This window comes from Odocoileus virginianus, chromosome 28, assembly GCF_023699985.2.
Source record: "Odocoileus virginianus isolate 20LAN1187 ecotype Illinois chromosome 28, Ovbor_1.2, whole genome shotgun sequence".
Taxonomy (NCBI): Eukaryota; Metazoa; Chordata; class Mammalia; order Artiodactyla; family Cervidae; genus Odocoileus; species Odocoileus virginianus.
The window spans coordinates 27,912,344-28,196,400 of record NC_069701.1 but is presented as its reverse complement, the minus strand read 5'-3'; the positions used below and the strand labels follow the sequence as shown (position 1 = coordinate 28,196,400).

At 47.5% G+C, this 284,057-nt stretch overlaps 3 protein-coding genes, 1 long non-coding RNA gene and 1 pseudogene across 12 annotated transcripts; 3 read left to right on the top strand and 2 right to left on the bottom strand.

Annotated features, from left to right (window-relative positions):
- Positions 1-9,428: 9,428 nt before the first annotated feature.
- KCNJ5 (potassium inwardly rectifying channel subfamily J member 5) lies at positions 9,429-37,565 on the bottom strand. Its single transcript, XM_070457387.1, has 3 exons — positions 37,395-37,565; positions 17,207-18,145; positions 9,429-13,730 (listed from the first exon to the last, which is right to left on the bottom strand). Exons 2-3 carry the CDS (start codon positions 18,141-18,143, stop codon positions 13,408-13,410), a joined length of 1,260 nt encoding a protein of 419 aa, XP_070313488.1. The 5' UTR covers positions 18,144-18,145; positions 37,395-37,565; the 3' UTR covers positions 9,429-13,407.
- A 44,549-nt stretch (positions 37,566-82,114) lies between these two features.
- Positions 82,115-83,420, top strand: LOC110133617 (uncharacterized; annotated as a pseudogene).
- Positions 83,421-87,066: 3,646 nt separating this feature from the next.
- KCNJ1 (potassium inwardly rectifying channel subfamily J member 1) lies at positions 87,067-88,467 on the top strand. Its single transcript, XM_020887622.2, has one exon. It carries the CDS (start codon positions 87,088-87,090, stop codon positions 88,204-88,206), a length of 1,119 nt encoding a protein of 372 aa, XP_020743281.2. The 5' UTR covers positions 87,067-87,087; the 3' UTR covers positions 88,207-88,467.
- A 26,246-nt stretch (positions 88,468-114,713) lies between these two features.
- Positions 114,714-250,995, bottom strand: FLI1 (Fli-1 proto-oncogene, ETS transcription factor). 8 transcript variants are annotated; one of them, XM_070457378.1, is made up of 11 exons: positions 250,769-250,990; positions 249,475-249,582; positions 172,332-172,543; positions 163,485-163,639; positions 159,321-159,524; positions 148,999-149,064; positions 122,241-122,306; positions 120,487-120,546; positions 117,779-117,826; positions 117,198-117,278; positions 114,714-116,731 (listed from the first exon to the last, which is right to left on the bottom strand). In XM_070457378.1, exons 1-11 carry the CDS (start codon positions 250,934-250,936, stop codon positions 116,202-116,204), a joined length of 1,698 nt encoding a protein of 565 aa, XP_070313479.1. In that variant the 5' UTR covers positions 250,937-250,990; the 3' UTR covers positions 114,714-116,201. The 8 variants fall into 8 exon arrangements, with proteins under 8 accessions (XP_070313479.1, XP_070313480.1, XP_070313481.1 ...); XM_070457379.1 differs by having other exon boundaries at positions 249,502-249,582; XM_070457380.1 differs by lacking the exon at positions 148,999-149,064 and having other exon boundaries at positions 250,769-250,995.
- On the top strand, positions 242,407-244,693 carry LOC110145524 (uncharacterized). Of its 2 annotated transcripts, XR_011484355.1 has the most exons (3): positions 242,407-242,558; positions 242,756-243,709; positions 244,256-244,693. It is a non-coding gene; the product is annotated as an uncharacterized lncRNA (long non-coding RNA). The 2 variants fall into 2 exon arrangements; XR_002316242.2 differs by having other exon boundaries at positions 242,407-243,709.
- Positions 250,996-284,057: the final 33,062 nt, after the last annotated feature.

Here is a 284,057-nt window from a genome sequence, read left to right as displayed (position 1 = left end):
CAGCCTTCTGTTCACTGCTCCTCGTGTATTTTCTCTTCGACTCACATTGTTTCAGATCCTCCGCTGCCTTGTTAGTTCAAGTCACCACCATTTCTCACGCCACTGGCTTCCTAATACATCCTCTTGCTACGCTCCACTCTTAATCAAGAGTAATTATTCTAAAACTGATCCTCATTTGATAGTGTTGTTACGGAGTCCAAGCTCACTCTGCTCACTACACAACAATGAACTGGAGACAAGGTGTTGAGGCAAAGAATGTGACTTGATTCAGAGAGCCAGCTGGCTGAGAAGATGGCAGACAAATGCCTTAAAATAACCATCTTATCGGGGTCTTGGTGCCGTGTTCTTTTATAGATCAGAGGTGGGAGGAAATGAGGAAACAAAGTAAAAAGGCCATTAATCTTGCAAATATCTCCTAGAGATAGGGAAGGCCTGGCGTGCTACAGTCCGTGGAGCTGCAAAGAGTCAGATATGACTTGGCGACTGAACGACAACAACAATATCTCCTAGAATGACAAGCCTCAGGTAGGAGATGTGTTCATTTCTTTCTTCCTGCCATCTACAGGTGGACAGGGTTCTGAACAAAGGTGCTTTAGTTTAACAGTCAGGCAGAGGGGCAGGGTCCTCTGAGGCAGGCCATTATGTCAGTTCAGTTCAGTCTTTTAGTCATCTCTGACTCTTTACAACCCCATGGGCTGCAGGATGCCAGGACTCCCTGTCCATCACCAACTCCCAGAGCTTACTCAAATTCATGTCCATCAAGTCGGTAATGCCATCCAACCATCTCATCCTCTGTCATCCCCTTCTCTTCCCTCCTTCAAGCTTTCCCAGCATCAGGGTCTTTTCTAATAAGTCAGTTCTTTGCATCAGGTGGCCAAAGTATTGGAGCTTCAGCTTCAAATTCAGTCTTTCCAATGAATATTCAGGAGTGATTTCCTTTAGGATTGACTGGTTGGATCTCCTTGCAGTCCAACTTCTCCTTAACACTCTCAAGGTCTTCTCCAACACCACTGTTCAAAAGCATCAGTTCTTCAGCACTCAACTTTCTTTATAGTCCAACTCTCACATCCATACATAAATACTGGAAAAACCATCGCTTTGACTAGACGGATCTTTGTTGGCAAAGTAATATCTCGGCTTTTTAATATGCTGTCTAGGTTAGTCATAACTTTTCTTCCAAAGAGCAAGTGTCTTTTAATTTCATGGCTATATTCAACATCTGCAGTGATTTTGGAGCCCCCAAAATAGAGTCTCTCACTGTTTCCATTGTTTTCCCCATCTATTTGCCATGAAGTGATGGGACCAGATGCTATGATCTTCCCTTCCTGAATATCGAGTTTTAAGCAAACTTTTTCACTCTCCTCTTTCACTTTCATCAAGAGGCTCTTTAGTTCTTCACTTTCTGCCATAAGGGTGGTGTCGTCCACATATCTGAGGTTATTGATATTTCTCCCAACAATCTTGATTCCAGTTTTGCTTCATCCAGCCCAGCATTTCTCATGATGTACTCTGCATATAAATTAAATAAGCAGGGTGACAATATACAGCCTTTAATGTACTCCTTTCCCGATTTGGAAACAGTCTATTGTTCCATGTCCAGTTCTAATTGTTGCTTCTTGACCTGCATACAGATTTCTCAGGAGGCAGCTCAGGTGGTCTGGTGTTCCCATCTCTTTCAGAATTTTCCACAGTTTGTTGTGATCCACGTAGTCAAAGACTTTGGCATAGTCAATAAGGCAGAAGTAGATGTGTTTCTGGAACTCTCATTTTTTCGATGATCCAGCAGATGTTGGCAATTTCACCTCTGGTTCCTCTGCACTTTCTAATCCTGCTTGAACATCTGGAAGTTCTCAGTTCATGTACTGTTGAAGCCTGGCTTGGAGAATTTTGAGCATTACTTTGCTAGCGTGTGAAATGAGCACCATTGTGTGGTAGTTTGAACATTCTTTGGCATTGGCTTTCTTTGGGATTGGAATGAAAACGAACCTTTTCCAGTCCTGTGGCCACTGCTGAGTTCTCCAAATTTGCTGGCCTACTGAGTGCAGCACTTTCACAGCATCATCTTTGAAATAGCTCCACTGGAATTCCATCGCCTCCACTAGATTTGTTCATAGTGATGTTTCCTAAGGCCCACTTGACTTCACATTCCAGGATGTCTGGCTCTAGGGGAGTGATCACACCAACATGGTTATCTGGGCCATGAAGATCTTTTTTGTATAGTTCTTCTGTGTATTCTCGCCACCTCTTCTTAATATTTTCTGCTTCTGTTAGGTCCATGCCATTTCTGTCCTTTTTTGTGCCTATCTTTGCATGAAATGTTCCCTTGGTATCTCTAATTTTCTTGAAGAGATCTCTAGTCTTTCTCATTCTATTGTTTTCCTCTATTTCTTTGCATTATTACGTATGGTTATACTAAGAAGAGCAACAAACAGCAAGTCAAAGAAACAGTTCCAACTGTTTGCAGTCAGAATTGGCTTTTCCGTGCAACACTGTTATCTGCATCACCGTGGTAGCCTTGTTCAGCCCAGATCCTGCCACCCTCCAGCTCCGAGCACCCAGAGGGTGCCTCCCATCCTCCCTTTAGGTCTTCCAGAACAATTTTCTCCCTTCACAATGTGAGTCTTCCTCAAAGCAATCCCACCCCCTAGGGCTTTTCTTCACCTTCTCTTCCTGATTAAGTCCTTCTTATGCTTCAGATCTCAGCTCAAATGCTGCTTCTGCCGACCAGAGAAGATCCCCTGGCATATGCTTTTTATGATTTGATTACAACATATACACAGGACAGATAAAAAAATTCACACTTTGTGTGAACTCATTGGATGAGCGCCTGCCTCTCCGCTGGAATGGAAGCTCCTTGACGACATAAGTTGTGTGTCTTTTGCACAATGTGGGGACTTCAGTCTTGAGTGTTGTCCTGGGTCCACAGTGTCCTCACTGCCTGGGACGGATGCTTAGTGGAGTTTGCTCAAGGCTGGGTGTGTGAGTGAGAGGACTAGCTCCCTCTGTGGCCTTGAAGTTCCTGTTGGGAAACACTGCCTCCCTCTGGCCGTCCTCGGGGATGTGAAGGAACGAGGCGGCAAGGCAGGGAGCAGGGTGGCCTGAGCTTTTCCAGGTCTGTAGAGGAAAGACCGTGGTTCCTGTTTTCACTTGGAGAATCGATAACAACCTAGAAACTGTGCTCACAATCGTAACATCAGAAAAAGAGGTGAATGGATCCAGTCCATGCCTATGTGTTAGCCTGGAGGAAGTCAAGAAAAATCCCAATACTCAGACTGTTCTTTATAGAATAAACTGAAGACAGTGACCATGATCTGAAAGTGATCGGTGTGGAGGGTATAAAGGTTTAGCCTGGAATGCCTTTTAATAGCAAATTCTACATGTGCTAAATCCATTAATACTCATTTGATGGCAAATCACTAATTTTATAGCCAACACCGGCATTTGGAGTCTTTCAATAATTTTTCATGAATGTGTTCATGTATTTCACCTCATCCTTTCCTCTAGTCACCAACATGGGCATTTCTGTGTCTATAAAACAGATTTGAGATGAGCGGTCAGTGAGATGAATCTGAGAGCAACTTCCACTCAACTTGGCTGTGGGTTTCTAAAGGGCAGGGGCCGTGGCTCACTCAGCCATTTCCCCAGTTCCTGGCAAGATGCTCAGAACATAGGAGGCACTCATAGGAGGAAGTGATTATAATTATGTCTGGCCTGAAAGGATGCCTAGAGAGACTTCTGGGGACATCCTAATTCCACTCGTATAGAAGCATCTCCTAAATCCTCTCATCTGTAAAGGTTTCAGTTTTGTTGCTGTATTAAATGCAGTCATCATCATATGCAGAGAAGGAAGTAAGTTTAACCTGGGGGCTAATATCCTTGGAGGAGCCTTTAGAGAAACAAATCTAGGGAGAAACAAATCTAGGGAGCAACTCTGGAGGGGGGTGAGGAGGGTGGGTGTCTCTGTGTTTAGGTTTGAAACTGGAGAGGGAAAGCCTGCAGTGGGGAGGGATCTGGAGCAGAGTGAGAGCCAGGTTTCTCTGGGCGTCACACAGGCACCAGTTTCTGAGGTGTTGCACGCATTTCATTCACGCGAGCAGCCCTTTATGGAAAGAAATTTCCTTCTTTAAAGTGGAAACTTTAAAGGCTTTGAAAAGAGGCAAGTTTTCCTTTTCGGATGCTGCCTGCAAAGTTGCAGAGAAGAGAGCCTACTGTGTACGTGAGATGAATGGGAAGAGCTCAAGGTCAGAGCAGGAGGAGGGATTTCCTCATGTTCTTTTTTTCAAAAATTATTTGTTTTTTCATGTTTGGCTGTGCTGGGCCTTTGATGCTGCCCGCGAACTTTCTGCAGTTGAGAGGAGCAGGGCTGACTCTAGGTGTGGGGCTCCTCTTGTGGGGCAAGGGCTCTAGGGGTGGGCCCAGTGGTTGTAGTACATGCGCTGGGCTTAGTTGCCCCTCGGCATGTGGGATCTTCCCCAGACCAGGGATCAAACGTGTGTGTCCGGCATTGACAGGAGGATTCTTTACCACCGAGCCGCCAGAGAAGCCCTGATGCGTAGTTTTTAACCTCTAACTGATGAGATGGTGTTGGAATGCCTAGCACGCCTCTACCAAGACTGAAGGGAGCGGTCAGGATGGACCTGGGTCCAGATTCTCCTGCTCTCGTGGACCCACTGGGACCCTGGGAGGCTTGTGGAGAAGAACAGCTCCTCCATGGGATTCTCTTCTTTCCTAGTGGAGAGGCCACTGGGACCCCTGAAGGTGGGGCATGTCCACAGGACAGAGTTCTCATCTGGCACTTACCCTGAAGAGAGGAGGGTGAACCCGGGCTGTCCCCGGATGGGAGCCACGGGCAGGTAAGCAGCCAGGTTTCTGCCCATCAGGTGCATCTGCGTCGGCAAACATCCCTCCCCTGGTTCCCATCTGTCTCCATGGACCAGACCCAGCTGGACTCTGTGAGCAGACATATGGTGGGTGGATTCCTGAATGGCCATGGCTGATTGCCTCCTCAGCAATCAGGAGAGACAGTGGTCACTGCTGAGAAGGGTCACATCACACAGGGCTGGCTGCACTTCTGAGCGGGGTTAATTCTTTTTCTTTTTATTTTTTTTAACTTTCCTTTTTTTAAAAAAAAATTAATGGAGTATAGTTGATGTACAATGTGGTGTTAGCTTCAAGTGTATAGCAAAGTGAATCAGTTATACATATCACATCTGCACTCTTTTTTAGATTCTTTTCCCATTTAGGTCATTACAGAGTATTGAGCAGAGTTCCCTGTGCTATACAGTAGGTAATTAGCTGTCTATTTTTATATATGTAGTATTGATCACTCAGTCGTGCCCGTTTTGCGACCCCATGGACTGCAGCCCACCAGGGTCCTCTGTCCATGAGATTTTCCAGGCAAGGATGTGGGAGTGGTTTGCCATTTCCCTCGCCAGGAGATCTTCCCGACCCAGGGATCAAATCCAGGTCTCCTGCACTGCAGGCAGATTCTTCACCAACTGAGCTACCAGGGAAGCCCCATTTTACATCTGCTGCTGCTGCTGCTAAGTCACTCCAGTCGTGTCCGACCCTGTGCAACCCCATGGGCGGCAGTCCACCAGGCTCCTCCGCCCCTGGGATTCTCCAGGCAAGAACACTGAAGCGGGTTGCCATTTCCTTCTCCAATGTGTGAAAGTGAAAAGTGAAAGTGAAGTCGCTCAGTCGTGTCTGACTCTTAGCGACCTGATGGACTGCAGCCCACCAGGCTCCTCCGTCCATGGGATTTTCCAGGCAAGAGTACTGGAGTGGGGTGCCATTGCCATCTCCAATTTTACATATAGTAGTGTGTAAATGCCAGAAGATGCTCAACATGGCTAATTATTAGAGAAATGCAAATCAAAACTACATCTCATTGGTCAGAATGACCAAAAAGTCTACCAACAGTGATCTAGTGGTTAGGATTTGGCATTTTCATTGCTGTGGCCCTGGGTTCAACCCCTGGCCAGGGAACTGAGATCCCATAAGCCACAGAACATGGCAGACAAAAAGAAAAAATGTGAAGAAATAATCTACAAACAAATGTTGGTGAGGGTGTGGAGAAAAGGGGACACTCCTACCCAGCTGGTGCGAATGTAAATTGGTACAGCTACTATGGAGAATGGTGTGGAAGTTCCTTTGAAAACTAAAAATAGAACTGCCACATGATCCATAAGCATGGTTATTTAAGAGGAGATTTAGAATGTGAACATGACATTTGGACTGTGCACGCAAAAGGATCCTTAATGCATGTACTTATCAACCACGTTCTTACTACCAGCAGCCTCACCCCTCATCTCTGGATTTCTCCACTTACCCTGTTGCACTGGATAGACCAATGATGCTCAAACCCTCATTAATTCCTCCCTTGAGATTTCTGATGTTTGTCTCCTCTAAGGGAATCCAGGTTATTTTACCAGCAGCTTCTCAGTAAAAGTAAAATAGTTCCTTAGAGAAAAATGTTTCTGTTTCTGAAACTCCTTCCTTGATACTGATCTGCCCTCAGGCAGCCAGAACACTTTATGGCTGCCCTAAGGGACTAAAGGGATAGGCGGGCACACATCTCACACTGCTGCTCTGACCGCTGCAAGCAAAGCCTGGACCTTCTACACAAAGGTGGGTTTTTGGAGCATAATGTTCAGATTTTTGCCTTTTACTAGAAGCGGGTGTGTAGTCCTCCTTACCCAAATCGTAATGCAAGCTGTGTGTGGCAAACATGTCTACTGAGGGTTCTTGCCCCCTGACTTGGAGTTTTAAAATTATTTATTTTTGGCTGTGCTGGGTCTTTGCTGCTTTTGCTCAGGGTTTTGTCTACTTGTGGTGAGTGGGGGCTGCTCTCTTGCTGTGATGCATGGGCTTCTCATCGCGGTAGCTTCTTTCGTTGTGGAGCACAGCTTCTAGGGATTTCAGGCATGTGGGATCATCCCGGGCCAGGGATCAAACTTGCATCCCCTGCATTGGCAGGCGGATTCTTAGCCACTGAGCCACCAGGGAAGTCCTGCAGTTTCCCTTCTGATGCTGAACAATATTTACAGTACAATCCCCAGTGAAGAGGCATCCCCACGGGCCAACAGCCAATGGTTCCCGGGACTCCCTGACCTTGGTGTGTGAGTTTTTTGTCACACCATCACCATGAGGCCGTCTCGGCCTCAGTCTTACCAGGTGCTTTTACCCAGGGCTAATTTAGAGGCCCTGAACTTGCTTTTGCCTCGGTCGCATGCGCTAATCTGCTTGTGCTCTGTTACAGACTGAATATTTGTGTCCACTCCAGATTCATATGTTGCAATCCTGACCCCTAATGTGACGGTGCTAGGAAGTAGGGCCTTTGGAGCTGACTAGGTCATGAGGGTCCGTAAAGATGCAGAGCACCAAAGAATTGATGCCTTTGAACTGTGGTGCTGGAGAAGACTCCTGAGCGTCCCTTGGACAGCAATGAGATAAAACCAGTCAATCCTAAGGGAAATCAACACTGAGTACTCTTTGGAAGGATGGATGCTGAAGCTGAAGCTCCAGTGTTTTGGTCATCTGACTCATTGGAAAAGACCCTGATGCTGGGGAAGATTGAGGGCAGAAGGAGAAGAGGGCAACAGAGGATGAGATGGCTGCATAGCATCACAGATGCAATGGACATGAACTTGGGCAAACTTCAGGAGATGGTGAGGGACAGGGAGGCTTGGCATGCTGCAGTCCATGGGGTCACAGAGTTGGACATGACTGGGCGACTGAACAACAGGTCATGAGGGTGAAACCCTCCATAATGACACAAATGCTCTTATCAAAGAGACCCTGCGGAGCACCCTCACCCCTTCCACCACGAGAAGATACAGTGAGAACACAGCTGTCTGTGAACCAGGAAGCAGGCTCTCACCAGACACCAAATCTGCTGGAGCCTTGATCTTGGACTCCCCAGACTACAAAACTGCGAGAAATAAATGTTTGTTGTTTAAGCCACCCAGTCCGTGGTATGTTTGTCAGAGCAGCTGGACCAGCCTAAGTCATGCCTGATCACCATAGGCAGGGCCACAGAGTCAGACCAGCAAGATGCCTCTACACATCAGGGTTGCCCTGGCTCCCACAACTTAATATACTGTTTCTTGTCCTAAATCAAAGCCCCAGAGAACGGTTTTATCCTTTTGGAATGGTTTAAGTGAGGGATCTTTTTGTTAACCTCCTTTGTAGATCTGAGCTGTTCAGTTCCCATCCAGGGGACTGGAGCAGAAGAGAAGGCAATTCTAAATCCTCTGACATCCTCAGCAGAAACTGTTTCCTTCACTTGAAAATCCTGAATTCCTTTGCCTATATAAAGACACATCCCAGCTTCCCCCGTCCTCCCCCCATAATTTAGTAATATCAACCTGTGCTAATTAATGCCATGAATGCAGACGGTCAGTGCAGGGACTCTTTAAGGTGGATGCTTCATGTTGTTTAGTTGCTAAGTCGTGTGTGACTCTTGTGCGACTCCATGGACTGTAGGCTGCCAGGCTCCTTCGTATCCATGGGATTTCTTTTAGACACTCATTATTTAGGTAGTGTAGTCTGAATATTTAATGTAAAAACATGTGTGAGAATGATGTGGGGGATGGAATGAATGATCTAACAGGAGAAGGCACATAGCTTGTATGCTCTGGGTGGTGATGGCCTCGCCCCGCTCTGTGTCTGGAGATTGGGCGCTGATTCCTGTCTCCTCCCCACCTTGCCCAGACTATCACCTCCACTCCAGTTAAGATACTGATATCCCCTGGAGAAGGGCATGGCAACCCACTCCAGCATTCTTGCCTAGAGAATCCCAAGGACAGAGGAACCTGGGGGACTAGGGCCCATAGGGTTGCAAAGAGTCGGACACGACTGAAGCAACTTCTGTGTTTCTAGGGGCTTCCCTGATAGCTCAGCGGGTAAAGGATCTGCCTGCCATGCAGGAGACACAGATGTGGGTTTGATTCCTGAGTCAGGAAGATCCTCTGGAGGAGGAAAATGGCAACACATTCTAGTATTCTTGCCTGGAGAATCCCATGAACAGGGGAGCCTGGAGGGCTACAGTCCAAAGTGAAAGTTTAGTCACTCAGTCGTGTCCGACTCTTTGAGACCCCATGGGTTATAGACTACCAGGCTCCTCCGTCCACGGGATTTTCCAGGCAAGAGTACTGGAGTGGGTTGTCATTTCCTTCTCCAGAGGATCTTCCCGACCCAGGGATTGAACCCGGGTCTCTCACATTGTAGGCAGACACTTAACCATCTGAGCCACCAGGGACGTCCCAAAGGGTTGGATCAAAGGGTTGGACATGACAACACACGCACTAGTGAAAACAAGAAGGACAAGTTTGCTTAAACTGGCAGTGAATTGAATGGCAACCAACGGCTATCTACTTAAAATGAGAAAGAGTTCTGTAAGATCAAATCCACTTTATTGGATGAATTTTCAGCAGTGCAATGCTGTTCTTTTTAATGAGAAGATTGACAAGTCCTACACAGAGAGGAAGAGATTTGACATAGGAGTTAGGGAGATGTGTTTAGTAAAAACCAAGTTGAGCAGAATAAGTGGCTTCTCCCACAAAGCAATAATTCCCCATCTAATCTCTTTTCACAGCTCATTAATTCCCTCGGAATCAGAAAAAGGTGTTTCCCAATCATCCTGCCATGGGAGAACATTGCTGGTGGATGGAAGCTGATGTCCACAGCACGGCACACACAGGGGCAGCCAGGAGAGGTGGGGCTGTCTTCCTTTCTTCTTCCTTCCTTCCTTCCTTCCAGGGAGCCCGGGAGCTGCCCTGGGGGCAGGGGTTTATGCAGGACGAAGGCTCTTCTGTGTTTGGGAGGCTCTGCTCTGGGCCCCATGGTCCTCTGATTATCTATGGCCTTGAGCAACTGAATTACCATCTCTGAACCTCAGTTATCTCTTTGACAGCAAGGGGTTCCTAAGAGTTTCTCAGCAGGCTTTTGAGAATTAAGCATCATCTTACAGGCAAAGGCCTAATCCATGGGCACATAGTAGGTGCACAGTAAAGGGTGTTTGCCCAAAGACGTGTTCAGGGCATATTTTTAGGTGACAGCAGGTGACTTTAAAGGGGGGGGATTGTTTTAGTTTGGGGCAACTTCAATACAGAAATTTCGAGTGTCTGTGGCTTCCAACTCTCGGGAGACACAGGGCTGAGGCGTGCTGGAAGCCAGGCATGGGGCCAGAGTGTGACAGAAGGTGCTGGCTATTACCGGTCACGAGCAGGAGAGCTCTTCCCAGATGGACGAGGGCTCCTTCCCCTCCCTCAAAGCCAGCTGCTGCAGCCAGGACCTCGACCAGCAGAAGGAAATGACAGGAAGTGGGCTAACTGCACAGGGAGGGTGGTGTCTGGAGGGGAGAGTCATGGGCAAAGCTTGTTCAACCTGACCTGGGAATGGGGGTCTTTGGGCAAGGCTGTGGAGACCTAGCAGGTGTCAGACGGATGCTGAGAGGATGAGTGGAGCTTCTGAGCTCCTGGGGGCTTCGCCCTTACAGGGGATGGTTCCAGAGCAGAAGCACATGGAAGTTGAGGCAGGACGTTAGCTCCCAAGGCTTTAGGGTCTGACTGATGAGAATTCTTTGGGATTTTGGAAGTGCTGAGGCTTGTGAACAGCCACCTTGCAGCCAGCCTGGCTCACCTCTCTGTGACCCATCAGAGGTGATGTGTGTGCTCAGAGCCATGTGGCTAAGGGCTGGGACTCATAGGTAGCTTGTGGGTAGATGCAGTGTTTTTAAAGTGATCCTCTGAGGTTCCAACCTTCATCAGACTCTACATGTTGATATGAGAACGACCAGAAAATGACTTGTGGAGTGTTTCAAACTTTAGTTCGATCAGTTGGTCACCAAGAAGGATTGCCTGGGGATACAAAAGGCAGCCTTCTTGCCTTTGAATTTTCTTGAGAAATAGCAGCTAAGGTGCACAGTGGGATTGCTACCCGATTCATACCAGTGCAGGGGGCTCGGCCCCTCTGGGGAGTTTCCAAGAGGATGGTGCCCATTGCTTCCTTTTCTGAGGCTCCACCATGTCTGCAGTTGGTTGAAACATGATGTGGCCTGGGTTTGTGGGGGCTACCGCAGAGCTAGGACACAGGGGAATGACTCATGTGGCCACTTGGGGTTGCTAGGTGCAGGCAGGTGTGAAATAGCCCAGGACTCAGCCCAACTGCAAGCCCTACTTCTCCTATGGTTTTCCCATCCTTGCTAACCTGCCTCACTGAATGCTCTAAACCTGCAGGCATTGATGGGTTTTGACGAAGGCAGCATTTAGATCTGGTGGGGGCGGGGGCGGGGGCGGGGGGAAGGCAACAAAACAGTCCTGCAGTGCAAGCCTTGGATCTGGTGGGCTGAGGATGGGCACCCACTTCACAGTTCCAGCTATAGCTCCTCAAGACCCCCAAGGCATCCAGTCTTAGTGCGCCAGGTTCCCTGCTCTCCTTTCCTTTCCCTGGAGGACAGGATTCCAGCCCATTCCTGGTTCCCTCCACGACCTGCTTCATTACAGAGGGATGCCTGCCTGGAGTCAGGACTCACCACCACCTTGTAGGGAAGACCCTATTCCTCGCTGCTTCCTGGTCCCCCTCTCCAGATCCAGCCCCTTGCCTGAGAACCGGGTCCCTTCACCTGTATGCCGCCTGCCTCCTCTTCTCTGCAGCCCCAGCACCCGGAAAATCCAGCCTGCGATCCAAACCCAGTTCCTCTGGCTTGGCCTTAACTTCCTACTCTTACTCCTTGGGGAGGTGCTTTGCATTCGGGGCAGGAAGAGGCGTCCCTTTTCAAAGGTCAGCCAAGAGCTCTGCCATGGTGGTGGGAAGGCCTCCACAGTTCTGTGACCGGAATTTCTGCATCTCTCCAGGTCCAGGTCAGCTGATCAGAAGCCTGTCAGCATCCACAAGCCAGATGTGCCCCATCACCATGACAGCTGCAGCGTCTGTCCATCCTCTTTCTGCGCCTCCAGGCTGAAAGGGAAAGCCTTCTGCCATTGTTGGTTTTTTTGGCAGCACCACTTGGCCTATGGGATTCTAGTTCCCCAAGAGGGATCCAGCCTTCAGCAATGAAAGCGCAGAGTCCTAACCACTGGGCCGTTAGGGAAGTCCCATGCCTTGCTGTCTTTAAGGCTCTTCTCCATTCAGCGCCCTCTTAATGTTCACCCCTTCTCTGATTCTCCACGTTTGCAAGGTGAGGATGGCCATCCTTCCTGCCCTCCCAGCCCAGCCACCTCATTAGACCCCCAGCTGTCAGAGAGGAGACCCAGGGCAGCAGCTCCAGCTCAAAGTCCCCCACTTCGGCTGGAAGGTGACACCAGCCCTATAGCGACTTCTCCCCATGGCTCATGTCCCTGCTTCACCTGGTAGCAAAGCTTGAAGTCAGCGATCTTGGTGACAGCTGGTGCCGCTGCTCATTTTAAAATTCAGGTTTTGTTTGCCTTTCTCTGTGTGTCTTCCCTCCCCCTCCCTGCTTCAGCAGTGACTGGCTCATCTTGCCCTCTGACCACAGCGTTCTCCCTGGATGGATCACACCACGGGCTCTGAGACTGTGCGGGAAACCACAGTGAAGGTGAGAAGCACTTTGAGATTCTTGGGGCCAGACGTCCAAGCACAGGTCCAGCTGCCGGGGTTCTCTCTTTGGTGGGAGGTGCAGGCACGGTGTGGCTGGGGTGGCCAGGAAGTGACCCCCGACTAAACGTCACCCTAAGGAGAGCAGTGGTCTGCAGGCTACATTGGACCCACAGAACACGGCGGGGAAAGCACGCACTTCACAGGTAATGCTGAGATCTGGTGGCGAGGTCCTTAGCGCTGAGTGGTCACTGGTGGCAGATTTGCAAAGAATTGCTATGTGACCTGAACCAACAAGGTCTGTGAGCTCCACTGGGGACCGGGGATTGGAGCTTCCAGACTGGAGGGGTCTCTCCACCCTGAATCCACAACAGGCTCCACAATGGCCAGAATGAGGGGAAGGGGGCAGCAGCCTTCTCTGGGTGTCAGCCCTCGGTGGGACGGGGCTTGCAGGTTGGTCTGTGAAACCCCAGGAGGAAGGTGATCCGGGCCAGTTGGCAGAGAGGTGTGAGGACAGAGGCCACCTGGGCATTTCACTGTGAGACAAGCCCTCCTGGCCTGGCCCTTAGCCTGTGTGACAGAGGCCAGGGAGAAGAGACAGCACTGCCATGGGAACCAGCTGGAGGCCATCTGCTCCAGTAGGTCCTGCCCCGGAGGTGCCAGGACTGGGTTACTACTCCTCCCCGTAGAGCCTTAAAGGCTCCTGGCCACCCCCACCCCCAAAACAGCACACTCAGCACGTTCACCCAACCCAGCCCACTCAGCCCTTCAACCCCAGCCCTGCAGCCTCGTGCTCATGAGAAAGGAGCACAGGGGGGATGAGGGGAGGTCACGGGGAGAGTGCCGTCCTCACGCAGAGGCCTTGGTCTCCTGGGACCCACTCAGACCCTCAGGCTCTTCCTCTCCCTCCCGCTCCGCCTCTGCACCCAGCTCTGCTCCAACGCAGCCCCCCGGCAGTGGGGGGCTGGGGAGGTACTGCAGGAGCCGGCCTTCCCGCTTCATTTCCGCCAGCTCCTTGGCACAGCAGCTGGGAGTGTTGGTTTCATAGGTGTCGTGGAAGGTGTTGTAGTCCACCTCATAGAAGCCCTTTTCCAAGGTGAGGACTGGTGTGAACCGGTGGCCCCAGAGCACCTCGGTATCCATGTAGGAGCTCCGTGCTTGGCAAGTCATGCCTGGGTGAGCAGAGGGCACGTGTATTAGGAGTGGCCACAGCCTTCCATCCATTATCCATCCATCAGCCCATCATCCATCATCCTTCTATCCATCCATTCATCATCTTTCATCCATCTGTCCATCTGTGCATCTATCCATCATCCATCCATCCTATCATCCATCCATCATCTTTCATCCATCTATCCACTCACCCATCCACCCACCCATCCATCCATCTATCCATCATCTTTCATCATCTCTCCATCATCCATCCATTCATCCACCAATCCATTCATTCATCACTGATCCATCAATCCACCCATCCAGTTATCCAACCAGTCATTCACCAAGCATATGTTGAATATCGGCTTTGTGCTAAGCATGATCTAGACATAAAGCTGAATGAGACACAACCCTTGCCCTGAAGGAGCTCAAGGTGTGATGGAGGCAGAAAATTAGAAATTAACAATGCAAGGTTGTGGAGTAGGTTTCTGGAGACTGGAGTGAATAATTCAGGAATGGACATGGTTCCTGCACATGCATTAAGTTCTAGAAGACTGAGACAAGGAAAGACGAGGAAAGTTTGAACAAAGATAAAATCAGAGTGGCTCAACCCAGAGAAGCTGACTGGCATTTATAATACACGGGGTTGTTTGGGGTGGATCCATATGGGCAAAAGCCTACACATGTGTACACACACACACACACACACACACACACACACACACAGAGCATGACTCCTTGGTTGGAGCATGCTTCAATGCCCCCATTCCCTGTCGACTTAGCCCTGGCATGCCTGTGTTATTTTTAGGTGTTGCTTTCTCTCAAGAGAGGACAGTTTTGTTTATGGACGAGGACGCCTCTGTCCTCAGGGTCACAGGGAAGCCGTTTTCTGATATTTAATCTTTCGGCTGAGGAAGGTCCTAGCTTGTGCTCTTTGGAAACTGAAGGAAATGTCTGCTTAGCACCACCGCCCCCTCCCAGTTTAAATGTTCTCTGGCAGGGGTCTCATGCACCCCAGACCCACAGAGCGCCAGGTAACCCCAGTGCACCCCACATGCTCTCGGCTTGTGGGGTCCCGCCTGCTCCAGATGTCTCCCCTTGGTCCTTGGACAACCCCCAGCTCAGCAGAGGTGTAGAAACCCATGCTGGGCACTGACCAGTCCAGACATGAGCCAAAGATCATGAGGCTTGGGGGCCTCAGGAAACACAGTGAGACGGGACCTCCGTGGGCGCTTTGGACCAAACCTCCTGGGGTCTTCCTGCCCTTCTTCTGTCCCACGTCTTGGAAGGGGGCTGTTCAAAGACTGAAAACCCACCAGTGTGCCTGGCAGTCATCTTCCAATGCATTTGGAAAGGACAGAATGCCTACTCTGGGTGGCAGGCATTGTGCTTCACATGCACTCCACCGTTTCATCATTTAACTCTCCTCTCTTGAGAGTCTCTGAGGTTTGTTATTTTCATCCTGCTGGCGAGTGGAGCCACCTGCCCAAACTCACACGTGCAGGCTGCGCAGAGCTGCGCTGGTCAAACCTCCTGAACTCACAGCCTGTGATTGGTTCTACGAATGTGGCAACCAAGCTGCTAAAGTGGCTGAGATCAGAGCCCATGTGGGTGGCGGTTTCCCTCTCTTTTCTCCCCACAAAACTGGAGTGACCAAGGTCCTGGGAAGAGAGGAGGGCAACCAGATGGGGCAGGTCAACTGAGGGACCTGCCTCTGAGGAGTCACGCCGGGAGAGGTCAGCGAGTGGCAGTGAAGGGCTGGGGGAGAGAAGTATGGTACGGCACTGCTTTCCTATCTGTCCCCACATTTCTGAGCTGACCTGTGTGGCCTCGAAATGGAGCTCTTTTCCCAGAATCTCAGCCCATGTTCTGGTCTGACCCTGGCTCCAAGGATGGCGTGACCTGCAAGCTCCCAGCGGTGAGAGGAGAGTCTGCCTGCACCCCCATCCTGTCCCCGGGGTTCCCCGGCTGCCACCATATGCCGCCTGGCCAGCCCGGGTCCCCGGCAGATGGCCGAGCAGCTCCCCCCGCCCGGGTCCCTGGAGCCTGTTCACACCCCAGAGGTTTTGCTCCGCTCGGGAAGGTCTGTCTGTGGCTGCCCCATCCGAGCCGCCCACCTATCCCCCCAGGGAGACCAGGAAGGCTTGTATGGCCACCTTTGTGCCAGGCCCCCAAACTTATGGGGGACAGTGTGGTGTGGCTGACAAACTCTAGATGCCTGAGTGAAGCCCCAAATATGACAGACCCTTCTGTCTGCATGAAGCAGCATCCACATCTGTGAAACAGGGTCGAAGCCAGCCCTCCAGTGCTGTTGCCAGATTAGAAAAACATGTATAGTCTCAGCTCCAGTGAGTTTTCTATGAGTCATCCTTAGGGCCAGGCCAGGTGCTCAGATGCCTCTGTGAGTGAGAAAGGAGGGCAGGAAGAAGGGGGGAAGCAGAGGAGAGCCCACAGTTAGCGGGGCTCCCTCGTCCAGGGAGTGTGGTGGGGATACAGGCTCCCCCAGGCCTTGGCCTCCCTGAGCCCCACACAGAGCTAGGAGGTGGGACGCGCTCGGCTTCCATGAGTCAGTCACTGGGCAGGGAGGTGCTGACCGGACACGGGTGGGTGTGATGCACTGTCTTTTGCACACACCCGTGTTCACAGAGCCCCTTCCGCAGGGAAGCTGAGTGGCAGCCTGCCCCACAGGGGCCCAAGGATGTGGGACTTGGGAGTCTCTCCCAGAAGAGGATTCTGTGACTTTGGGAATCACCCTGTCCTTGCCTCAGGTGGCGATTCACATGTAAAGAACTGCCACATCCTCCTGCAAGAAGCCCGTTCACCTTTGATCAACCCAGAGTTTCTCAAAGTTATGTGCTCACAGAACCCCCTTTGGGTGACACCTGCTCCAGGATGGGGGGAGGGAGGGAAGGACAGGTGCTGTAGCCTGTTGGAAACCAGTGCTGGCTTTGGATCACCTGGCTTTGACCTGCATCCTGGCTCAGTGACTTAGGAGCACTTGCCCTTCTCTGTCTGTTTCTACACCTGTATGTGAAGGAAAACCATCTCACTCAATGAGCTACTGTGTACTTAAGAGTCTAGACCATGCCCAGACATTGGGTGGGTTCAACACACATCGTGTGCTGCGTGGGCGCGCGCTTAGTTGTGTCTGACTCTTTGCGACCCATGGACTGTAACCCACCAGGCTCCTCTGTCCATGGGATTTTTCAGGCAAGAATACTGGAGTGGGTTGCTATTTCCTATTCCAGGGGATCTCCCCAACCCAGGGATCAAACCCACATCTCCTGCATTGGCACTTGGGTCCTTTGCGACGGAGCCACCAGGAAGTCCCAACACACATTATCTGCTCTCATAATTCCATCCTGAAAATCACCATTTTGGGGGTGGGGCTGACTGAGCTGCTGCCTTCAGGCTGCACCTTCTGGAATCAGCAGGGTCTGAGCGCCAGGGTGGGGGAGGGGGTTGGGAAGGAAAAGGAGCTGGGAAGGCTCACCTGTGGCCTCCACCATCCCTTCCAGGATGACCACGACCTCAAACTCCTCCTGGGTCAGCTGGGCCCGTGACATCTCCCAGAAAGGGCTCTTCTCGTTGATTTCGTGACAGATAATGAGTGGGGAAACCAGGAAGAGGCGGTCGTCCCCCGTGTCGAAGCCCACGTTGATGTCAGTCTGGTTCAGGGGGATGAATTCGCCCTCCTTGGTCTGCCGGGACTTGATGAGCTTGGCGCGGATGGAGGCCTCCACGATGTGCGAGTTGCGGAGGTCGCCCACCCGGAACATGAGACAGAGCTTCTCGTCTCGCAGTGAGATGACGGCGTTGTTGGAGAACATGAGGGTCTCAGCTCTCTTCTTGGGCTGGCTGATCTTGACGAACATGCATCCCACCATGAAGGCATTGACAATGGAGCCGAGGATGGCCTGGACCAGCAGGAGGACGATGCCCTCCGGACACTTCTCCGTGATCACCCGAAAGCCGTAGCCGATGGTGGTCTCCGTCTCGATGGAGAACAGGAAGGCGGACACGAAGCCGCTGAGGTTCTCCACGCACGGGATCCATTCCCGGTCCCCGACGTGGTCCAGGTCACCCCGGATGTAAGCAATGAGCCACCAGATGAACCCGAAGAACAGCCAGGTGATGGTGTAGACCATGGTGAAGACAAGCAGGTTGAAGCGCCACTTGAGGTCCACCAGGGTGGTGAAGAGGTCGCTCAGGTAGCGGTAGGTCTCCTGGACGTTGCCGTGATGGACGTTGCACTTGCCACTCTTCTCCATGTAGCGCTGCCGCGGCTTCTTACCCTCCGACAGAAGGCGCGTGCGGTCGGTGGCAATGGGGATGTAATCTCGGGCCTGTTTGGGAATCTTCTTAGGGTCCCTGGGAGTGACCCCAATCTCCATATCCTGGTTCATGGCATTCCTAGAATCGCCAGCCATGACTGGGGTGCATTGAATTAAAAAAGACATTGTCAGATGGCCAATAAGCAATGAAAAGATCCTCAATGTTGCTAATTGTAAAAGACACGCAAATCAAATCTACAATGTGGTACCACCTAACACCAGTCAGAATGGCCATTGCCAAAAAGTCCATAGATATTAATAATAAATGCTGGAGAAGATGTGGAGAAAAGGAAGCCCTCCTACAAAGCTGTGGGTGGGAATATAAATTGCAGTCACTATGAAAAACAGTATGGAGTCTCCTCAAAAAATTAAACAAGGAGCTGTCATACAATCCAGCAATCCCATGCCTGGGCATATACCTGGACAAAACTAGAATTCAAAAAAAGACATGCACCCCTATGCTCAAAGCAGCATTATTTACAATAGCCAAGATACAGAAACAACGTAAATGCCCATCAGCAGATTAATAGATAAAGATATGATACACACACACACACACACACACACACTCAGGAATATTACTCAGCCATCAAGAGTGGAATACTCTTTTGCAAAGTGTAATACCATTTGCAGCAACATGGATGGACCTAGAGATTATCATACCAAGCAAAGTAAGTCATAAAGAGAAAGGCAAATACCATATCACTTACATGTGAAATCTAAAATATGATACAAATGAACATATCTATGAAGCAGGGTGGTTGCCAAGGAGGGGCGAGAGGGGTGGAAAGGGAGTCTGGGCTTAGCAGGTGCAAACTATTATATATAGGATGGATAAACAACAAGGTCCTACTCCGTAGCACAGGGAAATATATTCACTATCTCGTGACAGACCATAATGGAAAAGAATGTATATGTATATAACTGAGTTACAGAACTGAATGTATATGTATATAATTGAGCTGTACAGAAGAAATTAGCACCCCATTGTAAATCAACTATACTTCAATAAAATTTTAAAAAGACATCCTCGGTGAAGTAGACTGTTCTGATTCACAGAAACCCTAAACTTCAAGGTCACTCTGCCTTTGTGCGCTCAAAGGGCTCCCCTCTACTGTACAGTGGACCAGTATATGTGGACCAGTGGCACTCGGGGAATGTTCAGGGCAGGGAATCCTGTTTTCTGGATCCTGTATTTGTTTTTATTCCAGGTGCCTAGTGCAGGTCCTACCATACAATGGAAGCTCAATAGTTATTAACTGAACAAACAAATGAACACATTCCAGATGCAAACTTCACACTTACTGTTTAAAGGCTTTAAAGAAACCTGGGAGAAATTATTTTATTTTATAAATATTTATTTAATTGGCCATACTGAGTTGTAAGTTGCAGCATGCAGGATTTAGTTCCTTGACCAGGGATCGAACCTGGGTCCCCAGCTTTGGGAGCAAGGAGTCTTAGCCCCTGGACCACCAGGGAAGTCCCTGGGAGCAATTTTTTTATAGAGTAATTGCAACACTTTATTAAACACCTGCTGTATTCCATGCTGGATAAGTACAGCCACCTGTTATCACCACAACAACCTGTGGGAGTGAGAGCTTGTAATCTCCTTTATAGAAACGCCACGTTGTTTGCTCAGGCATCAGGCTTATTTCTAAGTCTCTCTCCCTCCTTTAGAATGTAAGCTCCCCCTGCCTCAGGCTCAATTTGGGGCCTGTTTTGTTTCCTGGTACATTCCAAGTACCCAGAGAATAGCCTGGCACATATTATGCACTTAAAAAGTTCTTACTGCATAAATGGATGAACAGCTAAGAACTATGAGTCCCAACAGTCCCATATAGTGAAGGACAGGGAAGACTGGTGTCCTCTGTGTCCATGGGGTTGCAAAGAGTTGGACATGACGCAACGACTGAACAGCAAGAAGAACATGAGTCCCAAAGAGGATAAGTGACATCCAGGTGGAAGAGCTGATATTTGGGTTCCAGCAGGTCGGGCCCAAAGTCTGTGCTCTTTCTTTTATCCCTCCCTATCTCCTTTCTTGTCATCTGAGATCTTAGCAACAGACAGAAAGGAAAAGGCAGCATGTGTCTGATTCACCCTGTGGTCACTCCAACCATCTGAGCGGGAAGTCTGGCTGTCTGAGCACTTAACCAATATAACAAATTGCTGTTTAGACTCGCCATTATAAATTCTGATACAGTAATTCCTTGCTCTGTGAGAAATTGAGACAGTCAGGATGTTAATGCCCCAAGGCTTTCAAAAGGGTTGTAAAATATTTTTGGAATATATCAGTGCTAAGTTGCTTCTGTCATGTCCAACTCTTTGTAACCCCATGCACTGTAGCCCACCAGGCTCCTTGGTCCAGGGGATTTTCCAGGCAAGAATACTGGGGTGGGTTACCACTTTCTACTCCAGGGGATTTTCCAGACTTAGAAGTCGAACCCAGGTCTCCTGTGTAGGCTAGTGGGTTCTTTACCAGTATGCTGCACTTTAAAGAAACACCTAGAATCCTGTAGAACTCCATCTACAGTTTTTCTGATATTTTGCTCACAGACATTAAAATGCTCTAACCCAGATGGGAAGGAAATCTAAAAGAGAGGGGATATATGTATATGTAAACTGATTCACTTTGCTGTACCACAAAAGCTAACACAGCATTGCAGAGCAATTATACTCCAATAAAACTTTTTAAAAAGGATGCTCAAAGACTCTCATGAACCTGGGTGGAACCATAAGACTCTGAAGTCAACAGCAATAGTTTCAATCTCTGCCTGGTCCTGAGCCAGTTACTGTGTTAAGAAATCAATATTGTACGATCTCACTTAATCCTCACAACAGAGCTCTTACACTAGTACTGTTATCATCCTGTTTTCAGACAAGGAAAAGGAAGCACAGGTGGTAAGTGGCCAACTGAGGTTTTGGACCTAGGTCTGTTTGGCTCCAGCCCAGGGGCTCACAGTACCCACCAAACAATGGCCTGCAGTCATTGAGATTCTAAGGCTCTGGCTTAGACCGATGAGCTGTTCTTTCTAGAAAGTTCTAGGAGCTTCTAATTCTGGAGATACCATCACTCAGCCCTTCTTCTTTCTAAGCATGTTCTTGATTTTGCAGTAACTCTCCTTCCCAGGGAACCAGGTCCCCGGTGGAACAACCTGGATGTATGTTTTATAAACCATGAGCTAACTGCCTCACTGACTGGGTGAGGAAGATCTCACTGCTGCCTGGGTGACTGCTGCAATTTCAAGATGACCTTTCAAATATCATATTGAAGGGTCCTAGGAAGTGCTGTTTGTCAGAGATATCCACTGGCCATTTCCTATTCTGCACAGGCCACCTGCTCCCTGTCCTCTGCGTGGCAGTTACAGAGATAAATGAAACGAGGAGGAACGGTTGGTGCTACTTTGCAGGAATCCAAGCACAATCTCACTCTGCCCCTTAGCTAGGAGACTGTTTAGTAAATCCCAACCAGAGATGCCCAGAAACAAGGAGAAATGCTGCTGATGCTGAGGTTCCAGGTGCTCCTGGGGACCCCAGCTGCTGGAACCCAGATGGGGGGTCCACTGGGAGTGCTTCCTGTGACTTCCCCGGCCTCTGACACTGGGCAGGGCAGGCTCTGCACCCGCAAGAATGAGTCACGGACAAGAAAGCACACTCTCTGCCCTCAGCTCTTTCAGGAAGGCAGTATTCCACTGATTTTCTGCACTGTTTCCTTCTTTATTTTTAAACCTACTTTCATACATTCTCGCAGGAGAAAGCCTTGTTCTGTACTGTAAACAGGAGGGAAAAAAAAAGAGAGAGACTTTCTGGGGCACCTCCACCCAGATGGGAAAACTTCTTGTGCCCAGCAGACAGGAAGAGAGGTCAATTTCTGATCTGATGCTGGCACCCATTCTCCAGGTGAGCACGAATCATCACAGGAGGGATCATCCGCTCAACCCAGGGTGAGACCTGGATTCCAGCCTAACATCCAACACACCTGCTCTGGGATCCAAAGAGAAACAGCCTTAACTTTCTTTGCCTCAGTTTCTTTTTTTAGGTTGTTTATTTATTGTTGGCTGTGCTGGGTCTTCATTGCTGCACACGGGCTTTTCTCTAGTTGCGGTGAGCGGGCTTATCGTTGTGGTAGCTTCCCTTGTACAGCAAGGCCTCTCGGGCTCTTGGTTTTCAGCAGTTGCAGCCCCCAGGTTCTAGAGTGCAGGCTCAGTAGTCCTGGTGCACCGGCTTAGTCACTCCAGGGCATTTGGGATCTTCCGGGACCAGGGATCAAACAAGTGCCTCCTGCCCTGGCAGGTGGATTCTTTACCACTGAGACAACAGGAAAGCCCTGTTTGCTTCAGTTTGATCATGGACACTCAGGGAAAGAACATATGGAAAAAAAAAAACCATAAACGTAAGCACAAACTCTCCTTGAATTGAAATTTAATGCAATTGCACAATAACCTCATTTCATTTTATTCTATTTTTAAAGATTTTTTTTATATGGACCATTTTAAATGACTTTATTGAATTTGCTACAATATTGTTTCTGCTTTATGTTTGGTTTTTTTGGCTGCAAGGCATGTGAGCTCTTAGCTCCCAGACCAGGGGTTGAATCCATACCCCCAGTGTTGGAAGGTGAAGTCTTAACCCCTGGACCACCAGGGAAGTCCCATAACCCCATTTTAAAGAAGACAGAGGCAGGGAGCATCTGAGTCTGATACTTAAATGCCCCGTGTTCAATCTGTAGGGCAGGTGTCAGGCACGGAACCTCAGCCACCTGATTCCTACTTCGTGTTAGTGGCTCAGTCATGTCAGACTCTCTGCGACCCCATGGACTGTAGCCTGCCAGGCTTCCCTGTCCATGGGATTCTCTAGCAAGAATACTGGAGTGAGTAGCCATTCCCTTCTCTAGGGGATCTTCCTGACCCAGGGATCAAACCTGGGTTTCCTGCATTGCAGGCAGATTGTTTATTGTCTAAGGAACCAGAGAAGCCCCAAATTACTTAGGGTAAGCCAACTGCCCACACTAGAAATCTCAGTCTCCAGTGCTGTGCCTTGAGCTGTGGGCTCAAGTCAAAAGGGTTTTCATGGACAATGAAGATTCTTTAATCAGATTTTCAAGATCCTCTGTATTAATTTATGCATTCACTGAACAAGCACTAATTGAAGAGCTATTTGAGTCCAACACCTGTGCTCAGAGCTAGTAATAAAGCAGTAAGGTGAATGCAGGCCCAGGCCTTACATACTTTGCATTCTAGCCTTCCCTCTTTGAACCCTGATGTCTGTAGAGAAAGAGGCAGGGAGAAGGCGTGGGCCTGGCCGAGGTCAGCCGAGTGTGGGCACTGCTTTCTGTAGGGCCAGGGAGAGGCCTTGACGTGAGCAAATCCTATTCAATCTCATCAAGGCCAATATTGCTCTTCATCTTTCATCCTCTCCTACATCCCGAATGGAAAGCTGTGCCAAGACACGATTAAAGCTCCTGGGAGAGGCAGAGCTTCAAGTCCAGCAAAGTGGTTTAATCTCTTTGATATAAAGACACAAGTGGAGAAAGAATCAAAAGAGGAAAACTCAAAGAAAGTTGTATTTCAGAGGATGCATTCGTTAATCTGACATCCATTTAAATGCACCTCTGTATTAAGAATTTCAAAAAACACCTCCCACCCAACCCCCAGTGAAGAAAACTCTGTGTCATGGGATGCTTTAGGAAGTCATGGACACAGTAGCTTGATAGAAACTGCGCGTGGGGACCAGCAGGGTATCCTGAAGACAGCACTGGCCTGGGAGCCTTGTCTCAGACTCAGTTTCCGACTGTGAAATGGGCATAGCAGGCATCCTTAGCAATATCCTCCTTTCTCTCTTAGATGTGTTGGGTCAAATTCTGAGTTCCCTCGGATCTGGGATGAGATTGGAGAAAGAGTATTGGGGGCTTCCCAGGTGGTGCTAGTGGTAAAGAATCTGCCTGCCAGTGCAGGAGATGCAAGAGACATGGGTTTGATCCCTGAATCGGGGAGATCCCCTGGAGAAGGGAATGGCTACCCACTCCAGTTTTCTTGCCTGGGAAATCCCAGAGGAGCCTGGCGGGCTACTGTCCAGGGGGGTCACAAAGAGTTGGGCATGGCCGAGTGACTGAGAGTTGGAGGAACAGTATTGGAGGGGAATATATTCACTTCTCAGACTGAGATAATTGCTATACTATATGAACCTATACAGTTGTACTGCTTACTAAGTGTGAAAAGACTCCAAACTGGCTGATGAATAAGTTGCCCCAGGGTCCTGAAGGGCCCTCAAGGTAAGCAGGGAGTATATAAAGTCTAATCAGCAGGGTGCACACTGGGAAGAGAGGACACATGAAAGCGGGCAGAATTCGGAGAGGCCCCCACGATTCCTGCCCCCAGACACTCCCAGTGCATCCCCGGGTGTAGGAACAGGATTCTCACTCCAGTGATAGGGCTGTGTCCTGGTTCAGTTGACTCTAAGCAAGGAGGATCATCTGGGGTGAGCCAGACCTCATCAGATAAGCTCTTAAAAGGACTGAGCTCTTTCTGAAGCAGGAGACTGAAAGCACAAGAGGAATTAGATGGACAGACATTCCCTTTGTGGCTTTAAAGATGGAGGAGGCCACATGGCAAGGGATGTGGGTGAACCCCAGGAGCTGAACGCATCCCCTTGTTGACAGCCAGCAAGGACTTCAGTCTGACAACCACAAACAAGGAAATCTTGCCACAACCACAGGCGCTGGAAGAAAACCTGAGCTCCAGAGGAGATGCACCTGCAGGCTGCCTGCCTGGAGCCTGGTGCAGAAACAGCAGTGAGAGGCTGGGGCCAGCGGAGAGCAGAGTCCAGGAGAGGCTCAGGGGGGTTGCAGGGTAGTGTGGCAGTGGCGCTGGCTCAGAATCTGATAGCAGAGCTCCTCTTTGCCCAGAAGGAATCGGCCAGTGGTCCCTGCCAGTCAGAGCCTGGGCCCAAACTACACGGATGGGCTGGCTTCTCCCAGGGGGCCAGCCCTGGTTTCCCAGCTTTTGTAATTACTTACTTAAAGCAAAAAACAAAACAAAGCTTAATTTAGTGCATTCTGAGACTTAATGGCAGACAGCTCAGAAGTAACACATCTTAAAAAAACCCATCAGGTATTTTGTTTAAAAATCCTCCCATTTTGCAGCTATTTTTTTCTTATCAACTTAGGTGGTAGACTATTTTTTATTTCCTGGATGTCTGGTGATTTTATTCTTTGAGTCCGTGTTCAAAAAGCATCTGGGTGACAACATATGTGATACCACACATGTGAGAGCCCATTGGAAACTGACACACAAGATTCATTCATTCATTCATTCAGTGAGTCACTGACCCTCCACTGAGCATCACCTGCAAATGTGCATGATGGCTCAGGAGTGGGGGTCGAAGGGGATGGAGCAGCACATCACCCTTTTTCTTTGCTTTCCATGCATAAATGTCTTGTTAAAATGCAGATTCTGATACAGTAGGTCTGGGGTTCCTAAACTCTGCATTTTTTTCCAGCAGCTCCCAGTGACCCTGATGCTGCTGGTCCTCAGGCCAATCTCCCTGTGTGCCCCTGTGATCAACTGGGAGCTGGATGCCATGCTGATTGATGCCTGGGTCCTACACCCTGGGAGCCCGACCCAGGCCATTCTAATGGGTAACAGAGACTGAGGACCCCTGCTCTATATTCTGCCCTCACAGAGCTCATGCACTGGTGGGGACACACAGGCAAAAGATGCCACAGAGAGTGACAGAGGGACGAAGGCAGGGTTCTTGATTCAGCCTGGCCTGAGTGGGTAAGGAGGGCTCAGGAAAGACTTGGCAAAGAGGGTGCCCAGTGAGTGGAGTGAGGTGAGCCTTCTTGACATGAGATACAGGAGCGAATAAGCACAAAAGTTCACATACTGGGAATTTTCTGGTGGTCCAGTGGTTAGAACTTCATGCCTCCAGTGCAAAGGGTGTGCATTTGATCCCTGGTCAGGGAACTAAGATCCCACATGCCATGTGGCATGGCTAAAGAATGAAAATTAAAAATTGGATCTTTAAGTAAAAATAAAACAAACAAAAAAAATGAAGGAAAAGAAAAGCTCACGTACTAAACACCCGTGACTGGCCATGTCTGTACTGGGTGCCTTTTATGCAGTGTCTCATTTAATGCTCAAACACATCTATTAAGTCAGTTTTAGCAGCCTCATGTTCAGATCATGAAAGCAGAGTGATTAAGTAACTTGCTTAAGGCCGTTCAGTTATTAAGTGGCAGAATTGGACACATTTGATTCCAAAGCCTCTAAACGGAGCTCTGAAACACCTGGCCGAGGAGGAAGCTGACGACACATCCTGATCCGTGCTTGGAAACCAGTTCATGATTTTGCCCAGGCTGCCGCTTAGAGCTGGGGCCGACACCCCTCTCCTCCCTCCACCCTCCGGCTTTTGTCCCCAGCTAAAACCCCCTGTGAGATTGGGGGCAGGAGGAGAAGGGGACGACAGAGGATGAGATGGCTGGATGGCATCACCGAGTCGATGGGCATGAGTTTGAGTAAACTCCGGGAGTTGGTGATGGGCAGGGAGGCCTGGCGTGCTGCGATTCATGGGGTCACAAAGAGTCGGACACGACTGAGCGACTGAACTGAACTGAACTGAACTGAAAACCCCTGTTTATGCTTACAACGGCTCCTGGACTTTTTCTCACTACAGCAGTATTCACTCACACAGGTCTCTAATTGCTCCAAGGAGACAGGGTGCCAGGCAACACATGGTGTCCTGACATAATCCCTGAGAACTCCTTTGACTTCCAGAAGCATCTCTGTGTGGACCAGAGACCACGAGCTGGCAGTCACTGATCTCACCTTGAACGACTCTGGCTGGATGTTCCTTCATTTCAGGTGTGTCTGCCTCTGCCAGGAGTGGGGTGAATACCTGAGTGAGGAGGGCACGCTGTGGTGACCAGAATCCAGGAGGCTGGTACCCAACTTTGGCTGCCTCCAAAGGCAGGTGAGTGAGGTCAGGGAGTGGAGCTGCTGCCTCTCTGACCACAGACACACCACCTGTGCGTGTTGACCAGACAACCCGCTTGCTCCTTGTTTTTGTTTCATCGTGTCTGACTCTTGTGACCCCATGGACTGTATGTAGCCTGAGGGTAGGGTCGTCTCCTTAGAAACCAAGAACTCCAAAGTCAGGGAGGATTCTTACTGGCTTGCGTGCATGCGTGCGTGCTCAATCACCTCATTCATATCTAACTCTTTTAAGACCCCATAGACTGTAGCCCACCAGGCTCCTCTGCCCATGGGGTTCTCTAGGCAAGAACACTGGAGTGGGTTCCTATCCCCTTCTCCAGGGGATCTTCCCAACCCAGGGATGGAATCTGGGTTTCCTGCATTGCAGGCGGATTCTTCACCATCTTAGCCACCAGGGAAGCCCATGGTAAATGCAATCACTAGGGAAATACAAGGTAACCGCAACCAAAACTTCCTCTGGGTTTTGGGGACACTATAGGGAGTGGTGGGGACTGCGGTGAGTACATGCTCGGAGGGCAGCCTTACTCAGCTCCAGCTAATACTCTCAGACAAGACTGTGGAGCTGCTGCTGCAAGATCTTCTACTTTCTTTTCCCAGAAAAGCTAGAAATGAAGACTTTTAAACAAGAAATCTGTTTTTCAAGGTTGACAACTAATTCAACAATTTTTGAAACAGCAAGCGAGCCAGAGAAAATCCATCTGTGAGTCAGATTCAGTCTGTCAGCAGCCAGTTCATACTCCTGGTTTCCTCCTTCAGAGAGAGGCTCCTCCCCATATGGACACGTTGGCTTGAACTCTGAGTTAGGCTGATCGTGGTGTTAAGGGTTGTGGTAATGCCAACAAATTCTCCTCCAAGCTCCCTTGTTTGCACTAACAAACCTGCTGTGAACACAGCCTGTCAATCGTCAGTACAAAGGAAGCCAGGAGGCCAATACCGGTGTCACACGGGAGAAATGGGGCACTGGCTCAGTTCCCACCATGCTCCTAACCAGCCCCATCTCCCCTCCCACAGCCTTGTTCCTCCTCAGTCCCCTCTGTTGTGCAGGGGGGCTGCCATGGTCCCGCTCTTCTCACCATACATCCTCTGTCTACCTGCCTTCTCCTCCCAATCACACATCTTGCAAATATGCTGCAGGGAGCAGGGACCCAGAGAGGCATTACATCCTCTGCTTCACTGATGGCAGAAGTGGCTCCCAGTGGGAAGAGATGCTGACTACAGATGCTTCGAGAAGGCGGTGGGAGTGCCCTGGGAGGGTGCTTTGGGGGTGGGGCACGAGGTAGTTTCTGGCTGGGCTGTAGTGGGTGCTGATTCCCAGCCACTAGGAGATCTTGGAATAGAAGCCTGTAGGGCTCTGCAGGAGCAGTGGGGCAGACCCAGGTGCTGGTTTGGGCCTAGGACGTTCCTTGCTCTCTAGGGCTCACGGAAAGTGTGAATCCTTTTAGCGCTGCTCCAGGGCTTCCCTGGTGGCTCAGATGGTAAAGAATCCACCTGCAATTCAGGAGACCTGGGTTCGATCCCTGGGTTGGGAAGATTCCCTGGAGAAGGAAATGGTAACCCACTCCAGTATTCTTGCCTGGTGAATTGCATGGACAGAGGAGCCTAGTGAGCTACAGCCCATGGGGGTCCCAGAGAGCTGAACCCGACCGAGCGACTAACATTCTCACTTTTCATTTTCAGGCCCAATGCTCAGGAAAGAGGATGCCACAGCTCACTGGATGTTGGCACCCCTCTTCTGGGATGCACAACTGTCCTGTGACTGCATGGGGGGCGGGGCACATGCCAGGAGAAAGGCAGGGGACTTCCAGTGGGATACTGACGGAGGAAGAGGCCCTGCTGAGTGGGACCCTCGGTCACTGCAATGACCTGCAGACCGAGGTCCTGACCGCTGAGCTGCACAGGCCACGGCAGAGGGGCTGCTGTGTAAGGTGGGGGCGCTCAGGGGGGAGCACCCTGCTGCATCTGACTTTCAGAATGACCTTCCCTGGGGAGCTGTCACAGACTCCCAGGTCCCACCTGTCCAGGCATCCCTGCCTCCCTCCCAGGGAAGCCCTTGAATCTGGCCCCTTAGCATGAGTGGGACTGCTGTTTAGAGCAAAGTCAAAGTTGGTGGGGGGTCGTGTGGTTGCAGGGCTGGGTTGCTCCCAGGGTAAGTCAGCTGTCCCTTGGTTTGACTGGGACATGCCCTGGCCAGAGGCAACTCCTTGGGGAGCATGCATCCTGTGTGGGCTGCTTCCCCTAGGCCCTTCATACTCATTTTGTTTTTGTTTTCAACCTGTGTTAAAGTTACTTCCTGCAGTGGGTTATGCTGACTTGTTTCTTTGGGGACTATCTCTGGAAGTGATGTGTTTACCTGTGTGTGTGTGTGTGTGTGTGTGTGTGTACCTTACATGTATGAACTTACCTAATCATCTCCCCAACACTGTGGAGTAAGTGCAATGCACTTGTTATACAGATAAGGAGACTGAGACTCAGGGAAAGTAGGGCACCTGCCCAAGGTCACATGGCTGGGAAGCTGGAGGACTCACACTCTCCCATTCTTCCACCTGACGTCCAGCTAAGCCTGGAGCACTACACAGAGGGCAATCTTGGTACTGAATTATCCAACTCCCGTGGTCACATACCTTGCCTTGAATTACACACTGCTTCATAGATCCCAAACCTGGGTCTCTTTCCTGTATGAGAAATGGAAATATCCACAGGAATCATGATGTCAATGAAACACCTGCTATCTGATCAAGAAAACTGTACACCACCAAACACCAGTATAAGGCACTTGGTCCCCTAATCCAAATTGTTACTATCTAAGGGCAGGCACAGGCGCCCCAGGTGGCCCTAGTGATAAAGAATCCATCTGCCAACGCAGGAGACGCAAGAGATGCAAATTCAATCCCTGGGTGGGGAAGATCCCCTGGAGGAGGAAATGGCAACCCGCTCCAGTATTCTTGCTTGGAAAATCTCATGGAGAGAGGAGCCTGGTGGGCTACAGTCCGTGGGATTCAAGGAGTCAGAAACGGCTGAGCGACTGAGCAGGAGCATGAAGGGCAGGTATGAAGTGTGAAATAATAGCAGTATTGTTACTACATGGAATTATTATGGGATAATGATGATAATAGGCATCTCCATGGGGCCTTTTCAGAACTCTTGGACTGGCTCAAGAGAATCCAACGGCTTTAATCCCACTTTATAGTTGGCTAGTTGGCAAAGGACACACACAAGTTGGTTAAGTCACTCCCACAATGATGACACTGTAGACATGGAAATGGCCTGCAATGTTTTGAGTAAAACAAATACTAAAAGGTTTAACAATAGGCCAAGCAGGTGACCCTGGCCCTTGGCTGCACAGAGAAGGGGGTACTTGGTGCAAAAAGTGTGAGCTGGACCCTCAGAACTTCGGGCAGCCCAGACTAGCATCTCATTCAGACTGCATTCTCGGTGGTGGGGTTGGGGGAAGGGAGTGGGACTCCTCCATGACTGCAAGGAATAAATAAGCTCATGCATTAGTTTTTGGTAATTGGAGAGGTAATTGTGCTTATTTGAAGCACAGTAGACTAATTCTAACTTACTTTGGTCATTAAAGACACAAAAATACGAGGAGTTCATGATACAGATAATAAGTAAAGAGAAAAAGATTAAATGGTGTTTCATTGAGGGGTTTTTAATGGAAGATGGAATTCTCATCTGAATTGAGCATGGACAGATCTGGCATTTGAGTGAGTTCAATTCTTTGGCGGAAATAGAGACAAAAATACATTCATTAACTTTTAAAAGGGCAAAAATCAGGACTAATTCGCTGTATGGATTATGGATTTGAAAGGCTTAATCACATGTACCTCTCAAGCAATTTAACATTTTGTAAGTACCTAACCATTGGGCTGTGCATCTATGGAACCGCAGTAGTAACTGAGGTTCTCAATTGCCTAATATGCAGCATGCAAGCCTCCTTGGCATGCTGCTGTGGGCCCTTGTGGGTCCTTGCATCTGTATGTGCTAAGTTGCTTCAGTCATGACCAACTCTTTGTGACCCCACAGACTGTAGCCTGCCAGCTTCCTCTGTCCATGGGGAATCTCCAGCTAGGAATACTGGAGTGGGTTGCCATGTCCCCTCCAGGGGATCTTCCCAACCCAGGGACTGAGCCTGCATCTTACAATGCAGGAGATCCTGCATTGGCCGGTAGGTTCTTTACAACTAGTGCCCCCTGGGAAACCCATCCTAACATCTACTCATCTTAATACTCTGCTATGGCTTACTGGTCACAATCCAAATTCACCCTCCCAGCCCCCTGGAGGAGATACATGAAAAATCATAAATAAAAGCCATGAAAATCAAATTAATTGCTTTTACATTTTCCCCACATTTGTGTCTGTCCAGTACTTTCTCCTTTTAAGCTGGCTAGCCCTCTCAAAGTTAGCAGAATCGTGATAATGCATCCTTTTCACCATAACCCTGCACTGTGAGGATATTTTCTGCATTAAATACTAAAGTAGATTAATAATTAAATCAAAATGAAAAGCCACTTGTTTCCTCTCAACAACCCCAGGGACAGATTTCCTGGGTTGGTGCCAGTTTATCAATGACGATCAGACAATGTGAGATACCATAGCATGGAGAAGACGGTATCAAGAAAGCAAAATAATGTGAATACAAGTAGACTTATATACAAGTGAAAAAGATGGGACAGCAACAGAAGGTGAGAGGAACATGAGAAAGGACCAGGACTCAAAGCGAGACAGTGCTGAATCCCCCTGGGGGCGTGCCGTGCACCAGATTGTATTCTAAATGCTGTGTTCTCAGTTGCTCAGTCTTGTCCAACTCTCTGTGACCCCATGGACTGTAACCCACCAGGCTCCTCTGTCTATGGGATTCTCCAGGCAAGAAAACTGGAGTAGGTTGCCGTGCCCTCCTCCCAGGGATCTTCCTGACCCAGTGATCAAACTCGTCTCTTATGTCTCCTGCATTGGGAGGTATGTTCTTAACCAGCTGAGCAACCTGGAAAGCCCTCTAAATGCTTTATACACATTTAGCCACTTCAGAAAAGATATGACAAAAGTCCTGCTTCCCCTGTTTATAAATGAAGAAATACAGGCATAGGGGAGAATGCATACACTGCCTCAAAGCTAGTGTCATAGGTCTGGACTTGAACCCAGGCTGACTGGCCACAGGATCACTTGTTATGTCCGAGGAAAGCAAGGAAAAGTGAGCTCCCCACATGATGCAATAAAGAGGAACAAGAGGAACATTACGAAGGATTAGTGATCAGGAGAAGCGGCGAGAATAAGAGAGACAGAAAGTACTGCAGAGTAAGGAGCTGAGCATGAAGGTGGCTAAGACCATCAAGGATGAAAGGAAAAGATGCAGTGATGAGACTAGAGTCGGGGCAGGGGGCATCATAACAAGAGTTGGGAAGGAGAAAAGAAAGAACAGAGAAGACAATCAGTCTATGGGAAATAAGTCTGTCTTACTTACTCTTTGCTATGTCATTATACCCATTTCACAGAAAGTAACATGAGGTCTGAGTCACACAGTTTCTGGCAGATCAAAAAGAACTGTGTTAACTACAAAATGGGTTTCCCAGGTGGCGCTAGTGGTAAAGAAACCACCTGCCAATGCAGACAGGTGTAACAGACACGAATTGATCCCTGGGTCGGGAAGATCCCCTGGAGGAGGGCACGGCAACCCACTCCAGTATTCTTGCCTGGAGAATCCCATGGACAGAGGAGCCTGGCAGACTATGTTCCATAGGGTCGCAAAGAGTTGGATACGACTGAAGCGACTTAACACGCAGCATGCACAATGACAGAATACCAATGCAAGAAACCGAAGAACATCTGGAAAAATGGAGACACATACAGTATTCATGGATGAAAAGACAACACAGTAAAGATCAATCCTCCTCAAACTGACATATAGATTTCATGTCACTCTTAATCAACATCCTACAGGTTTTTTGTAGATACAGGGAAAATTATTCTGAAATTTAGATGAAAGGGTGAAGGAACTAGAATACAGAAAACAATTTTGAAAAAGAATAAAATGAAAGTAGCTAGTTTACTGAATTTCTCAACTTACTATAAAGGCACAGTGATCAAGACCATGTGGTTTGTGGAGCCCCTTGGAAAGCTATCCTTGGCCCTGTGGGCCCTCTTGGCCCTTGTATCTGTCTGGTGGTGCTTCCCCTTTGTCCCCCCAAGTGCTGTGGCATGTCCACCTCCCCTAGTCAGTCCTGGGAGAGAGAGAGAGCTCTGGCCAGGGAAGGCAAATGAACCACTCTTCTATCACCAGTTCCTGCACAAGATCTGGCCTGTGACAGGAGCTCCATACACAGCTTTGCAGCAGTCTATGAGAGACCTTTTAAGTCCATAGAGTAAAGAGCACTTTCCGAAGTGCAGGGCAGCCTGATTTGGGGCTAGGGGGTGGGGGCCTGTGTCCCCTGATGTCTGGCAGGGTCATCTTCAATAGCCCAGGTGTGCCAGCTGTCATAGCCTTGCTTGTAAGATGTCTTGCACCTGGGCACCCGTGGACCTGATCCCCCGCTGGAGGGCAGCTTCCTTGGGCAAAGGCAGCACCTCGTCCCTGCTGGTCTTATGACTCTTCTCTCAGCCAGGCTCTGGGTATCCAGCACTCAACAGCCCAACCTCGGGAGGGGAGCAGAGTCTAAGCTCAGGACGAGGGGCACAGGTTCAGCCTCGGACGGCACTTCTCTGCTCTTGACTTTCCCCTTCTTCATTGATGAGCAGCAAGAAATAACAAAGGAAGGCAGCAGTAGGGTCTTCCTGAGTTTACAGCTGGGAACCTGAGGTGTAAAAGGACGAAAGGGCAGGCAGAACATGCAGCCCCAAACAAGCAAGACTCAGGACATGAGAACGGGAGCCTGAAAGCTTGACTTTGTCACCATCTCTCTCTGAACCCCCTCCACTCTTCCCACCAACCTCTCTGGCCACCATACGGGTTGACCTTCTTGACCAGGAAGTGCTGCTGCTACCTGCCAGACTGATCAGACATCCCCAACCTCTGCCCCTCAGCCTGCTCTGGTCTGGAATGATGATGGAACCTAACGTGGATGCACAAGCCAGGATCTCCAGGGTCATGTGTTAAAGGTTTGGCTCTGACATTTAGCTCAGCACAGCCCTTGGCAAGTTTAACTGCCGTCCTGGGCTCTGTGGACTAGAATAGCTCACTTATCAGAATGTCAAGGTAGGAGGCACCAGATAAGCTGGGCTGCCCTGGCAGAGGCCAGCCCTCCGCCCCTCAGCAGCCGGGGCTCAGCAAGGGGAAGCTGTCCCCTCTGTTTTAAAATTAGTCCAGAGAAAGCCACTCCAGGTCTCTTAGAGAAATATATTCAGCTTTTTTACTTTTCCAAATGTCTCCCTGCAATCCTTCACGTTTGAACTCCTGTTCTTCTAATCTTTAGGAAAAACAGAACAATTCCTTCATGGCTGCCCAGTCTTCCAGACATCTGAGGATGGCCCCCTGGTTCTCAACGACCCGACTATAGCTCCGACACGGTGAAAATTTCATCTAAAAATGGCTCCTTCCAATCACCTAATGGTTTGTTGTGCCCCACCCTTCTCTCTATCACCCTCCCATTTGCAGCCTAAATATTCAACCAGGGTTGCTCAGAAAATGCAAACTTCTGCTAACATTCTCCTAAGTGGAAAGCATAACCCTTCCTGCCCGAACGATCATGTTCCAAGATTTTCAAAAATTAATTATTCCTGGAACATGCTAGGAGATCAAATCAATGGTTGCTGAATTGATTTAAAAACAAACAAACAAAAAAAAACAGACCTGGGTGCAGTTTTCAAGTACGGGAATGCATAAGATGTCGCTGATGGCTTTGACCACCTGAGTCAGGGAGAGCCTGGCCATTTAAGGAGCAGAGAGGAGGGAGGAAGATGGTGCCCCCACTGTCTGTGTTGCGCTCAGCATCCTCACGGGCCAGCTTGGCACCTCTAGTGTCTTCTGGACAGGAAACCCAGGCAGGCACAGGGAGAAAGCCCCAGAGGATTCCCACGGTACCTCCTGATGGGTAGGAGAATGCTGGTGACAGGACCACACTGATTCTGCTGGGCCCAGAGAGGAAAGAGCTCTGCCTGGCTCAGGATGTGCCCAAAGACTCAGGGGAGCCCAAGGCAGCGAGTCCCACTGGGATCTGACTCTGTGGTCAGAGAAGGCAGCAGGGGCTCCCGGGACACCCTGGGGCAGTGCGGGGGCCCTTCTCTCCCTCCCATTTCATCCTCACCTCATCCTCCTGCTGCCTGCCGGAGCTCCCCATCTCTGGTTAATGCCGGCAGGCTGCTGTGTAGACAAGAGAGCCTGTATCTGAGTGATGTCCTCTCTGTCCGAGAGCCGGACAGGGAATCTAGAACATGGTTCAGGGAGGTTGGGAGCCCCGTGCTTTTGTGGAAAGCACAGACCATTTCTCCTTGGGATGCTTCCTCTTTCATCAGTGGCCCTGGTGCTGTTCTCATCGATGCTGTTGTAACAATTTATTATCAATCTAGTGATGAATGAAGAGAGCCTGAGAAGTAGTGGACACTTGATAAAGCCCCCAAACATTCCTTCCCAGGTAAGAGAATGCTTGTCTTTTTTCTAGCCTCAAGTTCCAAGTGAAGTAGGTTTCAGATTGTGTGGGTTCAGAATGGTGGAAGGGGGTGGGATGCCATGAGGTCGGAGGAGGCTGGGAGGAATAGTTCGAAAAGCACTGAATGGAGAAAGAAAAACAGAACCTCATCATGTACCTAAAATGCTTCAGGTCACACAGGAAGTGTTCCAGACTCCCTGATATTGTTGCCAAGAAGCATCCCCCACCTGCACTCCAGGACTTCCTCTGAGGTCCCTGCCTTGTGCCTCCACATCGGAGCAAGGCCATTTCAGGCTGGATCAGTAGTTGAAAATCACAGTCAGACCCACCAGGCTTCTCACATCAGAGTCCAGCCAAGGGGCTTTCTCTCCAAGGCTCACTTCGTTTTCCCACCAGATTCTGGGAAGCCCCGGGGCCTCAGCCAGCCAGTTGATGGGATTTACTCCTGGGTTTTGAGAAAAGTGTGGATTTGGGAAGGCTGAACACCTTTCGGGTTTGGTGTCTGACAGTGGAAACTATTTGGATTTGAAGCCAGAGGACAAGCATCTAGAGTTCAGCGGCTCTGCTACTTACTAGCGCTCAGAGCGCTCCATGCCTCGGCCTCTCCTCTAACACAGGTTAGATGAGCACGTCAGGGGAGAATGCACAGGACTGTGTCTAGCTCAGTACGTGCTTCCTAAATATTAGCGTCTTTTCACTGATTTCCTCCCACATGGAGAAGTACTTTGTGAAGCGAAAAGCCCTACAGTACATAGCTTAGTGATGAAACAGAGTCTCTTACCTGTAAGGTGTGTGACTTTGGTAAGCTACGTGGCCTCGCTAAGCTGCCTTTTCTCACCTGTAGGATGAGGATGTTGGTACCTGCTCCATTAAAAGGCTCAGAAGAGGGCAGAGAGCTGGGCACAGAGTTACATAAAGCCAACACCAAGGGCCTGCGGATCTGCTGGAGTTCGAAAGGCCCCCAGAACAGGTGCTGGGCTGGCCTTGCCTGACCCAATGCCTGGCACAAGCCCTGGAACTTTGGGGGCCAGAGCTGGTCCAAGGAGCCGGCAGTGCGTAGGCTACCACACAGGCCGGAGAGGAGAGCCCTGGCTGGTGGGGGTGGGGGGTGCGCCACAGGTTTTCAGGGAGACACGCAGGGTTGGGGAATAATGATGCCACTCTCTAGTCCCTAAGCTTGACCTTGAAGCTTTGACCCCTGGCCTTTCTGAACAGTTTGAAAGATGTTTAAAAAGAGGCAGGCAGGCATGCAGGAAGTGACCAGGGCCCAGGCGGGTAGAATCAGCAAGGCCCTGTTGCCAATTTGGCCAGACTTGAAAGAAAGCAAGATTAAGCCAAGGATCTAAGGCTGGGGGGGGGGGGGGGGCTTACTGCCCCGCCGGGACTCTTCACACCCCCCACTTGAAGGCAGAGCTGCTGCCCGGGATGGGGGAAGAGAGATGACCCTTTCCCACTGCCCTGGCCTCTCCCCCACCCAGCCGATGGTGGCTTTGGGCACCTGGGTATCATGCTCTAGAACAGAACAGCCAAGTTCATAGCCCTCTGAGGGCTAAGCTCCCAGCCCAGGCTAGCCTGCCGGCTCTGGGGAGCTCAGATCTCCTGGCTGAACTTTGGATCCTCCCAAAGCCCTTCCCAGTCCCTGCAGCTGGCTCCCAGGACTGCCAGGTGAGGGTGAAGCCAGCTCCCCCCAGACAGTGCGCACCCTGAGAGCGTGCACCCCGCCTTCCAGAACCAGTGAGCTGGGGGAAAATGGAGGAGGAAAGAAGACAACTTACTTGTTGAGATTGGAGCTTCCAAGTCCCACTGATGCTAACTTCTAGGGTGTCCCTCTGAGGCGGTGCAGGGGCGCTCAGGGTCCTGGAGGGGACCCGCCAGCACCAGCCATCACGGGCTGCCTCGGACTCTGCGGAGAGCCTCTCCCTGCGTGGGTCCTGTGGGCAGAGGCTTCTAAGCCATCCCGTCTCTCGCCAGCCCCCTCCAGTCTGAGCCACTAGTCACTCCCTCTCTCCAGCGACAGCGGCGGGAGGCGCTCAGTCTCTCTCCCTCCCTCCCTCCCTCCTTTCCCGCCCTCCCTCCCCTCCGCCCTCTTCTCTCCCCGGCTTCTCCTCCCCTTCTGCCCCCTGTATAAGGAATCTGTGTAACAATGTGTAATAACCTTTGTAAAGGGCCACAGGCGACGCGGTGGGGGGTGGGTGGGGGGAGCGGCAGGGCGGGGGTTCCCTGCGACGTGTTGGGGACACCATCAGTTCTGAATGACTCGGATGGGGAAGGCGGAGCGAGACCCCGGGGGAGGGGCTGGCGGCTCTGCGCTGGGTTCCCCGCCGGCCCCTCTCCCTCCGTCCGCACCCCCCCCCCCCCCAGCCCCCCAGACTCCCGCCACCTCCCTGCCACCCCCGCTTGTGGTACGGGGGCGGGGGGGTGGGGCAGGATTGTGCTTCTGGTCGTGCAGGTGCCAAGGGCCGAGATCCGTGCGCGCGCAGGTGCGTGTGTGGGAGCGTGTGCACGCGTGAGAGCGCGCGTGTTTAGTGGGTGCGGTGCAGCTGACCGCAAGAAGGAAGAAACGAGGCGAGCAGCAATCTTGCTTCAGCTTTGGAGGGGCTGTCTTTCACTCCGCGGTGCGTTGAGGGGGCAGCTGGCAAAATTTAGTCGCACTTCTTAGATGGGAACCTAGCAGGCGGGAGGCTTTCCTTGGGATGTTGGAGGGGCCACAGTCCTGGCACTGCATCCACAGCCCCGAGACCTTGCTCCGGTGGTGGAGTGAGGGTCCGGGGGGTGGTTCTCGTGGCTCACAGGCTGGAGATGGAGCCGGTCTAGAAACAGGGAACAGCCTGCGGCTCCTGGGCTGTCTGCTCTCCCCTGGCGGTCCTCTCGCCCGCGCTGGAGGCAGGTGGCCGTAGCAGGAAGCCTTCCTTTGGAGCAGTCCGGACGAAGAGCCGTCGCTTGACAGCCGCCTCCCTTCCCTCCCTTTTAGGCTCCTCCTCACCTTGGGGAAAGATGAGTCCCTGCCTTCCGTCTGTAACGTCTGTGAGCTGTAGGGAAGCCAGCTGGGAACCTCAGACCCCCTCAAAGGGAAGGCTGCTGTCTGGACAGTGCTGGCAGGCTTCTCTCAGGACTGGTCCACGGAGGTGGTGGTGGGGGGCCTCCCTGGCCCATCTCTGCTGTTGCCCAGGCTTTGGGGACCCACGCCCCTGCCCTGGACCCTGAGAGTGTCTCCCCACCTTGGGGACAGGTGCACCCGATCAGGTGCGTGAGACCAATGTCTACCAGGGCAGGGACTGTCACTGTCCTGTTCTCTGCTGTGCCCCCAGCGCCTAGTACAGCTCTGCCATGAATATTTATCAAGTGAATGCTGTCAAAAACAAGAAACCTGGCTTATTGACTACAAGGAGATGACAAATGCTTGTCACTGGGGCCCGATGCACCAAACCTGCCCTCTCCTGTAAGCACAGCGACATGGCAGCGGCTGGGCAGTTTAGTCTCATGGTGGCAACCTGATGGGCCTCCTCTTGCCCTGGATCCGTGTTCACACAGCCCACCGCCCAGGCACCCTCCCCAGGAGCAGAGCTCAGAGCAGCCGGACTGGTTTCCTGGACCTCCCTTTCCTCTCTCCGTTACTGAGTGAGGCTGCAGTGGTTCTGACTAACCAGGAAATCTCATCCCTTAGGGGATGTAGCCTGTCTTCCTGCTCATCCATCACAAGTTGATCTGATGGTTTATTGCTCTGAGAAGAAGATTCTTCAGCCCTTCATTTTCTAGTTCTCCAAGAGGTCTTGATGGTATACTTCTGTGGACCACATGACATACACTTTAAGCATGTCCTGAGCCCAGGAGATGCTCTGTCCTGGTTCAGCATAAAGACCATGGAATTTCTTCTGCCCTGATGGGGGAAGCCTGGCTGATTGTGAAGCAGAATGTAGGGTAATAAAATTTTATTTTGTAATTATTCTGACAGTGATAGACCTTGGACCAGGAGGCAGAAAACCTGGATCCAGTTCTCAGCTTAGACCTGAAAAAAAGAGAAATAGGATTCTATTCCTGACTGCTTGTTACAGATTGAGGTGAACCTTGACTTTTTCATGCTCAAATCCTTCAAAGAGCACAGGTGACATTTGAGCATGGGGGACACAATTGAAGAACTACTCAGGGGGCTTGGAAGGTATAAGTGCATCCTTCATGGTCTGAAATTGATGAGGCCAGTGCTCAAAAGCAATGGAAAATTCTCGTGTGTCGTCATGGTAATTAGTGCACCCTTCCTTGCTTCTTACCTTCCTCCATCACGCAATAGATGAATTCACAATTAAAGTTTTCTCTTCAGAGTATGACACACAGGAAATTATTTTTTCTCCTATTTATAGAAATTCCATTTGCATTTATGAGGCTGGTAATGTCTCATAAATATTTCCAGTCAGATAAAATATTAATTAAAAGAGTTTGTTGAGTTATACTCTGAAGTCCTAACTAAGACTCTTCTAAGACAAATATTTTAAGTATTTTTCTCTCATGTCAGGAGAATTCTTCATACGTTAGTTGTGGATCCAGCCCATCCATAAATAGCAGATACGTATCAGTCAATGATATGTCTCTTTCTCATGGTTTCTTTATGCTAAAATCACCACTCCCCATATATACATTTTATATGTGTGTGTGCACACGTGCATACTTAGTCGCTTCAGTCATGTCCAACTCTTTGTGACCCTATGGATCATAGCCCACCAGGCTCCTCTGTCCATTTTCTTTCTCCAGGCAAGAATAGTGGAGTGGGTTGCCATGCCCTCCTCCAGCTGATCTTCCCAACCCAGGGATCAAACCCAGGTCTCCCACATTTCAGGCAAATTCTTTACCAACTGAGCCACCAGGGAAGCCAAGGAATACTGGAGTGGGTAGCCTATCCCTTCTCCAGAGGATCTTCCCAACCTAGGAATCGAACTGGGGTCTCCTGCACTGCAGGTGGATTCTTTAGAGCTTAGCTACCAGGGAAGCCATATATATCCATATCTATATCTATATCTATATCTATATCTATATCTATATCTATATCTATATCTATATTCAATGAATGAATATTGACCGCATGTAAATTAAGGGCCATTATGTTTGGAACACTTTGATAAGCACTAAAAATTATAATGATGAGCTTTGATCTAAAATACCTAACAATCTAATTGCGAGAGTCAGCCTATGTGCAGACAAATTAACAACTTGGGATTTTAATTTCCAGGTGCTAATTGATGGAATAGTGTGTAGAATTGATCATAATACTAACAGAGCCTGGGGGCTGGAAGGCTCTCTGACTACAGCGGGGAGTGGAGCAAGAAGAAGATTAGAACTGGAATATGAGGAGGGGGCTTGAATGAAACACACCTTGGAGAGGTAAGTGCTCAGGAGCCCACAGTGAGGGAGAGATTGCTACTGGGATGAGGGGCAGGTCAAGTGTGACAAGTGATGACAGGTGGCTGTAATTAACTGAGTGACTGCTATGTGCAAGCTCTTCTGCTTCACAGAAGACAGTGCTTTTAAGCTTCTTAACAACCTCCTGAAGGGGGTAGTGTTATCATCATGCTCAGATGAGAAAAGGGAGGCTCAAACAAGAGAAGTAGCCTCTCATTGGCACAGATTTTTTTTAAAAAGCAACATATTTTTTAAAGGCTTTATTGAGTTTGTTATAATATTGCTTTTGTTTTATGTTCTGGTTTTTTGGCCCCCAGTCATGTGGGATATTATCTACCCGACCAGGAATTGAACCTGCACCCCATGCATTGGAAGGTGAAGTCTTAACCACTAGACCACCAAGGAAGTCCCTCACTGGCACAGTTTTTAACAGTGAATTTCAGAACCCAGTTTTGTCAGATTACACAATCATATTCCTAACTGCTAGGGGCTGAATTGTGTGTCTCTGCCCCAAATTCAGATGATGAGGCCTTAAGCCCCAGTCCTGCAGACTGTGACTGTCTTTAGAGACAGGATGTTTGAAGAGGTGATTAAGTTAAAATGCATCTGCTGTAATAAGCCCCAATCCAGTGGGGCCTGGATCTTTATAAGGAGAGGAAATTGACACATATTGTGGCACACAGGCATAGTCAAGGCTGTATGAGGACTTAGGAAGAAGACAGCTGTCTGCAAGCCAGGGTGCGAGGCCTCGAGAAACTGAACCTGCCCACGCCTTGATCCTAGACCTCCAGCCTTCAGAACTGTGGGAAGTTTCTGTTGTTGAAGCCCCCAGATCTGGGGGTGTTTTGTTAGAGGGACCCTAGCAAACCAATGCAGTAACGTGGTGGATGGAACGCTGCTTCTCACAAGGATGTTGCATGCCAAGCTATGGAATTTGAACTTTATTCCACAGATGGGAAGTATCTGTTGATTTCTGAGTCACAGAGAACTATGAAAGCCATTTCTGTGAAGATTTTCCTGGAGGTGGTTTGCACATTATTCACTCATTCACTCATTTCAGTGAGCACCTATTTGGTGACCCCCACCATGGCAGAGACAGGATTTGCAAAGGTCACCTCTGAGCACCACTGGTTCCCAAGCTTGCACAGCTTCTGGCACATAGACAGTAAGAAACTAATAGTTGTCAAATGAAAGAAGGTTAGATTCTAAAAATAGAAAAAGAAAAAAAAAAACCATAGCAAGATAAGTGCAGAACTTGCCTTCAAAGGGCTTCCAGTCTGGTGAAGAAAGCAGTATATAACTAGTTTCACAGTGTAATCAGTTTAGTTGGAGCAGAGATGAGACAGCATCATTCAAAACAACTTTTGCAATGCGAGTGATATTGTGCATGTGTTCTGTTGACTCTGGCCCGTGTTGAATGTGTAAGATGTGGTTGCTGCAAATAAAACACTGAATTTTTAATCTTATTCCATTTTCATTGAAATAAGCAGGATGGTTGGCAGCTACCATGTTGCATGCTCCAGGATAAGGGGCTGGAAGCACATTTGTAGGCTCCGCCCAGATGCTGCCCTGTGGTGACAAGGGCAGTGGGTGATGGGACCTGAGGCTGTGCAGTGTGGGGCACAGTCCAGCTGCATCAGCACCACTCCTGGGACCCATGTAAGAAGCACAGAATCCCAGGCTCCACCCTAGTCTAGCTCTAAGAGAAGTTTCACTTTAACAAGCTCCCCCCGAGTGACTCCAGTATTTTTGCCTAGAGAATCCCACGGACAGAGGAGCCTGGCAGACTACAGTTCATGGGGTCGCAAAGAGTTGGACACGACTGAAGTGACTTAGCATGCTCCCATACACACACACACACATACACACACACACCCCCCAAGTGACTCTCATGCACACTAGAGTTTGAGAGAGAGAGAGAGAGAGAGAGAGAGAGAGAGAGAGATAAAGCTCCAGGTAGAAGATGCAACCAAGAAAGATTCAGCAGATGTCTGTGCCTATCAGGGGACCAGGGACAAGAGCTGGGCTTGGAGCTGAGCCAGGCTAAGCTTCCTGGACTCTCTAGGGACCCTGAGACCTGCCTCCTCCTGAATACACGGTACCCCTTCTACTCCCCTCCCTAAGGCTCTGATCACCATCCGCTGGGGCTTCCGTTTTCTGGCTTTCTTCTCCACCTGCAATCTACAAGTTCCTTGTAGAGGTGGGGTGACCTTGCTTTTTCAAATCCTTGAAATTCTCAGTGCCTGGCATCCTCTTATTCAGCAAACGCTGATGAATGCAGGTGTATCTGCTGATGGGCCTACTAAAGGCAGGAGGAGCAGGGCGCTTGGAAAGCATAGATGCAGAGTGTGATTTCAGATCAAAGGCTGGGTGAGTTGCCCACTTGGAACTGTTGAGAAGAGGAAGGAGTGGATGTCTGGGGTTGAGGGAGTTGGGGACAGAGGCATAGATTTTGGAATGCTATCTATGGAGAGGAGCAGGGGCTCTAAGTCCAGTTCAGACACCTGGAGGAGGGCAGAGAGGGAGAAGAGAAGTCAGACCTGGAACCTCTTGCCTGGGGGTGGGGGAGGATAACAGGGAAGACTTCATTTTAAATTCTCACTGGATCGCCTCTGTGACTTTAACCCTTTTCTGTTATTATAATGCCCTGCCTTGGGGATATAACCTGAGCCACACCTATGAAGGACTGTTAGGAAGGGAAACTAACACACTCCCCTGCCATCCTAGGGGACAGCTGCAAGGATCAAATAGTCTTTTTGCTTTGTTTCTTCACCCCCTCCCCCATCTCTGACCCATAAAAGAACCTGGCGACCAAGCCCTGACACCATGGTTATTTCGAGGTGCTAGCCTGCCATCTTCTTGGTCAGCCGACTCCTGAATAAAGTCCCTCCCTGATCCTAACACCTCGTCTCAGATTCATTGAATTATCTTGCAGCCAACCGAGAGAGCCTGGACTCAGTAATGGGAGGAGTAGGCAGAGGTGGGTCCAGAACTGGATGGAGAGTTGTGATCAGAAGGACTGATGTAGCAGCCCCACCCCAAAAGGTTGAGGGTGTCAAGAAATCAGAGTGGGCGCCGTACCACATTCCATCTTTAATAAAGTATTTATTTAATGGTACTCATCTCATGAAGAGTGCTTGTGCTCAACACCGCAGGGATGGATAAGAAACGTGTGCCCGCAGCTCCCTGCTTATACAGAGCCAGAGAAATCAAGGACAGTGGAACCAAGGAGAAAAGCCACTGCTCTGCCTTCCAGACACACTAGTGACCCTGCAGGTCGCACTGTGCCTCCTGGTCCTGCCTGATAAACAGGCCTGTGGCCCTGCTTCCCTGGGTAAGCATCCACCTGTTGAGTGAGAATCCCAGGGCACCTTTCATGGACTTTCATGGAACTCCGGTTGTAGCACAACTGTAGCTTCAGCTTTTCCATTCCTTCGGAAACCAGCTTCCTGTTCCTGAATTTCTTATTCCTGAATCCGGGCCCAGGTGCCCCAGGTCGACATTTATCACAATTGGCCACACAGTCGATTTTATTGAACCAGCCCCTGTGCACCTAGGAGCTAGGGCACTCAACATCCAGAGGAGTCTGGGTTTTGTCCCCAGCATCCAGCTTTCAATTATTGCAACACTAGGAGTGAATGATTTTTTTTCTCCTGCTCCACAAAGAGGGATACTATTTGAAGATAAAAGAGAACAAACAACTTTACTTCTTTCTTAAGTTTATTGATCAAATCTCACTTTATTCTGTTTGGGGGAAAACCCAGTAGAATTACTGACCAGCAAGCCCTGGACCGGCCCTGGTAGATTCCACAAGGGGCTAATAGCACCATCTAGTGGTTGAAAAGGATTTCTCAGTAGACAGAATACATTATTGCCTCATTGATCTCAACCTTCAGTTTTGGTTGTATTAAAGTTGCAGATGCCTTTATTCACAGCATCACGTTGTTCTAACTAGTTTGATATGAAAAAGTCAGACCTCCTCCTCCTCCCCCTTCTCCCGGAAGCTACCATCTTTCCTTTTGTTTGGCTATCTTTTCCCCGGGGTTTTACCCCTTATGTAAGTGCTGCGTGTGTGCTCACTTGCTAAGTCATGTCTTACGCTTTGGGACCCCATGGACTGTAGCCCACCAGGGTTTTCTGTCCGTGGGGTTTTCCAGGCAAGAATACTGGAGTGAGCTGCCATTTCCTTCTCCAGGGGATCTTCCCAATCCAGGGATCAAACCCAAGTCACCTGTTTGGCAGGCGGATTCTTTACAACTGAGCCACCTGGAAAACCTAAGTGCTACGTCTGTAGCAATACTTACAAGGTTCGCTCTTAGAGACTACCACTGGAGATGGGAACTTTTTAATAGATCTCTCCTCTCCATCCCTACCACCTGTGCACACTCTTCCCATCTTCCATGCTCCCAATAGGTATTTTTTCGATAAATACTCAGGTTCAATGTTATCATAACTATAAAATTCTACTCATAGCTGATCCATGCAGTAAATCAGACTACTTTTTATTTCCTGCACAACCTTTTGTTGGCATCACTAATTTTCTTGGTTTTCTTTGCTCTCATCATCAATCTCAAGAAAATGTCTTCATCTACAGCTTCAGTCTCCTCTCAAAATGTCCAGTTATGTGAAGTGAAGTGAAAGTCAGTCATGTCTGACTCTTTGGGACCCTGGGGACTGTAGTCCACCTGGCTCCTCTGCCCGTGGAATTCTCCAGGCAAGAATACTGGAGTGGGTTGCCATTTCCTCTTCCAGGGGATCTTCTCAACCCAGAGATCAAACCCAAGTCTCCTGCATTGCAAGCAGATTCTTTACCATCTGAGCCACTTTGTCTCTTGGGGAGATCTCGCCAGGAGCCGCCCACTCCCTTTGGTCCAGACGGGTTACTCTCTGCTGGTGCACAGTTGGCCTCTGGCATCTCCTTTCCCTCCACCCCCTACCCTCCCACTGCCCCCACCCCCGATGCATCCACTGTTTCATGTGTCTCCTGCATTTTTCTTTCTTGGTTCACACTTCCACTTTGGAGGGACACATTCTGCAGCTGTTTCTTGGGAAAGAGCATTCGAAGTAAATTTTTTGAGACTTTGCTTATGTGAAAATAACTCTGTTCTACTTGATTGACAGCTTGGGTATACATAGGACTCTAAATTGGAGATCGTTTTCCTTCAGAATATTACACAGATGTCTTGATTTTCTTTTACCTTTCCATCGTGTTGTTGAGATGTCCACAGCAGGTTTCATGCCTGGTCCTTTTACCCGTCCTCTCTTTCTAAAAACAAGCGAGACCCTCCCTTTGTCTGTGGTGCTCTGAAATTTCAGAGAAATGGGACCTGGTTGGTGTAGAAATATTTATACTTTTTGTGCTAGACATAAAGCAGCTCTTTTCTTTTTTAAGTTTTTGGCTGTTCTTCATGGCATGTGGGATCTTAGTTCGCTCAGAACGGATCAAACCAGAGCCTCCTGCATTGAAAGTATAGTCTTAACCTCTGGGTCACCAGGGATGTCCCAGCGAGGCAGTTCTTTTCATCATTGCCTTGCATTCTGGGAAATTCTCTTGCCACATTTCTTTGATGGTTTCCTTCTTCCTATTCCACCCCCTCACTCTGGAATTCCTCTCACTTAGATGTTGAAACTCAGAAAGCCCTCATTTCCTTATACTTTCTCTCCCAATTTCATCTCTCTGTGTTTTTGTCTATGCTCCTGTAGATTTCCTCAACATTTTCTTTCACACTTTCTTCTGAGATTTTTGGTTTTGCTTTCATATTTTTAATTTCCAAGAACTGCTTTCTCTCATTCCAAGTTTCACTATTTTGTCAGTGTCCTTTCCATTTGCGGTTTCTTCTCCCTGCATAGTCTTCAGTTCCTTCAAGATACTTCTTCATGGCTATTTGTCTTCATGTCTGTTTGTTTTCGCTCCTCAGACACCTGGTAACCTGCGCCCCAAGGATGGGGCTTGACAGCTCTCAGGCTATCTGGAGGACACTCTGTCTGGACCATTTTAATGCAGGACCCCCTGTTAGTACTTTTTCCTTTTGGAGATATTCGGATTCCTCAAGATCAACTCTCTCAGTCTCTGGCTTGGAAGGTCAAGTCCTGAATGCTGGCTGCTGGAATCAAGTTGGGGACTAGATCTGGGGACTTTGATATTTGGGTGTGTTTACTGAGCTTTGCTTTTCTCAGAGGATGAAAGCCCATCCCGAGTGGTGACGTGTCTTCCTCCACCCAGAGGCCATTTGCTTTACCCTAGAGAATAAACCTCCAGTCTTGTGCCAGGGAAGCCGGGAGAGACTTCTTGCCTGGGCCAAGTCAGGGAGAGGATCCTTCTTAAGCAGACTCAATCAATCCTCCTCCTTCTATCTGCCTGTTCACCCTCCACCTCCAGTGATGGACTGTGCTACACTTCTTGGGATTCTGATGTTATGATTGTGCTGGTCCTGATTTCTTCCTGTCCAAGCATAGAATGAGTCAGTTTTCTGGTTTTCAAAAATATTGCTGTTATTGTCTCCTGTCTGGTTCTTTTCACTTTTGAGGGCTAACAACAGTTGAAGAACTGTTATTGTATTAGGATTTCAGATGAAAGTACACGCAGAAGCATTTCTTTAAATCAGTCTCTTTATGCTCAAATCATTCATTCATTTTTAATCATCCATCCTGCAGACATTGGTTGACCCCTTGCTCTGAAGCAGATACTGTGCCAGGTTCTGAATGTGCAGTGATGAATAAGATCATAGCCCCTGCCCAGAGCAATGTCTCCCCTTATGGGAGCAGATAAATAAATAGTGATGCAAATTTATAGAGAAAGGGTACACAGCTAATGGTGATGCTTGGGTATCTCCATGGGTGTAAAGTCAGCTGTCTTCCAAGAGACCCGAGAAAGTGACATTACTTACTAAGTGGTCCCCAACCTTTTTGGCAGAGACTGGTTTTACGGAAGATAATTTTTCTACAGACTGGAGAGGGAGGATGGTTTGGGGATGATTTAAGTGGGTTACATTTATTATGCACTTCATTTCTATTCATATCCGGGAGCATCAGCTCCACCTCAGATAACCAGGCATTTGATCCCGGAGGTTGGAGATCCTGACTTAGAGCATTTGCCAAGACCCCCACTGCAAGTTCAGTCACCTGATTTTTGAGCACAACCATCTCCCAAGAACACTGGTTCAGTTCTGACTTCCTAATGTCTAGACGAGAACACTAACTCATTAATTTGCTGTGAGCACTCTGTGCTGGGAACTAGAATTCACATGAAGTCAACACACCTCTCCTTACACGTGGGGAGCCAGAAGGGAGGCCAGCTCGTGATGGGAACCTTGCTAGGTGAGCCTGGAATCCAGTAAAAGGCATGAATTGTAGATCAACTAGGTGATTATTGGTCTTGGCTATTGAACAAGAAGGCAGGTCATGGTCAGTGGACTGGAATGTGGGAGTCTATTGAATGAGCTTTCCCTTCCCTAGAAAGTGCCTGCTTGACAGTGCACCTGGGGATGTTCTTTCATTCACATCCATCGCTCACTCTTTGCATGAAGATCCCACGCAGTGGGGATTTTTCTCGAGGAGTTCAAACTCTCCCTGTACTCCTCCTCTCTCTGCCCACAGCTGCTCAAACCCTCCCCAGACACTCTGGCCACGTGAGATTGTACTGAGCCAGGGGACCATGTCCCTTGCTAGATGACAGGCTCTGAATGAATGTCCTGAATCTCTCTGATGATGCTCACACCTTCTGTGGGATTGAAGAATCATGTAAGGTGGCTGTTGAGCAGTCACAGAAAAAGACTGCTCTGCCTCCTTTTCTAGTGACCTCAGAAAACACCCAATGGGCACTTGTTCTCAGCAAATTCACCTCCCCTCATCCACAGAGAACCTATCCATCACACGCTCCAGTGTCTTTTTGTAAAAGAAGAAACCAAGCCCCGAAGCTGTTGGAGAGAGAGGTGGGTGGGACCTTTCTCCTCCACTGAGGATTTGCAAGTGAGGACTGGAGGGGACCTGGGGAGGGCACTCACGGCTTCTGGTTAGAGAACCAGGGAGGAACGGCAAGGTCAGGATGGGGCTGAGGAGGGGAGGCTTGCATAGATAAGGGTGGTGATGAGAATAGACCACATTACCTCTATTCCAGGGCAGCTACCGTATCGAGGGCATGATCCTTAACTGGACACAGAGACACGAGGCCAGGAACATCACTCGCCTGCTTCTGTAGCTACTTGCCCTTGTTTAAATGATCACACAAGGCCATGTTCACAAAAGTGCTTTGCAAAGGATCAAATTGAAGAAGGGAGGCTACTGTGATGGTTGTTTTACAGGTAATGTGGAGACGCTTTTAAAGAGCAGAATTCACTGGGATTCTCTCTCTCTTTTTTCCATTTTATTAAGAAAGGACAGAAATGGTATGGACCTAACAGAAGCAGAAGATATTAAGAAGAGGTGGCAAGAATACACAGAAAAACTATATAAAAAGATCTTCATGACCCAGATAACCACGATGGTATGATCATTCACCTAGAGCCAGACATCCTGGAATGTGAAGTCAAGTGGGCCTTAGGAAGCATCACTATGAACAAAGCTAGTGGAGGTTATGGAATTTCATTTGAGCTATTCCAAATCCTAAAAGATGATGCTGTGAAAGGACTGCACTCAATATGCCAGCAAATTTGGAAAACTCAGCAGTGGCCACAGGACTGGAAAATGTCAGTTTTCATTCCAGTCCCAAAGAAAGGCAATGTCAAAGAATGCTCAAACTACTGCACAATTGCACTCATCTCACACACTAGTAAAATTAGTAAAAATTTTAAAACTGGTAAAATTCTCCAAGCCAGGCTTCAGTAGTATGTAAACCAAGAACTTCCAGATGTTCAGGCTGGTTTTAGAAAACGCAGAGGAACCAGAGATCAAATTGCCAACATCTGTTGGATCATCGAAAAAGCAAGAGTTCCCGAAACATATCTATTTCTTCTTTATTGACTATGCCGAAGCCTTTGACAGTGTGGATCACAACACACTGTGGAAAATTCTTCAAGAGATGGGAATACCAGACTACCTGACCTGCCTCCTGAGAAATCCGTATGCAGGTCAAGAAGCAACAGTTAGATCCTGACATGGAACAACAGACTGGTTCCAAATCGGGAAAGGAGTCCATCAAGGCTGTATGTTGTCACCCTGCTTATTTAACATATATGCAGAGTACATCATGAGAAATGCTGGGCTGGATGAAGCACAACTGGAATTAAGACTGCCGGGAGAAATATCAATAACCTCAGATATGCAGATGACACCACCCTTATGGCAGAAAGTAAAGAAGAACTAAAGAGCCTCTTGGTGAAAGTGAAAGAGAAGAGTGAAAACATTGGCTTAAAACTCAACATTCAGAAAACTAAGATCATGGCATCCTGTCCCATCCCTTCATGGCAAATAGATGGGGAAACGATGGAAACAGTGACAGACTTTATTTTGGGGGGCTCCCAAATCCTGCAGATGGTGACTGTAGCCATGAAATTGAAAGACACTTACTCCTTGGAAGAAAAGCTATGACCAACCTAGACTGCGTACTGAAAAGCAGAGACATTACTTTGCTGCCAAAGTCCATCTAGTCAAAGCAATGGTTTTTCCAGTAGTCATGTATGGATGTGAGAGTTGGACCATAAAGAAAGCTGAGCACTGAAGAATTGATACTTTTGAACTGTGGTGTTGGAGAAGACTCTTGAGAGTCCCTTGGACTGCAAGGAGATCCAACCAGTCCAACCTAAAGGAAATCAATCCTCAATATTCATTGGAAGGACTGATGCTGATGCTGAAATTCCAATACTTTGGTCACCTGATGTGAAGAACTGACTTGTTGGAAAAGACCCTGGTGCTGGGAAAGATTGAAGGTGGGAAGAGAAGGGGACGACAAAGGATGAGATGGTTGGATGGCATCACCGACTCGATGGACATGAGTTTGAGTAAGCTCCGGGAGTTGGTGATGGACAGGGAAGCCTGAAGTGCTGCTGTCCGTGGGATCACAAAGAGTCTGCCACAACTAAGCGACTGAACTGAACTGAACTAACCATGCATCAGCGTTCATGGTACACAATTGTTCCCAAGCCTAGGTCAGGCCCTATCTGTGCTCTCTGTTCTCTGAAGAGCACCCCAGCCACCAAGCATCTCCACTCCCACAGCCCCTGAAGCCCCCCAACCCCGGACCACCAGGGACAACTGTCTCTATTCATGCCTCACAGTGTGGGGAGCATGACGTGACCTCTGCTGTGCATTCACTGGTGCAGGACTTAGAACTAAACCAGGATTCCTAGTTTCAGGTTCTATTTGATTTTAGTATTACGCATAATGATGAAATAGTAGGTAGTGTTTATACAGCACTTAGCAATAACAAGGTACTTCTACTTGTAAGGTGAGTGCAATTTGTCTCTTTTTCAAATGAGGAGGCTGAAACTCCGCAAGGTTATGTAACCACCCCAAGGTGACAGACAAGCTCAAACCCAGATTTTCTGATTCCAAGTTCAGTGTTTTTCCTACTACCTGAGCTCTCTGAGGCTGCACCCTGAACTTGAGGCTCTTATTCTAAGGCACGTTTCGTCCTCCTGAATACAATCCTCATGACCTAGCACCCAAAGTCGCTGTGAGGCTGAGAGACTGCAGGGACCCAGGCTGGAAGGCCAATGCCACCTGCTTTTTGGAATCCACATTTTTGAACACTTCCCTGGCTGTCTAGTGGTTAGGACTCTGCGCTTTCACTGCCGAGGGCCTGGTTTCAATCCCTGGTGCGTGCGTACTAAGTAGCTCAGTCATGTATGACTCTTTGCGACCCTTTGGACCCCAGGCTCCTCTGTCCATGGGTTTCTCCAGGCAAGAACACTGGAGTGGATTGCCATTTTCTGCCCCAAGGTCAATCCCTGCTGGGGGAACTAAAATCCCACAGGCTGCGTAGCACAAAGAAAAGAAAAACAATGTTGGTGAGTGAAATCCAAGTTCTTAATGTGCTGGGAGAGTTTGGGCTTCATGGTTTGTCCTGTAGGCACGACAGGTTCTGACAACTGTCCCAGGGCATGGGTCGTGGGTGGATCTTTGAGCAATGAGGTGCAGGGCTGGTCACCCCATGGTAGGAAATGATTGTCACATTTGCCAATGTGGCCACAAAGGCATCAACTTCAAGGTCGCTGGACTGGCCAGGGCACCTGTGCTGCATCAGTGCAGAAGTTGGCAGTTTCCAGAGCCAGGGCTTGCGTGCCTGAGGCAAGAAGCTGACCCTCATAAATGTGAGAGCCTGGGAGAAAGTGCCTGCCAAGTCCTGGCTTGAGGGGCATCTGCTCCCTGGGCAGCCCTCCCCGCCTCCCCAGGCATTCAACAAACACAGGGGTGACTGGCTGGGATCGTGTGAACTCATTTGTCTTGACTTCTGATTTTATGGCCACAGGTGTGAGCAACTGAGAATCTGGAACAAAATGTCCAGGACACTGGACTGAAATCCTAGAAAACCTCAGGCCAGTGTTGCTGCCACGTCGAATGAGGGGGTGCAGTGGGCCCTTCCCTCTGGGCTTCCAACAGATCTTGGAAGGACCCCTGGTGTTATGCCCACCCACCTGCCCCAACTCACCTTTGCTCCTCAGGCTCCAAGCTACTTCTCCTTCAACCACTCCCCACCTTCCAAGACCACCTGGTATAATCCTACCTACCCCCTGCCACCAATAGCATCCTGCTAAGCACCACCAGCTCTTGGAGGCTCCCCCAGCTAAAAGTAAAGCTCTTCTTCCATTTATTCATGATGTTTCCCATGCATTTATGCCTTATTGTGCCTGTGATGTCTTTTCCGCTATAAAGTCTTAAACTCTTGAAGGCAGGCGCCACGTTTTATTCATGTTGTAACTCCCCAAGTGCCTGGTGCTATGGATTCTACAGAAAGGCCCTCAACAAGCCTTTAGTGAATTAAACAATTGTCAAAATTCTCCCTTTGTTCCATCCTATTTTTTTTTTAATGTCCCTTGACCTGGAATTTCTGACAGGGCAGTGGATGTGCTACCCTCTTCAAAGGCAGTCAGTGTTTCAGAGGAAAACTCTTCATCTCTCACACACAGGCTTCTCAAAACCTTTCCTTGGGAAGCCCGTGTAATGGTGCTTTTGCCTTTTTATCACCTCAGTGGGATTACCTACTTCTCTGGGGCAGACATGTTCACATTGTACCATCTCTTTCACCAGACACTCGTTCTCTAAAATAAAAAAAACAAAACAAAACTGAGGCACAAGATGAAAGAACACCTTCCAGCAGAAGTCCCTCTGTCCTCCCCACTCAGGAGCTGGAGGCCGATCTGAGGGGTGATGTGTTGGCTTGCTGTGGAATGGCCTTTCCTGCGCTTCCTGAATCAGAGGACGCCAGCCACATCTGTAGGAGGCAGTGGCCTGGGACACAGGCAATCCCCTACCCCTTATGTGCAAGGGAGACAGTTTGCAGGTTTATTGTTGCTGTTGTTTAGTCGATCAGTCATGTCTGACTCTTTGAGACCCCGTGGACTGTAACCTGCAGAGCTCCTCTGTCCATGGGATTCTCCCAGCAAGAATACTGGAGTGGGTTGCCATTTCCTCCTCCAGGGGATCTTCCCAACCCAGGGATCAAATCTGGGTCTCCTACATTGCAGGCAGATTCTTTTAACCACTGAGCCACCTGGGAAGCCCCTCCAAAGACCTACTGTTTATGTAAGTTGCTCCCCTTGGAATATTAGTCATGAATGGAATAATATCTTTGAAATGCTCTGAATTTCTTTAAAGAAAAGGAAAAGAAAACCAGTCCATGAGCTCTGGTCCCCCAACTCAGGTGTGGAGGTTGGGGCTCCAAGCTGTGTTTGAGGAGTTAATTCCTGTGAGCACCAGCAAAGTGGGACCTGGGTAAAGCCAGGGAGAAAGGCCCTCTGCTCACTGTCCCAGGCTACTGGGCCCAGGAGGACTGTGTCTGTGACCACGGAGGTGGGAGAAGCAGCAGGTGGTGGAGTAGGAGCAGGACTTCCCCGTGAAGGCAGGAGGAGAGACTGAGAAAACGATCCATGTTGGTTCTATGGAAGAGGTGATATTCCATCTGATTCACCTTCCCTAGCGCATTATGACCAAGATGCCTGGAACTGGGAGAGGCAGCAGCCCTGCCCTCCTCGTTGCCTAGCAACAGCCTCTTTCCAATTCCCAGCTGGTCCCCAGGGGCCGGTCTGAATGGGGGGCAAGGAGAGAGGGGGAAATGGAGGTAAGATAGCTACCTGTTCTCCATAATAATGAGATGCTCTGGCTCCATCCTGCAAGGGACCTGACTTGCAAATGGATGAGGCACTTAAGGAACCATTTGTTTTCTTCATTTTGAGTTTGTTCTGTGCTGACTGGAGAATCAGCGTTTAGCTTTGCAAGAGGTGTTTGTTTGTGTTTCCAGTTATCTGGAGGCTGATTGGGAGAATGAAAGGCATCTCTGTGACTCATGCTGATCCAGGGACTCAGTGTGGCTCCTTGGCCTCCTGCTCTAAAACTGAAATTCAACCATCTGAATTGTGGAGGACAGAGGGGTCGGACAGGGCTGAGTGACTGAACAACAGCAACAACTGTCTTGTGAGGTGTTGAATGGAGACCAGAGGGTGAAGGGTGCCTGTACTGACCTCCCGATACTCCATGAGTGCCGGGTGCAGAGTGACTAGGGGGACCGCTGTCTGATGATCCGGTGGTGACCAGCAGTGGAGTGAGTGAAGGCCCACAAAGGCCACCAGGGCAAGGGGAACACTGACCCCAGTATCACACCCACAAGAGTGTGTAAGACACGATGTGTGAGCCAGAGTGAGATGACCCTCAAGGGTAGGATGGGAAGAAAGAAAGAAAACAGACCCTGGGGTGTGTTGATTTCAGGAGCATTTACTCAGTGCCAAGTGCGTGCCAAGTCCGTCACCTCCATGACCTCACTCTCCACTGTAGACTCCCAGGAGAGAAGCTAGGGCCTTGTCCCCAGGTGAAAAATTGGTGCTCTAGGGCTTCCTTCCCAGTTGGTTCTACTGTAAATCTTTGGCTACGGAGTTCTACATTGAACTGGAACTAGGGTGGGAGATGATGGCCAAGGGACAGTCAGATCAGCCTGAGCTGTGACCACAGAGGAATCATGAAGCAGAAGCTTGAAGGGCTCCTCCCCAGCCTGGCAGCATCTAGCCTTCGTGCATGTGTTTGTCTGGGACACTCAGCTGCAGCACACTGGTTCCAGCACAGTTCCATAAACAGATCCCTTGTAATTAGCCCTGGCGGCTCAACACCTCTGCTGTATCCTGCCCTCTTACCCACCACGCCTCCTCTTGCTGGATCCGGTTCTAAGTAAACTGTGTTCTTTGAGAGCCATTGCATACAGATGAGTTGGCAGCCGGTCTGAGCTGACCCACAGACTCATAAAAACTAACAGGGCCCAGGGCCCCTTCACCCATGCCATCCAAACTCTTGGGACCAAAGGTGCAAGGACTCATTCACATCAGGGACCTGGCTGCTTTCTCGGAGACCAAGGAACTGAGCTTTTGTCTCTGCATTCATGCTGGCAATCCATGAGGTAAGCAGAGAAATGCCATATTGCCCCTTTGGGAAAAGAAGTTAATTCTGGTGGAAATTTAGTCTTCATTTCCCCATTTCAAATCTAGACAGGACTGTTCTCTGCTCCCAGATTATAAAGGTGTGACTTTAACTCCCTCACTTGATGCTGTGGGTCTCCTGTTTGCAAGTGGATGATGAGCTGTGAGCTTCGTCCTGGCTGCCCTTGGGGGTTCCCAGCCCTGAGTGTCTCTTCGTGGTGGTGTGTCCCTGGCAGCTTTAGCCCCTGCAAGGGCGGACCTCTTTCTGCCTTTGCTGTCATTTTGGCAGAGGGTAAGGTGCTAGTCCTGGAGGAGGGCATGGCAACCCACTCCAGTATTCTTGCCTGGAGAATCCCATGGAGAGCAGAGCCTGGTAGGTTAAGTCCATAGGGTTGCAAAGAGTCGGACACGACTGAAGTGCCTTAGCACGCATGCACAAGGTGCTAGTGAATTCCACTTGTCTGGGTGGAGCGTGTTAGTATTAATATGACACTTGGCTTACCTGCACCCAAATGCCTTTCTTTCATTTGATGAAATGTTGCTTGATTCCAAGGAAGTGCCACTGGGATCCTCCAGGTTTGTTCAGTGTCGGCTGTGATGGGTCCTCTGATGATGCACAATACCTGTTCCCTGTGCTCTGCTTTCTGTGAGCCTAAGGATAAACCGAGCTGCAGACCCCTTCTCCAAACAACCATGTTGTACAGATGCTGTGCACAGCGGCTCCAAAAATATTTGTCTTTAGCAATTGGCAAGCTTTAGGAAGAACGTGTTTGCTTTTTACTGCAGTTGGGCACACAAAATGAAGCCAAGCACAGTGACAGGAAGCATGCTGTTTCTGACAAGGACTTAAGTTAGCCCACTGACTGATGCCCTTCGGTTGTGGGCTTAGCTTGTCTTGCCTTACTCTGCCCCAGTTTTTGAAAATGTATGCTCACTAAGTTAGCTTCAGTTTTTCCAAACATGGTGGCGAGGGAGGGGTGCTTTATGAAGTCATGAACCATCAGAAAAAAAAAATTTTTTTTTGAATATACATAAAGCACAAAGATGCTTCCTGCCCCCTTCCCCATCCCCCAGTAAGGAGGACCTCAAGTCAGCTCGGGTGTGGGATGAATCTGCAGATCAGCACAGGGAGCGGATGACTTGTAATTGGTTCTCTGAGCTTTGATGCTGTTGGTGGTGTTTTTTCTATTTTTTGTTTTTTAAATACATAAGATGCTGTAATTGCCAAGAAATGCTCTGTAGAGCTGAGACTCAGGATTTCTCATGCATATCTTTTTTCCTTTTCCCAGCAATTCATTTTTTTCTGTGCCAGGTTACAAATCTACGCTGAACTTTTTCACAGCTCAGTGATTTCCCAAGGAATCAGCTTTGATCACATGCTTTGCCTCTTACTTGTCCCGTGGTTTCCACGGCGTGAATGCTGCTTAATTATTCCTCTTAAGAGTTCTCCCTGGGATTGCGTATAGGGCCTGAATTTGACCCAAATCCTACTCCCCTTGGTTCTACAATTCAAGATGCTCATCCTATTTTCTTCTCTTCATTATCGCCCTCTTCCTTACTAATAGTCTTAGACATACAGGTACTTTTTCCTCATTTGCCTTTCAACAAGCTTAGAATGAGCATCATTGTGTTCTGGGAGCTCTGCGAAGTCCTGGGAAATTGTTGAATAGCCCTGGTTCTCACGGCAGTTATTGTTTAGGGCGTGTGTACATGGAGATAGACTGTTACACTTGAGCTGGGCAAGTGCCCAGTGTCGTAATGATATAATCACTGCCTGTGTGGAAGAGTGGTCCTCAGCTCCCTGGGTGGGCAGGACGGGACTGGTGGGGGCAAGAGGAAGGGCATTCCCGAATACGAGGTAGTACTTACAAAAACACAGAGGCATGAGGAAATGTGACATATGCAGGGGATGTGGGGCTAGAGTGGCTGTGGTGGGTGGACGGGGAGGGGAGAAGAAAGATGAGGCTGCAGGGTGAGCGCCCGTGATGAGGGACCCGTGATGAGGGAGAGCAGCACTGTCTTGAAGGCAGTGGGAAGCCACATGAGGTCATATTTACAAAGCTGCTTTGTCCGCAAAGTGCCAGGTGGGTTGAGCTGGAATAAGACAATTGCCAGGCAGCCAGTTGGGACATTACTATAATGCAGAACACTCAAGATTTAAGGCATGCTGGCTGTGAGGATGAAGGATTGCCCTGGACGTGGGAACCTGAGGGTTAGCTGGTCTCATTCTGGAAATTTCCCTGAAGTCCAAATGATGAGCAAACTGAGTAGAAAAAAAGCGTTTTCTGTATACTTACCCTCAAACACCCACCATGGCCTCTTGGGCCCAGAGAAATAAGTTAACAGGCTTGGACGTCATGGGAGGAAGGCACCGTATAGGCTAGGGGGCTGGCCTTTCAGGGACGCCCCCCCACCTCAGAAGTGAAATCCCTGGTCATTTGTTTTCCTCCATTACCAAAATGAGCACCTGCCTGTCTGCCGAGAAAGCAAAGTGAGCCTGTGTCGCCTTCTCCTCATCCCGAGTGCCCAGCCCTAGATGCGACATTGCTCTGGGTCTCTGCTGAGCCCCACTGTCAACCCTTAGGAGGCAGGGCGGAAAATGTGTCCCTTCTGAGTGTGGAGCAAACAACTGAGACAATATTAGAAATAATAACAGAATCACCAAGCATTAGAGGCCTCTGTAAAAGTTCTTAAAAGGTTACTCTATGCACCATTAATTGCTGCAAAGCATTTCCCACTCACACTGAGCAGATGCTGAGATGAGTCTTTCACGTGGGTTATTCCTACACATGAATGCATGCTAAGTTGCATCAGTCTTGTCTGCCTCTTTATGACCCCATGGACTCTAGCCCACCAGGCTCCCCTGTTCAGGGGATTCTCCAGACAACAATACTGGAGTGGGTTGCCATGCCCTCCTCCAGGGGATCTTCCCAACCCAGGCGTCAAATCTACGTCTCTTATGTCTCCTGCATTGGGAGTCTGTTTGTTTGTTTGTTTGTTTTACCACTAGTGCTACCTGGGAAGCCCTATTCCTATGAGCTGGTCTATTTTCAGGCCCGTTTTGCTGGGAAGTATGGGCTTCTCTGGTAGCTCAGCTGGTAAAGAATCTGCCTGCAGGCGAATGGATAAAAAAGCTATGGTACATATACACAATGGAATGTTACTCAGCCATTAAAAAGAATACATTTGAATCAGTTCTAATGAGATGGATAAAACTGGAGCCCATTATACAGAGTGAAGTAAGCCAGAAAGATAAATACCAATACAGTATACTAATGCATATATATGGAATTTAGAAAGATGGTAACGATAACCCTATATGCAAGACAGAAAAAGAGATACAGATGTATAGAACAGACTTTTAGACTCTATGGGAGAAGGCGAGGGTGGGATGATCTGAGAGAACAGCATCGAAACATGTATATTATCAAGTGTGAAACAAATTGCCAGCCCAGGTTGGATGCATGAGACAAGTGCTCGGGGCTGGTGCACTGATGACCCAGAGGGATGGGATGGGGAGGGAGGTGGGAGGGGGGTTCAGGATGGGGAACACATGTGAATCCATGGCTGATTCATGTCAATGTATGGTAAAAACCACTACAATGTAAAGTAATTAGCCTCCAGCTAATAAAAATAAATGAAAAAAAAAAAAAGAAAGAATCTGCCTGCAATGCGGGAGACCTGGGTTCAATCCCTGGGTTGGGAAGATCCCCTGTAGGAGGGCATGGCAACCCTCTCCAGTATTCTTACCTAGAGACTCCCCATGTGACAGGCGGACCACAGTCCATGGGGTCTCAAAGAGCTGGACACAACTAAGTGACTAGGCACACAGTCCAGCAAAAATGATGGAGAGGAAGGGAGGGTGAGTGAAGTCAAAATTCCTGAGTTTCTTTCCAACGGGCTACAGGGAACAGAATGACGTTGGTAAGATGATTACCCCTTACTAGGGTCAGTGGAGGCACTGACATCTCAGGCCTGGTCACTCACTCTGGGCCCTCCTGGCCATGAGGGGGAGAGGACAACATCTGAGTCCATGGAACCCCCATCCTATCACAACATCTGAGATGCTCAGGGCTGGTTCCACAGGCAGTGAGTCCGTCTGACCCCAGGATCCACCCAACGTCCTTCTACTCGACAGGCAGGTGACAGGCCTTGGAACAGTGAGATCTCACAGCTCAAAATACCTGGAGAAAGCAGCCCAACTGGAGTTTAAGTGTGGACACATTCATGTCAGAGTAGCCAGCTTCAGGCGCGACTAGGACTTCTCTCCCTGGAGATGAGGTAACTCATGGGGCCCCAACAAGGACTCAAAGTGTTCCAGCTTAGTTTCTGTGAGGCCTGAGAAGAAGACTATGCCAGAATATACTTCACGTTGCAAGTTCAAGCCCAGTTGAGTGAATTTATTGGCATAGAAATTAAAGTTTGCCCAATAGTTAACTGAGGATAGTTGACTATGTTAATCAGTTGTAACGGCTCTATTTGCCACCGTCACTTTCCTCCACATCAGCTCAGCCTTTTCAGAGGTGAAGGTGATGGTCAGCCTTATAAAGGGGTTAAAGAATAGCTCCAAGGGACCATCCATCTCCCTTCATCTCAAGGCCAATAAGATCATTAAAATTATGTAGGTTGAGAAGAAAAAGTACCAGGCAACGATGACTTAGTCTAAAGCCAAAAGTAAAGAGAAAGAACCAGGGACTTCCCGGGTGATCCAGTGGTTAAGAATCCGCCTTCCAGTGCAGGTGATGTGGGTTCAATCCCTGGTTGGGGGACATGCCAAAGGACAACTAAGCCTGCAAGCCACAGCAAGAGAGTCAGTACCAGAAAAAAAAAATCTAAAAAAAGAGAGAAAAGGATCAGATCTTCCCAGTCTGCTGGGTCTCCTGGATTATGTATGATTCATGAGTAATTCTAGCTCTGCTCCAGACAGCAAAAGTGATTTGGCTTGATCATGTATTAATAGTTCATAATCTTCATGAACAAGCAGGGAGCATGTGTGGAAATTGGGGAAAAAAATTGGAATAAAAGCAAATACCTTCAAAAAAAGAAAAAAAAGATGAAGGAAAAATTCATGGGGAGACATGTAGGAGGTAGACCTAGAAAAGTTAACAAGAAACAAAACCCAAGGTCACTGGGCTCAGAGAAGTCTATTCCCTGCTCCATATGGGGGGGTCCTAAGCCATCCTTGCTGGCTTTGTGATGAAGGATGTTCAGAGAATTCTCCCCATCATTGCCCATGCCTTGTCAGAACCTGTAAGCAGACAATGTACAAATTCAAGACCGACGAGCATCTGAAGATGATCTATACCAAGGAATAGTTGCTTCTCAAAAACTCTAGAAGGATTTTGGCTGTTATATAAAACCCAACCCAGTGCCATCCCATTAAAAAAAATAATGCATGGGAACTAATTTTTTTGTGTGTGTGGCAGATTTTTATTTTGTAGTGGTGTGTAGTTGATTCACGATGTTGTTCATTTTAGGTGCAGCAAAGTGATTTAGCAAGGTGGTTTCCTTACACATATACACTTATCTCTTCTTTTTCTTATTCTTTTCCCATATAGGTTATTAGAGAGTGTTGAGTAGAGCTCCTCGTGCTATCCAATGCAGTGCTTGTTAATTATCTGTGTTATATACAGTAATGTATATAACTAATTTTAAAGAGTCATACTAAGGGTTCAAGCACTCCAGCTCACTCATGGTATGAAAGAAGAAACTAAGGCCTAAGAGAGTCCCAGACTTTCTAGAATCCACAGGAAAAGCAGAAATCTGAATTCACCCTACAGGGCTTTTGATTGATGACTTCCTCCCTCAAGGTGGCCTGTCATTTTTCCCCTAAATTGGTCCCCCTGTGTGGTCTGCCCTGGTGGCCGTGTGTCTGCCCAGGCTCTAAGCTGCAGTTACCCGGACTCCTAAACACTCACAGAGACAGGTCACCCTTAGGCTTTAATAGAACATTCTTTTTGAGTACTCTGAAATACAAACCAGAAAATTCCATATATTCAGAATTTTCCGATGTCCGTCTGTGGCCCCTCCTTCTTTTCCAACAGGACAAACATCAATGTTTCTTGGCTCAGGTTTGGGACTTACATCTATGGGGGTGGGGGTATATCAATGAGCTACTGTATCCCTAGGGGGCAGATTTAAATATGCAGCACAACGCCAGTGAAAGCAACAGGTTAAAACGTCTTTGCAGCTGGAACCACCATCGCTCTCTCAGGTGACTACCCTCGGGGGAGACTCATGCTTTGCTGCCCTTGATTAAATTCTTGGGAGCTTTCTGGCTCTGTCCAGATCTGCCATTTGTCCTTGAGGGGCTTGACAGAGCTCGGAAAGTATGAATAACTGTTGCTAGCTTCTCACAGGAAAAGAATTCTGTGCCATGTGGCCTTTTGGAGTCCAAGTCACTGATGAGATGCTGGGAGAGATAAGAGTAATCCCAGTCTTTTGCTGGAAGGCATTCGACCAAGTCAGGGACCAGGGGATTCGGAGGCTGGCTGGGAGGGGTGGGACAGCTGATGAATCATGCTGGAGATAGTCAGAGATAAGTCACAGGAGTGGTCAGAGGATTACCTAGGAAGACCTCTGGGGAATTCCACCATGTGCTGTACTTTTGCAAAGTGTGAGGACCCTGTCCCTCCCCTGTAGAAATTTCAGGCTCCTGGGAGTTCAGACAGGAAAGAACAAGGGAGGCATGAGTGGGGCCATTTTGTCTGGAGGGGCTGGGCTGGGCTTTCCCCTCCCACCCTGTCTATTTCCCAGGCTGCCCCAGTGGGGTGGAGGTGAGAAGGTCAAGAAGAGCATCCTCCTGATGCTGCAGGAGGAGAAGGGGGCGATAGAGGATAAGATGGTTGGATGGCATCAGCAACTCAAGGGACCTGAGTCTGAGCAAAGTCCGGGAGATGGTGAAGGACAGGGAAGCCTGGCGTGCTGCAGTCCACAGGACTGCAGAGAGTCAGACACGACTGAGTGATTGACCAACAACAAAAGAGGATACCTCTGAGAGATTCTAACTCAGGCTGCTTACTGGCACCATTCTGAGCAATGCTTTGAGACTAGGTTCTCACGCTCCTTTGTCCTAAACCACTGGGAGTGAGAGCTGTGTGGATGCTCACCACTGTCAAGACAAGGACGAGATGAAGTCTCCTGGGGAAAGGGACTGGCTGGGAAGTAGAGAGAAGAGTGTCCTAGGTTTGGATTTTATTTACCTTTTTATCGCACATGCCTTCCTCTGGCCTCTGAAGCTGTTTGCCGTTTTGGACTTTTTACAGGCAAAGATGCCTCTTTAAGGAATTTGTGAGTGGGAGTGTGGGGAGGGGAGGGAAAAGGGCCCAGGCCAGGCCTGTGCCCAGAGCAGTGTGAGCAGAGAGATTCATCACTCAGGGCATGAAGTGGGCAAATTCCTTCCCAGGAGTTGACTCTAGTGACAGTGAAGGGAAGCTGAGAAACAGGCTGTCATTTGAGAAGGTCTATGAGAGATGTGGGCTAAAACTGCTTTCTAATGGAGAGGGCTGGTTTTCTCACACCTACTGAAGGTTAGGTGAGAGTAGATTCAAACCTCAGCCTGAGGATGTGGGTTAGGCATCAGGAAGAAGCTGGGTGTCCAGGTGCTAGGCGGCAGGGATGTTTCAGAAGGAAGTGTTCCTTATACAGACAGGAACTCACCCCTGGCTCTCAGGGGAAGGTTTCAGGGGCTGACCCCCCTCCAGGTCCTGGGAGGGAGCAGTTATGAGCCCCGCACTCTTGGTCTCACGTTCTTCCACCAACTAGGTGAATCCTCCACAATCCCACTCTGGTGTTCTGAAGGGGCAGGTATCTGCTTCTAAGCTTAAGCCTGGACCAGGGAGGGACAACCACTTCTGACCACCTCCCCTAGCTAAGTTTTACTTCAGGCAGCCTGGGTCTACCCCATAAATGAGCCACCTCAAAACTTCCTTCCTGCCCTAGAGATCCCAGAGATGCTTTATCCCCTCTCCGGGCCCTCATTGCCTTGTTGTTCTTGTTCAGTCACTCAGTCGTGTCTTACTCTGCAACCCCATGCACTGCAGGGAGTTATCTCCTGAAGTTAGTTTCCTCAGACTCATGTCCACTGAGTCAGTGATGCCATCCAGCCATTTCATCCTCTGTCGTCCCCTTCTCCTCCTGCCCTCAATCTTTCCCGGCATCAGGGTCTTTTCCAGTGAGCCTGCTCTTTGCATCAGGTAGCTGTTACTCTTGCTCTGTTCCAAAGGCTCTGGCACGCTTCTCCCCAGGGTGCCAGTCCTGGCGACCCCACCCCTGCCTGGACCATCGTCCCCCTCCTCAGCTCTCAGGGGATGCTGTTCTGGGAAGCAGGCCTCTGTAATCCCCTTGGCCGCCTGCTTCACTGTGGACAGAGCTTGGGTGGGAGTTGACGGTGCAGTGGGTGCTGTCTTTGCCGGCTTAGCCCTGTGAATGAGGGGACTGCAGGGATGCCAACAGCCAGACCACAGACAGGCTAATTTCCAAATGTAGACACTGTAAAGGCCATGCATATTTTGCTGGTGACTAGCGACCAGATGCTGAACCATTTCCAGGCCCGGCTGTGATGGGGGATGTAGAGAAGGCAAGACACCCACAAAAAGATGCTGGTCTTGCCTCTGTGCTGTGGACACTCCCCACTCCCCCGCCCTGGAGTTCATGAGAGTAACCTTGGGCAGTGGGGCTGTGGCCGGCGAGGTGGAGTGGGTTGGGGTGGGGTGGGGAGGGGCCCAGGCACATCTCCACGGGTCCTGTGTAACACCTGGTCCAGTGGGCAATACCTTCACTGTTGTTCATATAGAACCTTCTAGAATCCCTGATGTACTACTAGCAAAGAGACTTTCTGAGTTTTTTATGTTGCCTCTTCCTGCAAGTCATGTCTATATTGAAAAATTCTTCTGTTTCTGCATTGAAAAATTCTGCATTATTTTTATTAAAATGTATTGAAATACATAGTTGATTTACAATGTCTTGTTAATTTCTACTGTACAGCAAAGTGATACAGTTACACATATAGGTGTGTACACATAGGCGTGTGTGTACACATAGTTGTGTGTGCTCAGTTACTCAGCCGTGTCTGACTGTTTGGGACCCCATGGACTATATCCCACCGGGCTCCTCTGTCCATGGGATTTCCCAGGCAATATTACTGGAGTGGGTTGCCATTTCCTTCTCCAGGGGATCTTCCTGACAGAGGAGCCTGGCAGGCTACAGTCCATGGGGTCCCAAAGAGTCAGACATGACTTAGCGATGAAACAATAACAACATATATAAGAATATTTTAAAAGAAATATATATATATACATACATTTCTTTTTAAATATTCTTTTCCACTACAGTTTGTCCCAGGATATTGAATATAGTATACTATATATGGTGCTATACAGTCAGGCCTTGTTGTTTATCCAGTCTATATGTAATAGCTTACATCTGCTAATTTGATTGCTTTTATTTTAAATGGCCCACACGGAGAAGATTCTTCATTGGAAACCTGATGCACATCGTATCATCCTTTCTGTCAAAACGTTCTTCTTGTGTCTCACTGAACCCTCTCTTACTACGATTGTAACCCTCATACAGTTCGTCACTCATCCACTTGAATGCTCCCAAACACCACATCGTTTCATTGGTATAATGGCCCAGGAAGTATGTGTGCTATGATTGTCATTTGACAAATGGGAAGACTGCAGCTGGGTTTGTGCCCATCCTGGAGCAGAGGTAGGCGAGGTCTCCTAGTTCTGCCTGAAATGCTAAAAGTCTCCGAGCAAAACCCTGGGCTGGAAGCAGCAGGTGAGGTCAGCACCCCCAGCCTAGAGGAGAACCTGCACTCTCTCCTCTTGACATTGCTACCCCCACCATCTTGGGCTTTCAGTGGCCTTCTACTTATTGCTAACGTCAAAGTCACCCCTTGTTGCCGCAGCTTTCTCAGCTCTTATCTCCATCTATAATGACCCTGTTTATTTAGTTCCTTTTTGTTATCTGTCCTGCACTCTCCACCTCCCTGAACACCAATCTTGTTCATGCTCTATCCCCACTCCCAGCCTGGAGCTGGGCATGTGATAGACTCTCTGTAAATATTTATTGACCAAAGGAAAACAAGGAATGAATAAGCCAAGAAAGAGCAAGCGAGGAAGGAGTGAGAGAGAGGGAAACAGAGGGGGGGTCTGTCTCTCCCCAAAGCTCTCCTGCTTCTCCTTAGATCAGAATTCACTGTCTTCATGGAACTTCCGGTAGGAGGATCCAGGAAGGCTTGGGTTCCCATCTCAGCTCTGCCACCTGAGCTGTTTAACCTCTCCACACCTCAGTGCCCCCACCCCATAAAATAGGAACCATTACACCTATTTCATGAGGTCACTGTGAAGATCGAATGGACTAGTTTCTGCCAAGCCCCCACCTCAGGCTCTTGCATGTGCAGACATGCAGCAAACATGTGTTCTTTTCCCTCTGGGCTGATTTCAACCTTCCCACCCCCATTCTGTAAAGCAAAGTCAAACCCTTCAGTCTGCCTCCAACCACATTAGAGAGGAGCTCTGCCTGGCTGGAATGGAGACCTTTTAGGGAATATACCGTCAGCTTTCTGTCTGTGCGACGGAAAGTCACATTGAAAGAGATGCATTTTAATCAGTTTCTTCCAATTATTAAGACAATGGTGGACACATATCACAGCAGAGAAAGCTACAGTGAGCTGAATGCTTAGTTTCTAGGTCTGTGAACTCTGGTTTCCTCTGTGGCTCATTGTTAAAGAATCCGCCTGCAATGCAGAAGAGTCAGAAGACATGGGTTTGATCCTGGGGTTGGGAGGATCCCCTGGAGGAGGGCATGGCAACCCCCTCCAGTATTCTTGCCAGGAGAACCCCATGGACTGACGAACCTGACCATCTACCATCCATGGGGTGGCAAAAAGTCAGATACAATGGAAATGACTGAGTGCCAGCAAGGCACTGTGAAATTGGGTTGATAACTTGGCTTCTCTGATCTTTTTCTTCTCTACCTGGGGAAAGTTGTAAGAGTGAGGAGAGAGAGAGACAGCAGGCTATTTCTGTAGCCAAAGCAAGAGTGATGGTGGTTTGGACTACAGTGGGACTGGAGAAGAAGGAGCCCAGAGAGCAGAGAGGTTCTGAATGTATTTTGTAGGAAGAGCAGAGAAGACTTGCTGATGGATTGACTGTGGGGATGAGAGACAGAGAAGAATCAAGGTTGAATGAAGTTTTCCTTTATGGTTGTGCCATTGACAGAGCTGAGGAAGGCACAAATTCAACAACATAAATATATAATAAGCTGTAGCCAGTGCTAAGAAAGAAAAGGGGAATCTAGAGACACTCTTTGGGAGTAAATTTCAGCCCAAGTTGCCCGGTGGAGATGCACTCACATGCCCACCTGGGGGGTCACAGGACTGACCCCCCGCTAAGTGTTCGGAGGAAGGACATGCCAGGCGTCAGTCACAGCCCTGCACCCCAGCTGCCTCTGCTTCTGGAAGGCTGGTCACGCTAACCTCAGAGGAAATTCAATTGGCCTGGCATAATTAGATCTCCGTGGTCTAATCTAATCTGATCGTTTTATGGGCAATGTTTTTCTTTTTGATCTTCACTCCTTTCCCCCCAGTTTTGTTGTTTTTCCCAAGCAACCAAATAAACAAAGTCTTGTCCCTTTGGGTTTCTTGTATACAAAAATGCTCCTTACAGACCCCTTAAAGCAACCCAGAGCCCACTGCCTCCTCCTCCCAGAGATTCTGAGGGAGAGCCTTCTTGAAAAGCCAGAGAGGACAGGGCTAGCAGAGGCAGAAGAACGCTTCCCACGGCCGGCATCTCCCCCAGGCGGCACCACACGCCCGCCCCTGCATTTCCTTTGCAGCTCATGGGGTCCTTCCGAGCCCGTCCTTGGGTCTGGCAGGAGAGCCAGCCGCCTGCTCAAATCCAGACCTGGGAGTTCCAATTATTCCCCAAATGCCAAGTCAACCTCTGGCCGTCTCTTCGAGGAGGCTCCTCATCTCTGCCAGGCACGGAAGGAAGCTGACCTCATTGAGGTTTCCACGTGCTGGATCCACTATGGGGTGTTCTTACCCTGGGCCCTATCTCAGCCTGAGAAATGGGCGTTCTTAACTACACGTTCATGGAGAACACTCTGGTTCAGAGAAGCAAAGCCATTTATCCTGTTCACAAGTGGAAGGAGTCCTACCTTTAAATCAAGTCCTTTAAATCAAGTCCACATCACCTTACAGCCTGACCTTCACTACCACGGGGACACCTGTTCATCCCCACATTTGATTTGCCAACACCACCCACTGGCCTTCTGCAATGATGCTCTTAGTCTCAGCACCCACAGCTTGGGCCCCACGGCCTCACAGACCCACAGCCCCCCAGGTGCCGAGAGCCAGCATTCTGGTCAGTGCTAAGCCCCTGGTCCATCTCTTCGCAATTCCCAGTGGCCGTCTTTCTGGCTGGTCCCAGGGGCAGAGCAGGGGAACCCAAGTGAGGGGGACCAGACGAGAACTAAAATGATGTTGTGAAAACCCATTGATGAAAAAGGGTATAGCTATTAGCCATGTGCATGGACAGGAAAGGTGAACCAGAAAGCAGAGGCTTCGGCTCTGCAATTTAGGGCTGGACAGAGAAGCAAGATAAAAAAAAGAAGAAAAGGAAGGAAGAAAGAAACAAACATAGCTCGCAGTAAGCTCTAGGGTCTTTATGGCTCCTAAACTTTTCTCAGTGATTTTCTGTTCTGTTTTTCTCCAGGTTTAATCGATTCCCTTGGGAAATTTGCTCTGTAAAAACACAGGCAGTTGGCTCAGACAGGCATCCAGGCATCCGTCAGCAGCAGAGCTGGAATTCAAGTCTGACTCTGGACCTCGTGTTTCAAGCCCAAGGAGTCGCGGACACCTGCCTGTGCTCTCCAGGTAGACTGGCCCCTTTTTTGGTTAGGAATTAGCATTCATCACAGCACAGGGGTTGTACTTTAGTTTCTTTGCCCTCAAAATATCCTTTATTTATCACGGTCCAGGCTTGGTCCTGATGGTGCATCATCAAACAGGTCATTGTGATCTGTAGAGACAGAAATGGCCCGTGTTCCATCTCTTCCTTGCGAGGCCCCCTGAATTTGGACTCCACGCGGCTCTCCCTACAGCTGTCACCAAGGAAGCAGCCAAGACCCCCCATCCATGCTTCAGGCCCCCTTCTCCACCCTCCTCCATGTGTGTGCAGGGCCAAGGGAAGGAATACTACGGGAATGTGGGGCCAGGAGGGGTTTATATGGTTCCGTGGGATTCTGGCTAATCTGTGAGGTTGCCGAGTCTCCAGAGAGGTCAGTCTAAGTAAGAATTTTATAGCTCAGGTTACTAACTCCAGGAACAGAGCAAGGACCATGGGCCAGGAAAAAAATTCCAGAAAACAATGAAGATTAAAAAGGTACCGAGAGAAGGGGAGAGCGGGAGGGAATGGAGTTGAGCTCCTGTGAGTGTGAGAGAGAGGGTCAGGGAGTGTGGGCGGGTGTGGCCCGCATGGTGGGCCTCGGTTCAGCCTGACAAGTTCAAGGTTCCGCGCATCCCATCAGATAGAATGAGTCCATGCACCTGCCATGCTTCGGGGACAGCAGACCCGGCTTCCAAGCCAAGCCCTTGGCTGGACTTCCAGCCCTGGGAGCTGTTCAGAAGAGTGGTCAGAGTCGACACTGGGCTTCAGACTGAACTGCCAGCTCAGGGTCATGGTGCGGGGAGCCCAGGCAAAGGTGGACGGTGGGGCGGGATCTCACTGTACCTCGGCTGCTCCAACGGTCACCACCGGCCGGGAGGCAGGGGCCGAGGATTTGTCCCACAGATGCCGGGAGAGGCGTAGTCCCTCCTTTTGCTGCCAGCGCCTGTGTGGAGGGGGAAGATCTGCAGAAGCATCTTTCTGTGCCTCCAGGCTCTTGTGACTGAGGAAATATTTTGGGTGTGGTACCTCCAGAATCACCATGGCCACTTGCTGTAGGAGGAAGGGGCCAAGTTCAGCTGAGGACCCCATAAGGGCCCAGGGGGTGCTTCTGTCTGGTGCTGGAGGAGGGAGGAATGGGATTAAGAAATGGAGAGACGGGACGCAGATGGCAGACAGTTTGCTGAGTCCCCGCCATACAAGAGGTCCTTGATGTGGATTTTTTCTGTACAAATTCTATTGAAATAATACAATAGGATATGATAGGATATGTTACAATACAGTACAATACAATACGAATGGGTGTGTGCTCAGTTGCTTCAGTTGTGTCTCTTTACAACCATATGGACTGTAGACCACCAGGCTCCTCTGTCCATGGGATTCTTCAGGCAAGAAAACTGGAGTAGGTAGCCATGCCCTCCTCCAGGAGATCTTACTGACCAAGGGATTGAACCCACGTCTCTTACATCTCCTGCATTGGCAGGCAGGTTCTTTACCACCTTGGAAGCTGAGCAATACAATACAATACAATATAATTCCCATACCATGCAATCCATCCATCTAAAGCTACAACAGTGGGTTTTTGGTATAGTCACAAAGTTGGGCAACCATCACCACCAACAATATTAGAACCGTTTCATCACCTCAAAAAGGAACAGGGTACCCATTAGCAGTCACTCTACATTTCCCTTCCCCCACCCCTACTGGGAGCTACCAATCTAACTACCTCTGTGTCTAGATTTGTCTATTCTAGACATTTGTACAAAGGGAATAATACTATATCTGACTTCTTTCACTTAGCACAATGCTTTCAAGGTTTTTCCACATTGTAATATGTATCAGTACTTCATTCTCTTTTTATGGTTGAATATTATTTCACTGGGGCTTCCCTGATGGCTCAGATGGTAAAAATTCTGTCTGTAATGTGGGAGACCTGGGTTTGACCCCTGGGTTGGGAAGATCCCCTGGAGAAGTGAACAGCTACCCATTCCAGTATTATGGCCAGGAAAATTCAATGGACAGAGGAACCTGGCAGGCTACAGTCCATAGGGTCACAAAGATATGACTGAGTGACTTTCACTTTCACTTTTCAATATTTCATTGTATGGACAAACTTCATTTATTTATTCGTTCACCAGTAGATGGACATTTGTGTTTAACTTTCTGGCTGAGATGAACAATGCCTTACCAACATTCATGGAGCAGTTTTTGTGTGGACGTGTGTATTTTCCAGTGAATCCCCTGGGCAACAGATAAGTGTTATAATCACCGATTTATTAGGAAAAGTTGCAGCTCAGAGCGGTAAAGTACCATTTATGAGATGGAAAAGCTTCTTGTGATTGGGTTTGATTATGCTAGAAGGGCAAATAAGAGGAAGTAAGGTGGAATTTCACTTCACCTTTTGCAGGACATTATACACACCACTGAGTAAAAAAACAAGAAAGGACCGAGGGGGCATGCGTCAGCAGCGCCGTGGGAGCTCCTGACCCTCTGCGGGGCGGGTCTCGGGTCTGCCTGCCCTGGCCTGGCTCTGAGTCTGGGAGATGCTCTCTTTCATCTCTCACTCACCATCTTGTTTCGGTGGCAGACTCTAGTTAAGAGCAGCTCAAGACAGCTGCCAGAGTCTCCCGCCAGTCTGTGAGGAGGCAGGTGGGAGGTCTCTGTAACCTCATCCCCACTCTGAGAGGGTCTCCTGGGATGGGCCCTGCCCGTGACAAGAAGAGCCCCAAAGAGAGGAATTCAGCAGGGGCCCCGCAAGGGTGGTTCCAGGGCAGAGAGCAGCCGGCTGCTGGCTCTGCGTCCTTCTGCCTCCAGGGCTTTCCCAGAAAGTTCTTGGACGTGGGAGGCTGGCTGGCGTGCAGGCGTGCCGCCCCATTAATGCAGCTCTTGTGCTCGGCGGAACCCAAGCCTATGCTGGTAATCATTGACCCTCCGAGCTCCCCCGGGCGGAGCCACGGCGTCCTATGGTAGAGCCTCGCCCTCCTCAGCACCCTTCTGGGAAGTGCAATGCTACTGCAGCATGGATGCTGGAGCAGAGAAGCCCAGAATTCAAGGCATCTCAGATAATGACGCGTTGGATCTTTCATTCAACGTCTGGCTGTAACTTGAGAGAGAAATCAGAGCTGGAGATTGCTTTCTTGAAGGTATTGGTGGCTGGATCACTTTCCAAGTTCAAGGACTATCTGAGCTCTTTCTATCCATTGTAATAGACATGGATGGGCCCCTTTTTCAGATGAGGAAATTGACACCCTGAGAGGTTGGGTGGTACCCAGTGTTAGGGCCACAGAATGATTGACCAACTCCAGATTCGAACCCCACCTCTTACATCCTGCCCAAATAGCCCCTTCTCAGGACTGTGACAGGAAACATAAGCTGGAATACGGGACCGGAAGACATCCAGTCGCCACCTCCAAACTCAGGAACCTGGGGTTCTGCGCCTTCTCTTTGCATGTTTCTTGGCGCAGGGCTGGACCCACAGGAAACCCTTCACCTGTGGCTCCACTTCATGACTACTAGTCCTCCAGGGCCAAGCTCAAGGCATCAGTTGAATTACTCCACTATTTTACAAGGCTTTGAGGTTTGAGTTTCTATGTGTTTTCACAAAAACAAAGTGTACTTTCTTGATGCAGACACTCAGTAAAGCATGTTCAAGGCCCTTAGTCCACATAGAATTCATTCCTTTCTGGGCTAGAAAGACTGAATTGATGTGCTATCAACCCAAACCATAAAGAACTAGAAGGATCAGACTAATAGCAGGGTCTCTGAATACATAATAAATAGAACTCTTGGTAAACATCAAAATTCTTTTATCAAATGCCAGTGCCATTTGAGGTGCTTGAGAGAGGTGACTTAACAATCATTTTCTCACAGATGTGTCCAATTTTCAGGCAAAACAAACTACATACCCCCACAACACACGGACTTGTACAAATCACATAAGTGAGAGCATGATGTTTTCATTTGCAAAAATGATTCTTTTCTATATAAACTATTATGTAATATAACATATAGTATATTATATATTAATATATATATATATAGCCCACCAGAGGAACCTGATGGGCTACAGTCCATGGGATCGCAGTTAGACACAACTAAGCAACTAACACACACACATGTATAATAAAATATACTATAAAAATAAAAATACATATATAATCACACAACATAATACATAATATTTATATTATAATATATAATTATACATTATAATATATAATATAATAAATAATATATATAATATAATCACACAAATATAATGTGTAATAATTCAGTAGAGGATTCCTTTAAATGTCTAACAGCCTCTGTAATGGCCTTCATGGGAAAAGAATCTAAAAAAGCATGGATGTATGTATACTTACAGCTGATTCATTTTGTTGTAACCTGAAACCAACACAATGTTGTAAATCAACTATAGTCCAATAAAAATTTTTTTAAAATTCAAAGAAAACAAACAAACAAACACATGTCTATAGTATCCTAGGGCATATATAGTATGTTACATGACTTACTATATGCAGTAATTTCTGTTCACATGCTGTCTTTGTTTTTGACCACTCAAAACATGAGGCAGAAACATGCAGGACCTTATGTCTCCGACCAGGGATTGGATCTGTGCCACCCCTTGCAGCGGAAGTGCAGAGTCTTAACCACTGGACCACTGAGGAAGTCCCTCACATACTGTCTTTTGAGAACACCATCTATTGATATTGGTTTCAGCAGGAGATTACATTGGTTTCCCAGGTGGCTCAGTGGTAGAGAATCCACCTGCAATGCGGGAGACTCTGGTTTAAGCCCAGGGTCAGGAAGATCCCCTGAAGAAGGAAATGACAACTCACTCTAGTATTCTTGCCTGGAGAATCCCATGGACAGAGGAGCCTGGTGGGCTACAGACCATAAGGTAGCATAGAGTTGGACGTGACTGAGCAGGCACACCCTCATAAGATTATATACCTAGACTTGTATAATGATATTTTCATTGTAATGGATTTCTTTTGAATAGTAATTAGAATAAAAGGCCATGAAACTAGAAATGCCTTTGAATCCTTGTGTTAATGTTCAGCTATAGGTTCACCAGAAACTAGAATTCAACATTTGGGACAGTGACTCTCAGGAGGTGTGGCCCGAGTGCATGATGGAGGTTTGAGAACTGACCTTTTCACCCCTTTTTAGGTGGAGGGTCCCCTGTGGTTCTGGGACAGACTGAAGGGAATTTCACCTGGGATTCTCTAGGGACCCGTCCTCCCTCTAGACAATGACCATGCTTCTTGTGTGTTCAGTTCAGTTCAGTCACACAGCCGTGTCCGACTCTTTGCGACCCCATGGACTGCAGCACGCCAGGCCTCCCTGTCCATCATGAACTCCTGGAGTCCACCCAAACCCAAGTCCATTGAGTTGGTGATGCCATCCAACTATCTCATCCTCTGTTGTCCCCTTCTCCTCCTGCCCTCAATCTTTCCCGGCATCAGGGTCTTTTCAAATGAGTCAGCTCTTTGCATCAGGTGGCCAAAGTATTAGAGTTTCAGCTTCAGCATCAGTCCTTCCGATGAACACCCAGGACCGATCTCCTCTAGGATGGACTGGCTGGATGTCCTTGTGTTAGTAGGTATCTTCCCTACTGTGCTTTCACCTCCAGTCTGCAACCGGCCAAGGCAACTTGGTGCATTCCAAGCTCAACAACTGTAATCCCAAAGCCAGCGATTCTTGTGTTACTGCAAATTCCAGTCACACACGAAGCTTTAAAATCACCTCCTGCACTTCTTCAGACAGAGGCAAGTGGCTTCACCTCCAAACTGGCTTCTTAGTAAACAAGACTGTGGACGATTCAGGCTGCGCTGTGGGCTTCCTGCCCCCAGAGGTCCTGCTTCAGGGCACCGTCTTCACCGTGCTCTAGAGGGCGCTGTTGGCACGGGATGTCGATGGGGTTTCCTCCACCCAGGTCTTAATGGCCATTGCACACTCCGCAGGGGCTGTTCTCACCCCTGGGCTTCCCTTCATTCATGCTGAACTGTGCCTCCTCACTTCCCCCTCAGCTTATCCTCTCAACTCTGACTCAATCCACGCACACCCAGCAAAGCAATGCCTTCCCTGGGTAAAGGGCAGAACTCCCTGAAGTTGAGAAGATAGACTAAGATAGACTACTTAGAAAATCTTTAGCATAAAAGGCAAGAAGACCCAACTTTGTGACTGTGAGTTCCATGAATTCCTCTCATCCTCTGGGGCTCTCTCGCTCTGCAGTCAAAACTCCCCACAGCCCCCAAGGGTGTGTGCTTTCCCTTCAAAACTCAGCCAGGCAGAGATGAAGCGAGCCCCTTTAGGTCTTTTTTTTGCAGAGTTGAGACATGCTAGCATTTCCAAAACACTTGAAAAAAAATTTTTTGAAGGACAGCAAGAAAACAAAATCAAAATTGCACGTAAAATTGGTGTCAGCTCCCAAAATGCAGGTTTCTAAACTCCACAGCAAAGGCAAGTTCCCACTGAAGACAGGAGAGACACCTGGCTTGGGGTGGGCCTCCCAGACCCCCAGCATGGCTGGGAAATGTCACATCTCCTGATGCTTCCTGCTGGGTCCCCATCCAGGTGCCAGGAAGTGATGCAGGTCTTTGTAGGAAGAGCAGAATAATCTTAGGATGACCAGCAGCCCTTATAAACTGGTTATTTAGATGGAACTCAAAGCCTGAACTTGAACATTTTAACTCCTTTTAATAATGTTTTTTTTTGGCTGAGCCATGAGGCATAGGAGAGCGTAGTTTCCTGACCAGAGATTGAACCTGTGCCCCTTGCTGTGGAAGTGCAGAGTCTTAACCACCGGCCCACCAGGGATGTCCCTTCACGACTTTTCTTTTTTTTTTTTTCCCCATTTATTTTCATTAGTTGGAGGCCAACCACTCTACAATATCGTAGTGGCTCCTGCCATACATGGACATGAATCAGCCATGGATTTACATGTGTTCCCCATCCCGATCCCCCCCTCCCACCTCCCTCCCCACCCCATCCCTCTGGGTCTTCCCAGTGCACCAGCCCCGAGCACTTGTCTCATGCATCCAACCTGGGCTGGCGATCTGTTTCACCCTTGATAATATACATGTTTCGATGCTGCGCTCTCAAAACATCCTTAAATACTTTTCATATTTAAATTTGGTCCTTCATTTTCACATCCTGATACGAAAGCATGCACTGTGTACATATGTGAGTGTGACTTCTGGAAGAATGGAATCACTAATTGTTGTAAAAGTGGCTTTGTCACCATCTCTTCTTGTGCTTCTTCTGCCTTTTGGGGCATCAATGTCTTCCAGCAAAAGATCACCAGGCACACTGCAGTGGTTGAACAGGTTGTCTTGTTGCAGCTAGAGAGAACACGCAGCTTGAGGAATGGTGAGGAGCTCCGCTTGAAAGAGTTTTAGAACGCACATATATAGAATTTGGGCTTAGTCTAGGTGATTTGGAAGAGTAAACGGAGCAATACTCTGCTCAGGATTCGATGCTAAGAAGTAGGGGTAATTCCGTGATTATGTTAACAAGCCTCATTATCAAAAAGGAGAGAAGAGTTGGTGTAAGGCTAACGCTGTTATTGGCAAAGGAGCAATGATCACTCACAGTGCCAGGATGGGGGCAATGTTCAGTCATTTTTGTGGTTTGGACCGTATTCATGTTTCTGTGTGTTCAGACATGATTCTGATGTTGATGTCTTGTGAAGCTGTGTTCAACAGGAGAACACAAGACTTGGCTGTGAGCCCCAGAACAGCCCTCAGCAACAGCCAGATCAAGATGTAGTGCCAGGCTGGCTCCCATCTGTCAGGAGCTGCTTTCTCCTCTTTGACTGCATCTGTAGATTGTCAGTTATATGATCGAATCCTAGTCAATGTCTGTGGTAAGAGAAGCAGAGCATTACCCCTGGTTGCATGCCTCTATTCAACCCTGCCAAGGAAAATTCTCTCTCTCTCCTGTTCCCAAGGCTTCCCAGGTGACACAGTGGTTTAAAAAAAAAAAAAAATCAACCTGTCAATGCCGAACACTAGAGTTTGATCCCTTGTTCGGGAAGATCCCCTGGAGGAGGAAATGGCAACCCACTCCAGTGTTCCAGACTGGGAAATCCCATGGACAGAGGAGCCTGGTGGGCTACAGTCCATGGGGCCACCGAGAGATACAACTTAAACAACTGAACAACAATGACAGCAATTGTGTTCTCACCTCTGCAAGATAAGTCTTCTGCCCTGATGATGCACAAATCCTTTATAGAAATGTTAAGTTTTCTATAGGTTTTCTGTTCCACAGGGCAGGACAGGTTCTGAAGTCAGGACACTTCACCAACATTGACATGCTGTCAGAACATTTGTCACCCTCTCTCCCAGGAGCCTTGTGCCCCACCTGGCTGTCATCTCCCCCAAAACAGCCCATTTGACTCTACAGAGCAGACCCTAAGTAGTCTGGGTTGGTGACGCCTGATTAAGCTGCTGTGCATGTTTAAATTTCTGAACCAGTAATAACGGTTGCTACTATTTATTACATAATTGCTCTGTTCTAGGAACTTTACATATGGGATTGCATTTAAAACATAGGACAGCCTTTGAGAATATTTTACAGCCATTTTACAGGCAAGGAAGTTGAGACTCGGTTAGCCTAAGTGACTTGCTCAGGTTGCCTGGCCATCAAGTGACAGAACTGGGGTTCAAGTACGTGTTTGCACTTTCCTAAGATGGATTTCCTCCTCTCTTCTGCTGCCTTTGGTTCTTCCCTCTGCCATGAACATCCTGCACCAGGGCTCCTACCTGCTCTTGATCCCCATGCATTGCAGACCTCTGCAGTTATTCAGGGGATGCTGCTGGACTGGTAGGCCCCAGAGATGCCTGTGAAGGTGGTGGGCCTTAAGAGAGTACCAACACTCCCAGACCCTGTGATTCCCTGGCTTTTGTTCCCAACCTCTCTTCTCTGGAGGGAACCAGGTGCCCCAGAAAGTCTGTGCCACATTCCCACTCTGAATACAGGATGAGATGGTTGGATGGCATCACTACCCAATGGACATGAGTTTGAGCAAACAGACCTGTGGCTTCACAGGGAAAGGGGTGAATATTCCTCACATGGGAAAGGTGAGTGTAGCCCCAAATCAGGCCTGGAAGAGTCCTAAGGCTCATGACCTTTCACATGCCCATGAAGCCGGAAAAATCGTTTCCAATGGCCTTGGCAAGTTCTTTGTAAGAAGAACTCAGGCTGAGCCCAAGTGAGCAGCCTGCTAGAGCTAAAGATAGCTGAGGTGACTTCTCTGGGAATACTGAACAGAAAGGCAATGATGCCCTCTGTCAACAATAGTTCTAGATGTCAGCATCCTGGGAGGTGGCTAACTGGATGCTCCTTAGGCACTGAAACTTTGCAAATTTAGCTGGGTGGCCATCCTCCAACAGCTTGAGGCCGTTTTCATAGAAAACAGGAAGTTCTCTGCGGTACCAGTCAGATGCAATTTGTGCTGAAGAGTATAAACTTGACCTTCAGCCTCTTGTATCTGCTCTCTGGTGTCCTCAACCCCTTCAGGGAAGCAAAAATGCTGCCCTGCAATGATTGGATAATGACAAGTTACTCTGTATCCCTGAGCAACTTCACAGTAGGAACTGTTGCCTCTTTTGCTTCCTAGTGTAGCACCTGGCAAGTAGTGAGTTCAATCAGTGGAGAGTTTTCTTGATTTCATTTAGAAAGCCCATAATCCCATTCCATGCCCTGCTACCCACAGGTCATCAGGAAATGTTAGTTCATGTGGTTGACCGGCAGGCTGAATCCAGTGAGAATGAAAGTTGCTCGGTCGTGTCCTACTCCTTGCAACCCCATGGACTGTAGCCCACTAGGCTCCTCTGTCCATGGAATTTTCCCGGAAGGATACTGGAGTGGGTAGCTGTTCCCTTCTTCAGGAGATCTTCCCAACTCAGGAATTGAATCCAGGTCTCCCACATTACAGGCGGATTCTTTACTGTCTAAGCCATGAGCCACCAGGGAACCCCGGCTGAATTCAAGCTGTCTGTTTTCATGGAAACTTGAATTTCTTCTCCAGCAACACTGCAAAACATCTATAGAAAGTCATTGGACTTCTGTTCTCAGGCTCCATAGCTTCTATTTTCTACCTCTAATAGATAATCTTGACTCTCAGGAATGTCCTGAGGGAACTCAGGCTGTGTGTGAGCTGTGAGTGGTTGGACCAAAAGGCAGGCTACAGTAGCCGTCTTTTCATCTATAGAGAGTAGCGATAGCCTTTGTAATTCTAAAGAAGAGATAATAGAAGCGATGTCTATTTTGCCATCTTCTCTCGGGTACAGTGGCTGCTGAGCCTGCTGGGGTGAGACAGAAGCAGCATTATATCAACCATGGGGAAACCCCCAGCTCCCAGTGGCTCCTCCTTAGGGGGTTGCCTGCAAAACAGCCTGGGTCCTGGCTCTTTAATTGTCATCCAGGAGCCCAGAAGGCAGGCATCTCACTTCGAATACAGAGGGGTTTGGTGACCGGGCGTGTTGTATGAAAATGAAGCTTGCGTTTCTATGGAGAAAAGGAGATGCAGGAGGAAAATGTGTTTATCTTCAAGACTTTGCAGAGTTGTTCCCCGGAAGAGAATGACACTTATTTAGAAATATCATGAGTGGTCCTTGAGGCAGAACTAGATCAGAGTTCTTGGTATCAGTTTCTCCTCTAGGTCTAGACGAGAATATCTCGCAAGGCACACAGGCGCTGAGTGCACTGGCCCTTGCTGTCGGCCAGCCAGGTGTCTCCCCCAGCTCTCTGTCACCTATGTACCCAGCAATTCTTTCAGTTCCTCCATGCCACTGCCCTGGTCACAAACACAACTGCAGTTACAGTGCACAGAAATGTCTCTTCCAAGTTATGGTTGGAAGGGGAACCATGTAAGTGATGGCAGATTCATCACTTTTGCATGCATTGTCTAATTGACTGAGTACCATTCAATGAATCATAGAGTTCCCATTATGTGTGACTGTGATGCCATCTCCAGGCTTTGGGTCTCCATGGCACTTCTCTGCCCTTCAAATAAGATGCTCCCAGAACATCTGCTACCCTGGTAGGTATCATATACTGTTTTCGATGGTTTATCAGCTCATTTGTATCTCCCACCTTGATTAGAAGCTTCTTCCGGATGACAGGGACTGTAGCTATTTGGTAAAGGATTGTCTGGCACACATTAGAATCCACACATCCCTGCTGCTTAGTTGTTGTTCAGTTGCTTAGTCATATCTGACTCTTTGCGACCCCATGGACTGCATTATGCCAGGCTTCCATGGCCTTCACTATCTCCCGGAGTTTGCTCAAACTCATGTCCATTGAGTCAGTGATGCCTTCCAACCAACTCATCCTCTGTCACCCCTTCTCCTCCTGCCTTCAATCTTTCCCAGCATCAGGGTCTTTTCAAATGAGACAGCTCTTCCCATCAGGTGGCCAAAGTATTGGAGCTTCAGTTTCAGCCTCAGTCCTCCTAATTAATATTCAGGGTTGATTCTTTTAGGATTGACTGGTTTGGTCTCCTTGCAGTCCAAAGGAATCTCAGAAGTCTTCTCCAACACCACAGTTCAAAAGCATCAGTTCTTCAGCACTCAGCCTTCTTTATAATCCAACTCACATCTGTACATGACTACTAGAAAAACCATAGCTTTGACTAGAGGGACTTTGGTCAGATAAATCAATTAATGGACACAAAAGTAAGTTTTCTGTTGGTTGAGGTATTTTTGCAGGGCGTGGATGCCCATCTAGTAGCGACCTTCAAGCAGAGATGAGCCCCCTGGTGTTATACAAACCACATGACCTTGTAATTGCTCATTTACTGAGCTCACCTCACCCTTTGTGAGCTCCTTGAGAACAAGAACAGATTTCTATTTGTCTTTGAAATCCTACACAATGAGCATACACTCAGTGTTTGGAAAGTTCATACCAAGTCTGTTTTTTAAGAATGTACTGTTGACCAAAAAAGAATGCTGGAGCCCTGAAGAAAAAAAAAATGGCAATAATAAATCCACTTGCTTTGCCAGGCCATTAAGAAGACCTTGGTAAACACTAGCTAATAGACAGCCCTATGCTTGCTATTAAGATTTACTGATTTATTAGAAAGTAACCTAGAGACTGTGCATGTTACATAATCTGGGGCCAATCTCTAATAACTCAATAGTTAAAAAAACACATATTGGTTCTGTCTAGGGTGGGATTAAATGTCATTGTCTAAGCAAAGGAAGATGTGGGCTGTGTATAATGAGCTACCATGAGAAAGATGGGGTTGGTCAGAGAAAGAATTTATCCTGTATTCTCATATTCTCTAGGTATAATTCCTCTTACTGTTTGAATACATAAATCAACAGCATTGACTAACTCAGTGTTGCCAGGAGCCAGCACATGAGATCCCACCCATGACAAGGTCATGAGGAGAAGACCTGACAGGCAAGGCAAATCAGGACTTCAGGGATTTCGAAAAGCTTCCCCAGTGCTCACCTTAAAGATGATATCTGTCTTTCTGATGCTTGCTATATTAGACTACTCCCTAATTTCTGTGACACGGGTAGAAGGCCTTCCCCGACCTCTTTCCAAACAGAATCAACTTAGAACTTTAATCAATATGTCCCCCAGACAGCGGTATCCTGTAAGATTATCTAGGATGAAAGGAGTGTTTCAATTTAGACCCCTTTTCAGGCACTCTAGCCCGCTTGGCAAATGCATACTAATGCACGTGACTGCTCACAACACCCTAATAATAAATGGTATAAAGAACCTGATCACATAAAAGGCCCTAATAGGCACAGAACCCTTTGGCAGGTGAGGAAGCCCTATTAGAGAACACAAAAAATATTATTCTAAAAGTGGTTATTAGGTCAATGCTTTCTTACTGTGTTTTTGCTCTTAACGTGCTGAGGTTGTGCAGTGAAAACTATTGTTAGTACAGTTAAATATTTAGAAAACTAAGAGTTTAGCCTTAGTGTGGAAACAATAAGTTAATTGTTAATTTTAACCAGGAATGCTAAACAGGGGCTGCCTCACCGGAGCTACAGAATCTTTGTGTGGTAAACCTTTTAGGTAAATAACTTCTGCAAAAAGGACTGACCTTTGTGTTAACAGGATTGTATTTCTACTATGTTGCAACCTGCTGTACCATGAAACTGCAACTTTTCTGTTTTCTGTTAAGCTCAAGGCAAAATGGAACAATAAAGAATAGATTACGGAAAACAGCTTTGCATTCATCTAGGTCATAAAATGTCAATAGGCCCCAAGGCCAGAAGATAAGGTACAAATGTCTACTATGGAAAAAGACTCTCATAAACAAAGAAAGTATGCAGAAAAACATCCTGGTTTCATAAAGGGCAAACTGACGTAATGTTAAACTAACTCTATGCTTATCTTTCACCTCCCCTTAGAAATGTACTAACTTAAGATATAAAAGCTATGGTGAAAAATAAAGCGCCGCCAGACCCTGCTGCACACCCCAGTCTTGTCTCTCTCTCTTCTCTCTCTCTCTCTCTCTCTCTCTCTCTCTCTCTCGCTGACGCCGTTCATCCTGAGGATCCAGCAGTATGGATCCTGCTGAGGCTGGACCCTGGCACAGTGCATATACAAACCATTTTTAGTAAGTGCCAGATTTTACAAGATCAATCCAACAATAAAGTTTTTGGGCGTAGACACGCTCCAGCCATGGTGGTGGTTGCATCTGCGCAGAGCCTGGCCACCGGGGCTCCTAAAGTACTGCTTCTGTCCAGCCAGCCCGCTGCTGCCACTAGAGCCCCAGCTGGCTGGGCTCTGCCAGTCATGGTGCCAGGCCATCAAGGGGCCAGCCCGGAGGGGGCTAGTGAGGGGCCTCCCCAGGCACGCAAGTGACAGCGCCTCACGCACCTGAACCCCGAAGAGAAGGCACTGCGGGGGAAACTGAAAAACAGAGTAGCAGCTCAGACTGCCAGAGACCGAAAGAAAGCTCAAATGAGTGAGCTGGAGCAACAAGTGGTAGATTTGGAAGAAGAGAACCAAAAGCTTTTGTTAGAAAATCAGCTTTTACGAGAGAAAACTCATGGCTTTGTAGTTGAGAATCAGGAGTTAAGACAGCGGTTGGGGATGGATACCCTAGTGACTGAAGAGGAAGCAGAGACCAAGGGGAATGGAGCGGGCCGGTGGCCGGGTCTGCTGAGTCCGCGGCACTCAGACTACGCACCTCTGCAGCAGGTGCAGGCCCAGTTTCACCCATCCAGAACATCTCCCCATGGACTCTGATGGTGTTTACTCTTCAGACTCTGAGTCTGATATCCTGTTGGGCATTCTGTTCGACTTGGATCCAGTCATGTTCCTCAGATGTCCTTCCCCAGAGTCTGCCAGCCTGGAGCAGCTCCCAGAAGTGGACCCAGAAAGACCCAGTTCCTTACCGGCCTCCCCTTCTCCATCCTTGGGGACGTCATCAGCCAAGCTGGAAGCCATTAATGAACTGATTCGTTTTGACCACGTATATACAAAGCCCCTTGTCTTAGAGATGCCCTCTGAGACAGAGAGCCAAGCTTATGTGGTAGTGAAAATTGAGGAAGCACCTTTCAGCCCTTCAGAGAAAGATCACCCTGAATTCACTGTCTCAGTGAAGGAAGAACTTGTAGAAGATGACTTCATTCCAGAGCTGGGTATCTCAGATCTGCTTTCAACCAGCAACTGCCTGAAGCCATCTTCCTGCCTGCTGGATGCTTCCAGTGACTGTAGATATGAGGGTTCCCCTTCTCCCTGAGCAACATGTCCTCCCTGCTTAAGGGAGGTCCTCCCTCCCTCCCTCTTGGGAGGACCCTTTTGCCAGTGAACTCTTTCCCCAGCTGATTAGTGTTTGAGGAGTGATCCAGTACTGATGCTCTTTTCTTGACTGTGACACTGCCGGGAGGACAGCCCAGAGGCCTGTGCTTCATCCAAAAAGCTAAAGTAGAGGGGGTGTGGTCCTGGAGAACTCCTCTAAAGTATTTGTTCAAGCCTTCTGGGTTACCCCAAGTATTGCCTTTTGACCTTTAGTGGCCGAAGGTACGTAGATACATTACTATGATCGAGAATTACAGCTTCTGAGGGTGTACCTTTATCTTAACGGCGGTGGTTTGCCTTGAAGTACTTACACAAGGGTCACACAATAAGTGTTTCAGACATGGAGTTAAGGAATGGTCCTTTATCAATTTCTCTTTTCCCTTCTTGGCAACCCAGGCTTGCCTCTGATTTTCGGTCCTTTAGTTTGCTTCTGCAAGCAGAACGCCTACCTGAGGGGGCTGCTTTTCCCTCATGTACAGTTCAAGTAAAGATCAAGAATCTTTTGTAAAATTACAGAAAACCACTATGTAAATGCTTGATGAAATCTTTCCCTGCTAGTATAACTTTTGGAAGGTGCTTTCTCTATTTATTTAAAACTACCTGTGCAATTAAAAAGTACAATGCAGTGTCAAAAAAAATAAATCTCAGTTTCTTACATAACAGTGAATGCTGTGTAGAGAGATTAACGGGGTATCTTGTTGCTTCCTGGTGTGATCTTATCTTTGCCTTACAAACCTGTGCTTATCTTTGTCTATATAATCCACCTGTATGTTTGTGAACACTTGGAAATCTCAGTATCCCTGTGTGTTTCTGAGATAGGCTGGGAGATTGACAATAACTTGATTGTTTCTGGTGAAAGATATCAGGCACAAGCTAGAAGAAAAAGCGAGAGGGCTACAGAGAGTGGCAAAGGAGAAGAGGGAAATGCTGGAACAGAATCCATGCCTGCTGCTCAAGGACCTTAGCTGGCAGCTTGTCATGTCTTAGCATGACGGTATTCAAGCCACGTGACGTCTGGAAAAAAAATACATACCCAGCTTAGGGCTTGGCCTGAGAACAACCAATTGCCTTGGTTTAAACCACACAACTCCACTATCAAATTAATGTTTTAAGGCTAAAACAAATTATCATCAGTTCACTGGCCAAAGCATACAATAAATTAAGCTGGGTTTAGAAGAAATCAGCCTGCTTACGGAGACCAGTTCCCAACATTTTTCCTTGCTTTTCTCGGCTGTGGACACTTCGGGACGGAATATGTTTAAGATGGTGTTGGTAAGTGCATGTGGGTTTCCATGTGGGGAAAACTTTTTTAGCTGGTTGGTTTTGGTCTGGCTCTTTGCATGGCCAGGCAGATAATATTTTCTTAGGAGGGCAAGCATGGAAACTCCAGCTTTTCTGAGAAATTAATCAGGGGGGATTCATTCACTCTACAGAAATACTCTCATCAAGATTAAAATGAATTTAGGTAGACCTGAAGGACAAGAATGGTCAGGCAGAAAAACCCAGAGTTTAGTGTGTTAGGAGTTACCACTGGAATTATAATGTGTGACAAAGAGGCTGTGGATTTGACTGATGAATGTTGACTTTAAAAGAAGTTATTATTTTAGGTGAGATCTACCCTATGAAGAGCTTTTGGAAACAGTCTGAGCTTCCACAAACCTGGGAAAGGGAGAACATCCCCAGTGGATAGAAGCAAAATTAGATGAGATGTGTGCAGAGAGAGGGAAGGATTGAGGAAGAAAGAGACCATTTCCCTGGCTGAGTTGCTCTTGGGACCATGCACTTGGGACTCTTTGGGGGCTTGATGTCAATGAATATTGGGTGGGATGAGAGCAGGGCCCCCAGAGAGAGTGAACTTCTGTCTGCTCTCTTGGTAATATTTTCTTTTATTTCTATATATTTGTTTTTTTCTCTTTACCACTTCTACTTGGTATCCTCTTGTGTTTTCACATGGTTGAAGGCCATGGGCAAGACGCGGTAGAATATCACTTTTGTTTAACTTTTATCACTAAGTTGGTTTCGCTTCCTAGTTTGTATGAATAAACACATTTTTGAAGGGGGATTTTGAAATCTATTTTAGAAACGTGTTTGCATTTGATTAAAAATACCACGAAGACACTGCTAACCACAACAGGCACACCTTGGGAGTGGGGTGGGCACACCTAGAGGAGGGGGCCGTCTAGAGTTATGACCCCGGGATATTGAGCCGTGTTGGCTGTTTGGGGGAAATCCCTTCAGTGCTGTGCTGTAAAATGGAAGCTACAATTATGTTTTTAATTAGACCTTTGCCCCCATAGTATTTTGAAGCTCTTAATTCATTCCCAGAATGATTCCATTGATGCTGATTGAATAAATAGTAAGCCCCCATGGTCTGTGCTAACAGCTAGGATAGAGGAGTGAATAAAACACGCTTCTACCTTATGTAGGATTCGTTAAATCACAATGCTCCATCTGTCGGCTTGGGAGCAGGGAAGAAAGTGGGAGACACTGACAGTGACCATCTTAGTGTTCCCTTTGGGAATCTTGGCATCCCAGACTTGCGATCCATGGAGAAAACATCTCAGATCTTATGATAGGACTTGACTAAACAGTGCTGAGGAACTCTGTTTCAAATAGTGTTGAGCACAAAATAAGGAAGTTGATCAAAGTTTGTTTTAAAATGTTCCAGAGAAATCTCGCTTTAGAATATAAACAAAGTAATAACTGAGACACAAGTGAAGTAGAGATTTCCCTGACCTGGAAGCAGAGAAACTCATGTTCTGGTTGTCATCCTGCCACTGGTCAGGTTCCTGACTATGTTGTTGTTTTTAATTTTGATTGAATTATAGTTGACTTACAATGTTGTGTTCATTTTTGCTAGGGTACCTGACTTTGGATATGTCACTGAAATTTTCTCAATTCCTTCATTAGATAAATGAGAGAATTGAATTGGATTATAATTTCTCTAGCTACAAGGTGATTTAGGTAATATGTTGTGAAACTTTCCCCCATAGTTATTTATTTCTATATATGAACCAAAAATGTAAATAGGGCATTAAGTTTCTGCTGTCACAGATATTTTTGCTTAGCTTAAGTCTAAATTTATTAAAGTAAAAAGGAGAGTCAATTTAAAGAATACTATCAAATAAATCAGAGTACAGGTCATAATTTGTTATCATAAACTTTTTTAAAATTTTATTTTATTGAAGCTGTTAACTCACAATGTTGTGTTAATTTATATTTCACAGAAAAGTAATTCAGCTATACAGACATACATATGTATATATATAGATAGATAGATTCTTTTTAATTTTCTATGCTGTTATGGTTTATCTCAAGGTATTGAAGAGTTCCCTGTGCTATACAGTAGGACCTTGCTGCTTATCCATCCTATATATACTAGCTTGCATCTGCTAACCCCAAAATTCATCTCCATCTTTCCCCCACCTGACCATCCCCTTGGCAACCAAAAGTCTGTTCTCTATGTCTGTGTTATCAGAAACATTTTTAAGGTTGAGCGTGACTAACGTCAGAAAACACGTGGATATATATTCTCTTAGGTTCCTTAGCATGTCTATCTCCCTGTAATTATTTTGCCTCTTTATCTTTAAGCCATTTGGTCTTTTTTTTTTTTTTTTTTTCCACTCGCCATTTGGTCTTATAGTAGAGTTTTTACTGTAAATAGCATTGCAGGATCCAGAATAAAGTTGTCAGCTTGCCCAAGTGATCAGTCACACAGATTGTACTGAATGGCCTTTTCATAGACAGCTCTTCATGTGAGTCACTGAGCTCATTAGTGCAATGCACATAATTTTCTACTGTTTTGTCTTTCTTTGATGTGTTTTCAGATCAGTGTGTTGACAGAAAGAATGTTCAAGCATCTTCGGAAATGGTTTGTCACTTGCTTTTTTGGGCGTTCTCGGCGGAGAGCGAGGCTGGTCTCCAAAGATGGAAGGTGCAACATTGAATTTGGCAACGTGGAGGCACAGTCGAGGCTGATATTCTTTGTGGACATATGGACGACTGTGCTGGACCTCAAGTGGAGATACAAAATGACCATCTTCATTACAGCCTTCTTGGGCAGCTGGTTCTTCTTTGGCCTCCTGTGGTACGTGGTCGCCTACATCCACAAAGACCTCCCTGAGTTCCATCCCCCTGCCAACCACACCCCTTGTGTGGAACACATTAATGGCTTGACCTCAGCTTTTCTGTTTTCTCTGGAAACGCAAGTGACCATTGGCTATGGATTCAGGTGTGTGACAGAACAGTGTGGTACTGCCATTTTTCTGCTCATCTTCCAGTCTATACTCGGAGTCATCATCAATTCTTTCATGTGTGGTGCTATTTTAGCCAAGATCTCCAGACCCAAAAAACGTGCCAAGACCATTACTTTCAGCAAGAATGCAGTGATCAGCAAGCGGGGTGGGAAGCTTTGTCTCCTGATCCGAGTGGCTAATCTTCGGAAGAGCCTCCTCATTGGCAGTCACATATATGGAAAGCTTCTGAGGACCACCATCACTCCTGAAGGAGAGACCATCATTTTGGACCAGATCAATATCAACTTTGTGGTTGACGCAGGGAATGAAAATTTATTCTTCATCTCCCCACTGACAATTTACCATGTTATTGATCACACCAGCCCCTTCTTCCACATGGCAGCAGAAACCCTTCCCCAGCAGGACTTTGAACTAGTGGTGTTTTTAGATGGCACAGTGGAGTCAACCAGTGCCACCTGCCAAGTCCGGACATCCTACGTCCCAGAAGAGGTGCTCTGGGGTTACCGTTTTGCTCCCATAGTGTCCAAGACCAAGGAAGGGAAATACCGAGTGGATTTCCATAACTTTAGCAAGACTGTGGAAGTGGAGACACCTCACTGTGCCATGTGCCTTTATAATGAGAAAGACGCTCAAGCCAAGATGAAAAGAGGCTATGACAACCCCAACTTCGTCTTGTCGGAAGTCAATGAAACAGACGACACCAAAATGTAACACTGAGTTTTCAACATGATTAGAGTGAAATCTTGACGATACCTAGTTGACTAGAAACATTATGAAACAATCAACAATTTGAGGTATGACAGTAGGACAAAAGCCTTTAAAGTCTCCCTGCACAGTGTCCCTGAACCCCAAAACCGTGATCCTACAAGACACACAGCTCTACAAGTTAATTACATGAGAACATGAGATGGATTTCTAGGAAACTGAAATATGGGAGCCAAGTGCTCAGTTGCTCAGTCATGTCCAACTCTTTGTGACCCCATGGACTATGGCCCTCCAGGCCCTCTGTCCATGGGATCTCCCAAGAAAGAGTACTGGCATGGGCTGCCATTCCCTTTTTCAGGATGGGAGCCATAGGAGCTCACATAAACTCTCCAATAGGATTATTTGAAATCATGCAGTGTTGATTGGCACAGAAAAAATCATTGGAAGCCTCATGGACAGGCCAAATGAGATCTTTTTAAGAGTCTCCCTAAAGCAGTTATGAGCTTTATTGAGAATCAGGGGAACACTATATTCTTACTTTGATTCTACTGGTAAGAAAAAAAATCACTTTTATTTTAACATTGGCTCATATCAAAGGAAAAGTTGCCTCCTGAGTTGGGGGAGATGAACCAATCAATGACAGTGAGAAAAGACGGATGCCCAGTGAACATTTGTGAAGCTCTGATCTTCTCCAGCCCTGGTTGTTGGAGCTTTTGTATTCGTCTGGGTCATGCTGCTTTCCCAGAGCAGGGAAGACCCAGTCCATGGACCCCACATCTCTAAGTACCCAATGAGGAGAGGAGCGTGGGATGCAGCCTGCTCCATGGCATCCCGACATCCTACAGTGAAGCTAGGGTTTTGGCCCATGTACTTTTAGACAGACGCTAAAGCACCACTCTAGGATCTCAATGAACACTCTCCTGTAAGAAAGGATGCTTGTTTTGAAAATAGGTTTGATATTTCTTCCCTTTTGTGTTTGATGGGAGAAGGCACTGGCTTCATGTCTGTTAAAACAGCATTTGCTGATCTTCCAAGAAGACAATGAGGAGTCTAACAGTGGAAAAGCAGTTTAGAAGGGAAAACACTGCTAATGCTTCCAAGAAAAATATGTCTTATGTTTTTCACCCGAGGGTTTGTAACCGAAATGCTGTTTCTAAAGGAGAAGTATGGAAGGGTGGGGAATGGGATATGACTCCCCCATAAGAAAAGTGCTAGGTCTCCCTGCCTCTGACAGCCAACACCACATCTTCCTCAAAGAGACCACTGTGATATCCGTATATTATGTGTATGTTAGTCGCTCAGTCTGTGTCCAACACTTTGCGACTCCATGGACTGTAGCCCACCAGGCTCCTCTGTCCGTGGAATTCTCCAGGCAAGAATACTGGAGAATTCCATGGACAAAGGAGTATTTTATTTTACTCTGAAGGAGAAGATTTAATTGTGAATGTCTTGTTCAATTCCTTACACCCCACGTTATTTTGAATGTATTCTGGAGAGGACAGTACCCAAAACTGCATAAGAATCAAAATGTTTTCCGTGTGTTGATTAACATATTAAATCTCTGAAGTTGTTACGTCCTTTCCCCAAGTGCCAGTCATTGTACCTTAGTGTGAAAGACCAACCAGTGACAGTCTTCTTGGGGAGGGTGGGCTTTCTCCCAACAGGTCCACACGAAAGATCACTCCATTACTGTAAGGGTGTTGGCATTGCCATTCGATCTGCTGACAGAGCAAAAGGAAATCAGGTGTAACAAGCTTGAGGAAGCTAGAATGCTCTGGTGACCCATTGCTATGAAGGTTTATGCATGAGGGGTGGCCTGCTGTCTTGACTCCAGCGTCCCCAAGAGGACATGACCTCAAGTGCAGATGTGCCCCTTCCCTAATGGCCCCTCAAAAATCTCCATGTGAGTCTTGGCACACAGTTGCAGGTACTGATGGCATTGTTTCCCAGGCCTGGGGTGGAGTTTGTACGGATGCACACACAGTCTCTGCTCCTTCTGACGAAGACGAGTGAGGAGTCTGCTGGGTTCAGAGTTGCACACTTTGTCCATGGCCGTAATGCTTGCTGGACCCAACAGGTCCACACGAAAGATCACTCCATTACTGTAAGGGTGTTGGCATTGCCATTCGATCTGCTGACAGAGCAAAAGGAAATCAGGTGTAACAAGCTTGAGGAAGCTAGAATGCTCTGGTGACCCATTGCTATGAAGGTTTATGACTCCAGTGTTTCTATAGATTGGAGGGTCTGTTCTGCTCCTTAGCAGATGCTAGGGGATGCTGGCAGTGAATAGGCGATCAATAGGTCATCATAGGCGATCCATTCCTCTTGATTGTTGAAAGAGCAGAACAACCAGAACCTTTGTGAATGACCTTTCTTTCCAGGTTATTCGATGGAAGACTGCCTGCTTCCAAGTAAAGCTTCTTTAGGATTAAGGCATTCTACCACTTGAAGTCTACTCTTTAATGCAAATTCCCATTGAAACTTTTGTTGTGGTCATTGTTGTTTGGTTACTAAGTTGTGTCCAACTCTTATAACCCCATGGACTGTAGCCCACCAGGCTCCTCTGTCCATGGGATTCTCCAGGCACAAATACTGGAGTGGGAAGCCATTTCCTACTCCAGGAGATCTTCCTGACCTAGGGATTGAACCCACAGCTCCTTCCACATTTCTTGCATTGCAACTGGATTCTTTACTGCTGAGCCACCAATGTAATCACATTGAACCTTTAGCAACTGTTAGCATACTTACATCCATCAAAGCCCAGATGAAATAAGTCCCTGCAGGCAACATGCGATGATCCTAAGAGGTGGCTGGAACCCCAAAGCAGCCTAAGAATTGTGGACATACGGAGAGAGAGATTTATGACAGGCACAGGAACCCAGTGAGTAAATAAAGTGAATGGGAGACAGAATGTTCCAGAGGGCCAACTTGCCCATAGTTTAATGCCAATGTTAAAGGCATTAAACATTTATTCCAAGGTGGTAGCAGAGTTCCCAGCAAGGCCTGAACATACAGGGACTGCTATTGCTACAGGTGTGCTCTGTGATTCTATTGACTGATTTATCCATTTTAAAATGTATTCAACATTTCTTAGTCCTTTTGAGAAAAACTGAACCACATGGGGCACCACCGTATTCAAAGTGTTTTATTCGGGGGGTGGGTGGGTACTGATTCCCCTTGAATGGCCTGCCTAGCTATGCTGCCCTGTGGTTTTGACTTGCAGAGTCTGATCCTGGTTTAACCTTCCAGGTCTTAGGGTGGGTCAAGCTCCAATATGTAGAGTTAAGATGTGGGGGACCGTCTAAAGTTTTATTCCTCAAGAGAGAAAAGGTGGAAGGAAAAGATCCTCTCCAAGTTGCCAAATTTGAAGAGCGAGATGCTTGGCCTGTCTGTTTCTATGGACAGCAGAGAACTTCCCTGTGGATCACGGGGACAGTTGAGGAGGTGTCTTCCTTGGAGATTTTGCATGAAACGGGAGATGGGTCCTCAATAGGGTGACTGTGACTAGCAGGGGGTCGCGTCCCCTGTGCTCAGATGATCAGAATGCAAATAAGGCCCTGGCCCCGCCCCCAGGCCGTTGTCCTCCCCATTCCAGGAAATGCATGTCAATCAAAGCATGACAGGGGAGATAGAGCTTTTTATTTTGGAAGCCAGAAGTTTGAGAACAATGACTGGAATTTCCTCTTTCTGTCCAGCAAGGGCTGTTTGTCACTGGGGAGATAAAAGTCCAGGGGTAGGGAATAAAGGTTATCGGAATTTGTGCTGCACAGAGCCGCGTGGGGGGCGCCACACCAGGAGGGGTTACGGAGGAAATCTATTTCAATGCTTGTCATTAAGTTTCCATTAAAAGAACATTCAGTTAGGAATTCAAAAATAATTTAATCTCCCCAGCCAGATGCACCCAGCTGGACTCCTTGGAGCTGAGCCCTGCAGAGAGGGAGACTTGCAAGGGGGCTGAGGTTGTGGGGGCGCGAGGCGGGGTGAGGGCGGGTATGGGTCCTTTCACAAGTCCATTTCAAGCAACTTCCACAGCCCTGGGTGTTGTCGAGACCAGAACATCTTTCAGGCGAGAAAGGAACCCGAAATTTGTCTTGTGCTATAGTAGAAGCTTAATACAGGGGCTACTTCCTGAGTTCTTACTATGTCTGGGGTTCTGTTTAAAGCACTTTGTACACACTATCTGGTCTTCCCTGGTGGCTCAGATGGCAAAGAGTCTGCCTGCAATGCAGGAGCCCTGGGTTCGATCCCTGAGTCAGGAAGATCCCCTGGAGGAGGGAATGACTACCCACTCCACTATTCTTGCTTAGAGAGTTCCATTGACAGAGGAGCCTGGCAGGCCACAGTCCATGAGGTCACAAAGAGTCTGATATGACTGAGCAACTAACACTTACGTACTTACACACTATCTAACTTAATTTTCCCGATGACCCAGTGAGGTGCTATTATTCCCCCTATTTTCCACAAGAGGCAGCTCAGGTAAGGAACTTGTCCAGAGTCACTAGCTAGTCAATGGCAGAGCTGGGACCCAAACCCACATCTGTCTTGAAAGCCCATGGGTTTAAAATCACTCAAGTCTACATCCTCTAATGTTGGTCACCTGCTGGGAGGACTCGCCAGGGCTGCCAGACATCTACCTGGATCCTATGGATAGTCAGCACCTGTTTCTGGTTCTGTCTCATGCTTTGAGAGAAATCCCACATTGTTTGGCACTGGACTGAGGCCCTGGCCAGTGCTTGACAAGCACCTCTAGACTTGCGTGTTCTAGGAATAGTGGTATCTCTTAGGTCTACATATACCCTAAGTATCTGCACTAACTAGATAGATGTTGGTTTATTTCAGTCTCTCAGTAATCCGTCATTTGAGGTAGAAACAGATATTTTCATTTTGATAGATGGCTAGATGGAGCTTTGGATACCCCTGGAGGGCAGTGTTTACATTCCGTATTCACCTCTTTGTACCTATAGCACCAACACACTGCCTCATGTAGTCAGTAAGTGGGTTTTGAATCAGTAAATGAATGAATGAATGATTTGTTAAAGACAACATGGGTAACGGCGGCTTTCATCCTACATCTGTCCAAAGAATTTCTGACCAAGCTACATTATTCATTTGCAGAGGGTCCTTGACAAAGGATTTAACTTCATAGAATCTCAGTTTCCTTATTAGTAAAAGCGAGCTTTGAAATAGGGTTAGGCAGAGGATTAGATTAAATAACAGGTGGAAAATTTTCTTTGTAAGAAGTAAATGACTACTGATGTGGCATAGTGGAGTAGGAGCATGGGTTTGAAGCTGGGAGCACTGGTGACCGGGGTAGACCCCTGGCCACCTGATGCTTCATGGGCAAAGGACGCAGAGAGGTGAGTGGGGCTGTGACAAAGACCAGAGGCCTCCTGGATAAGGTATAGGCTATGAGTTGGGGGAATTTGAGTAGAACCCTGGTGCCCTGAACTACATTTCAACCCAGCAGATATTTGTTGAGGACCTCTTGTGAGTCAGGCACTGGGGATGCGAGAGTGAGGATGCAAGGATGGTTTCTGTTACTGGGATAAAGAATCATGAGGGGCTTAAATCAGCCTGGGGACCAGAGCTAAATGGGAGAAGTGCTGAGTGTGGAGAAAGTTTATTTTTTTGCCTTATGAAACATGCTTATAATAGTTTCCAAAAAATGGTGTTGACATTACTGCTAACAATAAGACTATTGATTATGGAACGTATAATTGTTGGGAATTTAAAAAATTCTTTACAATATATCCTACTGGAGATGTACATTCAGCAAAGTTCTTGTAAAGTCACTTGTGGGAGTTCTTTTCTCTGCGTGACCATGCAACAATCTGACACAGAGTTAGGTCCTTTTATTTAAGCTTATTTCTATTTACTATTATTGCTATTTAACATTTTTTGGCTGCATGGTGTGTAGGATCTTAGCTCCCCAACCAGGGAAGGAACCTGCCTCCCTTGCATTGGAAGTGCAGAGTCTCACCCACTGGACTTCCAGGGAAGTCCCTGCCTAAGCTTATTTCTGAAGATGAGAGCTTGTGCATTGTTTTCCTCGATGGATTTAACTGATTCTATGGTTTCAAAATCATGGAACAGGATTTAGAACACTCATTTCTATTCCTGTGGCCTCTCCTTTCCCTGCCTCATATGAAGCTAACCATTCTTTTTTTTTAATTACGCTGCTGTTTCTTTTTGAAAAATATAAGCAGTACACATATATCTATACTCGCCCCCATTCTTAAACAAAAAGGTAGCATTATAAAAACACTGTTTACTTAATAATTCATCCTGCAGATTATTGTGTAAGGGCCATTGCTGATAGATAACACCAGCTCCTGTGGGATCTCCCACCACCCCACCCCTCCACATGCCTTCACTGCTCTTCCTCACTTGCTGGGATCTTGCTCCAGAGGCCCCCTACTCTGCTGTTATGTGCCAGAGATTCTGGCTGGGCCTGTTTTGCATTCTTCTTCCATTGCAGAGTGCCTCCAGCTGCCTGGAAATGAGCTGGTCTCTTGGAACCAGGGTTTTCAGTGGAAGCCAACCTGCTTGGATGAGCAGCCCTTTAAGAATCAAAACTCCCACAGTCTTTGGTTGGTGAGAAAGTCAGAACTGGTGTCCTCAAGAGAAAGAGCCTTGTTCCCATAGTACCTAGTCTGGGGTCTCTGCTAGGACAAGGGGGGATTGTTTCCAGGACTTCTGGGTCATCAGCTTTTGATGAGGATCCAGGGACCCTGTAGGGGATAGAAGTTGTGGAACCCATCACTGTATGTGAAATTTTGTGCATAGGTACTGAGTTCAATGAGTGAAAGAAATAAGATGCTACAATGGAAGTAAAAAGAACGTGCCGAGGGAGACAGAGAAAGGGGAAGGCTTCCCAGAGGAGGTGGCAGCTGACCTGAGCCTACTGGATGGGTAAGACTTAAAATAGGGAAAGGATGGGACAGAGAGCTGGGCACCGGTGGGCAGGTGTCCCAGACTAACAGAGCAAGACGCATGGTTGTCTGGGGCCCCTGGGAAGTGATGTATTGTTTCCATGGCCACAGCACAAGCACAGGAGGGCGGCATCACTCTATGGTCAGAGGAGGCTCGTCGTGTGACCCAAGTGTGCATCCTGGTTCTGCCAGTCCACCACCGGAGTCCTTGAAGGGCAGTGACCTGATTACATGGGTGTTTTAGGAATCTGTCTCTGGTGTTGATCCACTGGGTAGAGTGGAGAAATCAGAGGCAGAAATTAGCTTCCAGGGGCTGGGAAGGGAAGTGTTAGCATTCCAGTTTTCCAAGAGGGGAAAACCTGCTCAGAGACCACACGCCCAGGTCACCAGCGATGAGGGGGGAAGCAGGGGCGAGGGCCCTGGGCTTCTGCTTTTGAGTCACTTCAGGGCTCTTTCCTGGAGTCACCCATATTCCTCATGCCTGGGGGTCACCGTTCTTGAAGGAAAATTCACCAGGAAGGTGGAAGCCAAGGTCAGGGGACTACTCACCAGGACCAGAGGGAGTGAGTCTGGGGACTGGAGAGGCACATCCTTTAACTGCTTCCTTGGGGACAAGGACGCCACATACATCTACTTGGCACTGAGCAGCCAAGGAGCCTGAGAAGGTGAGCAGCTTGTCCACTTCACAGGGCGATGTGAAAAGTAAGTGGTTCACTGATGAGTGGGTTCTGCACTACCAGCCCAGCTGGTTCTGGTTGCGCTCTGAGTGGCAGTGAGAGACCGCCATGATCCCAACAGCTCTCTCACTTCCCCACGTTGCTAGTGGTGACCACACCCCACCCGAGCCCGGGGCCATCTCTGAAGGACATGCCCTGCTGATAGCATGGAAGAAAAGACGGAGGTGATGAAGAGGAGAGGTGAAGGCGGGAAGGCCAGTGTGAAGTTCAGAGGCTTGGAAGACAGACATGCTTGATCAAACACAGCTTTCCCCATTGGCCGTTGTGGGCAGATTCTGTACCACTGAGCCACCAGGGAAGCCCCAAACCAGTTTTTAGCCTTTTTGAACCACTTAAAAAATTTCTAAATTAATTTTCACTGGGGTAGAGTTGATTTACATGAACCAATTTAAAAAAATCTTAAATAACAATTATCTCCCATCTTAGAGGGTCCCTTACTGCAAGGGCAACCATATGAAATAATACACAGTGAAATAGTATGTAAAGTATCCAGCAAAAAGCCTGATACAGGCTCCCAGGAGATGGTATCTTGAGTGATGCTGCAGCTGAGGGATGATTCTGATGATGAAGGTAAGGTGTGCCTGGCCCTGTGGTTGGTCCCACACTGAGCCTTGCTCCCATAGCCTGAGCATCACCACTGCCCTAGCTTTCTTGATCTTAACTGGAGACAAAATAGCTCCCCTTCCTCCCATCACTGTTTCTGCTTCTACTGCACACACACTGAATCCTAGAAGCTTAGTGGTGATAAGACCTTATGAAAATCCTGCCCGACCCAGTCATATGTGGAGAGACAGGGTCACGGGAGGAGATGGTGTGTCCAGTTGGACCTTGTGTCTTGATGGACCTCGGAAAGTGTAGGTTTCTGACTTCACCTGTGTTTCAGACACTCTACCAGGTGGCCAGGGGAGTAGAAACAGGTGTTATTACAGACCTACCTGGAGAGGAAGTTGATAGGGAGTGGGGCACACACAGGTCAGTGGGCCAGTTGTAAGCAAGCCGGTACCTTCCACTTAGTGCAGCGTGCTTCTGGCCAGCAGGTGGCGCCATCCACTTCCAGATCACAAAAGTGAAAGTGAAGTCGGCCTCCAACAGTTAGCGGCTGGAGGGAGGGCTTTGGCCGACCCAGAAAGCTCTTTAATAACCATTTTGTTGTTGAAACATTGAACAGAGAGACATAAAATATCTGGGTCATCTAATCATTATTGGGCTGTTAAAACGACTGTGAAAGCCTTTGAAAAAATAAATGTGATAAAAGTAGAAGTTTATAACTCTAGGGAGGTTATGGTGGCAGAAGAGAAAGTCATCATTTATGAAGAGTCTACTAGAGTCCAGTTGCTTTTCATTTTCTCTACAATAAAGCTGAAATAATATTATTATCTCCATCTTAAAGATAAGAAGACTGAGGCTCAAAGAGATCAAGATATTTGCCCAAGGTCCATAGGTGGCTAGTGAGGGCAGAGCTTGGTATATATCTACATACTAAACACCTTTGTCTATTTACTCATTTAATCCTCTTAGCAATACTAGGAGGTAGGAACAATCCAGCCATGCAAGTACAGGTCAAGTTGTGTCAAAATTCATGGCTATCCTGTCTCTAGGGTCCAATCCTGACCCTTCTGGTTGTTTTCCTATGAATTTGGCAAGTCACTCACCCTCTCCAACCATACAAGGCTGTGGAGATCAATGGGTATCTTCAGTGTTCATTACAAAGCATGATTCTATTTTACGGGGTTATTTTTCCTACAGGTATCTAATAGCTCAACTGACATAAAAACACATACATAGACATTTGTCACAGAATTATTTGTAGTGATGAAAGACCTCAACGTTCCACAACAGGGAGAGGCTGTGTGGACCAGAATAGGGTGAGATGCTAGCTGCTTTCAACAAACATCTGGGCACACAGCAGGGCCCTGGGAATGGCTGGAAACAAAACGCACCTGGAGAACCATGCAGCTCAGATTCCAGAGGCAGCAGGCTGGAGCGCAGATGTCCAAGGAAAGAGCAGACACAGGGGGTCCCAACCTTGTTGGGGGCACCAAAGAGAGCTGCCTGAGGAGCAGACACCAAGATGGTGCCTGTGTGGTAAGGTAGAGTCAGGTGACCGGGAGTGGACGAGGAAGGACCATGGCGGGGGAGGGGATGCTCCAGGGATGCACCCAGAGTCCCAGATGTGACACCACGCTTGGGCATTAGGATTTTTCACTTTCATGGTGATTTTTCTAAGCTTTCCTAGTTACACTTAATACACAGTGAGGCTGAGGACCAGTATCTAGGTGGTAGCAAGTGTATCTGACCATCTTTAGATGGTAGCCTAATGGTCATTTTTACTGTCATTTTTTAATATTCTGTATTCTACAGATTTTCTATTATAGCTATGCATTTCTTTCATAATAATTTGAAACAAAAGATAACTCAGACAATAAACAAATGAATATAACAAAAAAAGCAGACTCACAGATATAGAGAAGAAAATAGTGGTTACCAGTGGAGAGAGGGAGGGGGAAGGGCAGGATAGGGGTGGGAGATTGAGACCCACAAGCTATCATGGATAAAATAAATACAGGGATATATGGTGGAGCACAGGAAATTATAGCCAATATTTTATAAACATCCCAGTACTCTTGCCCCCAAAATCCCATGGACACAGGAGCCTGGAGGGCTATAGTCCAGGGTGTCACAGAGTCGGACACTACTGAGCAACTGAACATAAACACACGCATACACACACACACACACACACACACGGATAACATAAGAACTGTGAAGCACTCTATTGTACACTATTGTACACCTGTAACATATATAATATTGTACATCAACCATACTTCAATTAAAAAAGGATAGCTTAGAGGTAGTACATTGTAGTGTCTAGGAATCTAGGTGAAGATCTAGGCCTGGACTCAATCTAGAAAATTTGCATGCTATCTGCTGCTGAATGAATAGATAGCAGTACAATCTTGGGCAAATTCCGTTACCTCTCTGGGCCTCAGGTTTTGCTCATCTCTAGAATGAACTCGACAATTTCATGATTCTCGGAACTAGAGTTCTGAATGAGGAAGAACTAGCAGACACTTAAACAATTACAATCCTGACTTCATATAAGTGAACGTCTCCAAAAACAGCCAACTCCAAACTTTCAGAGTTTGGGAGAATCTCATAAACTGTTTTTGTTCTTTCATGGAGTTTGCATTTGAACTTCATTTCTGTTTTCTGTTTTTAAAAAATTACTTATTTGGCCACATCAAGTCTCAGCTGCAGCATGCGGAGTCTTTGGGGCGATGCACAGACTCTTTATTGGATCACGGCTTATTTGCTCCTTGACATGTGGGGTCTCAACTCCCCGACCAGGGATTGAACCTGTGTCCCCTGCATAGCAAGGTGGATTCTTACCACTGGACCACCGGGGAAGACGCTCTGCTGTTTTCTTATGTCAGCTCTGAAGGAAGCTCTTCATCCCGACTCTCCCAGCATGACTTCACTCTTCTGCCCACCCCTCACAACACCACCGACAATGCTTCTGAGGCCCTGGTTAGAATCATCCTAGGCCAGCTGGCAAATTGCCTTCTATTCGGTTCCCACCTTTAGCAAGACTACCCACACTTCTCAGAATCACTGTCTTGCTTCTTTTGCTTCCCCCCCCAAAGAACAGGATCCCCAGGAGTTGGGCACTCAGACTTCCCCGGCCACCCCACATTCTTAGGAACTTCATCATCACAAGGTGAAGAGGAAGGAAAGGCAGGAGGCGACACTGTTTGCTTCTTGTTCTGCTTCCTGGTTTCGTTCTGGCTGTGGTCAAAGGCACCAGGGTGTGAGACTCACCCCAAGGCTATGTCACCCCAGGGCTATGTGGTCAAGATTTCTGCTGACTAAGGGGACAGCCAAGCTCTGCTGTGGGCAGAGCCCTGAATTCACATTCCTCTCCTGACTCCAGCCCCAAGGGGCCGTCACTTCATTGCTCTGGGTCTCAGGGGAGGTCCAAGTGACAAGAACCAATGGGGAGCATCTCTTCCTGGCTCTGAGTTCAGAGTTTTCACGCTGGTCACCTGAAATCGGCCACATAAAAGTCTTTATACTCTGGAGACCAGCAAATGGTATGGATCAGGGCCCCTGCTGTACCTCGTCTTCCAATGCAGGGATCCCTGGTCGGAGAACTAAGATGCTGTGTGCCGCGGGGCAACTAAACCTGCAACTAGCGAAGTCTGCATACAGCAGTGAAGACCCAGCACAGTCAAAAAAAGAGAACACAAGTGCAGAATCACTGGACCTCACTGCCCACCTCTGGAATCAGAACTTTCCAAATATCTGTACACTGGAGTCCTAGAATCCACAGATTACACGTCCTTCAAGGTTATTTTTAGCTCTAAAACAATCTGCTTCTGGTTGTCCCCTGTTCACAGACTGGAAACTGTGACTGCAAATATCAGACGTCGACTATGCCATCTTTTTCTTGCAATTCTGGAGACTGCCTTGCCTCAATGGCTGAGTCGTGGTGAGGTCTCCACCTTGACCAGTAATTCCTGCTCACTAGTCTTAAGTGGGTCTGATCCTGGGATGGGAGGACTTGTAACCAGCCCGAACCTTGGAGGGGGAGCAGGAGAGGTCACCAGGATTTCCTTCGGAAGAGGCTTCCCAAGAAAAAGCTGAAGAAGCAAAAGGCACGGTGAGGCCCCCTGTGTATCCTCCAGGCCCTGGGAAGTGGTCCTAGCTCTATAGGGGCTGGTCTGTGGACTGATGCTGATGCCACGTTGGCTTCAACGGCAGCCCTTGCTGTGATCTGGGGAGCAGAAGGAGTCAAAGACACACAGAGATGCCCTGAAGCAGACACCATTATACTGAAATTCTACCTGAGCACTCGTGTTGGCTCAGACGATAAAGAATCTGCCTGCAAAGCAGGAGACCCAGGTTCGATCCCTGGGTCAGGAAGATCCCCTAGTGAAGGAAATGGCAACCCAGTCTCTCGGCATTCTTGCTCAGACAATCCCACGGACAGGAGAGCCTCGTGGGCTATAGCCCAAGGAGTTGCAAAGAGTTGGACACAACTGAGTGACTAACTCAGCACACTCGAGAAAACAGACCACAAGCTGAACAGCAGCCCCCAGGAATGTATCCTTCATTGACACGAGGGGCTGCTTGGGTTGTGGGGGGTCTATGGCTGAGCGCGAGGGTAGCAACGGGTCTGTACCCACCTCCATGGCTGTGGAATTCTTTCTGGACCCCTTTTGGTCCCGGACAGGACAGCAATCTGCCCTCCTGTGATTTGACCTTAACAGGAAAGCCATACTGCACCTTAATTCTATGTCTTTACGTTATCCCGTTGTCTCTCTTTTTCTGCCCCTAGCTGTTCTACCCGCCCTCCAGATTCCTCTGAGTTAGGCCTTCCCTGCTTCCTATGGCCCAGGACTTTTCCAGCCTCCAGCCCTCCACCCTTGACTTTGGACAATGACCTCGGGACAGCCAGGGGCACCTTCCCCAAAGCCTCTTCAAGATGCTGGCTATGGCCCCAGGCTCTGGTCTCCCTACACTAAGAAGTGGGACCCTCTTTGCTTACTTTTAACCTTCACCCACCCAACCACCCTTGACCTTGAGAAGCAGGGGAGGTTTGGGATCTGAAGATGTAGTAAAGATTACTCAGAGCCAGGAGGAGCACTCCCGGTTGGGGTGGGGGGATGTCAGTGCTGACCCTGGGCAGGAGGCAGGGACCTCATTTGCCCAGAGAATGGGGAGAGGGGACCCAGTAAAAGTCAGAGGAGGTTTCAGCTTCCTTCTGATCTGTCCCCCAGGTTTCACCTCCAGTCACCATCGTTTTTCCAAGAAAGCCACATTATCACTGCCAGGTCACGCACGTGAGGCGGGACTCGGAGTCCAGCCCGATCCCAGCGGCCCCACCCGGCGGGGCAGCAGCCTGGCACCCGCGCCCTTGGCCAGACCTCCCCGAGCGGCTCCGGCTGTCTGCGCGCCGCGCTCCAAGGCAGCGGGGAGGATGGCCAGCATGCAGCCCCGACCGGCAACTTGAAAATACAAATAAAACAGAGGGAAAAGAAATAAATAATAAGGAGCGCGCCAGAAAGCCAAAGAAAATACAGTTCCCAGGCTGGGGCAAGCTTGGGGCCTGCAGCCTGGCCCGGCCTCGAGCCTTTGGCACGGGAACCGGGGCCCTTTGTGCAGCCTTCGGCCACCCCCTGCGCGCCCCTTCCTAATTGCAGAAACACAATCCGGGTTTGCGCCCGACGCGCCCGGCGGCCGCGGGGCCGGAGGGGCCGGGAGCGCCCCGCCCGCAACAGGGCCCGGCTTGTTCTTTGTGCGGCAAATATTTATTTTGGTTCGAGTGGACCCCTTTCCACAAGGACCACCTGGTTGTGATCAATAACACCTATTTTCAGATAATCTGCCGCTCTCTAGGCAGAGCCCACGGAACTCACCCAAACAGAGACCTTTTCAAAGGGAATTGTAAATGGGCTGGATTCACAGCGGGCTGGAGCGGGGGCCGGCTGGGGGCCCCCAGTGAGGGGAGGGGGAGCCCGCGGACCTGGGTGGTCAGGCCAGAGCTGGGGGAGGCTGCCGGGTGGCGGGCTCTTCTCAGGCCTGGCTCTCCACCCTGGGTAGGGGGATGGGGCTGCCCGGTGTGGGCGGGGACGGCTTCCTGGGACCTTTCTCAAACCAAATTGCAAACTTTTCTTTGGTGGTCAAATGTTACTAGGGAGGTAGGTAAACGTCTAGAAACTCTGAGAGCAACTTCCTCTTCCAACCCCAAAGAGCATCTCACTTGTCAAATTAGGATTCAGGGTTGAGGTGGCTGTGGGACTTCCCACACTTAGGTGTTAAGTGAGCCTGATCTCTCCAGACAGCCACTCATACAAAGATGCCCCGCACCCAGGGGTTCTCAGTGGTGAAGCAGGGAACAAAACCCAGAGGCCCTGCCCTCGTGGAGCTGAGATTCCGGCGGGGCAGGCATGTGGGCTCAATCATTAAGCCGTGCCTGACTTTGCTACCCCATAGCCCAGCCCATCAGGCTCCTCGTCCATGGGATTTCCCAGAGAAGAAAACTGGAGTGGGTTGCCATCTCTGATCCAGGGATGGAACCTGCATCTCCTGCACTGGCAGGTGGATTATTTGCCACTGAGCCACCTGGGAAGCCCTTCCAGCGTGGAGAGACAGACAAATCAACTGGTAAAATATTTAGTGATGAACAGGAAGAAGGAAGCTGGTGATCCCTGTGGGCTAGCTGGTCCCCACTGCAGATGTCAGATGAGTTATGCAGATGAGTCCCAAGAAGACTCAGAAGGTGCTGCACACTCCTGATGTTTCAGGTATGGGCCCAGCAGGCCGGAGTCCAATCCAGCTGCTAACAAATGAATTTCAGAACCTCTGAATCCTCAAGAGGGAATTGGGCTCAAGCCCATCTCGTGGAGTATCGTGAGGTGATGTGAAAATTGAAATGAAAATCAATACCACACCTCACTCTGTGTTAGTTCCTCCCAGCCCCAAATGCCATGGTTCAGTTTGGGCCCGGTGGAGGTACAGTCCCTTTTTGTAATTGACAGTATCAGAGCTTCTGGAATAGAATTTAAGATTTGAGGGTACAAATTGGAGATCAAATAAGTCCTGGACACTGGGCCTTGTCATTCCTTCCATAGGAGATGCTATTTGAGGTGGTCCTGCACTCAGGTCGTCATCACTCTGGCATTAGGGGTGGCCCAGGCTGGTCAATCCAGTTGGCTGCCATGCCCACTGCCCCACTTGCTTTGGAGACGACTGGGCTGCTGAAACAGGTGCCCCTTCCCCTCCCCGTTGCCACCCTTGGGCCCTGAGCTGAGGATAGTCACTCCATAGACTTCAAGTGAACCGTGAGGGGTCAGAGTCAGGTGACAGTAATTTGCTTGGTAAGCCTTCTCTCTCAAACATTTTTTTAAAGATGAAATTCTCTCTCTCCTTTTAGAAAAATAGCATTTGTTTATTTTTAACTTTTGGCCACAGCCTGTGGCATGTGGGAACTTAGCTCCCTGACCAGGGATCAAACCTTCACTCACTGCATTGGAAAGCAGAGTCTTAACCCCTGGACCACCAGGGAAGTCCTTCTCTTAAACACTTCAACTTGGTTAAATGGAGAGGTTGAGGCCCGTGGTAGTGGGGTGACAGGTGGGAAGATGTGGGGATAGTCATGGGAATGTAGGATGCTCTCTCTCACACCTATGGGACCCCGGTGACTTTCTTGGTGCGACTCTAGGAGGATGTCTGTTCACTTTTAGGAGGTTCCCATCACCCCCATCACCGTGGGTGTTCTACAGTCAATTTCGAGTTTTCCAGGAAGCCTGAGTGAGCGCCTGCCTCTTGCAATGCACAGAGCTTACCTTCCCTGAAGTCTGTCTCAGCAACACATGGATGCTCTTCAGCCCTTTGTGGCCAGGCTGGGGAGAGGCGAGGGCAGACCAAGGGTACGATGATTGTAAATGACTGTATTAAAACTGCAGCAGGTAAAACCATTTCAGGAGTGTTCCTTCTTTGTAAGGGCCTCCGTCAGGGGACCCATGTAAAATCCTGAAAAATCACTTCTTGTATCCTAATGCTTTCTCCATCCTGGGAGATGGCTGCAAAGAGTAGGCAGGACTGATGTACTTCATCTTTGTGCTGGTTGGGTCAGACTGGGGCTGCACTGATGTCGCTGGTTGACATCAAGAATGTGGCCTTCTTGATGTACAGATGGCCAAGAGGCATGTGAAAAGATGCTCACCATCACTAATTATTTGTTGTTGTTATTTAGTCACTAAGTTATGTCTGACTCTTTTGGGACCCCATGGATTGTAGCCCACCAGGTGCCTTTGTCCTTGGGATTTCCCAGGCAAGAATGCTGGAGTGGGTTGCCAGTTCCTTCTCCGGGGAATCTTCCTGACCCAGGGATCAAACCCGTGTCTTCTGCATTGGCAGGCGGATTCTTTACCCCTGAGCCACCAGGGAAGCAATACAAGTCCAAACTGTAATGATGTATCACTTTACACTGGTCAGAATGGCCATCATCAAAAAAGTCTACAAGCAATAAATGCTGGAGAGGGTGTGGAGAAAAGGGAAACCTCTTACACTGTTGGTTGGAATGAAAATCGATACAGCCACTATGGAGAATTGTACGGAGGTTCCTTAAAGAACTAAAAATAGAGCTACCATATGACCCAGCCATCCTACTTCTGAGTATATACCTGAAAACTATAATTTCAAAGGATTAATGCACCCCAGTGTTCACTGAAGCACTATTTACATTAGCCAAGACGTGGAAGTAAACTAAATGTCCATCAACAGAGGAATGGATAAAGAAGATGTAGTACGTATGTACAATGGAATATTATTCAGCCATAAAAGGAAGGAAATGTTGCCATTTGCAGAGACATGGATGGACTTAGAGACTGTCATATGGAAGGAAGGAGTCAGAAAGAGAAAAACAAATATTTATATTAATGCATATGTGTGGAATCTAGAAAAATGGTACAGATGAACCTAGTTGCAAAGCAGAAAGAGAACTAGACGTAGAGAACAAACATATGGACACCAAGGGGGATAAGGGGCTGAATTGGGATGAATTGGGAGATCGGGATTGACATACATACACTACTACGTATAAAATAGACAACTAATGAGAACCTACTGTATAGCACAGGGAATTTTACTCAATGCTCTGTGGTGACAAAGAGGCGATAAATGGATGTGTATGGCTGATTCACTTTCCTGTACGGCAGAAGCTCTCACAACATTGCAAAGCAACTAAACTCCAATTGAAAGAAAAAAAAAAAAAGAATGTGGCCTTCTCCCTCTGATGAAATGTCCTCCCCTATCTCTGAATTTGCTGAGATTAAACTTGGGCTCAGACAAGCCAGTGGGGGTTGATGGCCCAGGAAAGATTATGATAAGCAAGGGGTAAGGGGCAGGAAGGAGGGGGGGTGTGTCGGAATTTGGGATAATTGAATTTGCTGTGCAGCCAGCACAGTTATGACCTGGGTCATCTGCTGCTGCATCATTGGTTGTAAATCCGCTAAGACCAGGAAATTCCACCATTAGGCCAATCTTTCCATTTTTTCTCAAGAGACCAAGAGGCTTGAAGATTTAACTAGGGATGGTTTTCATGTTCTAAAGATATAGACACTGTGTGAACTAAATGTTTTTACACTAAGATTATTAAACTTATGTCCTGGAAACCAAGTGTTCGTCCCTGTGTCTTTTTGTCACAGTTTCTCCCAAGAAATTCAGCAGACACTCATAATTAAAGGATATCCATCCATCCACCATGATTACCCAAAATGCTGGAGTGGGGAAGGGCTTCCTCCAGGGAACTCCTCCGTGTGCCATAGTTTTGACTCCAGGTTTCTTTCCACTGCCTTCTGGACACTTGTTAATGCAAACCTGTGGGGTCATTTGTAATTAACTCAACAAACTGAATAACTGATCTCCTGAAAATGATTATTTCTTGTAAAGCAAGATATAACCTACATGCACATTGAATGCAAATACGGTGTTTATGGCACCTTGAGAGTTTTCTGGAAACTCTGCAAATACTCAGGGTTTCCCTCTTGGACTTAGCCAGAACCCCCAGAGGTGATGAGCTTGTATCTTTAGGAATACCATCTCCTGAGTTTGAAGTTAAAAGACAGTTGTTCCTTAGAAGAAAAGCTACAACAAACCTAGACAGTATATTAAAAACAGAGACATCATTTTGCCAACAAACGTCCATATAGTCATATAGTCAAAGTGATGGTTTATCCAGTAGTCATATACGGATGTAAGAGCTGGGCCATAAAGAAGGCTGATCACTGAAGAATTGATACTTTCAAGTTGTGGTGCTGGAGAATACTCTCAAGAATCTGTTGGAAAGTGAACAGATCAAACCAGTCAATCATAAAGGAAATCAACCCTGAATATTCCCTGGAAGGACTGATGCTGAAGCTGAAGCTCCAATACTTTGGCCACCATTGGGAAGAACTGACTCATTGGAAAAGACCTTGATGCTGGGAATGATTGAAGGCAGGAGAAGAAGGGGTCGACAGAGGATGAGATGGTTGGATGGCATCACCGACTCAATGGATATGAGTTTGAACAAACTGGGAGACAGTGAAGGACAGGTAAGCCTGGCATGCTGAGTCCATGAGGTCTCAAAGAGTCGGACATGACTTAGTCACTGAACAACAGCAATACATATACATACGTATGCATATGTACATATATATATTCCTTTTCATATTCTTTTCCATTCTGGCTTATCACAGAATATTGAATGTAGTTCCCTGTGCTATATAGTAGGACCTTGTCATTTATCCATCCTACATATACTAGTTTGCATCTGCTAATCCCAAGATCTCAATCCTTCCCTCTGCCACCTGCCTTCCCCTTGACAACCACAAATCTGTTCTCTATGTCTGTGGGTCTGTTTCTGTTTCATAGATATGTTCATTTGTGTCCTATTGTAAATTCCACATATAAGTGATATCATATGGTATTTGTCTTTCTTTTTCTGACTGTATATTCTTGGTTCTGTTTCTCTGGAGAAACCTGACTCCCACAGCAAATGTACGTCTACAGAATTCTATGTGTGTAGACATGGTGTTTATGCATGTATACACACAGGCTTCCAAGTTCTGTCTACTAGAGAGGACCTGGAAGCAAAAATACTGCAGGAGCATTGAGCAGACTCAGCACGCAGATATTGACTTTTGAATATCATTTTCCACTAAAAACAGCCAGTGATCCTTGGAGAAGGTACTGACTCCAGAGCTGAAACTGGGAGCCCCAAATATGCAGTTGTTCGAGAAAGATTCAGGAGAACACATCAAGGCACACAGAGGCCAATGTGAATAGCGTCTTACTCAGACAATGTAATCATCAAAATAAATAAGAACTATCATACCCACTGAGTAAAATAGGAAGCCACCAGACTTTAGAGATACCTGACTGAATACACTGACATCTGATGATAAATGGCATATTTACGTAATTTCAAAGTACCTCCCCACAAGATAGTTAATTACAAAGGGGGAAAGTGTAACTTTACAATGGAGAAGACTGGCAGACACCATTCCTTAGTCACATCATTGAAATGAGCATCATCAACCCTGGGGTAAGTTTCTGTGATGTCAGAGACGCCTAGGCTACATCGTAATCATGAAGAAACATCCGACAGCCCCAGATTGAGGACCATTCTGCAAAACAGCTGGCCTGTAATAGTCAAAGTTGTCAAAGTCCTGGAAGTTAAGGAAAGTTGGGAGTATCCCAGACTAGAGGTATGTGATAGCTAAATACAATATGTGATTTTTAAATTTTTTTAAAAAAATTGTTATTGGAGTGTAATTGCTTTACAATGTTTTGTTAGTTTTTGCTGTACAACAACATATGTGTTCAGCCATATGTATACATACATCCCCTCCCTCCCACTTCCCCATCCCACCCCTCTAGGTCATCACAGAACACCCACCTGAGCTCCCTGCGCTTTATAGCAGCTTCCCACTAGCTCCCTGTGTTACACATGGTGCGTGCATATGTCAATGCTGATCTCCCAGTGCAGTGTTTAATTCTGTATGAGATCCTATTGCAAAGGACTAGACACTGTCAAATGGTTCCCTGAATATGTTCTTTGTGCTGTCCCAGCTTATTTGTAAGTTAGTGACTGCTACAAACTTTTACTCTTTTATGGTTAAAAAAGATATGCTTGTAACTGGTGAAAAAATAGAGAGAAGTGTGATTTACCTCTCTGTCGTAGGATGACAGAGGAGAGACCAGAGTTTTGAGTGACACAGGGGGACTGCTCATCAACCAAGACAGTATCTGGCATTTCTGTAGTTCTTTTCAACATACAGAGTGTTACTCATACTTAACTCCTGTGATAACCTTGCGTGGTTGTGGCTATAATCATTGTACAGATGGAAGTCAGGCTCAAAGACAGTAGTTATAATTAGTGTGGTGGAAATGCTGGGTATATGTCCAAGTTCCCCTGACTCCATCCCTGTTTTTTACCTATTCACTCAGCATAGAGGTAATGACTAATTGCCGTGCGGTTAGGAAGGAGGCAAACAAAATAGCCTCTTCTCTCCAGGAGCTGAGAGGCTCTTTGGATCTGCAAAAAAATCTGGATCCAAGCTTACTAGGAATGAAATCCCAGCTCCCAGCCTCTGTTTCTTAGCTGATTTGAAAACCCAACCCAGCATTTCTGACAAAGTGCATTTTTAACATTCCTTCACAGCAGTTGCAGTTTATTTGTAGCATCCTGCCTCTCGGAAGCCTGGTGGGATGACTGTAGGTGTACAGAACCAGTGAAAGGGGGAAGCCCAAGTAAGACGCGATGAGGACTGGGGATGGAGAAAACCCAGTTTACTCCCACTTTTCACTCATTTGGAAAATGCCTTTCTGACTGTAAAACCAAATCCATACTGCATAGAACTCCCTCCTAAACAGAGTGCTTACTGATTTCCAAGGACTGAATAAAAGTTCTTGGAAAAACTTAACAAATACTAACAGATAACAGTGTATATATATCTGTATACATAAACAGTTTTATGTATGTGTGTATATACTTGTGTGTATGTATATAATATATATTATATATATACAGTAAGTCCCCTAGATTCGAAGCTTCAACTTGTGAACTTTCAAAGATGTGAAGGTTCATTTGCATGTCCAGTCACATAAGGTGAGTCACATGCTTGCATTCTCTACAGTGTACTTCACTGTTCAGTACTGTATGGAGTACGGTAGTACAGAATCTTTATTTCAAGTCCAGGATGTCCAGAAGCAAGTGGAAACACAGTGGTATATAGCTGATTGTGTTAGGTATCTAGGCTAACTCTCTTGCACTTATGAAAAAAATTGGATTTAACGCACTCTCAGCATGGAACTCATCTGGATGTAGGGTACTTACTTGATTTTACTTTTTATATTTTATATAAAATAGTATTTAATAAAAATATAATATATATATATATGATTATGGGCTTCTCAAGGAGCACTGGTGGTAAAGGACTGCCTGCCAGAAGAAGAGATATAAGGGACATAGGTTTGATCCCTGGGTCAGGATGATCCCTTGGAGGAGGGCATGGCAACCCACTCCAGTATTCTTGCCTGGAGAATCCCAAGGACAAAGGAGCCTGGACAAAGGCTACAGTCCATGGGGTTGCAAAGAATTGGACACACCTGAGCGACTGAGCATGTATATATATATAACATATATATATATACACACACTTTTTGTACAGTATTTTGTAAAGGGTTTTCCATATGTATCATCTAACACCTCACAGGAATTCTGGCCGGAGGTATTATTCAGCTCCCTGATTCGTAGGTGGGGATAAGTTGCCTGGTAGGTAGAAGGGCCAAAATTTGAAGCCGGGGCCTCTGGAGTTACATCTCTGCTCAGTTATCTGCCTAAATCGCCTCTCTCCTCCCACTAAGAAAACATACAAGGTAACAGTTAAAATCCAGAGTGCTAGTTGAGCAATGATAGGTGAGTGGTCTCTCTGGAAACTTTTTCAGCTTCCCCCTAGAGCTTGTAAGCAAAGTGTAAATTGACTATGTGCTTAGGAATTTACCAGCTCAGACAGACTGAAACAATTAGACAGGAGGCCAAGTAAGAGTGAGAGAGGGAGGCAGACCCCAGGCATGTGAGCTGAGCCGACATTCCTTTTAAAAGCTTCCTTTGGCCCCTTTCTCGATTGGCTGAAACCCTAGAGGGTTGACTGGCTAAACCACTTCCTCTCAGAAGTGTCTGTCCTCCCCAAGGGAGCTTGGGATGTGTAGTCTTGAAATCAGCTGAACTTTCAGAATCCTTCAGCCGGACTCCCTGGTTGAAGAAGTGCAGACTGGATTTCAATAGCTTTTCTGTATGATGAAGTGACCAGTGTGCTTTTTGCAAAAACACAGAGTTCTTCCAGGCTAAGAGTTGAAGCCTCTGTTTATGGATCAGAACCCCGCCCCCTGTCCCCTGTTTCAGTTCTTTATTATCTCCCCTCTCCTTCCAAAGAGACTAAGCACCATTGGCAGCCTCATCAGCGCTGCTGCTGGAGGTAGATCCCCTATCAGACGGGGAGCAGTTCTCAGCAGCAGAGGAGCCCTGCCCAAGGGCTGCTCCCCAAAGTGGCACCTTTTGAGTAGTTTCTAAGGGGACCTGTTTACATGATGGCTGTTAATAATAGATTTTAGAGGAAGTAAGAGTACGAAACCAAGCCCACAGACCACTTACAGAAAACACTGCATATTGTTTTGTTTTGTTTTCTAATTTCCTCCCTCCCTGTTGCCCAGGCCTGGCAGCTCCTTGGCTTAGGGCAGTCAGGTGGGTTTTTTTTTTGGCCCTGGCATTCTGGAAACCTCATGCTCTCATTTGGTCTAAGTTAGTAACAATCCATGTGAAGGTCCACACTTGATGCAATACTCACAGACTAAATAAACACTGTACACACAGATGGCTCAGGAGCATGTAGATTTCATTGGTTTAATAAAATAGCAATCAACTTAGGCGTCATTACATTTCTAGTGGTCACTGACCATTAAGAATGTTGCAAAACAACAGATATTGAAAATATGACTTCCCTTGTATGGGAGTCAACAATAGTTTTTGACACCCACCCCCACCCCGCTCCCTGCCCGCCACACACACAGAATGACTTCTTATTCGAAAGGGCTGTTGAGCAGTGTCTCAAACTATGGGGAAGACGGTTTCCATTGGAACTTCCCACAGGCTTGCCATGCTCCTCTCTGCTTGGCCTGTGTTTTTGCCTCCTTTTAATTGCTTTCCTTTCTTTTTTCTGCTTTCCAATGTTGTGTTCGTTTCTGCTGTACAATGAGGAAAGTCAGCTATATGTATACATATATCCACTCCTTCTTGAGCCTCACCATCCCTCCCACCTCTTTGGGTCACCACAGAGCATGGAGGCGAGTTCTCTGTGATGGGCAACAGCTTCCCACTAGCTATGTTTTACAGATGGTAGTGTGTATGTGTCGAGGTTACTCTCCCAATTCACCTTCCCCAACACTGCCATGTCCACACATGCATTCTCTAAGTCTGCCTCTATCCCTGTCCTGGAAATGGGTTCATCTGTACCACCTTTCTAGATTCCACATATCTGCATTGATAGACTCAAAGCACTTCATGACATCTGTACAGAACGGTTGAGAAGGGGAAAGTTGGATTAGTAGCCAAGACGGTGAAGTTCCTATTTGTCCTCTGTGTCGAATCAGCCAGCTCCCTTGCAGTAAGTTAGTAAATCACAAATCTGAGCATTGCAGGGAATAAGTGCCAGCCCTCACTCCATACAAATGCTTCTAAGGAGGAAACGGTGTCCTGGTCCTGTTATAAGTGGACCAGGTTTCTAAGTGTAGAATAAATGTTTGGGAAACAAATTCTAGGGGCGATATTAGATAAATTCTAAGACTTCGTAAAGATGATGGACCTTAGCCAGTGCTTCAATAGCCAGGGCATATTAAGAAAACCTCTTAAAAGCATGACCTCCAATGCCTCACCATCCCATCTTTCTCACAGAAGTCAGAAGTGTGTGCCTTGATTTTCCCTAATGACTACTTAGCAGGTTTCAGAATTGGTGAGAAAACTGCTTGCCTGAGATAAGAGATTTGCAAGAAAATCCAGCTGGAATATTCTGAAACATCCCTGGCCTTTATCATTTCTCTTTCTATGCTTAGGTCACTTATATAAAATTTTTATTTTCTGCTTTCTTAGAAGTCCACTAGGAAACCCCTATAGAAGTATACATACAAACTTATTCCTCTAAAGACTAACATCCTTGTTGAGTGTTGACAGTGAGAGAAGTGCAATACAATGAGAATAGGAAGAAACAATTAGAATTCCATCTTCAATTTTTTTCCATCACTCTTAAAAGTTTTCTATTTTGTATTTGTTTTATAAGCTAAATAATAACAAGTTTTATATATGCTTTATAAATTAATGTGCACATAACGAGAATGGTAACTCAGCTGGTAAAGAATCCACCTGGCCCCGGTTCAATTCTTGGGTCAGGACAATCCCTCTGGAGAAGGAATAGGCTACCCACTCCAGTATTCTTGGGCTTTCTTTGTGGCTCAGCTGGTAAAGAATCTGCCTGCAATGCTGGAGACCTGGGTTTGAACCCTGGGTTGGGAAGATCCCCTGGAGAAGGGAATGGCTGCCCACTCCAGTATTCTGGCCTGGAGAATTCCATGGACTGCATAGTTGATGGGGATGCAAAGAGTCGGACACAACTGACTGACTTTTACTTTATACATGCCTTATAAGTTAACGTGCATATAATGAGAATATTTACTTATATTTTTTAATGGTAGGGTGCACATTAAAATATTTAGACACATCGCTTCTTGGCCTTTTGGTTAAGATCAAGTATCAAAAATTTAGACACTAAAATTTGAAACGTGTCTCCTTTTGTTTTGTTGTTGGAGTTGCTCAGTTGTGTCCGACTCTGTGACCCCATGGACTGCAGCATGCTAGGCTTCCCTGTCTTCCTCTATCTTATGAAGTTTGCTCAAATTCATGTCCATTGAGTCGATGATGCCATCCAACCATCTCATCCTGTCACCCCCTTCTCTTCCTGCCCTCAACCTTCCCTTTTGTTTAAGTAGGTAAGTTGTCTAGAAGGTACTCAGTGTCACCCTAGGAAGTCTACTGGGTGACCAAGGCTGTGAGTCTAATTTTTTCTCACAACATCAAGGACTTTCCAGGGCTCATTCATTTTCATTGTGAAATAGAGGAAATGAAAATGAGCCAACTCACAGTGAAACAATTTGAGGCGAATTTCTTCCCTGGGAAGAAGAAAGATCTTAAAAATCTGCATGAGCCATAAACTCCTGGCACAGGACCAGAGGAAGCTGGACCACCTTATTCTCTGCTGGAGGATCGATTGGGGGAACGACCACTTGTGCTGGAGATGCTCAGAGGAGGCAAGAGTGAAGTCCAAGGTATGAGGTCTACCCTGGATGGATCTGCTTGCTTTGTTCTGGTTCCTGGATACATATCCATGGCCTTGGCTGTCCTCCTTTAAAACCCTTTTAGGCTGGAGGAAGATTTAAATAATATTTTTAAAAATCTCTGCAAACATCATCAACAATGTAAAGGTTAATTTTAAGTATCAGTTTGACTGTGGCCAGATTAAACAGTATTTCCGGTATGTAAGTGTGGGTGTTTCTGAATGAGATTAGCACTGAATGTGTGGATTCATTGAGGAGGTCTTCTCTCCCCAGTGCAGGCCAGAGGGCCCCCTCTAATCACGGAGGGTCTGAATAGAGCGAAAAGCAGAGGAAGGAGGAATTCACCCTCTGGGCTCTCTCCTTGTCTGCCCAAGCAGGACTTTTCTCCTGCCCTTGAGCTGAGATCTACACCATCAGCCGGTTTCCCTGATTCCCTTGAATCACACACTACTGGGTTCCCTTGAGGGCTTCCCAGGCAGCGTAGTGGGTAAAGAACCACTCCAGTATTCTTGCCTGGAGACTCCTTTGATGAGAGGAGCCTGGTGGGCTAGAGTCCACATGGTCGCAGAGTCAGACATGACTGAAGCAACTGAGCACGCTACGCATGGCTTCCCTAGGTGACCGACTTCAGACCGGGGGAATTCTTCAGCCCTCACAATTGCATGAGTTAAGTCCTCGTAATAAAGTTCCATATATATATATCCGCATTGGTTCTGTTTCTCTGGAGAGAGCTAATACAAGCAACACTAAAACCCACATAATTCTATACCTTCTGCTGTATGTACATGTGAAAAAGTTTTCACGGTGCCAGAAGAGATCAATAGGAAACTTTCCCTGGGAAAACCCTTGGACCTGGGGTAGGGGACAGGGGACAGAAGGTTGGTTGTAAATAAGAAAACGTTCTCCTCAGTTCTGAGAGAAGAAAGAACAATTTATTTAGTCAAATTATTTTACAACAGAGTCTTCACGGACAGCTCTCAACTTAACACTTAATATAGTTTAAAAAAAGTCAATGATTACCTGCAAAATTATATATATTTTAATATCTAAAAAATATATTGTATATATAAGGCAGAAAATCCCTCGTATCCACAAGGGAAAGTTTGGTTGCTGTTTTCCAAGTTGTGATGATTGTAGTTTAGTTATTTACAAACATCTCCAAATCAGTTAACGGTTTAAAGGGGTTGCCTTGACTCGCTTCTGCTCACTTGTTAAATAATTACAGTGATTCTCTTTCGGGTAAGTCAGTGACTTCAAAGTCCTGTTCTCTTTTCTGCAACACGTCACATTATGCTTTTTTTTTTTAAAAAAAAAAAAAACCAGCTATAAAAACGTACAAGCAGCCCAAATGTACAGATTGACAAAAAGATGTACAAATTACATTTAAAAAAAAATAACGACTGATCTGATAGGAACACTGTATCTGTGACCGAGGTCAACTCGTTTCTTTACTTTTTTTCACTTTTTAATTATTTACTTTTAATACTGTGAGATATATGAAAATAACTCTGCATAATTTATACAGTAAGTTGCTTTGTGGTTGGTGGACCCTGGACTGATCGTCTGACAAGCGCACAGCACTTGCGAATCTGTTTGTGTTTAAAAATCCCTAGGACTTTTCAAAGTACTGGGACCCACTGTCATTATTTTTTTTTTCAGTTATTTAATTCTTTGACTTTTCAGGAAAGTCTGTATTTGCATTAACATCTCTTAGTTCATATCTTGACTACTTCTAGACAGAATGGTCAGCCTAGCGCATATTTACTGCCCACTGAGAGGGATTCTGCAATGCCTGTGGCTTCTTAAATACACACTTGTTTCTTTCTGTTAAATTCCAGTTGGGTGAAAACTTCACTGGCCTTACAACCAATGTTCCAGTTGCCCTCCACTGAGTTAGGTCTTCCTAAGATAAGATGATAAGCTTCCTGCCTCTAGTTCACTAAATCTCAAACCAGAGCATAACTGGTTAAGTCCATGATTCTTTATCCTACTGAACCCTTCAAGGTTCAAGATGAGACCCGTGTGTTGGTAAGAAACTGCTTTTGGTCCTAAAAATATGAATCTATATACAGTTTCTTTCCCAGAACCATGACACAACCATTCCAGTAATCTAAATATTCAACTCATAAGTTGACAGGAGACTGGGACTCCAAACTGACATACTGGCCCATGAAATTATCCATCTCTTTGTTCAAGGTAGAGAAAAGCAGGAGTTACCAATGTTAAAAAAAAAAAAAAGAAGAAGAAGAAGAAGAAGAGTTGTTTTTAAAGAACAGGTACAAAAGTTCTATTCAACAAGAAAGAGCATCCAGTTTTGTTTTCTCTCCAAAGCCACGTAAGTCCAATGGGAGGTGTAAGGGAGGGGGCTTCAGCGAGAAGGCCACCGATGAGGAAGCATCTAGTAGTAGCTGCCTAAGTGTGAGGGCACGTGGGTGTTGGGGTGGCGGGGGACGTTGGGGTTGGGGTAGATGCCCCCCGTGGGGGAGGTCCAGTATTGTGACGCCGCTCCGAAGAAGCTGGAGGACGTGACCGGCATGGAGGACGGGTGGGGAGGGACAAAGTTCACCTTCTGTTGGTGGGTGTGGTAGGAAGGCACGTAGGAGATGTCCGAAGGGTACTTGTACATGGACGACTCAGTGGGATGCGGCTGCAGAGCCTGAGCGATGCCGTGGAAGTCAAATTTGTAGGCATACCTCTTGCCGTGCACTTTGGTCATAATGTTTTTATCGTAGTAGTATCGGAGGGCCCGGCTCAGCTTGTCGTAATTCATGTTGGGTTTGCTCTTGCGCTCCCCCCAGCGCCGGGCCACCTCGTCGGGGTCCGTCATTTTGAACTCCCCGTTGGTCCCCTCCCAGGTGATGCAGCTGGCGTTGGCGCTGTCCGAGAGCAACTCCAGCAGGAACTGCCACAGCTGGATCTGCCCGCTTCCTGCAGGAGAGAGCAAACAGAAGCTCCGCCTGAGAAATCAGAACCCGATCCCCAAGTGCAAGGGTCCAGCTCACCCCGGACAGGAACCCCAGGATCTCCTTCTACAGTCAGAGTCCACTTCTCACCGAGACTGGCATAATCAGCAAGGTTAGCTCTTTAGATAAGCTGCCCCCAGCCTGGTGACATTCACCCGGAGCCAGCTGTGTGGCTTGGGGCGAGTCACGCCCCATCCCTTTGGGGGAAGATGCTTGCCTCTCTTCTTCTGTAAAGGCCTGGATCACTGTCTACTCCTTACTCAGTGCTGGCCTCCCTCAGAGTCCCAGGGGAACGTGTGACAGCACTTTAGGCTGAAGCATCCTGAACTGCTCCTTAGCCTTTGTGCTTGGCTCTCGGCTCTAAGTTCCACAGAGAAGAACATGGGCAGAGAGAAAAAAAAAAGAGGAGAGAGAGCTGGTGGCTTTCTCACCCTCTGAGCAGAAACGGCCTGGAGACAGGATCAGTGAGACTTCCCTGGTGGGATGGTGCTGGCCTCGCAATTCCAAAGGGCCTATTAACTCACACAGGAGGTGCTCTTAGTTCAGAACTCGCTTGAGAGTTACCTGAATCACAAACCCTTAAAATACATACACTGTCAAGTTTATTTTATCTGCAACCTCTTTTATGAAGCCAGGTAATGCTGCAATACTACCTAAAGTGAAGACTGAGGCAGCTTTAGAATATGTATTCACCGAGAGCTGGCTAGAACTTGTTTCTTGCCCTTCCACACCCACCCCCATCTTTCCCTGCTGAAACTTATCTCAACCTCAGTGCACGTATATGGGGCTAAAATGTTTGTGGTCCAGAGGCATCTTCAGCTTATGGATATCATCACCACCTACTGACAAGTCCTGTTCTTTCCTTGTGCACTAGAGAAACAGGGGTCAAACAGTTCAAGGAAAGGCATACATGTCCCTCCCCAGTCAGGTGTCTGAACTGAGGACCCCTAAGTGATCTCATAAAGCTATAGAACATTCTGGAACACAACCTTTCAGGCCAAAGTAAACTCACCAGGATTGGCTAGGCGACTGCTGGTTGGGCCCAGGATCTGATATGGATCTAAGGAGACAAGAAAGGAAATTTGCTTCACTGTTATGAAAAATATAAAAACAACAGCATTAACAATAAGAATACCCCTAAGGGTTCTATTTTTATTTCGATATCACAGGAAACCCTGATTTCAGAAAACTGCACTGCTTTTATATGCAGACCTCAAAGATCATGATCAGAGTTATGGTCTATATCCCTGTTATCACAGAAACAACTCGAAATAGTGATAGTATCATTTTTTCATATTTAGTGTCTGAAATTTATAGATAATGCTGCCATTACCTACAAGAGAATAAGAAAAAAAAAATGGAAAGGAACTAGCTGATATCCAATCACATGAATAAGGTGAAGTATGGCTTATTAAAGGAGCTTAAGGTCTAACAGTGTCTTTGTGCAGGTCTTACAACAGTCTTTGTAAAAATTTATTTATTTACTCCTGACCATGCCATGCAGCCTGTGGGATCTCAGCTCCCTGATGAGGGAAGCGCTGAGTCTTAACCACTGGACCACCAGGGACTGCCTTTGTTCTGTTCAGTCACTCAGTAATGTCTGACTCTGTGATTGCATGGACTGTAGCCCGCCAGGCTATTCTGTCCGTGGGATCCTCCAGGCAAGAAAGCTGGAGTGGGTTGACATTTCCTTCTCCAGGGGATCTTCCTGACCCAGGGATCGAATCCATGTCTCCTGTGTCTCTTGCATCGGCAGGAGGACTCTTTATCACTGAACCACCTGGGAATCCCTGACTGGTCTTTAATAGCTCTAACTATTAGGAACAACTTTACATGTCTTTCTTTCTCTGATGCAGCATAAAATACACATGCCTGGAAACCAAGTAGCCTGGGTTCTAGCCCAACTAAGTTATCAGCTAAATAACTCAGTGGACAGTCTCTAGGTATTGCTTTTCTCCTTTGCAAAATGATAGGTGTGGCTCTTGGATTCTCCAGTTCCCCCGCCCAGTACAGCCTTCTATGATTTTAAGCTTGGAAATGTTGGCACCAACCAACCAGAATTTGCATTTTAGCCATAAAATGATTATATATTTATATATATACATTTTAATTTCTTTTTTAAGATAATATCTCTTTATTTTATTTATTTATTTTGGCCTCACCATGTGGCATGTGTGATCTCAGTTCCCTGATCAGGAGTCAAACCCCTGCCCCCTGCAGTGGAAGCGTGGAGTCTTAACTACTGGACAGCCAGGGCAGTCCTTAAAATGATTATTCTTAAATCTTAGTTTACGTAAAACTTATGTGATAGTTTAGCCATAAAAGAAACCTTTGCAATACTGACATAGTGAGGACTGTCTTCTTTTCAGCTGAGATCATGGTAGAGAGCTGGATCACAGCTTGGTGATGATGTCATATGTTTGATACAATTTTACAATTTCTATAACTATAATTTTAAAAAATCAAAATAATTTTGGGGTTTTTGCTCACAACCACAAATTAACTTGAAGAGTCCTTAAGACCTCTCAGTCTACCCCTTTCTATCCTCATGCTGTGACAGCTAAAGTATTTTGGGGAAGGTAATTTTGCCACTTGATGTGAAGAGCTGACTCACTGGAAAAGACCTTGATGCTGGGAAAGACTGAGGGCAGGAGGAGAAGGGGGCGACAGAGGAAGAGATGATTAGAGAACATCACCGACTCAATGGACATGAGTTTGAACAAACTCCTAGAGACAGTAAAGGACAGGGAAGCCTGGCGAGCTGCAGTCCATGGGGTTGCAAAAGTCAGACACGACTGAGCGACTGAACGACAACGTCTAATTTTGTTGTTGTTGAGGATTTCTTTAAATCCTCCATGTCAGATCCTCTCTATCTGACTTGTGTTTCATGGTCAGCAGCTTTCCTGAAGAAATGCAGGTCAACTTTCTACTGCTTATCTTCAGTGGAGATGGGAAAACCAAGTCTGTTAACCCAAAGCAACAGCGTGTTCAGAGCTTACGCTAAGCTGTGTCCCATAGAGAGACTGAGCTGGGCTTGGGAGGGCACACATGACTGTCTTCAGATTCATGAAGAACCTTCACAGAGAACAAGAGGAAGACTTTTAAACAGGGCAAACTGGGAAGCTTGAATGGAAGATACAGCACTGGGAGAACTTTGGCTCAAATGGTGGAATTGAGCCTAGTCAGGTATTGAGCTCCCATAGCTCTAAGTATTCAAGTGGAGATGGTGCAATCACAAGACTGAGATGTTACAGGAGGATGTTGTAGACTTAGATGTCTCTAGGTTCCCTTGCCATACGAAGAGTCTCCAATTCCATGGTTTTCAAAGTTGCTCTGCCTTAATTGTTAAGGAGATTCATTACAGGGATGGAAGAAGGTGAAGCAACTTGGGAGCCTGGGATGATAGCTCTCGTATTCCCCGAATCCAGCCGTGTGGCTTCTGGCAAATCAGTTCACCTCTTTAGACCTCCGTTTCTTTATTTTACAACATGAAGCATGTTAATCTTGAGGTTCCTTTCACCTCTGATATGTCATGAGTATCTCCATGTTCCAGGGCTAGGTATGCCATGCACAGATCTAGTACAGTGTCAAATAAAAGATTCTATGAAGAAAAACAGGGATGACAAACACAAGATATTGTCTAAATCCTCCTCTGCTGACCACGTGGCACCAATGGCCGCACAGGAAACAAAAGAGGGTTCGAATATCATGGGCAGGTACCTGGTTGGGGCCGCTGTTCAGTATTCTTACTCATTGTTTGTGCTCCAGCAAGAGGGGGACCTGCAGCAAGAAGAGAAATATGCTAAGTGGAGCCATTCTCCATGAAGGGGGAGGGAATGTCTCGTCAAGCACATCCGCACCCAGGAGGACAAATGTGCTTTCTCATTCATTCACTCACTCAGTCATTCTACTCATTTATTCATTTTATGTTATAAATATTTATCCAGAATCTATGTACTGGCACTGTTCTCAATGCTAGAGACCCAGCACTGAGCAAGGGGTTCCTGCCAGAGCTTACGTTTTAATGGGGGAGACAATGATAAACAGCAATAAATACGTAGAAGGAGCATGTCTGATGGTATTGGGGCTGTGGATTTCATTTTTAAATAGAAAACCAAGAAAGGTCTTTAAGGAGAAGGTGGTATTTGAGTGCCAGTCTCCTGCTCCTGTGTTTCCACGTCTTGTGAGCTCCCCTCTTTGCGGCATCTCTTAGGACACCCTTGCTGCTCCTGCCACCATGTCACATCTCCATGTTAGAGCTGTGCTGCTTCTTGTACCATCTTTGGTTTCATCTGACTGGCAGCCTCACCACTCCTCTCTCTTCTCACTGACCCATCAAATGCTATTTAGCCAGTTTAATCTCCATAAACCACTTCACCCCACCATCCAAAAACCTCAGTGACTCACTGTTGACTAAAGCACTGAGATCTACGGTCCGAGCATCTTTGAACCCCTTCCTTACCCTTCCAGACTTTTTTTTTCCTTCATGCACCCTAAATTCCAGGAACCCAAGTCCTCCCTGACTCTCAGACATGTTGACCTTGATGTCTTTCCCTGACCCCGCCTCTTCTGGGAGGGCATCTTTCCCATCTCTCTGGGTCCAAATCCTGCCTCTCTTTCTAGAACCAACTCTAGAACCAGGTCCCCAAGGCATTCCTGACACAACCCGGAAAGAAAGGGGTGTGTGTGTGTGTGTGTGTGTGTGTGCATGCGCACACTCGACTCCTCTCCCCTCCTGGAGAGACTGGTCCATACCTGGTTCACCATGTGAAACCCACACTGCCCAAGGCTGGAGGTAGAGTAAACAGATAATACATATTATTAAAAGGGCTTGTGGCTATTTCCTGGGCATTAATTTTCAGCCCTAACCTCTATCTTGAAAGAATTCCCTTCACCATCCATTTTTGTGCTTGATATTTTACCTCCTAGAGACAGCAAGATTGACACATTCTGGGTCAGGACTTTATGAGTCATTCTTTCCTCTGCACTCTCCACAGGAGATTCTGGGTCAGATTTCAACACAAATTGATGTCATACCACTAGCATCTTCTCATCCGGTTACCACCCCACCTCAGCATTCCATGAAATGGGGTAGAGATATTGGTATGATTATATCTTGACAATTAGGGAAGCAGGCGAAGTCATGGAGGGTCATTGTTGAAACTTAAATGGCAGAATCCAAATCCAGGGATTTTTCATTCACACAGAACCTTGTCCTAAGAAACTTGACAACTTTAAACATTCTAAAGCCAAATGCAGTAAAACAAAACTCAAAGGTCTGAGTGAAAGTTCCATTATCTTTCTGGGACTAGGTATCAGTCACAGGTTCTACACTGGCAATTAATTTTGATGTCCACTCAGAAAGCAGAAAAAGAAAATGCTTGCTCTTCTCTTTGTTTCTCTTATGACCCTATTCTCCACCCCACCCTCAGAAAAAGGTTTTCCTCCCAAAGAACAGAGTGACGTTTACTTACTTTTGTTGAGGCCAGAATTCATGTTACTGCCCCAACCTCCTCTCCTGACTGAGTCATAGGAAGGGTCTAGTGGAAAAAACAAATAGAGATCCATCAGCCTCAATCGACGTGGATTTGAGCAAACTCCAGGAGATGGTGGGCAGGAGAACCTGGCATGCTACAGTCCATGGGGTGGCAGAGTCAGACACAACTAAGTGACTGAACAACGACGACAGCATCTCCTGCTCTTCAGAAAGGTTGCCTCAAGATTTTCTTTTAGTGATTCAGAAAAGTTTAATTTAGCAATAACTTCAAGCATCACTAAATTCCAGAAGTGCATTTCCCTGGGGCAAATGGGGACGGACGGAAGGAACATTGACACACTGATTGGGAGTCAAAGAGGTGGAAAGAACCCTGAATTAAAAGTCACAGGGCTGGTTCAGGTTCTATTCTTCCACCATCTGTTGTGAGGCCTTGGATGAATCTAGACATCCTTGGGCCTCAGCTTTTCACCATATGTAATTAAGAGTCTTCCCTGGTGGTCCAGTGGATAAGACTTCGTGCTCCCAATGCAGAGGGCCTGGGTTCAATCCCTGGTCAGGGAACTAGATCCCACATGCTACAACTAAGAGTTCACATGCTGCAACTGGAAAAAAAAAAAAAAAAAGATCACACATGCTGAATCTAAAAGAAACCCTGCATGCCACAGTGAAGACTGAAGATCTCGTGTACTGCAACAAAGACACGGCACTACCAAACACTTTTTCTTTTTAAATACGGAAATAAGATTTTACATGATTTAATCATCTTAAAGGATGTGCGAATATTATCAATTGAATATCTGTGTCCTCCTCAAACTCATATGCAGATGTCTAATCCCCAGTGTGATCGTAATAGGAGGTGGGGTCTTGGGAGGTAATTTAAGTCTTCAGGGTGGGGCCCGTATGAATAGGATTAGTGCTCTTATAAGCAGAGGTCACAGAGGTAGCTTGCCTGCATGCCTCCCGCCATATGAGGGCACAACAAGAAGGCAGTCATCTGCAATCCAGATGGGAGGTCCTCCAACACCTGACCGTGCTGGCATATGACCTGACTTTCAATCTACAGAACTGTCAGAAGTTAGTGTTGTTTATAAGCCTCCCAACTTATCATACTTTGTTGCGGCAGCCCCAAGGGATGAAGGCAGGTAATGATGAAATGAAATAACACATGTGAAGCCTCTTACAAGGCATTCTACAAATATAATCTTAATAAATAATCTGACAAGTTTAGAAAGAAAAAAAGTGTCCAAAGCCTGTGTTGCAAAACCCTTTAAACAGCTCTGCAGAGATGGTCATGTCTAGATTAAAGGCTCATGGACAAACTGTCTCATAGCCGTGCCTCAAGGGCCCAGCGGTGGCTTCAGCCTCTCATTCCAGCACATGTTTGGGCACATTCTGGACTCTCCTTGGCCTCTCAGCTTTTCTGTTGATAGTAGAGAGAGCTGGGTGATGACCACAGCAAAAGGAAAAGGGCCAGAGGTGTGACTGGACCAAGAAACAAGGGGCTGGAGAGACACTTCCCACCTGGACTGCAGAGAGGCTTCTAGATCACCTTGGTGGACACTCTACTGAACCTGAACATTCATGATCCCAACCCTTTTCTTGAAAGAATCCACATACCTCCTTAACCCTGTGCAAAAACTGCTTAACCGACTGGCTGGAAATGTCTTTTTCCTTTCTCACGCTGTGAGTCCCGTGGAGACACGGAGCAGGAATAGCAGAAGAGCTTAAGGATATAGAATTATGACTTTCAAAGTCTTTCCACGGACAACAAAGAAACCATAAAAACCATCCGGACAAATGGAGTGCAAACCTCATCAAACGACTGTCAGACAGGGTGAAACGCAAACCATCCCCCTCCGCCCCTTCTGAGCCTCACAAACAAATTAGAATAAGAACTGTGAAGATGGGCTGGCTGGTCCCATGGCCTGTTCTGATTGTTTCTGGCCAAGAACCACCAAACTACAGGAACAGATTTTTGGTGGAAAAATCCACGTGCAGATGTACATTCCTCCTAGTTTTGGAAAAGCCAGGGCAGTTTTGAAATTACAATCTTTAGCAATTGGCATGAAAAGCAAAACAGAAAGTGAGGGGATGGAAATGGGACGAAGGGGAGGGAAGGGGACAAAAGAGACAGACCTGGCTCATTTGAGTTGTCTGTTTATATTTTTTACTTTCTTTCACAATTCCTTCTGCAAATAGATTCCCGTGCTTGCTTAAAAACAAAGCAAAACAGAAACAAACAAAGAACCTAACTTGTTTACAAGCTGGGGTATGTGGTTGAAGGTTCTCATGGGTATTTTCTGGACTGTCTACAGGGGGCAACAGTGTGTATGAAGCTGGGGGACCCATGAGGAAAGGCCAGGTTCTTCCAAAATTCTTCTTTGAGGGGGGTTGGGGTGCTGGTTAGGCCTCCAGGCATTTGTCTGGGACTGATTTCTGCAATGGATTGTGTATTTGGCTACAGAGTGCAAGTGAAAGAATATGAAACAAGTCCACTATTCTTGCCTTTATTATTTTTATTAAATTAATTAGTTAGCTAAAATTTTTATTGCAGTATGTTGTGTTAATTTCTGCTGTACAGAAAATGAATCAGTCATGTGTATACATATATCCCCTCTTTTTTATATTTCCTTTCCAATTAGATCACCACAGAGTACTCAGTAGAGTTCCCTGAGTTATAGAATAGGTTTTTATTAGTTATCTGTTTTATACATGTGTGTGCTGTGTGCTCAGTCATGTCTGACTCTTTGCGACCACATGGACTATAGCCCACCATGGGATTTTCCAGGCAAGAATACCAGAGTGGGTTGCTATTTCCTCCTCCAGGGGATCTTCCCTACCCAGGGGTTGAACCCATATCTCCTGCACCCCATGCATTGGAAGGCAGGCTCTTTTACCACTGAGTCACCTAGGAAGCACCATTTTATATACAGTAATGTATATATGTCAATTCCAACCTCTCAGTTCATCCCACCCCTCCTCCATCCCCCTTGGTATCCATACTTGTTTTGTTCTCTATATCTGTGTCTCTATTTCTGCTTTGTAAATAAATAAGCTCATCTATACCAATCTTTTCAGATTCCACATATATGTGTTAATATACAATATTTGTTTTTCTCTGACTTCACTCTGTATAAAAAAACATGATTCAAAAAGACACATACACCCCAGTGTTCACTGCAGCACTGTTCACAGTAGCCAGGACATGGAAACGAAGTAAATGTCCATCAACAGAGGAATGGATAATGATGATCTAGGACATATACACAATGGAATATTATTCAGCCATAAAAAGGAACACAACTGGGTCACTTGTAGAGATGTGGATAGACCCCTGTCCTTGCCTTTAAACAGGAGAAGACAACAAATAGAAGACTGTGAGGATGTACAGGTCATGTGCCAAAGGAGTGCTGGAGATCCTGGGGGTGAAGGAGGGAGAAGCGAGTCTAAGTGGGGCCGGGTGGCTTGAGTGAGGCCTATTTGGAGAAAAGAGAGCACACATCAGAGGTGGGCACGTGGCAGATGTGAGCAGTGAGATGGGAATGTGGCGGGTGGGAGACAACCACCTGTGGGTCTGCAGTGGGGGGATGAGGAAGACAGGGTTGAGGTTAGGCTCGAGACCATGTCCACAGCCGATCAACAAGCTTAGTGGCCCTGGGTCACCGGCAGTAGAAACCAGGAGAGGCCCGGGGCAGGTGGCAATACCGTGAACACAAGGTGTGGTGGAGCATGCAGCCTGTGGTGGATGGATGGAGTGGGTACCGGGGGGACGAGAGATGAACCCAGCAGGAACGGAATAGAAAGTGGAATAGAAAGTGATAAATTCATGCAAAGAGAAATAGCAAATCACTAAGTTCCAGGAATTGGTGTGTGTTATCTGAAGTTCTGACTTGACTTCTGACTTACTCTGCACTGATAAGATCTCTGACTCAGAGTTTTCTAAGCACTTTTTCTTCTAGATCCTTAGTTTACTGGAGGAATCCATCCTCTCTGAAAGCTATGTTATATTTGTTCAGAAGAAACTTTTTTTTTAAGAAACTTCTTAAGGCCCACCTTAAGGCTATGGCTATAATTACCATCGACTTCTTACTAGCTATTCCTCCTATTCTTTTTTTTTATTAATTTTTTTTAATTGAAGGATGATGGCTTTACAGAATTTTGTTGTTTTTCTGTCAAACCTCCAAAATGATTCAGCCATAAGTATACATATATCCCCTCCTATTCTTTTATTCTAACACCAGAGGCATGCAAAAGTTACATGACGCCTGGATGAAATCCCTGTAACCAACAGAGGGCAGGTCATGGCTGGATTTTTCTCTAATGGTTGATACTCTATCAGAGGAGTGTCTGGCAGCCCTGTCTTTTCCTGCAATGCCCTGGGGGTCTGGGGGAAGCCTGGTTGAGAGAATTTTTGAGGTCCCCACCAACCCTAAAGTCCTACAGTAGGTACAAAAAAAAAAGTGACAGAAACAGAGAGGCCACGAACAACCAGCCTGAAGTGCACCCTCCAGCGAAGGTAACAGAGCAATAAACAGCATCGGTCATGCCTAGAGCCAAGGGTCCCAGAGTAGAGTGTGAAATCAGAGCCGCAAAGGCCACAAGGCTCCCTTCCCAGCTACTCTTTCATTTCCACCCACTTGCATGGAAAATCCTGCCCCTGGAATCTGAGTCCACGAAGGACACCTGGATCCATTTACTGAAGAGTTTAACAAATGCTGTCTGTGAACACTGGGGTACATGAGGGCACCTACTAAATGGAAGACTGAAATGAAAACCAGTGTTTTGGGAGTAAGTCCTACTTCAAGGATAGAGCTGAAGATGGGGAAGGCAAGATCATGAGCTAAGATCTGGCATTCTGCCTTAGAGGTTAGAAGCACTGGGGCAGCCCTGCAGATTAAATGAGATACCCAGGCAAACAGCTGGCACAGTGCCTAGCACAGAGTGAAACTCAGTGAACATTAGCAAGTAATATTATTGCAGTTATTGCTATATTTGCATTATTAAATACCTTATGAATGTTCAAACCCAGAAACAGATTGGCCAGCCCTACCGAATATACATTAACCTCCCTCCCTTTGCTTCTATCCATCTTACTTTGCTCTACTTATTTTTCCATGTATCACCTAATTTAATCAAGTAGTCTATGGTTTTTCCAGTGGTCATGTATAGATGTGAGAGTTGGACTACAAAGAAAGCTGAGCACCAAAGAATTGATGCTTTTGAACTGTGGTGTTGGAGAAGACTCTTGAGAGTCCCTTGGACTGCAAGGAGATCCAACCAGTCCATCCTAAAGGAGATCAGTCCTGGGTGTTCATTGGAAGGACTGATTTTGAAGCTGAAACTCCAATACTTTGGCCACCTGATGCGAAGAGCTGACTCATTTGAAAAGACCCTGATGCTGGGAAAGACTGAGGGCAGGAGGAGAAGGGGACGACAGAGGATGAGATGGCTGAACGGCATCACCGACTCAATGGTCATGGGTTTGGGTGGACTCCGGGAGTTGGTGATAGACAGGGAGGCCTGACGTGCTGTGGTTCATGGGGTCGCAAAGAATCAGGCGCGACTGAGTGACAGAACTGAACTGAACTGAATCCATGATGGTTATTGTCTGCATCTCCCACCTGAATGTCAGGTCCATTAGGGTCAGGACCCCTCTTTGGTTCTCTGATAGAACCAAGCACCCAGCCTAGAGCAAGCACACAATAAATATTGTGTTGAATGAAAGAATGAAGGCCCGGCCAACATTTTCTCCTTCTTGCTAAATAGACACACTTCCTCTTGTTGTTCACTATTTTCCTAGCTGATGGGCATTCAAAGCCTCTGCCCAGATTTCTCCCCACTAAATGAAGTCGCCAGGTGATTCCAGTCTGTGTGTGTGCTAAGTCACTTCAGTCGTGTCTGACCCTTTGTGACCCCATGGACTACAGTCAGGCTCCTCTGACCATGGGGCTCTTCAGGCAAGAATACTGAAGTGGGTTGCCATGCCCTCCTCCAGGGATGCCATGCCCTTCCCGGCCCAGGGATTGAACCTGAGTCCCCTATGTCTCCTGCACTGACAGGCAGGTTCTTTACCACTAGCACCACCTGGGAAATCCATTCCAGTCTGGGTGATGGGTGATATATGAGTGTACTCTGAGCAGAATGGCCTACAGTCCTCCTACAACAAAGCACAGTCAGAAACCTGTCCCCACGGAAGCCCAGGACTAGATGCCACTCATTCAGGTGACCTGCCGTGTATCCTCTATATATTTTAACAATGTCAATGTTCAAACGAAGACTTGTTTTTTGTTCCTAAAAGTCATACAAGTGAGAACTCAGCATGATGGTCAGTTCTGGTACCAGACACTCAAACTGAAATATGTCTACAACCAAAATGGAAAAGCCTGGACCCAAGAGCTACCCAACAACTCAGAGTCCTGCACACTCTGCCTCCCTGGTGCCCAGCTGCCCATCAGCATGTAGGCCGTTCTCCCGTGTGGCGTGCCTGGCTCAGGAGGCAGCCTTGAGTGTCCCCTGGGCCCCGCTGTCTGCTTTCTGAGAACTGACTTCTGAAAACACGCACTTAAGCGGCCAACCGAGGGTGTGTGTGTGCATGCTAAGTTGCTTCAGTCATGTCCGACCCTTTGTGAGCCCATGGACTGTATGTAGCCCGCCAGATTCCTCTGTCCATGGGATCCTCCAGGAAGGAATACTGGAGTGGATTGCCATGCCCTCCTCCAGGGGATCTTCCTGACCCAGGGATTGAACCCACATCTCGTGTCTCCTGCATTGGCAGGTGGGGTCTTTACCACTGGCGCCACCTGGGAAGCCTCTGACTAAGGGTACAACAGGTGAAAATGTGACTGTTAGGGACCCTCAGAGCAGCTGGTCTCAGAACTTTCGGGTGGCGGCAGATGCTTGATCAGCAAAAAATCACTTTTTACTTCAGTGATGCCTTCTACCCCTGGCTTGATAATGAATCTTATTGTAATAAGCTTTTTCAGAGGATCTTCCCAGAAGGGCTCTGCCTGGAGCTTATGGTTTCAGGCAGTCCTGACATCCACTCTGGCCAAAGCTGAGAAAGATTGAGCCTCATTCTGGGCACTGCTAGGCATTGTGGATAATTCAGCTTCACGTATATAATGGTCTGAACAGTATCTTCATTATAGCATGTCTGGTGTGGCTCACTTGACCTTCAATGGCCTCTTAGATTCCAGGGGAGCCTCCTGGAGTGGAGAAATATGAGCATAGCGATTTTTTTTTTTTTTTCTGAAGACTCCTTGTGGGAAGGGGAAGACTTTCTCTGGACATGACCTTCTCACAGACATCCCAGTGTTAACTCAGCTTCTGTGTGAAGCTGTTAAACAGGTCCTAGAAACCCAGCCAAACATCTCAGGAAAGCTTTCTTTCTGCTCTGATGCCGACGGTTCGCTGTCTGAAGGCCCAGTGTCCCAGGCAACACGCAGCTCCACACTTTGTCATGACCTCACCCGGGGGCCAGAGATGCAGGAGACGTGGGCACAAAAGCCTCTCTCTTCCTCCCTTCCGGCATGAGCCTGTGCTCTCGATTACTTGATGGAAAAAGATGAATATTCCCTGAAACTTCTCTTCGAGTTTCTGGTTGGCAGCACCTCACCCTGTTTATCCTTGGAAAGCCCGGCTTCTGAATGCAGACCTTTCAGCAGGACAGGCAAAGCGGCTCCAGCTCAGGGTAGAGGCTTCTCTCAGTCTGATCCAGACCTCCTTTCTTGGAAGAGCGAGGTTGCCCAAGGAGAAAAGCTCTAAGAAAGGGAACCCCTGAGTCCAAAGCCCCAAGCTTCCCAAGAAAAGAGCCAAACCATCAGGAGGAAGACCCATTGCCCAGACTCCCCCATCTATAGATAACGTGGGTTGTTTTTTTTTTTTTTTGGCAGGGGGCAGGGGGTCATGAGACCTGTGGGATCTTAGTTCCCTGACCAGGGATCAAACTGGCACCCCCTGTTTGGAAGGTAGATTCGTAATCACTGGACCACCAGGAAAGTCCCACATACAGGGAAGACTGTACATGAGGACAACATCCTTGCTGTTGGCAGAGGACTCAACGAGATGGTCCTCCACACCCCCCATCCCTCTGAGGCCCTGGGGAACAAGAGGTCCAGCCTAAAAAGAGGAGCAGGTCTGGCTTGGCCACCAGCCCAGCTCTGCTTCTCTCTGGGCTCTTTCTCCTGCCCTGCCTGACATGCCGAACCTCTCAGCCTCAGGACCAGCCCTGTGCCCGCCACGATCTCCATACAGCCCCTGCCAGCCTCCGTAGCAGACATCTGACCAGCTGGCCTGGCCTCCCACTTTCAAAGTTGTGTTAAGGCAATGGGCATCTGAGCTGTGCAAGGTCATACAGTGCGTGGGCCCCCTTGGGCACACACCCTTTCTCTCCAGAAGGTTGATGGTTATGCTTCAGATCCCAGCCCTGGCGAACAATCATCGTCAAAAGGTTACTCTGCCTTTTTGAACCCCATGTTCTGCTTCTCTAAAACTATTAGTAACAGATGCTGCACAGGATTGCTAGAAAGATTAAATAAGGATTTGATCAGTGGAAATTTAAAAAATACACACAATATACACGTAGTCTATACAATCTTGCTTGCACCTCTAAGATGTCGGTCTTGGTGAAGTGAGGTTAGAAAACTCACCAGGGAAGACCCTGAAACAGAAGTAAAGGAGGAAGCAGAGTCCTATTCCTGTGCTCTGAGATCAGTGATTCCCAAACAGGAATAAAGTCTGGCTCTCTTTTAGAAGAAGAATGGATGACAGCAAGTCTCCTACATATGAATGAGTTCCTTTCCGAGAGCACATTGTTAAGTCCAATCTGTTCATGAGTCCAACACAGTTAGCCTAGGTACCCAACTAACACCATCGTTATCCCTCGGTGCATCTTAGCAGTACCGGCTACATCACTGCTGCTCTTACTCTTCTTTCTGGACATCCTGGGCTTGAAATAAAGATGTTGTGTTACCATATTCTATACAGGGCTATACAGTAAAGAACATGAGAGCACAATTACCTGTAGAGGATGCAGGCATGTGAACTAACTTATGTGGCTGGAAATGCAAACACAAGTTCACATCTTTGAAAGCTCACAACTTGCAAGTTCGTATGTAGGGGACTTGCTGCATCCTGGGTCCCAGTTTAGAATCTCTGGCCTAGAAGCTGGTGAGGGCCCGTGGCTCTGGCTGCCTGCTGGTCTATCACTAGATGAGGTTTTACCCAGCATCCTTCCCGCCATCCCCCACTGTCAACTCCCCCAGCTCCCTGCCCAGCCAGCCTTGGAGCTCTGAGCTGGGTCCTCACCTCTTTGCAACCTCATCTAGAGGGGCAGCTCAGCCTTCGCCTCAGGGGCATCCTATATTCTAAAGGGCATCAGGGGATCTTGGCTTCCACGGAGACCTCAAGAAGAGGGAAATATCTGGGCAAGGCTTTCCTCAAACTTGGAATGCACGGAGAAGAAAAAAGAACAAACATCCTGGATCAGATTTCTTTTGCTCAAGGATCTGTCCTGGAATCCAAACAGCCTCTGAGCCTCGGAGCCAGCCCCGCTGCGTGGAGGAGAATGAAGCTACTGTTTCAGATATTTCATGTGCAAAGAGAAGAAAGGACACATGAGAGAAATGCTTAAAGAATGGACGGCTTTCAAAGATGACGGCTGGAGAGCCCAGTGGTACCTTCTCTACACAGCCTCACCCCACTCCCACGAGGCTGGACCTGCTGAGGCCGGCCCCTCCCTGGCTCCACCCCCCCCACAGCGCTGTGTCTGAATGACACCCAAGTCTCAATGACCTCTTTATTTTGATAAGGCCTCCAAGTGGGATTTGGAGGCCAGCCTTGTGTGGAAAAGCAATTCATACTGACTCGATTAGTTGGGCGTTTGCCAGAACTCCCCTCTACATTAGGCTGTGTAGACACAACTAAATTGCAGACTTCTTGGGTCAAATCTGCCTCAGGTTTAAGACAATCCCAGGTCAGAACAAGAAAACCTAACTGGCTGCTCACTTAGGTAACAGGCTCGAGAAGAATGAGCGGCCGTCTGTATTCAGCTCCCTGGATCCCCTGAGAGCCCGGATCTGATGCTCTCCTGTCTGCTTTCTTGGGGGGGTCGCCCTCACTCTCCCTGACTATTCGGGACACAGTCCTGCATGCGACGCATGACTCAACTTTTGCATCTTTTCCTCCCAAAGCTCTGCACAGGCTCGCTGGTGAGGGTCTCGTGGTTATCACCCTCGTTTCGTTCAGCCTCCGGCTGTGATTCTTGGTGCACTTACGCCTCTCGCTTGGTGAGCATCTTTGGGAAGGGAGGGACTGTATCTTATCACCCGGTTTTCCTTTCCCACCCCCAGGTTCCTCTTCTTTCCCAGCATGAGCTATTGGGCCTAGCTGATATCTCACACTCCACATTCGTTCAATCAGCAACGTTTTAGTGAATGCGTATTATGGTGCTGTACCCTCTTCAGCGTGTGGAGAATGCATCGGTGGCCAGACACACAACCTTGCTCTGGGAGCTGACATTTAAAACACACAGTGCTGCTATGCTTAGTCCTTCAGTCGGGTCTGACTCTTTGCGGCCCCATGGACTGTAGTCTGCCAGGCTCCTCTGTTCATGGGATTTTCCAGCCAAGAAAATGGGAGTGAATTCCCATTTCTTTCTCCAGGGGATCTTCCCAACCCAGGGACTGAACCCAAGTCTCCCGTGTCTTCTGTACTGCAGGCAAATTCTTCACCCGCTGAGCCATCAGTGAAATGAAAGTCAGTCGTGTCCAACTCTTTGTGACTCCATGGACCATACAGTCCATGGAATTCTCTGGGCCAGAATACTGGGGTGGGTAGCCTTTCCCTTCTCCAGGGGATCTTCCCAACCCAGGGATTGGACCTAGGTCTCCTGCAATGCAGGCGGATTCTTTACCAGCTGAGCCATAATGGAAGCCCCCAAAACACATAGTAAACTACATCATAAATTAGAAGGTGGTGAGTGCTATGAGAAAAAGAAAACAGGCAAAGGAGAGGGCCTCACTGATAACACAGTTTTGAACAAAGACTTGGCCTGTCTAATGTTAGGAACATAAAGCTCTCCATAGTGCCATGATTTTCTTATGGAAAGTGACTGGGTCATCCTAATTGATCTCAAAGCCCTTCCAGAAAGTTAATCCCTCAGTGTCAGTTCTTTAGCTGGTGAGAATTATTTTATGATAGAAGATGAAAAAAAATTAGCTAAAAAACTCAATAGTATCTTTTGTATGTTTGAATGAGAGATAGTAAAAGGCAAAATAAGTCTACTCTATTAAAGAGTCTGGCCACCTAGTGTGAAAGGTCATTGGAAAAGACCCTGATGCTGGGAAAGATTGAAGGCAAAAGGAGAAGGGGTTGGCAGAGAATGAGATGGTTATATAGCATCACTGACTCAACGGACATGAATCTGAGCAAGCTCAGGGAGATAGTAAAGGCCAGAAGAGCCTGGTGTGCTGCAGTCCATGGGGTTGCAAAGATTCAGACATGACTTAGCAACTGAACAACAACAACAACAATTAAAGAGTTCACCAATTTTTGCATATTTAGAATCAAGGTATTGTCAAATCTGTGGTCCCAGACTCATACTGACATAGGAAAGCCATTTAAACAAAGAAACTTAAAATCCCACACTTCCTATGCCTTCCTTTTGAGTCGCCTCTAAAGTGGACTGCAGGAAAGGGCATTTCTCTGGGGTCACTGTGAATGAGAAATAGATAAGTGAGCTCTCCCCAGTAGAACATTCCATCTTTGTGGCCAGCCCAAGAGCCCCAGAATGCTCCCACCTCTGTGTTCTGCGTCCACACATCAGAAGCACAGGGATTAGGGTTTCCCTGGAGTTCCAGTAGCTGAGACTCTGAACTTCCAATGCAGGGGTCATGGGTTCGATCCCTGGTCAGGGAACTACATCCCACATGCCACAACTAAGTGTTTGAATGCTGTAACTAAAAAAAGTCCGCGTGCTGCAAATAAAAGTAGCAATTAAAGATCCAGCATGCCACAACTAAGACCTGATGAAGCCAAACAAATAAATAAATATTAAAGAAAAAAAAAAAGCACAGGAGTTAAAGACAAAGAACCATAAGCTTTGGGCAGGTGGAGTGTGGTCTCACTTACATAATAGAATCTGAGGCTTCTTTTCAGGCTGGAAGGGACTTCAGACATTATCTAAACCAGACATGCAAATTAGCACAGGCCTGGAGGCCCAAAGCCTGAGAGAAAGCATATGCGACCATATAAGAATTTTAATAGAAATCGAAAGTATGACTCACAGCAGAAAAAACTGCCTTTCTCTAAATTCCTCCAGGATATTGGGCAGGACAGGATCATTCTTTTTACAGGCGGCCAAAGACTTGGGAAGCTCAAAGAGTTTTCAAAGTTAGAGTGAGAACAATTTTCATCTCTTTGGAAGAGGGATACCTAAATCTTATCGAGTCTAAGGTCACGTGTGATGCAATTAAGGACTCTTAGGGATTTTCACAGGAAGGAATTCTGTGATTCCTCTTTTACATTCCCATCAGGGAAACAGTTCATTGCCATGGAAGGAACTCTACATGAGGCTTCAGAACTTCTCGGGTTGCTTTCCATCTCTGCCAGTTACCAGCTGTGTGAACTCAGGCAGGTGACAATCTCTCTGAATCTCTCAGTCCACCTATCTGTAACAGGGGAGAAATGATTCTCCTAAAATTTAAGAATTTGGAAAAGCAAATGGCTTATTTAATCCTCCCAGAGTTCTTTTGAGAATAAATGCGATCATGCATGTGAAAACACTTTCTACACTCCAAAGTAACATTTCAGATTATAGCTGCTATTCTTTTCCAGAGTTTTATTCTGTGGAAATAAGTTAATCTTTCCTGTGTCAACCAAGGCTAATTTCTTCTGGTTCTTTCCTTAGGGAAGCAGAAGGATAGAGTATATATTTAATTAAATCGACAAATCAGATTTTCCCTCCCCAGTGAATCCATCAACTGTCAATGGTATTTACTGAATATCTACAGGGGTGGGAAAAGGGATACAGAACAAAACTCAGAATTAGATATGGCAAGGTAATCTGTAATTACCTTATCATGGTAGTTAGGTCCACATATGGCTTGTGAGTAAGGTAGGGTCCTGGGAAGTGAATGCATGTCGTCTTGGCGAGTAAAGAAAAAAATATCTTGAAGAGGATGGAACTTGAATTAGGCCTTGAAGGATGTGTTGGATTTTGATAAAGTAGTAACTCCATTTAGTTTACCAGTCGCTTTTTAGAATATGCCTAACACAAGAATTTGAATTTCATCAGAGGCATGTTAAACTTTTTATTGATCCTCATGTGTGATTGCTTCCAGATCCCTGAGGCTGGAGGGGAGAAGCTCATGTGGGTCCTGGTTAGTGTTTCTAACTATGGCATTTCTTCCTCAAAGACTTTAACGTCTCCCAAAAGGATGCTTCACGAGAAATAATTATTTATTATCTTAGACATGGACTTCTCTGAAGAGGGTTCATTGTTACCTCTTTAAAAAGAATTTGGGAAAGTTTTTACGATAAAATAACAAATGATGCTATCTTTGCCTTGGCTTTTCACTAGAAGATTTCCTAAGTCCCTTCACCTCTGTCTGGCATAAGAGAAGCTTCATTTTTTCCCTATTTTTTAAAATTTAAACACTAAAAAATAATTGTTACAATGTTGTGTTGGTTGAGAAGCTTCTTTCTTGAGAGAAATTTGGTTTATGAGCATGAGAATAAACAAGCACCTTTTAAATACTTTTCAGCAACCACTGTTCCTCCAAACAACCGCTGCAATTTCTAAATCTGTGTATTTTGCAAAACAAAGGCATTTGGAATGTTCTATGTGGAGACACCCACCAGTGGGTTATCTGAAGCACTTGTGGACTTAGCCTTTTCTTTCCAAAGTACTCCAGGACCTGACTCCTCAACAGAGAGGTCACTTCTAGTTTCTATTACAAACCAAGACCCCGTGGTCATGGAAATGGAGTGACATCAACCGAGGCCAATTTCATTTTGAGTCTTAGCTCTGCTATCTGGAATGGGATGACACGTCTGAGTCAAAGTGAAACCTGGTAGAGATGCGAAGTTTAAAATAGTAACAGTTAAGTCTGGAGATGAATTGGAAATGCAAAACCCAAACGGCCCACTCAGTAAGTGTGAAACGCCTGAGAAGTGGGCGGGCTGGGTGGTGCTGCGCCTCGCCCACTGGGCACCCCGCCCGCAGGGGTGGGTGGAGTAGTTTTCTGGCTGAGTCCAGTTGGAAGGTGCTCTGGAGGTCAAGGTGGCCCCAAATACCTTTCCCACAGCCTCACGCCTCTTTCCCCGTCCTGAAGTGTACTGAGAGCACTTTTCTTTATTAAAACACATCAGGGCTCATGCCTTCACTGTCACCTTCACTTATGTTGCAGAGCAAGGTGGTGCCTATCAGACTCTCGGTTTCTCCAGGGAGCATGTAGGAGCAGCTTTGACAGACATGACTACAACAGATAAGCCGAAGTAGGGTAGGGGCAGGAAGGCCAAAGTGCGCATTTCTAAGCAGCCCAGAAGAGTACCAGGCGCCGGAACATCTGCGGGCACAGAGATGAGGAGAAAACACCGCTGCAGAATGATGCTGATACAGAGCAACGTGCATCTCCAAAAAGCCTGGGTCTGCGGCGGGGTGATGGAGGGGTGGAGGATTTGAGAAGCAGTGGGAACACTCAGCTCCAACCTCGCCCACCAAGGACACCTATGAGAAGGGGGTGTGGTCTAGGATGCTGCCACAGGCAGCTTCTGTCTTTAAAATGGTCCAGGTGATGCGGACATCTTTCCTTCTCCTGGAGAGCCATGGGTCAAGGAAGCTGACCAAGGCAAGGCCTTGGTTAACTCCTGTAACTGAGGAAGTTTCACAACTAGACTTATCAAACCAACATCCACCATCCTTCTTTTTTTAAAGTTTACTGCACTCCTCCTTGGTCAACAGAGTGTTACTCAAGATAGCATTTCATTTTCTAAATCTCTTCTTTTCCTCTTTGATTTAAAAAAAAAAATATTTTTCTTATTTAGTTTTTTTGGCTGCACTGGGTTCTTGTTGTTGTGGGAGGACCTTTCTCTCTAGTTGTAGTGCATGGGCTTCTCGTTGTGGCGATTTCTAGTGCAGACTATAGAGCTTGGGCTCAGTAGTTGAGGCACATGGGCTTAGTTGATCTGAGATTTGTGGAATCTTCCTGGACCAGGGATCAAACCTGTGTCCCAGGCATTGGCAGGGGGATTCTTAACCACTGGGCCACCAGGGAAGTCCTTCTCTCTGAACTTTAAAAATGTCATGTTAAACACACATAAAATGTATAATGCTGTGCAAATTATCAAGCACAGTAATGAAAAGAACATCTGTGAGGCCATCTAATATGCTTCTGGAAATGTAAGATCTGAGTACCCAAGTGAGAGTCCTAATTTGCGGGGGGGGGGGGGGGGCATAGTGGTTATCAGTGAATCTCATCATATCATCTTAACAACTAGATGACTTCAGCTTCCTGAAAAATACGGGCCATTCTACGGGGTGGAGGATGGAACAGGGAGATGCAGCCATACAGCCTGTCACTGCTGGGTGGGGAGGGAACTGTGAAATGGGCTCCATTTTGCTTTAATTCCTACTATACTTTATGATTTGGGCTTAACCTATCTGTGCCCCAGTTTTCTCGTGTGCAAAATGGGAAGAATAATTGTGTGTGTGCTGAGTCGTTCGGTTGTGTCCAACTCTTTGTGACCTTTTGGACCGTAGTCCACCAGGCTCCTCTGTCCATGGGATTTCCCAGTCAAGAAAACTGGAGTGGGTTGCAATTCCCTTCTCCAGGGGATCTTTCCAAACCAGGGGTTGAACCTATGTCTCCTACATTGCAGACGGATTCTTTACTCACTGGGTCATCGGAGAAGTCCTGATAATAACTGTACCAACTACATAAGGTGATTATGAAGTGTAAAGATGAAGTGAATAGAAGAGTTCTTAGCACAAGCCCTCAGTGAAAGGCAGCTGTTACAGTTATGGGACAAGGGAAGGGGTGATAACAAAGGTCAGGAAAGGAGGTCTGAATGAGCAGGAGTTAACCTTTCCTGCAACATGACTTTCCCTTGTTCTGGTTCTGCCCTTGGCCTCTTTCTCATCAGCACCCATAGCAAGAGGACCCAGATCTAAAGGGCCTGCAAGGGGAGTCTAAGCCAATAAAAAATGGGCAAAAGGGTAACATGGAACCATCACCTTGCGACTGAAATTGGTTCTCAGCAGGCTCTTCCCTCTACTTCTGCCTGGAAGGAATCATGTTGGAGTCAAATGAAGGGGAAATTATGGCAAACAGAGAAGGAAAGGCAGCCCTGAGTTGAGTTCCTCAGTGACCAAGGCCAAAACCTCACTCTTGTCTTTAGAAACATCACAAAGGGTGAGTTTTACAGTAAACTCTTAGGGAGTCGTTTAAGGCATTTTGTCTATAATTTTCATCCATCCATTCATCCATCTACCCATTCATCCATTCATCATTGATCCATCCATCCATCCACTCATCCATTCATCTATCTATCCATTCATCATTGATCCATTGATCCATCCATCCATCTATCCAATGGCCTTTTCTAAGGTATAGTCCCTGCCTACAAGATGCTTCAAGACTTACAAGACCAAAGGCTGTTGGCGAGACTATCGAGATGCTGTCCTGGGAGGACAGTGGCCACAAGCAAGGTGCCATGCGGCAGGGGTGGCTGAGGAGACATCATCTGACCTGGACCGTCAAGAGTAGCTTATAGAGTGTGGATTGGGTGGGGGTGAGACAACCAAGGAAAGTATACCAGGCAAAGTGAGAACAGGAAATACTCAAAGTTCGGTTTGAAAATAGTCTAGACAGGAATCCATTCACATTTGAAGGATGCAATTTGGGGGCGGGGAGAGGAGTCAGAACTTGAGTGTGCAAGACTTTTGCTGGCCAAGCTGTCATGCCCTAGACCCTGAATTGACTTCAGCCATACTAGATGGTGCCTCTGGCCATCCTGCATGGCCTTGACGGCCTGCAAACATACACACCCTGCAGAAGGTGGGTTTTGCCTCACAACCCATCTGTGACCGTGGCAAAGTCAAGTGATGTGAGCAGCTGGGGGAGACAGGACAGCAGTGCCTGCTGGACTCCCAGCAGTTATCCAGTTGTGCCTGCCTGGCCCTTCACCCCCAGGACTCAGGGCTGATATGCATCTACCTTGGAATTGTTCTCTGAGCTGAGAGAGACCTATGATGGTGGATTTCTTTAAAAGTCATCAATTAATCAAACAGAAACGGAAGGGAATGTTCATCAGAAGGTATCTTTGTTTATATGTTCGTTCCAAAAAAGAAATCTTCAAAGGAATAAAATGTACAAAATTGGAACTATTCCTGAGATGTAGAAGCTCCTTCAAGTAAGTGGGTTCCAGCCTTAGCTGGAACTAAAGACGCCCCAGCGAAATCCATCTCTTACCTGCCTCTAACAGGGATGGTGTGACACGGCAAGTTGCTTGCTTCATTATCCTGGAACAAATTTACACTTGTCTGAGGAAACGGGCTAAGTGTTTCCAATCATTTTAGAGAAAGCGTGTCCTAGCTGCCATGGAACCCACACATGTGATAACAGCGCACACAGCACACCCACGGAACAAAATAACAGTTCTTTTACTCAGAGAAAGGAAGGGTAATGGTTACTTAGAAAGTGTCCCAGACAAGCTGTCAAATTGAATTCGAGAGCTGGAGTCTGACTCCAGGACAGGGCTGGCTGGCTCAGGTCTCTGGGGACTGGGGTTTCCTGCCTGCTCCAGCTTACAGACAAAGATTCTTTGTTTCCAACCCTCTCTCTCTCTCCTCCCTCTCTCAATCTCTCACTGGTGAACACACACACACACACACACACACACACACACACACAACATGCAGCTTTCCAAAGAGGGTCAGATCGAAAGTAGACAAAACATTAACTCTGGAATTTCAAAGGAAAACAATTTTAAAAAAATAAAACAGAGAGAGCAAGCTACCGTCTGTTCTAGAATCATAAATCTTGCCTTTGGATGCAGAAATAGCACACACTCACACACACTCACACACACATGCACTCAGCAATCATCCTTGCTAAAAATGGATTAGGGCTATTTCATCATAAAGGAAAAACATATAATGACAAAGTTCTTAACAGGCCCTCCCGGGAGGCCTCGATACCCTCACGTTTTAAGTGCACGTTAGTGGACACAGACAGAGCCTGTGGAGCCACATAACCTGCTCCATGAGAGATGTTATTTACTCCCTAAAAATAACAGGCCATTACCTCACAGCATTACTGGCCTTTTCCTTCAGGCACACGTGTTCCAGACCAACCCTGTGCAGGGCAACGCGCACAGACCCAAGGCCCCGCCAAACACACGCTCACCCCGCCTAGACTCTCACTCAGGATGCTGCCTCGACCCCACCCCCTACACTGAACCCCTAACCTGCTACCCTTGTTCACAGCCACACACACAGGGCACGGGAATCAATATTCTGCATGCATCCACATCTTCTCCATCAAAGCAAAACTTCTTGCGGCATCTTTTAAATCATGGAAAATGTCAAAGATGTAGGAAAGCAGAAAGAAAGATGTATTGCACCAAAGAGGGCCCTTCGGCTTTAACAGGCGTGAACTCACGGCCAGTCTGACTTCAGCTCTCCCCGCATCCACCCACGCCCCCTCTTCGCCCCGACTACGTTGAAGCAAATCCCTGGTTCTTTGCTAAGCTTCCTTCTCACAGAGTGAGACTGTACCTGTCTACTGGTTTCATGAAAACCACCGAGAGTCCCTCTTCAAGCCTCCCCCATCATGCACCCATCACAAACCCGGACCTCGGTGCTCTCACGGGGCACATTCAGGCGCACCGGGGGAGACCACTGGGTCCTGTCCCCCAAACCCAGCCCGTGCACATGCAGCCCCCCCCACAGGACAGACCCAGATGCGCTGACTGGTGTCTTTGATGCCCACCTTCTCTTCTTCAATACCCATTTCCAGTGCCACCATGCTGGGTCCTTCCAGATCTTCTCCCATCTTTCATTACGACCTCTACCATTAAATCATGAAGGACACCCCATAGGGGCTGAAAATGCAGGGGGAAGTGGTGAGACGTGGTGTTGTATCAGCCATAAACAACACATAGCATTGACGTACTGGCCCATCTGTCTCTGACTACAACGCCTTGAGGGTAGCTGGCTGGGTACCACATTTCTGAGGCTCAGTCTGGCATCCCATACATAGTAGGTTCTTAAAATATGAAGAAATGTGTGAATGGGCAGAGGAGTGCACGAGTTCTGACTAAGGTCCCAGGTGAAGCTCTTCACCCTGTGTGTGGTCTTGGGAGGACCCATGCCTTCTCTGGCCTCACACTACCTCTGTCCCATGAAAGATTCAGAGTGAATGGTTCACTTTAACACTGAATGATTCCATCTCTACATTATTCTTAGGGAACTTCTTGTAGGTCGCATGCATTTTTCCATTTGATCAGATGCAGTTTCATATTACTCCTTAATCATTCCACATGCGAATCTCCCTGCTGAGATTTTAAACACCTTGGCCATCTCATCTACCATTGTTACCATACCATCTAATATAGTGTCCTTCACAACCCTGGGCATTATGTCAATAGGTGGTAAACTCGCAAGAATATTCTGATGATTTTGTGATAATACTGCCAATTACTACTGTAATTCATGGAGCTAAGACATTGAACGCTTACTGCTATGTCAGATACCTGGTAAGAAATTTATGCATATGATATTACCCCTGAAGCGGCCTTAAGACTGTCCTCATTCTACCCATGAGGAAACTGAGGTAGAAAAAAGTAAATGACTTGACCAAGCTCACCTAGCTTGAGCCCAGAGCCTGAGTTTTAAATCAATATGCTACAAGGCTGAAATACGAGATGAACACCTGCTTTGGGGAAATTGAAAGCATCAATTAAAGAATGTTTAAAATGTCAGATGCTTGATGCAAACTCTTAGATAAAGAATGGATAACCAACAAGGTCCTTCCGTATTGCACGGGGAACTATATTCAATATCCTGTGATGAATTGTAATGGGAAAGACGAAAAGATTGTATAAATGTGTACAACTGCGTCACTATGCTATATAGCAGACATTAACACAACATTGTAAATCAATGAAACTTCAATAAGATAAAAATTTTTAAAAGACGTCAGATGCTTGAATACTTAGAGGAGAAGCAGACCAGAGGGAAGAAAGAATAATAGGGACGTTATGTTTGAGTCCTGCTCTGTCCCAAGACATGGGTGACTTCAAGTGAACCCTGTAGCCTCTCTGTGCCTAGTTTTCATGATCTGCAGATCCAGGGTGATAATAATAACAGCCCTTCCAGCTCACAGGGATGGAAGGTGAGAGGTGCAAATGAGATAACAGACCAGCAACTGATCAGCAAACAATGAGGGTCTGCAGAATGACGGTGCCGGCTTCAACCCAGGCCCCACCATCTGGAAATCTCCTCGAGCCAGCAGGGCTCTCCTTAGCATGATCTTCAGCACTGGTTAGGCATTTCACTCTGAAGGACACGGAAGGCTGGTTTCTACCCCTCTCCCTCCTACACTCAGCGTGCAAGCAGACAGACTTTTTATCCATCAGCTCAGGTGACGGCAGGCCAGGGCTGTTCCGCAGGCCTCCAGCGACCCACATGGAGGAGGAGCAGTTTGCATTCCACAGCAGGTCCTGAAAGGCTTCCCGGGCTGAGGATAGAGGCTCAGGCTCCAAGGGCTGGGCTTATGGTTTATGAGTTCCAGGAGTTCATAAACAACGAGCTCAGTATCCTCCGACTTTTGGAGAGTCAGAGGCATTTAAATGGATCCGGCACAAGGAGCTGAGGACATGAGGGTTTAGGATGCAAGGCAGCATTTCAGGGGATGCGCTGGGAGGGCCCAGGGCAGGGCTGCTCTGACCTGCATCCTGAACAGACACACTCGCCCCTGGCCTGGGCATGGACGTCAGAGGATGAGGCTGAGCGAGCCCTTGGTCACTATGTGCTCGAAACAGTCATTTAACTTCCAGAACCCCCGTGCCCTCCTGATAAAATCAGGTTGCCAACTCCAATCCCAATCACTAATTTTTTAGAAAAAAAATTTTTGGCTGCGCTGTGTGGCAGGTGAGATCCTAGTTCCCCGACGAGAGATCGAACCCTCACCTTCTGCTTTGGAAGCATGAAGTCTAAACCAGCGGAACACCAGAGAAGTTTCCCACTTACTATTTAGATACACATGGTGAGAACTTATAAGAAAGAGATTTCTGAGGGCTGAAGTGATGGACTCAGGTAAAGCTCAGGTCAAGATCAATAAAGATTAACCTCATCAATGACAAGGATAAAAAGAACATTCCTGTGGTCAAGTCAACCTGTTCTCCCATAAGTACACCAGGAGGTCCTGCCCTTCCTTTTCAAGGTTGGTTTGGGGCCAGGAAAGATCAAGATCAACCATCCAGTGTGTCTCCAAGAAAACCTGGGTGGCTAGGAGATAGGTCTCCATTTCTTCTCTCTGGTTCATGTCTACCCTATAGGACAGCACTGCTCAATTGTGGCTACCGTTTTAAAAAGAGTAACCTGAAGAGCCTGAAAAAATTCCCAATCCCACCTGTCACTCCTAGAGATTCTGAATCAGTAAGTTGTGTTTGGGACCTGGGCATCAGTATTTTAAAACATTTTTTATTTTTATTTTTCCAGTATTTTTTTACAGTTATATAATATATATTCAGATTACATACATACATATGGAGATATATATATATATATATATATACACACACACACACACATATATATATAATTCATAGGCAAAGAAGACAAACTTAGGGTTACCAGAGGGGAAGGGATAAATTGGGATTATTATACAGTAAATTCCTATTGTCATTTTATACACAGTGGTATGCATCTGTTAATCTCATACTCCTAATTTATCCCTTTCCCCTTTGGTAACCAGAAGTTTGTTTCTCTATGCCTGTGAATCTGTTTCTTTTTTGTAAATAGATTCATTTACATTATTTTTAGATACTACATGTAAGCGATATCATATAATATTTGTCTTTCTGTTACCAATTCACTTCACTTGGTTGGATAATCACTAGATCCATCCATGTTGCTGCAAATGACATTATTTCATTCTTTTTTAATAGCTAATATTCCATGGTATATATATCACATCTTTTTTATCCATTAATCTGTTGATGGGCACTTGGGTTGATTCCCTGTCTTGGCTACTGTAGATGGTGATGCTATGAACATTGGGGTGTGCATATCTTTTCGAATTAGTGTTCTTGTCTTTTCTGGATTTATGCCCAGGAGTGGAATTGCTGGATCATATGGTAGCTCTGGATTTAGTTTTTAAGGAACCTACATACTGTTTTTCATAGTGGCTGCACCAATTTATGTTCCTACCAACAGTGTAGGAGGGTTTCCTTGTCTCCACATCCCTTCCAGCAGAAGTAGATTTTTTGATGATGACCACTCTGATTGTTGTGTGGTGGTACCTCACTGTGGTTTTGATATGCCTTGCTCTAACAATTAGCAATGTTGAACATTTTTTCATGTGTTTTTGCAGTTTTCATTGTGGTAAAACATACGTTACATAAAATTTACCATTTTGCTCATCTTTCAGTGTACATTCCAGTGGCATTAAGTACATTCACATTGTCCAACCATCATCACTATCAGAACTCTTTCATCTTTCCAAACTGAAACGCTGTGTGCCCATTAAACAATAACTCCCCATTCTTCCCTCCTTCTAGCCCCTGGCAACCACCCTGCTACTTCTCTAGTCTCTATGAATTTGTTGGCTTAAAGTTCTGCCTGTGAGTGGAGTCATACAATATTTGTCCTAGGGCATCAGTTATTTTACGAAGTTCTCCAGCTCATTCTCTGCTCGGTTAGGAAGAGGGAATAAGCCAAGCGGGGGCTCTGTATGAAGTCACTTTTCGGAAGAGAGGACAACACATGGATGTGGTTGGAGATGATAGTGAGAAAACTGCAGGGACAGGGAAACATAATGGAAAAAATTCAAGTCTCCACCCACACTATAGTTAGACAAGGTGCTGCTTTTATGAAAAGCCAGCTAGAAGGGAAATGCTGTGTTTGTCAGGAGGACGATCTGATGCAAGGGATTCTGAATCCTACAACCTGGGTTTGAATCCTTGTTCTGTTGTTAAATAGCTGTGTGTCTTTCAAGTAAGCACTAACAGTCCTGAACCTCAGTTTCTCTATCTGAAAAACAGGGCTGATTCTGTCTACCTCGCAGGACGTTGCCTGCGAGGCAAAGCCTGTGAGAGCACCGGGGGCACTGCAGAGTCCCGGACAGGGGACAGTGGAGGCTGCTCTTGCCAACAGGTAACAACTGTCACGGTTGTTCAGGAATTGCGTCATGTCTGACTCTTTGTGACCCCATGGACTGCAGCATGCCAGGCTTCCCTGACCTTCACTATGTTCTGAAGTTTGCTCAAGTTCATGTCCATTGAGTCAGTGATGCTAGCTAACCATCTCATCGTCTCAACAACTGCTTCCATTCTAATTTATTTTCTAAGTGCATTAGCCCTGGTAACAGGTAGAGAGAGCATAATTGTTCTCGCTGGGTCCAATCTGTGACCACAGAATACTTAACTTTAAAAAGTTAAGGGACTTCCCTGACGGTCCAGTGGTTATGACTTTGTCTTCCAATGCAGGGGATGTAGGTTTGATCCCTGGTAAGGGAGTTAAGATCCCACATGCCTTGGGGCCAAAAAACCAGAACATGAACAACAGAAGCAAAAATTGTAATAAGTTCAATAAAGATTTTAAAAATGGTCCACATCAAAAACAACAACAATAACAACAACAGCTTAAAAGAAGCTTAAAGACTGTTACAAATTGATTTTTAAAAGCTAGTCTTACTTCCCGGGCACCAATAACCCTTAGAGAGTACAACGGTTTTCAAGGGACAAGCTGGAAGGGTGATTATGCCATTTTAATGTAAAAAGGCATTCTCACTGGATAAGCACAGTGAAGAAGCATTCACAGAAGCATTCACCTCCTTAACTTCTTTCTTTTGTGCTTGATGCCAGCACCTGTCCTTTGTGAAACACACTCACACATATACACAGAGCTCCGGATCTCTTGAGCGACTCTGGGTTTCTTTGGGGTTGTGTGTGTGCCTTATTCAAAGAAGGCGGAGCTAAGGTTGCACCATGCCTTCTCTTTATTTTTCCATTTAAAATTTTAAGAACTCAAGATTGCTCTTAGAGAAAAGCAGAAGAGAGAGGGGTGGGGTGGAGGGTGAAAGGGAGGGAGCGAGGAGCGTGGCTAGCTTTGTCTTGCTAATGTACTTTTGTTTTGTGGACCCTGGGCCATTTAGACAGATCGGACCACCTCTTGAGGGGGGAGCCGCTGGAGCAGCAAGACATCTCAAGTGGAAAGCTTTACGGGTGGACAAAAGATGCACCTGCAAAGCGCAGACGTCTCCAGAGACCAGGGCCAATGCTGGGAGATAAATGCCCGGCGCCACCTGACTGAGGGTCTGGCAGCGCTCGCTTGCCTGGAGACCGCAGTTCATTCATTTCAGAAGAGGAGCTGCTCCTGCAGAAGCCCCAGAGGGCCCGGCCCGGCACTGTACAGACACAAAAGGACCCAGGAAAGGAAGGGGCGTGGTGCAGGTAGAGGACAGGCTGAGCGCTAAGACCCCTGCAGGAGTCATGAGTCAATAACCAGCACAATAATAATCAGTCAATAATCAGTTCAACCCAGACACACTTGCTTCTTCACAGAAATCTGTATTTAAAGTCCAATAATCGGATTCCTCTCACTGTGTCTGCCCCACAGTCTCACTGGTTAGTCCCGCTGTCATCAGCAGGTCTCAGCCTGTAGCCCTGCACGAGCTTCAGGGGTCTCCTGACTGCCTTCTTTCACTCTTTCCTTCCTCCCTCTCTTCCTCCTTCCTTGCAAGAAGTGGATCCCTACCTGCAGGTGAAATGAAAGCTCAGTAAGCAAACCAGATCAGAGCAGAGGGGGGGGCCCTGGATGGAAGCAGAACCTCACCTGGGGCTGCAGGGTGATCTCCTTAAAACCCAGGAACTCCAAAGTCAGGGAGGATTCTTCCTGGCTTGCCTGTGTGCTGCAGCGTGTGCAACTATTTTGCGCCTCTGTGAACCGTAGCCTGCCAGGCTCCTCTGTCCATGGGATTCTCCAGGCAAGAATACTAGAGTGGGTTGCCATGCCCTTCTCCAAGGGATTTTCCCAACCCAGGGATGGAATCCCAGTCTCCTGCATTGCAGGCAGATTCTTTACCACTGAGCTATCAGGGAAGCCCTCTTAATGGCTTAATTTGGCCCTTTTACTTGACAGGAAGTTGAGGTTCGGGGCATGAAGTGATTTCCCCAAAGTAAACCAGAGGTGTTCCGACCTCAGTCTAATGTGTTTGTCATTGTAGCACATTTTCTCTTTTATGGACGTCTGCAGTGCGACGGTTAAGTGGGTCACCTAATAAAATGTGGCTTGGACTGTACAATGAGTCAATATGACTTCAGGTTTTTTATGGCAAAAGCCAGTAACTCTGATTTTGAAAGAAAACAGTAGCATAAATAGGACTGGCCCAGGGTGGAGTAGGAGGTGAAGAAAGTTGCAGAAAACCAGGAAAGTTCACAGATTCATTAGGTTGAATACTTCCTCCACAGAACTGTCTGGTCATCATCTGATTATAAATTGTTAACAGGAAACAAGAAGTCTCACGTGACAGAAGGTGTGAACTTGGTCAAAACACCCAAGCTCACTGGGTCTGTTTCCTCCATGACAATTTTGAACTATAAGATTCTATAAGATTCTTCCTGTAGAAGAGCCTTATGTTTCTCTGCAATTTTATGCTGTGCTAATTCCATGCAACCAATATCAACAACTTCTGCCTTCATTCATTCTATGTGGCAGGTGGGCATTAAAGGAAAAGTATTGAAGGAGACAGAGCCAAGGAAGAGAGTGCTCATCATGCTCCTACTCATCCTTCAAGGCCCCACTCAAAATGCCCCTCCTCCATGAAAGTTTTCTTTTGCCTCGGGCAGATATTTTTTCATTCACATTTTTTTCTCCCTTAAACCAGGTACTATGAATTATTCACTTGTTTAAACGCCCAGAATTTAACAGCATCTGGAGCAGGAAATCTCCACAATACTGTTCCACAAATAGAGATGATGAGAAATGTACTATAATGTTTGTTAAAACCCTCACCAGCGAAAACCATTTGCTGAGATGATTTTCTTTCTCTCTCAACCAAACCAAACCAAGCGAACTAGACCATATCCCCAAGTAAGCACTTTGAGAATGAATTGGTAGTGCTAAAATGTCTTAATGAAAAACCCCTGAAAATGTGACATTGCAAGAATCCTCGAAATCTTCATTTCCTTCAACAGAGAAAGCCCCTGCCTTTCAGCTTTGAAAGTGAGTAGCATCCATTTCCTTCCAAGAGCAACAGGCTTTCTTTCCTTCATGGAGTAACAGGTTCAGGTCGTATTTTTATGATATTATCACAAGGTATTTTACACCCCTGTCATGTTTTTGCAATGAGCAGCTCAAAGGGGATCAGCTTAGGCTTCTAAAACAGCTGAGTGGACAAGAGACTTGGGGCCCACAGTTAAGGTTCCCCACCCGTCTTCCCATCACAGACAGTGCTGGACTGGTACAGAGGACATTTCTACAATTCTCTGTGCCTGAGAGAACCACTCACCTTCTTTGACATTCAGCCGTGAGGACGGGTCTGTGTGGGAGGTTGTGTTATAGGCCAACAGTGAACCTGAAAGGTGAAGCAAAAACATCAGGTTGTGTCCCAGACAAACTTCCGAGATCAAGACCAGGAAATGGGATGGATGAGAATGAATTGGGGAGCAGAGGAGACAGGGAGAAGGATGGTGGGACAGACAACTCCTCGAGAGAAAGAAAAAGTTAATGCCAGCCATTTGGGGGGCCGATCATGTAAGACTGTCACAGGTTCCTAGAGTCAGGGTCCGAGGAAGCTAGGACAGACTGCTCGTGGGTGGGTCACACACATGCCCTCGCAGTGGCCATGACTAAGGATCTGGAGTTCTTGGGTCCACATTATAACCCAGCAGGGACACACGGCTGTGGACGGTGTCCTGGTCCTGTGACTGACTCCCTGTGGTGACCATGAATGAGGGACTTTACTGGTCTGCACCTTGATTTCTTCATCTTGAACTGCAAGCAGCACTGGCAAATGTTTTATCAAGACCAGAGAGTAAATATTTCAGTCTCTGTGGGCTGAATACCACCTCTGTGGAACATCTCTCTGTTTGCTTTGTCCACGGGCAAATGCTGGCCAGATTCACCTGCTGCTTGCACTGCCATGCCCTGGAGGAGAGGCCTGGCCAGGTCCTTCCTGCTCTGATGTCCTTTGGGTAGAGAGGTGGGCGAGGTGCTTGAAAGGTCACATTGGTGGAGAGAGTGCTGGAAGCTGGGAATGGGGTGGGGGTGGCAACGCTCCTCAGAGCAACTTTTGTTTCCCTTTACTCACGTCTAAGAGAATCTAGACATAAGCCATAATACACTGAATTTCCTGTCATCAAAGGTTGCTGATATACAATCTTTTAAAATTCAATGTTCATGCAGAACTACTCTTAGCAAACACTAGTCTGGGCATTTTCTAGATTTTTCTTACCTTGCATGTAAAAAAATTCTCCCCTTTCTTAAAACCTAGGCTTCCCAGGTGGCACTAGTGGTAAAGAATCTGTCTGCCAATGTCGTAGAGGCAAGTTTGATCCCTGGGTCAGGAAGATCCCCTGGGGGAGGAAATGGCAACCCCCTCCAGTATTCTTGCCTGGGAAATCCCATGGACAGGAGGAGCCTGGAGGACTAAAGTCCATGGGGTCGCAAAGAGTTGGACATGACTGAGCAACTGAGCCCATTCCTAAAACTGGGCTTGTTCCTCTGTTTCCAGCAAGCTCAAGAGCTTTATTTTGGGAAATGCAGGCATTTTTGCCCTCCGCCTTGAGCCTCTGAAGTTTGATCCAGAGGGCTAGAATCTGTTTTTACAAAGGACACAAGAGGCTGGACAGGAGTGTTGGAGGCTAAAAAGTCTTTCTGAACAATCCTTTCCCTGATCCCTGGGACCAAGTGGACCGACTTAGGTGCCAGGGCTCAGAGCAGGGAATGGGCTGCCAGACATTCCTATTTTTAGCCTCAAGTCACGGAAGGGACACGGAGTGGAGCGCCTGCCTCGCCCAGACGTGGGCGTTTGGTTGTGTGCCTCAGAGAAGCCGTGGGCCCTTTCAGGCTGGGCGACCAAGAAAATTTTGGAAGAACCATCCAACTGGCTAGATCACTGACTCTGGGCTTGGGCGACTATGCCTTTCAGCTCTGAAATGGTTCCAGGCAAAAAAGAAAAAAAAAAGGTAGAGGGATGCTGGTGGGATTGAGACAGTTCTGTGCCAAAGCGTGGCTAGGTGGAGATACTTTTAGAAAGAAGGCAGTCATGTGCCTGGAATATCCGAGAACCGGATGCATTTGGTTATTCCATTCTCAAAGAAGTCGAGCACAAAGTGATTTTTACACTTCATCTAATATAGATCTTTATATGAATGAGAGTTTAGAGTCAGACCTGCCTCTCACCACTTGCCAGCCTGGTGACCTCCATCAATCTACCTTATCTCTCTAAGCCGCAGGTTCCTCCTCCATGAAACAGGATAATAATAACACCTACCTGATATGGTTGTTGTGAAGACCGAATCAAGTAATACACACAACTGCTCACAACAGACCTTGGCTCACAATGAGTGTTCAAAGCACGCTAGGCCCTAGCACGATTATTTTTACATTCCTTCTCCCGCAGACACCACAATGACATACAATAAGCTCTTTATAAAAGAGCTCGCTGGGCATTTGTCTTGTCCTCTGGAACTAGAGTTATGAATGAGTTCTGCTGCAATAAGAAGTAACCCTCCATGACTGGAAGGAGGCTACAGAAAGAAAGCAAACGTTCCGAGGGAAGCGAAAACAGTCTCCCGAGTAAGACCAAGAATGTCTGCCTCTCTGTCCCCGACATTCTCTGCCTCGGGCGGAAACCTCATGGCTGGAGCAAATAAAGAAAAATGATGGTCTCAGAGGACTGAACTGCCTGAGTCATTAGCGCAGATGCAGCAGAGAGCACGAAGCTTAGATAAACCGCATTTATTAAATTCTCCCCTTGGTGAAAGTTCTTCTTTGGGCACACGTGAATTCCACAGGAAACTCCCAGAAAGCCTACAGAAAGGGTCGTTTGACCTTGGCAAAGCCTCCATGAAATACATATTTCACGGTAACCCCGGAGAAGGATTCTACCCTGAAGACTGTTCTTGGTTCACGTTTCCCCCCTAGAAGGAGAGACTGCTTGCCTGCCCATTGAGGGCTGACTCGGGGAGTCTGACCTCCTTCCCAAGGGACCAACTTTTCCTTCTCTCCTCCTGTTTTCATTTAACCAGTTTATTTAGCCAGTTCCTCAGGCTACAGAGAGTGGCAAGGCACACTCTTTCCTTAAAGGGATTCATTTGGAGGCAGGAAGGTCCTCCCTGGAGCCCAGCCTCTCCCTCCCTGGCTTGGGACTTCTCCCTCCTGCTTTGGGGCCCCTTCTGTGTGCGGTGAACGCCACCTGGTCAGAGGAAACAGGCTGGGCGGCAAGGAGGGAAGCCTATGCTCTGATGCCGTGTGCCGGATGCTCTCTCTATGTTCCCTCACTTAATCCTCATACAGATGAGGGAATCAACATTCAGAGAAGTCAAGCAATCTGCCAGGGTCACACAGCCAGCAAGCCCAGGAAACAGGATATCCATTCTGGTCTATCGACAAAACCTGCCCTCAGTCCAGCAGACCTACTGCCTCCAGGCTACAGCTAAGAGACAGGCAGCACTCACTGAAGGTGCTGGAATCAGGACAGTGGTTGCTTTGGGGAAAGAAGGTTGATGGAGAGGGGACACATAGGGGCTTCCAGCCTCCTCCTTGACATGGGGGTGCTCATATGAGTGAGTGGCTTCACACTGTGATAATTCCTTGACTTGTGCATTTATGATTTTTGCCCTTCTCTCTGATCAATACTTTAATTAAAACGTTTGTTGCCTTCTCTGTTGATGTCTTTATGCATGCATGCAGGCATCCATGTTTATCTACGTACTGGGGGCCCTGGAAAGCGCGGAGCGGCTGCTGCTAATGGAACAGGCTTCCCCACGTGAAAGCACAAGGACAAAATCACTTCCCATTGTCGAGTCCATCCGTCACTGGTACAGTATTTGGGATCTGAAAGAGGATGGAAATGAACAGAGGGAAGCTTGCAGGTGTGGGGAGCCCAACAATCGGGCTTTCTTCAGCCCCGTGCCCCCCCGCCCCCCGCAACGGACCTGGTCTTCATCTGGGGCACCTGCAGTCGAGACAATGACTGTCTGAGCGCCAAAGGCTTTGTCTCCCGCCTTGCAGAGACCCCGCCAGCCCCGCTGCCAGCCTATTGAAGCTGGACTCCCTTTTCTCTGCGTTGCCATCAATGGCTCTGGCTGGAGGGTGCAGGTGGGGAGGGAGGAGGTAGCAGGCTCTGTGCTCGAAACAGCCTGGCTGACGGCTGAATCTGGGGAAACCTGGCCTTTTGTTCTCCTTCACCGGTCAGACCCGGCCTGGAAGGGGTAATACTTCAACCGCTTAATTGCCGGGACCCATCACCTTTGCCCGAACATCTGAGGCGGCTGGTGTGAGCGCCACAAAACGCAAAATGTGTTTTCCATTAAGTTTAAATTAAAAATGGGAATCAAGATAGATACCTTTGCTGTGGTCTCCCTGTCACCCAATATATTTCATGTCTCTAGCGCTGCCACTATTTCACAACGCGATTTCTTAAGCCTGTTTCCCAGGTCAGACACAGATAGACAGACAGAACACAACTTGCCGTAGAATGAAAAAAGGCTCTTCTTCTGCCTCCAGCCACCCCGCTGGGGACCTTTCAGGCCCAAACTCCCCCCAGTGGCCCTGGGTCTGAATTGCCGTTGGGGACAGCTCCCACTTCCTCTGAGGTCCGTCCCAATCTTGCCGTATGACACCCAATCTCATTTCCTGCAGCCCGAGACTGTAAATATGGCCTCTGCCAAGCGGGGTGTGCCTGCAAGAGATACTGATGGGGCCGCCTGGTGGGTCCAGAGTGCGGGGCGCCCCGCGGAAGGCAGAATGGCAGAGCTGGTACCCAGATAGGTTTGGCCTAATCGGCCTCATTCCGGGAGGCCACAGGGAAGTTTTTCAGAAAGCATTTATCTCTGGGTACAAATGAAAACAGAAAATGCTGTGGGGAAAGTGGCCTGGCCCTCCAAGGGTGTGTCTGTGTGTGTGGTCAGGGCCTGAGGCTAACCCCACAGCGAGAGGGAATATGAGGTGGCCCAGGTGAGCGGGCGCTCTCTCTACGGCCTGGCCTCTGACTTAGAGTGTGGGGTCATGAGCCTGGCTGCAGCCTGGGACTCATGAAGCCTGGGTCTTAGATACACCACGCTGCTCTCTACGGGCCGGGTGCCTTTGAACCAATTTCTGAAGCACTCCAGGCCTCAGTGGCTTTGGCTTTAAAATGGGAATTTATAACAAGTGGTGCTGGGAAAACTGGTCAACCACCTGTAAAAGAATGAAACTAGAACACTTTCTAACACCATACACAAAAATAAACTCAAAATGGATTAAAGATGTAAATGTAAGACCAGAAACTATAAAACTCCTAGAGGAGAACATAGGCAAAACACTCTCCGACATAAATCACAGCAGGATCCTCTATGACCCACATCCCAGAATTTTAGAAACAAAAGCAAAAACAAACAAATGGGACCTAATGAAACTTAAAAGCTTTTGCACAACAAAGGAAACTACAAGCAAGGTGAAAAGACAGCCCTCAGATTGGGAGAAAATAATAGCAAATGAAGCAACAAAGGATTAATCTCAAAAATATACAAGCAACTCCTCCAGCTCAACTCCAGAAAAATAAATGACCCAATCAAAAAATGGGCCAAAGAACTAAACATACTTTTCTCCAAGGAAGACTTACAGATGGCTAACAAACACATGAAAAGATGCTCAACATCACTCATTATCAGAGAAATGCAAATCAAAACCACAATGAGGTACCATTACACGCCACTCAGGATGGCTGCTATCCAAAAGTCTACAAGCAATAAATGCTGGAGAGGGTGTGGAGAAAAGGCAACCCTCTTACACTGTTGGTGGGAATGCAAATTAGTACAGCCACTATGGAAAACAGTGTGGAGATTTCTTAAAAAGCTGGAAATAGAACTGCCATATGACCCAGTAATCCCACTTCTGGGCATACACACCAAGGAAACCAGATCTGAAAGAGACACGTGCACCCCAATGTTCATCGCAGCACTGTTAATAATCGCCAGGACATGGAAGCAACCTAGATGCCCATCAGCAGATGAATGGATGAGGAAGCTGTGGTACATATACACCATGGAATATTACTCAGCCATTAAAAAGAATTCATTTGAATCAGTTCTAATGAGATGGATGAAACTGGAGCCCATTATACAGTGCGAAGTAAGCCAGAAAGATAAAGACCATTACAGTATACTAACACATATATATGGAATTTAGAAAGATGGTAACGATAACCCTATATGCAAAACAGAAAAAAGAGACTCAGATGTATAGAACAGACTTGTGGACTCTGGGAGAAGGCGAGGGTGGGATGTTTCAAGAGAACAGCATCGAAACATGTATATTATCTAGGGTGAAACAGATCACCAGCCCAGGTTGGGTGCATGAGACAAGTGCTTGGGCCTGGTGCACTGGGAAGACCCAGAGGGATCGGGTGGAGAGGGAGGTGGGAGGGGGGACCGGGATGGGGAATACATGTAAATCCATGGCTAATTCATTTCAATGTATGACAAAAACCACTGCAATGATGTAAAGCAATTAGCCTCCAACTAATAAAAATAAATGGAAAAAAAAAATGAGAATTTATAATTAGCTGTCCACGGTGTCCAGAAGGGGGCATCTTGTCCCTGTAAAGTGGATGACACCTGGGCAGATGCAGCATGAGCCCTGGTGTCCCCAGGGGACAGTAGAATGATCCCAAGCACTGTGGGTATCTCCCCAGACCTGTCCTCCCATTTCAAGAGCAGGTGACATTACGGAGGGGCGGTATCAGGTACAGCCACTTCATCCAGGCTGGTTGAAAAGCCAGGGTAAGAACAGGAGCCTCTGGGCAGCCAGGTACATCCTAGCACGCTAGGCAGTGCTTAGGACACTGATATTTCTTCTCCACCATGGAAAATACATTTTAATTTGAAACTTGGTTTACAAAATTTGAAAGTATAGCTCCTCTCCCTGACCCCCAAATAAATACTCAAGCACCTTTTGGGAAAGAGTAAATATTACGTTGCTGTTGCTTAGTCACTAAGCCCTTCCGACCCCATGGACTGTAGCCCACCAGGCTCCTCTGTCCATGGAATTCCCCAGGCAAAATACTAGAGTGGGTTGCCATTTCCTTCTTCAGGGGGTCCTCCCAACCCAGAGATCAAACCTGCATCTCTTGCACTGGCAGGCAGATTTTTTTGCCACCGAGTCACTGGGGAACTTCTTAATTCAAGCTTGTCTTTTTTTCCATTAAAGTCCAGAAAGCTCACAGACTTCTGAGAGGTTCCACTGTTTTATAGTCTTCCGACCGAGGCTAAGTTACAAGGACTTTGATTCTCTTCCATCCTTGTTCCTTAGCCCTGCGGTACTTCCTCCCTCTGTGCTGAGAAGCTCAGCTGTTTTCCTTTCACCTCCTTGCCAAAGTGGAACTGTCTGAACCTTATCCCCTCCTCCATGAAAGGACAGATGACAAAACAAGAGGAATTAGCACCCATCTCCTGGCCTCTTCCCTGAGGGCTGGCCTCCTTGCCTCCACACAAAACATCCGCTGGAAACAAGTCTGGGAAAACAAAGCAGTGTTTGAAGGCAAGTTGCTGGGCCCTGGGGAGTTCCCCACAATACTGAAAGGGGACAGTCACCACAAACATGACCTCCTGTGGGGGTGTCAGTGGACCACCCACCACCAGGGGTCCCAGGGACTAGACACCAATGAAAAAGAGGCAAGAATCAAAAGTTATTTCCATGACAGGGGATCATTTTAAGCCTAAAGTCCTCAAAAGGCCTCCAGACTACAAGGCTATGCTGGGGCAAGTTTTTTTGAACCTTAATACAAGTATTTTAATTTTCACTTTTGCAGGCTGATATGGTTTTCTATCTCTGCACAGACCCCTTCATATTTTGCTGTTTCACCCAACATTATATCCTATGTGTGGTTTGTTCATCTCCACTCAGCTCTAGGAATTTGCTCTGCTCTTAAGTTCCTTTCTGGAAATTTCATATTTTTATTGCTTTGGAGCTATCTTTTATAACGTCTACAGATATTCTGAGAAGGAAAGAAGAAATCCATCCTTTTTCATGCTCTGCTACCTACAACCTCCAAACCAAACTGTCTGACCTCCACTTCTCCTCAGGCTGCTCAGTCCTCTGCCCTTTGTTATCTGCTCTCCTCCGACAGGAACCCTCCTGAATGGTTTATCCACGACCACCACGTTTAACTCCTGGGCCTTCTGAGCAGAGGCTGGTTTTGCTTCAGCATCTCTGGCTTGGGTTCTTCTGTGAGAGGAAGTCCTAGCGAGGACCTGCGTATGTTTATGGACCCACCAGAAGGCAGGGGCTGGGATCACACGGCATGAATGGCATCTCCCCACATTAGTCAGGGCTTCCCAGGTGGTACTCATGGTAAAGAATCTGCTTGCCAGTGTAGGAGACAGGACAGACCTGGGTTCGATCCCTGGGTGGGAAGATGCCCTGGAGGAGGGCATGGCAACCCACTCCAGTATTTTTGCCTGGGAAATCCCATGGATGAAGGAGCCTGGCGGGCTACAGCATAAGATCGCAAAGGGTTGGACATGACTGAAGTGACTTAAAATGCACAGCACTCACATTAGTCAGAATGTGCTTGAACACTCCCCATCAAGGGAATCTGATAACTGGGCCCTTTAAGGGCCCCACAGTCACTGTCCTCACGACCATCCATCTCTTCTCCCACAAACAAAGAAAAGGGACCAGCGATTCCTAGACCGTCCGCTGTATGAGGCCAGGATGTGCAGAACGGCAGAATCGGTCAGTGCTTCTGCTTCTCTGGCAGTCTCTCCTGGTCACGCATCATGCTCAGCTTCGCTGTGCCCACTTCCACCCCCGCCCTGCCTAGCGAGCATCACTGCAGGACTCTGTGCAAAGATCCTTCCTTAAAAAAATCCTATAAACACTTACAGAAATACGGATTGTTAGAAAATACTCATTCTCCAAAGCTCAGAAAGACTGGGTGGAAAATTGCCCCCTTTTTTGAAACGATCGTTTCTTGGGCTGACCTCATGTTGCAGCAAGACTCAGACATGAGGTAATTCCTCTGGTGTTAACATACACTGCATCACCCACACAATCCCACTGCCTACCAGACGCCTCGGAGGGGTGACCGGGGAGCCCGGAGGCACCAGTGGAAACTTCCGAAGGCATTTTAAAAGTTCTTCGTTTTTACAGCCAGTGTGTGTTGCCCCCCACCCCACCCCGCAGGGTGCACTGGTGCAAAAGGAGATAGAAGGTTCCAGGAATGGCGAGCTGAAGATACACTGAACACGGAAAACAAACAAAGAACTAACACCCAGAGCCCAGGAGACCAGGAAAAGAGGCCTTTAAACGCTGTCCAGGGATTTCAGTTTTAAAGGGGCTTTCAAATCACCAACCTCTTTCACTGTGAGGCTGAACCCCTGCGGCCCTGACCGCAGACAGCAAGCCCGGCATCCTGAGGCTGCCGGTGGATCTTCGGGCAGGGCTGACTTCTAGAAAACCCCTTGGAGGATGAACCACCTCTGTTCTCCTGTAGCTTCCACTTCCCCATCTTAGTACCATCTTTTCTGGTCACAGAACAGTCCTTTTGTACTTGGGGTTATCGATGTTCCACCTGCTTGGGGCTTTCCTGGTGGCTTAGACGGTAAAGAATCTGCCTGCAATGCAGAAGACCTGAGTTCAATCCCTGGGTGGGGAAGATCCCCTGGAGAAAGGAATGGCTACCCACTCCAGTATTCTTGCCTGGAGAATTCCATGGACAGAGGAGCCTGGCGGGCTATACAGTCTAATGGGGTCACAAAGAGTTGGACATGACTGAACGACTTACACTTGTCTGGTAAAGAGTTAAGGCTGAGGTTATTAGTGGGTTTATCAAAATTCTGTTCCTATCTCTGTGTATATTTCATATCAAATGAAATTCATATCAAATTGACGGGGCTTAGTTTCAGAAAATCCTCATACTGGATAAATCCTTTGGACAACTGCGCCTTTTCTTTTACAGATTCTCCCTTTCCAAAGCTCTTTTCCTTCTCACTCTGCCAGGAGAGTCTCCAACAGATCCTAACCCATCCATAGCATTTGCTACTCTTCCTGTTTAGCTGAGAAGGGTGTGTAGGTAACAGCGGGTAGTGCCAGAGAAAACCCAAGAATAAGTAGAACTTCATGTGTAAATATTCAAAAACGTAAATCCATGAATCTAGAATTTTGTAGGAACCTGAAATCATTGCTCAAGATAGAACCAGCCAGGGCATCCATCTATCTATAATGTGGGGCAAAGTAGCTTCCAGAAAGGGATTCTCTTGGGAAGGGTGCAACCAGCCTCCAGCAGACCTGCCACTCAACACACACAGACATGGCGGCAGTTCCGTAGTTTTTCCTCACGTTTTGTTTTCCTTCCTTTGACATGGCAGGACTGGGTCAGCCCCCTCGCAGAGTCCCTCAGACCCAGTGTGACCTTGGCAACATGACACCCAGAGGTGCCGCTCCTATAGCACCCGCCCAGCATAAACCGAGGCAGGGACCCTATCTCCTTGCCCTGGGCTGTCACTGTGGGAACCAGTCTGCATCCTGAGAGGCCAGGCAGAGTTTTCTCCAGCCCTGGGGACTTGGCACTACAGCCTCTGGGGGTGTTTCGCTGCCCAGAAACGGAAGGGACCAGGCACTTACTTTCCCTGAGGTAGCTGAGATGTGACAATAGCACTTCCGTGTTGTAGAGGGAGGTGGCTCGGAGGAAGTCCTCCTTGTTCAGTTTACACAGTTCCTTGCCGTCCATATTCTGAAAGAAAGATGTGTCGATCTCCATCAAGCCATACTCCTTTATCGCCCACTCCAGCCACTGCCGCACGTGCTCCTGTGTCCACAGCGTGGGGTCTGCAGGAGAGACAGGCTGTTAGCAAGGCTGCCGGAGGCAGAGCTCCTCCCCTTCTCAGTCTGGCTATCCCTTCTCTCTCTCCCCACCTCCACCTTTCTCCTCCCTCCTCAGAGCCCCTCCCGCAGAGGGAAAGTGGTCCCCTCCGACCTCTGCCCCAGATGGTCCTCCCAGAACACCCACTGGCTCCATCGCATCTGGTGCTGCCTGAACCACTTAGCACTCTGAAAAGTTCTTAGTCGCAAAACTATGCACCCAGACAGGATGTTCTCTTTGAAGTCATTGGAGGGCAACTGAAACCTCTGCCTGAGAAATCATGGCATCAGAATGAAAATAAGCCCAGTTGCCTAGAGCAGGGACCAATGGCTCTGGAAAGGGCCACCATCCATATCTTAAGAACATCAGTGATTCCATGGAGCAACAGCAATCTCTCCTATGGCTGCAGAAAAGACGTGCATGGACACTTAGACCGCAATTCCATCTCTGCAGGTGGAAAACCAGTGGTGTTAAGCCCTCAGCTTAACTCCAATTGGGTTTTCTCCTTTTGGGGACAGTTGTATTGAAAGTTCTTTAAAATCATCCCCCCAGAATTTTTAGGATCCCCAAAGATGGGAAATGGTGTTGGAGGGAGAAAATGTTTTCACTCTTGAGGATAAATAATGTAAGGGCTGAGGTCCTAGGAACTCAAGGAATTAGATCTCCACTTGGGACACTCAGACTCTTTCTTAAACAGGTGTGTGTGTGGCGGGGGGGAACGTGTGTACTCTGAGTGCTGTGATGAGTTCTAGCAGGTTCCACAGTAGGTGGAGCCCTTATATCGTTACATATCACAATTTGATAACCAGCTCTTTCCTTAGCATCTAATTATTACAGAGTCCGACAAACAGTTAAACATGCTCATCAGAAAAGAAAGCTACATGGGTCTTGCCCTCTTGGAAGACCCATGCCCATGAAAACTCAGGCAGGAAAGCACAGAATTAGGCAACAGATTTTTGTGGTGGCAGTTTGAGGACTGGTCAGCAAAAAGGGTGACTATGAATTTGCAATCATGGAAGGTTTCCTGGAGGAGGGGAGGAGACTTACTAGTCCCTAGCTTCTACTGAACCTGTTTTATTAGCCTGCTCATTTTGTAGGAATATCTATGCTACCTCTCCACCACCTCACTTTCTCATTCTAAGGGTCTGTTAAGCCTCTTGGTAAAAATGGGAGTAGGTTTGAATGATTAGGAAGGGCCGTGGGGCGAGAAGCAGGGTTCATACTAACCACCCAGTGCCCAGAAACTTGTAACAGTCTGGATTTTGAACACTTTCTAGGTGTCCACTGCTTCAGGTGTGCTATTTTTCAATGGCTGTTATCTTCATTTCACAGGTGGGAAGTGGAGTCCTGAAACATTAAGTCCTCAACTTGACCTTTAATCCCAATATGAGCTGGGGTTTGACTGAAAGCCTCCCAGGACTGCACTTAGCTGAGGGTTCCTGCACCCCAAGTCTCCTCCCCTCTCCCCTCTCCCCATCCTGTCTTAGTTCATTCAGGAGGTGCTTTGCCATCACTTCCAAAAGCAGAGCCACTCAGGGCTTCATGGTACAAGTCTGGAGCTCTTTCCTTCTCTGTTTCACACATAAATTTCTTGCTTTGTTTCACTCTTTTACTCTCCAAGAACAATTAGGCATGGACCATTGGTAAATGGAAATGATTTTGCACCGTTTCAGAATTCTAAAGAAAAATGTCTTGGGGGACCTTGGATTATGTCACATATTATTTCATCAGCTCTCCTCTGCTTCTCCTAATTCCTCACTTTGAATATCCAAGGCCTCCAATTCAATTTTACACTGTTGGTTTTATTTATTTTTATTATTTCCGCCCTTGCTTTGGGCTCTATCACAATATTATTTCTCTCCCTTTACAGCACAATGAATTATAAATCTTCCACTCTGGAGCGTGCTAAGCTCTTCCAAATGTATTTCCTGGATGATTTAGTCCTGGTTTCTTCCCATCTGAACTTGGAACTGGTGATGAACTAGGGCCCTCGTTTATGCTTGTCTTCAAATCCCACCATAAATCCAATGGGTTGTTCCACCGATGTTTTATGGCCTTGATTTGTGAGACTTTCTCTTATGTCTAGGAGGCTGACCAGGAGTAAGCCAAAACGTGTGAGGATAATGCTGCAAGATCCCGCCAGGAGTAAAGTAATGAAGTGAAGCCTTGGCTAGCGGATCCATGACACAAAGTGCTTGGAACATTCTTTGATGGGAATTTATGCTATTTTCACTATTACTGCTCTGGTGACCTCGGCCCCCTAAGACTGCCACCTTGATTATCTTTTCAAAAGTACTTCAACACCACTTCAGAGTTGAAGGGTCAACAAGTCTGGTCATTCTCCCTCCTTCTTTCCCCTATCTTCTCCCCAAAGTGACTTCAGAAATGAGATGCTGTCAACATTTGGTTCAGAGACAACCTCTGGCCCCCTAGCTCTTCTGTCCTCAAGATTTCCTCCCCATGTTGGCCACTGTTGAGAGAAGCGGGGGTGAGGGGGGGTAGAGTTTGGTTCCAAGTGAGCAAATGCTTGGAGAGGCTAGGTTCCAATGTGGGGAGTCCAGAAGTTTCTCTCCAGGCCAGTTTTAGCTCAGTTTCATTTCTGCCTTCTTTCTAAGAGAAGGGAGAAGGCACAGTTTTCTTGGCTCTCACAGATGCACCTGAGCTAAACATGCCGAGCTGGTGTCCCGAGGGATGGGAGATCAGATACAGATGCTTCTTTCTCGACGTTAGAGACAGAAGTAACATCACAAGGATGAAGCTGTTTGCAGAGTGCCCAGCACCAGGAGGCACTCAGTATATGGAGCTATTCTTCCTCTTCCTCTGGGAGGCCAAATGTTTATGGAAGAAGGAAACGAACATGCTTTATGAACAGTTTTCAAGTCCTGCAGGGCACAGAGAAGTTCCTGAGAGCCCACCCCTCCCCTGCCTCACCTGTCCTCACCCTTCCTGCCCCTGCCACCTGGAGTCTGGCCTGGAGCACAACATGTGTCTATAGTCCTAGATGGTGACACACAGCTTCCCATGGAAAGGAAATACAGAGGGCTGAGGACGGAGTGGCCTGTTACAGAACCACACCTTCTAGACCGACCCGCAAATTCCTCTGGATTACCTCAAAGGGACATCTAATCCTTGGCTCTCATCCACAACTGCATTCACACTTTCCCAAATGGAAGCGGTTTGCCTTTCGGGTAAACTTCTTTTGGTAAGTCACTGACTGCCTCAAATTTGAACACTCTGGCTCCTTCTACCTGGAACGGACTCTACACGGGGCAGTTTCTCCTTCCTTTTCAAGCAGGCAACTGAGCTCGCCAGCCGAGGCCGGTGTCCAGCCAGCACACAGAAGGCCTGAACAATGATTTTATTTTCTGTGACCAACAGCACTGATACCTATGGAAAATAGCCTATTTTTACAGAATGACAAAGTGTGCTGCACACATGTTCAGGCACTCCTTGTGTTAAATATAGTTGTTTCTATTTTGGACCTGGAAGAGATGGCTGTAATTCTGGAAAGGTGGGACCCTGCGGGTGCCAGGAAGTGCATGCCTGATGGACAGGACAGACCTCCGAGACACTCTTGTCCTTAAAGGCAAGGGTGGGCATGTCTGGGTGTTCCCAGGATTCCTTTTGGGTTCAGAAGATCTTGCCTCTCCTCTCTCGGCAGGCCTCATCCGTGGAACCAGGCACGGAGGGAAGAAAGGAGAGGTGACCTGTTGAGGGCGGGGCTTCCCGAATCTGTGCATCAGGGTTCCAGTGACATTTGGGAAACTGTCTTGGAGGACGGCCAGGGAAGAAGGTGCAGCTTTCCCAGGTAAGCATTTCCATAGAGAACAGGGTACCAGGTGAAGATGTAGATGCCCCCACCCCAAGGACAACTAGCTCAGAAGACGGGATGAGGGTGGCACCCAGTGAAAGGGTTCCCAAAGTACCTGCAGGGACGATGACCCTCCTCTCGTTGGTGGTCATGTTGGGGGGAGGGGGGCCGTTCTTCTCGTCCATGTAGCTGTTGTAGCTCATGGTGTTGGACTCGCCTCCGCCCACGAGCTTGCCGCATTTGCTGACGCTGCAGTCCACCGGAGACTCCCTGGAGCGAGAAGAGACAACACCCAGAGGAAGTCATCAGTGTCACTGTCGCCTCTGCCACCGGCGCATCCGTGCAGCCTCTGCCCAGCCCTACCGGGTGGAACGAGGGCAACAGGGGTGCTGCTGACGCTGCCTTATTTCTATCCACACGGCCACTAGTTTTCTCCAAATCCCAGCCCCATCCTATAATTACGGTACTTAAACACTTTCTGGCAGCCTCACTGCACTCAGACTGGAGTCTGGACCTCTGAGCTCGGCTCTGCCTGCAGCTGACACTTTTAGCCTTGTTGCCAGGTGACCTACCCTCCCTAGGCGCAGGCACTGGACCTGGCTCCCAGACAGGCTCTCCCCACTCCCAATGCACCCTGTTTCGGCCGTGGCTCACAGACTTGTCACACTGTGGGATGGTTAGCCTGGCAGGTGCCCTTCCCCTGGCTGAATTGGTGCCATGGCTTTCTTATTTTTTTTTTACTTCAAGCATCCTGTCATAGTGGGCTTCCCTGGTGGCTCAGCAGTAAAGAATCTGCCTGCCAGTGCAGGAGACTCAGGTTCGATCTCTAGGTTGGGAATCTGGAGAAGGAAATGGCAACCCTCTCCAGTATTCTTGCCTGGAGAATTCCATGGACAGAGGAGCCTGGCAGGCTACAGTCTATGGGGTTGCACAGTCAGACACATTTTAGCGACTAAACAACAACAGCAATCCTCTACAGTGCCTTCCAGAGGGGTTGAACAATCACCGAGTCCTGAATCACTCATTACTATTGCATGTATATCATTTCAATGTGCTTCTCATACAGTGTTCTACTTGAATCTCCCCATCACCCTCCAGGTCAGACATGACAAAGGTTAGCAGCTCTTTCCTATGGTTAAGAAAACCAGAGAAGTACATGGTTAGCCCCTGTTATTTTGCAACATGGGAGCACAGGGCTTCAATTCAGCAAGGAGCACCTATGTGTCTGGAGATGGAGCTGACATCTCCCTTGTGGCCACCTGGGGCCTCAGCAGGCTGGCAAAACACACCACCTACCGAGAGCCCGGGTCACAGACTCTGCTGGTGTGCCTAGGGCTGTGCTATCCTGCCCTGCCACTTCTGCTCAGCCACTCCCCTTGTGCCAGGGCCGAGGGAGATGACTAGAGACCAAGGAGAGGCTGCCGCTTTCCCACCCCACCCTCCTGGTTATCCAGAGCAGGAAGCATCAGTTCTGGCAACCTGGGAGACAGCCAGTCTTCACAAGAGCTCCAAACCAGGCCCTCAGACCCAGGAGTTCAGATAAGGTTCAGATTACAGCCGGCCAACTCTGGGCTGCAGAACCTCGAACGGCTTTCCAGAGGTCTGGCCGCTGCCCTCCCTCTCTCTGCTGTGGGCAGGAACAGACCATGCCAAAGTCTAAAGAAGCAGGCGAGGAGCAGGGTTGTGCCAGATGGGCCCGCCCATCCTGAAAAGGCAGCAACGCGGACGGCAGGCAAGCAATGGTCGCTGAGCCTGAGAGGAGAGGGGAGGGAGCCCATGGGGACACGGCAGGGGAGGGGGAAGGCCAGAGCACATTCAATAAAGAAAATTAAATGAATTTGTTTCTTAATCTGAAAGGAAAAAAATATTGAAGATCACTTATCATAGCTGGGAGATAAATGCTCCACTGAGATATTAGAAGTCAGACGGTAATTTTTTCCTGATGTCTTACAGAGGGGAACATGGACTGAAAATGAAAATAAGATGTATAACTTACACATGTTAGAATTTAAGGTTTTACTATTCGCCTACTGTTTTTCCAGGCAGAGAACCAAGAACCAGCCGTCGGAGCCCCAGATTGTTGAAGGTTTAATGTCCCCATGGCAGTCTGAGGGGCGGCAGTAGCACTTCGGGGCTTTGCACCAGGGTTTGGCCCTTTGGCTTCTGCTGAAGCAGGACTTGGCCTGAGATGAAGCAGTCCCGGAAAGACCCCGGTCCCGCGTCTGAGCTGAGCTCCGGTGGAGCTGGCCGGGTCCCCCCCTACCCCAGTCCAAGCAAACCGCAAGTGGGCGCATGCGCACACAGGCGCCGACGCCACCGGTGCAGTCACACGCACACGGGCACATACGCTACCCATGCAGGCGCGCACACACGCATGCACGCATGCACACGCCCGCACCCGCACACACACACACACACACTCACCACCACGGCCTGGCAGCCTTCCCCAGCATACTTGTCCATTGTGAAACAACCCAAGTGCAGCCGAAGTTTGGAGGATTAAGTTGGCCTTTAACCAAGAGAGCAACGTTTTCACCGGCTGGGAGAGGCCATGCCGAGGGTGGGGCGGCCAGAGCACACGCTTCCCGGCGGAGCAGACAAGAACACTTTTCTGCAAGGGGGCGGGGTCTGGGGGCGGTGGGCGGTGGGCAGGCGTGGCGGAAGGGGACTTGCCTTCCGTGGGCTGCATCTCTCTTTGGGAACATCGGAGAAATAGATGAGCTGTGAACATTCTTTTCCACCATCAGCTGGGCCTCTGGGGATTTCTGAGCCCAGAACACAACTCTGGCCACTCAGAGGTGAGAAGTTGGACCTCAGAAAGCATTGCAATGAAATGGCCCCTTATGCCATCGGTGCCCCGGGGCAGGGCCAGTCACTGGTACCAGGAGGAGAGAAAAATAAAAATTTGAATAAAGGAATCGTTTAGTAAAAGCTGCCTGGTACCTCTCACTGTAAGGAGTCTGAGCACCTTGGTGAGAAAGGCACCTGCTGGGTGGGGGTTTGGGGGGCCTGGGGAAGACGTCTGAACAGGGTCAAGCCTGGGGCCTTCCAGCTGGGGTGACCACGGGGGTCGTCCAGTGGTGGGGACCTCTTCGTTTCCGGTCCCACAGACGCTCCCACGCTTCTGTGTCCTCCTCTCTCTCCACCCACTCCCGTGTTCTCAGCTGCACGTGCTCCCCAGCAGGGCAAGGTGATCTGCTTGCTTGCCACCCACCTGCCTGGGTGCTTGTCCTCTGGAACAAGACTCTGTCTTTGATCCCAGACTCTGCAAAGGGGTACCCTAAGAGAGACGTCCTGGCCCTCACCCTGGACCTCCGCCTTGTGCAGGCCGGCCCTCCTCTGACTCCTGGGAGAGAAGGAAGGAGAGCCCAGCCTTCCCCATCCACCTGCCGCCCTCCATTCCACTCTGGGGTGGCGGGACTCTGCGCCTTGGCAGACAGCACAGGCCTCCCAAGGGCCCAGCCAGCTACTGGAAGGAGCCGGGAGTACAGGTGAAGCACAGCATAAAGGCTGCTCTAAAACGAGGCAGCTGGCGCCTGTGGAGAGGACCAAAGAAAACAAGGGGGGCACGAATGGGGGGGAGGCTTTGCCATTCAGCCTGGCCACTTTGCCGCTGACTTGTATTGAGACCTGCGCTTACAGCTAGCATGGGGCTGGGGTCTGCAGGCAGCTCACAGCACTGGGACAGGTGACAGGAGAGCCAGGGGCTGCCTCAATGGAGCAGGGAGGAGGTGGTGGCTCTGAAAGTGTACCTCAGAGCATGTCCTGCTCAGCCGTGGCTCAGAAAGCCACACGCTGGAGGCCACGGCAAAGGCCATGTGGGCCCTGCAGCCTTGTCCTTTATTTTCACCAAAGGACATAAGGTCTTTACTCCTCTGGTTTTATTTCTGTGTTCAGGAACCATTGCTTTCAAAAGTCGGCTGCTGGTTTCCAAAAGTGCCTCGCAGACTCTCAAATGATTTAAAACACAATGAGAAATCTTTGAGCATTTGGATAACAGGAGATTTCAAAGGCCTTGTCTGAAGATTGTTGTTGTCGTTCAGTCACTAAGTTGTATCCAATTCTTTGTGACCCCATAGACCATAGTCTGCCAAGTTCTTCTGTCCATGGGATTCTCCAGGCAAGAATACAAGAGTGGGCTCCCGTTTCCTCTCCCAGGGGATCTTCCTCACCCAGGGATTGAGCCTGCGTCTCCTGTGGCTCCTGCATTGGTGGGCGGACTCTTTATCACTAAGCCACCAGGGAAGCCCAATTACCTGAAGATAATCCCATTCAAATATGCGAACATCTTCCCTACCTTTTGGTTCAACTGAGAGCAACTTTATTCAGAGTATGGGATCCAGACCCACAGGTCTGCAGCCCAGGCTTACAGTGATGGATACCCAATGTCCACACAGCTAACAGGAAGTCCCCAGGGCTATTGGAGCATTAGCAATATCTGGCGTGCCTTCTACATCATGTGTATAGTGCGGAAATCGCACCAATCTGTGTTGTCTTCAGGATTTCTGTAGGAGCCATGGAGAGATGTGTATATGTGACCTTTTTGCTTTTGAAAAGGAGATGCAAAAGCAAACTTCAAGAAAAGAAATCACCCATAGTAAAGCTCTCACTCTATACTTAGTAGATGCTCACAGCTTCTCCAGAATCCTGAGTACCCCCTCCTCTCAGCTTTCTGCCTGACATGCTTCTCATTGCGAGATTCAGAGTGTTAGAAGGCACTTTAGCACAGGACTGTGCCGTCAGAAGCAGAAGTGACCGGGTGTGTGAGGCTGGCCCTCCTGTGTGTGGAAGTTAAGTCTGTAGGTGTCTAATAAGGGCATTGGATCCTGCTGGCCAGCCTAGACAGCGTCAGGGCAGACTAACAGTGAACTCTGGTCCAGCAACTCTGGCAAGCAAGTCTTTGCCATTCCCCTCCGTAAGTTGATATATTTTTTTTTCCTTCATGGGATGTTTTCCCCCAAACCCGTGGTTGAGACAGGATGCAGCTGAGAGTTAGTTGCAGACCACAGCTTGGATCATCTTGCTAAAGTCTACATCCAGCACAGAGCCTATGGGTCGCGCCGTTTGAAGAACAATTCATGGTAGCAGATTCAACCACAAGCGGAAGGCAGGGAGGAAGGGAGTGAACCTGCCCCAACGTGGGCAAGCTCGAATTTCTGTGAGCTCCTCATATCTCGGTCTCCCCACTGGCCCTTGTGCCTTGGCCTGGATGACTTACTGGCAGCATCAGAAGCAAGAAGGACCTTGTAGCTTTAGGCACACAGAATACCTCCTCTAGAGACATGAATACCTGTAGGGTCTCTGATAAGCATCAAGTAACTCAGAATTTCAAGTTATCGGAGAACGTGGGGAGAATTCACTGTGAATCATGAAAAGAAGAGAGAAATACATCTTTGGGTACTTTGTTGATCGGCTAGGGCAGCCATAACAAAGTACCACAAATGTGTTAGTGGCTCAGTCACGTCCAACTCTTTGCGACCCCATGGACTGTAGCCCACCAGGCTCCTCAGTCCATAGAATTCTCCAGGCAAGAATACTGGAGTGGGTTGCCATGCCTCTTTCCAGGGGATCTTCCTGATCCAAGGATCGAACCAGGGTCTCCTGCGTTTCAGGCAGCTTCTTTCCAGTTTGAGCCACCAGGGGAGCCCTGAGTCGGTCCAAAACACTCTAGCCCAGCCCTGTCCAGTGGAAGGGGCCACATATACAATGTAACATTTTCTAGTAGCCACATTTTAAAAATAAAAAAGGTACAATTAATTTTAATGATATATTAAAATATATTAATTCAATACAGCCTGAAGATCATTTCAACATCATCAATATAAAAAAAATAATGACATATTTCACTTTTTTCCTACACTAAGTCTCCTAAAGCCAGTGCATTAACCTACACATCAAGCACATGCCCATTTTGGATAGGTCATACTTCAAGTGCTCCAAAGCAACCAATGTGAGCAGTGGCTACTGCCTTGGAGAGCATAGATTCAGTGTGTGAGCCAAGAAATCCCAAGTTTTACACTCTGGTTTTCTTCACCTGAAGTTAGGAACTATCTTCTGCATTAAAAGCACATCATCAGTGGTACTGAGAGGACAGAGGCACAGCGTGGCAGGTGAGAGATTTAAAGAGGGCGGCATCTGCTTCATCATGCCGCTTCTTTGTTGCGTGATCCAAGAATGGGATCTGACCAGGTTCCATCCTAAGCAAAGACATTTTTCCTGAAAACCCTGGCTCCCTGCTGCCCACCACTTCAGCATCCATGTGAGCACTGAGGAGATGTTTATGAGGTGCTGGTGATGTCTAGACCTAGCCTGCCTGATTCTCAAGAGTCCACTGCATCATCTTGGTTTCCCAGGAGGGGCGAAGAGACATCAGTTTCTGAACCTACGCTGTCACCAGCTCCTGGCCCTGGTCAAGACCGGCAGATCAAAAGCAGGGGCTGCTTTGTGAAACCAGAGCCAGGGAGATACCACGTCTGGTCTCCGGGGTCTTCATGCAGCTCCCCTCCAGCTGGTGTCTGGTGTGATGGGAGGAGCCTCGGTGGAACTGGTGAGGGGGTTCTGAAAACTGATTTCTCTGGGGGGACCTCCTCTGCCCCGGATTCATGTATTGCAGTGCTTGAGGCTTCCCTGCAGCAAAAGCCATTAAAGGATTTTGAGCAAGAAAGGTAAATGTTTTGAAAAGAAGACTCAGGCTGCTGTCTGATGAGGAGATGTCAGAAAGACAAGAGGAGGAAGGGGAAGAAGGACGAGGCTCCCAGGTGGCCTAGAAGGAGAGGTGCTGCTGGCTTTGATGGGTGGGCGGTGGAGGTGAGCGAGGGTTGGATTCAGGCTCCAGCTTGTTCAAGGGTGAGTCTGGATTGTCAGCAAGCACTGGGCGCTGTGGTCAGGCCCATGTGGGAGGCCTTGCTGAATGCTGTCCACGTGTGGGGTGGGTGCAGGTGGGTGGGGAGGGGATGGAAAGAGTGGCCACGGGGCCAGGATCAGAGAGCTGGGGTGCAGGGCCAGCTCTGCACCTTTGAAAAGGATTCACTGCACCTTTGAATCCTTAGGCAAGTCATTTACCCCCTCAAAGCCCAATGTGTCTCTCTAGTTGTTCAGTCACTAAGTTGTGTCTGACCCTGCGACCACACGGACTACAGCATGCCAGGCCTCTCTAGGTCAAGATGTAAATACAACATGGACCTCATGGGAGGCAGATGGAGAGCAAATGGCGTTGTGGAAAGATTGACAAACTCTTGACTTCCCTCCACAGAGAGTGAGTCAGTACCCTCATCATCTCTGTGGAGGGACTCACCAGAAGGGCTCCTGGCTCAGGACCCCTAAGCCTCCCTGAAATCCTCTAGGCCAGCAAGGTGGCTGGGATCCCAGGGGCTGGTGCTGGTTAGTGGGGTTGGAGTGTGATGGGGCCAGGTGTATTCACAGGCAGGTCTGAGACGAGGACCTTCTAGGGGGTTGCCCACCACACGAGCACCCCCTTCTGCTTTCTCTAGTCTTTTCTGCTCCATGACCTCATCTGCCAGCACAGGTAGAACTCTTTAGTGATGATGCCCAAGTCTAAATTCCAACTGCATCCCCAGTAGTATCTGATCTTCTGTTTCTAGTGCCTCATAGACAGTTTTATCTGATGTCCTACTTACTGATGGCTCCTGATGCATCTCACAGGGGTGCTGACATCCTTTCTCAAAGCTTTTCCTCCTCCCGCCCCTGGGGATGCCACCGGCACCATCTTTGGAAAACACCCAACCTTTGCTAATCTTCGATTCTTTCCTCACACAAACCCCTTCCCCCCGCCCCCAGTGCAATATTTATCAACCTGAGTCCTGTTAATTATCCCCCTGATATGTCCCTCATGTGTCTTCCCCTTTTCATTTCCACAATCAGTGCCATGACTCTAGTTCAGAATTTTGTAATTTTCTACCTGGAATATTTCACTAACTTCTTATCTTTCTGACTCTCCCCACGCCCCTCCCCCACTCTCTGTATACAATGATGCCCAGCTTTCAAGTGTTCAGTCACAGGTCTGATGATGTTCAAATGTCATGTCAAATCAGCATCTGCACGTGGAATAAATGCCCTGTTTTCTTAGCCAGCCAATCAGGGCTCTCTTGGTCTCTGTTTTCATCTCCCTGCGCTTGCCTGGCATTCTGTGAAGTCATTTTCTTGACTTTCAAACTTCAGTCGTGACAGTCACCCTCAAGATAGCCCAGCACTTTCTGAGTCCTGGGATGGGTCACTTCCTGGGCCCTGCCCTGGAACACTTCTCCTATAGTATCAGGGTCGACCCTTGCAACAAGCCTATGGGGAAGTGATGCTCGAGCCGTGCAGAAAGGAGGCAGCTGGTCCTCAGAGGGAGCAGTGACTGGTCCACAGGCAGAGCCAGGACTCCAGCCTGGGCCGCCCAGCCCCCGGGGGTGCTGTCCCTCTCTGCGGTCCTCTCCTGTCCATCTCTACGAGCAGAGTCTTACCGGCCCTGGGTAGCACTGACTCCCAACCCACTTTCCAAGCGTGCCCTCCCTCACACAGGGAGCCCTCGGATTTGTTCATCTTTGTCATCATCCTAGACTTTAAATCAAAGGATGGTTTGCTGATCTTTGACCTGATGAGACCCACCCAGAGAGGTGAAATATCTTCAACAAGAAACAGAAGAGTATCTTATTACTGAATTATCCCCAAGAGGGGCTGTGCCTGGGTCTGACATAAAGCAGGTGTTACAAAAGTGCCTGTTAGTGTCGTGGGCCTGAGAGCTGCTTTGAGGCCCAGAGAACCAGAGGGCTTCCTGGCTCTGTGCTGCCCCACCCCAAGTAGCCCTTTCACCCCAGCTCACTAAAGCCTGGCTCAGTCGCCCGGCCCAGCACCAGAGCTCCATCTGCCGCAGACAAACTTCCCGCCAGATCTCTGACTCAGCTCCAGGCCTCCAGCCTCCCCCGGCCCCATCCCGGCAGCGCGGGCCCAGCGGGCTTACCTGGACCCGTTCATGTGGTCGTACTCGCGCTTGACGTTGACCCTCACGGGCTGGTTCATCCACTCCTGCTGCGGGGGGAGGGGGTTGATCTTGTGGGGTTGGCCGTAGTCGGGGCTCCCGGAGGCGGTCATGTCGGCCTTGGGGAGGTGGGCCGCCGCTCCGTATGCAGAGTCGAAGAGGGACTGGTCGTCGCTCACCACCGACAGAGCCTCCTGGAGGGCAGAGAAGGACACAGAGCCCAAGGTCACTCTTTAGTTGGCATCACTCTTCACTACCCTCCTTGGGGACCGGCGGGCTGGCCCAGGGCTACCAGAGGGGCTGTCTGGCTCACAGTTATGCAAGCTTGATGTGTTCTTTGCAGGTGACCCTGGGTGAGGAGGGAGTCTGGGCCATGGAATGGAGATGGGGAGTGTGTGCCTCTGTTGGTTCTGTAGGCTGGGACCCCCAGAAAGGAGGGTGGAGTGGCTGAGGCCAAGAAGAATGGTTACACAGTACACACATGTGATGTTGGGGTGGTGCTGGAAACAGATAGACGGAAATGTCCCTTACTGGCCAGGAAGCTGCCAAGCTACAGGGCATATGAGAGGGAGCATTGCTCTTATAGGTGAGGCCAGTGAGACCCACCCAGGGAGGTTAAGTATGTGGCTCAAGGTCACACGGGGGGAAGGGTGGGGCCCCTCTCATTTCGGTTTCCTTCTCTGTAAACAGGCATAAGAATAGCTTTTTCAGAGGTGATGGGTGATTAAATGAGAAGACCTTGGTACAGGTGTCTAGCTTGTTTGCTCAGAGGCGCTCCAGGATGTGCTGAGCTTCTTACATATCAGAGATCCCGGTAGGGGACTGCATGCCTCCCTGGCAGAGTGCGCCATCATCCTTTCCTGCCTGATTCCTTGAGATAACAGTTTCCAGTCTTAAGTGGGATGATTCTGCCCGCCCAAGAAAGAGGGTGGAGTCTCTGCTCTGTGGATGTGAGGGAGTGGGGGTCAAGGCTGAACTTCTCACGTGTGCTGTCCCATCACCTGCTGGGACAGGGGGAGATGACAAATGGAGAAAGGCAGCGTCGCACTTTCCAGACATCTACCAAGCAGAGCAGGGTAATGAGGCTCTCCCATTCATCCTGGTCACAGCAGATCACAGGGACTAGGTCATGTCCTGGGGTGTGGTGGTCACTAGGTCACACAGTTCCACCAAATTAAGCTGACTGCATTTCAGAAAAGGAGGTCACAATCTATAATCTAGGATTAATTATAATTGACACCAGATGGTGACTGCAGCCATGAGATTCAAAGACACTTACTCCTTGGAAGGAAAGCTATGACCAACCTAGATAGCATATTGATAAGCAGAGACATTACTTTGCCAACAAAGGCCCATCTAGCCAAGGCTATGGTTTTTCCAGTGGTCATGTATGGATGTGAGAGTTGGACTGTGAAGAAAGCTGAGTGCCGAAAAAATTGATGCTTTTGAACTGTGGTGTTGGAGAAGACTCGAGAGTCCCTTGGACTGCAAGGAGACCCAACCAGTCCATCTAAAGAAGATCAGTCCTGGGTGTTCATTGGAAGGACTGATGCTGAAGCTGAAACTCCAGTACTTTGGCCACCTCATGTGAAGAGTTGACTCATTGGAAAAGACCCTTTTCCAATGGATTGGGGGCAGGAGGAGAAGGGGACAACAGAGGATGAGATGGCTGGATGGCATCACCGACTCGATGGGCATGAGTTTGAGTAAACTCTGGGAGTTGGTGATGGATAGGGAGGCCTGGTGTGCTGCGATTCATGGGGTTGCAAAGAGTTGGACACGACTGAGCGACTGAACTGAACTGAACTGAACTGATAATTACACAATCTGTAAAAGTGGAGATGAGATGTAATATTACAGGAGAAATGCCCAGAACAGTCGCTGACACATAATAACACCCAATAAAGTTACCTTTGATGGTTATCAGCTTCAAGTAAAGATTCCGTTAGGCCACCTGGCAAGGTCTGAATTGTTACCTTAAAATTCATATGTTGAAACCCTAACCCCATTTCCTAAGAACCTGTGTTTGGAGATAAGATGTTTAAAGAGATGACTGAGTTGAAACAAGGCCCTTTGGGTGGTTCCTAATTCAATATGGCTGGGAATGTAAACTGGTACAGTCATTATGGAAAACAGTATGGAGATTCCTTAAAAAACTGAAAATAGAGCTACCATGAGAGTAAATCTGATGCAATCATACTCCTGGGCATGTATCTGGAGAAAAACATGATCCAAAAGGATACACGCACCCAGGTGTTCACTGCAGCACTGTTTACAATAGCAAGACATGGAAACAACCTACTGTCCATTGACAGAGGAATAGATAAGAAGATGTGCTCCATATATACAATGGAATATTACTCAGCCACGAAAAAGAAAAAAATGATGCCATTTGCAGCAACATGGAAGGACCTAGAGAGTGTCATATTGGGTGAAATATCAGACAGAGGAGAAATATCATATGACATCCCTTATATGTGGAATCTAAAAAGAAATCATACAAATGAACTTTGTATCAGAAAGAGACTTGCAGAAAGAGACTCACAGACTTAAAAAACCAGTTTATCATTGCCAGGTGGAAGGGATAGTTAGGGAGTTTGGGAACGTCACAGAAACACTGCTGAATTCAAAATGGATAGTGAACAATGACCTACTGTATAGCACATGGAACTCTGCTCAATGTTATACAGCAACCTAGATGGGAAGGGAATTTGGAGGAGAATGGATACATGTATATGTATGGCTGAGTCCCTTCACTGTTCACCTAAAACTATAATAACATTGTTAATCCGCCATACCCCAAAACAAAAAGTTTAAAGTTTGAAAAAAGAATTTTTTTAAATAAAAATTTTTCCTATGAAAATAAAAAAAAAAGAAGAAGAAGAGAGTATCTGGACACACAGAGGGACACCAGGGGTGGTAGGCACAGCAGGACCACCAAGTGGAGAAACAGCAAGAAGGCAGCCATCTGCAAGCCAAGGAGAGAGACCTCATAACCTGCCAGCACCCCAACTTGGGACTTTCAGCTTCCAGACTGCGAGAAAAAAAATACATTTCTGCTGCATGAACCCTGTCGGTGGCATTTTGCTGTGGTAGCCCTATGACACCTTTGCCCCCAGACCTATAAAATTACAATCCGCTCTACCAGCTAACTTTCTCTGAGGACCATTTTCAAGCCCAGCAGGAGGACAGCATACTTCAAAAGGAAAAGCTCTTCTGTGGCTGTTTCCGGCTGGGATCAGGGAAGAATTACTGGAACTCAGTCCAGGAAGTCTGTTCCTGCACAGGAGGCTTTGCAGAGTATAGACATGGCCAGAGATGGCAGTTTCAAAGCTGAGCTGCTGGCAGAGGGTGGAAAGGACAAGGGGGTCCCTTGACTCAGACCCGAAACCGGCTGGGTTCCTTCAATTTCCACCAGCTGTCCTATGCCATGCTGTCTTCTGTTGCCACCTCTTTGCTGTGAGCCCTGGTTTTGCCATCTGCTTGGTCTGCTGACTTGACAACCTGTTTCTCTGCTTCCTGACCTGCCCTCTGCAGGGATAGATGGTTGTTGTCTTCTGCCCCTCACCAGAGCATCACTATCCCTGGTCCTGCCTCCCAGGCCTCCTGGCCTCTGTTATTTCTTCATCTTCTCCCCTAATCCAGAGGAAAGGAGATGGAAGGAATGCTTTAACTGGAAACTCCTAGATGTGTGCATGATTAAGAATGCATGTAAGCCACTCTCCACGGCAAAGATACCTGGTTCCATGTTCAGAGGAGAGCTGTGCTTCCTGGAGCCATTTGTCTGTTGGTTATTATACCCATTGTTCTTTTCAATGAGGGAATCCGCCCTGACTGCACAGCCCAAACCAGGGGTACAGGTAGCCAAGCACATAGTTGTTCCAAGTTGAAAAGTGTGGCACTGTCATCTTGCAGAGGGCTGAGTGTGAGCCCATGAACTTCCTGGGGTTCTTTCTACACCAGGACCCAAGACCCATTACCAGCTAGAAACTATAAATGCCCTTTTGGTGACAGAGGTGGTAAATATTCACTAGTTCTACTACAGAAAGAGACTATACCTAAGGAATCAGGCATTGTCTTTGACCACGGAGAGTGGCTCACATGCATGCTTGATTGTGCACAAATCTAGGAGTTTCCAGTTAAAGCATTTCTTCCATCTCCTTTCCTTTGGGTTAGGGGAGAAAATGAAGGAATAACGGAGGCTTGGGAGGCAGGACCAGCGATAGTGATGCTCTGGGAAGGGGCAAAAGACCCCTAGCATCAGTATCCCTGCAGAGGACAGGTTAGGAAGCAGAGAAGCAGGGTTGTCAAGTCAGCAGACCAAGCAGATGGCAAAACCAGGGTTCACAGCAAAGAGGCTCCAATGGAGGACAGATTACACCAAGCCAGCGTTTCCAGAGGCTGACCATGGAGAGACATCTCAAGTAGATGAGAAAGAATACTCTATAGAACAAAGTGCAGTGTGGTAAATGGTACAAAACTGGTTTGAACTCATTTCGGAATAGAAGTTTCCTGCAGTACACAGTGAAAGAAAACTCCAGTCAAGGGGCCACGTCATGGGAGGAGAGGACCCTGGTTTATTCCAGGACACATCTCCTGTCCTCTGTCCAGTCCTGCCGGCAATTCCCTCTGCTTTTCTCTTTTCGCCTCTTTCCTCTGTCAGCATACGCCCCCTCACCCAATTCACCCTGCTCCTTCCCCTGCCAGATCCAGCTCCCTTGCCAGCTGTAAACAACCACAGCTCAGAACCCTCCCAGGGCATCCCTGACATCAGTCATCACAAGTCTGTTCTTGTCTGCCTGTCGTCCCAGCACTAGGTGTCGTCCCAGTTGCCCACCATCCATGGTCCCCGTCCATGACTTCTCCACTGCAGCTCCTGCCCCGGGCTCACTGTTCCCACGGCTCCACTAAACGGGCCCTTGGTGCCCCCTCTGTGTGTTTGATTTTGGGAGTTCTTGCGCTGGGAGCATCCTTTCTTTGCCCTCTTGTCTGGGCGCACATCCAATTCCACCCATTTTGTCGGTGAATGAAATCTCCCTTACTCCATGAGCTCTTCCTTGATAATAACGCCCTCTGACTCACACGAACTTTTAAAGGCTTAGTGAGAATACTGCTTGGGTAGACGTACAAGTGCGCATGTGCACACACACACACGTACACACGCACACAGCCCTGTTTGCAACCATTCATGGCAAGATGGCTTTTTTAAACAAATTTCATTTGCATAGAAAAGAATTGGTGACTGGGAGAAGCTGGGAAGAGAGAGAAAATGCAGGAGAACGGTTCCTTGCCTGGCCTGGACTGAATCAGAAAACCCAACACGAGCAGGCGAGGGACCTGAGGACCATTAACGTGAATCATACATTTGGGGAGACCAGGGCCCAGACAGGCTGATTTGGGATCCAGGTAGAGCATGAGCACCAGGGAGAATATTTGCGTCTGAAAGGAAATAGCAGCGCTTTGCCACACAAGACTGAGGGCAGGGGCTTCCTGGTGGTCCAGCAGTTAAGACTTTGCCTTCCAGTGCAGAGGGCGTGGGTTCAATCTGTGGTCAAGGAGCTAAGATCGCTCATGCCTAGGGCCAAAAAACCAAAACATAAACAACAGAAGCAATATTGTAATATATTCAATAAAGACTTTTAAATGGTCCACCTGGAAAAAAAAAATCTTAAAAGAAAATAAGGCTGAGCGCTTTGAGGGTGTCCAGAGACCACACCCACAGTATAGTCTCTGTGGCCAATGGCAGGTCTCTAAACTGCTTTGATGGTGGTGGGTGCATTTCAGGGAGACAGACATAGAACAGGAAGACACCGCAGGGCCACGATATAGACTGAGGGCTGCCATCGTGTTGTGCGACAGCTTCGTGCGTCCTCACTGGGGGTCCCAGAAGTCCCTGGGGGTGATCTGATGGGGTGCAAGCACCAAGGGGCTGCTTTTCTCAGCTGAGAAGCTGTTGAGCTGGCAGATGGATCAATGCTTCTAACTTATTACCTATGTGTGGCTGTTGCTATTTTCTCCATGTCTTAGAAGCTGTTTTGCTTTATTGTTGCTTGTTGTATAGTCTCTCAGTCATGTCTGACTCTTTGTGACCCCACGGGCTATAGCCCACCAGGCTCCTCTGTCCACGGAATTCTCCAGGCAAGAATACTGAAGTGGGTAGCCATTCCCTTCTCCAGGGGATCTTCCTAACCTAGGGACTGAACCCACATCTCTTATGTCTCCTACATTGGCACGTGAGTTCTTTACCACTGAGCCTCCAAGGAAGCTCAGAAGCCTTTTGCTTAAATACTTAAAACTTATAAAAGTTTCAATGTGAAACTCTTTACTAGTACTTAAAATTCTTTACAGGAATGAGTCTACAGTTGGTGTTTAAGTCTTTAATACTGAGGGATGGTTTCTAAATGTTTAACTCTGGGAGGATGGGCTGAATATAGAAAGAGCATCAGCATGACAGTTCACACACTGCTCTCTGAGTGGCTGGGTTCCTTCACTTCTCCATTTGACCTTGGAAATGACACTGATCCCTTCATTCAGAGGGTGACAAGTGACTCTTCAAAGACTTGTTGAGTCCAGGTTGCCGTAGAGCACCCTGCAGGGAAACTGCCTTTAGTGGGAAGAACAGAAGGCAGGGCCCTAATCCCATGTGTGGTCTCAGTCGGAGGTCTCTCGTGGTCCCCATCACTGTCCCTGCGAAGTCAGCCCTGAACTGCTTAGTAACTGAATTCTACGAAGCACATGCCTTCTCTCTGCCGCATGCTGGGAACAAATTGCCTGTTCATCAGGATGCTCTGGTCTCTCACCACTGCTTCCTAGAGCCAGAGGGAAGTCCTAGAGTCAGAGGGAAGCACAGGGCTCCTGGACTCCAAATAGGGAAGTAGCTGAGCACGTCAGTATCCTACTTGACCCATTTAGCAAAGCACTCAAGCAAAGGCAACGTCTTTGAGCTGCAGCTTGAGTTCCAAGCTAATAGGATGGTAATACCGGCTGTAAAAACGCTGACCAAACCATGTCGGCCTCCCTTCCCAGGATCCCCTGCTGGCTCTGGGAGCACGTGGACATACACAGCCAGGGGGCACTTGTCTTGGTGCAGATTCTCCTTTTTACCCAATTTGGGTAAGGTTGCCTTAAATACACATCACTTCTAATACATCTCAATACAGAAGAGAGATCAAAGTAGCAGACGATTATTGTTTTATTTATTAAGTGCATGTTTCCTTGAGTGATCTAATTTAATCCTCCCTGCAATTCTATGAGGGATGTGCTGTTATCACCTGTTTTTTTCTGATGAGGAAATAGATACTCAGAGAAGTGAATTAACTAGCTCAGGTGACACAGCAACTGAATGTGACCTGGGATTCTAATTCAGATCTGCTATCTGGGCATTGAACTACTACCACCCACCTCCCGGTTAGACTGTCACCTCTTTGAGGCTAACCCTTATATTTGTTGAAACGTACCCAGAGCCCGATCTTCAGAGTCAGAGAGATTTGAGTTCCAATCCTAGTTCCATCAGTTATTCACCAATACACCACCCAGTGCAATTCATTTACACTTTACAAACATCATTTTCTCATCTGTAGAATGGGGATAATAACAGTTCCTAAGCTGGCAGATTTAGAATAAGTATAAAATTAGATAATATAAATGAACTCCCTAAATCAAGTGCCTAAAGTTCTCCCAGGTGGCTCAGTGGTAAAGAATCCACCTGCCAATACAGGAGACGCGAGTTCAAATCCTGAGTGAAGAAGATCCCCTGGAGAAGGAAATGGCAACCCACTCCAGTATTCTTGCCTGGAAAATCCCATGGACAGAGAAGCTTGGCAGGCTACAGTCCAAGGGGTTGCAAAAGAGTCAGACGCAACCGAGCACACACACATTACTAAAGTTCTTAGGACACAGCAAACAAAAAAAAATTTTTTTTAGGGACTTCCCTGGTGGTCCAGTGGCTAAGACTTCACACTCCCAATGCAGGTGGCTTGGGTTCGATCCCTGGTCAGGGAACTAGATCTTGCATGCCATGACTAAAAGATCCCACATGCCATAAGTAAGACTCCAAACAGCCAAATAAATATAAATACAAATTTTTTAAAACTTCAAAAAGAAGTACAATGCTGAGAGATGCCATGGGAACCTCTGAGTTGGAGATGGGGGCTGGAGAGGGGAGACAGATAAAACCAGAGAGGTACCTTCTTCTCAAATGTGTTGGCTACTTAAAAGCAACCAAGTTTGCCTAGGGTTCAAAACGAGCAGGTTTGGAGATAATAGATTTGAAATGTGGATTTCATGGACTTCTAGAGAAGAGAGCTTACTTCTTACTCTGTGTTTCTCCTCCTCCATGCAAACCATCAGATTGTTTCCTTGCAGCCTGTCTGCTCTCTCTTTCTAGTTTCTGAATTCAGGCCTCTAGGAGGCACAGATGAGGCTCAGAAATAATCCTGCAAAAGACAGGAGGCAGTAGCAGCACCCACTCATCCCGCTGTCCCTATATCAGTCCTGCAGTAAGTATCAGAAGAATGCCACATGCATGACTGTGAATTCATAAATAAATAAACTTCCCTTATTTTGGAATTTGACATGTATACATTTTGTTTCTTCTTTTTTCCTTTTTTTTTTTTTAAATACCAGCAGATGTGTCTCCCACCATTTGTTTTCCTTAGATTAAGTCCAGGCTTATTTTCCACGCTCACATAAGTTGAGCGATCTGGGGGATGTGGTCAGGGCCTGGCCACATGACGGCCTGACTGACATTAGCGATGAACCAAGGACCACGTCCCCAGACAGCTTAGCAGAGATGGAGGCAGAGAGGGAAAAGCCTCTGGAGCAGGCAGCAAAGGCTGAAGAGGGTGATGTGAGATGTCCCCTATTCTCTGCAGGAGGGCAGGGAAGAAGTGTCTGCCATAGTCTATGTGCAGGAAGGACACACAGGAGCCACAGCGATGGGCCAGATGGAGTCAGAGAAGGAAGAAACCCTGATTCTTACAATGAGGCTGAGTTTTTGTTTCTAGCACAGGGAATGACCCAAAAGATGGGGCCCCAGAACAACCAACCCTACACTGGTTCGCTGCCCACCTCTCCCCGGTGCTGCCCCAAGTCTTATAAGGACAACTTTCGGTGGCCAATGAGCTGTGCTAGAGGCAATTTGAAAAGATGTCAAAATCAACCAGACTGACTTCCCTGCCGGTGGCTGCCTCTGCTCCAGGAGTCCAAGACTCCCAGACCAGGCCTCTGGAAAGCTAATCCCTGGGTCACCACAGGAAGCCACGAGTTGTGGCTTTTTATTGCATTCTTTGCATAATGACATAAAGTCCCTTCTCCTGGCAGCCAGAGAGCATATACAATGCAGACAGGATTCCAGGGAGCAAAGTCCTCCGGCTTCACTGTTTTTGGAAACCAGCAGGCTCCGCAGCAGTGTGTGGGGGGGGGCAGGGCAGGGCAGGGCGGGGGCGGGGTGGGGGTGGGCGCGGATGATGCTCAGCACAGTCACAGCTGAAGTGTCAGGAGAGGTGGCTGCTATGAGATCGTGCTTCTCCCTTCTTTTCAACAGCCAGCCCTGTGCTTGATTCTCTCATCTTTTTCCAGTGCAGGGAAGACAGGTGCTAAAGGGAAGAGGAGGCACATGACTGGCAATGATGGATCAGGAAGAAGGTGAAGACATCGATCAGTCACCCAAACTGATCTGGAAGCTCTTTAGTGCAGAGCAGAGCAGGTGCTCTCACCTAGATCAGGAAGGTTGTTTTTGCCCCAAAACGGCCACAGCAGTATTTCCAATCTTGGCCACTCCCCACCAACAGGCCATGTCTATTCCCCTCCCTGTGAACCCAAAGGTGACTTTACAATACCTCCACAAGTGGAAGGTGGCAGGGGACTTCCCTGGTTGGTCCAGTGCTTAAGAATCTACCTTCCAATGCAGGGAATGTGAGTTCAATCCCTGGTTGGAGAATTTAGATCCCACATGTCACAGGGCAACTAAGCCCACACGCCACAACTAGAGAGAAGCTCGCACACCACAGTGAAAAATGCTGCATGCTGCATCTAAGACCCGAGGCAGCTGAGTAAATTAATACGTGTGATATGTATGCACGCGTGCTCAGCTGTGTCCGATTCTTTGCAATCCCATGGTCTGTAGCCAGCCAGGCCCCTCTGTCCATGGAATTTCCCGGGCAAGAATGCTGGAGTTGGTTGCCATTTCCTTCTTCAGGGGAATCTTCCCGACCCGTGTCTCTTTTGTCTCCTGCCTTGGCAGGCATGTTCTTGACCACTACTGCCACCTGGGAAGCCCGAGGATGTTAGGATCCTCCCACTATTGAAAAGAAACTGAAGTGTCCAGAGGCTCAGCACTTGCCTTAGATCCATCAACTAGGGATTCTCCAACCTGTAGCCCAACTGCAAAGCTTAACCTCTTCCCCCAAACTGTTCCCAGTTTGGCAACTCAGTCTCGCCCCATCCTGGGTTGTGTTGTATAGCCAAAATGGCCCTGGAAACTCAAGAGTGCCAGGCTGATTTCTAAAGTAGCTTACTGAAATTTCTAATCCCATCCCCACCCCCACCCCAGTCCTCCACCAGCCACCCTGTCACTTAAATCTTCACTAACTGGGGAAGGGGAAGGCTTCTGCCATGACCCACCCAGCGAAAGGCAGTCAGCCAAGTTCCTAGAAGATGGAATGGGAATCCTTTGCAGATGAAAGTACTTTATTTAATGGAGTTTAATAAATTAAGGGAATGAACTTAAGTGCGTTCGGAGGAGAGGGTCTTGGCGTTCCATACAGGCAGGCCACGTAACAGAATCCAGAGCCGGAGGCCCCTGTTAATCATGGTCTCCCATTAGAGGCTTCTCCACGTCTCCCGTGGGTCTCTACCTTTGCCTGTTGACATTGAGTTTTCACAGTCACTTTTTTGACCATAACCACATTTAAAGGGCATCTCTAAAGATCAAAGTGAAAATCTCCTCCCACGGAGAACGAGTCTACTGCTGAAAAGAACAAAAGTGCTGAATGTGGAAACTAACAGGAAGGCGGATTGAAGGTTAGTCTGAGCTCCAAGAAGGGAACATTTTACAGTGTGTTGACCTTTCTGTGTCTTTACAGTGGGTCTGGCCACACTTCAAGCTGCTTTTTCTCAATGACAATGGGAAGCGCAAAAAGGCCAGCCATGATCTGTTGTGTACAACTTGACAATCCAGGGACCACACCCCTCTCCAATAATAAAGAGTGACCTGATCACAGAGGTGGACCCCACCGTGCCCAAGGGACCAGGCAGCATGAGGGTGGGATATGAGGGCTCACCCCGGTTGGAAAGCTTATGTGGAGCCCTTGAAATTGCGCCTGTGTAATCAAGCCCGTGTTCTCCTGCCAGTTTTGATGGGCTGGAAGGGTTAAATAAAGACCTGCCAGGTACAAAGGGATGATGATGAAGAGGGAACTGGCAACCATCAAAACACACCCGCAGAAGCCACGGGAGAAGCTGGTAAGGAAGGCATTCGTCCTGGATAATGGACCATACATAGGGTCCCAGTAGATTTCACAGCTCATCACTTGCACTGGGTCTGTATCCTGCCTGGTTGTATAGCTGTGGCTGCACTCGTCATTAACAATACTGGATGCTTCCACATCGGTGGCTGAAGGCCGCTGCTCTGCTCTCTTCTGCCCTGGGGATGAACTAAAGGGTCCAGGATTGGCACAGCAGGTCCTCCAAGACTCAGCTCCAAGACAGGAGGTTGGTGCCTGGTGCCCCTATGGCACCACACAGGTGGTGATTTATCAGAATGCTTTCCCGGCCCTGGAGCGCACTTTTCTGACTGCAGAGGTGGCGGCACAAGAGGACAGTTGAGGACCTGGATGGGCTGGGAGCAGCCTTGTCCCCCAGAGGAACCCTGAGCAGGTCTGCTGCAGGAGAGGTCAAAGGTGAACGGGGAAAGGAAGCAAACCACTTCACCACTCTCTTCACTCCATAGTGTGACGCTGCAAAGTCTGTTTCAATAAAAGGCAGAGTGTGCCAGCTGTGACAATGCGGGGTTTTATTGGCTGTGCAACTTCGGGCAAATTACCTAACCTCTTGGTTCCTGGAAAATTTTAACTGTCTTCCACTGAACGTTTAATGCTCTTTGACGATGATGAATGGCTGCAGTGCCCTGACCACAGAAAGCTGAAAGCTTGGAAGAAGCAGCCTGGTGGGGGGTGGCTGCAGTATTTCCTCGAAGCATCTGAATTCCCCCATCATGGGGGTGATGGAACAGCCTGGGAGATGGGACATGGTCCCCTTGGGGCTTGGTCTTCATGGCTCTGGCCTGGTAACTGGACCAAGAGGATCTCAGTCTGGTCTGTGATGACAAGGGAGGAGGACTTCTATGACAAAGGGAAGAGGGGGCGGAGGCAGCTCAGATCTGAAGGGATGGGCTCCCCCAGGGGGAAGCAGACTTTTGTCTACCAGCCGAGAAGACACTTTCTGCCATTGTTTGCAAACTCGGGGAGAGGAGGAAATGTAGGCGGTGTGTCAGGAGCTTTTCCAATTCTAGGGGTCCTGGGAACTTTCTCATCCTTTCTCTCAAAGACCAGAGAAGCAGCCCAGAGAGACAGATCATGTCTACCATAATCACTGCTTGCATCTAGCAGCTTGCATAGTTCCTGGCACACCTAGTAGGTGTGCAAAAGATTTTTCTGATGGATAAGGACCCCAGAGCATGATGGGAACCCCAGAGCACAATGAGAAACACTGAGAGCCTCCCTCCCCACTGCCAGCATCTCTGCTACCAGCCAGACTTCCCACTTGCTCTTGGCCACGAGACATTAAGCCTTGCACCCAGGCTTGTCCATTTTTTTAGCCAGCCACACCCAGTGACCGTTTCTTGTTCATGTTTAAACATGAAGCCACTGACCGCTCCCCCAACCCGCCACCCCCGACAAGCACTTCAGGCCCTTTTCCTAGAAGCTGTGATCTTATCCGCTGATGTCCTCATGTGATGGTTTCCGTGGCAACGGGTGCCCTCATAATCACAGGAAGCCCAGGAGGAAACAGGGGCCCTTTGCTCTATTCTTCCAGCTACACCCAGGGAGCGTCCTGGCAGGAGGATGAAAACAAAACCAGCCTCAAGGAGCAGGGTGTCAATGTCTGCGAGCCCCGCTGACCCCGTCCAAGGAGAGAGGAGGCCACTTCACCTTGATGGAGACCCGGGTCCTAGCACAAGACCCCTTTTGACTTCACTTCCCTCAGGGCACTGGGCAAAGAAGAGCCCAGATCCATTTCTCGGTTCTTCATGGCTATTTCCTCTTGGTGACTTGTGCCCAGGAAGCCACACTGGGTGACCTTAGGCCTGTCCCATCCTGAGTGTGCAGGATTTCTAACTCTCACATCTGCATGAGCCTCTCTACCTGAGGTGTTTAGTCCTTCTGTGGTCCCAGGGCATATGGTTACCAGGTTGCTGCAGGCACAGGAGAGTGGGAGTGACTGGAGGAGGTGCCCACGGAGCCAGGCTTCTGGCCTGGCTCAGATGCCCCTGCCCTGTCTCTGCCCACCTCTTGGGTTGGCTGTACTCTGCTCCTCCATTCCATTTGTCCCCTCTATTCCTTCTTGCCTTTCTCATTTCCTTTGCTGCATTTTAATGTCCTTAGTAAATGGTTTTTCTTCAAATAAGACCTCTTACCTGTTTCTTCCTAGCACTCTTGTCTTGTAGATGTCTCTATAATACACATTTCTGGATTGTTCTTTGGGTGTCTGCAAACCCTTATGGGCTTTCCAGGGGGCTCAATGGTAAAGAATCCCCCTGCCCATGCAGGAGACATGGGTTTGATCCCTGGGTCGGGAAGATCCCCTGGAGAAGGAAATGGCAACCACTCCAGTATTCTTGCCATGGGAAATCCTGTGGACAGAAGAGCCTGGTGGGCTACAGTCCACGGGGTCGCCAAAGAGTAGGACAGAACTGGGCAACTAAACAACAACAAACCGCCGCTGTGAATGCCAGCTTTCCTGTCCCTTTGCTCAATCCAGACATCCCACAGAGCGACCTTCCTCGTCCCTGTTGTTTCACTGAATCTCAGCGCTTCACCAAACCTTTCTGGAGGACCTATTACAGGCCAGCATTTGGTCCAGGGGATGCAAACATAAATGAGCCCCAGGTGCTTAGTCTAGGGAGAAGGCTGATATGGGTACAGGGGCTCATGTGGGGAGGGGGTAGGGGGCAGCAAGTAAAGGCTCAGGGGAGGCCCTCCTGGGACAGGAAGGGCCCAAGGTGGGTGGAGGGGACCTTCCAGAGAACCTGGACTTCCATCACCTCCTCTAGGAAGTGTCACCCTCCTGCAGTCCCCTGCAGTAAGCTCTCAGTCTGCTGAAATTTGTAGTACTTATTTTAAGATTTTTTTTTTATGTGGATCATTTTTTTAAACTCTCTGTTAAATTTGTTACAATATTGCTTCTGCTTTATGCTTTGGTTTTTTGCCCAGAGGCATGTAGGATTTCAACTCCCTGACCAGGGATCAAACCCAAATCTCCTCCATTGGAAGGTGAAGTATTAACCACTGGACCATCAGGGGAAGTCCCTGTAGTACTTTCTAACTCATCACCGATTTAATACTTTATTCTAGACTGCCCTGTCACATCGATTTTACTTTATTATTTATTTATTTATATTTAACTCTTTCTGGTAGTTTTTCGTACGCTGATATTCCGTCTCTCCAGACAGCAAATCCCACGCGGGGGGATTTTCTTCATGTTTTCTGTAGACATTATTCACGCTTTCAGACACCTTGGCTTCCTCACCCCTCAAATGAGCACAAGGACAGAAATGACCGCAAAGGGTCCACGTGAGGACGAGTTGAGGTGAGGAGCTCCTCACTGTGTCCCCGCTCTGAGCGGAACCATGCTGTCCCCTTTGAGATGCGGCTTCTGACACCACTTGTCAGTCTTGAGATGCTGTTATTCAGTCACTAAGTCGTGTCCGACTCTTTGTGACCCCACGGACTGCAGCACGCCAGGCTCTGGCCTCCACTCTTTCCCAGAAAGAAAATGAAAGTCGCTCAGTCGTGTCCGACTCTCTGCGACCCCATGGATTGTAGCCTGCCAGGCTCCTCTGTCCATGAAATTCTCCAGGCCAGAATAATGGAGTGGGTACCTATTCCGTTCTCCAGGGGATCTTCCCAACCCAGGAATCAAACCCAGGTTTCCCACATTGCAGGCAGATTATGTACCAACTGAGCCATCAGTGAAGCTCACTATTTCCCAGAGTTTGCTCAAACTCATGTCCATTGAGTCAGTGATGCCATCCAACCATTTCATCTTCTGTTGCCCGCTCCTCCTGCCCTTAGTTTTTCCCAGCATCAGCATCTTTTCCAATAAGTCAGCTCTTCACCTCAAGTGGTCAAAGTATCGGAGCTTCAGCTTCAGTCCTTCCAATGAATATTCAAGGTTGATCTCCTTTAGGTTTGTCAGTCCTGTGACTCTAGGCAAATTCTTCCATCTCTCTCTGCCACAGTTTCCTTTTTGGTGAGACAGAGATGATGACAAGACATTCTAACTCATGCCTGGCACATTATAAGCACTCTCCAAGCTTAACCTTCTTATTCTAATTCACAGGTTTTAAGACAGGAAAAGCACTTCATTTCTCTAGGCCTGTTTCTTTTGTTTGTTCTTTAGTCGCTAAGTCATATCCCACTCTTTTGTGACCCCATGGACTGCAGCCCTCCAGGCTCCTCTGTCCATGGGATTTCCCAGGCAAGAATACTGGAGTGGGTAGTCATTCCCTTCCCCAGGGGATCTTCCCAACCCAGTGATCAAACCCAGGTCTCCTGCAAGGGCAGGCAGATTCTTTACCATGGAGCCACCAGGGAAGCCCTGTATCTTTATCAAAACACAGAAGACTGAACTAGGTAAGAGCAAGATGCCTATCATCGATTAGTAGATGGATCTGACAGCCCTGTTTGTCTGGAACTGTCCCGGTTGATGCCTTTTGTTCCAGAAAATGTTTAATAATGCCTCCTTTCACTCTCAAAATTATCGCGGTTTGGTTGATGCACTGTGGGGCTGCCCCACCTGTGGGTAACTCAGAGATGGCAGTGTGTGCCTCAGCTCCATGGACCCACTGCTCATCATCCCCGCCCTCTCCTCCGAGAGGAGGTGAGGGGATACGAGGACAGCCTGCTCCCCACACAAGAAGCCAAGCATCGCCCTCTCGGAGCTCAGACTGTCTCCGGTACACAGCTGGCCTCTCGGCTGGCAGCCACCCTCAAAGCCGTCGCCCACTGGGTTGGCCTTCATCCTCATGTGACTTGCGTGCCAAGCCTAGGCATGCTGGCACCAGGCCTCCTGTCTCTCGGCGTCCATCTATAGGAAAAGCAGATATTTTGTGAACAAGTCCTGCCAAGGGCTTCCAATGAAAACATCTCTGTGGGGTTACATGGAGGTATTTCCTTTGTCACTCTCAGTAAAGCTGGTTGAGCAGAAACCCCAGCTGAAGCCCCCTGACAGTTCCTAGGGCCTTGGGACTGATTCGGTTACTCTCTCTATAAAAGGTACTTAGTGTTTGATTCTTGGAAGCTTCAGGAGGGACCAGCCTTACCCCTTAGGAGCCAGGCATCTCTGTCTGTCTCAAGGACAGGAGTCCTGATGGCTGTGAAGCTTAATCCTTGATGTTCCAAAACCTTATGGGAAATGGGAAACCCTGTTCCAAGGTGGTGAAGCCATGAGGACGTGTCCAAACCTCATCAAAAAGCCGCTCAGCTCCTCTCCCCACTTGGGTCCCTTCACTCCAGGATCCACTGTCGACAGTTGTCAGTTCTGATGCTGTGACTTCTGCACCAATGGGGTGTCCCACGTTCTGTGGGGCTTGGTGATTCTTATGAAAAGGCTAAAGCCAATGATGTCAACTTTGCCCTTCTTGGAACCTGTGGTCACCTTGCTCCTTCTAATCCTGAACCAAGAAAGGTCTTCTAGCCTGACTGTGTTTTTCCTTTTTTATATGTATAAAACCACTTTTATATCAACTTGTTCCCTCAAATTGTTTTTCCCCCTTTTTTGGCCTGGTTTTAAACAATGTTGTTACAAATATTTGCAGCATTTTCTTCTGGTAGATGAATATTCGTATAAACTGAAAAAGGGAATTTTATGAACAGACCACATGAAACACAAGAGTCCTGAAGGACTTTCTAAAAAGGGTTAGAGATTGTGAAAAGGAGCAATAGGTACACATATACTCTTCAACCTCAGTCTTGTGATAAACTCGGAATTAAGAAACAGGGACTTCCCTGGTGGTCCAGTGGCTAAGAACCCATCTTCCAACGCAAAGAACACGAGTTCGATCCCTGGTCCGGGAAGTAAGATTTCATAGACCATAAGGCAGATAAACCCGCACATCACAACTGCTGAGCCCATGTCCGCCAGGGCTGACACTCCTCAACAAGAGAAGCCCACACACCACAACGAAGACCCAGAACAGCCAAAATAAAATAAGGTGTTAATAAAATTCTAAAAAAAGAAGAATTAACAAACAGAGAGCACTTATATAAAACCTGTGATCCTTCCATGTAGAAAGAAACTGAACTCTTGAATTTGGTCCTTCAGATCAGCACTGTCTAGGAAAACTTCCCACTACAGGAAACCATTCTCCAATCTACACTGTGCAATGCAGAAGCCACAGGCCCCGGGTGGCTACAAACTTTGGAAATGTGGCCCATGTGACTGAGGAACTGAATTTTTAGATTTTAGTTCATCTTAGTTAATTTAAATTTATATAGCCACATTGGCTAGTGGTTACTATATTGACCAGCACAGGTTCTAGACATGTGTGCTTGCTGGCTGGACTACATGCTACTCAAACCATGTGACGGTCACTTTGGATATTTCTTGAACATGTCCTGTCTCATTATGGGATCATGAAACATATTTGTCACAAAAAGCATTCCTTCACTGAGGCATTCATTCATCTGACAAATATCGACTGGAAACATGCCTTGTACTAGGCACTATGATAGAAGTCGAGAATGTGTCCATGGAAAACGGCAACTGAGAGTTTTAACAGCACTTGGTGATTACTTACGGTGAAATTAGGAGATTGGTAGAAACTTTCTCCCACTGATCTGGTGTGTCTCTGCAGTGAAGTAAATACCTGCAGGCGATTCTGTGAGCAGAGGGTCCCCTGACAAGCAAGCAGCCTCTCCAAGTCTGCTGTGGAAATCACTGCCGAGGGCAGGGGAGTTGGTGGTAGGAGAGAGAGGAGGGAGGAAATCCTGAATTAAATAGGTAGGAATTACTGTCTGTTGTGAGGATCGAATTAAAAAGGAACAAAGTCTGCAAAAGAAGTCTGGAAAGTGTAAAACGCTGCCTTTCATACAAGAATCCAAGCCAATGGCTTTCCCAGACACCCCAGTGTAGCATCCCTGAGAAAGTACTAGAACAGCCGCGGAGTGCCTCCTGAGAAGGTGGCAGCGCGTGAAGCAGAGAGATGGCCACTGCGGAGGCAGGGGGATTTCAGGGGAGGGGAGGGCAGTGAACTGAGCAGGAATGTGGTGAGGGGAGGGCGTTAACACTTCATTGCCTGTCAACAAATGTACAGCAGGGACTTTCCTGGTCACAAATAGCCAGTGAGGACCTCACGAAAATAATTCACCTCGTGTCTAAAGAGCACGCTGCAGGGAGAAGGGGGTACAGACACAGCCCCTCCACTCCTGGGGGCTTCTTCCTAAGGATTTGGAAGGACACTTCTTCCCTTTAGTAGAAGGTGGTGGCTCTCACAGCAGGGTCTTCATTTTTGAGCGCTCTGGAAGCATGGTGGGAAGATCAGCAAGGAGATGCCGGGTATCCTGGCAGGATGCTCAGCTCTGGAGCCCAAGTCCCAATGGGCGGGTGACTGTGCTTTAAGCCAGAGCTTCAGACTGTGCACTCTTGGCCCCAAGACATTTCACAGATGTTTCTCAAATGCTCAGCCCTTTGGAGAGCGGCAGCTCTGACGGGTGCAGCCTGGGACTCTGGGTGCCCACTCTGCGTGCCCACTCTGCCTGGGAGTGCCTCTTCCCACAAAATCAACATTTGCATGAAAACAGGATCTCTGTAGCCACACCTTCTCTTCCTCCCTGATGCCACTCCTCCTATCTGGCCTCCTTGTCCCCATCCCTCCCAGGCTGTGGCCCTACATCAGCCAAGCCACCATCCACCACCCCAACTTTAAGAGGTGGCCTGACCATTAGGACACCTACAGCGTGGATTCACCCCAGGTCCCCAACTGTTAACACCTGATGTTCTGAGCTCATTGAGCAAGATTTGATCTAAAATATTCACTCTTGTAATCCAGAGATCTCTGAACCACAATTTGAGAGGGGTCTCCTCTTCCCTCTGAGCAGTTTAACCCTCTTAAGTATTTTTAATTTAAGCAAATGTTTTTTAAAAAATGCATTCTCTAAGCACATAGAGGACTTCCCTGGTGACTCAGTGGTAAAGAATCTGCCTGCCATGCAGGAGATGTGGGTTCAATCCCTGGGTCAAGAAGATCCCCTAGAAAAGGAACTGGAACCCACTCCAGTATTTTTGCCTGGGAAATCCCATGGACAGAGGAGCCTGGTAGGCTACAATCCATGGGGTCATAAAAGAGTCGGACAGACGTGACTTAGCAACTAGACAACAACAACGCTCACAGAAAACTAAGATGAGAAGGGGAAGAGCGGGGAGGGAAAGCACGATGGGGCCGCAGTCAGGCCAGCGGACAGGAAACCAGGTTGACCACATTCACGGGTCTTGGTCTTTGACAACCCAACAAAGTTCAAGGATTTCTGGACTTCAGGACGCCCAGTGAGCTGGAGCTCCCATAAGCATCAAACGTAAGCTCCAAGTGAAAAAGATAGAGAAGATATTGTCTTTAGACACCAGTATTGGAAAAGACCCTGACGCTGGGAAAGACTGACAGAAGAAAAAGGGGGCGACAGAGGATGAGATGGGTGGATGGCATCACTGACTCAATGGATATGAATTTGAGCAAACTCCAGGAGAGGGTGAAGGACAGGGAAACCTGGCATGCTGCAGTCCATGGGGGTCACAAAGAGTCAGACACAACTTAGCAACTGGATAACACCAACAATTTGATATGATCACAGATTTACTCTTACGGGACCTCTGTGGGTCGGTCCCCTGAGAGCTTTCTGAGCACACCTTTCAGATAGAGACCTCCAATCATGCCCTCCCTGTATGTGTATGCACATTCTCGAGCATTTATTTCACTATCCAGCTGCTCTTCCCACTCCAGGCCACAGGGTTTCTTGGGAGATTACTCTCTGCACTCCTGGAGCACAGACACGCATAGAAGTCGATAGCAAGGACACCTCTACTTCCCTGTAACATCAGGGCAAGTGACTCAAAACCCACGTGTCCTTCACATGTGGGGACAAGAGGCGTAGCAGCCAGAGGTTTGGGCCAGACCTGATGCAGCTCAGACATGGCCCCTTGCTCCTGCAGCAGGAGGGAAATCCTGTCAAAATGGCTTAACGATCTTCTAATATTTCCATGCAATTAAGGCCACATCTGCCTCCCAGGCCCCCGCACTTCTCTGCCGGCTCACAGACATGAACCAAACAGTCTGTCTTGTCGATCTGGAAGGTAACAAAGAGCTCCATTCATAACTGGAGGCACTTTCACCATTTTTTTTTTCAAAGTAAAATAGAGTTTTCACTTTGAGAATAACCTGTGTGGCAAGCAAGCGAAGGATTTTTCCCCCCTAATAAATCAAATTCAACAGCCTAATAAAATGCTGCCTTCCCCTTCCTCCCCTCCCCCTCCTTCCCTCCCAGGGTCCCCCTCGGCTGACCACAGCTCTGCCTTGAGAGTAGTGGGCGCAGCCAAGGAGGTAGGGGATGGTGAGCTGGGAGCAGATGAAGGGAGTTAAAACACCTTTTGAAGGTGTGATGGGTTGTTTGGCAGATTAAGGACTGGGGTGGGTGGGGGTGAGGTGGAGTTGGGGGGGGTGGGGGGCAAGTGTCTGTAGGTGGAGGTAGCCTGCCTTCCCTTCCCCAGCTTTACTTTTTCAGCCTTTCAGAGCTTGTTTCAAAATATTCCTTTTTTTAATGCAGCTCCCTCTACCCCATTACCCATCCTCAAACATTGGGTAAACCTCCTGCTTCCTTCTTCTGCACTAGGAGGAACAAGAAAGCCGTGTTCCAAGGATGGAGCTAGGGCTGTGGAGCCACACCTGCAGCCCAAACCCTGCAGGAGCTCGCCTTCCCTCAGAACAAGGCTGAGAGATCTCCCCACTGCTTTGAAGCCTCCAGAGAGTGAGTTTGCAAGAGATAAGTGCTGATAAACATCAGGTTGGGTGCTTATCCGCAGCGAACACAATCTTTTGAGGTTCTCTCTGCGCTCACAGGCCGTAGAGACGCTAATCAGAAAACAGAAGGGAAAATGCAAAACCCAGCAGTATTTGCTGCTGCTTTTTCTTCTTCTTTTTTGTTTTGTTTGGTTTGGTTTCAGTCTACTCACTGGAAAGCCCAACATAGATACTGTAACACAGGGGACTCCAGAGCAGAAACGCAGCCCTGGGGCTTGGCTTTGTTCAACGTGTTTTGTTCTGACATCAATGGAAGAAATATTTTCAGTCCTGGATATAAGAGGATGAGTCAAACGTTGATAATAATGACAAATCTATCTGCAGCATTTTCTTTTCCAAAGAGCTTTTACAGGCACTGTGTTATCTGGCCCTCCTGACAACCCTCTAAGGCAGGGCAGAGAGTTTGTGTGTAAAGTGAGCTTGTGCTGGGTTGTGTGGTTTGTCCAATGCCACACAACTTGGGGTGTAGTGGCAGGGGGAAAACCCAGGTTTTCTTTGGCTATCAAGCTGGGTTCTGTCCATTCCATCCCATGCAGTGGCTCAGCGGCTAGAAGATGCTCAGAAATTAGAATGGCCTTGAGCCTGGGCATAGCATCTGGAAGGATTTGGAAAGCTTGGGTAGCAGTGGATGAACCAGGGTGAAGGGGAACTCTGAGCTTTGCAGCACTTGAGAAATGCAAAAAAGGTAGGGCCTTAGCCATCCTACATTTCCATGTATTGGTAAGGGCTGATTTTTTAGTATCGGATGTTAGCGAGAAGCCCACATAGAAGATGTGGTGAGAGTAGAAGGAACCCTGGAAAAGGGGACCCAGAACTCTGGCCTCTGCTCTATCAGTGATCAGTTATGGTGGTCTTAGGCAAAGACCGCTCCTCTGATTTTTCACAACCCCTTTCATAAAATGAAGGAGTGGGTCAAGATGGTACCTAATGCAGGAGGGGGGAGGCTAGTGAGAGTAGCATGGAGCATGTTTGCTTCCTCATGAGCACATTCTCTTAAAAACTGTACAACCACGTGATACAGTTGAACTTATAAAACAGAAAGAGACTCACAGACTCAGAGAACGGACTTGTGGTTTCTGGTGGGGGGATGGGGGAAAGGGATCATTAGGGAGCTTGGGGCGGACATGGACACACTGCTACGTTGGATATGGATAACCAACAAGGACCTACTCTATTTCACAGGGAACTCTGCTCAATGTTATGTGGCAGCTTGGATGGGAGAGGGGTTTGGTGGAGAATGGATACATGCATATGTATGGCTGAGTCCCTTTGCTGCTCACCTGAAACTATCACAACACTGTTAATTGGCTATACCGCAATACAAAATAAAAAGTTTTTTTACCAAATTATACCACCACAGTGACAACACTAGGGTAAAATATTGACATGACTTACTAGGACTAAGATGGGAAGCACAATGGTAGAACTCTGCCCGCCCCCAGCTCCCAAGTTCTGGGGTTCTGATGTAGAAGTCTTTCACTTAAGGAACTATGGATGGCTATTTACATCCATAAAGATAATAAGTTATTTCCACACAAACTTCAAGTAAGCAGTTCTGCACCTGACTGCCCAGGCTTCAGTATTAGACATACAATATGGACCATCTGCATTTGGGTAGAAAGTAAACTCTCCACAAAAGCCTCACAAGTCACATCACAGCAAAAGTAACTGGAACTCAGCCAAAAAGAAAGTTTCCTGTGGGAAAAAGTGATGCATCATTCAAACAATGTATCTGAGGCCCTCAATAAACCCTCCATGGCCACTTCTAGGATGGGAAGTGAGACTGGGTGTGGTCTCACCTCAGAGTCAGGGGGCTCTGACTTTACCTCTATTTGAATTTTTTTCAATAATGTATTTGTATTATTTATTTGACTAAAAATCAAATTGAAAAGAGGGGTTAAAAAAAGAAAGATCTTGTTCATGGTTGACTTCATGGTTTGGAGACAGAGTGCTGGATGAGATTCCCATTTAGGACTGAGTTCACTGACCCTGGAGAAGTCCAGTGCAGAAGACCAGTGAGCCAGTGTAGTGGGAGTCTGGAGAAATGCAAAATACGGCCAGGTTATGTCTATCCTACCAGTCTCACTCATGAATACCTGACTTTGTGCTTCATAGTCTGGATTTTCAGCTCCAAGTTAAGACATGCGCATGTGTACTTAAGTTGCTTCAGTCTTATCTGACTCTTTGCAACCCCACTGACTGTAGCCCACCAGGCTCCTCTGTCCAAGGGATTCTCCAGGCAAGAATACTGGAGTGGGTTGTTATGCCCTCCTTCAGGGGATCTTCCTGACGCAGGAATTGAACCTGCGTCTCCTATGGCTCCTGCATTTCAGGCAGATTCTTTACCACTGAGCCACCAGGGAAGCCCCAGTTAAGACAGACCTGAGGAAAATGCTGGGAGGTGATCAGAGCATGATCACCCTCCCTCTACAGATGTGGGGACAGCGCTGTGCTGGCCCCAGGCTCTTTCCTTCCCTCTGTCTCTATATCCTGCTCCCACTGAGAGCCCATACCATCATCACTAAGAAACTGGCTAGATTCAACAAATTCAGTTAAGGGTTTTCAGAAATCCTCATCTATTTAATGAGTTAAGTGTGCATCTAGAGCGCAGATGCCCATGTTCTTTTACATACACTGATGGATCCTTTAGAATATGTTTGTTTGGGGCTTGGAGAGGGATTCATCTGGTTAGTATCGTCCTTTGGAACTCAGACTGGGCTGGACTGGTCTGGGGTGCTGAGTCAGGTTCTACCCCCAATGACAAACGGCCCTTGTCTTTTTCACCGTCCCCCCCACACACACCTGCACACACTCAGATACCCACAAATTACCATGCATTTGGAAAACTACTAAAAATTGAGCTATAAATATTTAATGTATGCAAATAGTATTACAGAAGAAAGAATGCACATAGGCAATCGTCTATCTCTTCTAGAACAAAAAAAAAAAAAAAAAAACTCTTTCTAGCTGTCTTTTGATCATACAGTATTTGCTGAACATTTGCCCCAGAAAGTCAGTAAACAGTTTACTGGTGGACGATTAGCCATAGGCTTCTGGTTTTAGATGAGTGAGCTTCAGAGGAGATTTTTATCTGTACATGGCATGTTTTGGGAGTGTCTGAAATGGATGTGTCTCAAGAAATCTCTCCAGGTTCCTGCCTCTCCAAAGTCGATCAAGTGACAAACCAATTCAGGATATCAAGTCAACGATCAGAACTTTAAATGTGATGCACCCGCTACAAGCACATGCCCTAAGAATTTCTAAGTATCAAGAACTGCTAATATCACCATCAAAAGCTGTAGCTTATCAATTCACAGGACCTCTTTGGTTGGAAGTTTCCTGAAGGTAAGATATCCGAGGGTAAGAATTATGACCCGGTCTTCTTTTTTCTAACAACTTCTAACTGATTGCCTTGCATCTATGAAATGAATGTACACAGCTCATCAAAATGAATGGAAAGCAGAGAACAAAGTACTTATGCTGGGTGGGGTGGGGGTGGGGCCCAGGGGGGCGGTTGCTTGTTCAGCTCAAGTGGTTTGCATTTCCTGTTTAGTGGGGTTGGGTGAAGGACTGAAGGAGGAAAGTCGCAGTCTCAATGCATAAGCAGATAGATGGCCTCCTTGGAGATGTGTGAGGAACTGACATTTGGCCTTTGATACCAAATGGAGGTTTTAGTATCAGGAATCTTCAGAATCAACCAGTCCCTAATTCTAACTGCTTCTTTCAACTGGCCTTTGTCTTATTCTTTCCAAGGTCCTCCCTTTAAAGTGGGATTAAACAATTTCTCAGACCAGCACATGAGCTCCTTAAAGGAAAATTTTTAAAAAATTATTCTCAATATTATTTTCTGTTTGTGGGAATCATATGAATTTCAAACAGGACGTAGCATATAAGGGAGGAGAAGACTCAGAAAGGCCTATGACATTCATTAGTATTTCACAATTAATTCTCCAACCATAGCCAAATACAGTATCCTGGTTCATCTAGCTACCTGTGTGCTCTGTGCTAAGTCACTTCAGTTATGTCCGACTCTTGGTGATCCCATTGACTGTACCCCACCAGGCTCCTCTGTCCATGGGGATTCTCCAGGCAAGAATACTGGAGTGGGTTGTCATGCCCTCTTCCAGGGGATCTTGTCCACCCAGGCGTCAAGCCTATGTCTCCTGCATTGCCAGGCGGATTCTTTACCACTGAGATAACGGGGAAACCCATCTAGCTACCTAGAAAATGACAATCACATAGATGTCATAAGGTCACCCTATATTTGCCTCTCTTATCTAGATACCTAACAATACTCATAATCACTATGATCATTTTTTGATCATCAAATGGCTCTCTATGGAATTTACACCAACTGCACAGTCACAAAATTCTCCTGAATTGAAGGTAGCTCCGTGAAAATTAAAACCAAGTGATATCTTAGAAAGCACATGTTTTTTTGGGGGTTTCTTTAAATCTTAGATGTGATAAGTTCATCTTAAATCTTTCAGTACAAATGATAACCATGATTACCTTTCAGTAATGATACAGGAATTCTGAGCAGAGTGAGGGGGCTGGAACAGAGTCCTGGGCTGGTTTAATCCCTACACTCAGCTCAGTCTCTACTCCTCTCTCACTTTTTAGGAGAAATGGTTGATGATGGATGTTCTACACTGATTCCCCTCCATGCTGTTATTGTAGCAATAATAATAACTGAACTTTTAGACAATTTTATAGTGTAAGGCATTTATCTTACTAGAAGCCTTCCCATACCTATTTGTTGTTGTTTAGTCCCTAAGTTGTATCTGACTCTTTATGAACCCATGGACTGTAGCCCACCTGGCTCCTCTGTCCATGGGATTTCCCAGGAAGTAATACTAGAGTGGGTTGCCATTTCCTTCTCCAGGGGAATCCTCCTGACCCAGGGATCCACCCTGTGTCTCCTACATTGGCAGGTGGATTCTGTACCACTGAGCCACCTGGGAAGCTTCCCACACCTATAACCTTGTTTAATCACCAGAATAAATTCAACAGGTAGGTAGTATTATCACCCCCCTCCCCATTTTGTTGATGAAGAAAGGGAGGCACAGGAAGGCTCAGACTGCATTTCTGGTCACACAGCCCATCAGTGAAAGAATGTGAGCCCACGTTCTGGACCCCAGACACCCTGCCCTCCCCATGGGCAGCCCTTTCTCTGACTCATGCTTTGCCCTAAAACACTGTAGCAGTGAGTGCATTTTTCTGTTGATCCCATCTTTCTCTCCCTTTTGATCTCACACCCTCGGTTAGATGGCAGGCAGTCTTGAGGCAAGATCTTGGTCTTCGCACTACTGTTTTAACTGGCAGTGGGCTCCTTGGGGGTCCAGAGCCATTTCTGATTGATGGCGGGCACCGGACCGGGGGCTGCTGGCTTTGACATTTTAAAAGTGCACACTTCCTGCACTGACAGTGTGCCCAAGCGACAGGCCACACTGCCATTTTCGCAAAACCAGGAAGTGAAACTGGCCACCAAGAGCAAATGACCACCAGCCAAAGGATTAGTGCAAACCAAGCAAAACACACCAAGATGCAGAATGTGTGGGTCAGAAAGACAAAGCACTGTCAGTATGCAGTCATCTTGAAGGAAAGGTACTTCTCTCACCGTGGTGTCAGTCACAACCATCCTCAACTTTTAACCTGGTTCTGTGTCTGTGTTCTCACACAAAACTCATCTTTAGACCTGCCTCGCACAAAAGTTTTGTATGTGTGCGTGTGTGCTCAGTCGTGCCTGACTCTTTGTGACCCCATGGACTGCAGCCTGCCAGGCTCCTCTGTCCATGGGATTCTCCAGGCAAGAATACTAGAGTGGGATGCCCTTCTCTCCTCCAGGGGATCTTCCCAACCCAGGGATCAAACCTGAGTCCCCTGTATTGGCAGACAGATTCTTTACCACTGCACCAACCTGAGAAGCCACACACAAGTACAGCTTTCTCTAAATTTTTTTGGCTGCTTGCTCTGGAAACGACAAGGCAGGGCTATTGAATGTGCAGGAAAACACGATTTTTCTCACATGTTTCTTTCTGCATCTCCTCTTCCCATCTCCAGGCTCTCTTTTAATCTACTCAGATCACTGGCACATTAGTCTTTGGAATGCTTTCGGGGTGTAACACCGAACGTGTTTTCGTCTGCAGCCGTGGAGTACTTGGAGCTCTGGTGGATGGGGGTTGGGAGTTACTGGGGCCCAGGTGAGTAATCTGAACCTTGCCTCTTAGCAACAAGCCTTGTCTGATCACATGCTTGGTCCCCCCTCTCCTCTGGACATTGAATGCAACCCAGATAGAAGGTGCCTGGGGATTCCACACCCTTTGCAAAGAGCCCATTTCTCCAGCCTGTTTCCTTCTGGTGGCCAGGATAGAAGGGAGAGAATAAAAGACACAAACTTCTGTGCATATGAATGCATCCAGAAGGGTTTTTCTGAGTACCTGTGTTCCTTGGAAAGCAAGGGAGGTAGCTAAAGAGATGGAGCTAATCAGACAAAGGCAGGTGGGTATATGCTGCCGAAAAAAAACTTTTGATGGACCCAGTATTTGCACAGCTTCAGGAATTTTTGACGCACAGAGCCTCATAGCACACATGATGCTCCAGCCAACCTGAGTCCAAATGACCAAGGTGGCCTTTGTAATCCCACATGGGACACCGAGGAGATTCTAAACCAAGGGTGAATTTGCTGTCTGTGACTCATTTTACTTATTATTATTATTACTTTCAAAAAAGTCTATGCTGGGACTTCCCTGGTGGTCCAGTGACTAAGACCCCACACTCCCAATGCAGGGGGCCTGAGTTTGATCCCTGGTTGGGGAACTAGATCCCACAGGCCTCATCTAAGATTCGGCACAGCCAAATACATAAATAAATGATTTTGTAAAAAGTCTATCCTGGCCCAGTAACTTAGTTGTGTCCACTCAGCATGAACCAGGTCTAAAGGAGCACAGGAGAGCCAGGTCAGTCAGTCACAGAAATGAGAAAAGATGGAGATGCTCCATGGAATTCTAGTCCTATTAGTTTTTCTTGAAGCATGGTTCCTGTATTTCCTGCCTCAAAATCTGTTGAGGTGTTGGTTAAAAAGGAAGCTAGCCAAGACCATTCTAGATGGAAAGAACGAGATTCTTGGTTTCACCATCTATTATTCTCCCCAAGAGGGTCTTAGGCAGAATCATATTTCAGAACCTGGTTAGGTGCTCATGGAAAAACTGTGCCACCATGACATAGTTTTGGAAAACACGGCAGACCATATCAGCCCTCTCCTCCCCTTAGAGATTCATGATCTATGTCAGCATGTGCAGTTATCTGATAAGTCCTGAGACATGGGCCTCTGGATGTGTGCATAAGCCAGTGCTTCCCACACTAATTTGATCAGACTCCTGTTTGCATAAAGCACCTGTGAACATCCCCCAGACTGACTCTGGAAGCAGTCAGTGCCCTAAGAGAACCTTCATCATGAGTCACCAGTGGACCCTATGTCCCTGCGTTTCATTTTTCCCCTTTTGTCCTGCCATAAACCACCTCCACCACTGGGAGGAGGAGCCATGGTTCCCTCAATAAAGACAAATGCTCTTAAGCTCAAGACAGCAATCCACCCACCCACTCCACCCCCTATTTTTTTCTTTTTTTGGTAACTAGTTGCTTCTTAGAATCATAACTGGCTTTGGTTTTGTGTTGAAAGACTAGTGATGCACAGTCCTTCTTTCCATCTTTGTCATTTACATGTAAATATCCTATCTTAAGAAGGTCTTGCTTTAAACCCTCAGACTAACTTACATCCAGCCTTGAGTTATTCTCTCCACCCTGTCGTCATCACACAAACCATATTCAGAAATATATGTGCAAAACTAAACTGTATCTGTTCAAAACTGGGATTAGTGTCTCCTCCACTAGAGAAAACTCTTTAAAGCAGAATCATTGGTCTAATCTGTTCACTTCTGTACCCAAGACTCAGCACCAAGCCTGCAGACAGTAAGCACTCAGTATTTGCTTACTGCCTCGGTAAATTACAGCATTCTAATTTAACAATTCATGTAGAACATGTCAGGCCAAGCGATTAAGACCCATGGTGATTCTGTCTGCACAACAGAATTTCCTGAAAATTTTTAAAACGCCAAACTTAAAAAATGACACTTCTGAAAAATGCCAGGTTCCATCCTGGACCTCCCACAAGAAGAGGGGGGCAGCATCTGGGAATGGGGTGGCAATCCCTGGCTTAGCAGATGGAAAACAGTGAGTCCTGGTGATTTTACTCCAGTCTCTTCTCCTGACTTGCTCTAGGTGTGGGGCCAATCTCTGCATTTTTGGTGCCTACATTTCACTGCTTAGTAAAGTGGGAGTCTAGTCTGCAACTCCAAAATTACACTGTGAGATGTCTACTCAAGCATTTTGAAATCCTAAGATGAGAGGCCACTCTGAGAGTCCAATCATGGTTGCTATTCCTGGCATTGTGGGTTTCTAGCACATGGGCTGTGAGCCTTGGGTTTCACCAAAATGATTTTTAATACAACCTCACTAAGGATTTTTTTTTTTTTACTGAAGCCGCCCCTTTAACAGAACAAGGGCCGCTCATCTGTTACCACCCTTTCTTCCCAGACCTCTGGTTTCGTGGTGCCGAAGTTACACAAGCAGACCGTTAGACATGCATGCTGGCTGCTGGCTCCTCTCTGCAGCGAGGCAGCCGGTTCCCAGGGAGAATGGGAGTGCACCTCACAGACACAAACAGACACCCCAGGTCAGACCTCGGGGGCTCCCTGCCTGTGGGCCGCTCTGAGCAGTGCCAGGCTGGTCCCCCTCAGGCGATCAGCAGCACCGGAAGCAGAGGGCACAGCTAATGTACATGTCACCATGCGGCTTATGGCCGCAGCCTCACCCCACCTTCGCCGTACAAACTGCAGAGCAACAGGAAACGACCACGGTATATATATATATAGCCACACTGTGTTTATCCAGAGGTGCTGTTTTGCACAGATTATTATGTGCTTTTTCACCGGGAGACGACTTGGCATTTGCGTTTTCCTCGGGGCCTCCCAGGTGCTTGTAAAACTAATCAGTCCACCTGAGAAGGAAGAGGGACCTTTTGCCTCTTTGGTTTCTTCATTTTTCAAGGTGAACAGACCCGTGCATTTTCCTTCCCAAGGGATTTCCGGATCCATTCAGCTGAGGCTTGGAAAGGATGGGAACCAGCGGTGGAAAAATGCAGGATTTCCAGGAGCCTCTAAATACAGCCCATCTGGGAAAATCATTGATTCCGTAGATTGAAACTCACTAATTAGGCTTTACTTCCCCTCACTCCCCACTGCATCCTCCTGGCAAATAACTAAGCAGACTCCCCACCCGCCCCGCTTCGTGGTATATTCAACACACAGGCTTGGTCTGGTCCCCCCAAACCCTATCAGAGGCAGAGTCGACAGGGTAGCAGTGGTCTCAAGACTCAGGGGGTCACCCCTGTCCTCGCAAGGGAGTGGCCAAAGGGAAGGAGAAAGGCCTCCCACCCTGGGTCTCTCCTCTGAGAAGAGCCCTTCTTCCCCACTTTGGAAGTGGCTTCCTGGGAAGGCCAGCTTATTTACCAGCCTTCTAGTACATTCTTGAATTGGGCCATGGCTTTAGTAGCGGTGGTCTGCCCTCTACCACACTCCTCTCTCCGCTGAATGAACAGTGGATGAGTTTTAGGACAATGTATGTGTGTGTGTGTGTGTGTGTGTGTGTGTGCACGCACGCTCGTGTTCAGCCGCTAAGTGGTGTCTGACTCTTTGCCACCCCATGGGCTGTAGCCTGCCAGGCTCCTCTGTCCATGGGATTCTCCAGGCAAGAATACTGGAGTGGGGTGCTGTTTCCTCCTCCAGGGATCTTCCAAACCCAGGGATTGAACCCATGTCTCCAGCATTGGCAGGAGAATTCTTGATTGCTGAGCCACCAGGAAAGCCCCATTAGGACAGTGGAGCGACTGAAATACTGTTTCCATGAAGCGGGAATGGAAGTACTTTGCTCTAATGTGTGCACTGGCAGGTCTTGGGCAAGTCAGGAGACATTTCTGAGACCTGGGTTTTCATCTGTAAGATGGGGATCATGAGGTGGTGAGGATTAGATGAGCGAGGATGGGTAAAGTTTTCAGCACAGTACCCACACAACCAAAGACACACACGGCAAGCAGAATGGAGGTGGTGAGAATAAGACTCAGAAGAGGGACTTCTGAGTAGGAAGAATCCTGTAGAGTACAGACCCTGATTCCAAGATCATCAATGTTGCTATGACCCCTTATTTCTAAAACTGACTCAGTTGGCTTGGCCAACACGAATGAACTCTGTGTAGGAAGATGAGAATAGCTTAGAGGTCAGTAGAGCAGACAGCTCCCGAGCAGCGTGCCGCTCCATAAAGGGACCCCTGAACATCTTGATTCTGCCTTCTCTGAGAAGATGTTGAAGTTAATGAGGAATTTTGGGGAAAAAAAGGGGGAGCATCCTTTGAGTACAAGCATTCTGGAGAACGGTTTACAAACTGTCCTCATATCCCAGCCCTCCCAGCTAATGTTGGGGCATGCTCTCCAGCCAGTTCAGAAGAAACCAGCTTGAGAAGCAGAAGTGACTGCCTCCCGTTTCCGTCCTTTAAAAACAGGCAGTAGGGATGTGTGTCTCTTCTGTATCCTTTCTCTTTGCCACAGGAGGCCAAGGGTGTAAAAGAGATCCTGCTTGGACCGCAGCAGTGTTCCTGCTTTGCGGGGCCACATCTCCCACGGGAAGCCCCGCATCCCTCCAGCCTCACCCATTTCTCTTCCCACCTCTGTAATTGTCCCGTGGCCCGAACCATTGTTCAGTCTCATTACTGAAAGTCGAGCACACGGTGGCAGGGCCCAAGGCCTGCGGCTGTGTGTGCCTGAGATTAAGGCTTTTATCTGATCTTCGACAACTTGCAGAGGAAATCCTGTTCCAAAACCCGGAGCCCCGAGCGAAAGGTTGCCAGCAGTTCCTCCCTCCCACCTGCGAGATGAATCAGGACACCTGAAATGTGAACATGGGCTTATTGTTTATAAATATAATAAGCTCACTTCCTGTCACTCCATTAATCCCTCCCCCTCCCTCTTTTCTTCTAAACTCAGAGCCTAATAAGGCCTCTGGACAGAGCCTGGTCAGGCACCCTTTGTGTCCTTATCCACACCGGGTCACAGAGCGAGGGGCCCAGCTGAAGGCAGGTGCTCGCTGCAGGAAGCACCAACGCGGCCCATCTCTAGCGCACTAGGATTCCCCCAGGAGTCCAGCCAGCTCCTTATAGATCTAGACGGACACCGGCAACTCTGCATCACCGTGGAGCCCAGCATGGGTCACCTCGAGGAACGAGAGCGCCGCAGGCAGAAGGCGTGGCTCTGGTGGTTGGAACAGAGGTTTGGGGAGTCGTGGGTTTTCCCCTCAGCCCACTCCCCAGCTAGGGAGCTCACTGACTGTGGTTGGTTTTACATGGCATGCTGTATCCCTCAGCATGGTGTAGGTGGTACAGACCCAGCTGATGTTCAGGTGAAGTTGGTGATACCCACTGGGGTAAACAGGGAGTAGAAGTAAGATATTAATATTTCTTGTAACTGAAGGAGGGAATCCAAAGATGGAATTTGCCAGGGAAGGTGCCCCGACTTTTTTTTTCCTTTTCCCACCACTCCCGTCAGTTCCTTCATTCCAAATAGGAGCAGATCAGTTCATCAGCTAGTCCAGCGGTCTGCCTAGCACTGCGCTGGGTGCCTGTGGGGAACGCACAAAGAAGACGAGGCTTGCCCGATGGAGTTCACACCCGCAGGGACCACAGGAATGAGGAAGAAATGGTTGAGGAAAATGTGTGCACATCAGCACAGGCCAGAAAAGAAGCGTGGGGTGCAGACCTGCCCCATCTGAGGGGCTCGCCCCCGTCCAACCTTCACGGCAGTCAGTGGGCACCCAGACTATCCCTGACATCTCCTGCAGCTCCGTAAGCCTGTGCTGGATGCTGCTGGATAATCCAGAGGGAGAAGGCAGATGCTGCGGTCACTTCCTAAAGGACGTGAAGCCTCATCTGCTCCTGGGGTGGCCACTCCACCTCAGAAGGACCGCAGCTCCCAGAAGGAGGGTGGTAGGTCTGGGGGCTGCACCTGCTGGTCCTTCTTAAAGCAGAGCTGAAGGCCCCCTGCAGACAGCTCTCGGCTTGTTTTGTCCTGTTTGGCTTGTGAGCAAAGTGAACTTGCTAGTCAGGATGGAAGTGGCCCAAGGGGAAGTGGGTCCTGGGAGGGAGTCTTTACTTCTACCCAGGGGAGGATGGAGGAGACGGCAGGGACGCTCTCTTCCTTTAACGCTCACCCTCAACAAACAAACAAGAAGCAAAACCAGGCTGGCCTGGAGGACGGGGCATCTTTCCCCGCGCGGGGCGTCCTTCCCCGCGTCTGGACAGAGCCGTGTGAGGCGGCAGACGCTGGTCCAGGGTTACCAGGGGAGACCTCACCTTGCATGCCTTTTCCCAGCCCCAGGTTCAGGTTCAGTATCACTGGCAGCCTGCAGTTGGCCAGTGTGGCAGTGTTTATACCAGGGAAACAGGTTTCGTACATCAGAGAACTGGTTGTTAAACAACTAGGAAGGCTTCCAAGGTGGCTCAGGGGTAAAGAATCTGCCTGCCAATGCTGGAGACACAGGAGATGTGGGTTTGATCCCTGAGTCGGGAAGACCCTTAGAGAAGGAAATGATAACCCACTCCAGTATTCTTGCCTGGGAAATCCCATAGACAGGGAAGCCTGGTGGGCTACAATCCATGGAGTTGCAGAGTCAGATGCGCCTGAGCACACATGCAGGTGGGTGGGTGTGCCTACTTCTCAATCAGACAGACTTGAACCCATGCCTCGAGGCCTCTGGCTGCAGCAGGCCAACGTTCGAAGCTGATGGGTCAGCCCTGTCCATGACCACTGCCATGGACCCAGCACTCAAAGCTTGGCTGACTTCATCCCAGTAAAAGGATGACACAGGCCTGACCTGCTGAGATGCGACGTCAAGAATCTGAAAGCCTTACACTCTAGGGACTTTAAGCAGTTTTCAGTGGCTGCCTTTCTAAACTAAGCTATAAAATATATACTACTGACCACTATCGATTTAGGAGCTGCTCTTTGCCAAGTACAGAACCCAGCACTTTGTGTAAGTTATTTCATCTCATTTCATTGTTGCCTTATGAAAGGCTATTATGCCTCATAACCTTATGAAACAATTTCCTCATTTTATAGTTCAGGAAGGTGAAGCTTGGGACGTTCCCCAGCTTATCAGCAGCAGAGCTATGGTGTGAACCCAGATCTGTCTGATGCTAAAACGTGCTTCTTCCCAAGTCTACATCTTTGCCGCTACACAGCAGGTCGGTTGTTATAAACCTTATTCTTCCTCCTTAATATACCCAAATGGGACTTCCCTGGTGGTCCAGTGGTTAAGACTTCGCCTTCCAAATACAGGGGCGTGCAGGTTCACTCCCTGGTTGGGGAGCTAAGATTTCACATGTGCATACGTGCTTAGTCACTCAGCTGTGTCCGACTCTTGGCGACCCTATAGCCCGCCCAGGGATCGAACCCACATGCCCTAAGTCTCCTGCACTGGTAGGTGGATTCTTCACCACTAAGCCACCTGGGAAACCAAGATCCCATATGACTTGTGGCCAAAAAACCAAAAACGTAAAACACAAGCAATACTGTAACAAATGCAACAGACTTCAAGAATGGTCCACATCAAAAAAAAAAAAAACACTTAAAAAAAAAATATATATATATATACAAACACACCCAAATGATATCAACTCTAAGTGGGACCCCAAGTGGTCCAACTCTAAGTGGCCCAGCTCCCAGGGCCAGCAGGAGAGCACGTTCACCCTTCCCGAAGGCCAGCCCTCCCCCCACAGGACACACTTCCTCTTCCCCCTCCTCTGGCCCAGCCGTTGTCCCTCCCCTCCTTCAACCTCTACTCAGAGCTTACTTCCTCCTTGAAGCTTTCTGTCATTAACCCCACCCAGTGCTGATCACTTCGCCAACTCTGCTTCTCCTCGAATACTGACACACTCACCCTAGATTCCTCTGTCTTGCTTTCACAACTGGAGTCCACTGGGCTCTTGTGCATTGAGCTGGGTCGTCTCCCCTCTGTTGTCCTTCCCCACACCCTGGCAACGGGTGTGCTCCACGTGGGCCTCTTGGGGTGGTCTCTGTCTGCTGGTCTATGAGTGGCCTGCTTGGCCATCCACAGATCTCCCAGTGATCTGGCCAAACGACCTGAGCATCCTCTGGGCTCTGGTCAAAGGGGATAGTCATGTGGAGTTTGGGCAGGAGGTCAGGAGAAGTAGCCCAGGCCTGTCAAGGTCACTCAAGGAGCTCTCCTGTCCAGCCTGAAACTTCTGAGGACTTCTTTTTTCAAACCTGGGCCAGACCAGGACTCAGTTTCCTCTGAGAACGTCTGAGGATCTCCTGTCAGGTCCTTCCTACTTCTTACCTTGAGTGGCAGGCTGAAACTAGCAACGGAGTCAGAGTTTGAGGCTGGGCTAGGGGAGGTGCCTTTCTGCTTAATCAAAGTGTCCCAAAAGGTGTGAACACACTGGTGAGTGTGAGTGGGTGTTAGCTGGGGGCAAGGCGACTCAGGACTCAGGATGCAGGTACAGGTGCTTCCCCAGCTCCCGAGTGGACCCAGGAGAGAGGCTGGACCTTGGGTTTTCAGGAGGAAGATGCCAGTGATGTGGTGGTGACAGCTGGTGTGATTTGCATCTGGGAAGCCAGGCTGTTTCAAACAGCTCCTCCGAGGCAGACAGTCATTCCTGACGGGCTCCCAGCCGGTGTGGAGTCCACCCTCCTTCAGAGGCCTCTCCTGCCTTGTCCCCCACGCCCCCGGGCCCGGGACACACTTCAAGTCCTGCCTCAGTGCAGACCCAGTCGTGATCCCCACACCCTGGCGGCTAACACGTGAGCAGGTTCTCCTCCCGCACGGCCTGCCGCTTTTAGACTGGCACACACGGTTTTCACAAGACGGGTTTTTGTGGTTTGGGTTTTTTTTTTTTTTTCCTTCATAAGTTTGCAGCTGCTAGTTTTGAAACCACCAGCCCTGAGGCAACTCAAGTCAGAAAGAGAGCAAGAAGAGAAAAAGAAAAGAAAAGGAGGGTGAACACATAAAGGGAAGACAAGCCATCTTTCTATAAGCTGGCCACTGCACTAGCTAGGTCTGGGCTCAGCCTTGGCCTTGCTCTGCCAGCCCCACAGGCTTCTCTTGGGACAGTCCCCTGGGGGCATGCGGGCAGGATAGATTTGAGGAAGTGAGTCTGAATCCCCTGCCCCTGACTGCCTGTGGTCACAGGTGAGTGTGAGGGGCCGAGACGTGGGTTATGATCTGAAGGGGACTGACCAGCTCCCTGGTACTGCTTGACGACACGAGAAAGTGTGGACGCGGCATGGTGTGCAAGCTGGGATTGGAAGGGGAAGGAGGAGGAGGAAGGCCCAGGAAGACCCTGATTGAGTTTCCCAGGAGGGGATGCTATTCAGGCCTACCTAGGGGGTTACTTTGCATATGCAAACTGAAGGATTTAGCTGAACACAGACTCCAGACCAGAAGAGCCAGAAATAAAGGAACCCAGAAACAACCACTCACATTCAAGTCTTCCCATCCCCCCTCCCATATCCACCGGCATTTGTGGCAGCTAATTATAGTTTTTATCTAAACCAAACACCTCGAGTCACAGCCTGGAGTCATAGCCCTGGGCCACTTGTACTGAGTGGCTTTGGGGAGTCCCCCATTTGCTGGCAGTCCGATCTGAACCCCACAGTTCTCTCTGGGGCTAATAAATGTAATTTTCCTGGAGGAAAGAGTGAGAGTCCTGGGGATAATTACCAAGGAAAGAAACAAGAAATGGTGGAATCTCCAAATTGAGCCTGAGTGGGGTTCTGGGGATCTCTGCCTCCGTGAACCTCTGTGCTTCTTCCTCAACAATCTTGCATTAGTTGTTTGTGGTCTTTTCCTCACTGTCTCCATTGCGCCTCCCCAGATTTACTGGGGGTCCCTTGAGGGCTAGGAATATCCAGTACAGTGTATGTTCTGCTTGTAGTAGGTGCCCTATAAATGCAGTTAATGGAACTGAATGAATATTGCTGATCTGACTCCCTTACAAAAGCAAGTATTGATCTTCTTGTTGGCCACGACATAAAATTCAAATTCTCTGGAATCTGATATGAAAGTGATAGCTTTTGGGGTCAAGCCCAAGCTACTTTCCAGCTTCCCTGCCCGCTGCCCTGTAAATGTGGCACACTCACTGATGTCCTTCTTCCCTTCATGCTCCCTCGTCCTGGAATATACGTGTGTATGTGTGCACATGTTCAGTCATGTCTGACTCTATGCAACCCCATAGACTGTAGCCTGCCAGGTTCGTCTATCCATGGGATTTCCCAGAAAGAATACTAGAACAGGTTGCCATTTCTTTCTCCACGGGATCTTCCCAACCCAGGGATCGAACCCGTGTCCTGGAACATCCTGCCAGCTAAATCTGAAGTCACTTAAAAGAGCCAACTCCACCAAGAGTTGCCCTCCACAAAGCCCTCCCCAACTCTCTCAGCTATTTCCAGCAGAGTTGGGTGTTTCTTCAGTTGGTATCTTATGACATTTAGTACACAGTATTGTGAAAGAAAGCACTTGCCTTCCTTCAGAGTCTGCCTGTGTCCATCACTGTGAATTTATCAAAGACAAGAACCACACCTTACACATCACTGCATTCACAATGCCACACAGTGCTCAATAAATGTCTGATGATGAAACTAATGAAAGAAAGAATGGGCTCCATCCACCCCTTCCTTGGAAATCTCCAGCAGAGTCTTCCTGTACCCATTCTTCTTTCCTTCCTTCTCTTTCCCACACCATGCCAGCTCCTGGTACTCAGCACATAGATGGCACCAGGAACACAATTCTTTTATTTCTACTTCTGAAATATCTCTACCCTTGTGCACAAGCTCCATAGAATCACCCACAGCCATTGATACTTACCACTGCTCATAGGCCGCCAACGCTTGTAAAGACGTTGATTCTGGCCTTTTATTTCCCAATGATGTGGACACTCATGAAGATGAGCCTTTCTGGATCACAACACACCTCCTACAGGAAGCCTTCTTGCACTAGTCTGAACCCACAGGGACCTTCCTTTTCTTCTGTTTTCTTTTTGGCTTATCCACATACACTGCCTGATCCCCCACCTGTTCCTCTGTTCCCTTTCATAATTCCACTGTTACTCTGAACTTGTATGCAGTTGTTAGCAGATATGTTTTCATCCTGGTTTTTCAGAGACTTCCCCCACCATGGTTCACAATACCTAATACACAATCAAAATACAAAATAATGCTCCTGCATTGACTTTGTGCATTGACATTCACATTCCCCGCACTATGGGCTTTCCCAAGGGAACTTTACCTAGTCCAACTAGCCGCTGGTCAGGAAGCAGTAACCAGCAATATCTCAATGCCTGTAAGTTCTGTGATGGAATAAATCTTCAATAACTGACTACCTTTTGCAAAGAGCTGACTCACTGGAAAAGATCCTGATGCCGGGAAAGATTGGGGGCAGGAGGAGAAGAGGGCGACAGAGGATGAGATGGTTGGATGTCATCACTGACTCAATGGACATGAGTTTGAGCAGACTCTGAGAGATGGTGAGGGACAGAGAAGCCTGGAGCGCGGTCATCCATGGGGTCACAAAGAGTCAGACATGACTTAGCGACTGAAGAAGGAACAACAACTCACACTGTTGCACTTTCATATGTAAAGCCACACTACGTAGTCCCTTGGTTCAAATATTGATAAAACTGTGGAATCTTTCCCAGCAGAGAAAGCGCTTCTCCCAGAAGCTTCATCAGGTACAGCTCTGCAAGGTGTGCTGGAGTCTGGGGGCCACAGAGAAGAGATAGAATGCCCCAAGTGAGGGCCACCTGTAGCCAGGTGGGTCATGGGGCTTTCTGGAGTCTACACTCAACCAAACTGGTGTCGCTAGCCTGTTATGCTCCTTGTCTGAACATCCCACTCCTGCGCTCCCTTCTCTGGGTTGGGCTTCTCTGAGAAGCATCCTCAACATCATCTCCTGTCCTGCCCTCCTCCACACCCTGTCAAAACTCGACAGATTTGCCATATTCACAGGACCTTGCTATGGTTGGCTCAGACAGTCATGTCAATGAGTAAGTTGCATTCTGACGCAAGCTTCCCAGGGCTCAAAGGAATCAGCTCATGGTGATCATTTCAGGCAGATGGGATGTTGGGGCTGGATCTTTCAGAGCATCCCAGCTAAGCTACCTGGGATACCCACTTCTAAGGCCAGCCGTGGACAGGGGAAAGGTTCCCCCACCCCATGATCCCTCCAAAATGATCAGGGAATCTCTAACCTGAAGGCCACTTGGCAGGAGTTCAGTTTGGAAGGGTTGGAAAGGAGCCCCACCCCCCACCCCCAATAAATACCTAGTTTGAGTCATCTGATTTGGAACTCAGGGTTTGGAAAGTCACTCGAATGCCTCATTCCCAAATCTGACCTTCTAGAGAGTCTGAAGCTGGCAAGTTTCAGATTCATTTGCGTCAACATGTTGTTTGGTTAATGCAGCTGAGCATCTAAGCCCATTTTCTTAGAAACAGGAAATCCCAGTGTGCCAAGAGTAAACAGATCCCAGCCCCCAAAGTTCGAGTTCATTTAGGAACTCTCTGACCACAAGGGTCTGTGGGGCTGTGTGCTCGAGCCAGGCTCCTTTCCCGGCCATAACTGATCTTACCCAAAGCAATGGTCTCTCTACAGCTCAGCGGCTGGAAGAGCTGTGTGCTCAGGAGAGGCTGGGGCTGGACTCAGGGCAGGATTCCACTGTCAAACCTAAGACAGGAGTCTCAAGGGTCTTACTTGGGAGGTATCTTCTCCGAGACTCCCACCATAGACACTTTGGCTCTAGTCGCTTCCCTTTATGTTTTTTATGTCTTCCACGAGAGCAGGTGTGTTGCCTGTTTTATCCTCCATCCCATTATTAGCCCTGCAATGTGCTGCGTCCCTGCTAAGTCACCTGTCATGTCCGACTCTTTGTGACCCGTGGACTACAGCCCGCAAGGCTCCTCTGTCCATGGGATTCTCCAGGCAAGAATACTGGAGTGGGTAGCCATGCCCTACTCCAGGTAATCTTCCCGACCCAGGGATGGAACCTGCATCTCTTATGTCTCCTGCATTGGCAGGCAGGTTCTTTACCACTAGCGCCACCTGGGAAGTCCAGTCCTGCAACAGGAGGCACTAAATATCTACTAATGGAATGAATGAATGATTGACAAAGCAGGCCATGTGAGTTCAAGCTTTGATGAAGGGCTTGGCTGACTCAACTCTGCAAGGCATCATGCCGGGATAAACGACACAGCTGATGGTCCTCCCAGAAAATTCTCCCTCACAGACTTGCCAGCACCCGGTTGGGAAGGACAGATTCTCTGGAAGCTGCCAGGAGGTTCCAGCTTCTCAAGGCTGGCCAAGCGAGCTCTCATAGGGGCTGGAGGAGAAGAAGGTCATCGGCTGGGTGGAGGGGGACAGGCAGGGGGTGGCCAGAGGGGCTCCCGCTGTAGAGAGGTCTGGCTCCCCCGGCAGACAAACAGCCCTCAGAAATCTACCTCCCCTACCTCCAGCACACACGGGGTGGGCAGGGAGGCTCGGCCTCTTTCTGACAAGCAAACCGGCTGACCCTGCTGCTAGGAGGGCAGAGGTGTGGCAGACGGCCGCCGCCCCAGACGCCGAGTCGCTGAACAGCCACTGCAGGGCCTGACGACGGAAGAGGCAGCTCTTCTGTTATTAGTGGCTGCTTTTCATGACTGTGGAAGTCAAACAGCCAATGCCAAAACGAGGCCTTGTGGTAGCAGCAAACTCAGAGATGTGGGTGTCCTGGTGCTGTCAGATTGGGCCCTGGACTGGCCTGCAAGTCTTCAATCCAGTCTCCCTCTGGGTGACCCAAAGGGGTGAACCCAGGCTCCCATGCCTCCTGATTTCCAACTGAAGGGGGAATCCTGTGGCTGCTTCAACAGTGCTTTTTCAGCACTTCATGTGAGATCATTTCTAAAGCCCGTTTAAAACAGAAAAGAAAGAATTCTAGCCCTCTTGGGCTTCCCTAGGGCTCAGATGGTAAAGAATCTGCCTGCAATGCCAGAGACCTAGGTACGATCCCTGAGTCAGGAAGATCCCCTGGAGGAGGAAATGGTTACCCACTCCAATATTCTTGCCTGCAGAATCCCATGGACAGAGAGGAGCCTGACAGGGTACAGTCCATGGGGTCACCAAGAGTCGGACACAACTGAGCCACTAACACTTCTCTAGCCCTGTTATAAAACACCCTCCCAGCTCCAGAAGTTGAAGAGTAGCAAGATGACATATACTGTCCAAAAACGCAGCACTTAACACTCATGGAGGGTTTATCTGTCAGTTCACAAGACACAGTGACCTACCACAACGCCTGATGATACAGGGAAACAGCCATAATTAAATACAAAGAGAATAAAAGGAGGTTGCAAAACAATACGATTCTGGTTATACAAAAACCAGACATGGATGTCTATATGTCTCCACTAAAAAGATTGGAAGGAAACGCACCTGAATATTAATAGGTTGTTTTTTGGGTTTCTAGACTGCAAGCACTTTGGCATTTTCCCGGATTTTTCCATATTTTCTAAATTTTATACAAAGATAATGTAGTACTTTGGAAATTGCTATTTTAAAAAATATTTGAAAATAACCTATACATCTATATGAGTAAAAGAAAAATGTAAGCCAAAAAACAGAGAAGCAAAGAAGTCACAGTCTATGCAGCGTAGGCTTGCCCAGGGAATGGATTAGCAGCGTAGGGTGGGTTAATGCACCTCTCATTCCAGTCCCTGACTCTCTGTGTCTCTCCCCTCATTTCACACCCCCACCCAGCTCTGCTCCTTCCAGTCGATGCCTGGGCAGGGCTCCGATCACACCTTGCTTTCCTACTGCACCCATCTGCCTGGCATTCCTGCTAGCTTATTGCAGGAGAGCAAGACACCTTAGAAGCAAAAGCAGATGTGATGAACATAACTCAGCTCCCAAAGTGCAAGGTAAGTCTCACTTGTCGCTCTACACCACCCAAGATTTCTCCGGCCTCACAGAGTCTCATCCTTTCTGCATGCAGAGGCCTCGGTACGTGTGTGTGAGGTGCCACTGGACAGTGAATCAGGGAGATTTCACTGACCTCTACATGCAGCTTCTGTCAGAAACTGGCTGCCCTAGATCCCCAGGGGAACATATTCAAGGTAAAAGTAAGTATTAATAATAAACATACATGCACACATACCTCTGTTTGGTATGTGTGGGTGCATAGATAAGTATGCACCATACAGACACATATGCATATGTCATATGCAAGAACCTGAACTGAACAAACAGGGGAGAGTTTGAGAGCACACACACACACAGAATTTTGTCCTCACAACATTATGAAATGGTATATTTTCTTCATTCAACTGATGAAGAAACTAAGCATCTAAGAGGTTAAGTCATGGCCGGAAGTGGCAGGGCTACAATTTGAACACTGATCTCCCCAACCTGGACCCTTCGGCAGAGGGCCCTTCCCCCTCCTCTATGGAAGTCCTGGCAGGCTGTTGTGGTCCTAGTGAGCCCAAAAGCTCCATAATTACCGGGTTGGACTTGGCCTCCAGAATAACCATGACAAAATTTGTGGAAATGTTCACAACAGCTCTTCACTTCCAGGTTCTGAGATCAGAAACGGAAGTTTCAAAATACCGAAAGTTCGTTTATGTTGAACATACTGCTTGGGCGAAAAGCAGGAAGTCCAAGAAAGCCTGATCTCATGAGATTTTTCAGCCCAATTTGGATCCACATCTGCACTTCTGGATTTTCCACTGAGTCCAACCTCAGCTGCTCTGAAGCTTCTCCCATTTCACTGACTCTCCACCTACAGGGGTACAGATAAATAACACAGTCTGTGGCCACTAACTAAGATTTATCCAGCAATCGGCCAGTGGCGAGGTGGTCAGCTGGGCCAGGCAGTAGACAACAATTGAAATTTGAAAAATCTGCATATTTCTTTCTGTAAAGGTTTCTTAAAACCAAACCAAAACAAACAAAAGCTCTAAACAATAAGTCATCCAAATAATGGCCTCTGTGCTTGTTTCCAGGTGCAGGAAACAAGTGGAAAGGAATCTTGCCACCTACTCCTTCCCGCAGACCTGGCCTCCCTGTGGGTCAGACCCTGGCCAGGCTGGGAGAGGATGGGAAGGAAGTGAACCAACAGCGGGCCTGGGTCACCAGCTTTGAGGGAGCCTCAGAAGATGGGGGGGGATCATTTCTGTATCCCTTTTAGTTGATGGCACGAACTGGGATTAGAACCCCGTGGATGGCTTCTGGCTGCCTCTCTTTCCAGCTATAGTTGCTGCTCTAGCCACCTCTCTGCATTCAGATGAGTTCACAGCATCACTGAGTTTCTAAGTGACTGGGTATAAAGTGAACGTTAGCTGTTACAGTGTTTACAGAAGGGTGGTTACTACAGCTGATGCTATTTTTAATTGGAGTCCTCTTCCATTCCTGAGTTCCCTGGGCAAGTCAATATCTATGAGGCTTCCCTGCCAGAGGATTTAGAGGGTCCCAGGGACACCCCACTCCCACCACCCCCGCACCACCTTAGATGCCCCCACATCAACATCTGGAAGATTTCTGCAAAGCAAGAATCTGCAGCGCCGTGTGGTCTGGCTCCTCTACTCACAGACTGGAGCGTACTCTCTTGCAGAGCAGCTTTGAATCAGCCACACCCAACTGAAACAGTCCAGGAGAAGGGCAGGCCACACCTTGCAGACCCCTCCTTCACCCTCTTTTCACTCTGAGGAGCTCAGGCACACGTGGGTTCCTGCCTCGCCTTGTGAACCTGCGCACACTGTGCAAAGGAGGTGTAGCCTAGCGAACACAGCTGCTGTGTGGCCTTGAGTGAATCACTGAACCTCTCTGGGCCTCAGTCTCCCCCTCATAAAATGCTAATTACAACATCTGACTCGTGGGTGGCTGTGGGCCCAACAGGGACGTTTCTATAAAGCCCCAGGGCACACGTGGGCGCAGGCACTTCCCGCCTGCCCTGTGGTCCAACCCTGCCCTTTGGGGGGGGTAAACCCTGGGGGCCTAACTGTCTTAGAAGCAGGCCTTCTGAGCTCTAGAACAGCCAGAATCTAGAAGCACAAGTCCTCAAATCTGCAGTGCAATTTTCGGGGGAGGGCAGCGGAATTTCTTACACTTAACCGTCATTAAATAAATGCCACCTTAGAGCAGAACCTTAAATGAGACGGCTCTTCCATTCGATATAGCCTTCCGGGCATCACTTCATCCTGACACAGGTTCTGCTCTGTTTCCTTGGCCAACCTGCAGGTGCACATGCTTTGCTGGGTACCCTGGCTGGGGTGCACTTGGAGCAAGCCCCCCCCACCCACCCCATTGCTGGAAGCTGCAGCGGGAGGACACGGGGCCTTTCATGTGGCAGGGGCGGGCGTTTGTGCCCCGGAAGCCAAGCTGGTGGGCAGAGGCCACGGCCGCCGCCGCTTCCTCCCCACCTTGGAAAATTACACAGAGTCCCGCTCTGCCCACTGGCTGCCAGGAGATGCCCTGCTGGGTTCTGAAACGATCCCACCTCCTTAGAGTGAAAAACAATAATGTGCCCACAGTGGCCAGCTTGCCCTTTCCTCCCCCTCCTCCTCCCTGCCCTGGAAAAAGTACAGGATCTGTAAACAAGTCATTAGATTCGAGATCCTGCCCAATTTAGACCTTTGTCTCAGTTTTCTCCAGAGTAAACTCGTGGTCACACCCACCCAAACCAAGCAAAGCCCAAAAGGAATGCAGAGTCCTGCGGCCAGGCTAACCACAGCTGACCCCACCATGCCCAGGGCTCGGCGCGCTCCCGGGGCTGGGAGGGGACAGAGGGGAGGCCCAGTGCTGGCCTCCGTCAGGGCCAGAGCCAGGCTCTCGGCCGGGCCAACGGCTAAGAGCTCCGTCTCTGGGTTCAATTCCCCAAAGCAGTTTTCATTTTGCAAATGCCTCCCCGAACTATCAGAAAACCAAAAGTCCACCTCCTTTGAAGTCTGGCAAGAAACCCCCCCACCCCCACCCCAGATCAGCTTCTCTTTATTCCTGTACTTCCCGTACCGGCAGGCTTCTAGAAAACAGAGGTTGGAGAAAATGAAAGTCAATGCCAAATACTAACCAGACAGAAGAATAACTGCTTTTCCCCACAGCCCCCCACCCCCAGCTCTGGCATTACGGGCTGGGGGACTGGGCCCCTCTCCTGCCGCCGTAGATCTGTTTATTCTGCACTCCATAAAGGGAAACCAGGCCCTTCGCTGACATTTGGGCTTGGAGGGGGTGGGGAGAGAAGGAGGTCCAGAATTTAAACTCAAAACCAGATCAGCTTCGCTAAATCTCCTAGTGCTTTTTCTGTGATTCCTCAATGGGCCACATTGTACGATTTGGGCTTTTAACTCTCCCAGCCTGCGCGCCCCCATCACTAACAGTCTGGCTCTGAGCTACGACGAATGCCATAAACTTCAATGACCCCTTTTTGACTTCCAACCCCGCCGGTGCTCCCCAGATGAAATTAGGGAGCAGCAGGCACGCGAGGGTCTGGGCTGCTCCCCGTTCCCACCGCACTCCTGGCTTTTCTCTGCCTCTTCTGTCCCTGCGGCAGGGAAATCTGTGTCTATGCCCCAAACCTGGCTCTCCCAAGTGGACCGGGGCTTCCTTTAAACAATGAAACAGGGAATTTCCTTTGTCCTGGAAATGTTCCGCTTGTCATCCATGTTATCCTTATCAGCAGACCACAGTGCATGGAGCAGAGGCCCCTCCACGCTCGGGACCCAGGGGGTATCATTGCAAAATGTTTTCTTCGCTTTTTCCTCTGCCTCGAATTCAAAGCCTGACCTTTATGGGTGGAATTCAATCAGGTCATCGCTCAGATTCCCCAGCGGGGAAATAAAAGTAGCACAGGCAAATCCTATTGTTTCCATTTCAAGAAGGTTAGAAATGCGTTCTCCCCCGTAGCATCCCACGAAAACGGGATGGGGAGGGGGATAGAGGAGGTGAGAAAAAGACCCTCAGAAACAGTTTAAGATCCTGGGAATAAAACATCGACTAGAATCCCCCACTCTCTACTTACACAGTCTGTTCTTCAGCACTGCTTCTGCTAGTTTTTAGGCAGTTCATTTGTATTTGAACAAGTTCGGAAAATGTTTTTCCCCTTTAAACAACACAAGAGTAGTACAGACATAGCTTGCTTACTGGGCTTCGGAGAGGCTGCTTTTCTGACACATTGAAGGCTTGTGGGCACCCTATGTCAGGCACGTCTCTCCGTTCCATTTTTCCAACAGCGCTTTGTGTCTCTGTGACACAGTGGCAATTTTCGCAATATTCCAAACGGTTTCATCATTATCATATTTGTTATTGGGATCTGTGATCAGGGATCTGTGATCAGGGATCTTTGATGTTGCTTCTACAACTTGCTGAAGGCTCAGATCCTGGTTAGCAATTTTTGGAAATAAAATAATTTTTAATGAAGGGTTTCAGACACAATACAGTGGCACACGTTTAGACTAAAGTATAAACGCAACTTTTCCTAAGAAAAATTGAGAAATTTTGTGACGTGCTTTATGGTGATGCTGGCTTTACTGCAGTGCCTGGAACTGAACCACTGTCACCTCGGAGGTCTGCTCGAGTCGTTAGGAAGAGGGGTGGAGGCATGTGGGAACGCCAGAAGGCCAAAGGAATTGCAAAAATCAACTGCTAATGTTAACACTCTTGTATTCTGGGGCAGAAATAATTAATTGTATATGTTTAGTCACTTAGCAACCCTGAGCCCTGATTCTGAAAAGTTCAAAATATTTCACATATGTAGGGGGTAAAGTCTCTGAAATCAGACAGACCCTATGAGTTGCATAAACTTTGACAAGAAACTTAAGTTTTCTGCACTTGGTTCCTCTTAGGTAAAGTCTAATGACAGATGTAACCTACGGGCTGTGGTGGAAATGAAGTGCTAACGTGCACTGAAGGGCTCAGGACAGTGCCTGGCTCGTCTATAACTACTCAGTTAATATTATTATTATTGTCATCATCATCTTTTTTTAGTTGCAGCATGAAAACTCTCAGTTGCGAATGCAGGATCTAGTTCCCTGACCCGGGATCGAACCTGGGTCCCCTGCACTGGGATTGCTGAGTCTTAGCCACTGGACCACCAGGGAAGATCCCACCATCATTACTGACATTACTGAAATCTCCTGGAAAGTTGTTTTAAAGTAAATAAATAGGTAGAGGACACAGCCACTCCAGAAAAGACCTTAAAAGCCAATCCCAGTTCTTAACCTTTGTAAAGTTTTACACCAGACGGCTTTCTCTCAAATTCTAGCAAACACTCGATATAGACAGCATGCATCTTCAGCAGGGGTTTTTATTTTCTTCTCTTTGTTTTTGATCTTGCAAAATGCACTTACAGCCATTTTTATTACAACATCACTTCGAGGTAAAATTATCATTGGCAGAATCTCTTTGCTCTGAAGTTGAGGAAACCAAAGCATGAGAGATCCAGGACCTGCTGAAGGGCTGAGGGCAGCTCACACCGAGGCCGGTGAGCATGACTTCTAGAACCCTGTGTGCCCAAGAGCAGCTTTACTCTGCCAGTGAGGATGTCCGCCAGGCTGAGGACAAGTCCAACCCATATGCTGTGGAAATCATCAAAGATGGAGAGAAGCCTTCCAGAATCTTCTTGCCCTTGACATTTCTGGATGCACTGCATATTCAAAACAAATCAATCCTCCACTTAAATACCCTTTTCTTTAAAAGTCTATCAACCAATACAAAAGAACTCTATGTGCTCAAATACTACTCTGATCATGTCTTTGAAACCTTGAACGTCATTGTCCTCTTGGGATATTCTTTGTTCGCTTTACTTGCTTTTACTGAAGAAAATGGCTTACAGACCCACAGACAATGCCTAGAGGCACTAAGTGTAGCAGAGCGGTAGCAAGGCAGCATTTCATTCATTCATTCTGCGAACACTGCTCGAAGGCCTCTTCTCCTTCATGCCAACTCATGCTTATCGTTCAGGGTTCAGCCTAAATGTCACTTCCTTGGGGAAACCTTTGACCTCTGAGACTGGTCAGGTCCCCATAGTACACGCTCCTGAAGCATTTTCTACTTCCTTTTTCACAGAACTTTTTGCCCTTATAACACACTGTCTCTTTTTCCCACCTTGACTACAATTTCTGTACCAAAAACTGCCTTGCCTGTCTTTTTTCTAACCACTGTATCCCAGGACCTGGCACATAAAAAGTGCTCAATAAATACATGAATATCACTGCCATATTTAAAATGGATAACCAACAAGGACCTACTGTACAGCACAAGGAACTCTGCTCAACGTTATGTGGCAGCCTGGATGGGAGGGGAGTTGGGGCGAAAATGGATACATGTATACAAACGAATACATATGACTGACTTCCTCTGTTGTCCACCTGATACCATCATTACATTGTTAATTGGCTTTACTCCAATATAAAATAAAAAGTTATTAAAAAAAATAAATATGTAACTATGTGCCAGGAGCTGAGGTCTCAAAGACAAATTGGTGGCGTGTCTGCCCTCAAGAAGCTGACAGCAAACAGTGAAAAACCCACACTTCAATGCTTGCCATGATATACCAGGGGTCACTGAATTATCACCACAGAATTATATTCTGCACACACATCTTTACTTTATTCCAGATGCAATCTGAAAAGAACAAGGATGGAAGATTTCAAACTGCAGAGATTTTTCTGAAAATGCATGAGCCATAGAAGTATCTTGATGGATTCTATACATAATCAGCATGAGATGATCCACGACTTAAATTGGGCATTCACAGGTGCCTGGGAGTTGATCTATACTTTCTCCTTTCGAGAGGGCAAGTGTGAGAAAGAAGCAGGACCACAGTGGTTCATCACCCCTAAAACCATCATGTAGTTAGCCTGCAGGGAGCTCTGCTCTATTTTCTCTGTGGCATCTGTCCATCTTGATTTCAAACAATTCAGTTCAGAAACGCATACCACTGATTCAGGGGCAGACACAGGATGAACCTTCTCAGTGATTCCAGTTGAAGACTTCCAAAGCAAAAGCCACCACATCTCTGCTCATGAAGAGGCCGTAGGGGGACTTCCCTGGCAGTCCAGTGGTTAAGAATTCTCCTTCCAATGCAGGAGGTGTGGGTTCGATCCCTGGTCCAGGGAACTAAAGACCCCACATGTTGTGGGGCAACTAAGTCTACAAGCCACAACAAGAGAGCCCACACAGACCCCCTCCCCCCAAAAAAAATCAGGCTTAGGAAGGAGGTCAGATCTCCCCAGAGAAGAACTAGGTTTTTATTCCTTGTGGTCATTCCAAATCCACAGCAGGTAAAGCATGTCATCTGATTGATTTTCCATGGGTCAGGGTCACGAAGGATGGAAAGAAATTGCTCCATGTCTTGGACATCTCAAGCACGTGGGTCCCGGTAACTGAGGACATCACAAAGCAATGCAAGTCCAGGGAACATGCACTGGAGGGACACTGGGGTTCAAAGTCACCATTCTACCTACCTGTTTGCTAAATAAGTCGCTTTGCTCACATTTAAACTTAAGGAGAAATCTACTTACAATGAATCTTGGAACTCAGAGAGCCAAGTCTCTGTTAAAAGAATGGAATCTGCTTTCAGAGAAAATCATATATTCATGGCAGGACAAAGCATTAGAACTGAAAATGACCTTAAAAACAATTGATCGTCATGCCAGTATTGTACAAATAAGGAAAATGAAATCACCATGCTCTGGAAGATTCCCTGTGGCTGAGGTCATTTTCAATGAAAAGGTCTACCGGAAAAGCCCACACCTTTCTTTGACAAGCCTGATATACATTTAATCATCATTTGTGAATATCCCGGTGACAGATTCCGAGTGCACCCATTTTATAGATGGGGAAAGACATTATTCTCTTAAAGGCCAGTGCAGAATTGGCAATGAAGCCGAGAGACTAGATGGTAGCCTTAGTTCCAGCCCTAGGCCAGCACTGGTAATACCTGGGTAAAGATGGACATCCACTTTTCCTTTGATTTTGCTTTAATGTCAGTCATAAGAATCAATGGAAATGTTAGTCTCTATGTGGACCAACATATTGCTGACTCAAACAAAAACAATTTACATAAATACACTCTCCAACTGAATTCAGATTTTAAGACTGTTTTTGACCTGAAATATACAGACTTGCATGGTTTAATACGGGAGCCACTAGCCACGAGTGAATTAAATATAGATTAACTAGGAGGAAATGGAATGAAATAAAAAACTTAGTTCTTCTTTGCACCAGCCACATTTCAAGGCCTCAGAAGCTAGTTCAATAGCGAGGTTAGTGGCTACTAAAGTGGATGGTGCAGAATAGGGCATGTACCTCCTTTGTAGAAAGTTCTACTGGACATCCCAGATGAAGACAGTTTGCTTAATCTTCCACTTTGCCTTTAAGATCAGGTTAAGAAAGCTGAGAAGTATGAATGAAGTTTCCCAAATCTTTTATCCTAAAAATTATATAAGAACCACATCTCTCATGAGGTTTCCAATGCATCAGTCTTTTCCAAAAACAGATATTTAAGTCTTCCAGAGCCCAGGAAAATATCTCTCTCCCTTCCACTCAAATCAATTTAAAACCAGAATGTTAGAGTTACTTGAAAAAGATGAGAACGTGTTAATTAGCTATTTCTAAATATAAAACATCTTTAGGTAAGACATTGGACATAGCTAAGATGGTAGGATAGTAAGTGTGTGTAGAAAATCTTTATACAATCTAACCTCCCAAAGATAGATTACCACTGTCGAACAAAACAAATTTTCTGCAAGGCTGAGTTAATTTCCATGTGTGAGATGTTCTTCATAGTTTGAAATATGTATTTGAGATGCTCTCGAATCTCTTTACCTTCACTCTGTGGTTTTGGTGTAGAAAAAACACAGAATACTCCTTCAATACAGCCTACAGATCTTGGTGGTCATTTGCTTTCATGGAGAAAGAAGCGGTGGGTTTGATCTTAGCTGGATTGTGGTTCCTAAAGAACTAAACAGATCAACGTCTGAGCAGCTCAGTGTCCACCCTATGGACTTTGAAATCCCAATTCTGTCGGCTAAGAAGAAAGCCCTAATACCTAATTCAACACGTTCAGAAAAAGATGTCAGGAGAAGCTTTTCATCAGAATCCTAAATGTCTGGATGAGCCTTTTAAAACAGAAAGAGCCAACTTCATTTTCCTTTTTTGTGTGTCTCATTATCACTTAGTTGCCCCAGTGTGGGTAGAGCAGGGGTAAACATTCTCCCCTTCATTCCACCTCTGGTCACACAGTCATACTGGTTGTGTAGTGTAACACGGGGAGAGACAAGCTTTCCTAAAATGTTACTGATGCAGGATGAGAACAAAGACACCGCTTGCCTGTCGAGTCTCCATGCCTGGAGGAAGAGCCACCATCATCTCTGCCTTCTGCTCCAGCAGAGAACCATCTTCAAAGTAGATGACTTCTCCCACACTGTCACCCCTTCACTCACACTCGAGTCAGTTCAAGCTTTCAGTTACGTTCACACTTAAACCATCACATTCCAAACCAATCCAGATGCCTTGATCAGGAGCGTTCAGCCCTACAGTTCCTCCTAGGTTGGAAGACTCTTCTTTTTGGAAGTGGAAGGTAAAGCGGAGCCTATGGAAGGGCTGAAATGTTAGCTCCCTCTGAGTCAACCCACTTCAGGCCTGGTCCTGCGTTCCCACAAGAGCAGGGAGGAGACAGAGGAGGTGGTACAGGTGGACAAGTGGTGGGGGCAGTGGTTGCTCACTAGACGAGCATCGAAAAACCATTCACAAGGGGAAGTGGTACAAGATACATGACTTATATTCTAGGAGGGTTTTTGACTCTTTAAAGGCAGAGACAGAAGTTAAACAACAAAACCTGAGTAGCATAGTTAGGACAAGGGAATTTTGTTTCACTGGTGTTTTCAGTTGGACACAACTCTTTATCAGCAGCACAAGCCTGGAATTCCTGAAGCTGCACTCACATCCTGCCATCGGGTTTTACGTAAAACCCCCATTGATGGGGATGGGAGTTTCACAAGGAGAACAATGGCCGGATATGAGGGAGGGGAGAGGAGGAATATGGGATGTTTGGTCTGTTCTGGTGCATTCATAGGGGAGAGTGTCTCTACTGGCAAAAAGATATGAATAAATAACTGACGAATTTCACCAAATGAAAGTAAGTTTTGGGAACCATGAAAGTCAGAAAAAAGTAACCCATGGACTCCATTTAAGCAACACTTACTATCTGTTAGGGCTTCCCTAGTTAGTGGCTCAGATAGTAAAGAATCTGCCCATAATGCAAGAAACATGGGTTCCATCTCTGAGTCGGGAAGATACCCTGGAGAAGGGAATGGCAACCCACTCCACTATTCTTGCCTGGAGAATTCCATGGATAGAGGAGCCTGTTATGTTCAAACATCCACCTGGATGAGAATAATAACTAAGATAATAATAACCAGTATTTACATTGCTATTTACTCACTAACTCATGTCTGACTCTTTGCAATCTCATGGACTGTAGCCCACCACGCTTCTCTGTCCATGGGATTTCCCAGACAAGAATACTGGAATTGGTTGCCATTTCCTTCTCCAGGGGATCTTCCCAAACCAGGGAATGAACCCATGTCTCTTGCTTGGCAGGCAGATTCTTTACCACTGAGCCCCCTGGGAAGCCCATAGCTCTTTACAAAGTATTTTTCCCTCCATACTTATTTTGATTCTTATTATTGGTCAGTATGGCAGGTAGGAAACTTCATATTACTTATGACTGGTCTTATTTTACAGACAGGAAGGGAGGAGATGAGAGAATATCTGGCCCAAGATCACACAGCTAATCAGCTGCTTTCAAACCTAGATTTTCACACTTTGAATTGCACAGGAGCCATTCTGCCAGCATCATGGTAATCTGCAAAACACTATAGCATCCCACTGCCCACCAGAATAAAAGGTTTTTGTCACCTTTCTCAGCCAAGAAGCCCCACACCGCATCCCCACATGACACTGTGTGAACACGAAGTTACACTGTGTAACTCCGGCTTAATAGGGCTAACCAGCCTGTAACAATAAAGAGAATAAGTTGTCCAAATAAGACTCTGAATTGGAAATGATGCTTGCTTTATAATTGACAACAAGAAGCACCATGTAAGGAGTTGCTGAGTTGCTCGGCAAATGGCAGTAATTAATTAATGCTTTTCTTCCAGAAATTCAAAGCAATCTAGCAGGCCAGATTTTCACCAAAGCCAAGAGAGAAGAGAACTGACTATTCCTCTTCTTTATCCTTTTGGGTGGATGGAGAAGAGAAGTTAAGAAAAGGAGAGAAACTTGTCCAGCGTCACCCAACCAGCCAAAGGCAAAGCCAGGAGCAGCAATCAGATTACCCGACACCCCATGCTCTCGTCAGCACTTCAGAGGGACCGGTACACAGGTAGAGCCTGGGACTGCTTCCACAGGTCCCAGGGGGCCTGCTGCGATGGTCTCTTTTGCATTTAGTGCAGAAGTGTGTGCAGGTAGGTTCATCATCAAGGCTTTTTAACGAGTATGAAGAAGGAGGCGAGGGATGCACTTGCTGTCACTGCAGACAATGGACTGCCTCCAATCAGAGGGACCAGCATTGGCATTGGAACACCAGTCCACCTGGTCCATCTCTCATGAGACTAACCGTCCCACCGATAACCTGTAGATGCAGACTGGGGGACTGCAATAAGAGGGACTCCTGTGTTTCCCGTAACACGCCCCTGGCCATTCCGGAGGAACTGAGCTCAGAGCACCCTGCCCTCCCAGTGGTGGGGACACCAAGGTGTTCACCTTCCATTATATTCCTTATTTTCCCATAAGAGTCACCTTCACCAAGCCATCTGGCTCATAAATATCCTCATTTTGTGCACATACAGCAAACATTCTCTCCTGTTTCCAATTATTTTGAACAATTAAGCATGCAAATGCCTGAGCAACATTTATTAAACTTCTGTGGACTTTGAGGAGGAAAAAGAAAAAAAAACAAAGATCAACCAACAAGAATCTGAATCATCAAAGCACTCTTACAAAACCAGCATTTTGAGCCTTTAATTGGAAGTGAATCAAAAACAGGCGTGTGAAATTTTCCATGAAATACACACAGGGCCTAAATAGTATTTTTAAAAGGTGCTCTGGGCGGAACAGAATCTAGGTCCTGCCCAGTCCAAACTGATGAGAAGAAATGATTAATTTCAAGGTGATCCAAACCCAGCCCCACTGACTGATCGTGGCTCACCTGTAACACCTTGTAGGGCAAACTCTGGGAAGGCAGAGAAGGAGGACTGCGATTTCCCTTTACGACAGTACAGATCAGAAAGTAGAAAGGAACCACAGATCTGCAGAACCAAGGACTTCAGAGGCCCCCATGGCCAGAGTGGCAAGTCCACATGCCTCGATGCCTCTTCCATGAGGCACCCTGGGAAAATCCTCTGTACACCAAGTTTCCTGAAGCACATTTCCAGACAAGCAATCTGCCCCTTCTCTCTTTCTTGAGAAGTGCATAAAGTACAGGTGTCCCTCAAGTCTTTGATCTCAAAGGAAGTCCTATGTTGCAGCAAAGACCCTATTTGATCAAGACTGCCTATATCTGTTGCCCCCAATATACTCTTATGGTAGAGAAAACCAAGGTCAGTACAGTCTGTCCTTTGTTTCCAAGGGTTCCTCATCCCTACATGCAACTGATCACGCATGTGTTATAATAGTATTTCTGATCTGTGGTGGGTTGAATCACCGGAATGGAGAAGCCGCAGATGTGGACAGCAAAGTGTAAGGGACTTAAGCATCTGCTAATTTTGGAATTCTGGAGACAATGCACAGGGTGGTACCAGAGGTGGACTGTACACATATGGTTTTCTACAGATAGCATTTTGGGGACTGAGAGAGAGAATGCATGGGTCTTTGTTCCCTAAGATTCCTGACTGGTCATAGACTTAGGTACAGGGCTGGTGGCAGAGCTGGGAAAAGAAAGATCTCGTGTTTTTCTGTATCGGTGCAGAAATTTTAGCCCTTTTCTCCTGTCATCCTCAAAGCAGGATATGTGAGGCTTAGCATCGTCACTGAGCCCTTATCTACCCTCACACACTCACTTCATACTATATAGTTTCTGAGTGATTTTCCTCTCTGAGATCACCCCTTCAAAGCATTTACATCTAGAAATGATTACACTGAGTATTAGGTTGGGAAAAATCAATATGAATTGTCCATGATAATTCCCATTGTCTGAAAAATACATCTTTTGTCAGGGGAGCTACACTGCAGTTTCAACTGTTTTCCATTTCAAATCAGTGATCTCTGCAAAGAGAAAGGCTGCATTTGAGTGGCTGCATGACTGCTTAGATGCCTCAATGGTTTGTATGGAAAGTGCCCTGTTTGATCCCACAGGAGAGTTATACAATGGCCAGGAAGTAAAACTGAAAGGCAAAGAAAGCAGGTTCGCCTGTGGATCCAATGAAGCTTGATGCCTTTGCTTGTGGAAACACTCTTACCGTGAAATGTGTGGCTTTGGGGAATGGATACCTGCGTTCTGCTGTCCAGTTCTCATCTTTAGACACATCACATCTTGAAGCCTAGATACTTCTTTGGTACGATGGCCTCTTGTGTTCTAACAATCTCAAGGGTGGGTACTCAGTTAGCAACGTGCGATGTCTGCCTTGGGCAATATGACAAATACTAGAAGTGTTTTTTAACTTGACTGTTTTGTGCAACCTGTGGGGTCTTAGTTCCCTGACCAAGGATCGAACTGGGGCCTGTACCTTGGAAGCACAGAGTCTTAGCCACTAGATCACCAGGATGTCCCCAGGCAGCTCTCTTAGTAGTGTTCTCTGCTTACCGGGAATTAAGCTAAAGCCCTTTCAGAAATAAGGTGTAGAGTATGAGGTGAAACCAAGTGGAATGGGTAACATGGAGTCCTCTAAGCAAAAGAGGGAAGAAACCCGTTTATCCCAATTTCTGGAACTTCCTCTTCAGTTAACGCCAGTGATCCTTGGGATACAATTTGAAGTTTCTTTTCTTATATGCATGTTTCTAGAGTTAGAACGTCAAACAAAGATAGGCTGACATCTCTAAATAAGAGAGTTTCTTTGCTGACAGATTATGTTGCATTAGGGTGACAAAAACCTAAACCCTATACACAGAGGTCTTCATGTGACTCCTGGAGGCATATGTGTGTATGGGGTGGAGGAGGTGCTCGGGCAGCCTTAAGGAGGAGAATGGGTTAATCTTCCCTCTTGGAGTGAAATTAAACTACAACTACGATGAGTTCGAGTGCCTCCTTGAGCCCTGAGAGTTGTACCCGAGGTCCATCATGACGACATACACAGGGCGGGGGGCAGCGCCAGAGGGGGTAAAAAACCCAAAGCCAGGCACACCGCCTCCACATTGAGAATGAAAATTTTTAAATAATAGGTTCTTCAGTGCTAAATGATGTTTGGTTCCAAGGATCCTTGGAGCTACGGTTTTCTTTGTTCTGCCAAAGGAAAAAGGAAATACATCAGGAAGCTGGGCCAGTCCACAGGAAGTCTCACTTGAGCTGATAAAAGGAATTGATGCGAGGTGGCTGGGGATGCAGTTATAAGTCAATCAGCCTTGAAATAACAAGAAATGCTATTCGGGAGAAACTGGAGCCTGAAGTTAGCCTTTCTTGATGACTCCCTTTTAACCTTGCAAAATGTCCCCTTCTTTGTGTTTTATAGAAACACATCCCCCCATCAGATTTTTTTTCTAAGTGTGTGCAATTTATGTGTGTGTGTGTAAGTGAAAGAGAATGAAAAAGACAGCCAGAGTTAGAGCCAGAGAGGAGAAGAGAAAGCATAAAAACGTACAGAAGGAAGCATCATTAAGTCAAAGAATATGCTATTCTCCACTGAGCTACAAGAGCTTTTTTTTTTAAAAAAAAAAAAAATCAAATCATCTTGATAGCTCAGGGAGGGTGGGGCGATCTGAGGGAGTAGCACTGACATATACGCACCACCATGTGTAAGACGGAGAGCTAGTGGGAACCTGCTATATAGCACAGGGAGCTCAGCCTGGTGCTCTCTGAGGACCTGCGGACCTGGAGGGGTGGGCTGGGAGCGGGTGGGAGGGGGGCTCAGAGGGAGGAGATGCATGTATACATACAGCTGATTCACGCTGTCATACAACAGAAACGAACACAACATTGTAAAGCAACTAAAGTCCAAGAAAAACAAACTTAAAAAGTAAAACAGAACCCATCGGTTTCACCTTCCCTTGCCCGCCTGCTACCCAGGCCACCTGCCAACAGAGTCAGGCAGGGACTCTTACCTGGGGAACAGAGGGCTGAGCCTTCCTAAGGACAGGATGCGGAGGATGGAGCGAGGCCACAGACCCGTCTAGAGCAGAAGGAGTCACTTAGACAAACACTACTGCCTGCATGCTCAGATGCTCAGTCGTGTCTGATTCTCTGCGACCCCATGGACTGTAGCCCACCAGGCTCCTCTGTCTGTGGGATTTCTCAGGCAAAAACACTATAGTGGGTTGCCATTTCCTACTCCAGGGGATCTTCCTGACCCAGGGATCGAACCCACGTATCCTGCTTTGGCAGGTGGATTCTTTACCAGTGAGCCACTTGGGAAGCCCACCACCACCTGCACAGTCTTCCATAGATGGACTGAGTTTGGAGCCTCAGTTTTATGGATGTGCATGTGTCAAACTGGCAACGGATCACAGAAGCTAAACTCTATGAACTTCGGAGGCAAACAGGATAAGGTTCAAATCATCGTCTTTCCGCTTTCTGTCCTCTTGGCCTCGGGTAAGTTTCTTCACCTCTCCAAAATGAAGAGTACATACATCATAGGGTCATTACAAGGATCAAAAGGGACTAGGTCCTAGAGAGCAGACTTGTGGTTGCCAAGTGGAGGGATGGATTGGGAGTTTGGGATTAGCAGATGCAAATTATTACATAGAGAATGGATAAACAACAAGGTCCTATTGTATAGCACAGGGAACTATATTCGACATCCTCTGATAGACCAAAATGGAGAATATGAAAAAGGATGTACATATATGTAAAACTGAATCACTTTGCTGAACAGCAGAAATTAACTATCCTTGCATAAAAGAAAAAAAATTTTTAAGTGAGCATGCCCCCCCAAAAATAAATACATAAAGCGAGCATGCCCATAAAAGCAAAAACAGCTATTGGTACACAGTCAGAGCTCAATAAATTGCTCCTTCTCTTCCTTCTTCTGATTTTGATTGTCTGCCCTTCACACTCTTCCCCTCAGGTGGAAGGTGAGTGTGTCTGTTACTCTCAGGTGAGGAGTAGGAAAAGAAAGGCCTTAGTAAGGGCCATTGGTACTCATGCAAAATGGTGGGTGATATGGTTTCAAACTGAATTGGGGCTTTTCAGGGTTCACTATGTTTGCCCAAAGCCTAGCACCACTTCCTGTTTTAAGAAGAAGAAGAAAAAAGCCTCCCAGAAAACTCATTAAGAGGCTCAAAATCCTTCCTGGACATCAAATATGTCCTCAAAATATTTTTTTTTTTAAGAGTTAAGTGTAAATGAATCAAAACCAGACAAATTCAATTTCCCTTCAATGAAACAGAATTTTTTTTTAAATCCAAGGAAAAGGCACTTGGGACCAACTGTGTTTTGGGTTTTAAATGAGACCAAATTTTGGGAAAGAGCGTAAGACCCCAAAACAGAGTCAGGCCCTATTCTTCGTTTACATTAATGCGAAGGGATTAACACAGCTCCAGTGTTGCTTGGTAATAAAAACACCAGCTCCCAGAAATTCAGGAAGGGCCTCGAGAGACCCAGCCCCTCCCCGCCCAGCCTCCAACTGGCTCCCAGATCATTCTACGAATTATCCTTGGATTATGAAGAAGAACCACATGGGCTAGACAGAACTTCTGTGAGAGCTTCAGTCATCCAAGCTCTCAAATGAGAAATGTTTTTAAAGTCTGCCTGGGATTAGACTCTTATAAACATGGGAGGTGAAAGGGACTTTTGAAATCATACCTTCATTTTATACATGAGAAAACCTTTAACACGAGGAAATTTACATGAATACTGATGCAAGGAAATGACTTGTCTAAGATCCCAGAACTCCTTTGCGGTAGAGCTGGGGCTCGAATTCAGGTCCCCAGATCCTTGGCTGGACAATTTTTCTCTGTATTTTACTGCAAAATGGAATCCCAGAGTCTCTGAAAGCAACACAATGGGGAAAGAACGATGGTGTTCAGCTTATTCTTTTTTACAAATCTATTTCTAGTCCCTCTTTTACATCAGTTTTTAAAAGGATAAGAGTAATATACATCAGTGATTTACAAAGTCAAATATTGCATGTTTATAGTGTGAAAAGTAAAAGTCCTGCCCATTAAGTAGCCACTGTTAAAATGAAAACACACACACACATACACACACACATCTATCTAATTATTTATGCATAGACAACTTCTGGAAATGTATATCCATAAAGAAATAAATAAACATTTTCATCTTTTTTCCACAGAAATGGAACCACACATTTTGTAATTTGTGTTTTTCCATGTATTAATATACTTTGGAGAATTTTCTAAGTCAGTGTGAATACACAATTGATTTTATTCGACTTAACGATTACATGATATTTTTTACCTGAGTCTTCTAAAATCAATTTGTCTAGTACCCTACTGATGGATATTTAGAGTTTTCCCAATTTTTGCCCTTACCAACAATGCTACAAAAGACATCTTGTACATTTAGCTTTGGTATTTGACTATGTCTGATAAACTTTTAGAATTGGAATTATCATCAAATTTGTATATAAACACTTCACATCTCAATACATGTTTCCAAATTGCCTCCCAGAGTGAGTGTACCAAGTTAGAGTCCCACCAGCAGGAATACTGAGAGCCATTTCCCTTTACTCTTTCTACCATGAGGCAACGGTAAGCTGTTTTCATCTTTGCTATCCTCGTAGGTGATAAATGTTGGCATTTCATTAATTTCATTTGAATATATAGATGCCTGAGATTCTTTTCATATGCTTCCTGAATATTTATATTTTTTCCAGCATTTATTTACAGCATTTTTGGTCTATTCTTCTGCTATGTGGTCTACCTTTTTCTCATTAATTTGTAAACAGTCTCCATGATTATTTTGTAATTGACTTTTATCGGAGTACAGTGTTGTTCTAGTTTCTGTGGTTGTTGTTTAGTCCGTAAGTCGTGTCTGACTCTTGGCGACCTCACAGACTGCAGCCTGCCAGGCTCCTCTGTCCATGGGACTTCCCAGGCAAGAATACTGGAGTGGGTTGCCATTTCCTTCTCCAGGGGATCCTCCCGACCCAGGGATCGAAACTGCGTCTCCTGCATTGGCAGGCAGATTCTTTACCACTGAGCCACCAGGGAAGCCCTGTATCAGTTTATATATATATACACACATATATCCCCTCGTTTTTGGATTTCCTTTCTATTCAGGTCACCACAGTGCTTGAGTGGAGTTCCCTGTGCTATACAGTCAGTTCTCATTAGTTAATGCATTTTATACACAGTGTCAATAATGTATATATGTCAATCCCAACCTCCCAATTCATCCCACCCCACTTCCACTTTGGTATGTTTGATCTTTATGTCTGTGTCTCTATTTCCGCTTTGTAAATAATCTATACCATTTTTTTAGATTCCACATACTCTTTGTGTTTTAAGACATGTGCCCTCTGCTTGATGGATGGGAAATAGTCTTTCTCGGTGTCTCATTTGTCTTTTCACTTTACTTATGGTATTTTTCTTGACATTAACATACAAAAGGAGGAACTCGAGCTGAGAAAGGGAGAATAATAATAAGAAAGTTTCCTTGGCTGAAACCCTGGATTTCCAAAAATGTCCATTCCAGGACTAGAATCACCCAGAGTAAAAGTGCAATTAAAAAATTATAGGCTGGGTGTTACCCTTGGGAAAATGTGCCTACATTTCCTGATAATACAAAGCCATGGCTAAAGAGGCCCCTAGTGAGTACTGCTCCTTTTGGAAACTTTAAAATCAGTGAGCAGAGAAACCTTTACCCTCTAGATGCCTAGAAGAAACAGTAAAGACATCCGGCTCTTGTTCGTTTATGTAAAGATTTGTGCCTGGCAATAGTTTTCAGTGTTTAGTTGAATAAGTAAATGCATGAGTAAGAATTAAGTGATAAATCCCTAAAGACAAAAGAACTCTTCAGGTATAAGAATTTCAACCTAGGGAACTTCTCTGGTGGTCCAGTGGCTAAGATTCCACGGTCCCAGCACAGGGGGCCTTGGTTTGATCCCCAGTCAGGGAACTAGATCCCACATGCTGCAACTAAGAGTTTGTAAGTTCCCGCATGCGACAACTAAGACCTAGCACAGTCAAATAAACAAAAATTAAAAAAAAGAATTTCCGTCTAAATATATGCATCGATATAGATTATAACAGCATTGACAACTCACAAACTGGGTGATTTTATAATATCAACCTATTTGCTTTCACATTTCTTCTACATGAACAATACCGCAAAACTGTTCACTCTTAGACTCCTTCTCACGGAACATCAATGAATTCCCATATATGAGACCTAAAAAGTCTCCTCTTGGATTGTTAGATTCCAGTAGACACCTGAAACCCATGGCTGTCTAGAAATGCAGAGTGGAAGCTCCCGTGGCACCTGTAACACTGATTACCTGCACATGCACACTGGGGTGTGACACACAGTCTTTCATTCCCGGAAACGCATGGCGCCGTCTGAGAAAATGGGCCCTGCTGTGGGGAGTGCATTTCACATTTTCAAGCCTGCATTCTCTTGGAAGTGAAAACTTACATACGCTGGAATTTTGGTCATGACCTAAAGGGCAGGCCCATTGTTCCCCAAAGGGGGAAAATATCTCAAATATTCAGTATTTTGGTTCATTTTTGTGGGTAGAAGCCATTTTGAAGCTGTTGTGAAGTAGATCTGAGGGATCTGAAAGGCATATGAGCACCTGATTTCTAGCCGTCCTTGGAAAGATAGTGATAAGTCACCTAGATTTTGGTTTGCGTGGGTGAAATGTCAGTATTTCTAAGTGAGATGATGGGCTTGGCCAGTCTATGAAAGTATGTCAGATCTGTCTGAATTTCCATAGAAATTGGATTTGCGTTTCAGGAAACAGCTTTTCCTTTTGTCTCTTCTCATTTACTATCTGCTGACTCATTCTAAAAAGGAACTAAGCTGGTAGCCCAGAATGGATGGCCTCGTTGAAAAGACAACTTGTGGTGAAGTCTCTAGTACACTGCAAAAGAAGACACAGTCAGAGGAGGGAAGGAGAACCATATTTTTATCGGATCTGGTGAAACAGAGTTCTCCTCTTTGCCTTGACTCCATATTTAATAAACAAACAGCTGACAACATAGTCTGGTGGCCTGAATCTATGACTGGTTGTCTAATCCTTTCTGATACTTAATTCTTGCGGCCTCTGACAAGTGATAGAGCCACTTCCATCTCCATTTCTTTTTTTTTTTCCCATTTCTTTTTCTTTTCTTTCTTTTTTTTTTTTTTTGTTTTCCATCTCCTAAGGAACAGGATGAGACTAGGATGAGATTCCATTCTTGACAAATTTTTACAGTTATATAGATCACCCCTCTATTAAAAATTTTGTGATTCCTCCTTTCCACGTGTTTTGCAAGACCCAAATTCTTTCTTACAGTATTTAAGATCATCCCATAATCTATTCCATCCAATATTTCCACTTTTACCTTCTCCTTCATATGCTCCACACCCACAGTATTCTACTTTCCTAGAAAGCCCTTGACCCGTATCTTCCTATGCAAGTCCTATCCATCTTTCAAAGTCAAGGTCTACCTGGGCCAAGAAGCACTGCGGCTGGTGTGAAGAAAAAACAAACAAACAAGCATTCTGGAAACAGAAACACATTGGGCTTGAAAACCAAGTATGCCACCTATTCTCTGTCGTCTTAGGCAGGTCACTTAACCTCTCTGAACTTTCATTTCTCCCTGATAAAACAGAGATGTGATGATACTACCTCCGAAAGGGTTGCTGTGAACATTAAATGCAAGGATGTGAAAGGCAAGTATGTGAAAATGCTTTGTAAACAGAAAGGGGTAAACACATGACTACTTCTGTGTTTTCTGTGTCTCTCCAGTTGAAATTGCTCTTTCCTTCTACTATTGCACACACACTACTGCATTCTGCTGGGTGTGCATGCACACACACACACACAGCTTCTCCTCCTGCTCTGTCTCTAGGGCAGGAGTCCTTTTGCCACCAGCTTGGTATCTTGATAGCATTAAGAACCTAGTTCAGCCCCTGCCTAAGAGCCATGCAGCAGACCTCCTGATCTGCATTAATACAGGTGGCATCAGCTTATGATGCCCATGAGACCAAGGTGACAAGTTCCCATAAGACCAGCTAGCTCTGCGCAAAAAAGGGTTAGTCCATGGACTGTCTAATTCTGTCAAATGTCCAAGACATCTGTCAAGATGTCCCTACGGGTGACAATGTGGGGATAGACAAACCCCATCCATTGCCTCTGGGGGAACATCTCAAAGTCTGGGCCACTGATGTTGGGTCTATCAGGTCAGTAGAAAAAGTAGAGTGACATCATTTAGCAAAACTGTCCCACTGTTTTGCTTTCTTGTGAATGGGAAATATAGATAAACATCAAATGCATCCCATGAATGGGATGAACACTATAGATAAATATCACTGAAGCAACAGAAAATGAAACAAGGTATAATTTTCTGCAGAGAGAAAGACACCTGCACAGCTCTGAGATTTCAAAAAGCCCATTACGGCTGGTTGAATATTTTGTGAGACTGTGTATGAGAGAGAGAGTGTGTGTGTGTGTGTGTGTGTGTGTGTGTGTGTGTAGATAGAGGCCAATGTCCTTTAGTCTTTTCCATTTGTCACAAAGCAACAAACAAAAGATAAGATTTAGAAAAACTGTTTCAAGATAGGCCAAAGAAGAAAGACTTGTTATTCAAAACAAAACAAAAACATTATTCTCTACCTACATAATGCAATTGCTTTTCTCAAATAAATAAAAATAGTAGATGTTTTTCATTCCAACCCTAGTTAGTTAGGTCCTAATCTGAAAATCTTTTTATCAAGCTTCAGGCAGGATAATGCTTTTCCCAAGAAGACAAGGGACCTTGCTGAGGGCCTGAGTGTTGACTTACAACATGGGGATATTTTCTGACATTTGAGGGAAGATAAAGGCCTCAGACCATTAGAAATCCTGCCTGGTGGTTCATCATCATAAAAAATTTTCCAACTTTTTTATTTTGCTGGGGCAACTCAATGCTAACATTTGTCTAACGTTGCATTTCTTAAAAAAAAAAAGATTTGGTTTAAATGAACCATTTTTTAAAGCCAGTGCCAAGTTAACCGTTTGACCCCAAATAAAAAGAGACATTGAAATTCTAAATCTTATATAATGCAGCTGTTATAACTACTTACTACACAGACTAGAAGGTGGACCCATAAGATATGTTCTAATGCATCTGAATACATTCTATTTCAAAAGTCAAATATTCAATTATTAAAACAACTGAAATAGTAATTCAGCCCACCTGTTCTGTAAAGGGGCCTATTGGCTATTTAAGCAAAATACTCTATTTCTTTTCGTCTCCTGGTAGTGGAGATCTTGTTTGTCTACAGAAAGAGGAGGATTTGTTTTGGAGAACAGTTATGTTAAAATCCTATACAAACATTTGAGATTTTTTCCGAAGTATGGTAATACATTTCTATTAAACAAGAGAAATAGTCCCTAGTCCAAACTTTCAGATTCTCCATGATTTTTTTAACGGCTTATCTGCCTCTGTCTCTCTTTCTCACACATACACACCACTTCCAGGATCCTACAATTCATTATAATGTAATGAAAGCAAATGAAATGTTCCTGGTAAGTGGAAAGAACACTGGCCTGAGGGTGAGGACCTGGCATTCGAAGCCTGACTCTGTCGCTAGTCAGCTGTGTGATTTTGGATAATTCAGCAAACACCTCTGGGCCTCAGTTTCCCTCCCATAAAACAAGGATATGGAGCTAAATAACCAGTAAAGCTCTAAAGTCGCAGTCCTGAAAGCCTGAAGTGGAACAGCAGCAGACATGGGAGGAAGATTTTTTGGTAGAAATTATTCAGGAACAAAACAGGATTCACCGCTTGGTGACTCCCCGAGGGAGGCAATTCACTGTGGTCACCAGACAGAGAAAGACACAGCCTGTCATGCTCTGAGTTTGCGTCAGTCCAGGTGCCATGAAGGTTAATTAAAGGCACAAGTGGGGGAACGGCTCACTCCCAGAGTGAAGGCAGCATCCATCTTTAAGGACAGAAGTAAAGCCTTTGTTCCCGGGTACTCCTCACTCTGCTGCTTTCTTCCAGCAGGCCCATCCTGAAGTTTTCCAACTGGACACGCAGTGTCCATGGCGACTTGCCGCCTGGACCAGTATGGCTTATGGACTCTGATGGTTTTCAAAGCCCATCTGACACCTCAGCCTTCCTTTCCCATTTTGTTCTCCCCACATGTACTATTGTGTGGTGCAGTGCTTTCCCGAATGATGAAACTGACTATATCTCTGCTCACCTGGGGCTCTGTTGCAAGCATCCTCCTGACCATCCTGGCTATCTAACCACATCCCTGTGTATCCCCTAACCCACTTTATTATTCTTCAGAAGACGTATCATGTTGGACACACAATTATTTATGTACGTGTCTGTCTTCTCTGCCAGAGCATAAATTCCAGCAAGGTTTTGATTCCGATCTTGGTAGCTCAGACAGCAAAGAATCTGCCCGCTATGCAAGATGTGCAGGTTCGATCCCTGGGTCAGGAAGATCCCCTGGAGGAGGGCACAGCAACCCACTCCAGTATTCCTGTCTGGAGAATCCCATGGACAGAGGAGCCTAGCGGGCTTCAGTCCATAGGGTCGCAAAGAATCAGACACGACTGAGCGACTAACACTTTCACTTTTCACTTTAGCCTCAACACATAAAGCAGAGCCTTGGAAAGTAAAAGACACCTAATTAATATTTGTAGAATTAATGAAAGACATATATAATAAATCCAGACCTATGATCTAATTTTCTGGCCAATTGATCCCTACAAGCCCTATCCCCAAGGAGAAAGTAAACTAACATAGAGTCAAGGAAGGTACCAAACTTTATTAAATCCTTGCTGTTACTTATGGCAAGAAGGTACTTTGGCTCCACTTTACAGATGAGAAAACTGAGTCTCCCAGAATGGAGACTGAGCCCGGGTTTTCTGACTCCAAGTCCCCAGTTCATTTCCCTATTCCATTCACCACATCTACATTTTCTCTGATTGTTTCCCCATCTTTAATGGTAGCATATGACTGACTGAATCAAGCTTCCATAAATGAAATAAGCAGATTCAGCTGAAGACTGCCTAGATCTAAGATGCAGTATTTGAAACCAGGTCATTCTTAAAGCAGCAACCAGTATCACGTGCTTTTCAACAACTGATAGCATCACTGTGGGGGAGCAGGGCGGGGTAAGGTGTTGTTTAATATTTAGACGGACTTGCCTGTGGCAAGTGAAGAGTGGAAGGGCTCCAGCAAATGTTGGTGTTCCCAACGTGATGTGCGGAGCCTTCCCAGGAGACATTCTTGGAGAGGAGAAGAGAGCCTGATACAGAAGGACTTATTATAACAAGGGTGATGAGGCTGAGATTTTGTAATCACAAGATTAAAAGCTTCTGCAAAGGAATCTAGACTTCCCTGGCAAGCCGGACCAAATAGGTTCCCCAATGATGAGACCCAAAGGTATTCTGAAATATCAACATGCTTTATAGATGAGGAAGAAATATGCAGGTGCATAAAAATCACATCCCCAAATCAGTCAGAGATGATGTGTCAAGGCCACTCAAACTGGGAACACACATTCTGGATTTGTGTCTACAAATTCAACAGGGTATGTGCTGTCTTCTGAGCTCTCTCAGTCTAGAACTGGATTTCCTGGACTTGGAGTTCCATGTTCTTGCAAGAGCATGTAAGCAAGATATCTTAGGAACTGAAAGGATTGGAAAGATACTATTGCAGAGGTAATTCAGTCCCACTGTTTCACTTTTTCAGAGCCTGAAGCTCATACGGGCTTCGTGGACTGTGCATCCTCACACGGAGACCTGAAGTCCCGGGGCCTCTCCTTGTCCACGTCCTCTCCACACAGTGTTTGAACCCCTGTGGGAGTGGGGTCTGGGAACCCCAAGATCCAAAGGTCACACATGAACAGGAAACTGTGGCTTTCACACAACTTAAACACCAAAGTATACACTAAAGACTCGGTCCTTCAGAACGCCGGGCAGTGAAGATGACGACTTGAAAAGTCACTGCTCTGCTGGTCCGTCTCATATTCAGGCAAGCTGGATGGGAGATGGAAGGTGCCCCAAAGGAGGATCTGGACAGACTGACGGGCTCCCATCGCCCCTGCAACAAAGAAGCCTGTCACCCCCACCAGAGTCCTGGCCTAAGCTTGCTCTCACTGCTGGCCATGCCAATCCCTGCGTGTGCATCTAAAGAGGTTAGCACATTCTGGGTACACAGACCGCAGCTTCCTCCCTACCCTCAGGGCCTGTGCTGAGAGGTCTAAGCATTGGGGAGACATTGCTTCACTTCTCCTTAGGGTGTCCACATCAAGACCCTGGAACCATCTTGCCACCCTTCCGGGTCGGGGGGGGGGGGGGTGCCTTCTGGGCCAGTGGCAAGTGTCCTGGTAAAGGGACTTTTCTAGACTGGAGCATCTTATTACTAAATCAGACATACCAAGACACTTGCACACACCCACCGCAAGAAGGGAGACAGACATTAAATGACCAGTGACAGGACCCCCATCTACTGGTTCCCCCCTACAGTAACCTCATCTCAACTGACTCCTCACCCACACACTTTAAACTGGAGGAACCCAGACTCACAGAGGCTCCTTTTAACCCAATACAATCAGTAATCTCATCTCCAGATTTTCAAGTTCCTGCTGTTGGTGCCTTTTACTTAAGTCAGCATATTTCAAACTCTCAGAAGAAAAAAAAAAAGAAAACTTAGAAAATAAAACCACTACCCCACCCAAATGATAAAAATCTCTTGAATTCTCCAAGCCCAACATCTGAGCCTCCTCTTAGCCCTGAGCAAAGACTTGATTCCTTTGAGTTCGGGAATGGTGGGCTCTGCCAGTCCCCTCCTCACCAGCCTAATAGATTTTCCAGACCGGCTCGGGCTTGCAGTTGTGGGATAGCCTCGCAGCCAACTCCTGGTCCCATTCATTCCTCTCGGTCCTCTAAGGCCAGTCACATTAGGGGCTGTCCCTCCTCTCTGCTCCTGACCCCACTTCCCCCTTCCAGAGGGAGCAGACAGTGAACCCTCCTGAAGTCTGCGGTGAAACCCAGACCCTCACCCGTCCCTCTGGGCTGCACTTGGCAAGCTGGACCCGGGCGGGAGACGAGGGTAGGGGTGGGAGTAGGAAGGATCTGGCCACCTGGCAGTCCCCAGCGCGGCCGGCTCAGGGCTGCTCCCTTTAGGAGGAGCGGCTCCGCAGGCGAGGGACCCTCCTCGAGAGGCTGGAGGGAGTCCTGTCCCGGAGCTGGCGCAGCCCGGGCGTGGAGTCCGGGAGCCGGGCGTGCGGAGAGCCGCGCGGGCCGTCCGGCGAAGTGATGCCGGGCGGAGGAAAGGCAAGGCGAGTCCGGCCCGTTAGTCCCGGGGATCCGGCAGTTCCTGAGCGCCAAGAACCCGGCAACAGAAGGACCAAGAGGAAGGGAAACCAGCCCGCGCTGACATGTAAACAGGGCTTCCACCCGGAGGAGCCCGCGCACACAGATCCCCGGACACACTCGTACCCCGATCCGCCTGCAACCAATCCACTTGCCCGCCCCTGGGCCCACCCGGCAGGAGACCCGGCTGCTGGCTGCTGCGCGCCCGCCCCCGCCGCCTTTGGCCTCGGGGGAGAGGAAGCCGCCGGCCGCCGGGCGGGTGCCTAGAGTTGGGACCGGGGTGCCCGGCTCGCCGGGTGGGTTAGGGGGCCCGGGAGGTCTCCGACCCCCGGCTACGATGGGCCCCCGGCTCCCCGGTTTCACGCCGCCGGCCCCTCCCGCACGCAGTCCGGCCGGCAGCGCCGTGGGCGGGGGCCGGGCTCCGCTCCGGGGCAAGGGGTGCGGGGGAGATCGCCCTCGGCGCGGAGCCCGGCGGGTCGCCCCCGCCTGCGAGACTCGCCACCGGAGCGCGGGAGGAGACGGCGCGAAGCCGGGGTGCGGAAGGAAGGGAGAGTGGCCACGTCTTCCGGGACCCCGGCGCCCCGCGCCCAGCCTGCCCGCCGCCTCGCCGCCCCAGCCGGCTCCGCGCCCACCGACCGGTCGCTTACCTTAATAGTCCCGTCCATTTGGCCAAGTCTGCAGCCGAGCCCCCCAATATTCCACACATTGACCCGGTTACAGCCTGACCTCGCAGCCCCTTCGGATTAGCCCGGCGCGGCCTCTCTGGCGCCCTGGGCCCTCCCTGCGTGCCCCCCGCGAGCGCCCTGCCCTCGCTCCCCGGTGCACGTTTGTTGTTGTAGCGGAGCGAAAAAGAGACAGTTAACCGGATGAAACTTTTTTTCAGCTAATTTTGGGAAGTGACTTCACTTTGCGAATGGGGAGGAAGTCCTATCTCTCTCTCTCTCTCTCTCTCTCGGTCTCGCGCTCTCCTCTCTTCTCTTCTCTCCCCTCTGCTCTCCCTCGTCTTCCCTCCCCCCACACCCCCTCTCCCCCCCGCCCCGCTCCTGCTTTTCGCATCACACATACTATATAAATATACGCGGAGATGCCCAGATACATTCATGCGCTGCGCACACAGGATACTTGTTCCCGGGAGATAAGAGTGAGCTGGGAACAATGCCGGGGTCCACGCCCGGCGCTCGCGCCCTGATTCCCAAAGTCTGCACGAAACCCCCCCGCCCCCCTCCCCAACCTTCCCCCAAAGTCCAAGACCGAACGCCTTTGGCCTCCTTCCTTTTCCCGGGGCCGTTGGCCGAAGGTGGCCCTCCTGACTCATTCACTTTCCGTTTCTTCCCACAGATACGTTCATTAATGTCTTTTCCAGCCGGAGTCAAACTTTTTTGGGGGGTGGGGGACGGAAGAGTTTACTGGGGCTAAGGATAACCTGGAGCCTACCGCCCGGGAAGATCCGGACGCAGACCGAAGCCGACCGACCATTCGAAAGTGCATCCAATGGGAAGTTTTCCACTCCGGGCCCTCGGCTGCGGAGTCGCGCAGACTCGCGGAGCAGCCGCTCACCCAGCGACGCGGACGCCGGGAGGTTGCGGACCGACCCCGGCCGTCGGGGGCGTGGACTCGGCTCCGATCGCTGCGAGCCTAGGGACGCCCTCGGGGCGGCGCGCCTCGGTCCTGGGCTACTGGAGAGCTCCCGGCGCCCGCCGAGGGATGGTCCCTGCGGCACCCCAGGCCACCTCTCCGCGCCTTCTCGGTCAACCCCCTGGCGCATAACCCCGACCCGAAGGCCCAAGCCCTGGCGCCCGGGTCTCAGCCGCCCAGGCAATGCCACCTTGGGCCCCAAGAAACCTACGCTACGACGAGATGATCCGTCCAGGCTGGCCGGCGGGTCTGCAAAGCCCAGCAGGCAGCATCCATGAACCGCCCCAGTCTTCTCGCGGGGAGACCCCTGGGGACGATACTCCAGACTGTCACCCCATCCAGCCCTGAGGCCAGCCTCCCCTCGGCCCGCCCTACAGGGCCCTGCGACCCGGAGGCCTCCCGAGTCCCCCAGCACTGCCCCCCTCCCGCTCTAGCTGGGGCACCGATGGGGACCCTCGGGTGCTCTCGGCCTGACTCGTTTCTTTCTCCCCGACTTCCGAAACAGGTTACCTTGTCCACGCTCTCCAGACCACGCTTTGGACTTTCGCACTTTTATTTAAGAGTCCATCCGGAGAAGGAGGGGGGGAAAAATCCAGAGGAGATCCGAGTCAATTGGAAAGAAAAAATTTCAAAAGGGTGTCCACAGCGGCGAAAAAGGTGACTTATTAATTCTTTATTTCTTCAGGAGCACTTGAGCCCGAGAGCTCGTTGGCCTCCCTCCCTCCCTCCCCCCACCCCCCTCTCGAAATTAGTCTCATCAATTCAGCTCCAATTTTGGGTTCGAATACAGACACGGGTCTGAACGTGACCAGACCTGGAGTGGCGGGTGCAGCTTGCCAGCAATTGAGTCTTGGTGTGTGTAAGGGGGAGTGGGGTGGGGGGATGCGGTGGGGGTTGGATGGGGGCCGGGCCGGCCCCCCCACCTCCTGTCTGCTTCTCAATCCAGGGGTCTGCTCGGGGGCTCCCCTGGGACCGCCACATCTGGTTACCGCTAGCGGGGTCAGTCCCCCCCTTGCCTGGGGCCACCAGTTCTGGAGTTCAATTAAAAGAAATCAGGCTTAACCCTTTCCTCCCCTCAGCCCCGCCACCCGCCCTCTCGCTCTTCTCTTCAGCATTTCCACATGCTTTCCAGAGAGGAAAGAGGTTAAAGGGAAAGGAAGAATGAATTACATCCTTTCAAACCCCAAATTGTTTCCTTTTCAGCCCAGACTCTGCCGACCTTCAAACGACAACAAGGCTTTCAGGAGGGCGCAGGGAGACGGCTTCCCACCCAGATCCGACCAGAAACCGGGCACCCTCGGCCGCATTCCCCCTCTTGCAGGCCTTGAGAACTCCACTCTACCACCACCGGAGGCCCCCTTGCTGGCACTGGGCAAACACTCAGGCCCTAATGGCCACCGCAGGCCAGCCAGTGGCTCCCCTTTCTACACCCAGTCCTCCCGACACTTGAGAAGCTAGGCCAGGCAACTCTTCCCAGCTCCTATCCCAGCAGCTTATAACAGACTGCATTCACTGCTCTGGTCAGTAAGTCACCCCAGCATCCCTCGTACCCCCTCAACTCCTTTTAGCAGAAGCTGCCTCTCCTCTTGGGAGAACTCAATGGGGGACGAGATTAAAATGAAAACTTGCCCTCCTGTCTGAGCTGTGGAACTCAACAGCACTTTCTTTTTCTGCCTGTAAAACCAGAGCTTCTGGCAATTTTGTAATTTTGAAGGTGGCGGGGAGGGGGAAGAGGCTGGCATTGGCATAGCTGTCATCCTTTAGTGAGTCACTGACTGGCACTGATGTCCTAGCTTTTGGTATTTACCAGCCCCTCCATGAGGAGCTCCTGTCGGTTCACAAGCTAGTCTTCCCACAAAGAAGGGCCCCTGCCCCAACTCTGAACAGCCGTCAGAGAGAATCTGAGCCTCCTCGCAACCGGTGTTGGCATGGTGGTGGGCAAAGCTGCCCCCTTATGTAACTCTGGGTTTGAAGTCCCACTCCATGGCTGCTGCTGCTTTTTTAAATCCCGAAGGGGGAAAGAAGCCCTAACCAAACACAACAGTAAACAAGTCTGCCCTGTTTAATGTGGTTACCACCAGACATCTGGAAAGATGGTTTGATCCTGGCAGCTCACATTGTTTTCACGAGCAGCCAAAGAGAATATTTCGAATGTTTGCATTGAGACAAATTGATAGAGAGCCTGTGGTGAGGCGGCTGCAGATGAAAACTGTCTTGAAGCTGGGCAGGGGGGAATCCTCTCCCCTTCTCTTGCCTCTCCCCACCCCTTCTCTATCTTGACCCCCTCTTTTGCCCTTTCCCTTTTCCCCCTCCTCTCCTTTCTCCAGGCCCGGCTAGGGGCTGGTTGGTTATCCCAACCCACACACTTGCTCACACCCTTTTCCTGGCTCACCAGAGACTGCCCTGCCTCTCCTTTTTCCAGACTGGGCTGGGTTGGTGAGCTGCACCTGGTGCCCGCTACCATCCTGCCCACCCCACCAGCCCCGCTGGCTTTCAAGTCCGAGGAAGCTCACAGCCGAGGAAGCCTTGGACCAGCGCTTAAAACAAAAACTATCCACTGGGGGAGCGAGGCAGGGGGATGGGGAGTGGACGGACCAACAAAACAGTCCATTACACAGTTCTAAGTCTAAGGTCACTTGCAGAAAGCATGCGGGGGGGGGGGGGTGGGGGGGCCGCATATTCAGGAAACTTTAGGACTTGGGGCATTTTTCACTGCAATTGTGGTGGGGTGACTTGCCTCTAACCATCCGCACGCACTTGACAATATTTTCAAAGATGCGGAAGTCCTGCTTCCCCCGGGAGGGGAGCGGCGGGGGTGAAACGTGTCTTGGCTCGCTCAATGTCAGCCCTTTTGACCCGGTCAAGACTTTTCCAGACGAAGCTTCCCCGGGTTTCTTCGGCCCTGGCCCGGGTTGGGGGTGGGAGGACGCGACAACCGGAGCCGGGTCCCTGGGGTGCCTCCGGACCTCGGGACGGCCGGTCACTTGAAACCCCCGAAAGATGCCAGGCTTGGCAGAGCGTGTGGGGCGGGTCCTTCCCCCTCCGGCCTCCCTCCTCGCGGCCCCTCCCGTCCGGCCGCCTCGGCGGGTATTCGAACGGGCAAGGCGGGTGGGGGAGGGGGGCGCGGGGGAGGGATGGGCGAGCGAGCGCCAAAACTCCAGACTGCACAACTGCAGCTTCAAGTGTCTGGCCCCTCGCTCGAGGCCATAATTAATTTGAGATTTATTTTTATTGGAGAACTCGAGTCTCGTCTGACCTTAGCCAAACAAGGCAGCTCGAGCCGCCCCCTGGACGCGCTTGAATGCCGGGGAATATTTCTGCAGGAAGGCTCTGCAGGCGCGCCTGCTTTGAATTTGTTTCTCAGACTTCATCTACTCACAGATTGAAGGAAGATTTAGAGCCTCTACCGGCCCGGCCCGCTCCCCACGCTCGTTCTTGCCTTAGCGCCAAGAGGGTTCAAAACGCTACGTGGGAGGCCGCGGCGGCGGGAGGGCCCGGAGGGGGAGGGTCTCTGCGCCCCGAGCCCGTGGCGCTCCAGGGCTGGGTCCCCAGACCACGCGGCGTCGAGGAGGAAATCCCAAGGGAGTCGGAGACTGACCAGAGAGCGCAGACTGACAAGAGGTGGAGACCAGCCAGGTGCCGGGACCCTCACCCGGTGGCGGCGCCTGGATGGGGGGCTTGGGGGAGGGGAGAATTCGCCCTCTCCCAACCTCCAGACGCCCGGCCTCCTGGCCGCTCCAAACAACGTTCTAAGTACAGACCTGTGTCCTTGAAACGCCGTTTCAGGACCTGTCGGCCAAATGCTGCCCCTGGGCCGTGCCGCTGCGAACATTCTGGGGCTGCCAGCCTCCTCTCCTCTGGCTGGGGGGGCAGGGGTGTCTCCCCCAGAGTGCGGGGTGGGCTGAACCAGCAGGCGGGTTGGTGGGGGAGCGAGAACTAGGTAGGAGTCATAGACGGAACGTGCAGGACCCTGCCAGTCTCGAGTGGGGCGGCTTGAGGCCTTCAGGGATGGGCTCCCGGCGCTCGGACTCTCAAGTGCCTTGTCCCGTGCGGGCACCTCGCGAGGACCGGGTCCGGGTTACTCCAGTGGGTCTCCTGCCCCTCCCCGCTATCAGCAAGTGGAACGTCCTAGTGGACGTTCGCACTGGGAAGCCCGGCTCCGTGGGTTTGTGTTCTAGCTGTGCACCTACCCGCTCTGTGGCCTTGAACAGGTTGCTTAACCTCTCTGTGCCTCGGCGTCTTCGTCTGTGCGTCGGCGTTTTAAGAGGATCTACCTCAAAGGGCTGTTGTAAAGCTGAGGTGAGTGTTTAGACCTCGCCTAGCAGTCTGCACAACTTTGCCCTCCTTGTTTGTATCTTGGCTCTGTCCCTGGCAACCTGTGTCACAGTCATGTCTCAATGCCTCAGTTTCTCATTTACAAAATGGACCACCTCCTAGGGTTGTTGTTACTATTCAACAAGTTAGTACAGATAAAATGCTGTCCCCCTTTCCCTTGCTCTTTCCAGCCTCAAGCCCGCCTTACGCGCTCTCCTGCGCGGTCTCCTTTGAGCACCTGGAATCTAGATCGCTGCCCTGGTGCAGCGGGCACCGTTGGTTCCCCAGGGCCCGGCTCCTGTCCTGACTCCTGGGGCCCGGGTGCCTGGACCCCCGGGGTTTGTCAACAAGCTCGGAGCCGAGTGCCTGAGGCGGAATGGCAGGGGCTTGGCAGCCGGGGACTGTTTGTGCCCCTCTGGCGAATGGCAGGCGTAGGGAGCCTGCGGAACAGACCCAAGATTGTCCGCGCCACGCGGACCTCTCGCACTCATCAATGCACCCCTTTGTGCAACAATACAAACTTTGTGGCTGCTGAAAAATCCATTTTTTCCCCTTGAAAAGAGCTCCTGCGGCGAGCGGCTCCCCTGGCGGCCAGAACTCATAGACTGCCGCCCCCAACCCCTCCCCAGCGGTCCCCTCCCAGCGGCCGGGACCGTTTGCTGTCTCTCTGACTCTTGGCCTGGGGTCAGGCTCGCGGGCTCCCTGAGGTTTTGGGTCCCCGGGTGTTTTCACACTCGAGGGGTCCCAGAGGATGGGAGAGGGACGACAGCTGCCCGCCCCAGGGCCCTTTGCAGCCTTTGGGGCAGAGCCGGGAATGAGAGCTGGGTTCGCCGTGCCCTGCGTCCCGGGAGCGGCGGGCTGGGAGGGGTGACCGCGTCCTTAACCTCTCGGGAAAGCTGGACACCGCGAACCCAGCACACGGTAGTCTAAGTCTGCTCTGCCACCTCCTGGGAGACACCGGTCCACCCTGCCGTTCACTGACTAGCCATTCACTGATTCAGTCGTTTTTCATTCATTCATCACCGAGAGATTAAACACCCCTTCCCCTCCAAGCCTCCAAAACCTGGCTTCCCCAAAGTGCCTTAGAGACACCTTCAGACCGCAGGCGGGGAAGGCGCTACTTGGTGTGAGCGGATTTCCTTTAAGAGAAACAGGAGCAGCGATGGACGCATAACCGGCGCCCCCAGATAAGACCCGAGAGTGCCCACGCCATGGAGGTCCCGGGTCCTTTCGGGCGGTCACTCCACGCAGCATTAGCGGACACTGGACGCAGAACGAGGGGGCGGGCGGGGGGGGGGGGGGGACTCTCAGGGCGGAGTTTCGAGAAGGAGGGGGCGGGGTCGAGACCCAAGAAGCTGGGAGTACTTTTGACAAACCGCAGTGGTCCTTCCTTTTCCGAGCTGGGGAGGCTCTGGGCCGCTACCTGGAAGGCGGGAGGTCGCGCCTGGGCGGCGAGAGGACCTCCCCGCGGTCCCCACCCCGGGCGGGTCCTCACCCTCGGCCCCGCCCTGCTGGCGGATTTTCACTAAACGTGTAACCCAGATGTCCTGGCCTCGGTTTGTTTACATTCTTGGGAACTGTTGTGGAAAAGGAAAAAAAAAACCTAACTCCTTTCGACATACTGTCAAATATAGGAATCTGCGCTTTCGAGAGGCCGGTGGGGCCAAGGAAGCTGGGCTTGAGGACTGGGGGCTATCGAGCTCATAGGAAGAGCGCGCCGCGATCACTCGCCTGCATCCACACGCACACGAGCGCACGCCCACACTCACACTCGCGTCCACGCACACCCTCGACGCGGGGGAACCTGCCGTGAGCGGCGCGGCGTGGGGCGCACGACCTACAGGGGCCGGACGCTGGCCCGCGGGTCCCGGTGCGGGTCTGGGCTTCCCTGCAGCGCGCTCGCACACCATTCTCCCAACCGAAGCGGCCGAGAGTCTTCGTCCTCAACCAGGCATCCCCCATCCAATTTAGTTAGGGCCCCTGGTCTAGACACACCTGCAGAGAGAGCGGTCCGTGGCCCCCACCTCTTTAACGGGAGAAAGGAGAAAGGGGCTCTAGGTCTGGGCAGAAGGTGGAGGGCGGGCTGGGGTGGGGGTGGGGGTCATTACCTGTTTAAAGACGCTGTCTTGTCTTACCTTGACGTAAGACGACGTGTCAGGGACTGTCTGAAACATCCTGGGTTGGTGAGGAAGGGTCAGGAAGGCCCAAGGACCAACCTGTGTGGAAGAAACCTCAGTCACTGGCGAGTGGCGCAGGGTGAGTCCCTGGGGGTATGAGGGAGAAGGAAAAAAGAGAGAGGACAGGAAAGCTGCAGGGTGGGGGGTGTGACTCCAATCCATCTGGACCAGAGAGGGAGGGGGTACTCCGGTATCCTTGCCTTTCCTTGGTTCTATCCCCCAGGCGCCAGGCTAAGGGGTGTCTCTTTCCTACAGACCTGTAACCTTCATCTATAGGCAATAGGAGACACCCTTCACCCCCAGGGCTTTCCTAGTCTCCTACCTGGAGGTGCCGGGGGGGGGGGGGGGGGGGGGGGGGAGTGGCGGGGAGGGGGTGCCTTGGCCAAAGAGGTGGCAGCTAGTATAGAGGTAGACCCCCTCACCGGTGCCACTGAAGGCCCTAGGAAACACATCTATAGAGTTGCCAGCCCTGGGGCCCTGGGAGCACAGACCTGCTTGACCTACCACCCCTAGGGCTCCACCAGCAACCCTCTGTCTCCCTCTTCCCTGCTGGGGGGCCACTTACAAAGGTACCCTGGCTAAGGTTCCAGAGGTCTACAGAGGCCCCTTTCCCAGAGTGACTCCCCCCACCACTTTCAGAAAGAAAATTGGGCTTCCTGCAGGGACAAAGACAATGAATGAGGTGGCCTCATTTCTAGTGGCGGGGAGGTGCTGTCGGAGGCTTGAATATTGGGACTGAAGGGAGCAAAAACTGCCCTCGGATGCCAGGTGCCTCTGCGTGAGTGAGTCTCTGCTTGGCCAAGTCTGGCCCCTGTCTCTCTCCTCTTTCTTCCCTTCCTCTCCTAAACCATCTCTAACGTGGCAGGGTGCAGCTTCTACGGCAGCCAATGTGTTTCTGATAAAACACTTTTCTCCCCACTAACAAATTCCAGCTTTTTGGCTCCTGAAGCCACAACAGACATACGCGTTCAGGGACCAGGTACGCCTCTCCAGGCTCCCACATTCACGGTTCTCCCCCGCTGCCCTCGCTCCAGATTCGCCCCATTCTCTTTGAAAGTTGGAGGGAAATCTGCAAGAAGAGAGAGCAGGAGAGGGGGAAAGGACAGAAAAGAAAACCTGGGAGAGAGTGAGAGAAAGAAAGCCCAGAAAGCCTCTTGGATGCAACTCGAGCAGGCAGCTGGGACCCTGCATGGCCCCCAGAGATCCCGCACCAACAGACACCCACCTGCGATACTCCTTCCTGCTCCCCTTCCTGCTCCGCCAGCGGGAGCCCGACTCCGGCAACTCCAGGGTGTTCAAGTTCTTGGTGCGAATCTTCTGCCCCTGGACTCCGGACCCTTGGCAGAGCGAAATTAAATCTGCTGGCTCTGACTCGTGCCTTTATTTCCAGCATACGCAGACAGGCGCCCTCAACCCCAGCACATCCTCGGGGCTTCAGGAACCACTCAAGTCTACGCGTCTCCTCCCCTCCAGTCTCTTTCCAGCTCTCTTGGTCCCACTCCCGCTTCCTCTCTCTTTTCCGTCTTTTAATTTGATTTCCGTTTTCTTATCAATAACTCAACTGCTGTCTGATGAATTGTCCTAATGGACAGCCACCCATCTGCCTCCAGCTGCTTTTCCAGAGACACTCCCCCCCCGCCGTGTTACTTGGAAATGTCCAGGATCACCATAAACCACCGTATTTCAAAAATGTAGAGACACACAGCTGAGTCCATCCAGGAGGGGAGGTGGGAACCAGGACCTTCTTTAAGCTGTCTACTTACTTTCGAGTGATTGCAATGCAAAGAATTAGTCTTTACATTTAAATAAGACGAGTGACCTCTATTTTTCGAGACAGCAAGAGAGACACAGATGTGTTGAACAGTCTTTTGGACTCTGTGGGAGAGGGCGAGGGTGGGATGATATGGGAGAATGGCATTGAAACATGTAAATTATCATATGTGAAATGAATCGCCAGTCCAGGTTTGATGCATGATACAGGATGCTCGGGGCTGGTGCACTAGGATGACCCAGAGGGATGGGATGGGGAGGGATTTGGGAGGGGGGTTCAGGATGGGGAACACATGTACACCCATGGCGGATTCAAGTCAATGTATGACAAAACCAATACAATGTTGTAAAGTAAAATAAATAAATAAATAAATTTTTAAAAAATAAATAAATAAGACAAGTGACCTCTATTTTGGTTTTTCAAGCCCTTAGTTACTTCTTTCTCTTGTTTGGTCCTCCTGATTCACATTTTCTAGGCAGCATCTCTAAGAGCAAAGTGGATTGTGTTAGGAAAACAATGCTATTATGGGATTTTGATTTTAAAATACACATTTAAAAACACTCTTACTCTAGCATAACACTGTAAATCAACTCTACTTTAATAAATAAATAAATAAATAAATAAATAAAAGATACGCTGGTTAAGGAGTGGTTTCTGGGTCCTCAGATTTGTGTTTCCTTGAAATTCGGAAGGTTGCTCATTCCTTGCCTTGCACTGGTAGACCAGGGGGTCAGATTTGTGGGTTCATGCTCACAGAGCCTTTCAGTTGCCCCATCCCAGGGCCACTCTCCGCAGACCTGGCCTGGCTAATGGTCCCCTCCAGCCTGGGCCATTTTCCACATCCTGGGCTCCTCTCTCCAGAGCCTCCCGTAAAAGGGAACACAGCTCACCGGCCCCAGACCAGAACCTTGGGGTGGGGGTGCGAGTGACAGAGGAAGGAGCAGAGGTCACAGGTAAGAGTAGAGACTGTGTCAGTTTGTAACAGCGAAACCTCCAACTCTGTGCACCTCTGAAAATTAGTTTCTTCAGCCTTTCCCTCCTCTTCCTTCCTGGAGTATCCAGATTGGGGGCTACTTCGGTTCTGGACACTGAAATTTTGTTTAGTGCCAGCTCCTTCATCTTTGCCTCCCCGCTTCCCTCAACTGACTCTGGAAATTTCTGACCAAAAGGCAATGGCTTGGATTCCGTTTCTGGAGAAAGCACGCTTATCACCCAGATCTCCCCATGTGGGGGGTATGGACACTGGCGGCAGGGTTATTCATTATTTCCTTCTCAACAATATCCCGATTTTTCTTTCCATCCCTCCCCCAAAGCTCAACATATTGAAACATTTTGCTGCTTAATAAGAGCGGCCAGGGAGAGCTGGGAGGTGAAAGGCCAACCCTGGACCGTGACTGGGGCTGCTGGGGCTGCTGGGCTCGGCGCTGACGGCCAGGCTGCCCCCGCCCAGCACATTCCTGGCCACGGCTTAGGAAAACAAGGCAGCTCTGGGGAGGGGAAGGGGCCGAAGTACCAGGGCCATGGCCCCGTGCTTCGGTTCTTGGGATTCTTGGAGAGCTCGTCTTCCCTCCCAAAGGGAATAAACGCTACTGCACACAGCCATGAACAAAACAGAAGGTGCTCCTCCGTGAGGTAATAATCCTACACTGATGTCATGCATTTTAAAGTAAGTTCTTTTTAAGAAAGTTAGAGATTTAAAAATGAAGAATGAAGACTTCTGCTGTCATAGAGGAGATGAAAATCTAAACAGATTGTCTAACTAATGCCTCACCACCCAGGTTAGGTTTTTCCATCGTTGGTCCTTTTTATTTTTTTTCCTCCCTCCCACTCTTTCTCCTTCTACATTCCTTTTCTTGAAGGTGATTTCTAAGAGATCCCTTGAGTACCTGTCGCTAGACTTTCAGCCCTTTCTTTGTGTTTTCACAGTTTGTGTTGCATCTTTATTTGTAAAGATCCTCTGGAGTAGGAAATGGCAACCTGCTCCAGTAGTCTTGCCTAGAAAATCCCATTGATGGTGGCGCCTGGCGGGCTACAGTCTATCGGGCTGCAAAGAACCAAGACACCACTGAGCAACTGAGCACATACATACACACATACTATCTAAGATTTGCTCCCTTCATTAGACTAAAAGTTCCCTGAAGGCAGGAATTGAGTCTGTTTGGATACTCAGTTTCCACACTGCAATTGATCAGCAGAGAAGTAGAAGAATTATTTAGCTCATGCAAGCTCAGTCGCTCAGTCGTGTCCAATTCTTTGCAACCCCATGGACTGTGGTCCACGAGGGTCTTCTGTCCATGGGGTTTTCCAGGCAAGAATACTAGAGTGAGTTGTCATTTCCTACTCTAGGGGATCTTCCCAAGCCAGGGATCAAACCCATGTCTCCTGTCTCCTGCATTGGCAGGTGGATTCTTTACCACTGAGTCACTTGGGAAGCCCAGTTTTTTTAGCTACAGCCCTCCTTTCTGACCAAAAACTGAAGAACAAATGCCAAACAAACAAATGAAACCATCACATTGTTATTAAGGAAAAAACTCACCTGAGTGAGCAATCCTGATTCATTTTCTGCTTTGCAGGATTACATGAAATCAGTGCTCATGTATTGGTTTCATTTTTACATAAATGGTTTAACTAAGGAGCATGCGATCATCCCTTTCCCCAAGCACTCTGGGTATGGTCAGCTGGTGGAAGTATCCTATCTCTGGGTTTGGTACCAAACTCATCAGGGTTGTGTGTGTGCATAGATGGTAGGGATAAGGAGGTGCATACTCATGGCTTGAGCACGTTGTCTTTTTTTCTACTTTTCTGGTAATTTTAAAAGCCAATAATGGGCATTCATCCTAAGGGTCGTGCAAATTATAAAATCTTGTTGGTCCTGGGGAAACAGATGAATTGAGAATGAAGTGAAGAATAACCTGGAGTCCCTTTCAGAAAGGGTTTCAGGGCTGGATGTAGACCTGGAAGCCTGCCTTGTTTGTGCAGGTATGGGGGTGGGCTGGGGAGGGTTTGGGATGCCTAAAGGGGAAGTGCTGATGGCCCTAAACATGCAGTCTGGGAGCAAAGGTGGGATGGAAGTAGACCCAGGTTCTCTTACCCTCCTGGAGGATATGACCAACTCCCTTTATCACTTGGAGCCTTCGACTGGCCAGAAGAAAATTGCTGAAATGGTAACAGCTGCCTTAAGACGGCATGAATGAGAAGAGGATGAGGTGGGGAAGAGGCAGGAAGACTCAAGCAAGCCAGTTTCTCCCTCCAACTGTTTTCAAAGGAGAAGGGGTGGGAACTTTCTTGCTCCAGGTACCAGCCTGCACCAAGCTGCTTCCTTGGGCTGTAGATTTACAATCCAGAGCCTTGGTGGCAGGTGACTCTGGTGTGGAATTAAGAGATCAGACCTACCACACTGGGCCATCCATGGGTTGTAAGCAAGACAATTTGAACTAGCTTTCTTATTTGGCAAATAGAGGGATACAATTAGATCATCACCCAATGCCTTCCAATCAGAGCATGCTATAATTCTGTGAGATTATTTAACCCAGGAAAGGCTATGAATCAAAGGCAAATTCACATGCTAGGGTTAAAAAGTCAGTTCCAGCCCTGTGCTGCTCCTGATGACTGGTGTTAGGAGCTGAATGGTGTTCCCCTAAAATTAATATGTTAACACCCTAATTGCTTTTCAGAATGTGACTGTATTTGAAGATGGGGCCTTTGAAGAGATGAATAAGGTAAAATAGATGGGCCATAATCCAAAAGGGCTGGTGTCCTTATAGTGGGGCTTCCCAGGTGGCACCAGTGGTAAAGAACCTGCCTGCCAATGCAGGAGATGCAAGAGACAGGTTTGATTCCTGGGTTGGGAAGATTCCCTGGAGGAAGCATGGCAACCCACTCCAGTTTTCTTGCCTGGAGAATCCCACTGACAGAGGAGCCTGGAAGGTTATAGTCCATGAGTCGCAGAGAGTCAGATGTGACTGAAGTGACTTAGCACGGACACACGTCCTTTCAGTAGAGGAGATTAGGACACAGAAATGTGGGAGCACAGAAGGAAGACCAGCTGAAGACACAGCAAGATGTCCAACTGCAGACCAAGGATAGAGGCCTCAGGAGAAACCCAACTTGCTGAAACCTGGATCTGGGCCATCTAGTCTCCAGAACTACGAGAAAAGAAATTGTTTAAGCCACTAAGACTTTGGCTTTTTCTTATGGCAATCCTCCCAGACTACTACCACTGAGGAATGGTATTTTGCTATGATTTGGTTTCTCCAAGCAGGTAAAAGGAATTGACTATGTTGACTCAATGTTGCTAGAAACTGCTGTGATGATCAATATCTGTTTATTGTATATCCACTCTGTTTGGGGCCATGTATGGCCTTGTGTATAAAGCAGTGCTCTTGTCTTTGGGGTTCATTCTGCCCATGATAAGGTCCAAAACCACACTGAGTTTCAGTGTCCTGTATGGATTTTTTTTTTTTTTTTTTGCTTTTGCTCCTAATAATGAGGAAGAAAGGAAAGAAATTGCTCCCTGCTCTTCCAAGACGCAACTTCAGATTTTAAAGTGTAGCCAGTGAGGGATTCTGCCCCAGATAAGATCCAAAACCACACTGAGTTTCAGTGTCCTGTATGGATTTTTCTTTTATTGCCTTTGCTCATAATGATGAGGAAGAAAGGAAGGAAGTTGCTTCCTGTTCTTCCAAGACGCAACTTCAAATTTTAAAGTATAGCCAGCGAGGTGCCATGCACCTTATCTCTCAGTGTCTGTGTTCTCTGGTGGACAGACTGCAAACCTAGATTGAGCTCCTAGAAATTACAAGGAGAGAGAAGGGGCGGGAAATCTGCCCAGGGAGATAAGTCCAGGAAATAGAGGCAGTGAGTTGAACAGAATGCATAAGTAGAGAAGTCAGACTGACCAGGGCTCTTTAGGTTTGTGTGGTTCCCATCACACAACAACACATACACACACTCACACACAAAGGCACATTCTTACATATTCTCAGTGTAAAAGAGGATCTACCTTAGCATGAGCAGCGTGAGGTGCACAGCAGAGAGCATCCAGAGCCAGAGTGGAAGATGACTGGGCCTCAACCACCCAAACAGGTATAAGAGAAAGCATCTCCCCCAGCTGACAGACTCACCCCTCACCCCCACCTATACATCAAACATGTGGAAAGCTTCCCAGGACTGGGGACGAAGAGGTGAGGTTATTGGAGAATGAATGGGACCATGCTTTAAAGTGAAGTGGTGCTCTGAAGACCAACGATTTTTTATACCGTTTAGATTCATTCTTCTAAAGCCCTAAGCAAATTTTCCCTCCCTTTAAACTTATCTCTTCATGGATATCAGTTAACTAATTTTATTTTAGTAGATAATCCCTGAGGTCTTTTCCAGCTTAAATTTTCATAACTCTAAAGAACCCTAGTGTTTCAAACGGTAAAGAGTCTGCCTGCAGTGCGGGAGACCCGGGTCTGATGCCTGGGTCGGGAAGATCCCCTGGAGAAGGAAATAGCAACCCACTCCAGTATTCTTGCCTAGAGAATCCCATAGACAGAGGAGCCTTGGGGGGGTGGGGGCCGGCTACACTCTATGGGGTCACAAAGAGTAGGACACGACTGAGAGACTAACTTGCACTTTCAAGGAGCATATCACTAATCCCATCTATGGTTATATTTTTCCAGGTTATTGGGAGATGGTCTCCTTCCTTGCTTCTGTTTAAAAACTGTAGAATGTTTCCTTTTTTAAAAAAATAATTCCAGTGTGATTCCAGATAGGGTAATGTTTATTCATCACATGAATTAAATCTTTCATTCATTTGTCAGGGGTGGGAGGATGAGTCATAAGAAGGACCTGAGTAGTATCACTTTGCTATTTCTGAGAAGGCAAAGGCTGCACAGACTATGTCATCTTTGCTCTATCAGTCTGGTCTCTGCTGCTGCTCAGTCGTGTCCAACTCTTTGTGACCCCATGGACTGTAGCCTGCCAGGCTCCTCTATCCATGGATTCTCCAGGCAAGAATATTGAAGTGAGTTGCAGTCTGGCCTTACTCAACCCTAAAAAAGCGGAAAAAGAATAGAATTAAAAGAAAGCATCAGGTTCAGGACCTCTTGCAGAAAGAGTTGCCTTCACAATTTAGGGGGGAATGAATTGGTAACTAAAGGGTTTGAAACATAATTACAGAGTGGGGCAGCTGGTCCAGCTCCTTGCAACTTTGGTTGGAAAAAAACAACAAACCTTTGGGGTACTCCCTGAGAAAAATGTCACAGAAATGAGAGTGGACTTACCCTGACTGCCTAGGATAGGATAGAGAAATAGGATTCCGTATTATTTGCCCTCTTCCTTCCTTAATGACCTTAATTTAATAAAAAGAAAATATATCTGTATATGCATAACCAATTCACTTTGCTATATAGCAGAAACTAGCTCACCATTGTAGATCAGCTGTACTCTAGTAAAAATTAATTTTAAAAAAGAAAAGAAAAAAACACATAAAAAGCCAAGCTGGGCCAAGGCCAATATTGTTTGACTTGAAGGTCTTTGGCAGTTTTTTTAATGAATATGATAGTAGTGGGGTGATGAATAGAAAATTGAGGAGAGATATTAACAGTATTGGGCTTTCCAGGTGGCACAAGTGGTAAAGAACTCACCCACTAATGCAGGAGACATAAGAGATATGGGTTCAAGCCCTAGATCAGGAAGATTCCCTGGAGGGAAGGCATGGCAACCCACTCCAGTATTCTTGCCTGGAGAATCCCATGGACAGAGGAGTCTGGTGGGCTACAGTCCATGGGGTCCCAAAGAGTCAGACATGACTGAAGCAATTTAGCACACGCGTATAAACAATATTCCTCATATTTTAATGCCTGAGGAGAGTCTTTAAAGAACCGAGAGACTTTTGGCCAACCACTTCCAACTTCAAGAGGAAAAAGATTCTATGTAAATACTTGCCTGATCAAATAGTGGTCTGAAGTGTCATTATTATTATTTTGGTGACCTTGACAGACAGTGGACATTGGGGTCCTGAAGAGCGCATGGCGGTCTCAGCATCACTTCAATGCACGCAAAACAATGTACCCCACTAAACACAATAAACACTGGAGACCCATTGCCTGCCTTGTGAGTTCCTCTAGGGAACCTGGCTTTCTTAGATAAGAGATCAAAAGTGGAGGTTATGTTTTCATTTTCTTGGTGTGTGTTTTTAAATCAGACTTTGTGAAATAAGATGTCTCCTAGAATTCTGGCTGAGGGCAAGAGGAACATAATGTATTTCAAATCCTATTTTATCTTTGTAAAAGATCAGACTGGTGGGTGGCACGTAGATGAACTGAGTATTTGATTCAGGAATTCTCATTGTTTCGAAGGGATCTGTAAGCTGGCCTTGGAAAAAGAAGGAAATTATATGTCATTCTCTTGCAGTTTGCATGATGCTACCTTGGTTCTCTTTTACAAGAACTGTCCAGAACACGACAGGGTGGCGTGGAGTGGACCTTGAAGACACAGGGCTCCCCTTCAAGTGGGTAGTGTTCCCTCCTGCCCCCCTCGCCCTCTTCCCCAAGTTCTGACAAGAGAGTGAGATGGCCTGGGTGCGGCAATCAGAACTTGCTTGATTTTAGTGCAGCTAGCCTCAGTGTCCTTTGTTAACTCAGCTGGCCACCTCTGCTCGCTGGCTTGTCCTTTGAGGTCCCTACCTTTTTCAGTCCAGGAATATTTTTATCTAAGGGACACAAGCAGCAAAATATCAGAACCAGGCAGCAGTGTGCCCACCAAACATTTCTCCAGTTAGCTGGACAAGTGGCAAATGGGCAACATATCTTCAGTTACTAGCTAGCGGGGAAGGCACCCCAATCTTTTTACACACCCCCAGCTAATTGCAGTGTGCAGCTACATGGAAAGCCAGTCTTTTCATTGCCTTAGGAATTCCTCAGATCAGAATACCACCCAGGGCGACCGTTCAGCAAGTTGTTTGGCTTGGTTTCCTTGCAAGGACTGACAGGAGAAGGTGATGATCACATTTTTTTTTTCAGTTGGGCAGTCCTCTCGATCTGGAACCAAAATAAATTTTGGCCTGCATCTCGAGCAGAGAGACTAGTCATAGCTATGGGGCCCAGGACCCAGTGATGATAAGGGCTAGCAATCTTGAGTGCTTATCTCCTCCTGTATCTGGCCTTCTTGCTTCTATAAAGTAAATCGGGAAATCTCACCACAACAGGCTTTCCTGTGAGGAGGCTGGCATTTCCTGCCTGCCCCAAAGGGGACAAGGATGGAGGGAACACATTGCTGATGCTGAGGCCACCAACTAGGTGATTTTCAACTGCACCCACAGAGATCAGCAACGGTGTGCGTTTGAGCTACAGAGGTGGTTGTTTTCCAGACACATTTTCCATATAGCTTTCCTATACATGGAGTAAGAAAAGAAGAATCCATGGTTACTTGCTTGAATACACACACACACACTCAAGCTTAGTCACACAAAGGTACTGCGTGAATATTCATAACTGATGAAACTGACATGCTCCGACAAACTTCACACCATTAAATTGGTGATATTAAAATTAGGTCATATTTTAATGCACTGGGGAAGCTGTTCTATAAACTTCATGGTTTAGCATTTTTTCAAATTTTGTAAACAAATATTGCTTCTGCAAAGAGAATTGTCTCTCCTCACCTCTATTTTTATTCCAGTCTTAATAACAGTGCTATTGAAAGGACGTTTATGCTAATAAAGATTTCACATATTACTTCTATCAAAGAGACACCAGTGTGTATAGGCAACTTGACTTTGTTCTACTATCAGAACATTTACATGGTATGTTTTATGCAGCCCTTAGAGTCATATGCCATCGGAAAGGACTCTAGAGAATTCAAATTCAGTAGCCAGATGAAGAAACAGAATCTGAAACAGAAATTACATTTTTTATGGCAATATTTAAATATGCTCTTTCAGTACGTGACATGATTATTGCTATCACCATCTTTTACTTGCACTTGATGAAAAGTGAATCACAAGTGAGAAACCCGAGTCTCTTGGAATCATCTTTTACACATTATCGAAGTAACGTGTTTTAGACATTATCTAAGTAATTACATAAGCAGTTTGTCAAACTTTGCAAGGGAAGCTGCAGAGCCTGGCTAGAACCCAGATCTTTTAACCTCTAATCTCATATTTCCTTGTTGAATTTCTATCAACGTGACCCTTGAAATAAAGTACTTTTCCATCTCCTTTAGGTGGTGTTGGAGGTTGATTTTTCACTAACAATGCCAATTCACTGACTTCATCACTTCCTTTTCTCTTTCCAAGTTTAAGGTACCCAATGTGACCTTCTACTTCCCTTCCCTTCATCCCTAAAGGAAGAGTGCAAAGATAGTAGAGTTGAGCTTGCATACCCTTCCCCAAATGTCCCTGTATTATGTAAATAACCATGGCATGACTAAAAAATTTAGCATCAGTATAATACCATTCACAAACTACAAACTATTCCAAGTTTGTCGGTTTTCCTGCAGTGTTCAGGATCTGCTCCAGGGTTCAGTCCAGGACCCACATGACACTGACCTGTAGGGTCTCTGGAGCCTAGTCCCTCTGTCCTAGTAACTCAGGCCTTCCTTCTAGTCCATGACCTTGACATTTTGGAAGAGCACTTGTGAGGTTTTAAGTACAATGTCCCACTGTGGGTTTGTCTGAAGTTTTCCTCATGATTAGAGTGAGGCTATGTGTTTTGGGGAAGAACACATAGAGATGAGGTGTCTTCCACAGGTCATCATTCTGGGGGATCCATACACTGCTGGTGATGTTGATCTTGAGCACCTTGACCAGGACCCCCTGTAAAGTTACTTTTTTTCCCCTCTGTAATTAATAAGTTTTTTTTGGGGGGGGGATACCTTGAGATCTTACTTTTTGCTCATTAATTTTAACATTTCACCTTAAGCAATAACTATTTTAGTGCCTCTATGAAGCCCCAAGTCCTCATAATTTAAATGGAGACATGTCATCCTACAGATTATTCACATGTGGAACACTTGATCAAAGGCAGAATTGGCCACAGAAAGGAACCTTTGAGTGAACGATGTTGATAAAAGTTCTCTATCACTGTCTCACCATCACGAGATTCTGTTCTTCCCACAGAACCATCCTCGGAGCTGGTGAACCCTGGTGACAAAAATGAAGCAATTTGCATTCAGTTTTTTTTTTGCTTGATTGGGAACCAGGCTGGAACAACATCACTAGATTCTCAGTCCAAAGCGAGGTGCATTCCTTGATCCTATGGAGTCAGTTTTTCAGGAAGCGGAGGACAGCATCAGCAAGTGGGGACCCAGACACAGGTTCACAGGAGTCCAGGAAATGCAGTAGCCTCTGAGCTCGGGAGATTTGTTCAAGTGCCAACCTGGTGGGGCTCAGGGATCTGGAATAGCTGAAGCACCCGTGGCTCTCCATGGTGGGTAAGTCTTCGTCTTTCTTCTCTGATTCCATTTCCTGCCTCTAACGGCCACAGCTTGATCGTTGAGACTTAGCCACCCGTGACTGTTGAGGGAAATAGAGGGAAAATTGAGCTGCTACATTCATCTCCTCCTGGCACAACGAGCAGGGCCCAGTCAGAGACCATCACTCACTGTCACCCTCCGTTTTAAAACCATTCTCCAAGGATCTGGGAAAGAGACTCTGAGAATCTTACAGAAGAGATCCTTTTGCATTTTTCTTTTCTGTCTTTTTTGAGCTTTAAGGATGAGGAAGTCTGTCTCTGATGGAGAAAGACAGAAGTCATGCCCAACCAAGGGGCAGTGTTTAATTCTAGGGAGGGAGCCAGAATAGCAAGCAAATATTGAGAAATGGATTTGAAGAATGATGCAAGTTGGAGTCCCAGCATAAGAGCTATAGTTATCCGGGAACTATCCTGTCTAGATCATCATCTCTGCTATTCAACCACTGGAAACCAATGCTGGTCACTTCCCTTCATCTGGGCTTCTGTTTTCCCAGTCTTTCAAGTGGGGTGTCAGCCACTATTGAAATGAGGTGAGACTAGCCAGGGATAGCAGAGGTCCTAAAAAAATCCCACCCTAGGTCCATGTACAGAACACCATGCCTTATGACTTGATTCTAAAAATTCACTGATAGCTAAAAATACCCTGTTGACACAGGCCTGTCTGCACCCTCTGATTTTTTTACTTTTCATGCAAAAATTTATGTTTTTCCATTTTCCTTGGCCAAGGTTCTGTTATTTGAAGGTAAGGTGTGGGAAGTCCTTTAGAGGTTCAATAGGAGACAGAGAATCGGATATAGTTTTTCTCTCTGGAAGGAACTTTCATCGAGATTAAAAAAAATGTTTAGGCTCTGCTTGCTACTGTAACCTCTAGTCTTCTGCCAAATGGCAATACAACAAAGAAATCCTCCTTTTCAAGTTCTGGTTAATAAAACAACACAATGCAAGACAAATAAACAGAAACAGAAGGCTTGAGCTCTCAGAACTTAGTGAGTCCATGTGTGTGCATCGGAAAGGAGCCACTGTGCCTGGCTGGGCAGCCAACGTCTCCAGGAGACCACGGTACCCCAGTCGTGGGCTCAAGGTCTGAGACCCACCGTGCATGCACGTGGGTCCCCAAGTCAACAATATGGTGGACTGGAAAAATCTCACCAACAGCATCCCCCCTTTCTCTCTCTCGCCTCCTTGCTCTTTAGCTTTGGTTCTTCGGCTCACGGGGACTTGAGCTGATGGCTTAGTTTCTGAATGTTGTGGCTCCAAACTTGTTGATTGAGTGGATAGTACTCAAAAGACTGGATGTCCTGCAGGGGTGATGGTGACTTATCATTTGGGTGCTTTGGGTAGAACTGAATGGGCAACTGAGTTATTGAAACTCTAAGCTCAGCCTTCTCAGGCTGCTGGTCTTTCCTCTTCATGATGTTATTTCTCAGGGTTCAGCTGGGAGTGAGTGAGGGCTTGTGTTAGGTGAGACGTGGGGGGCAAGGTGCAGGGGAGCTGGTGGCCTGCAAGGACCTAGAGGATTCACGCAGTGCTTGCAGTGTGAGCTAGGGGCAGGAAGGTGGCCGCTCAGGAAGCCCTGTAGTAGCAAAACCCACCCATCACTTCCATGCTTCTCTTTTCTCTTCAACCTGTGAAAATGCTCTCTCCCTTCTGCCTGCACTGGACTCCCTCTCTCTGCCTCCCACCAGCGGCTTTCAGCACAGGATTGAATATAAGCCCCAAACCCATGAGGAAAGCATTTCCTAGTAGCCGTCTTTCCTCGGCTCACAGGGAAGTGGTTTCTCAGCTCCTCATCCCTGTTCTCAGGGGACATCTTCAGGCCATTAGGAGGCCGTATCTATGGATCAGCTGCTGCTAAAACCTGGAAGCAGAGTAAACCCAACACTTGAAGAACTGCTAAGGATTTATGATGTTTCAGAGGAGAAACTGTTCATAAAAAGCCAGCCAGCCAACTTCTCTGCAATGTGTTAAATAACAAACCGAAGATGGAGAGCTGGTTTTTGTTATTTGGAGCAAATTAAATGACAGGAGAGACCATGAAGCAGTTGGTGGGATGTCCTTGGAATTCAAGTACATGGAATGTTCACGTTTGGGGGGATTTCACGCATTTGGTTGTTTTTCCTTCAGACTCGTTACTTCTCCTGTTTTTGATAAATGTCTCTAGGAGATCTTCTGGGGTATATGATTCTTGCAGATTTTGCGGAACTCTCCCCCAAATTCATTTTCTTGCTGAGTGTTTTATTGTGCTACATGCTAAGTTGCTTCAATCGTGTCCTACTCTTTGCAACCCCATGGATTTTAGCCCGCCAGGCTACTCTGTCCTTAGGATTCTCGAGGCAAGAATCCTGGAGTGGGTTACCATGCCCTCCTCCAGGGGATCTTCTTGACCCAGAGACCGAACCTATGTCTCTTGCATCTCCTACATTGGCAGGCAGGTTCTTTACTAGATTAGATTCTTCTAGAACTCTGTTTTTGTGGAGGGCGATCATCCCAAAGAAGCAGATCTGGACGATGCTCTCAGTAGGAAGCATTAAGTTTTGGACACCATAGAGGGCCTGATGGCTGCCTACATGCCTTCCTGTCCCTCCTCCTTCTTTGGCACTGGCCATATCCTGCACTGTTGAGCCACCCTCCACTCCAGGGATGGGCCACCCTTGACTCCAGGGTAGTTCCCTCCTTGAACACGGTTGGCTCAGGAGTGGTCATGAGACCTTATCCTGTTTGAGGCCAAGATTGCAGAGACGCCTAGGAACATTCTTTCTCACTTTTAAGACAAGCAGTAAATACCCCCTTTTCTCTCTCTGCTTCATTTTCTGTCAATGGCCTTTTTAAGGTCGTGAAGGAAGCTGGTCTGAGAACAAGGCTGATGCCCTCAAGGAAGGCAGCTTGAGAGCCTCTCAGGGAAACGTAGCCAGAGTCTTGACTGCATGTTCTGAGAAGCTGCCTAACCTCTGAACATCCCACTATAGGAGCAAATAAAATTCTTAATTGTTCAAGCCATTTAGCTGAAATTATCTCAGCTGATCTAGGGGTATAGACTCTTAGCACAGAAGGCTTCTCCTATGGCTCAGACAGTAAAGAATCTGCCTGAAATGCTGGAGACCTGGGTTCGATCCCTGGGTCAGGAGGATCCCCTGGAGAAGGGAATGGCTACCCAAATTCTTGCCTGGAGAATTTCATGTACAGAGGAGCCTGGCAGGCTACAGTCCATAGGACAGCAAAGAGTTGAACATGGCTGAGTGACTAATACTTAGAGTGCACCCAGGGGAAGAGAACACAGGAATCTGAGGCTCTAGCCTGGAGTCTGGGGCTACTGCGTACTAATTATGGGCCTGGGAGCAAGATGGGTCAAACTTCCATGTTTGATTCCCATGTTAAAGGAATGTGATCATCTTTGCAACAATGTCACAAGGCCACGTGTGGGTCAGATAAGTCAGAGCTTTAAACATAGAGTGTCAAATGTTATTACCACCCTTTGTCAGTTCAACTCTATCATTCCATCATAATGAAAATCACAATGGCTAATTACACTGAGGGGTGATAAAGTATCAGGCCCTTTGCTAATTGCCTTAATGACTGAGCTCATTTAATCCTATTGCAATCCTATAAAGTGTGTTATTATGTTCCCATTTAACAGATGAAGGAAAAGTATTAGAAAAATTAACACTTTTTTCAATATTATTCATCTGATATGTGGGGTACCTTCCTAGTATCTGAGGATAATGATACTTGCTAAAAATGTGTCAAAAACTATGACCAACCTAGACAGCATATTAAAAAGCAAAGACATTACTTTGCCAACAAAGTTCTGTCTAGTCAAAGCTATGGTTTTTCCAGTAGTCATGTATGGATGTGAGAGTTGGACCACAAAGAAAGCTGAGTGCTGAAGAATTGATGCTTTTGAACTATGGTATTGGAGAAGACTCTTGAGAGTCCCTTGGACTGCAAGGAGATCCAAGCAATCAATCCTAAAGGAAATCAGTCCTGAATATTCACTGGAAGGACTGATGCTGAAGCTGAAACCCCAATACTTTGCCTACCTAATGTGAAGAACTGATTCATTTGAAAAGACCCTGATGCTGAGAAGGATTGAAGGCAGGAGGAGAAGGGGACGACAGAGGATGAGCTGGTTGGATGACATCGCTGACTCAATGGATATGAGTTTGAGCAAGCTCTGGGAGTGGGTGATAGACAGGGAAGCCTGCCATGCTGCAGTCCATGGGGTCACAAAGAGTCGGACACAACTGAGTTACCGAACTGAAGCATGTGTTGAAGAAATTGTCAGTTGCACAAAAATTGCTACCAATTCTCCATTCTGTATTAATCTTGCTCCCATTTTCTGTGTTTTGCCATTGATGCTGTCACATCTAGTTTCCTGCACTGGTCCTCAAGTTCTGTGCTCAGTCACTAAGTTGTGTCCAAGTCTTCATGATCCCATGGACTATGGCCCACCAGGCTCCTCTGTGTATGTGATTTCCTAGGCAAGAATACTGGAGTGGGTTGCCATTTCCCACTTCCCAACTCCTTAAGTTAATACAAATTTCCCTTTCATGATAACTATCTACTTATTTACTTCACTTGTAAAATGAATAGTTTTGTGCTGGTGGTGTTTTCATCACCCCTCTGTGTGTGTGTGTGTGTGTGTGTGTGTGTGTGTGTTGGAGTATTCATGAAAATAATGGGTCTTTCCAATATTTTGAGACTGTTAAAATAAGTGCACCTATCAAGGTGTCTGAAATAGTGGTTTACTGATCACAAATTTTATCTGTAAGTGGTCAAATATCTTGCTTGAAATCTTGGAGGTGGGTATAGATTCCATGTAATAAGGGCGGGGACTTCCTTACTGTCAAGACCAGCGGTTTGCAAGTGAGGACAGTTTTGCAACTGTCACTCTCTCAGGACACTGTCGGCCACGTATGGAGACATTTTGAGCATCAAAACCAGAAGGTGATGATGTGCTATTGACATCTAGTGGGTAGATACCAGGGATGCTTTCAAACATCCTCCAGTGGCACATGACAGCCCCCACAACAGAGAATCATCTAGCCGCATTTGGCAATCGTGCTGAGGTGCACCAACCCTGGTCTAGACTTCCCCAAGGTCCAATGCTAACCTCTTCTTTCCATGCCATTCCTGCTGAGTTAGGAGTCTGGCAACTCATCCTGTTCTGAGGATCTGTATGAAAGGAATGCTCACAACTTGATATCCACATTCAGGCTCAGCAAAATCCTGGAACCTGGTCAAGGGGCCTTCTACTGGAGTATCCACAAGCTTTTTGCACAAAACTGATGATGAAAGGATCTTGCCCCAGAGTTGAGGTCAGCACCTATTAAACAAAGAGGGATGATTTTCGGGCTTTCAGTTCCTACAGCCCCCCTTCACCCCGCCCTGGGCACTGAGCTTCCTACGATGCTTGACTGTCTCTTCATAGGCTCCTTCCCCTCCTTGTGCCCTCAGGCTCACTTCTATTGACACATTCCAAGGTCCTGACCTCAGCATCTTTGCTCCTCTATTGCCAACCCAGGTTCCCATCATCAAATCTCTTTACAGCAAAGTATACGATCACTTTCCTTTCCTTCTGATTTATACACATCATGATAATACACATGATTTCCCATTTCACTCAGGACCTTCCCTTTTCATTCATAGGAGTTTAAGTTAGAACTTTCAAAAGAACAGGCTATAAGAATGTCTTCTTTTAATCTTATGCTGAAGTTGAAATTTTTCTTACAGCCTGTAAATTCCTCTAAATCACAATGAGGGAGTCAGGACACACAACAAAGAAAGAAAAAAAAATGAAAACAATGAAAATGTCAAGATCTTATTTCACTGCATTCGAGATTTCATACGTTTTTCTGCTCCCCGCACTTTGGAGTTACGAAGGAGCTAGTGGTGTAGAAGATAGTTTTATGGGTTTAGCCAGATGTTATGGACATCTGGTGACTAGATGTTTGTTTTTGAAGCATTTCTGAATGTTATGCTCAGAGGATGGGAACTGGGAGTTGAACGGTGGCTGCTCTGACCGATTTAATCAACAGTATTTGCTCTGAGAGCAGAGATTAAGGAGAACAGAGATTAGGGGCAGAAGTAAGGAGAAGTGGTTCAGGCTAGGCAGAAGCAAATTTTTGCTCCCTGTGCTTCCATTTGTTAATTTGAAGGTGAGACTACCTGACACAATAGCCGTAGCTATAATTCACAGAGTGTTTAGTGTAAGACAGGCATTATGCTAGTCCCTTTGCTTATGTTTTCTTATTTACATTTAGCTTTCATAATGTTCATCTGCTCCATAAGGATATCTTGTAACACTTCTAGAATTCACATCATTCTTTTTCTCCATTATCTGGATCCATGCCATTCTTTAGACTTAAACATGTGGTTCTCACATTTAGGAATTTTACTACTACCAATCCTAATCTTTTTTGTTTGTTTGTTTCCCATGTGGTGTTGATGGGTTGTCTTAAGTTGTCCATGTTCATTGGTCCAATTTGCTTAGGTGTGAAAGTCTTTATGGGAAATGAAATTCTCCACCCCAAAGTCAAACCTTGGACTTCTGTTTCATAAATTCTAGGGTGCGACTAGTGAATCAATTGATATCTTTGAGGAAAGGGCTAGATTTTTCTGGAGGAGTAGCTCTTGAACTTGAGCTTTTTGGAGGAATATCTCTTGGACTTGAGTTTTTTGGAAGACTATCTCTGGGACTTGAGTCTTCTTTCTATCAGAGACAGGCTGAGGAAATAGAAGATTGCATTTGGTGCTAAAATTCATATTTCAGAAAAGGAAAGGCTGCTGTAAGGACATACTTGGTGAGTTGATTTGAAGGCTAATAGAGAAGACTATGAACAGAATTCTACCTCTACCCAAACACCATGACTGACAACTGTGACTGTCATCCCAATGAATTAAGTTGTCTCCTGATGGGAGATTTTCTAGAGTTGGACCAAGGTTGTCAGTGGCCTTAACGAGAAGGATTCTTAGGTAGGTATTCAAAAAAAAAAAAAAAAAAGGGTAAAGACAGACAATATATGCTGAATGGAACAAAAGATCCAAAGAGTCTTTCAAGGAAAAGAGCAGGGTGTTGAGATCAAGAATTCAGGAGGTGGGCAGAAACGATCTTAATGTGGGAGCCAGAGACTAGTGGTCTAGTTATAGTCCAGAAGAAGCTGGGAGATGCAGACTCAGTTAGCCCTTGGTGAGGGGTCCAGAGCTGGCCTTCCAGACCCCACACCCCAGTCCCAATTGTAGCAGTGGAACAACCCTGGAAGGTCTCAGAACAGCATCTGCCATGGTCAGTGATAAAGGTCTGGGGAACTGGTGATACAAATGAGCAATCCTGTACCCTGACCTAGAGGCTTCAAGAACACCTGTCCAAAATTAAATTTATGAAAATATAAAAAAAATTATGAAAGTATATTTATACAGTCAAATAAATTAGCAAGTTTTTTTTTTTACATGTAAAACAAAAATTTTCTAATTTAAATACAACCAAATGTAAAAAATCAAGTGTGTTTCTTTAGGTTTACTTGGTAGAAATTTCTGTAAATTGTATTTTATATTGCAAAGTATTATATCACTGTACATTTAAACATGGAACTTCATAGCTTTGTTACATGAAGTAGAATAAACATCTACAGAAAGTTAAAAAAAAAAAAAAAAAAAAGAACACCTGTCCATTATTTGAAGACTAGAGACGTCTCACAGCTTAGAGGACTCAGAAGGGATTTGCCTGTTGCCTTGGAGTGAGCAGGCTCGGTGTGCTAAGAGAAGGCCATGGCGTCTTGTTTCACTGAGTTGGTGGAAGGATTTCATTTATCAGGAAAGTCCTCAGCTTCAGAGAGTGAGGAGGGACACAGAGTGGGGTGAGTAGGAATAAGTCATACACTGGAAGGTAGAATGTGTTATAGAAGTGTCTCCAAAAGACGGTATCCTCATACCTCATCTAATTTTAGGATATTATACAGATTTTAAACAGGCAAAACTAGTGTAGGGAGTTTTCAAAAAGCTTATAAAGCAACTCTGAAGACCATAGAGCCCCCAAATAGTTTACATCTTACTTCACTTTTTCTACAACTTTTGCTTTCAGGATGGAGCACTCAATGATATCAAGATGGGGCTGGGAGCCAGGACTCTTCTCCGTCACATTCTGTTAGTTAAGTGCAAAAATAATTGCAATTTTACATTATTGAACTTTGTCATTTGATATTTGAATATATTATTAAATAAAGGTGGTTATGTTATACATCATTTTAATGAACATCTCTCACTTTGTTTTTTTTCTAATGACATTACTTCCATTAGCTTTAATAACTTAAAATAAAACATTATTTTATTTTAGACTATAGAAATTATATTAGACAAAAAGCAAATTCAAGTGACTTTTTAATCCAAACTCAAAATGGACTGTAAAGCCACAGAGACAACTAGCAACACCAACAACATATTTGGCCCAGGAACTGCTAATGAACGTACAGTGCAGTGGTGGTTTAAGAAGTTTTGCAAAGGCAACAAGAGCCTTGAAGATGAGGAGCCAAGTGGCCGGCCATTGGAAGTTGACAACAACCAACCGAGAGCCGTCATCGGAGCTGATCCTCTTATAACTAGTGAGAAGTTGCTGAACAACTCAATGTCAATCATTCCATGGTCATTCAGCATTTGAAGCAAATTGGAAAGGTGAAAAAGCTCACTGAGTGGGTGCCTCATGAGCTGACCAGAAATATTAAAAAAATTGTTTAGGAGTGTCGTCTTCTCTTATTCTACAAAGCAGTGAACCATTTCTCTATCAGATTGTGATGTGCAATGAAAAATGGACTGCATATGACAACCAGCAATGATCAGCTCAGTGGTTGGACCAAGAAGAAGTTCCAAAGCACTTCCCAAAGCCAAACTTGCACCAAAAAAAAGGGTCATGGTCACTGTTTGGTGGTCTGCTGCCCATCTGATCCACTATAGCTTTCTGAATCTTGGTAAAACCATTACATCTGAGAAGTATGTTCAGAAAATCAGTGTCATGCACCAAAAACTGCAACACCTGTAGCCAGCATTGGTCAACAGAAAGGGCCCGATTCTTCCCCATGACAATGCTTGACTGCATGTCGCACAACCAATGCTTCAGAAGTTGAACAAATTACGCTACGAGGTTTTGCCTCATCTGCCATATTCACCAACCCCTTGCCAACTGACTAACTCATCTTTAAGCATTTCAGCAACTTTTTGCAGGGAAAACACTTCCACAACCAGTAGGAGGCAGAAAATGCTTTCCAAGAGTTCACTGGATACCAAAGCATGGATTTTTACTGTACAGGAATAAACCAACTTATTTCTTTTGGCGAAAATGTGTTGATTGTCATAGTTATAATGATTTAAAATTCATGGTCCGAAACTGCAATTACTTTTGTACCAACCTAAATACAAAGAAGAAAGCTTTTTAAAAATTTGGAAATCTTCAAAATAGAAAGAATAGTTTGTAAATGGATCGTCTCAATAAACAAAAAGAAAGATTACTTTCTATGATATCAAATTTCAGGTACAGTTTAAGTATCTTTACCATACAGGGCGAACCAAATACTTTTAACTCTATAAAGTTTCCATTATTTCATTTTGCCAGAGAAATCTTCCAGCAAATAATTTGCTCAGCTTGGAAAAATTTTAACTAGCCCTTTCCATATTGATCAAGTTCAGGGACAATATATTTCATGTATCGGCACTCTATAAAATTTAGTCTTAGAAATGTGGATTATATTTTTAATATTTATTAAAATTTTTCCTTTGTCGGCTGACTTATTTTAGGTCCACAGGCATGCACTTTTATTGCATTTATTGTAGGCTTAATTCATGTGTTCAGGCGACTCTAGCATCTTTCTGTTCACGAAGATCATTTAAGATGAAAGGCATTAAAATAAGGTAGACTCTGGATAGCAAAGCATCTGTTTAATACAACCCTTCTTTATATTACTTATTTCTGGTGCTGGGCATCAAAGAAAAAAAATGAAAAGTCGGCAATGTTCTCTTAAAAATACGTCAAGGGCCCCAACTCTTTAACAACACAGGAAATGTCAAATATTATATGGATATAAATAACTCAGTAAAACAGGGTTACAAGAACATCTGGCTTTGCACAGTTCCACGCACTCGGCTGGCGCAGAGATATTTCAGTAATACTATCCAGTCGCTGGGTTGTGTGAGACTGTGGGGCACAGAAGGGAATTTGAGTGTCGAGTGAAAAATGTGCTTGTAAAAGGGTCTGAATTGTTATCTGTCTAATCCATCCTAATCTGTTCAGTCATTTGTTCCGGGGGCTCCAAAGAGGGAATACTGACCCCCTCTGGAAGCTACCCTCTTAGATGGACACTCCCAGAGGCCAGTGTGAGGGGTGGAGGGTGGAAGGTTAATGATCCTTAAGACACACACTGCCCCGTTGATAACTGGAGAGATCATTTTTAAAAGGGACATCTCAATTTTCAGGGGAAATTGCAGCTTTACTTCAGCTCTAACATTGGGAAATCGTCGGCAGGGAAGGATGGGAGCACATGTCTCCTTTGTTTGGGTCAGTTTTGCCTCTGACCCCATAGGGCTCTGCTCCGTGTGTTCCCCACTCTCTCTACTGCTTCTTGGTACCCAGTGAAGGCTTCCCTGGGGTTGGATGGGCTGGGGGAAAGGCGGTTTGTCCAAGCTAAATCCTTGGGGATTCACTTCATTACGCGCACTTAAAAAAGAAAGCGAAATCCTCACCTCAAATATGCACAAAGCCTTCACACAAGGCACTTAAGGTATACGGTTATCCTCTCAGTTACGACATTCAGCATTATAAAGAATGAGAAAGCGTACAATACCATCCACCTCACTGGAGGGCAAAGACAAATATAAATGACCGGTATGTCTTAGATTTTTTCAGGCTCGTTCCCAAATAGCTTTCACTTGTTTATTCTGCAAATATTGAGTAACCACCATGCACCAAGCTCTGTGGTAGGTAAAAAACTCAAAATCCTTCTTTTGCCTTCAAGGAGCTTGCAGTCTGAAGAGGGAGGCAACACTTGAACCCTAACAGTTTCAATCAGATCCAACCCAATCCAGTCCAATCCAGTTCATTCTGGTCCAATACAGTGTATTCTAAAATAAAGTAAACCGTTGAAAGAAATTAATTACCAGATGAAGTACTTGCTTAAATAATTCCCACCAAACTTCTGAAAATCTAGTTATACTGATATCTTTCTACATCTCCAAGAGTCTTTTAGGAAATTAGCCGATCATCTGTTAAAGTCAAGTCTATGCTGGAGAAGCACAGGTGATTTAACTGAGCGGTAGTACTGACCAATACTGGGACAGGAAGCATAGGGAAAGCTGATTTCCAGCTGAAGAAATTGTCTTGAGGCAAAAGAAATTCCTTTCTGGGGAGTATGATTGGTAAGTGTGCCAGACAATCTGGCTTGTTCAGTGGGTCCTGGAGACCCCAAATGTGTGTGTGCTCAGTCACGTCCAATTCTTTGCAGCCCCACGGACTGTAGCCCGCCAGGCTCCTCTGTCCATGAGATTCTCCAGTGCCATGAGCTTCCCAGGTGGTGACAATGGCTTAAAAAAAAAATCCGCCTGCCAATGCAGGAGGCAGAAGACATGTGGGGACCCCAAAGTGCTAACCTTATGGCATATTTTTTGTTCTTTCTCAAATGTGTGTGTGTGTTAGTCACTTAGTCGTGTCTGACTCTCTGTGACCCCATAGACTGTAGCCCACCAGGCTCCTCTGTCCATGGGATTCTCCAGGCAAGAATACTGGAGTGGGTTGCCATTTCCTTCTCCACCTTTCTCAAATAACTTTATTCTATTCACCAATTAATTGGTTAATTCAACCAATGTGTTTCTATGGAGCATCTTCTAGGAGTGAGGGTCTGTGAGAGATGCTAATTCGTTGCTTTCAATGAGCTCAATCGGGTGGAAGATCCGTGTAAATGGATACGAGCAACCTCATCTCCCTTAGGGAAAGAAACTTCTGGTTTAAAGGTAAAACCGCAAGGAGGATGGGTTGGAAATCATTGGATGGGTCAGAATAATTCTCACACTAAATATTCAGAGATTAAGTTGAATTTTTCCTTTCAAATTATCCTGATTGGCTGTATACCTTGTTTGTATTAACTGGATAATTTCCCAGAAACCTTTTACTGTGTTCTCTATAGACTTGACTTGAAAGAAAATAGTCAGTCACCTGAATTACAGGCTTTGCATAGACTGGGAGATTGGTTCTTTAGAATGTCGAGAGGGTGCCCCCTTAGGTTTATTTGTTGGCGGGGTCCCAGCCCCCACACACCAGCCAGCCCTAGATGAGCCCTGCTGAGCATCACTTGCCAACTTGCCCTCCTGCTGTTTTCATGCAAGAAGAAACTGCCTCCATACACCACTGAGATCGTGACAGGGGCCAGTACATTTCAGGAAATTCAAGTTGACAGAAACTCCTGCCTTCTGCTCTTGCCCAAGTGGCGTGGTGTAGCAAGACGCCAGCTTAGAGCCATGGGCTGCCACCGAAGGTTCTTGACCCTCTCTGCAGAGATGGAAATGCCTGGGGGGCTGAAAGCTTTGGCAGAGTTGAGATAAACACTCAGGTTACGGCATTTTTCATCTGTTTAACCAGATCTCATTATGTTGTCAAACAAGACGGTGGGGCTTGCAAGAAACAGCGACAGTATTCTTGTTGAGAGTTGGGACGAGATGTAAGAATTTATTTTTTCCATGGAGGTTAATTTCCCTAATGCTGGGATGCAGGCAAAGTTTTCATTGGGATGGAAGTGGGGGTGGTGGTGGAGAGGGTAAACTAGAGTCTTTGAAGAAAGTTTGATGGCACTTCATAGAGCCCCCCACCTTGCCTGGTGGAGAAATGAAGATTTTAGTGATCATCTTGCTTGAATCCTCTGCAGAGGACTTTCTCAAGGCTCCCTACAGAACCTTCCCCTAATCATACACTCCCCTACTGTGGCTTCCCTCACACACCCCTTCTGTTGATTCCAGGAAAATACCACCTTATTTGTATTTAAAGTAACTTCTCTGTCTTTCCCAGGTGGAGTTAACTTTAACAATTGCTTAGTCCTGATGGTGCTCAAAAGCTAGGTAAATTACCGTGCTACGTAGACATTTGTCCGATTTGTATAGGAGTCATATGATCCACGTGAAAATCCTTACCCATAGTCCTATAAATGGACTCACTGAAACAGAACATCTGCATTTTAGAAAATCCAGAGCAAATGTCTGGTAAGTGAATCCTTTCATTCACCACTGACTTCTAGCATGATGCTCTCTATATTTGTGCCATGTATTTCACATACTAAGCTCATTTTTGTTTTAATCATAAAACTCTCTGATATAGTTTAACCTTTCAAAGTTAATTTTCCCTTTATTTAGAAAATATACGAGTCACTGGTTTGTGAAGGTGATCTTATGATGTTCCTCTCCCACATTTGCATGACTATTTTAAAACTTCTCCGATGGAGAATGGATACATGTGCATGTAAGGCGGAGTCCCTTTGCTGTCCACCTGAAACTATCTCAACGTTGCTGATCAGTTATATTCCAATATAAAATAAAAAGCTAAAAATAAAAATAAAAAAACATAAAAAATCTTTGTATACTTAAAATGCACAAGTTTTGGTGGTGTGGTGGTATTTAGTCACTAAGTCATGTCTGACTCTTCTGCAGCCCTATGGACTGTAACCCGCCAGGTTCCTCTGTCTATGGGATTTCCCAGGCAAGAATACTGGAGTGGGTTGCTGTTGCCTTCTCCAGGGGATCTTCCCGACGCAGGGATTGAATCAGCATCTCCTGTATTAGAAGGTGGATTCTTTACCACTGAGCCACCAGGGAAGCCTTGGGCAAATTTTAGAATATGGACATTATGACTCAATTAAGCTGTTTTCCAAAACCCGAAAAATCACAATTTCACTTATATATTTCTTACTAATAAATGAAAGCAATATGTGTTCAAGGAATTTAACCTTTCAGTTTTCAGATTCATTCAACAGTTAAGAGGAAAGTGGGTCCAGAAACATTCAATAAGTGTACTTGTCCAAAGAATAAAACATTTCCCACTTTGTAGTTTCGGGAAAAAACGAAACTTCTCGGCTCTCCTACATCTCTAGTGCTCTCGCTTCACCTCCTGCCCTATGGAGGTGGTTCTGCTTCACTGGGAAACAGGAAGCCATCAAATGGGAATCCCTTTAACTTCTGCCACCAGATCTGCATCTTATATCTGCCTCGGTATTTCCCTTCTTCCTTCCTATGGCAGTGGAGAAAGGTTTCTTAGGTAGTTGTTTTACAAAGAAGGAAACATAGAGCATGACCAGAAGAGCTGTCTAAAATCTTGTACCCAGCAAAGAGCAGCAACAGAATTTGAACTCAAGTCTCCAGACGCTTTGGTCTTACTGCCCTTTGTTTTCCTCTTTTTTCATTTTCAATAGACTTAATTATTTTAGAGCAGTTTTAGGTTTCCAACAAAGTTGAGAGGTAGCTATAATTTTCCATACAACACATTCCCTGCTCCCACAAATGCATAGCCTTTCTTAAGAGCAACATCACTCACCAGAATGGAACAATTTTTTTAAAAACCAAGGATGAATCTACATTGACACATCATAATTACTGAAAGTCTGTAGTTTACCTAGGGCTTCCCTGGTGGCTCAGTGGTAAAGAAGCTGCCTGCCCACGCAGGAGACACAGGTTCAATTCCTGGGTTGGGAAGATCCTCTGGAGAAGAGAATGGCAACCCACTCCAATATTCTTGCCTGGAAAATACCATGGACAGAGGAGACTGGCGGGCTACCACCCATGGGTTTCCAAAGAATCGGACAACTGAACAACAGCAACAGATAGTTTACCTAAAGGTTCATTCTGGATATTGCATGTTCAGTGCTTTTAGACAAATGTATAATGACATGTATTCATCATTATAGCACCATAGAGAGTATTTTCTCTGCCCCGACACTACTCTGGGCTCTGTCTGTAACATCACCACTGCCTTGCCCTGCTATCTGCCTGCTGTCTGGCCACCGCTGATCCCCTCAGCTTTGCCTTTTCCAGATGTCATACCATTGGAATCATATGGTATGTAGCCTTCTCAGATTGGCTTCTTTCACTTAGAAATAGGTATTTAAGCTTCGTCTATGTCTTTTCATAGCTTGATAGCTCAATTTTTTTTAGCACTGAATGATATTCCATTCATATTCTGGATGGACCACCATATATTTTTATTTGTTTATTTTTATATGTATATCTATGGCTGATTTATGTTTGATATATGGCAGAAACCATCACAATATTGTAAAGCAAGTATGCTCCAATTAACAATAAAATAAAATTTAAAAATAAAAATCATTTGTTTTTAAAAAGAACATACAAAAGAAGATAGCAAGTGAAAGCACATCGATGAGCATATAGTTCTTTTATTTCAATACTCTCCATAAATACTCGGCCAATCTTAATTTCTCTTTCCCTGTAGGTTACATGGTATCTTGCCTGTATATTTGTAGGCTGTTTTCCTGTTATACTTATGTTTACAATAAATTTCTGTATCAAAGGGTCATAAGATATACTTGCAGTTTTGAAGCAGTAGAATAATTTTCCTCCTGTAATATGGAGATTAAATTGATACTATTTACTTTCTTCATATATTACAAAAATGGAGATTTCAGCCCAAAGCTGGAATGAATAGAAACATTTGAATAGTGGAGAAGACCTGAATTAACGGCAGGTTTCTGTAGCACTTTATGTCCGCAGAGCCTTTTTGCTTGTATATTGCCAAGGATACTATTTTGAGTATTCAAGATGGTTGGGAATGAAAAACTCAGTTTACAAGCTTTTTGTAGTAGCTCGGACTCTGTTTAACATGAGGGGTCCCTGTCAAGTCCTTCAGCACATTGTGGCTTGCTCATCTTCCTGCCTCCAGTTCTGGAATAGTTGATACAGAGCAAATTTTTGCTGAATTGGAAGATCCTAAAAGTTACAAGCGGCAGAGCTGTGGAACTCCGTGAGCATCACTTCTGGAGCCAGACAGTCTTGGGTCCCAAGCCTGCCTGTGTAATTACCTGGGTGATTTTGGGCAAGAACTCCATCACTTCGTGCCTTATTTTTCCTGCAAGGAGAATACTAGTATACCTCAGAAGGTTACTGTAAAGATTAAATGAGTTAATACAGTCAAGTGTACCAACCAGCTGGCCTTAAGAAGTATTTGGTATTATCTTTACACAGGGCCAACATTTGACTCAGATATTAATTGAATATCTGTCCTGTGACAGGTTGACCGAGGGCAGATGTCTCTCTGTCATGTGCCAGGCGATGTTCTCAGCTGTGGACAAAAGTATAAACAGGATCCAGTTTTTACCTTATTTATACAGTAAGGGGTTCAACCAAGTAAGCAGGTGACTGTGTGTGCATATGTGCTAAGTAGCTCAGTTGTGTCCGACTCTTTGCAGCCCCACGGACTGTAGTCCGCCAGGCTCCTCTGTCCATGGGATTTCCCAGGGAGTGGGTTGCTGTTTCCTACTCCAGAAGATCTTCCTGACCCAGGGATTGAACCTGTGTATCTTGTGTCTCCTACACTGGCAGGCGAATTCTTTACCACTGAGCCACCTGGGAAGCCCAATCAGGTGATTACAACAGTGATTTTACATATATATCTATATCATATATATGATACATATATAGATAGATATAATATATATGATACGTATATATGATATATATATATATGTTATTTTATATATAAAATAACAATAGTAATTATTTTATAAAAACTTGGTCCTGGGAGCTTTGGGAGCACATAGCAGGGGGTCCCTTCCCCAGTCTTGGCAAGGATTTCCTGAAAAAGTGGAGTGGAAACTAACCAAGACCCTTCATACCTATGGAGGAAAGTGAGGACTCAAGATCCATTCAGCTCCTCGCTGCCTTGGATTTCCTGGAATCTTAGTGATTTAAGGACAAAGCTATTAGCAGATGTGCTTATTCATTTAAATAATCGTCTCAGCGTCCTTCCCTGGGCAACAGCAGTGACGGCTACAAGGCCTCAGCCTCTGGGGGCTATACGTGGCATTTCAGGGATTTTTTGGTCTCCTGTTTGTCTTAGCCTGTGCCCAACTGGGCACCGTGTCTGGGTCCACAGCGTGCTGGTTTATCTTCTGAAACACTTCTTCCTCTTCTGGACACTTCCCCGTAAGTTTCCTGTTTCCGTCAGAACTGACGTATCCTAAGAGACTGTGGGCTCATGAACGAAGCAGATGCACCGGAGAGTCAAACTGCTCTGAGCAGTCTACAGAGCAGCTCTTTTTCCTTCCCTTTCTTTCCCTTGGTTCCTTCCTTCTTTCCACTTATCTCTCCACTCCATTCCCCACTTGCCCCAAATCCTCTGACTTCCTCTGTTGATTCCAAAGGAGGATTTCAGACACCTTGTGATCCGGGGCCTCTATTAGGGACAGGGAGCCTCTTGAGTCCACTTCAGCTTTGGACAAAGCAACTATCTTGGTGTAAGCAGATGAACAGAATAAAATCTGCAGGTCATTCAAAACCTCCAAAATCTCCCCTCTGCTTTACAAAGCTAGCAGAGCATTAATTGCCCTAGCAGAACATTAATTACCCTTACTCACTGAGGCTAAGGCAATAAAGCCTATTGAGATTTCAGGTACTAACTAAGAAGAAGATAAATATTGGTCACTGATCCCACAGTACGAATTAGTCCTCGGCTACCCTACCCCAGTCCTGAAGGCATAAAACCCAAAACATGGGATTTTGTTTGTTTGTTTTTGTTTTAATTTTCATCTTATATTGGAGCATGGTTGGTTAACAAGGCTGTGCTGGTTTCAGGTGGACAGCAACGTGATTCAGTTATACATATGCAAGTATCCATTCTTTTTCAAATTCTTTCCCCATTAACATGATTACAGAATATCGAGCAAAGTTCTCTGTGCTCTACAGTAGGTCCTTGTTGGCTGTCTATTTCAAATATAGTACTGTGTGTATGTCTATCCCAGGTTCCCAGTGCATCCCTCACCCCCACCCTCCCCCATAAATTCATTCTATAAGCTTGTGAGTCTGTGTCTACCCAAACATGTGGTTTTTATAGGAACTAAAAAATCTGGAGAATGGGGGCTCTTACCTGAAGGACAGAGGTTTTGCCACAGCAGAGGCTTTGTTGGCATGGGCTTTGAGAATCTGGAGATAAGGGTGCCCAGTTACTCCCTTCCTTCTTCCTTCCTTCCTTCCTTCCCTCTCTCTCTCCCCTCATCTACCTAGTCAAAGAATACCTATCTGTGAATGCCCCTTGCAGGCAGGTGATGCTCTGATTGCCTTCAGGGAATGTGAGGATAGACAACTGAGTGCAGCAGGATGACAGAGGAAACAAATGATGAGCCTGCCCAGTAAAAAGTGTTATGAGAGCTAGAGGCACTCCATACATATTCTCATGGGATCAGAGACATTTTCTTGGGGCATTTGAGCAGGAACTTGAAGATGAAATAAAATTTTTCCACCTGGACTTGGTGGGGGAAGGACTGGAAGTCCGTTGGACAGCAAGGAGATCAAATCAGTGCATCTTAATGGAAATCAATCCTGAATATTCACTGGAAGGACTGATGCTAAAGCTGAAGCACCAATATTTTGGCCACCCGATGCAAAGAACTGACTAACTGGAAAAGACCTTGATGCTGGGAAAGATTCAAAGCAGGAGAAGGGGCTGACAGAGGATGAGATGGTTGGATGGATCACCAACTCAATGGACATGAGTTTGAGTAAACTCCAGGAGTTGGTGATGGACAGGGAAGCCTGGTGTGCTGCAGTCCATAGGGTCACGGAAAAGTCGGGCATGACTGGGAAACTGAACTAAACTGAACTGATGCAAACAGACAGCTCATTGAAAAAGTCCCTGATGCTGGGAAAGACTAAGGGCAGAAGGAGAAGAGGGCATCAGAGGATGAGATGGCTGGACGGCATCACCGATGCAATGAACATGAACTTGGATAAACTCCAAGAGATGGTGAGGAACAGGGAGGCCTGGCATGCTGCAGTCCATGGGCTCACAGAAGAGTCGGACATGACTGGGTGACTAAATAACAACAACTCTGGATGAAGCAGATCAGGAGCCTGAGGTGGTCTGGGAGGAGCACAGCCCCCTGAGTCTGGGGATGGGGATATTGGTGGGGTTGGGGGAAAGTGGGAGACAGGGTGACTATGGGAGGTGGGGGGCGATGAGGCTTGAGAAGGGCTTTGTGGACTTCTTTACGCTCAGGCGCTGAGGGAGCTGGTTAAAGCAGAAAGCACTGGGTGACCTCTTAGCAAGTATCTCCACTGTGTGGAAATGCACTCAATGGTCCTCATAAATGGTCCTTTTCTAATAAATCCATGTTTCACAAAGGAAGACCGAGTGCTCTGAGTGAGGAGAGCGCTGAAGACGGAGGAGGCCAGTCTGCTGGGAGCTGTGGGTTTTTCCTTGGAGCCAGTTTTTGAGGGAATAGGAAGCACAGAGGACCGCTCCCTCCAGCCCAAGGCTGCGTCAACACAGTCATCAAACACAGTGAAAATATGACCAATGGGGAACTCATCATCAACACGCTAATTAAAACCAAAATCCATTTGACTTTTCTTAGATTTTCCTGTTTGGCTTTGCACAAGTGAAGTATAATTTGCTGGAGTCTCCCTTCTCTCCAGGAGTCTGGTACCAATCTTGGCTGCTTTGAGATTCATCTGTTTGTAGAAGAGAAGCAAGGGGAGAGGAGAGATTCAAGGCACAGGAGCTTCTCTGGTGGCTCAGTGGTAAAGAATCTGCCTGCAAATGCAGGAGATGCAGGTTCGATCCCTGGTCTGGAAAGATCCCACATGCTGTTTTGTGAAGCAACTAAGCTCACGCCCCACAGCTACTGAGCCTGTGTTCTAGAGCTCCTGAAGCCCACAGGCCCTGAGCCTCAACTAGAGAAAAGGCCCTTGCAGCAATGAAGACCCAGCACAGTCTAAATAAATAAATAAAATTATTTTTTTAAAAGGTTCAAGGCACAGAGGACAGACAGTGGACAGAGGTGCGGGCGGCCGGCCTTATCTGCTCCACTTCTCTTGATACACTGGAGACTTTTTAGGAGAGGACCCCGTGAATTTTGTGGGTCTCCTAAAAGCAAAGCCCTGTGGAGGGCTGGAGGTAGGGGGAATAATCCAGTGGGAGGGACGGGAGACGCAAACGTGTGTCTGCTTAGCACCTCCCATTTGTTGCTTTTGGTCCCCAGGAGTGAGACTGCTAGCTGCCTGTGGGTCTCCAGCATCAGGAGGAACCTGGGGCCGGGGTGGGGGGCTCCCTCCTTCTCCTCCAGGACAGAGTCTATAGTAGGAGATAGAACAACAGCAAATGGGAGGATATTGCCTGAGGGACAGAGGCGGCCTTGCAGACCTTGTGTTTACCTGAGGCAGGACCTAATTCTGGCAGGACCTAATCCTAGGTCAGTTCTATCTCCAAAATCACTGTGGACCAAAGCTCAGGTATTTGAGGTCAGCTGTGGGCAGCCAGGCTGCTCATCCCTACGACACAGTCATGGCTGGCAGGGCCCCTCCCCGCCGCTCGGCCAGTTTGCTTTCTCTCTCGGACACATGGGGTCCTGATGCTGCTCATGCCTCCTCCTGTCCCCTCCCTGACCCTTGCCAGTGTGGCCTCAGGAACCCTCAGTCCAACTCTTCATCATCCTCTACCACTTTTAAAGGGCATTTAAAAAATACAAGTAGAACTTTTCAACCCAAAGTTGTGGTCTCCTAACTCCGCTGAGCTCAGAGCTTTCCATCCACTCTGTCACCGGTTTGGGGTCATCTGTCTTCATGCCCTTCCCCACCTGCTTCTCCCCGCTCTTCAGGCTCCCTTTAAATATTCCAATCCCTGATTCGCATGGCTGCCCTTCCCATTTCACAGAAAGGAAAAGAGAGAGAGAATATACGTCCCCCCACGCCACTGGCTGCTTACACACGTCTCTGCAACTTTCCATATGGCAGTCCCTCCTTCCGCTCAGCTCCAAGCAGAAGGGATTAGACTGCTGCAGTGCAGGGCTTGTCCATCCAACGCCTCTTGGACCCCTGTCGACCTGACTCTTTCGGTGTTTTCCAGGAATCACAGCTTTCTCTTCCTGTGTCTTAGCATCTCTCTCTGTGTTGCTTATCCCCCTTGGCTTATAAAGGTGCCAAACTCCTCCCCACCTTTCACTGCCTCTTTCAAGGACACCCCCTCCCCACCGCCATCCAAGTCCGCTTGCTCCTTGTGCCCACTGTCCCCAGAGCAGTTTTCCCTGGCATCTTCATTCCCTCTCCTGACCTATACTTCAGACCCACTCCAAACCCTGTCTTGTCAAGGGATGTCAGCTCATCCAGGAGCACCAAAGGGAAACTTATTTTACAGACGAGAGCTGAGGCTCAAGACAGTCACCAACTAATAAATGGCAAAGCTAGAATTCAGAGGTAGGTTTTACTTATTCTAACATCTGTGCTTTCTCCTGATGCGATGCTGATGGGAGGAGCCGACTGTCGGTACCTAGATGCTTCTCTGGATGTGTTCTAAAAAGCAGATGGTGTTGCGGGTAGGTGGGAGGGAATTTTAGAAGTCAGAGGCAAGGTAACTAGTCAAAACAGCTTTCTAGTTATGGCGACTCCTACTTATCCCCCTCCAATGCTCAACCCCCTCTCTCAAGCACACAGTCACACACCTACAAAGACCCACATGTGGCATGGTTAGCAGAACACGTCATAAACACCCAGTGATTATTTGCCAAGTGAATGAAAGCCCAGGCAGGAAAAGAGGGAAATGTCCACGATATTTGATCCTCGATTGTGAGTCGGGGGGAAGCCCTGTCCTGACTCATTACTCCTTTGGCCTGGAAGGAGGCCATTCTCCAGATTGCTCCAGCAATGCCTGAGACCCCCTGGTGTACCGGGCAAGGAGGCCGTGTCTCTGAGAGGCAGCACACCTGCGTGCAGGTGGCAGGTGGGTCTGGCCTCCTCCGCAGTCATATAGCCACTTCCTACCGGGAAAGGGGGATATAGACGTGTTTACTTCATGGGGCTGCTGGGGGGTTTCAGCAAGCTTTTGTAGCCTGGCATCTAGGACACGGGGACTGTGTGATGAGGATGCTGAAGGTGGTGAAGAAGACGTCGTACCCCTGCTGTCAACTTAGTGTACCCGGTGAGCAGTGCTTGAGCACCTACTGCATGCTGAGAACCGTGCCGGGTGGGGCGAGTGTGGGGATGAGCTAGCCCCTGGATGGGAGGAGACTCGGGGCTCACTGTGACAACCCCTGGACTCTGGGCCTTGA

Bases quoted from the DNA above. Each gene is read 5' to 3' on its own strand.
- KCNJ5 (XM_070457387.1), bottom strand. From the start codon at position 18,143: ATGGCTGGCGATTCTAGGAATGCCATGAACCAGGATATGGAGATTGGG. The intron at 13,731-17,206 runs GTGAGCCTTCCC...CTGCTCACCCAG, and splicing joins AGGGATGGTGGAGGCCACAG to GCATGACTTGCCAAGCACGG.
- KCNJ1 (XM_020887622.2), top strand. From the start codon at position 87,088: ATGTTCAAGCATCTTCGGAAATGGTTTGTCACTTGCTTTTTTGGGCGT.
- FLI1 (XM_070457378.1), bottom strand. From the start codon at position 250,936: ATGCTGGAAATAAAGGCACGAGTCAGAGCCAGCAGATTTAATTTCGCT. The intron at 172,544-249,474 runs GTAATGACCCCC...TCTGCCCTCCAG, and splicing joins AAGACAGCGTCTTTAAACAG to GAGGCTCTGTCGGTGGTGAG. The intron at 116,732-117,197 runs GTGAGAAAGCCA...TCTCTCCTGCAG, and splicing joins AGGCCGTTTCTGCTCAGAGG to GAAGCGGGCAGATCCAGCTG.